Here is a 288,358-nt window from a genome sequence, read left to right as displayed (position 1 = left end):
AAGAGCAAGACTGCAACCCTGCAAAGACTTATGCATGTAATATGTGAGACTACTCACAGAACATCAAGTTACACACACGCATCAGGGTTTGCAGGATAAGTGTCCAAGAGAACAATGAACTAATTGTTCTGAACCCTATTGAAGTCCAAAATGTTCAGCTTTTGTAAAAATAATTTTACAAAACCTAACAAGAGTAGAAAATATGATTATTATTACTACCACATTAGTACAATTTTGAATGTTTCTCTACTGCTTTGAAAATGTAACATGATCTAAACGCTGTTTAGAATATCATAGAATATCAGTGTTGGAAGGGACCTCAGGAGGTCATCTAGTCCAACCCCCTGCTCAAAGCAGGACCAATCCCCAACTAAATCATCCCAGCCAGGGCTTTGTCAAGCCTGACCTTCAAAACTTCTAAGGAAGGAGATTCCACCACCTCCCTAGGTAACCCATTCCAGTGCTTGACCACCCTCCTAGTGAAAAAGTTTTTCCTAATATCCAACCTAAACCTCCCCCACTGCAACTTGAGACCATTACTCCTTGTTCTGTCATCAGCTACCACTGAGAACAGTCTAGATCCATCCTCTTTGGAACCCCCTTTCAGGTAGTTGAAAGCAGCTATCAAATCCCCCCTCATTCTTCTCTTCCGCAGACGAAACAATCCCAGTTCCCTCAGCCTCTCCTCATAAGTCATGTGTTCCAGACCCCTAATCATTTTTGTTGCCCTCCGCTGAACTCTTTCCAATTTTTCCACATCCTTCTTGTAGTGTGGGGCCCAAAACCGGACACAGTACTCCAGATGAGGCCTCACCAATGTCAAATAGATGGGAACGATCACATCCCTCGATCTGCTGGCAATGCCCCTACTTATATATCCCAAAATGCCATTGGCCTTCTTGGCAACAAGGGCACACTGTTGACTCCTATCCAGCTTCTCGTCCACTGTCACCCCTAGGTCCTTTTCTGCAGAACTGCTGCCAAGCCTTTCGGTCCTTAGTCTGTAGCTGTGCATGGGATTCTTCCATCTTAAGTGCAGGACTCTGCACTTGTCCTTGTTGAACCTCATCAGATTTCTTTTGGTCCAATCCTCTAATTTGTTTAGGGCCCTCTGTATCCTATTTCTACCCTCCAGCGTATCTACCTCTCCTCCCAGTTTAGTGTCATCTGCAAACTTGCTGAGGGTGCAATCCACACCATCCTCCAGATCATTTATGAAGATATTGAACAAAACCGGCCCGAGGACCGACCCTTGGGGAACTCCACTTGATACCGGCTGCCAACTAGACATGGAGCCATTGATCACTACCCGTTGAGCCCGACAATCTAGCCAACTTTCTATCCACCTTATAGTCTATTCATCCAGCCCATACTTCTTTAACTTGCTGGCAAGAATACTGTGGAAGACCATGTCAAAAGCTTTGCTAAAGTCAAGGAACAACACGTCCACTGCTTTCCCCTCATCCACAGAGCCAGTTATCTCATCATAGAAGGCAATTAGATTAATCAGGCATGACTTACCCTTGGTGAATCCATGCTGACTGTTCCTGATCACTTTCCTCTCCTCTAAGTGCTTCAGAATTGATTCCTTGAGGAACTGCTCCATGATTTTTCCAGGGACTGAGGTGAGGCTCACTGGCTTGTAGTTCCCAGGATCCTCCTTCTTCCCTTTTTTAAAGATGGGCACTACATTAGCCTTTTTCCAGTCGTCCGGGACTTCCCCCGATCGCCATGAGTTTTCAAAGATAATGGCCAATGGCTTTGCAATCACATCCGCCAATTCCTTTAGCAGTCTCGGATGCAGCGCATCCGGCCCCATGGACTTGTGCTCGTCCAGCTTTTCTAAATAGTCCCGAACCACTTTTTTCTCCACAGAGGGCTGGTCACCTCCTCCCCATGCTGTGCTGCCCAGTGCAGTAGTCTGGGAGCTGACCTTGTTCGTGAAGACAGAGGCAAAAAAAAGCATTGAGTACATTAGCTTTTTCCACATCCTCTGTCACTAGGTTGCCTCACTCATTCAGTAAGGGGCCCACACTTTCCTTGACTTTCTTCTTGTTGCTAACATACCTGAAGAAACCCTTCTTGTTACTCTTAACATCTCTTGATAGCTGCAACTCCAGGTGTGATTTGGCCTTCCTGATTTCACTCCTGCATGGCCGAGCAATATTTTTGTACTCTTCCCTGGTCATTTGTCCAATCTTCCACTTCTTGTAAGCTTCTTTTTTGTGTTTAAGATCAGCAAGGATTTCACTGTTAAGCCAAGCTGGTCGCCTGCCATATTTACTATTCTTTCGACACATCGGGATGGTTTGTCCCTGTAACCTCAGTAAGGATTCTTTAAAATACAGCCAGCTCTATTTATTCTGGATATTACCATTATTATCAGGACTTTTTAAAAAAGGTACTTGTTTATCTTGGCAGTCGGAATAAAACCATGTACTGAAGATAACAGAGACAATTCCTCAACCAATCACATATTTAGGAAGCCAGGACTTGAACGCTGGTCACTAAGTTCTAAATACAGTAGCTGTCATACCTTTCTGTACTAGACTGCAGAGCCCATTATCAAATAGGTGCTCCCCACGATTACCGTCTAAATATTGACAACTCCCCCTTTAACATTCTTTTTGTTAAGCTAAATAGATTGAGCTCCTTGGGTCTTAGGCCATGTTTACACTAGTGAGTTTACGGTGACACAGCTGTATCGATTCACCGGTGCCACTGTAAGATTGCTCGTTAGTCAGTCTATGCTAATGAGAGAGAGCTCCCCTGTTGACATAATTAAACCACCCCACCGAGCGGTGGTAGCTCTGTTGGTGGGAGAGTCTCTCCCACTGACATAGTGTGTCCACACCAATGCTTCTGTTGGTGTAACTTATATGGTTCAGAGGGGTGTTTTTTCACACCCCTGATCGACATAAATTATACCAACAAAAGTGCTAGTGTAGATATAGCCTAAGGCATATTTTCCAGTCTCTTGGCTCTTCTCTAAGCCCTCTCCAATTTATCAACATCCTTCCTGAATTGTGGTTAAATAACCTGCCCAGGGCTACACAGAACTCCAGTAACAGGAGGCAGGAGTTCCTGATTCCTGGTCTGTGACATCACTTCTCGCTTTCTTTAAATTCTTGGTACTGTGTCTTGGTAGAATCAGGATGGGAACATCAGGACTGGCAAGGATCCAGTCAGAGAGCAGAAATAGACCTGCAATTATTTTAAAACAAAGTGAGCATCTTCGGGGAAATACACACACGCAAAATGGGCACTGGATGGTCCGAGAACTGGTCAGAGGCAACAGTTTTTCAGCTCCAAGTCACAGGATAAATCACGCTCAGGGAGGAGGAACTGGGCTGGTTTGACTCCTGTCAGCTGGGACTGGTTTCTTATTTGTAAAAAGAAAAGGAGGACTTGTGGCACCTTAGAGACTAACCGATTTATTTGAGCATGAGCTTTCGTGAGCTACAGCTCACTTCATCGGTGCCACAAGTACTCCTTTTCTTTTTGCGAATACAGACTAACACGGCTGTTACTCTGAAACCTTTCTTATTTGTGTTTAAAAAAAAAAAACACTAAGAAAACCATTGTGTTTAGTTTGGGGGGAAAGTAGTTTTATTTTCAGCCTCCCTAACAATCAGAGACTGTGAGAAAGTTTGTTCTGTCCATGCCTGGTGCCTCTTACTGGAATCCTGGCTCCTGTCAAACTCTCTGATAACAACACCCCAGCGTCATGAAGTAATACCAGCACATCCCTCTTCTAGCGAGCCAGGGCTCAATTAATTCCTGGTGTCACTCTATTGACTTCAGTGGAGTGACACCTGGGATGAATTAGGCCCTGAGTAACCAGTCCTACAACAGCCTCCCCATTTCCTTCCTTCCTTGTTTTTTCTGTTTAATCTTTTCACTGCTGGTACTTCCCCAACACTCTACAAGTGACTATTTCAAGATTGTCATCTCTCGTAATTTCATCACAAGTCTTGTAATATTTGGTGCATTTCTTAAATCCCCAGTGGCGGGAGTCATGTGAGTTGTGACATTCTCAGCTTTTGTTTTTGTTTTTAATTTGTTAGTTTTTAATTTGTCCTACCCCTCATGGTTGTGAAGTAAAGCTTAAACATGTGACCTTAATGCACCCCAAAGTTCAAAAACCAGATGGTAAATAAGAAGTAGTATTGGGTTTTTTAAATTATTGCATGGTTTTGGGGAATCCTAATTTCTGAGCATGGGGGTTTGGAAATACGGCTATGTATCTATCTACTTCCATGGCCTCCATCATGTAAGCATTGACCACATTATGCTAAGTCAGTCAACTGGTTTCAGTGCTTCTACAGTAGAGATCTGCACTTATGTAAATAGATTGGTATAAGGACCAATTTAGCTCTTCTGGTAGGCCAGGCCTGAGAATAGTGGTGCATTTTACAAGGCGCTGCGGGGACTCACACTGCTGGCAGGTCCAGCCCTCAATCACTTACACACACCCCTCCACACTGCCTGGCTCTAATTATTGCTCTGTCACTTTTAAGGGTACTGAACCACAGGCCCAGGGACACATTTTACTCAGTGTCCGGAATGTACAGTCTCCATGAAGACCCAAAAGGTTAGAAGGAACAAGTCACATTACATTTGAGTTTTCCTGGCTTCCTTGGTTTGGGGGCATTAACGTTCTATTGGTGCAACATATTTGCAATTGACCCTCTTTACACAGTAAGTCAAAATTCAACCCTAAGCTATTGTGGGGAAATTGTTGGATAGGGGAGAGGGTGTACAAATCTCAGAAACCACTGATTTCTTTTGGTACTGATCGTTGGACAGGCACGCGAGATGGTGTGCCAAATAGGTTAATAAACCATGCAGCATAGCATGTCCATCACGCAGAACATGACAACTGCTCGGTGCAATTTGCTGTTTATTTCTTGCTCTGATGGGTTCCCTTCCTCCCACCCCTCCACTTTCCCTTGTGGAGCTGATTATGGTGGGGTTCGAGGGGAGGGGAGGAGAGGGGGATGCTGGCACAAAGCTGCATTTTGTGTTTCTTTCCCATGGGAAAGTTGAATTAGATAAAAACTGAAGACAGTGCCTTTAAATCAACAAATTCCACTTGGGAAGTTTCCTTCTTGCTCTAGCCAGAATAGGTTGCTACGCCCTGGAAGGTTTAGGGAGACATTCTGAAAACTCTTTTTTGTTTGTTTGTTTTTGGTGGCAAAATATCAAATGCTCTAGGACTGCATTAACAAATAGGAGTCCATTTCTGCAGCTCAGAGTTTGCTGGGAGTGCGTGTTCCTGTTACTTTTGCTACAGGTTAGTGTGATCAACGGTTCAGGAACAACTAGAGGCTCATCTTTCCTCCCCTTGACGCGCAGTCACTGGGACAATCTGGGTTCAGTTCTGGATTTCCTGTGGGACCCTGGGCAAATCCCGGGGTTTCTCACTTGTGTCAGGGGGATAATGCTTCCTTTATTTTGTCTGCTTAAATGATAAGCTCTTTGGGCAGGGACTGTCTCAGCAGGGCTTAATTTATGCCAGGGCTTGCCAGGCCTGAGCCCCAGCACCTCTAGGCTTGGCTGTTCATAGCTCCACCACCTCTGGGCTTGGTGCATCAGCTATGAAAGTAAACAAATTGCTTGAGCCCCAGCACCTCTTTCATTGCAATTTAAGGACTGTGTCTCACTATGTGTATGTGCAGGGCCTAGCTCCATGGAGCCCTGATCTTGGCTGAGGTCTACTATCCTATAAAAAAATAACTGGACGTCAGGACTCTTGGGCTCTATTCCTAGCAATGCTGCTGACACAAGACCAGGCTTTCCCCTCAGCCCCACATATTTTCCCACTGTTGTGACTCCATGGTGATTGTGTCCCTCAGGCTTGCCCTGAGCTGAATTAGACAATAGCTGTTAACATGCTCTACACTAGCATTGCCACCATCGCCTTTACCAGTAGAGGGGGACCTGTGATAGCAAAGATGGGAAATCTTAGGGATAGTCTAGTGTAGATGAGACCCGAACACAACCTTGAACAAATCACTCCTCGGTGCCTTTATTTACCCAACTGTGTAATAGTCTGTGATGGGGTCTGCTCCCCACACTGGCCCTGCCAGAACTGAATTAGGCCAGGTGGGACCAATCAACTAATTAGGCTGGAGGCAGCTAACTGGAGAGACGTTCACCTGTGAGGGACAGGCAGGGCTTCTACAAAAGACTGGAAACTGGATTCAGAGGAGGCTGTAGGGAAGGACTTGGTCACCCCTTCTTGGGAGAAGGGAGGGAGCATTTGGAGACTGCAGAGATGAGTTGCCTAAAGAGAGGGAGTGAAGAGACTGATGAACCCAGAGGAGTGAGGAGGGCCAGGAGGCATGGACGTGGCTCAGAGAAAGGCAGAAAGGTGCAGGGAAGGGACTTTGGCTGTGGCTGTTATGTAGGTTCCCTGAGCTGGAACCCAGAGTGGAGGATGGACCCAGTTTCCCCTGCCAGCCACTTTGGGAGTGGTCCTGTGAGGCAGTGAAGCAGAAGACTTCCTGAGATTGCAGGAGAGCAGGAACTTTGATACATCCCTTCCCACCACCGAAGGGAAAACCACAAGCCACCTGGCCAGAGGGCTGAGTCACAAAGAGGACAGCTGTGGTGCCTGAGAGCGAGAGAGCAGGTTGCAGAGGAGGAACCATCTGTAAACTGCTGGAAGGGGCGTTGGCTGCATGGAGCCAATCCCCAGAACTGCTAGGAGGCGGTGCCATTCAGCGGTGAGTAGAGCAACCTCTCACAAGTGGTGGTGAATGCAGGCAGTGCTGGACGGTCATGTCTGACACAAGGGCTCGGTGATGCACTGTGCCTGACAGGAACCCCAAGGTGAGGGGCAGAGAGAAACTGTAAGGTGGTTGTACTTCATGGCAAGGGACTATAACAGAGAAAAAAAACCCTAAGGGAAGGTGAAAGTGGAAACCACCACACTACAGACTTTCTTTGCTGAGGGAAGTTGAACCCGACTAGGGTGATGCCAGAATTGCTGCTCCCACAGAAGGGAGCTCAGAAGCAACGGGGCAGGCCCATGCTACACGGGGACCGATATTGGAGAACCAGCAGAGATGGTGGGAAGCCAAAGCATATTTCCAAGACTATGCGCTGCCAGTAGCTGGCCAACAGCAGCAGCTGTACAGAATCCTGCAGGAAAGAAGCAGGAGTTGTCATAAGGACCAGGAATGGGAAAGGTGCTCCGGGACCAGGAGGCCAAAGGTGTTGGGGCTGTAGGAGTGGGGAGCACCTGAAGAGGGAGTGCCCCTATTTAGAGGGAAGCAAAGAGCCTTCTCAGGAGACAAGGGCCCAGAGAGCCCCACTCAATAAGCGATTCTGTTGGAGAAGGACCGGCTTTTGGTGTGGAGAAAAGGGCCATATAAAGAGGCATTTCCCCCACAGGGAAAGGTCTGGAGCAGCAGAGAAAAGAGGAGCCAGGGCCCGTAAGGAAACGGTAAGAATGGTGGAGACGCCCAAGAGGCAGGTAAAGAAATTTGAGGTGAAACTGAGCGGAGAAGAGAGCCCCTGCATTCATTGCTTTCTCCCTGGGGGGGTCTAACACTGAGATAAACCACAAAACAGTGGGGATTCAGACTCTGGAAGCAAGGGTGCTAGAGGACTCTGTGGATCAGCTGATGGAGAAACTAGTAGCTGCAGAGCCAGCCTTGGAAAAGCCTCTGCAAGACCTGGAATTCCAGTGGAAAAAATTGATACACTAGGGAAAATTACTCTTCATGGCGGGTGAGCTAAAGCAAGAGAGGGACTGCGCATTCAGCTACGGGAGAGACTGGGGAGGTGATACCTGCCTCCCCACCACACACACACACATAGGTAGAAGTCTTGAAGGGGACGGTGTGTTATAGGGTGTGGTTCCCCGCACTGGCCCTGCAAGAGCTGAATTAGGCCTGATGGGCCCAATCAGCTAATTAGAGAGAAGCTCACCTGTGAGGGACAGGCAGGGCTTCTACAAAAGACTGGAAACTAGAAGCAGCGGGGGCTGCAGGAAGGTGTCTACAGTCCCTCCCTGGGAAAAGGGAGGTGTGTTGGGGTGGGGGTTTGGGGCTGCAAGAGATGAGTTGCCTAAAATTACTCCCTGGGAGGAGGGAGTGAAGAGACTGACAAACCCAGAGGAACAGGGAGAGCCAGGAGGCATGGACGTGGCTCAGGGGAAGGCAGAAAGGTGCAGGGAACGGCCGTTACGTAGCGGGTCCCTGAGCTGGACCAGAGTAGAGCATGAGCCCATGTTCCCCTGCCAGCCACTGCAGGAGTGGCCCTGTGAGGCAGTAAAGCAGAAGATTGCCTGAGATTGCTGGGGAGCAGGAACTTGATGTACTCCCCTCACCCGCAAAGGGAAAGCCACAGTCGTGACCTGGCCAGGGGACTGAGTCACAAGGAGAAGAGCTGTGGTTCCTGGGAGTGAGACAGCAGGCGTCAGAGATGACACTGATGGGGTATAACCACTGGAAGGGGGTGTTGGCCTGACCAAGCTAATCTCCAGAACCACCAGGAGGCGGTGCCGTTCAGCGGTGAGTAGAGCGACCTGTTACACCCATTTCACTTTCTTGACCTCACGAAGGTGTTCTGGGTTAACTAATATCGATGACGAGCTTCAGGAACCTGAGAGGAAATGTGCACGGTGTTCGACGTTAAGTGTAAGATTCCCTAGCTGAGGCTAGTATCTTTATTAAACATTTATATAGAACCACTGGCGTGTGTTAGAGCTTAAAAGCCACAGTCTGAGGCACTTCTGAAATTTTATCCTGCCTACACGCCACGTGCCTGGTGTAGACACCTGCTACAGTGATGGGAGGAGATTTTCAGTCACTGTAGTAAATCCACCCCTCGAGAGGCCGTCGCTAGGTTGACGGAAGAGTTCTTCCGTCGACCTAGCAGTGTTCCTACCAGGGCTCCCGTCAGCTTACCGACCGGTACGTCTGTGCTACACCAGCGGCAAGCAGCCCAGCTTTGGCATTGTAGCTCTGCTGTTGTAATAGCATCGCCGGAAAGGGGGGTTTCTGTTGATGTAGGTAATACACCTCTCTGAGATGCGGCACCTCGGTCTAAGGCAGGAATTCTTCCATCGACGTGACTGTCTATGGTAATGATTATGTCAACCTAACTGTTGCACAGGGTGTGAAATTCTTCACAGCCCTGAGTGACCAACATTTTAGGTGTAGACCAGGCTTGGATGACTTCGGAGCTTAAGTCTCACTGAAAGACCATTCTAAAAGTCATTTCTCCTAAATGCCTCAGTCACTTTTGAAAATGGGACTTAAGCTCCAAAGTCACACAGAAAATTTTACCCAGAGTCCTTTGCTCTGAAGAGCTTCCAGTCTATACTAGTCAAGCATGAAACATGAAGGATAGTCACTATGTATAGTAGCTCCTAGGAAGCTCAGTTAAGATCAGGATCCTGTTGTTCTTGGCACTTCACAACCATATAGCATGAGATAGTCTCTGCTACAAAGAATTTACAATCTAAATTCACAAGACAGGTAACAGGTGGGACAAAGGCAGTATGATTACCCCCATACTATCAGAACTGAGTTTTGCCATCTGCAGAGAATTCACATTTCAAGACCTGTCCGTTTCAATGTCTGAAAACCACGACAAGTCAGCAGGAATGAACTCAGTCTGTTCTGTTAGACACTTGGGTGTATTCCCGGGGATAAATTGAGAACTGATGAATACCTATAGATCAAAGATGCACTATAACAAGCACTGGTCTCCTGCCATCACGCTGACCAATATTGATTATAAAATCGTCAGACTGGAAGGGACCTTGAGAGGTCATCTAGTCCAGTCCCCTGCACTCATGGCAGGACTAAGTATTATCTAGACCAGGCAGGGCTTCTACAAAAGACTGGAAACTGGAAGCAGCGGGGGCAGCAGAAAGCTGTTAGTCTAACCTGCTCTTAAAAATCTCCAACAGTGGAGATTCCACAACCAACCTGGACAATTTATTCCAGTGCTTCACCACTCTGACAGTTGGGAAGCTTTTCCTAATGTCCAGCCTAAACTGCCCTTGCTTCAGTTTAAGCCCATTGCTTCTTGTCCTATCCTCAGAGATTAAGGAGAACAATTTTTCTCCCTCATCCTTGTAACAACCCTTTATGTACTTGAAAACTGTTACCGTGTCCCCTTCTCCAGACTAAATAAACCCAATTTTTTCAATCTTCCCTCAGAGGTTGTGTTTTCTCAACCTTTTTCTTTCCGAGCCGCCCCCTGCAACACGCTACAAAAACTCCATGGCCACCCCGTGCCACAAAAAATGTTTTCCCTCATATCCAGTGGATTAAAAGCCAGGGCCAATGTTAGAGAATAGAAAGCAAGGCAGTTGTCCAAGGCCCTACGGCACAGGGGGCTCTGCAAAGCTAAGTTGGATTCATCCCCATGCAGCAGGGTTTAGGCTTCAGCTTCGGCCCCAGGCAGTGGGGCTCGGGCTTTGGCTTTCTTCTCTGGGCCCCAGTGACTAACACCAGCCCTGCTCTCTGGTTTATTGTGGTGGACCCTCTGAAACCTGCTCAGACCCCTGTTTGAGAACCACTATTCTAGACCTTTAATTGTTGTTGTTCTTCTGTGGACTTTCTCCAATTTATCCACATCTTTCCTAAAATGTGGCACCCAGAACTGGACACAATACCCCAGTTGAGGCCTAATCAGCACAGAGTAGAGCGGAAGAATTACTTCTCGTGTTTTGCTTACAACGTTCCTGCTAATACTTCGCAGAATGGTTGCTATTTTTTTGCAATAGTATTACATTGTTGACTCATATTTAGCTTGTGATCCACTATGACCTGCCCCCCTCAATCCCTTTCTGCAGTACTCCTTCCTAGGCAGTCATTTCCCATTTTGTATTTGTGCAACTGATTGTTTCTTCCTAAGTGAAGTACTTTGCATTTGTCCTTCTTGAATTTCACCCTGTTTACTTCAGACTATTTCTCCAATTTGTCCAGACCACTCTGAATTTTAATCCTATCCTCCAAAGCACTTGCAACCCCACCCCGCTTGGTATTGTCTGCAAACTTTAAGTGTACGCTCTATGCCATTATCTATATCATTTATGAAGATACTGAACAGAACCAGACCCAAAACTGATCCCTGCAGAACCCCACCAGATATGCCCTTCTAGCCTTACTGTGAACCTCATAACTCTTTGGGAACAGTTTTCCAACCAGTTATGTACCCACCTTATAATAGCTCCGTCTAGGCTGTATTTCCCCAGTCTGTTTGAGACAGTCATGCAAGACTGCATCAGAAGCCTTAATAAAATCAAGATATATCACATCTATGACTACCCCCTTATCCACAAGGCTTGATACCCTGTCAAAGAAAACTATCAGGTTGGTTTGACACGATTTGTTCTTGACAAATCCATGCTGACTGTTACTTATCACCTTATTATCTTCTAGGTGTTTGCAAATGGATTGCTTTATTGTTTACTCCGTTTTCTTTCCAAGTACTGAAGTTAAGCTGACTGGTCTGTAATACCTTGGGTAGTCCTTATTTCCCTTTACATTGTCTCATTGTTTCTTGTACTCCCCCATCTGTCTGTATCCATTTGTTGCCTTAACTGTAATATGGGGCCTTTATCAGTGCCAGTCCAGTTTACCCCAGTGTGAAAAAATCTTGACTGTAGACAAGGCCTACAACCACTTCACATTTTCAAAGCCCTTCAGAGAGAGGGCTGCATAATCTAGTGGATAGGACACTGGGCAGATAGTCAGGAAAGCTGACTTCTGTGCCCAGCAGGATGGTGTTGGGCAAGCTCGCTGTATCTATCTAGAAGATAATTGTGTTGGGATAGTCTGTGACTTTGTGTTACCGAGTGTAATGCATTTTCTGCTTATATTACAGGAGATCCTAATTATAATAATTTACAGTTAACTAATTAATCTTCCCAGTGACCCTTGGATGTGGATAGATAATCAAATGTACCTCTTTTACTGGGAAAGAGAGATTACCCAGGAGATTTGCCCAAAACTACACATCAAATCAGTGGCAGAGTTTAGATTAGATGCCAGGTCTCCTAATCTCATGCTTTAACCCCTACACCACATTGTCTTTCAAGTTGGTTATATCAACTGGGCATCAGTTTTTGCTATGCATACATTTTTTTTCTCCCATCTCTTTAAAGCAAGCTAGTGAATCCTAGCTCCTAAAATATCACTGAGTACTGAGGATTCATTCTAGTCCACAGGGATGTTTTGTGCTGTATTCACTGAATCTGATTTGCACCTCTGCTCGGGAACATATGACACAGTGGGCACCATGGCAAACAGTGTTTACCTCTCCAATTATACTATACATGGTCTTCTCAGGATCGCTTGGAAGTTTAATTGGGCATTAAAGTTAATCAGTTACAGCTGGTTTTGTAAGCATCTAAGCCCTTAATTCTCCCACTTTCCTGAGCTTTTGTTTTCCAAAGGTATATACTGCAAGCTTCAAAAGCTGTTGTTTTCCAACATTTTTGTTCCACATTGGTGCTACAGGAAGGAACCCATGTGCCTGTGTATTTTTCTGCCTGCAGTTTGTTAAATCTAACTCAACAGAGCATGTTGATCTATGAAAGCTGTGGAAAAAAAATCATTAAGAGGATGCAAAGCGGAGGTGACAGGTCGCTTAGCTGATGTGCTGGCTGTCTCTAAGGTGCCACAAGTACTCCTTGTTCTTTTTACAAGTAAACTAGTGGTTACTCAAACAAGTAAGTTGTGTTAATGGGCTGGTAGCTGTGGCTTGAGCCCAAGAAACAGCCACAGACAGTCGGATCTTTGTTACCCTTGGGAGAGGCAATCAGTCCATTTATGGACTATTTTATCATCCTTGTTTGTACATACCGTAATGTGTCCCAGCTGCAGTCATGGACCTTGAGCCCATTGCTCTAGGTGCTGTACAAATACAGAATGGAAAAAAAGATCCCGGCCCGCAGAGAGCTTGCAACTGGAGAGATCAGGGGCCCAGACTACCCTGTCAGGCTCCACAAGGGGGAATGGGGCATTGCAGGCTCACCTTGGCATAGCTAACTCACTGAGTAACTGGGAGGCAGTTAATTAGGCAGGGAAGAATCTGGGCATGATAACAGATTGAGGATGGCAGAAGGGGAGCTCCTGAAGAGAAAGGCAGCTGCTGGAGAGAGGATCCCTCTAGCAAACTGGTGAGCAGCTGAGAAGCTAACACTCCTAAGAGGCAGAAGCAGGGTGAGAGGCTAGAGAAGCCTTCAAAAGAGCAGAGGTTGGGGGTAGCAGGAAGGGACTGAGGAGGATTGATTCGGGTTGTTCCAAACAAGGGCCCTGAGCTAGAACCCAGTGGAGTGGGTGAGCCTGAGTTCCCCTACCTAGACAAGCCAAGGTCTGTAGAAGGCGGCTCTAAACCCAGCAGATCTAGGACTGTCTAGACCCTACTAGAACCACAGAATTTCCAGCTCTGCATTATAGTATCCTCCCATAGTATCCATGGGGGCTGCAAGGATGTGCTGGCTGCCGCTTCCCGCAGCTCCCATTGGCCGGGAATGGTGAACCGTGGCCACCGGTAGCTGCGGGCGGCCGAGCAAATGTAAACAAATTGTCTCGTGGCCTGCCAGTGGGTTACCCTGACAGGCCACGTATGGCCCACCACTGGTTTAGATCCTTTAAGGCTGTGGCTCTCAACCTTTCCAGACTACAGTAGCCCTTTCAGGAGTCTGATTTGTCTTGTGTACCCCCAAGTTTCACCTCACTTAAAAACTACTTGCTTACAAAATCAGACAGAAAAATACAAAAGTGTCACACAACACTATTACTGAAAAATTGCTGACTTTCTTATTTTTACCATATAATAAAATAAATCAATTGGAATATATATATATTATACTTGCATTTCAGTGTGTAGTATATTGAGCAGTGTAAAGAAGTCATTGTCTGTATGAAATTTTAGTTAGTACTGACTTCACTAGTGCTTTATATGTAGCCTGTTGTAAAACCATGCAAATATCTAGATGAGTTGATGTACCTCCTTGACGACCTCTGCGTATCTCCAGGGGTACATGTACCCCTGGTTGAGAACCACTGTTTTAAGGATCCTGACTGCAAAAATGTACCAAATGTCAAACAGCCATGCTTGCCCAATAGCTGAGCCTGCCTCTTCAATTGCAGTGCAAAGACCAGTAGAAATATTTCCCTTGAAGCCAACTTTGGTAAAACATGGACCTCACACATGAGTGTTGGATTAAATTTCTGTTCACTATGGCCTTGGTCCAATGCCGAGTGAAGTCGATAGAAAGACTTCCTGAGTGGCTGCTTTTCTACATGCCTTTAGCCTACTCCGCCCTCCAATGTATGCAAAGAATCATAGAATATCAGGGTTGGAAGGGACCTCAGGAGGTCATCTAGTCCAATCCCCAAGTTTTGCCCCAGATCCCAAATGGCCCCCTCAAGGATTGAACTCACAACCCTGGATTTAGCAGCTATCCCTCCCCCCAAACTAGTAGGTCAGTAAGAAGTCAGTCAACTAGTAGGTCAGTAAGAAGTACAGAGGCATCCACTGTACTAGAGGCAGTGACAAGAAGCCAGGGTTGTAAGAACTCCGCTGTTTTGTGTGTCTGTTGCCATCTAGTTACCTGCTGAAGTAAGTGCTTGTCATAGGCCTTCCATCCTCATGTTAATTCTGACAGTCCAAAGGTTTAATTGTCAATAAAGCAATTGATGTGAGGGCTGCACAAATTAAGATGCGGAGCTAGAGAGATTAATCAGGTGCTCCGCTCTGCTGCAACCAAACCTTGGGAAATGGATGAGCGCAAAGGAAAAGCTACATTGTTCTGTTGCAAGCTCAGAAACTTTCGATGAACAAGCAGAGACTAATTGCATTAGAAAGTTTTTCTGCTTTGACTACATTGGTATACTTAAGGCAGCAAAAAATCCCCATTGTGGATTCAGTTATCTAAGTGTAGTTTCCACAGTATGCATCTGATGAAGTGAGCTGTAGCTCACGAAAGCTTATGCTCAAATAAATTGGTTAGTCTCTAAGGTGCCACAAGTACTCCTTTTCTTTTTGCGAATACAGACTAACACGGCTGTTACTCTGAAACCTAAGTGTAAAGGTGCTTCTGCTGGTGTAGCTCATTCCAGTTCAAGAAGCAAAATAAGCTATACTGGTATTTGGCATCTTTTTACATGAATAACTGCATCCACACTAGGGCTTATATCTAGATCAGTTAAAAAAAAAAAAAATCAACCCCCTACCTGACCAGTACTTACACTGTTTAACATTTCTAATGCAGACTAGGCCTAAGGGTAAAATTTTCAAAAGCACCTACATGACTTACGAGTCTAAGTCCCAGTATCAAAAGTCAGGCCAGGTCTACCCTTAAAACTTTTGCCAGTCTAGTAATATTGCTTATGGGTGTGATTTTTTTTTAATATATCAGCAAAAGACTTAGTGTAGGCAAGTGTGTTTTTGCTAGCACTGCTTATTTCATTTGGGAACTAATATAAGCTAAGCTGCGAGAAGCACTCTTGCTGGTATAAGCTGTGTCTACACTAGGCAGGTTAGCCAAGACAGCTATAATTGCAAACCTTTCCTAGAGTTCGCTTCAGTTTTACTGAAAATGAGTGGGGGACACAGGCTCTTCAATCTCTTTGGAAAATTTTACCCCAAGTCAGTTGTTAGGCTGCTGTGAGCTTTTTGTGGGGGCTTTTGTTTACTGCTGTGTTAAATCTAAAGAAATAATAAATATGCACATTATGTCAGCCCTTCCACGCTCTGCCCCTGTTGCTATTGCTATGCCACTGAAACAAACAGTAAGCTCCTCAAAGCATGATCAACACGATACCACTGGCAGGAACACGGAGCAGGCTTGCTACAGGGAAACAAAGGCCAGAGACCATGTGCAGTAGCTTAAGCTTTGTCTGCTCCCTTGTAGGACTGTTAAGTGGTGCTATTTTAGACAGATGTGGCAAAATATCATGCAGCCAGCTACCCCACCACATTGTTTGAGTCTGCATCTTCTCCCAGCCTTCTTATATGAGAAATAGCATTGGCTAGTATACATTTGTTCATCATTATTATTAGGTTTGTAAGGGCATCTCCGACTAATCCCCCTCCGCTCTTGCACAGCACAGTGGCACAGTCTCTGTTAAGTGGTACCACAACCCCCCAGCAAAAAATCACCATTGCCACATGGTTTCAGAACACGGTTCAGGGTCCCCCCAAAACTACTCCCGGCTGGGAGACAACCCGGAGCCTGTGCTACACTGTTTCTCCCCCCCAGCGTCTTTCAAGGGAGGAAAGAACTTGGCTTTGGGGCTGTTGAAAATTCTTGCTTATGCACTAGTGCCCTCTACAGCCGGCTGAGTGGGGTTTGGAGGGCTGAACTGGAGGGAAGGTTAATGCAGTGTGGGACTGAAGGATAGCCATTCCAGAGGCAGGGCAATGCCTCCGCTGGGAGAGGAAGTGAGTCACTGATACAGTTGGTTGCAGGGCAGCATTGTGGGAGTGTGAATGCTCCCCAAACAGGAACTACAGACAATTGCAGGAAATGAAAAAACTTAAACCTGTCAGGAGACAGTTATTTCATTAGTCATTTAACACGCTCCTGTTCCAGGTGAGCGAGGGCAGCCGCCTCCTTAAAGGAAAATTGATTGGGCGGGGGCATATTTATCTATTTATTGTGCTGCATGTCTTATTTTCTGGATTCCTTCTACCCTGTCTGTGCATGAATATCATTCACTCTGATTAAAGGTGCAGCCTTTGAACCTTTTCCTGTGTTTCAGTTAACCCATGCATGAAGTGGAGAGAAAGGGCCTGAAGTCCGTTATGCATGTGTAAATCAGGAGTAAAAAGAAAAGGAGTACTTGTGGCACCTTAGAGACTAACCAATTTATTAGAGCATAAGCTTTCGTGAGCTACAGCTCACTTCATCAGATGCATATCAGGAGTAACTCCCGTGACATCACTGGTGTACGTGAGAGGCCTTTCGAAGGTGCGTGGAGCTAAGTGAAAGTGCTAAGTATTGTTTCTCCTATACAGAAGGGCTACAGCATGGGCAGCAGCTCCGCCAGCTTCCCCCACACGCTGCGTTGGCAATACCCCTCCGACCCGGCATAAAGAGGCCAGCTTTAGCAATACGCTAATTCTCCACACTTCATGCAAGAGAGAACCACCACCAGACAGCACGACATGTTGAGCACTGCCCACCCTGGCATCGGGGTGAAAGTAACTTAAAGGACTTACCGGAACGCAGGGCCGGGGTCCTGAGCAGGGGGCGTGGCCTCAGCCAGAACGGGGCAGGGCCTCAGCTGGAAGAGGTGGGGCCTTTAAATCCCCAGGCCCTTTAAAATCAAGATTTAAAGGGCCTGGGGCTCCAGCTGCGGTAGCGGCGGCTGGGAGCCCTGGGCCCTTTAAATCACCGACGGAGCCCCATGGTAGCGGTAGCTGCGGCAGCCCCAGGCCTCTGGTGGCGATTTAAAGAGCCAGGGGCTCCGGCTGCTGCCCAGAGCCCAGGGCCCTTTTAAATTGCCGGCCTGGGGAAGCAGCCCCCTGCCGGTATGGTCGGCTGTGTACCGGCTCTTGCCGGTACGCCATACTGGACCATACCAGATTACTTTCACCTCTGCCTGAGGCCTGGTCTACACTAGAAAAGGAGGTCGGCTGAACTGTGTTGTCAGGGGTGTGAAAAATCCACATCCCTGAACCATGAAGTTCAGCTGACCTAAGTCCCCGCGTTGGCAGCACGAGTTCAGGAAGGTGGAGTACCTATTCCAATAGGCGAACCCCTCCCCTCACCGTAGGTAGCATTTACACTGAAGCAATGACGCAGCTTTGCCACTGCAGTGTTTTAAGTGTAGACAAGCCCCCTGATGTAGAGTCTCGGCCTCTGTCTACACTTAAAATGCTACAGCGGATCTTCAGGGTAGATGTTCACTACAGTGACGGGAGGGGCTCTCGCGCTGCTGATGTTAATCCACCTCCCCGAGAGGTGGTAGCTTGGTTCATGGAAGAATTCTTCCATCGACCTTGTGCTGGCTACACGGGTGAGGTGGAATTAACTACCCTTGAGTGATGCAGTTAGGTCAATCTAACTTTTCAGTGTCGACCAGCTCTCGGATGGCCCTGTTACACCTGAGCCATCTAGTTCCCTTATTGTCTGTATTTTCGCCAAGCAGTTAATTTTATTATGGTAGCACCTAGAAGTCGCAGTCATGGACCGGGACCCCATTATGCTAGGCGCTGTACAAACACAGAACGAAAGGACAGTCCCTGCCCCAAAGAGCTTACTGAGACAAGACTCCACAGGACAGAAAAGATAGGGGGAGCACATGGAAACAACACTGATCAGCATGTTAAGCAGGTCTCTGAGCACACTAGCTGCACATCTGTTGTCAGCATCTGTTTAGTCCTCAGCATCATTGGTGAGAAGGCAGATGTGGACTGTCCTAGTATAGACTCCAGCCCCTACCTCGGTTTCCCCCTCCAAGGGACGTCTTCAATAACTCACAAACCCTGTTGTCCATTCATGGCCCTTCTGAGGCCCTGGTTTATTAAATTAACAAACAATCAAAATTAAAGCTCTCAAGTCCCGTCGTTCACCCTCTTATATGGCCATGCCCAGGCCTTTCCTACCTGTTGTCTTATGTCCAAGTCCCAGGTTTCTCTGCTGGAGCCTCTTCTATGCTTTACTCTGGTCTCCCTGAGCATCCCCCCCGCCCCCACTCTCTGCAGCCTCCTGCTGTTTTTCACAGGGGAATCAACTGATCCTTGCTCAGGTGTGCCTTCTCAGTAACCAGGGCCAGCAGCCCCAGGCCTTTCTCCCTTAAGGGGCAAGCCAGCCTGCCCCATGGACATTAGAAACCAGGCTGTCCTACATAAAACCTTAACTCTTCATGCCAAAGCGAAAGGCTTCATAGCCCCTCACCTTTCCCAGAGCCATCCCATCCCCAGCAATAGCAGAGGTATTAAGGTAAACAGATGTGGGGCAGTTCCTCTCTTCTTCCGCACGATGCAATCACAATCCCTTGAGGTTAGTCATTTTGTCCTCCTGCTGAACTGTTTTTTCAGCTGGCCATTTCATTGGTTTTTGCTCTTATCTATGGACATCCCAGGCCGTAACACGTTCTGTTTTGAAGCCCTTACTTTCATATTTTTCCCTCTTTATTTCCTGTTGTGGAAGCAAACTGATTTTTTTGAAGCCGCTATTTTTAAATTGTTATTCTTATACCCTTCTGCTGCCCTGCATAGCGTGTTCTGAGAGCAATAGTCCACTTTCCACAAAGGCTCTGCTGCCAATAAAAACTGACCTTGACGTCCATTGTGCATCCTTGTCTTCGGCTCTGGACACAGCTGTCTGCCAAGTCATTTCTGGGGCAGTACAGCCGTTGATGGGAACTGCTCCTTAAGGACAGACATTGTAGGGAGATCAGAGGAAGGGAATTTCTGCCCCAGGTCAGGGTTTTGAAGTCACAGATGGAGGCTTCCTCAATAGCCAGCGGTGAAATGAGTTAATCTCAGATCCATTCCGAGTGGGCAGATGCGTCACTCTACACTCACAGCTGGCACCGTTCTCAGAGAGGGGGGCCAGGCTTTCTCTCATACCAGTTCTAGTGCTGTCATTCCACTGGCTTCCTGAGTTACCCTGGATACTCATCTGTGGATTCTTGGGCCCCAGCTGAACAGGGAGACTCTCCCTGGCTGGTGGTGGCTGCCTGACAGAGGAAGCTTGTACTACTGCTCTGTCTCCAGGGGTGCAAGTCCGACACCCGCTCACCCACCCTAAATCCAAAGTGGTTACTCTAGGAATCTTTCCCAGTCCTGATGCTTCTGTTCAGGCTCTGTCCCACTTATTCAAACTATCAGTAGAGCCATAGGGACAGCGGAAATGGACAGGTCCTGCCACCAAGGACAATGGTGAAGTAGGCTTAACTCAGCAAGAGAAAACAAAAAAGAGAGAGGCGTGATGGGAGGACAAATGGCTCCATGTCTAGTTGGCAGCCGGTATCAAGTGGAGTTCCCCAAGGGTCGGTCCTCGGGCCGGTTTTGTTCAATATCTTCATAAATGATCTGGAGGATGGTGTGGATTGCACCCTCAGCAAGTTTGCAGATGACACTAAACTGGGAGGAGAGGTAGATACGCTGGAGGGTAGTGATAGGATACAGAGGGCCCTAGACAAATTAGAGGATTGGGCCAAAAGAAATCTGATGATGTTCAACAAGGACAAGTGCAGAGTCCTGCACTTAGGACGGAAGAACCCCATGCACAGCTACAGACTAGGGACCGAATGGCTCGGCAGCAGTTCTACAGAAAAGGACCTAGGGGTGACAGTGGACAAGAAGCTGGATAGGACTCAGTGTGCCCTTGTTGCCAAGAAGGCCAATGGCATTTTGGGATATATAAGTAGGGGCATTGCCAGCAGATCAAGGGACGTGATCGTTCCCCTCTATTCAACATCGGTGAGGCCTCATCTGGAGTACTGTGTCCAGTTTTGGGCCCCACACTACAAGAAGGATGTGGAAAAATTGGAAAAGGTCCAGCGGAGGGCAACAAAAATGATTAGGGGACTGGAACACATGACTTATGAGGAGAGGCTGAAGGAACTGGGGATGTTTAGTCTTCAGAAGAGAAGAATGAGGGGGGATTTGATAGCTGCTTTCAACTACCTGAAAAGGGTTCCAAAGAGGATGGATCTAGACTGTTCTCAGTGGTAGCTGATGACAGAACAAGGAGTAATGGTCTCAAGTTGCAGTGGGGGAGGTTTAGGTTGGATATTAGGAAAAACTTTTTCACTAGGAGCGTGGTGAAACACTGGAATGCGTTACCTGGGGGGGGGGTGGAATCTCCTTCCTTAGATATTTTTAAGGCCTGGCAAAAGCCCTGGCTGGGATAATTTAGTTGGGGATTGGTCCTGCTTTGAGCAGGGGGTTGGACTAGATGACCTCCTAAGGTCCATTCCAAACCTTAAAATATTATAAGATTCTATGAACCAGAGACCATGGGCTAAGCAGTTTGGTGATGTTACCATAATGTGGGCCATACAATTACCAAAGACAGACAGGTTTCAGAGTAACAGCCGTGTTAGTCTGTATTCGCAAAAAGAAAAGGAGGACTTGTGGCACCTTAGAGACTAACCAATTTATTAGAGCATAAGCTTTCGTGAGCTACAGCTCACTTCTTCAGATGCATATCGTGGAAACTGCAGCAGGCTTTATATATACACAGAGAATATGAAACAATACCTATTCCCACCCCACTGTCCTGCTGGTAATAGCTTATCTAAAGTGATTTCCAGCACAAATCCAGGTTTTCTCACCCTCCACCCCCCCCACACAAATTCACTCTCCTGCTGGTGATAGCCCATCCAAAGTGATAACTCTTTACACAATGTGCATGACAATTAAGCTGGGCTATTTCCTGCATAAATCCAGGTTCTCACATCCCCCCCACCCTCATACACACACAAACTCACTCTCCTGCTGGTAATAGCTCATCCAAACTGACCACTCTTCAAGTTAAAATCCAAGTTAAACCAGAACATCTGGGGGGGGGGGGTAAGAAAAAACAAGAGGAAACAGGCTACCTTGCATAATGACTTAGCCACTCCAAGTCTCTATTTAAGCCTAAATTAATAGTATCCAATTTGCAAATGAATTCCAATTCAGCAGTTTCTCGCTGGAGTCTGGATTTGAAGTTTTTACAGACACATTACTGCAAAAAATAAATAAGGGGGAGGCTATCAAAGGCACAAAGCATACAACCCAGATATTACTGGCTTTCAATGGGAGGTGGGCGCCTAGCCGCCTTCTGTGCCTCTGAAAATCTCCCCTTCCCTATATTGTGCATATTCCTGTCCCTTTACTAATTTTAGCCTCCCCGCTCCACTGAAAGGATTAATGACTGCCCCCGGAATTTCATAGGACTGCAAAAGGCCAGCCAGTGCTCATGTTAGAGTCATTGCACTATTTTTTTCCACCTGAGGCCAGCAGGGCCATGGTTACTATCCACCGTTGGTTTATGCCCCCTTCCAACCTTGCTAAATGGGCTTTTGTTTAAATGTGGGTGGGACATCTGATGCTGTGACTGCTGTTCATGCTTCCCCTTATGCCTGGCATGCCTTCCTGATCCTGGGCTCCAGGCATTCATGTTTCTTCTCAAAACCCGCATCCTCAAGGAGGCTCTAGAAGATAAATGATAGGCCTGCTGGCATAAGCCAGTGTGGCTCCATCCTCTGAGGATCTGGCCCTGGGTCCATTTATGAATATTGCAGTTAACAATTAAACAAATTGTAACACTTATGCCACCAGTCTCCCACATGACTCCATCTCACACCCTCCTTCCCCAGGCTGTCCTCTCCTGTTGTTCTTGTCTTACCAGGTCCTCATGGTAGCAATTTCATCTTCATCTGTTTTGCCAAGAGCTGTCGCCATGCCAGCTGCCACGTAAGAAATAAATAATCATTCTAATAATCCCATAATATCCTTGCTGCTGGGTTTATAAGCCTTGCAGCAGTACTGCCTTGTGCTGGTCGCCTATGACATCTCACAAGCAAAGCTAGGCCTAGGCCTACTGACCTAGCACAGTACTGGAACTGGTGTTCCTTGGTGGCCTCCAAGGGTTGAGGAGATGTGGTACTGGAGATTCAGTAGGTGGTGTTCTCTCTCCCATGGGGTTATGGGTGCCCTATGCTGCAAGAGGTCATTAGCCAGATTCTGGTCCCAATTGACTTCACTCTGGATATACATCAGATCAGAATCCTGCCTGTCATCCTTCAGATCAGAGTGGAAAAAAAGATCATTCACAGTTGTTGAAGATCTCATGGCATTTTTTGGTAGGAGCAGGGATCTTTACCCCATTGTCCTTGCCAAAGTCCAACCACCTTGTCACTGAGAAATTTTTCAAGTTGTGGTATAACACCCAAGTCCCAATGTGCTCCACAAGAGTAGCAAAAATTCTATTCCTAGAACTGCGGCTATGAAGTTATTCTGATGGCAGAAATAGATCTGGTGCCGACAACACTAAATAAGTTATGAATCTACCTGTGTGGCCTCCATCATCACAGTATCTCTGCCCCTCAACAATGAATTGTTCCCAGCTCTTGCAGTTTTATTATCAGTCTTGTGATATTTGGTGTTTTACTTTAAAACCCAGCTCCTGGAGGCAGGTGATTATGCAAGAATCCCAGCTTTCATTTAAAAAACAAAAGTATGTTTCCAGCTTTCATGATTGCAGGGGGAACAAAGCTTGAAATGTGACCAGAAGAGGCTACAAAACAGACAGCAAATAAAAAGAAACCCATTTTTTTATTTTAAAAATCTCATTATTTTTAAGACAAACTTATGCCATGTTGGGGCTTGACTCATGATTTTTGAACGTGTGGAATTGGCATCGCTGGGTAAGGTAGTACAGCATTATTCCGAGTGCCACAAGTACTCCTTTTCTTTTTGCGAATACAGACTAACACGGCTGCTACTCTGAAACCAGTAGAAACTGAGGCACTGAGAAATTAAATGGCTTCTCCAACATGGAAGCAGAGGTGGGAACTTAATCCAACTTTCCATCTGTAATGGATTAGACCCCCACCATCTGGGATGCCACCTGATGTGCTGGGGTCTCACTGAGCCTGCCCGTTCCACCACCCTGGGCTTCCTTAACCTGTCTTTGCCGTGCCAGGTCCTCAAGCCTTCTTTAGCGCGCACACACACCCACATAAGGCCGCACCCAGCTGCAGACAGACTGAAGTCAACTCTGAGATTCATCCACCACTCACGTGCACACCCCCTTTGGGGAATAAACCTAAAATAATATTGTCTTGCGCTGTATAGAAAAGTCTGCGCAGTGCAAGCTCAAAAATGTCGCCCTCTCCCTCAACATGGAGAGAGATATGCACAGCTTCTTGCCCACCCCACCCACCAGATATGAATTGCACAAACTGGGTTATGTTATAAACAAAAAATAAGTTTATTAAAAGGTAAATTTTAAGTGATAAGGGATAGCAAACAGAACAAAGCACATTACTAAACAAATAAAACAAAACATGCATACTAAGCTTAAGATCATAAAGAAACTGGTTCAAGTAGTCATTTCTCACCCTAAATGTTGATTTTGAGCAGGTTGCAGGAATTCTTGAAGGTTAGCTACCCCGCTTGCAGCTTAAATCTTCAGGTATCTTATTCACAGACCAGATCCCTTTTCCAGCCTGGGTTCAGTACTCCTCCACTTTCCCTTTGACCTTATTCCTTAGGTGTTTCCAGCAGTCATCCTGGATGGGGAGTCCATGAAGAGTGTCCCAAGATCAATTTACTCCCCAGCCTTAAATAGAATTTACATAAGGTGGAAACCTTTTGTTTCCCAGTCTTGACCTCCCCCTCCTTTTAGTGGAAAATCACTAGAAGTCTGCGTTGGTGTTTAGTATCAGGTGAAATTATCACCTGACCTTGTAGTGTAAAAGCAGCATCCCAGTAAACTTCTCAGGAAGGAATGAGATTAGCATTTTCAAAGTTCTGTTGTTCTCCTTAATGGCTTATCCAGGCTCTTTGCCTACTGTCCGGTGGGCGTTACCCAGGTGAACACACAGTTGTAACGGTTACATAGTTAATATTCCTAACTCCATATACAGAAATGATGCATGCATACAAATTGGATAATCACATTCAGTAAGTTATAACCTTTCCCATGATCTTTTATAAGACCTATCTTGCATAAAATATATCATAGTTATGCTATATTCATATCAAACATATGCTCCATATTCTTTATGGAAATAATGTCCTCTCAGTCTTGTGTCCTAAATATAAGATCTACAGTATGATCTCGGGCAAATGCTCAGTGCAGGGAAAGATGTTATCTGAAAGGTTCAAAGCAGGGACAGTGAACAATGGAGAACAACAAGATGAGCAGAAACTGCAACAATTCTCCCACTCCTACCCCCCTTCCAATTATTTAACAAAGGGTATGTTTACACTACCCACCGGAGGCAGGCAGTGATCAATCCAGCGGGGGTCGATTTATGGCATCTAGTCTAGATGCCATAAATCGATCCGAGCGCTCTCCGGTCGACTTCTGTACTCCACCGCCGCGAGAGGCGCAGGCAGAGTCGACAGGGGAGCGGCAGCAGTCGACTCACCGTAATGAAGACACCGCGATGAGTAGATCTAAGTATGTTGACTTCAGCTACGTTATTCACGTAGCTGACGTTGTGTAACTTAGATTGATTCCACCCCCACCTCCCACAGTGTAGACCAGGGCAAAATGTTCTCGGTCTGTGAAAGTGGAACAAAATTGTTACAAAGTTGGAAGGTTGTAAATTGGACCTTGTGATGATTTCTGACATCTGGAGGGGCATGTGTGTGTGTGAGAGAGAAAGTGAACACATGCATTCATCACCAAAACTTGATTTTAAAAAGTAATTTCTAAATGCCTACTTGAAGGACAGAATTTCCTCTCTTAGGCCAGAACTCAGATTGTTCTTTCCCAGAAGTGATTCAAACAAGCGGTTTTGATTGGGGCCCTTCTGTCACATTCCAGCAACAGGGATCTTCCAATAAAGCCATGCTAAACAACAGCTTGATTGTTTGCAGGCCCAGGAAAATATCACTGGCAGATGTCAATTTCTCAGCAACTTTAAGGGAAGACAGTCTGGAGAAATTCCAATGGCCAGAGACTCTCCGGTCACTCTCAGGCCAACATAGTGCTCCCATGACTCACCAGCTGGACAAAGAGCATGTCAGAGACAGAGAGCTGGGTATAATGCATATTTTCTCCTGCCTCACTCAAATTCCCCTAAACAGGAGACCACATGGGGCTTATTCAACCCTAGTCTGGGGGAAGGGAGTTCAGAAGGAGCCTATGGAGATGGGAGGGGGTATATCTGGGAAAGAGCTGGAGTCTTACAATAATGGTACACCCGCCAGTGTCTGGGCTGTGATCCCTGCACAGGTAGCAAACTCCCACACAGACTGATGTCAGTCGCTACAGCAAACAAATCATATCTGCAGTTGGACTCAGACGATTGCTGCAAGAATCCCACCTCCAGCCACGGTGACTGATTCAAGAGACAAGCGTAAACAAGCCCTGGAGGTTTTATCACCGCATCTGTCCTATGAGAATTGACAATATTTGCTCACCCTGGGGGGTTATATTTTTGGCAGTCTTCCCAGCAACTCCCCCAGCTGTAGACCAAGTGGTGCTCTAGACTTTCCCCCTCTGTCGTCATGTGATTTGCTATGTTGGGAGAACTATCTGGGTGCGTAGGATAGAGTGACTGCCTCGGTTTCCATAGAAGAGAATCATTCTATTTTAACCATGTGAGCATGATGGCATATTGCCACCACTAGGGAGCACTGCTGACACAGGCAGGCTTCTGCCTTGCTAGAGGAAATATTTGTCATGTCTTCTCGTGGGGTTGGGTCCAGGATATTAGGGAGAGAAGGGGGGAGAGATAATATCTTTTATCAGACCAACTACACAGAATTTGTCTTCAGGTCTAGAGGAACGCTAGTCTTACAAACAGTTCAGAACAGATCTGCAACCAGCCAACTTCTTTTAATTTTTTGCCAGAATATGCGGGGGGGTGGGAAATGCAAAAACACATTCCCAGCCTCTTGGTGCAGTTAAATGAAGCATGGCAGAGGCAAGCAGTAAAAGCAGAAACCCACTGAAATTACACACGGCATTAGGAATAGTTTTCAGTATTGCCAACCTAAGTGTTCAAAAATCAGGAGTCAGGCCTGCCCCCCAAAAAATCCTGAGAGCGTAACAAGAATACATTTTGAGTCCTTTTAATTTGCTTTCTGGAATTGGAGCCTTTAGGAATCACGTTTTCAAGCTTTTCTTTACAACCATGAAGGCCAGAGACTTTTTTGGGGTAAGGAAAGCTACAGGTCTCCCCAGATCACTTGATTCCAGGATCTAGAGTTTAAAAAAAAAAAAAAAAAAAACCCACACCAAATATGGCCAGATGTGATGAAAAAATAGGGAAGATTAAATCTACCTCAACATGACATCTGCAGCAGCTGGGTAAAAGATCCTGGGTTGTGCTCTCCAGGCAACTCTTTGCCTGGCACGGAGCCTACCACCTTTAGGCAGCCAGGTGCAGGTCTCTGAGTGCCCCATGGCATGCTGGCCATCGGCCAAGGCAAATGAACCCTGTGAGACCAACTGGCCAAGGTATCCCACGTGGGCACTCTGGTAAACCCTTCCCTACCACTGCTGCAGTGTGTACCAACCCTTGTGCCCACACCAGTTTTGCAGCAAGCACTGAGCCTTCACCGCAGCTGTTTCTACAGCAGTAGACCATTGATTTTGAATAACACAGAGATACAGACACCCCGCCCTCCCAAGCATTGGCAATGTCAACAGACCAAAGGTCTCTGCCTTTGTTATGTATGTGACATTGCAGCCAACCAGTTGCAAATCGCTCTGTGTAAGCTCCAGAGCCGGTCTCTCTCACCAAGAGAAGCTGGTCCAATAAGATATTACCTCATCCACCTTGTCTCTCCAGTGAGAGTTTTACTCATGGGGATGATATCCTTACCCATTTCCCATTAGTCCCCTTACTTGCTTCATTTTGCACTCTGTATAGCTGGATTTTTCATGCATACAATTTTCCTGGCAGGGTCTCACAAGAATATTCCCTAGACAGTAGATCAGATTAACTGTCTGCAACTACCAGTGATGTTAAAGAGGACAGCACAAGGTGTAAGTCAGCAGGAAATTTGGCCCAGGATTAGCAATTAAAAAAAACACTAATGCAATAATTTAGTAGATTCCTCTTTGCCTTCAGGAACGCGCGGTCTTTCCTCAGTCCTACGCCTGTCACTTGGGCTTCTTGTACCCACCACCTGGGCTTCATTTTTGTTCACCCTCAGGGTTGATACTTTGCATCCCAAAGCGCCTTTCACCAAAGGATCTCAAAGCACTTCACAGACATTAACTAATTTAAGTCCATGTGAGAGGCAGTGGGGAGGATGAACAGTTACTCTGAAACCAGCCATTTCATGCTGCCCACCCCTGACATACACCTGCCTCCTCCTGTTTAGCAGGGTGGTCCTGAGGCAACTGGGAGCTCTGGGTGACAGTGCAACTTTAGATAAGAACCCTCTCATCTGTCCCAATTAGCTACACACTAAGGAAGGGCACCTTAGAACTCTGCTGTGACTGCCAGGCTCCCTCCAGGAAGTCCTGCTTCCTTTGGAGCCCCGCTGCTGATGATTGTACAGTCTGGGGGTGATTTATCAGCTGGCCGTGCGCGGATCCTTCATTTGGAAGATGAAAAGTGCTACACTGGTAACGGAACAGCTGTGAGACGTTCGCAGGGTGCCTCGTTACCCCACTGCCCCCGCCTCCAGCAAGAGGAAGATTTGCTTGTGCTTAACTGGATGTCAGCTCCCTGACACCACCAGCCACCCAAACATTCTCCTCAGGGCTTGGTCAGCCCTTACTTTGCCATGCAGGTTGACAATAGGTGAACCCCAGCTGCCAACCCCCTCTGAAAGCAGTCCCCTGTAGTATCCAGCCCATCACTGGACACTCAGAAGTGACCAGGTCAGCTGTCCCCAAAGGAACAGCATACACACAGCTTGACTGGGATCAGGTCCTTTATAACAGAGCTATATGCACTGAGATATGTACAGTGAAACAACCATCAATTTAGTATCTGAGATTAAGATCTAGGAGACATTGAGGAAGGACAGAAAGTGGAAACAGAAATGGTTATATGTAAAACAAAAAGTATAACAGACTTCTTATAGACAACACTTAACTTTAATGGGCTAACCATTGGTCTAACAGCACGCATCTCACCCAAAGCTTTCTTGCAGCGTTTCCAACCAGGAGAGGTTGGGATCCCATTTTCATGACTGTAATTGTGCTGCCCAATTACTTCCTCTAATGCAGGATATGAGGGTGCTGTCCCTGTCCCCCTCTTATAGGCCAGTAAACCTCAGAAATACACCCTCCACACAATGCTTTTTCCCTTTCTGCTGTGGTTTTCTTCTTGTTAAGGCCTGGTCTCCACTAGGAGGTCGGTCAGTCTATGTTGCTCAAGGGTGTGAAAAATCCACACCCCTGCGCGAGGCAGTTAAATTGACCTAAGCCCCTAAGTTAACAGGAGAATTCTCCCCTTGACCTAGCTACCGCCTCTCAGGGAGGTGCAGTCCCTACACCAAACGGGAGAACCCCCTCCCATTAGCGTAGGCAGTGTCTTCGCTGAAAGCACTACAGCAGTGCGGCATTTTAAGGGTAGACAAGCCCTTAATCTCAGTCCTCCCTCTGCATTTGGCTCAGGCTGGTAATTGTGAATCAGACAATACTCAATTTACATTTCAGCGGATTGATAAGCAGCCCTGGCAGGAAACCAGTTTTCCTTGATACCTTAACACCTTGATACAAACGATAAGGACATACTTTCAGTATACAGACATAACCTTTTAAAGATTATCAGTGCATTCATTTCACAACAATATTGATGACCAGCATGATCCCGGCTTTAATTTGAGATCTTACACGGCATGCTTTATGGATAAAATACCATGAAAGCAAGGTGTTAGATGTAATGAGTTGGTCAGGCCTGGTAGGGATTGCCATTATAGAACCGTGTACCCTTTGGCAGTTAGCACTGAGGGGTTTGTAGGGGCTCAGCAGCTCACTGCATTGGGATGGCAGCGCCAGGATCTCATTTTTCTGCGTGGGTGGTTGTCTAGTTCTGGTGTTGCCACTGCATTTGTAAGTCCTAAAAGCCACCACCACTCTTCACCATCTGAATGACAGCAACAAAAGGCACATGTGGGATACACACACACAGGAAGACGATCCAGTGTTGGAGGGAAATGAAACCCTAGCAGCTGGCTTTCTGGAGGGAGGGGAGAAAATGGACGTGCTTTCAGAACAAGATGGGGGCAGCACAAGCAGATGAGGAGTGGCTTTATCATTAATGGAGAGAGTAAGAGTCCCCTTGCACTGCTCAACAGTTATACATTATTATTGGCTGTATACAGGAACATCGAGAGGCCTTAACCGAGATCAGGGCTTCATTTTGCTAAGCACTGTACAAACAACCTCTTTCCCAAAGAGCTAACGGTCTATATGGATGAAGGGTGACAGTGGAAAGAAAAGTAAAGTGACTTGCACAAGGTCACATCAAGTCAGTAGTGGAGCTAGGAACAGAACCTAGCTTCCCCTGGCTCCCAGCCCCGTGTCCAGTCCACTTGCTCAGATTGCTTCTCAACATCACAGAAGTGTTAGAAAAAGTCCATCAGCTAATGTTTGTGAATGGGGGTAGGTTGCTTTGAATTTATGACTGGGTAATTTTGTGACTCAAAGGGTAATGAAGCCACATAGTTTGGTTGTATATAAACACACACCCCCCACACAGGTATTTTAGTCTTGTGACATGCCACATGAAGATCAAAGTTCTCACCAGACTTAACAATCTCCTGCTACTCTTATCTTTAATGGACTTGGATTTGTTATTTTTCACTTCACACAACTGTGATGAAGCAACATTTCCTTTGAGTTCATTAACCTAATTGCCTTCTATGACGAGATAACTGGCTCTGTGGATGAGGGGAAAGCAGTGGACGTGTTATTCCTTGACTTTAGCAAAGCTTTTGATATGGACTCCCACAGTATTTTTGCCAACAAGTTAAAGAAGTATGGGCTGGATGAATGAACTATAAGGTGGATAGAAAGCTGGCTAGATCATTGGGCTTAACGGGTAGTGATTAGTGGCTCCATGTCTAGTTGGCAGCCGGTATCATGCGGAGTGCCCCAAGGGTCGGTCCTGGGGCTGGTTTTGTTCAGTGTCTTCATTAATGATCTGGAGGATGGCGTGGACTGCATCCTCAGCAAGTTTGCAGATGACACTAACCTGGGAGGAGAGGTAGATACGCTGGAGGGTAGGGATAGGATACAGAGGGACCTAGACAAATTAGAGGATTGAGACAAAAGAAATCTGATGAGGTTCAACAAGGACAAGTGCAGGGTCCTGCACTTAGGACGCAAGAATCCCATGCACCGCTACAGACTAGGGACCGAGTGGCTAGGCAACAGTTCTGCAGAAAAGGACCTAGGAGGTTACAGTGGACGAGAAGCTGGATAGGAGTCAACAGTGTGCCCTTGTCGCCAAGAAGGCTAATAGCATTTTGGGATGTATAAGTAGGAGCATTGCCAGCAGATCAAGGGTTGTGAATGACCATTCTCCTCTCTTCGACATTGGTGAGGCCTCATCTGGAGTACTGTGTCCAGTTTTGGGCCCCACACTACAAGAAGGATGTGGAAAAATTGGAAAGAGTCCAGTGGAGGGCAACAAAAATGATTAGGGGGCTGGAGCACATGACTTATGAGAAGAGATTGACGGAACTGCGATTATTTAGTCTGCAGAAGAGAAGAATGAGGGGGGATTTGATAGCTGCTTTCAACTACCTGAAAAGGGTTCCAGAGAGGATGGATCTAGACTGTTCTCAGCAGTAGCAGATGACAGAACAAGGAGTAATGGTCTCAAGTTGCAGTGTGGGAGGTTTAGGTTGGATATTAGGAAAAACTTTTTCACTAGGAGGGTGGTCAAGCACTGGAATGGGTTACCTAGGGAGGTGGTGGAATCTCCTTCCTTAGAGGTTTTTAAGGTCAGGCTTGACAAAGTCCTGGCTGGGATGATTTAGTTGGGGATTGGTCCTGCTTTGAGCAGGGGGTTGGACTAGATGACCCCCTGAGATCCCTTCCAACCCTGATATTCTATGATTCTATTCTGCCAAAGAGCTAGTGACATGCATCCTTTTAGTGGTACCATCAAAATATGCACTGCAGGCTTGTCTAGATGAGGAAGTTACATCAGTATAAAGCAAGGTGTGAATTTGTACCAATGTAGTTTTACCAGTATAACTTCTCCAACCCACATGTGGACATTGCTATTCTAGTATGAGAGTGCCCTGTTTGGGTTTAGCTTTGGAAGCAGTTAAGCTAAACTGAAAAAAGCCACTCATTCAGGAATAAGAGTGTCCAGATGGGAGTTAGCGGTTTAACTATATAACAAGGAGAATCTCCCATGTAGACAAGCCCTAAGGCCATGGTTCACAGACCACATAGCTTCAATAGGACAAGTCACAGGTTCAAAGTTAATCTGGACCAAGGCCTTACAGTCTGATTTAAGTCTTTCTATTAGGGTTGGATCAGGCCCTGATTGCTGCAACCTTTGTCCCCTTAGGCCAGGGGTATGAAGAGATGTGAACCCTGACAAACAGAGCTATGCTGGGAAAAGACCCTAGTGTAGACACAGCTATACCAGCAAAACTCTGGGGCCTCGAGGGGTTATCATAATGCAGATAACAATAATATTTATATAAAAAGCAGCAGAAAGAGACCCATACATCCAAACAGAGCAGTAAGGGACAGCATGTTTTGTTTTGCTTTGCAATTCACCTTCAAAGGGATTTGTTTTCCTGCCTTGTCTGAGTCTGTCCTTGAGTCCTTTTTCCAGGATATTTGCTGAATTAACACTTGGTGGTTTATCTGTTAGGGTTCTGACACTTATGAACTAGATGAAAAGGAAGGGGAAACTTTTGTTTGGCCACTTGACCATTTCTCCAACGAGCAGAGTTTCATCTGTGGTGAACTTTTGATCTGGATAATAAACCCACACTCTTAGTGAGTGAGTGTTTTTAAATAAAAGAATATCTATCCAAGCAGATTTTCAACCCTTTGGTTTCCAGGAGATTGTTAGATGCAGAAATAACTCAAGGAAGATTCCACTTTGCACGCCAACAACTTTGTTCAGCTAAGCATTGTGGGTTCAGCAGACAATCTGGGAAGGTTATGGATGGGTGGAAGATCAGAGACAGAATCTGGGCTCTGTCAAGGATGTTTTTCTTTAAATAATCTTTTGAGTATCTTTCCTTCACTGTTGTTTCTTATATGCCCTCCTTGAAAGCATGAGCTTGTATCCTTATCTAGAGAGTGCCTGACTCTTCTATAGGCCCTGATCCATCATTGCTCTGCACCTTGTGTCGTTCTTCACACCAGTGCACAGCGAGCGGAAAGCACTATTCTTTATGATGAATCAAGCCCACCGTGTTTATGGGCATGAGTATGTCCATTCACTTCCGCAGGACTGAGGCTCTGTCTACACTACAGTGTAGGTCAGCAAAAAACTTACGTCGCTCAGGGGTGTGAATATTCTCCCACCGACATAGCTTATGCTGCCTGTGGAGGTGTTTTTTTATTCCGACTGGAGAGACCCACTGTGTCTACCCTATGGTCTCTTTGTGGATATAGCTATACCATTACACTATACCATCCAAGTGTTCCTGGTGTGGATACAGCTTAGATTGGCAGAACTGGGCTTTTATTGGCATTACTTATCCCCACCTCCATGTGAGATAAACGATACCAACAAAACCGCAGCTTTGCCAATAAAGCTGTGACTCATAAGGGACTTTCCCAGCACAGAGAGGTTGTTCAGGGATCACACTTCTTGACACCCCTGATCAGCACAGCTATGCTGGCAGAGGTTCCTATCATAGACCTGACTTTAGCCCTGGTAACAGGTACTGCATGGAATTTTCAGAAGAGGGCTGAACCCACAAATGGAGGTGGATTTTCAACATGAGCACAGCAGTGCATTGGGTGCATAGTGCATTGCTGAGCTCCTTTGAAATTCTGGCCTTAATCATCACATGGTGGGGGCTGAGCTCTTCTGAATATCCATTCAGTTATTTTGGTGCACAAATGGGAGATGAGCTTGTTAGGAAATCTGTCCTGAAAGTATTTTCGGGACCTGGCCCTTATTTCCCCTTCCATTTTAAGTGCACAGTGGTTTTTTCACTGAAGGACTGCTAGGCTACTGGGAATTACACGTTTGCTTTGCAACCTGCAGACCTCAGAAATGGAACTCTTAGAAAACAGCTCAAAGAGTGTCTGCTTAAAACTAACAGCACATTCATAACTCACCCTCTTATTCTTTCTTGGCAGTTACAGAAGTTTCTAAGCACTGGCAATGCTTATGCAATGCACTATGGAGGCCCTACAAATTCTCCTTGGCACCTCTTGACCCCATAAGTGCCTGGGTGATTTTTAGGAACCTAATGTGCTATCACTACGCAGTGGTTCTCAGCCTTTCCAGACTACAGTACTTCTTTCAGGAGTCTGATTTGTCTTGAGTACCCCCAAGTTTCAGGTCACTTAAAATCTACTTGCTTACAAAATCAGGCATAAAAATACAAAAGTGTCACAGCACACTGCTACTGAAAAATTGCTGACTCTTGTTTTTACCATATACTGTAATTATAAACCAGATCAATTGGAATATAAATATTGTACCTACATTTCAGTGTATAGTACATAGAGCTGTATAAACAAGTTATTGTCTGTATGAAATTTTATTTTCTACTGAGTTTGCTAGCGCTTTTTCTGTAGCCTGTTGTAAAACTAGGCAAATATGTAGATGTGTTGACGTACCCCCTGGAAGAACTTTACATAGTGTAGCACAGTGATTCTCAACTGGGGGTACACAAATTCAGCAGGCTGGCTCAATGCCACAATGCAATTAAACACTGTACTTCCTTGATTGTCAGTTAAAACTGGAACCATACTGTAACTAACGGATATGTGGTTGTGAATTTCCTCTTTCGTTTTAGATAACATTGGGTTTAAAAAAAAAGCAAAAAAAAGCAGAGGGAGAGACCTTTTCTGTGGCGCTAACTGTGACACTTAAATACACTGAGTGCCGGGGTCTTTGTAAACATAGACCCTGACCTTTCAAACACTTGCACATTTAGTTTACTCACACAAAATCAGTGGAAGTACTAGCATATTGACAATTAAGTCTATGTCTAGGTGTTTGCAGGAGCGAGGCCGTAGTAGTCACTCAAAAGATACATTGATTGTAGGCACTTTTCAGAATGTGGGATCTTTGATCCAATGTATCTGTAACTGCTTTTTTCAAGCCCTTACACTCCTGCAGCTCAGAGATTTTGCCACACAGAGATCGAATGTGTATTTCTCACAAGTCACTATTAAAAGGGAAAGCCCATGCAATTCCTTCTCAAAGGGAGTGTTGGCAATGATTTTTAGTGTTCTTGAAGCCCCAGTTTGTGGAGTCATGTGATTATAATTAGACTCTTGGCTTTCATTCAAAAAGTTTCTAAACCTCACAGTTGTAGAGAAAAAGCTTGAAAACATGAACTGTAAGGGTTGACAATAGGGAGTCATTGCACGTGCTGTCTTAGGGACAGATCCTCAACTTGTCATATTTGGAACTGTGACAATTTATACCATTTACACCAGCTGAGGGTCTGTCCCCAGCATCTTTCTAGTTTAGATCTTGAAAATAATATTTGAAAATACCCTTATTGCTCTCTCTCTGCAAACAGCCTGTTGATGGAGGGTTTTTAATAGCACAGCCAGTCTAGTGTTTGCAGAAACACAGGCTAATATGAGTAATCGGCTGGCTTTCATCCCCCCCGCATGGTCTTTTTATTAGTTTAGTAACAATAAAAACTCACATCCAAACCAGTGTTTTGGGGAATGTGTACAATCCCTCAGTGGGCTCCCTTGCTGGAACCCTGTCAGGTAAATTTCAGGAACAAAATTTTCTCTCCAAAGGTCAGTTTTCATAAGGCCTTGATAATGGGAACCTTGACAGGCTGTGAACTGTAGTAGTGTTACTGGCAGGGAGACAGAGCCAGTGGGCTACAGCAGATCTCCTCTTTGCCTGATCTAGGCTCTGTGCTTTGCTTGTAGCTTTAGGGCCAAATTAATTATTCCCTACATCCTCTTTCTGCTTACTCCACCAGCTGTAAAGCTGCAGCAACTAGCCTCCTCCCAGAGAATTCTGATGAAGTGGGCTGTAGCTCACAAGCTTATGCTCACATAAATTTGTTAGTCTCTGAGGTGCCACAAGTCCTCCTTTTCTTTTTGGGGATACAGACTGATACTCTGAAACCAAAGTAGAGTGTTCCCCATGCTGGTGCAGAGCTGGTCTAGCCAGATGTATTCCATCCCATTGCAGGAGCCCCTAGGAAAGGGAGCATTTTAGGGAAATGGGAAGTGGTCAGAGATGCCTTGTGGTCCTGCATTCCTGACTGCCACAACAGTCCTTAGGGGCCATAGGCAGGTAGGTGCAATTTAGAGCAGCTTTCAGTCTGCTCTAACCTGCACCTGAGGGCAAAACTCCTCCCTGTTGGCCCAGAATAGGGGAGGCTTAAATGCTGAAAAACAAAACAAAAAAAAACACACACCCCCCTTTCCCTTCCAATGTTGGAGCCCCAAAGCTGAGCCCTAGTGCAGGAATGAACTGGTAACGGAGGTTTTTGCAAACACTAAAGAATTGTTGGGCTTCACAACAGCCCTGTGGAATTGTCACAGTCACCGGGTGATGCTCTGGAACTACTCCCTACGAAGCCAGTCAGGACTCTGGGGGAGCCTCCTCTCTCTGAGCAGACTGTCTCCAGGGCAAGAAGTTTACACAGCTTCGACCTTCCTGGGTCTGACCTCAGAGCATTCAGCAACCCCTTCCACACCATGCGCTTCCCACAGCGAGTCCGCACAGGTGGGGCTCCTGGGGAAGCCAGTGGGTCCTGCACCCCAATTCTGCAGTCAGATGTGCCTCTCAGCCAGCCAGTAAAACAGAAAGTTTATTAGATGACAGGAACACTGTCTAAAACAGAGATTGTAGGTACAGAGAACAGGACCCCTCAGTCAGGTCTGTCTTGGGGGGCAGGGAGGCCAGAGCTCCATCTGGGCCTCCCTCCATTTCCCCAGCCAGCTCTAAGTTGAAACTCTCCCGTCTCTCCTCTTGCCTTTGTCTCTTTCCTGGGCCAGGAGGTCACCTGATCTCTTTGTTCCCCAACCCTTTCAGTTGGCACCTTTGTAGAGGAGGGGCCCAGGCCACCAGTTACCAGGAGACAGGGTGTCATCCATTCTCTGTGCAGACACCATCACACTGGTCCTCTAAGGCTCTGCAACAATCACACACCTTTATCCCCCCACCTACATACTTAAGAGCTGCATAGGGGAAACTGAGGCACCCACACAGTATTCAGAGGAAACATTAAGAACATTCCCACTTCGTCACGGGGTAAAGAACTATTATTCCTTGAGTTTTTCAGCTGGGGAATCCAAGAGGTTAATTCTGTGGTAGAGCCAGAAATAGAATCCAGATCTCATAATTCCTAGTCCTGTGCTATAACCACAAGACCTTCCTTCTCTAGCTTTAGATGAGCTCCAGAAAATGCTTTAAAAAAACCACCAGCACCACTCCGAGTTGCTAACTCCTTTGGAATTCTGCTTGCAGTCATTTTTCATAAAATCCCATAATACAGAAAGGTCTTGATTTCATAGTTCACCCGTGCATTGGTAATTGTGTATTGTGTTTTTAAAGCATGTAGGAATTTAATCAGCACTCAAAACAAAGGCTGGGTGTTGGTTCAACTGCAAAGTCCTGGGAAGAGCCGGGGAAGATTGCAAACCTGATTTTCAAACACAGCCTCCATTTTTCCTTTGTGCAACTTTGCACACACAAATTGCACTCATCAGTTTGTGTCTGCAAATCCTTCAGGTTTTTTATCCTGGCATCTCACTGCTGGTGGAGAACTGCAGTATTGCTAACACCAAGCATTTAACCATTATACGTCAGGCTCTCCAAAAATCATGACTTTTTTTAAAAGATAACTCTTTGTGATCTTTTTATTTGCCTTCTTGCTCGTGCGCCTTTGGAGTACACTGAGATAATATTTTCAAGCTTTTCTCTGCAACCATGAGGTCTACAAACTACAAGCTGAGATTCTCACCTAATCACCTGTCTCCAGGAGATGGGGCTTTAAGAAACTCACCAAATATCAGGAGACTTAAATATGAGAGTTGGCAATATTGAAATTGTGAGTGAAATTAACTGGAGAGGCAAAATTGCCTGAAAAACTGGGGGCCTAGTTTAAAAAAACAGGCCCTGAGGTTTTTATTCATTAGTTCATACAGCTTTTGGACAAGCTGTTCTGTCCCTGGACTCTCACAAAGAAGTTTCCACTCTTTTGATAACTGCCGCTAATGGTGCTATTACGCACTCAGAAGAAGCTGGAAGAACTGCATTTTCCATCTCTCCCAGGAATAATTGCCAATGCGATGTCAAAAATAAAATAAAAATAAAACATAAAAAGCCCCAACAAAAAATGATGACCCAAGAGAAAGGTAAATGCAAGCCATCTGGACCAGACGATGTCTGCAAGATACTTGCTTTCTGGGGGGTCTCCATTGGCGATAGGGATAGGATGGAAGCCTTTCAATGTTGAGCACCCAAAGTTTAGCATCTAAAACCAATTAAGTTCTGAGCTCCTGGAGCACTCATGGATTTCAACTCTCTGCTTTTACTGCTCCCTGTTTTGTGCTGCTTAAAAAAAAAAGACAATTTATAATAGTTTTAATATATCCCCATTACAAGGGAGAAAGGGGAAAGCCGGTGTCCCTTTTATCCAATCACATCAGCCACATGGAGGGAGGTGGTGTAAAAGAAGCCACTAGGCTAGCTCATTGTCACCAGGGGAGCAGCAGTGGCTATGGGCCATGTCAAATAACCCCTGGCTTGACGTGGTTTCTGTCATGTACAGCGTTTACAGTTTGGTTCAATAACTCAGCACCTCCACTATACAAATGGTTCCAGCACCCCTGCTGGCTAGAGAGAAGGGAGATTTGCCCCACCCAGTCTTCACAGCTCCTGGTTTTGGGCCTCAAAAGAACAATGTCTGGGGTGGTCCTAACCCTTCCCTCTCCCAGACACTGACTGCTCCCTGAGCTCATCTTCCTCTCCCCAAGTAGCTGTTTCAGTTGCTTCCCTTGACACATGAAACACTAACTACTTCCTCTGGCCTTAAATGACTAGTACGCCATTACAAGTGCCCATTGGACGAGGAGTTCTTTTGAAAACCTGGCCATTAATTATACCCTGCTTCTTGTTACACCTGTGGGAAGATGTTAAACTCACTGGGCTTGCATATGTGTAACTCAGTAGGTTTTGTCATACACACATTGAGCAACTCCATGCTTTGTGACTGCATGGCTTTTCACTTAGGTTAAGGGAAACGAAAAAAAGAAGAACGAACAAAAGTCAATTCCTCATGAGAGAGCACAGAGTGTAGGTGTCTGCATAACATGCTGCATCTGAACTGACTACAAAATGGCAGCTATCTCTTGGAGAATCTTAGAAATATGAAAACACAACACACAGAAAATAAAATCATAGCAATCTTGTAGCCACATATGCCACACAACCACAGGCAGAATTGTCTTAAGTACTCTTTCCCCCCCCCCCCATATAAGGAATGAGGAATTGATAGGCAGCAAGAATTATAACAGAAAGGGACTGAAGTACTGAGTAGTGTCAGTTACAGAAACTGGGCTTAAGAGAGAGGCTGCTAGCTTTCCAGACTTCCAACTGTGTGTGCGTGGGCAGGAGAGGGGGGAGCTTCCTTGCAAGCCAGCTTTATTGCCATGTTAAAGATCAGTTTAACAATGCTCTAAAACCCCCTTCCTTTGAAGAATACAGAATGCAGTGGGTTGTCTTGATCAAAGCTTGATCTGGGGTTATTTTGGCATCAGCTGCTTTTCACTTCACACGGTCAGACTTGTGTGTAGAAAAGGTCTGGACTGGTGCTGACAACAGGGGAAGCCCTGACCAGTTCATGCTGGCAAAGGACAGGGAAGGGAGGATTTGAGTGCAAACTCTAGCATACAGCTGGTTCTGGGGCACAGATATTTACACTTGCACTCTAAATACTAGAGCCAGGCCTGAGCCAGAACGTGCAGAGCCAGATCTGCCCTTCCCCAGAGCTGGTGGAAACCAGGCCCTGGGGTTCTGGTTCAGGTCCTGCTCTGCAATGGGTTTCTAACACCTTTCATCGGCGTTTTACAAACACTAACTAATTCAGACTCACAATAGCCTGAGGAGACTAGGGATATAAAAGGATGATTTAATACACTGCTAAAATTCGGCCACCTCAGATATGGAACAAGTACACCGAAGCACTCCACAACAGGAGGGAAGAATACCATATCCAAGGGAAACTACAGGGCACCATGCAAGGTCAAAGTTAGGTGGGGGTTAGCTCACTTGTGTTAGCTAGCCCCCACGCAACCTCTTTTCCTAGTGTAAGAGACTCTTAATGAGTACTCTCTCTTACACACCTAGAACTCAGCCATCAGAAACAAAAGCTGATGCACCATCTTTCTCAGTATCACCTTGTCACAGGTGAGAGCAATCTGGACCTTTGATCCCTCTCGCTGACTGTCCATGGCACTGTCCCTGCACCTTCCCCTCTCTGGGGTGGAAACCCTCTGGATGTGATTCTCCCACACTGTAGACTGGCTACCCCAGAGTGCACCCCCGTGGTCAGCCACCGTTGATTGCTTGGCAGGTCTGACTGTATTTGGCTGCCCTACAAATCCTCCCTCTGGGCACAGGGACCAGCAGGTGAATACAGCGACCCAAACCTGCCTTTTCAAAACAAAGTCCTGTTTAATCTCCTTGGTAGCACCACAGCAGAACAAGAGCAAAGCAGTCTGAAGATAGCACCTAGGCTACACCTATAACTGCCTTACCTAAAGCCTAGGTAGGTCCAATTTAGACAAACGCCCTCCATGTCTGAGACGGGGGTTCAGTTTGCTTCCCCACAGTCCCTGTGTCTCTCCCCCCTGTGCTCCAGGAGCTCAGATGTTAGGCATTCCCAAACTCCTTGTTTCAGTTTCCTGCCTGGATTCTCCCTGCCCTGAACCAAGCCAGCATGGCCAGAGTTAAACTTCAAAGGAATTGGCACTTCTATTGTCCTTTTAAGTAAAGTGAATGATGCATTCTGAAGTTTATGGTCTCCTTTCCTGTGCAGGACAGCTCCTTCTGGAATTAAACCCTTCATAATCACAGCCACCAACAGTAACAATCCAATAAGCAGATGAACTAGAAAATAGTCCTACAACATACAGGCATCTCTCCCGTCCTTCACACTCCTAATTCCACATCAACTTCAAATACAAATACAGGTCCCTATTATCTCTTAAATTCAACAAGTTGCCCAAGCTGTAACCTCACTGATAAAGAGTATCGTTACAGTGCCTTCAACAAGGTCACTGATTACTTATCTAAAGTACACACTAGCTTTATCAATTCCAATATACCAGTTTGTGAGTCAGAGGAGTAAGAATGCCTTGGTGGGTCTATTGGAGTTCAGATTGTGTGCTGTGCGGTCCTGCTCCTACAGGGTAAATTCACCCCTTGCAGACAGCGAACAGGAGGGCTATGCTCCATTTAATCCCACTTGCCTTCTTTCAGAATAGGCTTTCATAGGTACTTACTCTCTGAAATGCCCCCTTTCTTATAGCTTTTCCAGGCTCAAATTCCCTCCTGCAGCACCAGACTCTTCTGTAACCTATTTATTTGGGAAGGGAAGGTCCTAATTCTGTAAATGAAAGGAGGGCATCAGATGGATGCAACTGTTCAGAAATGTGATTCAGACCATTGGAGGAAAAGTCTTTTTCCCCCCAGGCTCCTAGAATATATAGAAATAAGTCACCAATATCACCGCTCGGCCATGTGACCTGGCCTGCCCCTGCCAAAAATAGTTCAACAAAATGTCCAGACATCATCCCTTGACTATAAATAATGCTTTTTCAGTAGGTCCTGACCTCAGAGTATCTCCAGAGGATCAGGATCTTGCCTCTGGCTGGATTTCTTATTCTCTCTAAATAGCACCTTGCCTATCATAGAAGCAGAAGGGACTGTCTCGCTTCTGTGTATATAAATAAACCCCACCTCACCTGACTGCCTGTAGGTTTTGAGTACACCCCACTTCATGGAATGTTACTGCGAATGCAGCAGATCAAGTGTGTGAATACAAACAAAAGTCCCTTGGACCTGCTAGAAAGACATCTAGAGCCGGATCCTTAGCGGGCCTAAGTCCACCTAGTAATTGTGAATCTATGGCATTTACATGGTGAAAATCTTCCCTGTGGCTCCTAGTCATTCATAGTGGCTGAATGAGAAAGAAAAATTCCAACTGAAAGGGATCCTTTGCCATGTCTGCAGGGCAGTGGATTTAATTCAGGAGAAAGTGAAGAGGGGAGGGAAATAGAATCTCGGAGACACTCATTCGTGTCTCACTCCCTTCCCCACTGCAGGTACATTTGAAGCGTTTGGTCTCAGTCTCCTCTTATGCAGGCATTGGCTGGATGACCTAGATCAGCATGTTCTGCTGCAACCCTATATTGCCTGCCAAACACATTCCACTAACCCAGCTAAGGGCGTGTTTAAAATCTGAGCCTGGCCATTCCTGCTAGGAGGTTTGCTACAGTTTGTTCTTTATTTTTCTCCCTGACATGGTTGGCTGGTACAATTTAACCAGAGCCAGAAGAGGGGAATCGATACCAGGGTGGGAGTGCCATAAACACATATTGCCACAGCCAATCAGTGTCTAGAGGCCACAAAACGGGGGGGAAACGCCTCTCCACACTCTTCAGTTCTGTGCTCCGCTACAGTAAGATCACCAGTAGGAGGATCAAAGGGTTGCAGCACTCCCTACTCTCTCACAGAGCTATCATCCTACCCCTCCCTCCTACTTCCCCTTCCAGCCAGCACCCTGCTCTGCCATTCTGCATGGCCAGCTTGCAGGAATAGCTCCTCCCATGGCCTGTCTGGCACTGCTGCTGAATACATATTCACAGTCCAGGGGTCCCCCAGCTTGCCCAGTCCCCTCACTGTGCTGTTCCCCTACTTGTATAAAACAGCTCATGATCTCTGAATCACTGTGCTGTAGATCTGGGCCTTACAAACCCACTGGTTAGTAAAGCCCTGACCATGAGTAGATTAAGATTTTCAAAAGCACCTCGGTCCCATTTTCAAAAGTGACTTAGGCCCAGATTTTTCAAGGTAGGTAGGCATTGCTGTGCTCAGCACCGTCATACATAACGGAGGTAGGTCTCACCTTCAAAAGGGATTTAGGCACTTAGGAGACTTTGGCTCCTCTATCAGTTAGGCATCGCAACCCTGAGCGCAGCAACTCATTAAACACCTTTATAAAGCTGGGCTTTGATGACGAGGAGGCTAAGTCCCAATGAAAGTCAATGGAATGTAGATGCCAAATACTAAAGTTTGCAAAAGCACCCAAGTGATTTGGGCTCCTAAATCCTTGGGGCTCAGGCACCTACGATTCAAGCTGTTTTACAAATTTTAGCAATAGTCTAAGGAAGAATCGTTATCCTTCTCGTGTAGCCAGACCCTTCATGGTAGCTTCCTGCGGAGGAGGAAAGATTGAGTTAATCAGAATAGCAGTTTCCAGTAATAACCCCCTGGAGATGGGCCCAAGCCATAAAGTTCAGACCCGAACTGCCCCAGGATGTTCGGATGAAGGGGTTTGGTTCAGCCCCATCTCCATAATATTTTGCCCTTTTCACACAATGTTCAATGCATTGTATTTATCCTTAAACAGCTGTTGCAAAATTAGCAATATTTCTACTTGCTGGACACCCTCAGAGACCTGGGTATGTCTGGCACAGGCCAGATTATTTTTGGTGGGCTCAACACAGAGCTCACTTGTTCTTGTCAAGATTCGCACAATTGAACCTCAGAACGGAAAAAACCTGGACGATGTTGTGGGTGTGTGTCAGCTACAAATCTCACCTGGTGGTTGCATAATAACAGGGTAAGGCTTGTAAAACCCAGCATCTGCAGGATTAGGAAGGTTGGCCAGCACGAGGCAGCCTGTGTGCTGACTCTAAAATTATCCCTGGTGATCTGGAGAGAGGGTTAAAAAAAACAAAAAACTGTAAACAACCACCCTCAGAAGAGCCAGAGAAAGCTACGTTAGATTCCACTGGTGTGTTTCACATCAGGAATACTGGGACATCATGTACAGAGAAGAGGAAAAAACAGGACCGGTGAAGGGTGGAGAATTGACATATGTTTCTTCCTCAGGCTTGGTCTGCCACACCCTGACTGACATTGCTATGCCAACCTAACCCCCAGCGTCGCTGCAGCTATGTTGACAGAACAATGTTTCTATCAAGGTTAGCTACATCACTGTGGAGGTGGTGTTCCTACACTGATGAACAAGCCCCTTCCATCAGTGCAGGCTGCTTCTATACTACAAAGCCCTGACATAGCTATGCTGGTATAGTCTCCACAGTGTAGAACCGGCTCAGCCTCCAATGAATTGCACTCTTTAAAGATCCTCTCTGGCAATGCTAACTAAATAGGACCCTGCACATGAGATCCTTAAGCTCAGGTCTAATGCAGGGATTGGTGTCATGAGCATGCAGAGATGGGCACTGGACTTTTCAGATAGACTCGTGCAGTAGTGTGCTTTGGTTTGCATGTGTTTAAGTTATGTGGCCAAAGGCCAGACTCACACGTGCACATTGCATATTAACCTACATAAGAGGAACCTGTAAACATATTGGACAAGCCTAACTGTAGTCTTTGAATGTCACATCTGAAAAGCATGGACCTTTAAATGCCCACACTTCTCTCTGCAGCCAAGAAAGTAACTGGGATTCTCTAGAACTGCCCCTCAGTAGAAGACCAGTATCTAAAAATGGGATACTTTGGTTATGGAGAAATGGTCAAAATGTTGGAAATGTTTATTTATATTGCATTTGCACCTATGAGCCCCGGTCATGGACAAACACAGAACAAAATCACGGTCCCTGCCCCATATTGCTTAAACAAGGTATGCAGACACCAAGCAGCCTTGTTATGAATTTGTTGAAAAGGAAGGATTAAAAAAATCCCAGCAGGTTAGTAACATTTCTCACACTGAATTTAATTTTGGAGATGTAGCATAAGGCTAATAAGGCCATTGGATGACCACATTTAGTTGTCCTTACCCAGTGCTGCCAACCATCCTTGTATTCCCCTATCTTTTCATGGCATCCAAATCTATTTATATTGTAGGTGTTATGTTCACTGAATGCACGTGCAGAAGTTAGATAAAAACAAAATACTCTCAGTAAATGGGTGCAATGTATCACTACTTTTATGCTTAAAATCCAGAAAGGTAACAGTAATCAGAGAGAGACAAAAATAGGCTGCTCCCCAAGGCACAACTCACTCCACTTTGTTCCAGGTTGGCTCTTCCAGGCTAAATCGGTCTGATGGCACATTTCCCTACAGAGTCCCCCCTGGCCTGCCAATAGGGCCAGGAACCTTTCTCCTCCTCCCTTAAAGTGATAGTCTGCAATTCCAAGAGTCCTCAGTACACCACAGTAGACTGTGGTGGTCTGTTTTGTTCTATGCCTAGCACAATGGGGCTTGACTTGGTACCACTGAAATATAAAATAATAATAATAATAGCTAGAGATGGGCCTGCTTAGGAGAGATGGATCCAGAGCTGGACTGAGCTTTCACACCGTTTGGGGAATTTTGATATCTAGAGCTCTTGGCTCAAGGTCCCTCTCTAGTAGGGCACATCTATGTGTCAGGATGATCCCATTAGGCAAGATGGAACTGCCGGAATGGAACAGATCAGTGGTCCATCTTGTCTGGTATCTTGCCTCTAGCAATGGCTTAAGAGTCACGGATGATTCAGAGGAAGCCTTTGAAGCATAGGAAGCCCTTGTAATATTTTGTCCAGCAAGTGCAGTTACAGCTGCTGTTATTCTTATTAAGATTTAATCCTTTTTAAAAAAACACAACCACTTATTACTCAATAATAGTCTGTGGCAGTGAGCTCCGAAGGTTAATGATACCCTTTTTGCAACGGTACTTCCTTATATCCATTTTAAAAAGTGTCTTATAATTTTACTACTGAGCATCCTGGAATGGGATGGGAAGAATAGGAGCACCTGACTGGCTTTTCTTGAAGCTTTAGTTTAGCTCAGGGGTGCCCAGCCTACCACCTGAGCTACACGTCCCACCAGAGCATTTCTTAAGGCCCACGGCCTGCTTCAACACAATATACTAACGGCTGATTCATTAGTATTTTGTCATCATGTTTAAATCATTTTAGTTTACACAACTGTGTAAATAGACAAAACTGTACATAGAAACAACCTAATACACACAAAATAAGCTGAACTTAAAATAGAAGTCAATACAGGTGACTTAGATTCTATGTATTTTAATAAGGTTATTTGGCCCGCACAAGGTGCTGCTTAGGTTTGTGTGGCCCTTCTGAGTAATAAGGTTGGGCACCCCAGGTTTAGATAGAAGCCTAGGAACCAATTGGCCTAACAGGGCTGCAAAAAAAAAAAAGAAAGAAAGAAAAAAGAAAAAGTCATATCTTCTGTAAACACTTCTGAATCCTTCTCACGCCATCAGATGTCACTTAGACTAGAGCATGAACAAGGCTTCATCATCCCGGTCTATCATGCTGAGTGATTTCCAGAATGGCTACCTTGTTGTGTATCTCTAACTTCATATTTTTAGGAGGCTAGGTTCTTGGCCTATCACTCCAGCCCAGCCTGGACAATGTAGCAGAGCGCTCTCACCAAAGGTATAGTCCCTCACAGCCAGGCATGGCGTACAGCTCGGGCCTCACCTAGCAGCCCATTCCAACCGCTGTTCTGGCCCTAGAGCAGGCTTTAGTCTCGTGATTCAGCCCTCTGGCCGGGTCACTTTAAATCTCTCCCCTTCCAGGACATCAGCATCCTACAAGGACAGCGTCCCACACAACACTAGTCATCAATATGGTATCTTCTTCTCTTCCAGGGCTCCTCTCCCATCCCATCCTTCTGTCAGAGTTGCAGCCCCAGAGCTTCTCCCTGGAGTCTTTAGTTTTAACCAAATACATAAGAAAAAACAAAAAAGACACCAAAAGCAGCTTCTGCCCCTTCCCCAGGCATGAACTTTAAATCCATCCTCACCAGCTTGCTGTTCTTCTGCAGAATGTTAACTCCCAGGGGTTACCTCCCTGAAGACTTGCTCTTCTCTGGTTCCTCCGTGCCTGTCTACCCCTAAAGCCATCTGCCTGTGGGCTGGTTTTCTCTCAGGCCGCTTCAAGAGTCTCCTTCACCCCTGCTACCCTCGCCCATCAGGGATAGCATGTAAACTTCCTCCTAAAGCTTCTGTACTAAGCAGAGAGGGACAACAGAATTCTTCCCCTCTGGGTGGCCTCTCTTTATAGAAACTCCCCAGCTCTTCCTCCAGCTGGGACTCATCTTTAATTGGGCCTGGCCCACCCTGTAGGAGCAATTAGGTGTGTTAATTGGCTTCTCAGACCCACATTAACCCTTTCACCACCAATATGGGGTGGACACCCCATCACAGGGCCCACTGGGCTGCTTTTAGCTCGGTCCTTGGCCAGAGTGGATGGCCCTACCAAAAACTGTTACTGGTCTAACTCACAAGGTCATTGGAACACACAAGCCTTCCTGCCGTTTTGTGGTGCAGCACCAGGAAAGGCGTGTCATCACTTACATGTGTGCAAAGTGCTACCGGGTCAGAATGATGGTGTTTGACACCCACTGTGCACTGGTGTAAATGACCACACATGGTGCACAATAGTGGAGAGTCGATCCCACTGACTGCACCCCTTTGAGTCAAGAGAGACTGCACTGCAGACATGAGAACAGAATGAGGCTATTGACTTTAAGGAGACTGGAGGGTGTTCAACACCTGGCAGGATCTTGTCCCATTTGTAGAACATAGATAAGTTCATCCCAGTTCTGTAGGAGAAGATGATTTCACCGTCCCACCACTTCACCCTGCTACTGCATTTGTTTTCTTATGACCCAGAATTCATAGCAATACCATGTGCCGGATCCTCAGCTGGTATCAATCAGCATAGTTCCAGAAATGATGATGATTTACACCCACTAAGGATCTGACCCATGGACTCCACCCCACCATAGCCCTCTCCATCCAGATATGTTCTTCAGGTAGGCTCTGCAATCAATTACAAATTATTGTCACATGGAGGGGTCTTCTCTCTCGGGAACCCCTTGCTCAAATAATCCACTTTTGGACCAGTGACCCTACCCTGGACTCTGATGAGGACAGCAAACTTCACAATAGTCTGGGTGCGCATGTGGATTTTAGGGCTCTTAGAAAAATCAGCTGTTTAGCAGTCACATCCTGAGGGCTTGTCTACAGCAGGGGCTGTCAACCTTTCCAGACTCCTGTACCCCTTTCGGGAGTCTGATTTCTCTTGCATACCTTCAGGGTTCACCTCGCTTAAAAACTTCTTGTTTACAAAATTAGACCTAAAAATCCAAAAGTGTCACAGCACACTATTACTGAAAAATGGCTGACTTTCTCATTTTTACCATATCATTATAAAATCGATTGGAATATAAATATTGTACTTCCATTTCAGTGTATAGTATGCAGAACAGTGTGAACAAGTCATTGTATGAAATTTGGGTTTGGACTGACTTGGCTAGTGCTTCTCATGTAGCCTGTTGTAAAACTCGGCAACTGCCTCGATGTACCCCCGGAAGACCTCTGCATGCCCACAGGGGGGTACCCCTGCTTGAGAACCACTGGTCTATAGCACAGAGGTTACAGCGCTATATACCTACAGCACTGCAGCTGGGCCACTGTGGCACCATAGTGTAGACACTTGCGACAGCGCTGGAGGGGTGGTGAATCCACCCCTTCAAGAGGCGGTAGCTAAGAATTCTTCCATCAGGCAAGTGGTGATTGTACTGGGGCTGGGATCAGCTGCACTACGTATGTCAGGATGTGAATTTTTCTCCCCCCGAGTGACAGCTCGGTTGACCTATGTTGTAGATGTAGACCAGGCCTTAACGATTCTAGTGCCCACCCCAATTAAATAGCATTACTTTCTGTTCTTTCATGACCTAACCTGAGTTTCCCTAGGTAGCTGATGACCTGGAACCACACTTGATTGTCTCCTTCCCTCCGGGTTTCCGAAATGCCTTTTTGCACGGCAGTTCTTTCCCAACACTGGGCATTATTTCTAAATCACCCCTCTCTTTGCTTTGAGGTTTCTTGTGCAAGCTTAATAAGAGTCAATTAAGTAACTGGTTGCTTCAGAGAGTTATGTAATGTTGTGCAGTTCTAAATTAAAGGCATTAAGGAGCAGTATATAAGGGAGGTATAAGAACTGCACTCAGAACCTTTATGTAACAAGGTGATGTAATCACTGGACTGTAATCAGTGTTTGTTTTCTCGGCTAATTAGAGCTGTGGAACTCAGCAGAAGACATGGGTAACATCCTGGGCCCAGTTTCACCACTGACGTCAATGGGGCCCTTGTTTTAGGTCAAGAGAGGCAGTGTTTCAATTTGGGCCCCTGAGTTATCATAACATGGAATACTTAAATCATCCATAAATCTTGAAGTGCTTTCCGGAGCTGGATAAGCATATATTATAAACCTCTTTTTAGACACACAGAAACTGAGGCACAAAGGTTAACTGACTTGTCCAAGGTCATACAGCAAGTCAGAGGCAGAGTACGGAGTAAAATCCAGGTCTTCTGATTCTCAGGGTCAGATCCTGGTCAGTGTTGCAGCAGCTTTGCATCAGTTTGCCAGCACAAAGCATCCATGAAGCTGATGGAGCCAGGAGCAGGAGTATTCTGTCTTTTCTTCTGTGTACAGCGCCTAGCACAAGGGTCCAAGACTGGGGCTCCTATCCCCTATGTACTTCCCTGTGGAAGAAATTGGAATCCCCAGGTGGAAAAGGCTGGCCAAATCACTGCACTATAGGCAGAGGAAGCCCTTCACCCACCACTATCAGGCACCTTGAGTTGCGGGGGAGAAGGCAGAAGTGAAATATGGTCATGCTTTCTCACAAGGCATAGAAGATAAAATGGCTCAAATTCTTCCCTGGCATAACTCCTTTGTCCGTTAGCCAGCTTCTCTCTCTTCACATATTGCAGAATTCACAGGTTCTTTTCTTAGCATTCCCCACTCACCTTCCTCTGTATAGTAGCATCATTCTCTTTTTCCTTCTGTCTGTTGCCTCCCAGCCCTCTTACCAACCTTCTTACCTCTTATTGTCTAATTGCTGATGGTTCTCATTTATTCAGCTCTCTCTCTCTCTTGCTCTGATGTCACTTTGTCATTGCTGCTCCCTTCAGGAAACATTGCCAGCAATTGTCTCATCTCTTTGGCCTGTTAACTCTCTCCACTGCCCCTGACTAAACAATGCTTGCACCAGCTGGGTAATGCATGTCAATGTACAGTAGAACCTCAGAGTGACGAACACCTCGGGAATGAAGGTTGTTCATAACTCTGAAATGTTTGTAACTCTGAACAAAACATTATGGCTGTTTTTACAAAAGTTTACAACTGAACATCGACTTAATACAGCTTTAAAACTTTACTATGCAGAAGAAAAATTCTGCTTTCCCTTTATTTTTTTAGTAGTTTACGTTTAACACAGTACTGTATTTGCTTTCTTTTTTTTTTTTTTTTTTGGTCTCTGCTGTTGCCTGATTGCGTCCTCCCGGTTCCAGATGGGGGTGTATGGTTGACTGGTCAGTTCATAACTCTGCTGTTCGTAACTCTGAGGTTCTACTGTACTGCAGGTTTGCTTCCACTTCCTGGTTCCTTTCCTCCTAGCTCCTGTCAAATGTAATGTCTTTCTTTAGTCTAATACGTGGAGCAATCCTCATCCAAGGATCCCAAAGTGCTTTACAAAACATTAATTAGAATCTCAAAGTGCTTTACAAACGTTAATTAAGCATCACAACAACAATACCATAAGGGCTAGAGCTGCATTTGCTTGCCACTCATAATATTGTATTGGTAGAGCAGGAAAGAAGATGACTCAGTACCTCTGGGCAGCCACAACAAAGGATTAAAGCAGTGAAAACTCTTACTCCAGAAACAAGCTTGTCTGTCTCACCAACAAAAATTGGTCCGATAAAAGCTATTACCTCACTCACCTTGTTCTTGTCTCTCTAATATCTTAGGACTGACACAGCTACAACACCACGCTTTTACTCCTGACATCTTGTTAGGAACCCGGCTCAAGAAGCACAACATAATAATGGAAAGAGCTGGTTGGGAAATGCTAAATATTTCCCCCACAAAAATTCAACAGAAACTTTTTTTCATTGAAAACCTGATTTTTTTATTACAATTGCAAAAACACCCGCCAGAAAATCTGGAAAAACTGAAAATTTTCATTGAGGAAAAAGACGTATTTTTTGTTACATATTTTTCAAATGAAAAATGTTGACCTGCTCTCAACAACTGTATTTGAATCGAATGACTTATGGATAATGCTACATAGTCTTATATGCCAACAAATGACACTCCTTATATTAACTGTCTACATACACACATGTATAGGGTGACCAGATGTCCCAATTTTATAGGGACAGTCCTGATTTTTGGGTCTTTTTCTTATATAGGCTCCTATTAACCCCCACCCCCTGTCCCGATTTTTCACATTTGCTGTCTGGTCATGATACACATATAGCACTTTTATATAGAACTCAAGGGCATGAATTAGATGGCTGTTCTGATGTCAAAAGCACTGGAAGTAAAGCAACCTCTTCCATTTTTAGATCTTTAACCCGCATTAAATTTGTTAAATATAGATCATTCAGGAAAGAACCTGGCATCCATTCAAAACCCGACGACAATTGCTCTGCACTAGACATTGTCCCTCCCTTCCCCTGCAGCAGGACAAAGTCATGAACGCCAGAAATGTATGTGTTTGGCAACAGATTTCCTACAATCCCACCAGCTGGAATCCAGGAAATATACAAGGCCCATAAGGATCCTTGACATAAATACTTTGATCTTTGTGTACTGTGCAGAAAGCAGAAGCATATAGTCAAGGCTCCGTAGTCTACAACTGACACATGATAGAGTCTGGAACTAGAGAGGTTTCTTTTTTTCTTTCATGGGTTTATTCCAGGAATTCCTAGTTGGCTCCAAGCGGGGAAGCCAGCTAAGATCAAATGTTTGTAATTTGAGAGGCGATGTTAATATCATCTCCAGGAAGTTTCAACAGTAATACACTGAGGCCGCAAAAGAGGAACAGCGATGTTGTTTGCAAACTTGGAAACTCTCTGTTATTAACTATTAACTATTTGTCTCACAGCAGCGCCTAGCCACCCCAATTGAAATTGGGGCCCCTTTGTACAAGGAGACCCCCAAACACCTACTGTACAAACACGTACTCAGGGGAAGAGCCCTGCCCCAAAGAGCTTACAGTGTAAAAAGATAAAACAGAATTATCATCCCCATTTTACACACTAGGGAGTGAGAGATTCGGAACCTGATTTTCAGATGTAGGAAGCACCCGCATTGAAGTGAAAGGAAGCTGAGGTCGCTCAGAACCTTTGGAAATCAGCCCCGAATGATTTGGCAAAACCACGGACGAAGGCTTTGGAAGGGCCGGGATTAAATGCTGATTGCCTGATTGCGAGTCAGTCACCTCAACCACATGACCATCCGTCCTCTCTAGCCCAGCTAAAGAACAGATAATGGGGGAAACGGTAAATTCTTGGAGAACTGGGGCCTGATTCTGAGAGGTGGGGAGGCTCAGCTCCTTTCCAGATCAGACCCTGGGATGATTTTTTCAGACTCTGCCAACCTAACTGCTTTGGGACAGACGGCTCTATAAACGTCCCGGAATCAGTACAGCCATGACCGGAGTGCAGTTAATGCTGAAGTGAAACAGCAGCCCACAGCATGTAGGAAAGGAAGAAGATTATATCCAGTGAAATTGTAGGATAAATTTAAGTAGGCAGAATGGAATTACCCAGGTTGGAATTGAGCCAGAGTATTAGGGTTATATTAGCACTTTACTCTTGTGAAAAGTGCCAGAGGACTACGAGTTGTTACAAAAGGAAAGTACCTTGTTTTAACGTATCATCTAAATGTTGTTTCCTCCAGTTAGGCAGGATCACAAATTGTAGATGAACTCATGATCAAATTTAATAGTTTCAAATTCTTCACCCCCCCCCATTACCCTCATCCCCCAGAAAAAGACGGATCTGTTGACCTCATACTCCCAGCTTACCTGGTGCATGTTTTCCATATCTTTTTTATTTTCCTTCCCCTACATTGTCACAGCCTGGTTAATCTTTGCCTGTTTTCTTTTGTTGCAATAAATGGTTTGCGAGAGATATTGGCCACGTGATGGTCCACAGAGGACAGGAGTCACCAGATCCACTTTGTGGAGAGCCACCTGGGTAGGGTGAGCGGATGTCCTGATTTTATAAGGACAGTTCTGATATTCTGGGTTTTATCTTATATAGGCACCTATTCCCCCATCCTGATTTTTCACACTTGCTATCCTATGATCCCAGTTCTTGGGTTCAGTGGCCAATGCTATGCGCACTTAGGAAAACAAAGATGCTGTCTGTATCCAGTAAGTGCTTTTCTTTGGAGGCTGTGATTCAGACGGGTGAGAGCCTGAAAATCCCAGCGAAAAGTACATCAGTCCACAACTAACTTCCAGACTCGCTAATAATGCTGCAATAACCTGGGTTGTTTTCACAAACACTCCCCGCAGCCCATGTTGTTAATGGCCTTGGCCTTTTCTCCAGATGTATGTTGTTTCCAGGCCTTTTCCTTGGATGTAGAACAATAATTCTCTTCAAAAAACTCGGCACAGCTGCTAAGTGTGAACTTTCCAAGTGGCTACCAAACATCCTTGTCTGTCTTTTTAACCCTGACTTTTACAGTTATGTCAGCAGGAACATTTATATTTTCTCTAGGGCAGTGTCTACAGTACACTACGAGCAGGGGGGTGATTCCCCTGCTCCTGGACGCATCCTACTCATTTACACATTGCTCTCATCAAGTTAGTGCGAGTCTGAATAGCAGGGCAGCTGTGGTAACCCTGGTAGCAGCAGCAGAGGGCGGCTGAGCCACACCAAGCACGTACCCTTCAGGTGCAGGTGGGCTTGGACTTGGCACAGCTGCGCCATGGCTCAGTGCCACCGCTATTCATACTCACACTAGCCTGCTGAGAGCCGGGATGTGTGCATATGAGCAGGGGAATCACGCCCCTCATTCGCGGTGTAGACATACTGAGAGGGTGACCAATGTGAAGCCCATGTGCCAAATATAGTCCATGGTATCTATACACGGGCCAGTAGAGATGACAGAACCCAGCACGCAATGCTCCATCTTGTTCTGAGTGACTTGGCTTTCACATTTACCAGGCCCTACATGTCACACTCCATAGAGCATTGATCCGGCCCCTTTGGATCAAGACAGAAAACGCCATGCCTGCATATATTTTCCACCTTTGTTTTAAAGCTGGGATTGAATGCAGTTAGCTCTTTTTCACACAAATTTGGAGCAGCATGCTTGCAAGTTGCCAATGTATCTTATATGGGCAATGCTTGAGGGTCCCTGTTCTAATTGTTCATATGTTTAGGCCAGTCAGAGGGAAGGCATATTGGCCCAGTTCTACATGGGCATTTAGCTACTTAACTCTCATTGCAATCAATGGAAGTTAGGCGCCTAAATAACTTTGAAGATCTGGTCTATCTCAGTGTAATTCTGTCACTCCAGAGTATTATTATGGCAGGAATTGCCAGATGCTGTTGTTACACATAGTCTTACAAGTTCTTTTTCTTGGTGTGCAAGCAAGTTTTCAGTCCTTCAAGAAATTCTGTATTGGTGTTAATTTTATTATGCAGTAGTCCTGGGAGAGAAGTTATGGCAGATAGCAGGAAGTTTGCTCTCTGCTTTATTCTCGATAGTTGGAGGCAAACAGGGTAGCTTCCTGGGAACTGGACATTGGTGTGTAGGTTGAGATTTCAAGAGGGAATTGCCTCTGCGCTATTTGTGACCATCTCAGCGTCATGACTAGTGTGTATGTACTACAGCTCAGGAAAGGGGCAACAGTATAGATGGGAAAGTTAGCGAATGGTGGGGATATTCACAAACAACTTTCTCGTGCTGAGGCCTGCTAGACTATGGTAAGTAGTAATTTCCTCTTTATTCTTATACAGTGTTTGTACTTAATCCAAGACAGCAGAAGTAGGTACTGGGCACCAACAAAAACTCAGTTAATATTCTCCTGCATCATTTTCCAGTGAACCTGAGTTGTTGCAATACTAATACTGATAATAAACAAATACATTGTACTCTTATGGCATCTTCCATCCAAGGATACCAGAGCCCTTTACCAACACTAACAACATCCCTAGGAAGTGGGTAAATGGTATAATCCTACTCCATTTTACAGGGTGGTTAAAGCTGACTGGAACAGGAGAGGGAGCAATCACACCACCAGCCAAAGAGGAGGGGAAGCTGCAAAGGAGCACTGCTTACTCCAGCCAAGGTGTGGAGGGTGGGATCTCTCCTTGACTTTTAACAGAGAATGGTGCCCAGAGAGGGGCAGTGACTTGCTCAAGGTCATCCAGCAAGTCAGCAGAAGTGCCAGGAATAGAACCCCAAACTCCTGGCTCTTTGTCAAGTGCTTCACCCTCCAACTTTATCCATCTTCAGCTCCGACTACTGATTGGGTTGGGATGGCTTGGCAGAAGATGGCTACTTTGTACAGAAAAATAGTAAATCAACTGTAACGACTTTGTAAAGTCGCAGCAGACAGGGACCACCCCACAAAGGGAGCTGTCCTGAGGCATGTCTCCACCCCAGCATCAGCTTGTTGGAATGACCCAAGCTTGCTGAGTCAGGTAGGCTTTTACTCTCTCATTACCCAGCAGCCCACAGATTCATAAGGGTCAATCTTCACGAGATGTTTCCAACTCGTAGTTAGTTAACAGAAAGGAGATCACAGTAGTAATGCCTCAAGCACGCCTCAACTAAAACTAGGGTCTTTGTGTGCTAGGTTCTATATATGCACATAGTAAAAGACAGTTTCGTCCTCAAAGAGCTTTCCGTCTAAATAAACAAGCGGGAGGTGAAGTGATTTGCACACACAGCAGGTCAGTGACAGAGCCAGGAAGAGAATGCTGGGCTCCAATCACCTAGTTTGGTGCCTGCTCGCTACACCAGTTACTTCCCCTATGTTGTGGTAAAGTTTGGTGTGACAAGGACAGGGATTGGAAGGAAATTTATCAGGAGGGGAAGGGGCAGACTGCTGTTTGCACTATTGCACCCATAGGGGAGTCTTCTAAAATCACTAGCAGCTAATCTGGCCTGTGCTCTAGAGTAACCACCATACCCATGTGTGGACTCTAGATCCTACACCGTCCGTGCCAAGCTGGTCAGAGGAAGACAACATGAGAACCACTTTAGGCTGCTCATGTTTATATAAAAATGAAAAGGCTTGAAATGCTTACTGCTGCTGCAGTTCTGTGCATCTCCCTAATCTGAGCCTCACTGCACACTTCCTCAATTCTCCAGAGTCCTTATATTCCTAAATGAAAGATTTGGCCCTAAAGGAGGCATTTGTACTTGGTCAAAGGAGATTGGTTTGGCTGTTCTGGAGCAAACACCAGCAGTTTCACAACAGGCAGAAAACTTTTCCCTTTCTTCAGAGGGAAAAGGAAGACCACAAAACCTAGGCGCTCTCCTTGCTCTGGGGAAAGATTAGGTACATCAACCCTGGGGTTTTGAAGGAGACAGATATAAAAGCCAAGTATCAGAACCCAGAGTAGTTGCATTACAGGCATAATTTATCTGAGTGGGAAGTGGCGTCCTCCTTCTGAATTTGTTGTTTGCCTCTTTAAGACAAGGGGGTTGATGTGTGCCTTTTAAATACATGTTATGGACTGTGACAAACTAACTATACTCAGCTACAGTCAAGCCTCTTCAGTCCTTGCTGCTCTCAGGCTAGCGTAAACTGGTTTGAACTGCTTTTCAGTTACACAGCATCACTCCAAGAGAACAAAAATTTCAAGATCATAAATTTTTAGAGTTTGCCAAACTTGGCTCAAATTACAGACATTAAGGCAGCTTCCAAGCCTGTAAATGTTACTTCATGAAATACTACACCTCTAAGGCATGATTCGGATCTCCCTTGAACACTGTTGCAAATTAGAACCAACTCCATGTGACTATGTAAAATTGGTGAAAGATCAGAATCAGGCAAAGGGCTACTATTCTGACCTGGTAGCACTTTGCACTGATGTAAACAACTGCATAAAGAGAATCAGGCACAAGGCTGAAGGAAGCTAGAGATAAAGCCCAAATCCTAAAAACATACAGCGAAGTTCCATCTTTGTTCCCTCTAGCTACAAAAGCATGAAAACATCAGACATCCTGGGACAACATAATACGCAAGACACAACATTCCAACTGACAGTGCGTGGCATTGTTAAATCAAAGCAGATGTCATTAGTGCACACCCCCAATTAATTGGTGATGGTGCCAGAATAATTGCGCTATATTTGCTGTAAAATCATGTAAAATAAAATGGTCCCTGCTTCCTAAATGAGACACAAGAAATCATCACTTTGATCTTTTATACTTTCAGTTACATGTGAAGTAATCCCGATTTTACAATATTTGGGCATGCTTTGTGAGCAGAACGAATCCCCCCCCCCCCCATCTCAGTCTAATTATACTAATTGCTTAATGAAACTGAATCGTGTGGCTAGTTAATGAACTCTTGCTGGAAGATAAATGCCAGGGCACTTGAACACAAGTCAAGGCTAAGCAAGCCATTTTTAAAGCAGGAAATTCATTTCATTACCAAGTTAATTGCCCTTCCTATTGCATTTATGCCTCCTATATCAAGTTATTTTTAAAAATACACAGAAGACAGGGCTACTGCCACTATAAGATCTCTAAAGGGATTTAAATTAACATGACTAGGGGTTGCATCCCTGAAGAAAATATTGTTTTAATCTTGGAGTCTATATACACATTCTGCTTTGTCACTATAGTTATTTAGGTGAATATAGTGCTAGTAAACACCACGGTTATAACTCCGGAGATTTGAGCCCTCTAGTCACTCACAGAACTAATACAGCATGAGCAGTGGTTGAGTAATGCCTAGTTCACCCTACAAAGGTTTTGCTGAATTAACTATATCAATATAGTTAAGCCTAGGGTGACCAGACAAGTGTGAAAAATCGGGACAGGGAGCGGGGGATAATAAGAGCCAAAATACAGGGCCGGCTCTAGGTTTTTTGCCACCCCAAGCTCAGAAAGCACAACTGCCCAAGCAAAAAAAAACCAACAAAAAACGATGGCTGGAATGCCACCCCTGGAACTGTGCCGCCCCAACCATGTACTTGCGTTGCTGGTGCCGAGAGCCAGTCCTGCCTATATAAGACACAAAAATCAGGACTCTCTCTATAAAATCGGGGCATCTGGTCATCCTAGTTAAGCCAGTCAAGCCCTCCTGATGTAGATGCTATCAGTATAAAAGTACAGTATAGCTTATGCTGGTTTCTCAACTTTTATATTAGATTGGGACTTTTACCAGTACAGCTATGCTGGCAAAATCTTATAGTTTATACCCTAAACTTGCCACTATAGCAACAAGCGTGAGATCAGGGAGCAAGTCTAGGAGCAGGAGCTTCAGTCTCCTTAGGAGCTGCTGGTTTGCGATCTTCCCTGGTGAGAACAGTAAGCAGGGAATCTGTGCCAAATGCCAAGTATCTACTTAGCTATTAGAAACTGGACAGAGATGAACAACTCAATTCACATAGACCATAGGAGCAGCTACCAGGTGTTAACACTGGTAGGTTACAAAAGACCTAAGTCACATCTTTCCTGGAGAAAGGCTCTGTACCTCAAATGTCTTCAGCAACCCCAGTAACCTGTCATTTGAATTTTGGCACAAGACCCGATGCTATAGGCCCCCTACTTCGTATTGTTTGCTTTAGATTAATTGAAATTGCAGTAAACAAAACAAAAATGCAGGTGGAGTAGAGCAACAGATGGTCACTGTATTACTGTTCAGAAAGCTGCTGCTATTTCATTAGTTCAGAGTCGACTTATTCAGTACAATTAAGTCCGGCTGACAGGTATTTTACTCTCGTATGATTGGTTGACCAATTTTGTTTGGCACCATGATGTTAATGGAATTGTGTACTTCTCCATAGAATGAGCATAACTGTCTCCATCTAAACTAGTTACATCATTTAAGTTAGTTTTTAAAATGTAAGAATAACCTGGTAGACCTTGACTGGCAAATTTGACATAGTAGCACTTATAGGACCAAAAAAACCCCAAACATTTCAACTACATTAAGATTGTTTGATTTTTTTTTTTTTTTTTTTAAATTGTGGTACCTAAAAAAGTCTCAGAGTAGCAGCCGTGTTAGTCTGTATCCGCAAAAAGAGAAGGAGGACTTGTGGCACCTTAGAGACTAACCAATTTATCTGAGCATAAGCTTTTGTGAGCTACAGCTCACTTCATCGGATATTTCTCTCTGACTTTGGAATTCAGAACGTATTGGGATTGGAAGATTATGAGTACATAAAACAATAGGCTCCGATACCTTCTGAGTTAAGGCCTTTTCTAGTTGGATTTCTTCAAATCCTCTAAAACGGTTTTGAGTGGCATGCAAAAGTATGGGACTTGAACTAGGACACAAGCCAAATAGGTCATCAGAGTGTGTGACGGCACAGTTCTCAGTAGCTGGCTGGGTGAGTGCCGATAGGTTTGTAGTAGATATGTTAATTTGACTAAGGCAGGGCTTCTCAAACTTTTTTTCCTAGGTCTTCCCTTTGAAAGTATTTCAGACTGATGACCCCCCCCACCCCCAAAAAGTGATAGCGAATTACCGTACTTATTCATAAGAGCATACCCATGGTATTGCCACCCTTACTTCTGCGCTGCAGCTGGCGGCATTCTCCCTTCAGAGCTGGGTGGCCGGAGGGCAGCAGCTACTGTACCTCTCCTCCCCATGGCAATATTTTTTGTGATCTCATGACTCCCCTACAACAGCCTCGTGACACCTCTTTTGGGTCGGATCCGCGTTTGAAAAACACTGGATTAAAGTGATCAGGCCTAGAGGTTACCTTTAAAAAAAAAGCATATTCAGCCAATTCCTTTGAAAATCCAGCGAGCTAGTAAAATTTACCTTTTCCTATACATTTGGACCATTTTTGCTGTTTTCTACTAGTTGCCTCTATCACCCATCCATGTAGGTAAATGGCTTACAATAGGTCAGTTCCCTAAATCCCATTACAGAAGATACAGAGACTAGAACTGCAAACACTTATAGTCAGTACAGATGTCTTGTAATCAAACTGTTCTTCCTTAAATTGCCATGAGCTGGAAGTTAACACCCCAGTACAGTAATTGTGCAATAATTGAGCAATTCTGCTACTCTGTCGATAAGTAATTTTAATCCTATCACTTACAGACCACTGTTACTAGTAGAGTTTATTCCAGCCCCCAAGCCACCCCTATGCCAGTAAAACTGCATGTACACTAGGACCTTTAGTCAGCACAGCTATGCCAACAAAAGTATGGTGTACACATGTCCTAAGAGTATCTTTCATACCTTTGGAAGGTCTTTTGAGAAACTTCAATACTTTCAGATATACTGACATGTGGTTTAACACTACCAACCCTCTTTCATTATATGCACTGTACTATGCCCTTGAGGGTTTAGAGTATTATCACAATATAGTTTAACAGATTTCCACTAAAACTACTTAATTATTTTCATAACCAACACCTCCTTGCATACAAAAAAGGCACCAGACATCATGGTTTCAGAAAAGTGAGGTTTTTGTACAAGTCTTTAATAAAAAAACAAAAAAAATATATATATATATATATATAATCAGGCATTTTATGCAATGCATACATTCTTTATATCTGCGGTACAGATAAATAACAGAAGGCAGAAGCAAACATTTTGCTTATCTTTGGCAGTTATCCAATATCACCCCCTCAAGAGATATTCTAGGGTCACAGAATAATACAAGTCTGTAAACTTCACATATTACAGACAATATACCAGGCAACAATACAGTAGTTAGATTTCAGAAATTTAAAGGATATTTTTCTTAATCACAACCCAGAGTTTAAATTTAACCTTTGTTGTTGCAAAAATTAGGCCTGCTTTAGATGACAAACATGTTTGCTAATTGAAGTGATGTTCCGGACTTATATTCTATCTAATCCATCCCTCACTCAACTTACTTCTCTTAACCACACATCAGCACTAATGAAAACTAAGCTGTATCTCCCCACAAAATAAACAATTTTGTATCTGTGGATCAGCATCCTGAACCCCAACTAATGTATGTACGTACAAAGCAGTTAAGCTTCTTTAAATCAATATTTGTCTAACTCAGTGTCCCAGAATAATAGCTATCCTTCTGCTTTACAGCACTGATGGATCTACAGAAACAATATATACACGATGTACACTGACTCAGAAAAGCAATTTAAAAGGTCCACTGATAACACATAGCTGCTTACACATCTACATATGTACATGTTTTCACAGTTAGATTTTAGAAAATTGTCTTGAGAACTTCAGAAATACTTCTACTGTATTTTTCTATAAATATTAAAAACTCCATTGTCAAAATGCAGGACAATTTTTTTAGATGTACCAAATTTAAATAGATCTTGAAAACTTGTAGAGTTTGAAGCTTGAAGGTTGTAAAAATGTACCAGTAATTTTACCATTTTCAGCAGACTGGTCACATGCAAGGGATTTGGAGTTTTTTGGATTTTTTTTTTAAGTCAGGTAGGAAAGAAACTCCATCACTTTTGAAGGGACAGGCAGGTTCCTGACTTGGCTAGTAGGCATCACTCTTCTAATCACCATGCGACACAAGTGTTGAAGACTGGACACGTGTTTTGGAGTTGCCCAGAAGTACACGCTTCCATCATGCGTTCTGCACACAAACACACAAAAGTCAATTATTCCACAGAATTACTTTCAGAATTGCACACCCTTATACTTCGATAGTTGGGAGAAGGCCAGAGAAATCCTCTCCTCCAAACTATTTGTTCTCTAACTCCAGATGTTAGATAGCATAGTTGAGATTGCATGCTCTGCTCCTGGGATTTTGGGCTGGGGCTGAAAAAGCACTCAGCAGATCTCACTCAGGTCTCTCTCAAGCTATGGTGGCAGCAGACACCGAGCTGCTCAGACTAGATATAGCAGTGCAGTATGCGAGGGAATTCAAAGGGCCTGTGCAGGGCTGCCTAGTGCCGTACTTGCACAAGGAGAATTCTACCCTGGATGGCTAAAGGGCTTTCACAGCACTTGCACTGTGCTGTTGCAGTGTATATGGGTCAGACCCACAATTGTGGCTTGCTTGATCATTCCCTAAATACTAAAGAGAAATAAAGTGAGACTATGCTTGTTAAACTCTTGGTGGTGTTGAACTCAAGGCTTGCTTGACTAAGCTCTGATCCCTCCTTCAAACAATCAAAAGCAACAAAATGGCATTTAGAAATGAGGAAGCTAGAACTGTTAGTTAACATTTGCAAAGTCCTTTGAGGATGACTACTAACTGCATAAGCGTTATGTAGGATTTATTAGCGGTATACTTGCCCAGCAGCTAGAACACTGCCATCAGTAGAAAAGGCACAGCAAAGCCCATTGTTCAAAGGTGCAACCTGTACAGGATAATCTTCTTCGATACTCCAGAACCTCACCATTCTGGAAGGAAAAAAAGTCAGCTGTTAAAGGCACAGTAACCAATTTCTTTAATGCAGTACAATAATTTATGAAGTGTTAACCTGAGAAAGAAAAATATATGTAGGTATTTATAATGTACTGTCTTCACCTGCTGTCATGTAGTCCAGTGGTTTTCAACCTTTCATTTGCAGACCCCTAAAAAATTTCAAATGGAGGCATGGACTCCTTTGGAAATCTTGAACAGTCTGCAGATCCCCAGGGGTCCATGGACCACAGGTTGAAAGCCACTGATATAGTCAAATATAACTTTATATTTGTGCATCACACAGATACCAATTCTAAAGAAATATAAAGTAAGTGACTATCGTTTGAAGAGTTTGCAATAGACACTACAGACTAAGTAACAGCACGCAAAAAAAATTAAGTTACTGCAGCCAAATGATCTGAAAGAGTAGACTGAGTCTCAAAACTCTAGCAGTTGTTTTTTCTGCTAGGAGTTCTCAGTATTCATTTTAGCAAGCTACCAAAACAAGGTAAAGTGTTTTCTTGTCTTCGACAGGATGCCTTTCCTATCTTCAAAATCGTCTATTTTAAAAATTGACTGTGTCAGTCATCATTAACAAAACCATACACAAGTACAAAAGTAAAACAGGATGACCCAAGTAACCATAGTGGTTCATTTTTTCTCGAAAAAACATCATTCAACCAGACACAGAAGCACGCTATTTCAATGATTTATTGAAATCAAGCCAAATAGAGGGCCTTTATTTCTCCACCCTTTTACAGATCTGTTTGTATATTTATAATGCTATTTAAGTCATCTACCCTGTACACCATCTCTTGTTTATTTTATATGGCTATGGGAGACAGTTTTACAACATCATTGTAAACCATCATTCAGACAGCAATGCATTGGTACTAGCAGTCAGTCACAGTTCTCAGTTTAAAAAAGTAAGTTGTGCGTAGTACAAGGAATTTTTAATTACTGGGAAGAAGCAAGAGTCTGACAACTCTTTCCTCATACTTACTTATCATCAGCAAGGCTTGCAATATGCAGTCCATCATAACTAAAAGACACAGATCTCACCCATCTGTCATTCGCTCCCCCAGCAAATATTGGAGTCGGAGCAGGAAACAGATGCCTGTAGACAGACAGGCTCAGTTAACAGCATAACCACTGAAAACTATGTAGGAGTTTCTGTTAGCATGATCCATGATAGACCTCAAGAGTTTTTTTTGTTTTTTTTTTTTTACATTTGTCTCTGTAGTATGAATTAAGAGATACTGCTGCAGAGCTCTACAAAGGACACCACAGTATTAGTTATATACTGAAGACACTTCCACTAATAGGCTTTAAAGCACCAAAGTCTTGAATTACGCATTTTCAATTACAGAGGAAGTACTCTCCCAGAACTGAGTTTCGAGCTAATTGTTCATCTCAAAAATAATCTTCCACATTTTAAAACAGGGGAATTTAATAACTACGAGATAGAGCAGTTTTCTCCCAGGGACTAAAATCTTACTATTTGGTGCCAATATGGTACTTCTCTCACCTTCTACTGTCCAAAGCTGAGTTTTTTTCTCATTTACTAGTCAAGCAAACCAAATAAGAATCATGGAACTGGGAGGGAACTCAAGAGTTCATCTAGTCCACTCCCCTGCATTCTCTTTCCAATTAACGGGCATACCTTAGATTTTTATAAGATCTTGAACCATTTTAGCAATTCTGTTAGAAAAGATTAACCGGTTATGATTTGTGTATGTTAAACTCAATTCTTTGTTTATTGAATACTCCCAGAATCCGTGCTGTATTAGCCAAAGTGTGTCTGGATTCTAAGGCCTCAGTGTCTGTTCTTAAACTGAATTGAGTGTGTGACCAATGCTCAGCAACTTAATCAAGTAGTGGGCTCTATCTAATTATTCCCTGCTCCTCTCAGTTCGTAAAAGTCCAGTTGTCCAGGAAGGGACCCTTCTCAACTAATGAAGGATGTCTACAGAAGTACATTATAATAAACAAGACAGGGTAATTGATAAGGGGTGCTTATGATCCAATTACATTCTGTGACCGATAAAGGTATTTATTATTGCAGATATTTTGTGATGAATGAAATAACCCATTGAAAGATATTTTTAACTTATTAGGAATTGCTGGTTGCCACAGCTGTCAGTAATGATGACTGGATTTGAAATCTGTGTCTCACATCCTATAACTAACTTCCCCAAAACTCTTCCCTTCTAGATGTGAATTGAAATATGCTGTCACTACTTCTCCAGTTACAGAGAGCTGGAACTATGTTTCCTTCCAGGATAGTGCTATATTAAAGTATTGCCTGATTGTCTTAAATAAATAAAACTTTAACCGAGTTAGTTATTTGACATCGTATCTTATTAAATCCAAGCATGCAACAATTCCATAACTTTGTCACTCCTTGCATTTTCATTAGGTATAAACTGTGGTCAGATCCTTTTGTAAATTCCAGGAGGGAACTAAAAATGAACACATTTAAATACTCTGCTTACCCAAATTCCATTAAAATAACTCCAATATGGGGATCCCAGACATAAACTCGAGTATCGTAAGATGCAGTAGCCAGTAAAGCTCCATCAGGGGAAAACTCACAAGCTACAACATCATTGTGATGTCCTTCTAGTTTACGAATCATGGAGTACTTATCCATATCCCAAAGAAAAACCTGAAATTAGAAAAGCTAATGTTATAGCTTTTGCTCAGATACCCAGTGCAGCATTTACATTTCTTAACTGTCTGCTAGTTTTACTTAGGATTATATTAAATCAAGCATTATAAATTACTACAATTAAGAAATATGCTCGTGTCATACTCTGATTAAAATCAGTTTTTAAAAATATTAAAGCAGACATGCAAATTCTAACTTAAGTTTGTTAAATGTTATTTAAAAAATAAGCCAAAATATAAGAAAGGCAATGCAATTTAACCACGTAGTTTTACTGAAATCCATGTATTACGAAACTATTTTATTAAAATACACAGAAATAAATAGGGTTAAGCACTACAGTCCCCTCTTTTCAGTAACTACCAAAATTTTAAGAAATATACAGACAGAAAAAGTAAGGTTAACATATTGTTACTCCAGTGGCATCCCCTTTGAGTTTAAGATCACTTGTTTACAATACGCTTGGATCACCAACTTCAGCCTAGGAAGAGAAACAGATACTGCAAGCAAAGAGAATTTTCACAGCCAAAAGAAATGTCTTTGGCAACATAACAAGGAAGTCTAACCACATTATTAAAAAAAGTTTATGCATCTTAAGTTTTATCATATCAACAAATAAACATTTGAGTATTGTGATTTACCCAGCTTACTGTAAATCTTACTACAGAAATTGGTAAAGTATGAGTATAATTCTAATTTGGGGGGATTTTACATGCAGTTCTACATCATATAAAACTGCACTGAAGACTGTGCAGAATATCTTAATATGAAGGCTCTACTATGTTTTAATGTAATGTTACAGAAAATAGGCTAACGATTTATGGGTATAAAACTATATATTAAATCTGTCCCTGTTAGTGCTCTTTAGGTCTCCCCGGCCCCCCCGCCCCGTACAATTTTACTTGCAGATTAAATACTAACAATATCTCAGACAGATAAAATGCAAACAACTTAAGTTTAACCAAAGAAAATAGTATTAGTGCCTCACACACTTTACTAAAATGAAACCATTTTTAAGTCAGTCAGAAGTATCATGTTGACCAGTTTCACTAGTAAGACCCCAACATTCCATAAAACTGGAAAATAAAATTTAAGTTTTAGGAGTCAATGGGTTTCACTGCTGTGAAAATTAAAAAAATAAAAAGAAAGAAAGAAAAAAGCAGAAAGTGGACATCAACCAGCACCTGCGTACGTACAGTACACCTTGCAGTCGAATGCAAGGTTACTTCGTCCTATGGTAAAGTTCGCCCCCAGCCTGGTAGCCAGAGATGCCACTCTTTCTGCCCAGCTAACACCATTGTGCGCCTGTGTGAGTGGTGCCAGCTTAACCTCAATCACACCAATATTGCTGCCACCACCTGTGACAGGGAAAGCAAGAAGCTTATGGAAAACACACAGCCTAAAAATATCAATGAATACATCCACATCTGTTCTATTTTAAAGGACTAAACTGTTCTCTATCAAATCTGAACTGTTAATTTACCAAACTTTTTTTTTTTAAATATAAAATGCATTCTAACAATTATCCTAGCTACTAGTCTTCAATGTTCACATTAATTATGGTTTTGCTAATCAATTAACTTTAGTATACTATTAATAGAAAGTATATACTAGTCTTTTCCCTTTCCTCTATTTTACACTCAGATTTTCAGTGCCAAGAAGAGCAGTTTATTGTAAAACGTGCTTTACCTGCACTGCTTTCAGTTCTCTAGCAGGACATTAGAATACAGATGGAAACAGAACCAATATGCTGTTCTTCATTCTAGATGTTTTAGACATATGAGTGCTAGTTGTATTTGAGAATATGTAGAAACATTTTTGTTCAGTAGAAGAGACCATGACCAGCTCAGACTTTGAAAAGTCCTTTTAATTGAGCAGGAAATAGAAAGGATAAAATCAACAGCAAGATAATTTGATGAAAACGTTAGCCTAAATCTTCCATTCTTAACACTACACGTTTTACTTTCCTTGGTTTTTATTTTATGAACAGATGCAGATGTGCAAGCTACTTCAAAGGATGCTTAAAGTTTCTCCAACTAAAAGCAGTGCAAGTTCTCAGTTCATAAATCAGTATATGAAGGCATCTTAGGTAGTTTACTTCAATTTCTTTCATGCAACTTCTTGCATCATCATAAAAACATTAGAAGTTCATGACACCGAGCACAAGCTTTATTTGTTACTTAGATTTAAAGTGATTATATGCACAATTCAAGTATAAACTTAGGAACAAGAAACTCTGACACATACTGCTTTACTGGCTCCAACGGAACACAGAATGGAAGAGTCTGGAGAAAAAGCACAGCCATACACCCAATTCTGGTGCCCTCTTAATACCTTCATCATATTTCCTGCAAAGAAAAAAATGGCAAAACTAGGAGTATTAGTTCCAGATTAGTAACCCCCAGGAATAGTCCAAATCCAGTTTTATTTAACATTTTATGCAAGAGATTTTTTGGAAGAGACACTGTACGGTTGTTCTAAACTGCTTTTTTGTTTTAAAGAGACTCTGGCTGTATAAAAGTTACCTGCCATATTGAAATGGCCTCAGAACTCTGTACCTTGACCAGCAGGGTCAGCACACATACCACTGTAAAGGGCTGCTGAACCTCAAATACATGCTCCTTGCCGAGGGGTAAATATAGTCTGCACTATATGGGATGAAGATTAAATGATTACTAGAAGGGGGCTGAGGTCAATAAAGATTTAAAAATCCAAAATATACATGGATATTACTGCTGACAACTGCAGAAAGATTACTCTATGCTCTCCCAACAGGTGAATTTTCAAAAAAAAAACCACCACCAAATAAAACTGTACCATCATCTTTCAGGTCCCACACTCTCAGCGTTTTGTCTCTCGATGCAGATACTAATATCAGGCTGCCATCTGGGGCAAAAGTTAAATCTCTGACCACTTCAGTATGGTCCATCAGGTTAAGGAGGAGTTTTCCTGTTGCACAAGAACGATACCAATTAAGAGAAAGTGCATAGCAGTTCTTTTACTCAAATTAAATGCCCACAAACAAAGCTTAAAGATAAAATTCCTTCCTCCTTGTCTACTTTTGGAGACTGGCTAGAGCACAGATATATCTAAAATATGCAAAGAAATTAATCTTGTATACATACTTCATAGCGATAAGATGTATTTAATCTTTCAACTCTGACTAGGTCTGGAAAAGCTAAACTTCTAAAATCTATACACTAACAAGATTAAATGTCTGAGAACTAATCTAAGTGAATTACCTTTTAACTTTAGATGAATGCATGGTTTTCTTCTTAACTTCAAATAGCAAGTTTTTCCAATAGCAACTTCCCTAATATTCATTAAGTAATGTCATTGCTCAGTGACCAGGAATTAGTTGCGGCCCAATATAATGGTAATTACAAATTAGATTGCAGGATCCCCTTCTCCCTTGCAGCTTCAAAGGTTAGGACTGTCAGCCTATCTTAACCAGATTAGTATTGCTTATTAAAAAAAAGTGGGGGAAACAATTACCACCAAAAAACCTTCCCCATAACCAAAGTACTAAAGAAAACTCTTCCCTACCTGGAATGCTGTGTTTTGCTTTAAAAAAAAATTCAAGAGCCTCAAGTCAAGCACATACTCACATACTTTTATGGACCGAGGACTAAACTAGTATTTCTTTCCCTATGCTGCCCCGTTCTCCGCCACACCCAAATGACACTTCTGAAGTCCATTTCAGGTGAGATTTCACAAAGCAATAACAAGACAGTGGTGGTTTGGTATGTAACCTGCCATCTTAGCCTGGAGACGCTGAAGCGCAAACTAAACCATTTCTCTTTTCAAACCATTTCTTTTGTACAATTGTAGTTGCAACAGTCCCTTCTATTTTTAGGCCTAAGTTAGTTCACTTTAACTGCACTTTTCAAATTAGCATTCATAAACCAATAGATTTAGAATCTAGTTATTCTAGTTTATGATAGAGCTACAATGCTGCATTGTTAAATGACAATGGCAAGACATACATTTGAACAAGCTCCTGTACCTGTGTATACATCCCATATTTTGATGCGCCCGTTGTTCAAGCCAGTTGCAAGCAGAAGCTGATCTTGCCCAAATTTGAACCGATGCCATTCTATATTCACACAGCGACTCTGTTTTTCAGGCACTGAAGACCCAAAAGCAAGACTCCAGACTATATCACCACAGTCTATTATATGCTCACAAGGCTTATTTTTTTGACCACCATCACTGTTCTCTCTTGACAGTCTTGTATTGACTGAATTTGCAACATTCTTTGTGCCATGCAACAAGCTGTAAAACAAGTCAGAATTTTAGAAAGAATAAGCTTTACTCTATAAACATAATTAACTGAGTATTTTATTTCAATAAATCTATGGGCAGTCATAATGTACATATTGCCACTGTATCTAAAATTAATACCTTCACTTAAGATTTTAAAATGACTGTCCCTTGTTCCTCAGTTGTGAAGGTGGTTTTCAGATATGGCAAACTCTTCTCATTACAACAATAAATTTGAGTTGCCTAATTCTGCCTCTGTACGGAGCAGTTAGCTTCTTTAACCCTTCATGAAAGAACATTTTAAATGCTATACTTAAACTGAAAATTTTAGTGAGAATCTGAATTTATATTACAGTTAAGTATTTGAATTGTTTTTTTATATAAAAGATGGGGCAGGAAGGGATCCTTTCTGTTCTGCTACAACTCACCAATACGCCCTTCAAAACACATTTAATTAGAAAAATCCTAGTAAGAGATAAGCCTGCACACTAGACTTAATAAACTGAGCACAGTGCAGAGAAAATGCATTTGCTATACAGGGATATGCAGCTGTCAATCAAAGATGTAATTTACCAACTTCCAGATGGACATAAAAGCGACCTGCAAATGAAACAAAAATGTGCTGTTTTTTTTACGATGTGCTGAAAAAAATGCTGACAATATTCTGCTTGTTTTTTAAGCTGAGAGATGTCAAGAATATAAGGTCATGTTTCCTGATGTTGTTGGAGAAGCAAAGAACTGGAGTGGGAGTTCTCAGTCCTCAACTGAAGAGGTAGGCTATCTGAATCTTTTAAAAGAGCTTCTCTCTGAGTGTTTCAGGAAGTTGATCTAGTGTTAAAAAGTACACGTTTAAAATCACTTCCTCTCTCATTGCACAAGTCTGTCTTTCACTTGTGGTATCACTAGTTCTCGCTTTGTCCATACACTCCTCCTATTTATATAAAAATCAAGACAACGTATAGATTAAAAACCCAAATAAACCAATCTCTCATTTATACATCTTAAAGAAGCAAAAACAGCACACCATCATGTTTATTTATTTGCAGGTCACCGCACATTTCTTTTACAAAATGAAGAAATAGGAGAAAGTGAATTTGATATCAAACAGCACAATTTTTAATCTTACAAGTTATTAAAGCATTTAGTCCAGGGAACAAGCTTTACTATGCGATGTCCTTGTGACCACGCAAAGTAAGATCCATCAGGTGCAAAGGCAACAGTCCAGTTTTCACGTCCACACTTCTTATCAAAAGGAGATGTTGGGGCTAAGAGTTCTCCTATAGGACGTGATCTTGCTAAAAAACAAAAAGGAAATCCCATTTAAAATGTGAACAAGAGATTCAGCATATTTTAAACTTATTACCAACAATGTAGATATTTCTGCTGATATTTTGGCTTTAAATCAGACACAAGTTAAAGTAATTTTTGGCTAGAAAAATGGCTGTGTCACAATAAATTCATTTAAAGTCTTCCTTAGTAGCGACTGCAAAAACTTCAGGTCATTAAACAGCAAAAATGTACTTAAATAACCAACAGGAAAACCACATCTCAAGCTAATATGAACCCAGCTGAAATCTCATTTATGAGTCTAAAAGAAAAGGAGTACTTGTGGCACCTTAGAGACTAACCAATTTATTTGAGCATAAGCTTTCGTGAGCTACAGCTCACTTCACCGGACGCATACAAAAGCTTATGCTCAAATAAATTGGTTAGTCTCTAAGGTGCCACAAATACTCCTTTTCTTTTTGTGAATACAGACTAACATGGCTGTTACTCTGAAACCTGTCATTTAGGAGTCTGTTGAAACTATTATTTAAACTACTCTAACCTCCAGCATTACAGATAGCACCAAAATTTGCCTCTCTGCAATTCAAGCAAATATTTTCAGTAGAGCTGAATAGAAAATTTACTTGGTGAAATTTTTAATTTAACATTAAGTGTGTGCAACGTTAGTTACATTATGTCTCATCAGCCCACATAAACAAAACACCACCACTGATGTATTGTCAGGCAACAGAGAGATTTTTATACCAAATTTTCTACTCATTTCTAGTGAGTATAACAGAAGAACCTAGCATCAGGCAATCAGAAGAATAAAAATATTTTTATTCTTATTTACTCGACTCGAACAAAGAATATCTTCTCGCTCCAATTTAAGTGGAGGGGCAGTTTTATTGTCCTCATTACACCAGCCAGATTTAAGAGGACAAAATGATGCTTATCAAGTCCATTTTTACAAATGCAAATTTAAAAGGAAGGGGTAGAAAAATATCACACATGGTTATGATGAAATTTTTAAAGTGTTTATTAAACATGCAAGTATTTGTTATGGATTTACAACGTTCCTACTTCAATATCAATTGCTGCTCCAGCTTGTGCCTTCCTAATATGAATGGAAGGAATTGTGCAACAGCCCTGCCCTTCATGACGGGATAACCGCCCCAGGCTGGTTTCTCACGTGCTGTCAGTATTCATACAGGAGGGAGGGGTTTCTGTGAGTACATGAGAAACCCAACACATGCAATGGCAGCTACTGACTGTTCCCAAAAAAGAAATCAACACTGGTAACAGTGAAAATATGTATTGATACATTGTTTTGTGTCTTAAAAAGGAACTATTTTAAAAAATCACCAGTAGAAAGTGTCCAAAATAGCTAAACAAAGTATCTCATATATTATCCTTTTTTTCCCCCATTAGAAATCCCTTGCTATCCTTATCTGCAGGTTTTGTTGGGATTTTTTTTGTATTACCAAAAATAAACCTTCACATAAAATGTGCACTATTATATATACGCCGCATTTTTTTTTTTTTACCAAGTGACTGAAATACATAGCTTTAACAAAAAGAACCAGGTTTTCAGACAAACAATCCATTTTTTACTTAATACATTGACTGAAATCTGTATTTCTATGATTTCACACAACTACCAGCCACCTCTTATTTCAAAACTGAAAAGGCAAGGACAAAGACTTTGCCAATCAAGACTGCCGCATCAAGTTAAATGGAGGAGTTGACATGCATGGTCTGAAAAAGTCCTCTGTAGCTACGTGTCCCTCCCCCTGCCATGGAGTACATACTGTATCTCTCTCCCCTCCACCCTAAGGCATCTCAAGATGCTCCATAATGTGGTCAAAACCTTTGCCCCCATAGGCACTGGCTGGACCATCCCAAAACAAAGACCACATTATAGATTCTAAGGAGGCTTATAGCTTTTATCTTTTGCAACCACATAGCTGGAACCCTATAGTACCTTCACACCTTATTAATAGCCAACACCACCTGGGTTCCTCCTGGGTATCCACACCCCATCTCACCATCCACTCTCAAACTCTTGGCAAGGCCCCTCTCACCACCCAACAACATTTCACCCTAGTGGAATCAAGGATGCTTGTATGCCCCCCAATCTCTCCAGAGATTCCCCCCTCACTAAAACAACAAGGAGTCTTTGTGGCACCTTAGAGACTACCACATTTATTTGGGCATAAGCTTTCGTGGGCTAAAACCCACTTCATCAGATGTGGGTTTTAGCTCACGGAAGCTTATGCCCAAATAAATTTGTTAGTCTCTAAGGTGCCAGAAGGACTCCTCCTTGTTTTTTTCTGATACAGACTAACATGGCTACCCCTCTGAAACCAGTCCCCTCACTAACTGGCTTCCCTCCAGTGGAGGACCCCCCCATCCCCACACTCCCCCCCCCGACCCACCTCCTCCACGACCCCCCCATCCCCCCCGACCCACCTCCCCCCCGACCCCCCCATCCCCACACTCCCCCCATCCCCACACTCCCCCCCGACCCCCCCATCCCCACACTCCCCCCATCCCCACACTCCCCCCCGACCCCCCCATCCCCACACTCCCCCCATCCCCACACTCCCCCCCGACCCCCCCATCCCCACACTTCCCCCCGACCCACCTCCTCCACGACCCCCCCATCCCCACACTTCCCCCCGACCCACCTCCTCCACGACCCCCCCCATCCCCACACTCCCCCCCCGACCCACCTCCTCCACGACCCCCCCCATCCCCACACTCCCCCCCCGACCCACCTCCTCCACGACCCCCCCATCCCCACACTCCCCCCCGACCCACCTCCTCCACGACCCCCCCATCCCCACACTCCCCCCAACCCACCTCCTCCACGACCCCCCCATCCCCACACTCCCCCCAACCCCATTCCCACCTCCCCACCTGTGGCCACACTCTACTCAACCCAACCCCCCAGCCCACCTCCCCAGGACCCCCTCATACCCACTTCTCCCACCCCCCCAAGAGTATCTCCCCCCCATACCCACCTCCCCGTCTGTACCCCACCCCGCCCATTCCCCCCTTCGCAGTCCTCCCGCCCCGACCCCGCAGACGCTACCTTCCCTCCACCCCGGCTCTCACCGATGAGCTTCTCGTTGACACTCGGGGGAAAGCTGGCCATCTACGGAGCCGCCCTTCGGACCGGCTCTGACAGAGATCGGGGCGCTACGGGACTGACCGACCGCACGAACGACCACCGCTGCGCTAGGCAGGACCGACACTGAGACAAAATGGCCGCCGCGTCCGGGGATGTGGTGTAGGGGCGGGGCCAGGGCCTGCAGGCCACGCCCCATCCAGGGGGCGGAGCCACGAGCGCCGTGGCGCACCCCCCGCAATCCCCGCCTCGCTGCTGTGAGGCAGCTCCACCTCGGGGAGTACGGGGCGGCCGCGGCCCTGGTTGAAACCATTTAACCGTTCCATGGGGGGAGACGCGACGCGTCCTGTATGGGAGTACGGGGCAGAGCCACAGCTTGGGCAGAACCAGGGGGTTGCAGTTGAGGGCAGGATGAGGTGCAGGGTTTGTGCTAGAATCCGGGGTAAGACCAGGGCTTGGACCAGAACCAAGGGGCAGGACCAGGGCTTGGACCAGGGACAGAACTAGGCACAGAACCAAAGTTTGGACAAGCTGACACGAAAATAAGTCCTGGCTAGGGCAGGAACCATGGCCAGACTGTAAACCTTCCAGGACAGGGACTGTGTTTTCTTAGGGTTATGTACAGCACCTGATACAAGGGGGAACTGATCCTTATTGGGGCTGCTTGTAATGCAAATATAAAATTATAGTTCATGATAGGACTCGTGTTAGGAACATTTGAACGAGGAACAATCAAATAAAATCTGAGAAATGTGGTCTTACAAGCCATCTTGTTTAAATGGCCCCAAACTATTCTCTGAAATTGGGCTTGTATTTTGCACCTGTAAATTTTTTTTCCATGCAAGCAGCCTTCTTTACCTGCAAGTCGGGAAGTTAGACAAGCAGTCCCTGGAGGAATAGATTTCAAGGGCTAAATTTTCACAACAGCTTCTGGAATTGAATATTGTTTTCCTTGTTCAAATGGACATTGGAAAGAGGTCCCACTTAGGGACAAAAGCCCAAGGTAGGCTAAACAGGCAGAGGCCTCCTCTCAAGGTGCATTCCGCCAATGAGATCTTTTTTCCCCTGATGGTGAAATACTATCTTGTGTTTCATTGGTTGAGTGAGATGTGCTTTTTATCCTACCAGAGAATCAAAGGGGTAGAGTTTCTATGGAGCCAGACAAAACTAGAATCATCTCTTGCTTTTCAATTAAACTCAGCCAAATTAGTCTTTAATTTATAAATTCAGTTATTACCTTTCTTCACTCTTTTTTCTCCCTTGCTGTCCTTTCTTATACATTCCCTTTGTATACCTCTTTCTTTCTATACCTCTTTCTGTCTGGTTAACTTTTTGTCAGTTTTGCTGTCCCTCCTTTCTCTGGTTTGCTTGAGGGAGAGCAATAACTGGAATAATGTCTCCCTTTTTCATAGCTCTCAAGAGCAGTACTGATGGTTCACAAGATGCCTTCCGTCTTGCACTATTTACTGTCCTTGCCATTAAGTGACTCTACTCTAATGCTTTTTCCCTAATGTAATTTATATTCCTAAACTGTTTTGTTAAATCTCAGCTCATATTTTAGCTCTAATCCTTTGTGACTGCACTGCAATCAGATGATTCCAGACACCCTCCCAATGTATTGTTACAGTATACTGATTCTTTTTTCCATTACTTCCAGGTCATCACCCTAAGATTCAGTTCCCCCACACTCTTTCTGTCGAGCCGTGTCTACCCTATACATAGAACCATGTTGGGACCCAGATTCTACAAAAATCAACCATTTCAGGGAACCTGATTATGACAGGTATGTTCCTTGACATCATTAAAACATGGTTCACTCTTGCAGTGCAGATGGGACCAAACTATCTTGGAGTCTAGCAAGGACCCAGCCTTGCTTGTAGTGTGACTCCTGGACACAGTTCGTTCCCATTTACACCTCTCAGTCAACCAAAGTCATATTGAAGGGGAGGGGTGTGTGACAATGCTTTGACCAGCTCTAGCGTGTTTTGTTTTGCAGTATAGGTGGAATCTTGTCTGACATGAATACAGCTAACGACTTCAGTGCGACCCTCTGAGCAGAATTTTTCTTACCACAGGCATGTTGGCTCACCTACGTTCACTGCGCTGCACGATGATGCTTGTATGAAGGCAGTCTTGAAAAATGTGGGTGTTTTTTATTAAAGATGTCCTCCTTCAAAAAGACCCAGGGAACTGCCACATTGGCTAAACCGGTTACACAGATTTGGTTAAGCAATTCTGCATCTACACAGTAGACAAACCCTGTTAGAACCCACCTGCAGCCTGTCACGCACATTACAGCTGTTATCTAATCAGGGTAAAAATGTCTGTACCATGAGTTCATCTTGTTGTGGGCGAACATGAATCATGTGTGAAGTCAGCCATGTTACAAATTGCCTTCAAAATAAGCTTATCTGTTGAGTCAATGGTTCTAAACCCCATTGTGTTATGAGATCCATTTATGACACAGTTACCTTTCCACATAATTCAGTCTTACAGGGTAGGTGAGATTGAACTGTATTGCAGCCTTGCTAATGCCCAATGCTGTAACATGCTTCAGAAACACCTTTAAAGCAGTTAAGTCCTATTTGTGCTGCAAGACTGAACCATGTTTTAACTGTGTCAAGAGACTTATGCTTTGTAACCGATCCCCCCAAAACAGCAGGATTCACAGTGGACATAAAAACCTCTCTCTCATGCATCCTAACTTGTAGCCTGGAAACCCTAACTATGATATTATGTCAGCCAATATGCTTTCTATCACTATTTCAGTGAAGACATAGTGAGCTTGTGTTCATAAATTGGATAGCATCTATATGGGATAAGAGGAGACATGCTCTTTAGATGCCTAAATATCCTAAGGGCAGCAGTAACATTCCTACCTGGATGAGTAGGATGGGTGTTGTCTCCATTATTTTTTTAACTTTTCCAGCCAGATTATGAAATCTTTGATGTCTATGAAATTGCAAGGCAATATCTAAACAAAAAGTGGCTTTAATCTTTTGTGACTGTGTTGTGGAATCCATGGCTATAGGATTTTAACAGGGGCCCTTGATTTCATATTTCCCAACCATTGATAAGTGTACGTCTTCAGCCTTTCCTTGCCCTGCTTTATAGTCTAATGTGCAGTCTGGGGAAATGGTAAAATTTTGAACCAGAATTTATAGTTAAGCTCAGTGGGACTTGTTTATACCCTGTGTGGGGAGAAATGGACCACAGGGTTACATCTCACTCTTCCTGACATAAGAACATAAGAACAGCCATACTGGGTCAGACCAACGGTCTATCTAGCCCAGTATCCTGTCTTCCAACAGTGGCCAATGCCAGGTGCCTCAGAGGGAATGAACAGAACAGGTAATCACCAAGTGATCCATCCCCTGTTGCTCATTCCCAGCTTCTGGCAAACAGAGGCTAGGGACACCATCCCTGTCCATCCTGGCTAATAGCCACTGATAGACCTATCCTCCACGAACTTACCTAGCTCTTTTTTGAACCCTGTTATAGTCTTGGCCTTCACAACATCCTCTGGCAAGGAATTCCACAGGTTGACTGTGCATTGTGTGAAAAAATACTTCCTTTTGTTTGTTTTAAACCTGCTGCCTATTAATTTCATTTGGTGGCCCCTAGTCCTTGTGTTATGAGAAGGAGTAAATGACACTTCCTTATTTACTTTCTCCACAACGGTCATGATTTTATAGACCTCTATCATATCCCCCCTTAGTCGTCTCTTTTCCAAGCTGAAAAGTCCCAGTCTTATTAATCTCGCCTCACATGGCAGCCGTTCCACACCCCTAATCATTTTTGTTGCTCTTCCTTAATCATCCATCCATTCCCCTCTCTGTCCCTTCCTCCTCCTTTTTTCCCCTGTCTCTCTCCTTCTGTATCTCCAAACTCTCTCTCTCTCTTCTAAAGGCTGCATGGCCCCTTCCTTTGGCCTCTGTTCACTTTAGCAATTTGGTCCCTCATCTCATGCTACTCACCAGGGCTGTCAATCATTTTAGTTTCTTCACTAGGTTCTCCTTCTTCCTAAATCTCTGCTCCCCGTCCTGATTTTGCCATGATTTATCCCAACACCGCCAGTGTCATGTTACACTTCTAGTAGATGGAAGTAGATGCTGCTTCTCCAATGGGGAGAGATTCCTGATGTCCTCAGGTAGCACTTTTAGAAGTGCCAGCATAGCTGAACCTCACCATTCGTCTCTGAGCCTTCTTGGCCCTGCTGAACATGGAAAGAAACTACATTCATCGGACAAAGTACCTTTCAGAGTTTCTATTACATTGAGCCAATAGTGCCAAAACTGGCTCCAACACATTCTCTCGTACTTAAAGATGCAACAAACAGACGCTACCCTGACAGCTCAAAGGGCACCATTAAATTCTGCTGGAAAGAAGTTTGTGCAGCAAGGTTTTCAAAGAGCTCAGATTAAATAATACTTTTCCATAGTATCTTGTATTTGAGGACCTCAGAATACTGTAAGTATTATTATCCCTGTTTTACAGATGAGGAAAGTGGGGCAGAGCTTCAGGGCTTGTCTATCTGGGGAAACTGATTGACACAGCTACAACAGAATAATTATTCCACTGTAGCTAAACCAGAATAGCTCCCTGTGTGGACATTCTATTCCAGAATAAAATTACTTTTAATCTGGAATAGTATCCACATAGGGGAGTTATACTGGCATAGCTAAATTATACTGGAATAGCCATTGCAGAATAGTTATTCTGTGATAGCTATGCTGGTAACTTTCCACCATGTATACAAGACCTAAATGACTTTACTAAGGTCTGATCTACACTAAAAAGTTAGGTCAACCCAGCAACATCACTCAAGAATGTGAAAGATCCACACCCCCGAGCAGCCAAGTTAAGACGACCTGACCCCGAGTCGAGACAGTGTTAGATCAACGAAAACTTCCATTGGCCTAGCTTCTCCCTATTGGGGAGGTGGATTAACTATGCTGTTTGAAGTGTAGACAAACCCTAATATTAGTGCACTGGCAAAGGCAGGAAAAGAAGAAGGGGCTTCGACTCCCTGCCCTGTGGTCCGACCACTAGACATGATACTTTACAAGCAGCACAAAGTCTGGGTCATTTAAGTCTCTTCATGCTGTTTGGAGATGGAAAAGCCCTGAACATCTATCCTCACTTAACCACTTAATTTTTCCCAAATGTCAGGTAAATAACATGAAGTGTCACTGGAGTTACTCATAAGCTATGAATGTTTGAACTGGGCCATCACGTAGCTTGAGATTACTCACTTTGGAAGACTGCTGAGGATTTGCATGCCCCTACACAGCCAGAAGAAGGCTGCTGACTGTGTTTGCTTACCTTGTGGGGCTGTTAAATGAAGGCAAAAAGAGGAAACAAGTAACACAGTTTTGGCAGTGTTATCGAGCCTGTGGGTTTCCTGCTATTCTTGTGTAGGATTTTTAAGAGAAGTGATATTCTTCTCAAGTTCTTTTATTATATCCATATGTATCCCCCCACCATCTGATGTCCCTCCCCCATAGGATTCTCCTTTTCGTTGGATTCACAGATTTTAAGGTCAGCAGAGACTAATAGACAAACTAGTCTGACCTCCTTTATAACTTAGGCCAGAGAATTTCATCCAGTTACTTGTGTACTGAGACCAATCACTTGTGTTTGACTAAAGCAGATCTTCCAGAAAGGCATCCAGTCTTCATACGAAAACTTCAAGAGACGGAGAATCCACCACTTCCCTTCTTCAAATCCCTGCCATGGTTACTTTCCTTGGCTTACAATGAGCTACCCTGGACTCTCTTCAGAGATGACTGTCACTGTTCCTTTGCCGATTAGGCAGGGTCAGGGATGGACTAGGCAGGGTGGAAGCAGCTTGCATACCCCGTACAGTCACATGTTGCATGAGCCTAGGAGGCTGGCTGTGCAATGGCTCAGGGTGATTTATGCTTTTTCCATTATCTTTCCTTTCAGACACAGCTGCCAACTCTGCGTAGTGTTGTTCAGCTTGAAAGTTAATGAGCTCAGTGCCATATTCCCCTGTCAGCCTCTGTCAAGAAGTTACGGGTTGCAGCGAACTATCACAAATAAAAAGGGAGTTTACATTTGAGGCAGGCGGGCAGCCAACGTTACTTTCTAAGGTCCAGCCTGCGTGGCTCTTTCTGATGCCATTAAAGCACCAGCTTCTATTTATTTACTTTTCTTATTTACTGACCCACTGAATCTGGGCACGTCTCATTTCTGTTTCTTCCTTTGGACTTTTAGAGTCCAAAGTTGGGTTGATTTAGATTTCTCGTAACTGTCCTTGCTGACGTTTTCATGGCTCACTCAATGAATTATTAGACCGACAAATGCAAGCAAAGGCTAGGGGATCTTAAGGGCCTTGATGGGATCCTGCTGCTTCCATAGAGATTGGTTCAGCTTCAAAAAGGGAGGAGAAAAAGCTGGACAGACTGCTAGGAGGAGGGTAAAGTAGTGCTCACCAGATCAGAAGATATGGCCTATGGGCTGGATTGCATCCTCACTGGTGCAGGGAGTTGCAACTAATTCTTCTCTCCATCATTAAAGCCTCCTGTATCATGGTGGTGGTAATGCGGATTTACCCCTAGAGGAGGGCAGGTGGTGTTTCTTCTGCTGCCCTGCCCAGGGAGGGCAGGTGTGAGTCCCACCATAACTGCCCTAAGAGGCACACTGGTGGAGGGTGCACCAAGGATGAGATGTAGCAGCCACTCTGGGCATGCCACCTCCCTGGTCAGTATTGCCCACTGCGTAGCTGTCTGCAGGCCCCTCAGCGGGGTGGTGGTTGTTGGCCACCTTGCGTTACTATAGCCTTCTGTTGGCAGACGTCCATCACTGAGAACCTTGCTTTCTTGTGCATGAACCAGCAGTGCATCTATCTCATGGCCTCTTCTGTTAATCCTGGTTGTTTGGCTGCCTAGATGGACCCTAGAGGAAAAGGACACAGCATGCTGCAGAATTTGGCTCAGTAATAATTGTCATATGTATAGCCCTGTGCTATAGGTAGGCAGGGTGCTATGTCCCTGCCCCCAAATTGCTTACAATCTATAGACCAAACACAACAAGTGATAACCAAGAGGGAGTGCAGAGCACAGGTCATGCCAGTGAGATCCAGGTGGCTGATCTGTGCAGCTGTACACATGGCTTGGTGGTATGGCTTTATTAAAAAACAGTATGTACTCTGGTGGCGACTGCTGGCAGATCCAACCTGGCTATCTCCTCTGTTTCTGTTGCTGCTGGAAGTGAAGGCCATGTGGAGGAGAAGGAGAGGGGGGAAAGGTATCCTGGATCAACTCTTGCTGGTCCATTGGGGCAGGGAATGGGAGGAAAGGAATAGCAGGTCCAGAGGAAAAGTGGTGATACTCACTATTTACCCACAACCGCAGCATAACTGGATGGTTTCTACTAAAATGACCAGCAATGGAGTAGACCAGGAGTGGCCAACCTGTGGCTCCGGAGCCACATGCGGCTCTTCAGAAGTTAATATGCGGCTCCTTGTCTAGGCGCCGACTCCGGGGCTGAAGCTATAGGCGCCAGCTTTCCAATGTGCCGGGAGGTGCTCACTGCTCAACCCCTGGCTCTGCCACAGGCCCTGCCCCCACTCCACCCCTTCCCTCCCCTGAGCCTGCTGTGCCCTCTCTTCTCCCGCCTCCTCCCCAGAGCCTCCTGCATGCCACGAAACAGGTGATCGGGAGGTGTGGGGAGGGAGCAGGAGGCGCTGCTGATTGGTGGGACTGCCGGGGGGCGGGAAGCACTGGGAGCCAGAGGGGAGCTGATGGGGGGCTGCTGACGTATTACTGTGGCTCTTTGGCAATGTACATTGGTAAATTCTGGCTCCTTCTCAGGCTCAGGTTGGCCACCTCTGGAATGGATAGCATTAAAATCACAATGGTTAATCATTAGGTTTCAGAGTGAACATCACCATTTCCACAGTAATGGGTCAATTCACAGTTCTCTTAGTGCCTGATTTTCAGCGCAGTCTCAAGACAACCTCCCTTTTTACCCCCTGCAGTTTTGTGAAAGAGTTTGATTGCATCTGAATGGCTGAATTGCACGTATGCAGTAGCCTGTTAAACATCTGATCACATACACCGTTGGAGCAAAGCTACACCCACAGTTATTTTTGTCCATAAGCCACAGAGGAGAAAAAGGGAGAGTCAGATTTAATGAAAGTTCAGATTCCGGAGAAAACTGATGTCAGAAGCAAGGAAAGGCTGAGATAATGTACTAGCCGGTGCCAGCTCCATCCAGTTCTCTCCCCCCTCCCCTGCATTCAGGCCTAGAACCGTTGGAAGGCAGAAAAGAACGTTATCAAATATGGAATTCATGCTTTGAAAGCCCTGTGTCCCAAATCTACAATCTCTAGTACTTATTAATGCCAGAAATTGTGAAAGATCAACAGCCCTTTCCCTTGGACACTGACTTAAACATTTAAAGTTTCCTCTTGTGGCCCTGGGCCTCCATGGGGGGGTCTTTGTTCAGCCGTCTCCCCAGTCCAAATAATGAACAGCACGCTTCATTGTAATGCCTTGCCACACTACTGGCCATTTAAAAATCATTACATGAATGGCACACATGTAATTTGGCTGCAGATGCTGCCTCCTCCCTACCCCCTGTTCAAATGGCCAGACAGAGCTCTAGGTTGCAGAACTGACGCAAACATTGCGGAGTAAACTGTGATCTGGAGTCAGTACACGCAGCTCCTATTGAAGTCCATGGGCGTTGCATCCACTTGCAGGAGGTCTGAATTCAGCTCCTCACATTTAATGATGTAAGGGCTGATTGTGCTAGGATTAAGGCAAAGGCCTGTACTGGGGTATTGCAGGGTATTTAACATCCCATTCTATTTAGACTGTTATACTGCGCCCATCAGTGTGGTCTATGAGCTCTAGCAGGGGCCAGTCTCTACACCCAGGTGAGTAAGGATTGCCACACTAGCCAGATCTTTACCTGGTTAAAGGGGGAGAAGGTTCCTTGTGCCCTGCACACACACACACACACACAAGGCCCAGCCACGCTCCAGCTCTTCATCAAGGGAAAGAATCTAATGGAGGGGGCAGGATTATGTACAGGAGTTGAGCGAGCATCATGAAGAGGGAAGGTTTGAGACTTCCCAAAAGGAACAAGGCTGAGATTTTGAAAGGTGTTAAGAAAGATAGGTGCTAGTACCCATGGAATTTCAATGGCAGTTGGATGCCTAACTCCCTTCAGCACATAGTTAGAGAGTTCCTGCCCTGAACAGTTTGCCATCTAAACAGACCAGAGAGACAAAGGATGGGAGGAGAAACAGAGAGATGAAGTGACTTGCCCAAGGTCACACAGTAGGTCAGTGGCAGAGCCAGAAATAGACTCTGTCTCCTGACTCCCAGACTGAAGCCCAGTCCACTAGATCATACTGCCTCCCCAGCACTTCTTACTAGTGATTTCCTTTCTCTCCTACTGTACCTATAGAATATCCACCTCTAGCTGAAAACTTGAGCAGTTTTCCATGGCCGTTAGTAACTTTGTTTGCGTCTGAGATTTAAGGGGTTAATCTGAAAAGGATGGATGAAATAGCGTCCATGTGCTGTGGAAAAATTACATAGTGGAATACTGAGAGAGAAAATGGGTTCATGTTTCTCTTACGTTCTTTTGGTTTCTCAGAAGTTTTATCATTTTGGGGCCATTTCTTTGGGGTGTAATAAGAGGAACTTGCAGATTGTGGTAAATTAATTGTTTTAATCATGAGTTTTTAGTGACTGCACTAGAATAAGGGAAGGTGCTGGTTTGGGCTTAATTTTTTAGGCTTATAGGCTTTCCTTCATTGCAAGCAGTTTCCACAGTATGCATCCAATGAAGTGAGCTGTAGCTCACGAAAGCTTATGCTCAAATAAATTGGTTAGTCTCTAAGGTGCCACAAGTACTCCTTTTCTTTTTGCGAATACAGACTAACACGGCTGTTACTCTGAAAGCTAACCGTGGGCATTGTACCTTGCAGGAGTTCACTTCAGACACAGCAGCAGTACTATATTTACCCACAGAAGTGAGAGAGCTATCATTCTAGATGGCAGATGGTCATGCTGGGAAATTTGGACTTGAACTGTTCAATCAGATGGTAGTGAAAAGATATTCGCATAGCAGAAAGGCCATGTCAGCATCCTGGAAAATTAGGTTGACCTAGGAACCTGAAAGCTCTTGTGGGATAGTGCAGAGATTTCTATTCCTCCTGATGGTCGAGTGGAGAAAGATCAGAACAACCTGCTCTAGGAGGCCAGAGTGTTCCCTACCTTTGTGGGATGCCAATTCTGCTGCTAACTGCAGGACTTAGTGCTTTTCTACACTAAATCAGTTTTATTTGCAGTATGCTTTGGTTCTGGGTTTGTCACTGTGGCATTGATAAGAATGAGCTGTTGTTGAGTGTCCCATTAGAGTGTTCTGGATAGAGCTCAGCGAAATTTTTTGAACAGTTTGTTCCCCAAAATATGCAGTTTTGGTCGACCTGAAACTATTTGCAAATTTGACCCGAATTTGCAGAATAGTTGCATCCAGAAAATGGGTGGGGTTTTTTTTGGGGGGGGGTGTTCGATTCACTAAACAGGGAGGGGAGGAGCTGCTGCTGCTGCTGACCTCATAACTTTTAGCTCAATGATTAGGGCACTCGCTGAGGATGTAGGAAAACTAAGTTCAATTCCCTCCTCTGTCTGGAGCAGAGGTGTGCGTTGAACATGGGTTCTTCATGTCTCAGGAGCGGACCCCTAACCACTGGGCTGGGGCAGCTCTTCCCTGCTGAAGCTGTTCCACTTTGCATAAGGGATTTAACTATTAATTGGAGCAGGTATTACATCCCAGGTGAGTGCCCTGGGCTATCAGATAGTCAGATGGGCCTCTCTCAATCTCTTCTGTTAGCAATTCCACTTTGTATAAAACATTTGAATAATCATTAGGCCGGAGAGTGAGTGAGAATGACTCTACAGCCTGGTGGTTAGGGTCTCTTACTAATGTGTGGTTTCAGAGTAACAGCCGTGTTAGTCTGTATTCGCAAAAAGAAAAGGAGGACTTGTGGCACCTTAGAGACTAACCAATTTATTAGAGCATAAGCTTTCGTGAGCTACAGCTCACTTCCTCAGATGCAGGATGCAGATCTGAGGAAGTGAGCTGTAGCTCACGAAAGCTTATGCTCTAATAAATTGGTTAGTCTCTAAGGTGCCACAAGTCCTCCTTTTCTTTTTACTAATGTGTGAAACTTAGACAATGAATGACTATTTGCTTTATTTTGAAGCCTTGGCATGGCTGTCATAGGCAGTGGGCCTGGGAAAACCTACATGGGTGATCATGTCCCTTTATGTGTGTTCATTGAGGGGTCAGGTGACCTAGGTTCTCTTTCTGGCATGATCAGACTTTCTGATTGGCCTTGTCAAGTGACATCTTCCTGCACCTCTGTTTCTCCACCTGTAAAATAGGGGATGATAAAACCTACCTTTCAGGGTTGTTGTGAGGCTGAATTCATTAATGTTTGTAAAGCACTTTGAGATCCTGCTAGAGAAGGGCAAAGTATTCCCACTTCTGCTGTGTGACCATGGGCAAGTCTCTTCATCTTCCTGTCACTCTGTTTACGCTGTAAACTCTTTGGCAGAGGAACTGTCTTTCCCTGTGTTTTTATTGTACCTGGTAAAATCGGACCTCCTCTGAGTTGGGGCCTCTAGGTTCTATCACAATACAAATATAAAATAATAATGAGAATGGCTGGACAGCTCTAAGGAATGGCAGAATCACACCATTATTTATGATTAGCAATACCTTCAGCAGCCCAAAATATGACTGCATGTGTTAGGGGAGACCACACAGCCCAGGAACAATTCCTGCAGCACACAAAAGAGGCTGGGTCCCCACCCTGAATAATCGCAAATGTTACAAACATCTGTCTTAATGCTGTTACCCTGCATGTTGTTAAGCGGTCCAAAATTTCTCTACATGACACACCAATGCTGTGTGTTCTTCTTCGGTATGTAGTCGTCCTGCACACACTCTTAAAGGGCCTGCACATGGGAGGGGCGAAAAGCCCAGATCCTGTTGATTTAAATGGGAATTCTGAGCCTCCAAGCTCCTATGGGATGTCCTTTAAGACCCTGCAGGATCAGGCATGCCGTCTGTGATGTTTCCATGTGATTGAAAGTGACATTCTTTTTCACTCTGGAATAAAAATGTTACCTAGCTGCTGTATATTCCATTGAATAGAGAGAAGTTTTTGTTGGATTAAATCCTTTTGCTATGCTCTATAAGTATACTCCATTACAATGGTGCACTAAATCTCTCAGTACCACCATCGTGAAAACTTTTGATTCTAATTGATTTCATTAAAGTCAGAGAGGAAGCATGGTCTTGTGGTTAAAGCATGGGACCTCAAGTCAGGAGAGTTGGGTTTTTGTTTTAGCTCTCCCCCAGCCTTCCTGAGTGAATTTCAATAAATCACTTAATCCCATCTCTGAAACAGCATTAATAAAAACCGACCTTAAATTATTAATACTTGCAAAGTGCTTTGAGACAGTCAGCAGCTAAGTGCTAGAGAGGGACAAAATATTAAAATTAAACATTGGATCATACTGTGGGCCAATTTCTCCTTTATCCTGCACCTTATGGAGTCATTTACACCTGTGCAAAGTGGGTGTGAAATGCTCCCTGGACAGAATGGTGTAAATGATTACACAAGGCATGGAGCAAATTAAAATCAGGTCCTGTGACTTTATTGCAACATGTGACATGAGTGTAGGGGTGAGAAACAGGCTCCTTTGTCCATCACTTTGTATAATTTGATTAAATATAGAAACGATCCAGGGCCCAAAGGCTCTCAGATTTGATGGGGTTTTCCTTTGAAGTTCCAGCCTCAGCCCACCTCTTGCTGAATGCAAGTAGAAGAAAGAAGGTTTCAGTAAAGGCCCCCTGCTACTCTTCCATCTCCTCCCACTGCAGAGCAGTGAAGGCAGGCAGCTAAGAAGCATTTGGAGAGATTATGCCTCTTGGCCCCAGTCCCTCTGCCAGCACAGCTGCAGATTGGAGGCAAATGTATCTTAGCTCATGTTTGGCTGTTCAGTTTTAACAGATTTAATAATTTTATTAAGATGATGTTGAAGTAAAAAGAAAACAGTACAGAGTTTAAGCATAGAAGTTTCTGTGGGCCCCTCCCTATTTGTTTGTTTTGCAAACCAGGTTCCTTTCCCCCACAAAGATGCCAGACATCTCATTTGTCTGTCATCTTCAGGGAGCCACGGTCTGACTAATCAGCCAGATCAAACAGCACTCCGGCTGCAGTGCCTTCCAGTGGAGACAGAGCCACCTTGTGAGCGCGTTTATTTAAGTATGATACGGTTGGACATTCTGGCCAAGCCTCATTAGGATGAGAATCCAGGGCTTAGGGCCAGATCGTGCAAGGCACCGAGGACCATGTTCATAGCTCCTTTGTGTCCCCTGTACAGTCTGTATAAAAACTAGGCCTTATTGGAAATCCTGGGAGGTAGGCGGGCACAAGCCTGCCCACATCTAAAGGCCCCTCCCCCAGCCATGTGGGAGGGACCTCTGGACCTGGGAACCAACTGAAAATGGGGGACAACTAATGATTAACAGAGTCAAGAGTGAAGGTCACAGGTTCAAAACTAGGGATCCAGAGGGGGACACCGAGCAGAGAACCCCGACAGCGCTGACTGCTCCCCAAAGCTGTCTAGGGAGCCATCGGACACCGCCCAGAGGAACTCTGCCTGGATGTGTGAGACCACGGAGGAGCGGAGACAGGTCCCACAGTCGCAGAGCAGCCCCTCGTCCAGCATCCTTTTCCTGGTGTTGAAGATGGCCACTTTGGCCAGGGCCAGGAGGAGGTTGACGAGGGGGTCTCGCGACTTGGTGGGTCCGCAGACAGGGTGTGCAAATATAAACAGGTGTGGGGAAAAGTGCAGCCAGAACCTTAACAGGAGGTTCTGGAGGAGCCGGAATAGGGGCTGCAACCTGGCACCTTTGAGATAGGCGTGCGCCAGGTTCTCCCTCACACCGCAAAGGGGGCAGGCATCGGGGATGGGGATGAACCGCACCAGGTACATGCCCGTGCTCACAGCTCCCTGGAGGAGCCGCCAATTGATATCCCTGGTGGGCCATGGGACCACGGTGGAATAGATACTGGCCCACCGGGCATTCTCACCCTCCACAGGTGGTAAGTAGTCCCGCCATTTGGTATCAGGGTGGGACACGAGGGTGAGGAAGTGAAACGCATGGAGCATGAGTGTGTATAGTTGTTTCCTTGGCGTGGGCTGGAAGCGAACCGGCTGCAGGGCATGCAGCCGGCTCGGATTGTGGAAGGGAGGGGGCCGAGAGGGCCCTCAGGACAGGGGCCCAATGAAAAGATCCAGAGTGCCTGGGGTGAGGGGTGGGCAGTGAGCACTCTTTTCTGCTCAAGGAAAACCCGAGAGGTGGGCGATAAGGCTGTACCTCCTGGAGTACATGCACGAGGGTCAGGATGGTGGAGAGCCCCAAGCGCCGACTGAGCACTTGGGGATCTACCCAGTCCCCCCTGTCGTAGTCCAGGTGGTCTCTGATTCTGGTGGTTTTTGCCAGGACCACCTTCCGGTGCACTGTGGGGGACTCCGCCACCTGCATACATAGGTTGGGGTTGTGTAGCAGGGGCTCTGCGAGAAGGTCTGCCCCCTTGGTGGCCACAAAGGACCTGGTCGCTGAAAAGAGTTCCCAGGTCTGGAGGAGGTCCTGGTAGAAGACCAGCAGCTCTGAGAGGTCTTGCGGAAGACCCCCTCGGGTGGAGAAAAAAGAGCTGCCGGTCGTATCGGAGGCGTGGAGGAAGGTGTGTGCTAACGTGCTCCAAGCTGGACTACCTGCATCTTAAAGGAGTCTCTGCAGGGCCTGGAGGTTGAAGACATGGACCTAGCAGTGAAGGCAGACCAGGCCCTGTCCTCCCTCCTCCAGGGGAAGACTCAAGACCCCTGCAGAGACCCAGTGCAGTCCTGGCCAGAAGAACTCCAGAGCTACTCTCTGGAGCTGGGCCAGGATCCCCAGGGCCTGGCTCATGGTGTTGAACCGGTACCAGAGCATGGACAGGACTAGCTGGTTCACCACCAGTGCCCTCCCGCTCAGGGAGAGGCACCAGAAGAGTCCTGTCCATCTCCGCAGTCGCTCGCCCACCCTGGCCTCCAAATCCTGCCAGTTCTCTCACGCGGTGGAAAGGTAAATGCCGAGATAGAGCAGCGGACCTGCGCTCCACTGGATGGCTTGAAGCATGTGTGGGAGGGAGCTTGTCTGCCATCCAACAGGTCTGAGCTCTTGACCCAGTTGACCCGGGTGGAGGAGGCCGCTGAGTAGCTCGGCTGCCAGGCCTCCACCTGCACAAGGTCAGTCAGGTCCTGGACTATGAGGAGCACGTCATCGGCATATGCCAACAGGACCAGCTGCAACTCTGGCTCCTGGGGCACCAACCTGATCAGCCTCCGACGGAGGAGATAGAGGAAAGGCTTGATCACCAGAGTATACAGCTGGCCCACCAGTGGACACCCCTGATGCACCCTCCGCCCGAAGCAGACTGGCTCGGTCAGGTCCAGTTGAGCCCAACCAAACACTCTGCGGATTTTCACATGGGTGCTGCTCACCTCAGAAAACAAAAAAACAGCCCCAAATGGTATATAATCTGGATCCAAACATGACCCACCCAAGGAAGAAACAAGCAGGATGGGGGGATTAAGGAGAGGGTCGAGGTAGAAAAAGATCAGGTTGCAACTCCTCTCTTTCATCTATACATCTTGGTGAGGATTTGTTGGGGTAATCACATCTTAATTTAACTACTTTGCAGGAGGCTACCAGCTCTCTCACTCCAGGGCCCATCCCCACCACAGTCATGGGGTTGTTCATGTAATGGACTTGGACTGCCAGCCACCCTGCAGCATGGAAAGGGAAGCAGTAAAACAAAGCACATGGAAAACAGAATGGAAAATGCAAAGTAAATGAAGGACTTTGTAGGAGAAATAAATGGAGGAAAGAAAAGTAAGAGACTGAGAAAATTGAAGCAAAGAGAGATGGGTAATAGCATTAAGGGGCAAAGGTCAAACCGCATTTAGGAAAAGCCAAGGTTTACATATTTTATTTAACAGGAAAGGGCTCAATAAGTTTCCTTCTTACTGTAACAGGGTGCAGGTGGGCCCCTTTATCTTCTGCCACTTCTGCACCCACAAACCAGCCAGAGACCTCTGTTTGGTGCAAACACCCATGCTCTTTATTTACAGTACAAGTTCTTGTAGCTACAGCCAGCCAGGGAGAGTGGCCTCTAACTCCCTGGCTCCTCCCTTTCTTCTCCCTGTGGCTTCCTTCCTGCCAGCCTTTATGCAGCCCTTGGCGAAGGAGGTCAGCAGCTGTTCCCCATTTGTCACTTAGGCCCGGGCTCACTCAGCCAGCTCTAATTCCCCTCTCTTGATTGGAGCTGGCGTGAGGGAGGTCTGGCTCAGGGTTCCTAGCCAGCAACCTGTCACATTTACCAAATGTTTGTGTTCCTCCAGCCAACCAAGAACTAGCTAGAGTTCAAGCCCTAAAATAAAAGTCAATATCTGCTTGGGTAATCCAGCTTCTATAGATACACACTGCTGTAGTCCTAATAAAGACAGGCAATATCTGGTCATTTCAGCACTGTTGTCTCCTTGGTGCTGGAAACCCAATTTGGAGCTGAGTTTGCTTTATCTGAATTTTTGTGATGGGGCCTCTGAGAAGTGTCTAGCTTTCTTGCTCTCATTTGACATCAGACTGGATCTTCATGAGCCTTAGGGCTGGTCTACGCACAGTTTTTATATGGCTATAACTACATCAGTTAGAAAACGAATATAATAGCACAACTAGTATAAAGGTGACTTATGCCAGTACAGCTCTGTAAATTTAGGGTAAAAAGCTGTACTGAGATAGCCTCTTTATATCAGTATAACTGGGTTCACACTAGGGGGTTGGACCTCTAGAACTATATCAGTTCCTACACAGACATTGGTATAGCAAAAACCAAAACTGATACTGTTGTAATTCACTTCATATATATTTTTCCCAAAACACTGTGTCCAGTTCTATGATCCACCTTCTGGATCACAACTTCAGTGAACCTAATTGCTTTTGGGGAAAGGCCTGCTTTCTACATTATATCACTGCAGACAATTTGTGAGGCATCTTTCAGCCCTTACTTCCTGAAAGCCTGGCACAAAGATCTAGGTTTGTAATTTGAGTACTAAAGAGTGGTTGCATATAATTATGTCTTCAACTAGTCCAGCTGTCTCTGTAACATGAAAAGGAACAAGGATAGTCTTGTGATTAGTACTGATGATATAAAAATAAGTATCTTAATAGGTGTCTGGAACATGCAGTACAATGGGCAAACAATGTGTACGCAATTTTGTCATTACAGGTTTGACTAGTATAATATTTTGCATTTTATATATATTTAATCAGAGGAGATGAAAGAGGTTACAGTCATTAATTAGATCCCTCTAATGTCAGTAAATTTTACAAAGGAGATACAGCAAGAGTAGGATTTTTTGGGTGCATGTAGCAAGAATAGGATTTTTTGGGGTGCATAATTCAGTACTAATGTAAATTGGTACCCGTTACTAGCAAGGTAGCAAGAGTAAGATTTGTTGGGTGCATAATTTAGCCTCCTGCCAGCAATGACTTTGTTTACTCTAAATAGGGAGAGTATGAGTTGCAAACTTAAAAGTACAGCTGGATTTATTGGCTGCAAAACAGATCTCTTGATGGATGTGCATCTTGCTCCAGCTTCCATTTTGCATTCTGCTCGCTAGAGTCCTGCACTGACACTGGTACTTGTTACAATAATACAAAGAAAAAGCTCTTACTGCCACATTGAAGGGGAAGATTTTGCCAGCAGCCTTTCGGACTGAATAGGAAACATCAAAAGTTAGCTGCAGCAAATGGAATTTCTGGACCACAAACTGAATCAAATTCAGCCCTGGCCTAAGAGGATGCAGTGCCTAATGAATTGAGGTCACTAATTAATCCTTAGACAACTGTATGAAGCAAGTATGATTGTTACCGACATTGTGCAGATGGGGAAAATGAGGCAGAGAGAAGTAAAGTGGCTTCCTCAAGGCCTCCTGCTGAGGGAGTGACAGCCACGGTTACGGTAAGTGTTCCTGACTCCATCATCCATTCACGAGACAAAGCAACAAGAAAAAGAAAGAGCTGTCATAGTAAAGATTTACAGGTATACAAAAAGATGCACAAACTTAAACTGATTCTAATAATCTGTTATAATAGATGTCACTAAAGCTTGACATATCTACACTGAAACCTGTTAGTATAATAGCATAATATACTGGCAAGTCTTAATAGTACCAGTTATTTACACAATATCCAGTAGCCAAACATCTTAAATCTATGATGTAATGAGCAACATAAGCAGTTCCGCTGGAAATGATCATTCACTGTACATCTTGAATGGAATTGCTAAAAAGGAAGTATAGTAATGTTCTCAGAAGGAAATTTCAGGCCACATCAGAATTCCCCACACTATTAGAACCAGGTCTCACTAATGGATGATGAGATGCGGCAATATTTTCAGAGAGAGAAGTTCATAAAACTGTAGTGCCCTAACTGACTAGCTGGGTGTACTAGTAAATTTGCTTTGAAGGTCATATAGATTTGCAGATGAAAAAGAGCTCCCATTTTCCACATGACATGGGAATATTTTTGCCAGAAAAATATATGGGATTGATGAACTTTGCAGAATTTATGGATCTTGCAATGGAAATAACTTCTTATTACTGAGGAATAATGATTGACATAGAAATGGTTCAGGCTATGTAATTGTGCAAATTCTGAGTGGATGGAAGATGGTATTATCATGCACTGTTCATGAAATATTCGTATTCAAATTCAAACTGAATCCAATAGCCATTTTGATGAATATTCAGGGGAAGACTCAAAATTGAGGCCAATTAACATTCAGATGTGAACAGGAAACACATAGGCTCCAATCCACCAAAACACTTAACCAAGTTCTTAAAGTTAACAATGTGCTTTATAGACACAAAGACTATAAGTTCAGAAGGGTCCATCATGATCTTCTAGTCTGACCTCTTGCATGCTGCAGGCCACAGAACTTCACCCTCCCACTCCTGTAATAGACCCATAACCTCTGGCTGAGTGACTGAACTCCTCAAATCATGATTTAAAGACTTCAAGTTACAGAGAATCCACCATTGGCACTAGTTTAAATCTGCAAGTGACCCGTACCCAATACTGCAGAGGAAGGTGAAAACCCCCAAGAGTTTGCTGAATCAGGGATATGTTCCTGCTTGTCATACACTGTGATAATAACAACACTTTGTACTCTGACCCAAGGATCCCAGAGTGATTTACATTAATGAATTAAGCATCCCAAGAGCTCTATCGGGTGAACATTATGACTTTGACACCATGCTTTCAGGGGGTCATCAAGAAAAAGTAACGATTCAACATCAAAGCGATGATACTGTGTTGCAATTCCTTCGTTAAAAGTAATATTCGTTAGTCACATGGGGGGGGGGGGGAATATAGGCCATTACTTGGCTATGACCAGCATTTTGACTCAAAGCCATTAATGAAGCTGCAGACTCCTGATTCTCGTTCTCAAAGCCCATCAAGAATGCTTCTAATGACAAGGGAACAGAAGTGTTTATAATTCTTAACTCTATGTATGGCACATGCCACTCCAGCAGAGGATATGTCAGTGGAACGATGACTCAGCCACAGAACTTGTGGACAAAATTCAATTACCTCCAGTGTTCCCTCCAATTTTTCCCACCCATGTGCAGAATGAACTTTGTTATGTGCCCCAATATGGTGGTGATGTGCATTACCTCCATATTGGTGCACATAACAAAATTCATGTGGTGGGGGTGGGGCCGAGGAGTTCGGTGTGTGGGAGGGGGCTCAGGGCTGGGGCAGGGGTGTGAGGGTTCCGGCTGGGGGTGAGGGCTCTGGGGTGGGGCCAGGGATGAAGGGTTTGGGGTTCAGACTGCCCCAGGGCTATGGCGGGGAGAGAGGACTCCCCCCAGATCTCTCTCCCTGCAGCAGCACCTGGGCTGCGGAGGAAAGGCACCTCTCCCCGCTGCGGCGGGGCTGAGGCTGCAGGATAAGTGCCCCTTCCCCGGCCCCAGCACGTCTTTCATCCACCACAAGTTAACTTCAGTGTTAAGCGTAGACATGGGTGAACAATTCAAAAATATTCCAAAACTTTATATTCATGCCCCTTTGGCTGTCCACTCCCTGGGATTTTCATGAAAAGCAAACTTCATTATGCACCCCATGATTTAAAAGATTATCTGAAGTGGTGAGTGCTGGCCCTGTACACAGGGGTGAACTTCACGCTGGCTGAAATCTTTATTTCCACAGAACAGATTCATTGTTAAGTGTACTGAAACAATTTAAAAATGCCCTTCTTACTCCATTATCAACAGAGCATCACAATATTAAAATTGAAGCAAATCCCCCAGATGGAAACATCGGGATCCAAATATTTCAAAATCAGTCTATTTTATACTGCCACTCATCACTGTACTATTTGAGCATTTTCTACATAAACCCAGTACCAATAGGAGAGTCCATAGTGGATGTCATACAGACTCTGGCACTTCTTTCTTCTCAGGGGCAAAATCTGTCTGGGGCATGTTGGTTGTTGGTTTTTATTAATTTCCTCTTTTGGGGCTTGTGGGGGGAGCAGTTGGCAGGGGTTTGTTACCTGTGCCCTACACTGGATAAAACACGAGAGAACTCCATGTTTCTAAAACTAACCTGGCTCTTTATTAAGAGAACTATTTTCAAAGAGGCTGCAACTGCAACTAGTATTCATATGCACACAGACTGGATTACTGGTGCTTCCTTCAAACTCCTCCCTCTTGCAACCTGTGTTCCTCCTTCCAAGTTGCATGCAGGTTGCTACAGGGTTTAGGGGTAGAAGAGGGTGTCAGTGTTTATAACAGAATTAATCAAAACTCTTGATCCTAACACTTCTGAACTTTGTGGTGTTCAAAAATCACCTAAAATGTTGTGGTGTGAGCCCAGCTCTGCACCACATTGGCGTTTGCTGTAAGTTGGCTCCCACTGTATCCTTGGTTCCGGTGAAGACCTGCCACCTAAGGAGTTAGCCCAGTATTTTAGATGTTTGTTATATTATTTTGAAAATATTTCATCATTTCTTGTGTGTATCACAGAAGCAGCTGGAAATGGCAACTAAGGCTTTGCCTACACTGGACTTTCATCGGTAAAACTTTTGTCGTTCAGGGGTGTGAACCCCCCCCCCCCCCCGAACGACAAAAGTTTTACTGACGAAAAGCACCGGGATGAACAGCGCTTTATCGGCGGGAGAGCTCTCCTGCCGATAAAGCTACTGCCGCTCCTTGGGGGTAGAAGTTTTTTGTTGGTTGTAGTGGCCCAGCTGTGTCACTAAGAGGTGAGTAACATAGACGTAGCCTAACATTAGGTGACCCAAAGTACTGGACACTGTGCATATATGGAATATATTCCTGTTCAGTCTTTGCCACCGGAGTGAAACTAAAAGCATCTTTGTGAGCCATTTACCATAGTTACATAACATGGAAAGCATTTCATTATTTATAATTGCTGTTGCAATGTATGTTACACCATTGCTGGATGACTTGTGAAATCCTTGCTCTGTTGACATCAGTGGGAATTTTACCATTGACTTAAGTAGGGCCAGGATTTCATTTGTTCTCTAAGCATTTTTATAGCCCCTATCACCATAATATCTGAACTCCACACAGACATTGACACATTTATCCTCACAACATGGCTGTGAGCTAGGAAAATATCGTTATCCTCAGTTTATAAATGGGGATCTGAGTTACAGACAGGTTAAATGACTTGCCCAAGGTCACAAAGGAAGCCTGTGGCATAGCTGGGAATTGAATCAAGAGCTTGTGAGTCACAGTCTAGTGTTTTAATCACAACGCCATCCTTCCTCTCCTAGTTGCACCAGCCTTCTGTTTATAAATATCACTACAGAGTTTAAATTAAAAAAAAAAACAAAAACCCTACGTCAATCTCACAGACTTACATACACACAAACCACATTCAGGACACTAACTCCCTGTAGCAGGAGAGGGTTAACCAGCTTTACCACCTGCTGACTGGAAAGAGAAAACAGGTGGACCAGCAAGGCTGTATTTGTTTTGCAGGGCAAATCATCATGTCATGAAGTTGCAGATGTTATGCCATAACATCATGTGGCTTCACCATGCGTTGATGCAACATCACTGTGTTGTAAAGGCCTAACTCAAATTCAGGGCTCTCGGGATATAGTGCAGACCTGTAAAAACTGGGGCTGCCTGTGTCTGCTGAATTTCAGGGTAGAGGATTCCCTTCTGGCCTTCAATACCACCTTAGTACCATCCATCAATACAAAAGACCATACAAGCAGGGAACCTGGAAAGCAGGTGAATTGGGAGATGTGAAAACACAACACAACCTGTGCCTTACTCATATCAGTGAGTCTTCTGAGCTTTAAACTCCAGTTCAGACCTTTTAAGTGCTAAAGTCATGATACACAGTAGTCCACCAAAGACACAGCTGGAGTCAATACACTTTGGTCTGGTTTACACTTAAAAGTTTTGCCAACATAGCTAGGTCGGTAAGGAGATTGGTTTTGGGTGGACATAGCTATGAAGTAACGTATGCCTAACATAGATGCAGTTATACCAATATAAAAATGCTTATGCCAGTATAGCTTATTTCACTTCCCAGAACCAGAATACCAGTATAATGCGTCTATACTACACAAGTTTTGCCACTTTAACTAAAATACTGGGACAAATTCTTCCATGAGTTACAGGGTTAAACTGATGCAACCCCATTCATTGAATGTGGTCTCATGGGAGGAGGAATTTGGCTTATTGTCTTTCTCCTCTCCCTCCCCCCTGGGATGTGTTCTTTCCCCTTGTTCTCCAAAGCAGGAATTTCCTGTCCCACTACATAGCTTGGAAAGAGTGTGGAGGTTTTCCCTACCCTATGCATACCTGGAATGTTTTTCTTCCTGTTTCCCAATCTCTCCTCCCCTGTAGTGATTTCATGCCAGGGATGGGCCTTTCCTTTAACTGTTGCTATAAGTCATGTGATGTTAATGAGGCTGTGGACTTGCAATGTCACACATAGATCGCCCTCACTTAAAAAGTACACTTGCAAAATAGATTAATAAGTGACCTGCTCCTTAAAGACTCATTTGCAGATTTAGGGCATCAATCGCAACTGAAATTGTGAAGTTTTTGTTTCTCCACTGATTTCTATTTTCCCTGCCTGCAGCCAGGCAGTTAGAAAGATGTTTGGATAGATAAGATTAGCTATCATTGCAGCCAATACTTTGCTGGGAAAAAGCACCTGCAAATCAAGTATTAGCAGTGGTAACTGGATTGTGGCTTTGGGTCTTTCACAGTGTCAAGCGTGTTGTTATTTTAAGGGCTAGATATAATAATTCAATGCACCTTGTTTTCCGAAACTGGAAACAGTCACCACAATTGGTCAGTCTCTAAGGTGCCACAAGTACTCCTTTTCTTTTTGCGAATACAGACTAACACAGCTGCTACTCTGAAAACAATCTTTAATAGATCCCTCCTCTCCATCACTTTAATTCCAGTTTCTCTAAGCAAAAAAGAGAAAGAGGTTGGGAAGGGAACACAGTGCCTGAAACTTGGCTGTCAAGACTTTTCTTGTTACAAACCACTAAAGAAGACTGAAGGTCCTTACTGTGGAGCAGCAAATATTATTATCATTTATTATTTGTATTGTGGTCGGGGCTACCCGCTCCAATCAGGCATTGAGGCTCCATTGAGGTAGGCATTGTACAAACAGATGGCAAAAAAGGCAGCCCTTCCCCACAAAGAGATAATAACCTAAGGTGTAATTCCTGTTTTCTAAGCCTAATCTCTGTCATTTTTTCATCTTGTCCTGCTGATGTCCCCACAGGCAAGTTAATTTCAATGGAATTAAAAGGTGCCTCCCTCTTTTTCACTTTGCAGTTTTCAAATGTTGGCAGGTGACACTGATACTCTCCTGCCCTGAAGGCAATTTACGGTAAACCTCATCTCAATTTTCAGCCCCATTTACTGGTACCTCTGAAATGCCGTGTCTGAGCATTCCATGCTGCCAGCATTATTCAGAAGCCCAGCAGTCCAGGCTGTGCTGCATGTACAGGGCAGTGGGATAGGCAGTCAATCCAAACAAGCTGATGTGCATTTAAAATAAACGTGTGTTTTTTCCCCTTGACAAATACTAACAGGGGGCATAGACAGCATCAGAAATTAAATAGGGCAGCATTGAGTAGTGGGGTGATTCAACAGAAGGAGAACAGAGCAGCAGTCAATAAGGTTTTTTTCAGCAAGAGAGAATCCTTATATTCATAAGTTGCAACAAGCTAACACCAGGAGAAAAAAGATTAGCAAGACAAACTAAATCCCCACCTTGGCATCAGCCCAGTGCTCAGAGCCCTGCTTTCCAGCAGGCAGCTTTCCTTCTCTCTCTCACAGCAGACGCCCTGGTTCTTATAGCCTGGTCATTTGGCTAAAGGGAGGAGAAAGGCAAGCTGGAATGAACCCCTTGTGTAGTGGGTGACCAGGTAGTGCTCTTGCATTCTAGTACAGGTATATGGCTGTGTACATATCGCTCTGCTCTTACCTCCAGAATTAAATAACATGCTTCCGGGACCAATCCTGTTAGCACTGTTGAATTCATTGGCAGGGTTCCATGAATGCTGTAATGCCAGCGGCATTTAGTTCCAGGAGACAATCCAGTTGTGTAGAGAAGGCCATGGTATAGTGGTCTGCATGCAGAATTGCAAGCCGGGAGTTGTAGGTTCTGATACAGGCTCTCAGACTGACGCTGTGTGATTTCAATCTCAGATAGACTGATGTAAATCTGGAATCATTCCATTGAAGTCAGTGGCATTACACCTACTGTGAATGACAGACAGATCAGGCCCAGGCTTTTCGTGTGCTTCTGAAGACATCAAGGCTTGTCTTCACAGCACAGTTTACCCAAATGGTTGGCTGTCACATGCTAGCAGTTGAGTTAGCCTAACTCAGCTAAGAGTAGCCATGCCACATCGCCATACTTGAGTTACTGCATCCACACTGGCACTGCACTTAATCATGTGAGGTGCTAGGACTTCTGGGGGTGTATCCCATGCGCTGCATTATTCTGCATGGGTCACTCTGTGAATTATAATGCAGTGTATTGTGGGAGAATTTGTCTGTCCTTGCTGGGCACTTGTACAGAAATGGTCTTAGCCCGCCAGTTAATTAAAGAAAACCTCTTCTAGCTTGGCCTGTTCTAGATTCCTGTCCATGGCCTTTGCTCTAATCACAGTTAAGGCATGGATCGACTCAGAATGATGAACTGTACCAAATGTTGGCATTAGGGCAACTCTTATTTGGGGAAGAGTAGGCAGATAAAGGGCACAAGACGCAATGAAGGGCATTTTGGCAGTCCCTTGTCACCATGAGAAAACAGCAGTGTGCATGGCTAAAGAGATCATGCAGTTACAGCAGAATGGAGATAGCTGATGCAGGTTTTAATAGCTGTGGAATCCCTCTATGCTGGAACAGAACAAGCACAGAGGGGTGAGACTATATGGTCACAAAATCCTAGTATGACCAGCAGTAGGCCCAGAAGTTCTTCATGAGGAAAGCCACATTCCTGGAGCTGTGCAAGGTGTTTGTCTTGACCCTTCAGTTCCATGACAAGCAGATGAGAGGGGCCATAATGAGACACTGTCTGGTCAAAATTGAAGGATTTGTAATGGACGTGATATTAACTAGATATTTGCTATAACAGCAGCGAGAATGAGGTGTCTGTTTTATTGTCCAAGCTGAGAGGAAAGTATAAAGTAAAACAAAACATTCTAAATTGTGGGGAATGAATTAAAATGCTCCTTCTGTAGCAACTGGCCTGGAACTTGGAGGGAGGAGCATAAGTTGCAGGAGGGAAGAATTTGAAGGAGTCACCAGGAAGTCAGTCTGTGTGCACATGTCTAGAATGTTAGCTGCAGTTGCAGCATCTCTGTAAATAGTTCTCTAAATAGAGAGCCAATTTTGTTTTAAAAGTATGGAGTCCTTTCATGTTAGTAGCTAGCATGCGGTAGAAAAACCACCTTCAATCTCATTCCACTTTCTAAAGTGAAGCTGCTCCCCGCCTACTTCACAGTGGTGTAAAGCAATTTAAAAATAAGTGTTAAACCATGAACATACCGAGAGACAGAAATAAGCATTAGTTTGTATTATTCACAATGGGATCATTGTTTAAAAAAAACCCAAACAAACGGGGGGGGGGGGGAGTGCTTTTCATCAGCTACCCCTGGGAGGTCCTTATAATACACCTTTAGAAGCCAGCTTCTTGAATGCTATGAAGAGGGAGGATAGCTGTTTACGTAGGGGTTCAGTGTAGTTACAAATCAAGGCACAGTAGCTTTGTCTAAGACTAATAGTCCTGCCATGAGTGTGGGGGACTGGACTAGATGACCTCTAGAGGTCCCTTCCAGTCCTACGATTCTATGATTCTGTAACAAGAGAGCCTCACAGTGAGGGTGCAGTGGATTTAGATATTGGCCTGCAGCTCTCTTACAGCTTTTTTTCACTCCTTGTCTCATCCAGCTGAAATTTCAGACCTCCAGCTTTCTCTCTAAGCACTAACAGCCCTGCCCCTTCCTATGAGCTCACCCAGAGAAGAAGCTAGAACATATCAGTCAGTACTAAAGTCACAAGGTCCAGCTGGTCTTTCTCTCCCTTAAAATCTTTCCTCTAATTGGCCCCAGTTGTACTGTAAACAAGCAAGGAAACAGCATCTCAAGGAAAGGATGACTTTGAATGATACTTGTGAGAGCCAGGACATGACAGATTAGTCATCCAGAACAGTTCAAGTATTATTTTATGGTGTTTAAGTCACTTAGACTGTACATTACTTCTGATGTTCATGATAAATGGCATCCATTTAGCACTGCAGCACAAACCCTGCATTGCAAGTGACCGTAATATCTGTGAAAGCCACTGCATGCTAAAAATGTAGATAGATAGAATGACCTCATTCCTATGCAGTATTGACAGACACTTATGCTAGCAGTCATGGTGGTCAAATGAATTATAATCAAGCTCTGATGAAGATTTTATATTTTATACCAGTAAAACAAAATGACACACTCAAAACTAATTAATGTATTTCCATGTACAATAAGTGATGTACAAATCAACTCCACATTGAACAAGAATTCTACTCCAATAGCCTCCTTTTATTACATTCGTGCTCATACGAAGTGTATTGATAATGCATTGCTTCTTTAAAATATCATTAACCCTGTCGGTAGTGCCTCTGTGAAAAGGGCTTGCTTTGTATCCAAATGAGCTTTCAACAGCAAAGGAAATGCTTTTAAACTCCAGCATTTATAATTTGACTGTGTGAAATCATTTGTTGTTATAACTTTAATTAGCCCTCTAAATCCTTTCCTGATCAGACTTTACGGGATAAAAAGTTATAGTGTGAATATTTAGCCCATGATCCTGTAACTTCCCTAAGACATAATCCGTCATTATGTGGTTGCTGTTAATGCAGTTTGTTCATTTTGCTTGCTTTGTTCATATTTGATAGATCCTATTTCAGCCAGTGGCAAATTGAAAGGCAAACAATAAAGTAGCAAATCCCTGGTTTAATCTTTTGGAGAAAGTTCATTTTGAAATCTATCCAGCACATTTCAGCTAGATAAATAATGTAAATGGCATGGAAAGAATGCAACAACACAATTCTTTTATCAAATAAAGGAAAATAAATGCTGAGCGTTCTCCTTTCCTTTGGTTAATTCAAACCAGATTTTAGTGGCCTCTAATGCCCTCTACTGGACATATCTGTTAGAGCAATGTCCTCAGCAGAAATACGTGGAGCAAAATGGTGTAAGAGCATCAGAAGTATATTAATGTAGAACAAGGTGCTCTAATATTGCCAGGCAGACTACATATCTTTCATTGAGAGTTAGTCAGCATTTCCATGAAACTCCATTTTTAAGGAGTTTGTAACCCAGAGGTATTAATTCACCTCTTACCAGAACTTGGCAGAAAAGTCTCTAAAACAAGAGCATTTTATATCTTTCTCTATTTCTGTTTTTATTTTAACATCATTCCATTGAAGTTTGGTTTCACTTAGGGAAGATCAGGGAAATATTTATGCCATTTGGCAGATCTGACAAATGTCCCACACTGTAGGGCCTCCAGTTAAAGAAATCCAGGCAGGACTCATGCATGCTAGAGAGATCACATTTCTGTTTCATTAGCAGATAAACAGGAACCATTAAGGAGTCAGTTGGCCGGTTTGAACCTTTGCAGGGATTTGTGAAAACTAATTGGTAAGAAAGAGGCAATGCAGGGAATAGGAAGAAGAGATGCTGAAGAAAAGAACAGGTACCTTTGTGGGAGGAAGAGAGACAACAGGAGAAAAAGAGAGAATGGGAGGCAGATAATTGAGTTGCAAATAAAAGGTACAGAAAAAGGAAATGAATAGCTGTGGAGAAAACCCACATCCTCTGGAAACAAGCCTAGGAAAGTGCTGTCTCCGGAAGAGCTGACTCAGGAATTAGAAAGAGCAGGAGGGAAAGCAGAGGCCCAGATTTCTGAGCCTAATGTAGGAAAAATAGAGAAAGAAATTGAAAGTAAAAGGATAAAAGGAAATCAGAAAGGAAGGAATTGCCTCCTGCTTAATGGCTTGTCTACATGGAGAATTTTACTGTCCTAATTATATCCATAGTTATAACAGTATAACACCCCAAGTGGACGCTCTTATTCCAAAATAAAGCACAGAGCTGGAGAGTCAAAAGTCAGGGTGGGTTCTGCTATAGCTTTTTCTCCCCAAATCATTTTCCCCCTCTGTGCCTCAGTTTTCTCACCTGGTTGGTTCTCTTCTTGCCCAGACCAAGAGCAAAAGTACTGGAATATCTCAAGAATAGTTATTCAGGTGGCTTTTCTGGTTTGACTGAAAGCAGCAAGGCCTAAATATTTCATGAGAGCCTGTTCCCATAGATAGTTTTTCCAGCTCAATCTGTCAGACTCGAGAGGTTCATGTAAAGCTCAGATAAGCAGCTAAACCAAAATCTGAACTTTTTGTGGTTTGTCCATTGTTAGAGCAAAACAAATCCCTGCAAAGACACAGTCGTCTGTCTAAAACAATATTAATACGTGTATAAAATCCTTCTGCTTCTAGTAGCCCCCGGTACTAGGTCGTGGGTTTAGATTCAGGTAGTTGTTTCCTCTTTGGAGGACACAGGGCATTGTTTTTTGGCAAAAAGGAGGAAAACCTAGAGAATGAAGACGAAGAAAGACAGAGAGACATGAGTAGGGAAAGAGAAATACAGGAGTGAAAAGGGGAGAAAGAAACATACACACTCACTCTCTCGGGCCAGATCTTCAACTTGCGGTTTCCTTTTTAATACCCCATTGATAATAATACCTAGCTCTTATTTAGCACTTTTCATCAGTCAATCTTAAAGCGCTTTACAAAAGAGGTCAGTATCATTATTCCCATTTTACTGGTGGGCAAACTGAGGCACAGAGAGGCAAAGTGACTCGCCCAAGGTCACCCAGCCAGTGGTAGAGCTGGGAACAGAACCCAGATCTCTCAAGTACAGTCCTCTATCCATTAGGCTATACTGCTACTACAGAGATCTATCATTTGGGACATTTAAAACCAAACAGAACTGAGCATACTGTATGGAGTAATACCATAATTGCAGTGGAATGGACTAGATGGCCACGGAGATTTTTGTATCTCTTTAATTCTATGTTCAAAATTAAGGGAAGAGATCCTTCATTTTTGTATTATAGTTGAAGGGTCTCTCTCAATTTAAATTTTAAACAATTTAAATTCAGGGCCAAACCAAACTTTTAGAACACCTCTGAGCCAAATTCTGCCACCCATCCACATACTGAATAGTGCCTTGCTCCACAAGGCTTCAAAGTGACTTCAGCGGGACTGCCCAAGGAGTGAGGTCCTGCATTACTGAACTTGAGGAAGGGTATCAGTAACTAGCCCTACAAGAAGAAAAGGAGTACTTGTGGCACCTTAGAGACTAACAAATTTATTTGAGCACAAGCTTTCGTGAGCTACAGCTTATGCTCAAATAAATTTGTTAGTCTCTAAGGTGCCACAAGTACTCCTTTTCTTTTTGCAGATACAGACTAACATGGCTGCTACTCTGAAACCTGTCATTATGCGTAGCCCTACAAGAGTTTTTTTTTAACTTTTTAACAAACAATCCTGGCTGAAATCTGGGCCCCACTGAATCAACGGGAGTTTTGTGTTCTCTTCTTTAGAGGCTGCATGACATATCAATTTCCCATGAGTCCAAGCAGTTCCTGAGCATTACCCAGTGGTGAGACAGCTGTGATCTGAGCCAAGCCCTGTCCCTGTGATCTCAGGGAAGTCACGGAGGGCCTGATTTTCAGAGGTGCTAACCACCTATGACTTCAGTAAAAATCAGTAGGAGTTGTGAGGGCTCAGTACCTCTGAAAATCAGATCTCCATCCTCTTCAGCTTCCCATATTCAAAATGGGAATCTTAAGAGGGTACTTACTCACCTATCCCACAGGAACGCTGCGAAGGTTAATTCATGCTTGTAAAATGCTTTAGATATGAACATTTCTCATTTGTTTTATTATTGTTTTATTATTAATTATTATTATTTTATTCTTGGCATAGACTGCTTCTTGTGCCCTGTGTGTAAAGTGAACCTTTTAAAGTGCAAAACTCCATATAAGCTCATATTCAGATAAACAATTAGATACGGTTCCCCCAGTGCCCAGTCACTGACTGTTCTTTGGGTATCATATGATGCACCATCAAGCCACTTAAGAAGATCCATAAGAAAACAAATAAATATACCATATATGTGTAATTTAAAAAACCCAGACATTAGAGGGCATCTCTGGGGTTAATGGATCAAAATGAGAACTCAACACAATGGTCTATATTTGTTTCCCCCAAATCTTTTTTTTTCAACACATACTCTGAGCAAATGTAATGCACTCTAATGCAAAGGAATCAATAGGCTTCACACCACAGCTACCTTCTTACACATAAACAAATAAATAATACACAAAGTAGTGCACTTACAAGACCAATATTAAGCTTCATAATTTGTATAAATCAGAATGCTTACTGCATTTCTTGAAGGACAGCACAACCAACTGCACAGGTGATAACTGTTTTATTCTTAAACCATGTAAATCATTATTTTTTTACAAAACCCACTTTATTGATTTTCCACTTTTTATAAAACATTTGCTTCTTGCAACATTAGCCTGAAACTGTAGCACACGGTTGCTGAATCAGTTTCCCATATACAGTATAATCCTTCATTTTCTAAATCTGTATTACAAGAGTTTTTGAACATATACCTTGATGTCCAATCACTTACATGTAAAACTACATTATTAATTATTATTATATATTACCGTAGCACCTAGAGGTTAGATCATAGCCCCACTGAGCATTACAGATGAGACAGGCCCTGCCCCAGACAATTTACCACCTAACTAAAGAAGACAGATGAAGGGTGGGAGAAAGGAAGTATATTAATTGAACCCCTATATCTTTATTCATAATCTTTGTCATACCTTTCAATGGTGCCTTATTTTAGACCTAAATGTACCTTTGTTACACACAAACCTGGTTTCTCCATGTTATTATTATATGTTATTTACATCACAGACACAGAATAATGAAATCTATACAATTATTTATTCTACAGAATGTATTTACTATTATTTTTCCAGTGCTTCCCCATTTGAGTTTTTGTTCCACATTTGGGCATTGGCAAATTAAACCATGGCCCCATTTAGCTGATTGAATTGCTCATCCCCCATTCTGTTTGATTAATCTCATGCACAGTGTGGGCCAGCTTCTACTCTCAATAGAGTTTACATAGTGTAAACCCAGTGTTACTGCAGATTTACAGTGGTGAAACTCAGAGCTGAATCTGGTCAATGGATCTCAAACTTGATTCGTTTGTCTCTAAATATTTAATCTAATGATGCATGTGAAAAAATGATATTTCATGTTCATGCAGAGTAGAGAATAATAACTTGTTTAATGCTACATAAATGAGGAAAAAGCTTTCCCTTGCTTGGCAACACTTCTTTCAAACTGTGTTCTGTAGAACCTTAGTAATTCGCATAAATGACAGAGATCTATTGCAGATTAACAAATGTTGCAAATTAGCAAGTAAGTGAACAAACAGGATTAGAAAGAAGCTAAGGGCAAAGCATCCCAAAATGACCTGTTCAATTATTTTGACAAGTGCAGTTTCATTTTTCTTATAATATTTCACAGCATATTAAATGTATCGTAGTGTAATGGCCTGATCAAATTCCCATTGGCTTTAATGGAGCTGGATCCGGCTCTAAATACACACTTTTGGGAAAAAAAAGAGCAGTAATATGTGGCCTCTTGGCGCCAGAGTGATTCTGTCTTCAGTGAGAAGTGGAGTTAGATTCCCTCCTCACTTTCCTCCACCGTGAGAATTAGCAGGTTTGTGGTTACAGAAATGAGAATTAGCAAGGTTTGGTGTATTTACATTTGAAACATTCTAAAAACCTGCCTTGTGGCAGTCCATCTAATTCTGCAGCCTGTCCCAGAAAATAAATGGTTTATGGGCATTGATCGTAGAAATCTGGCCATGTTTTAAAAAAAGAAATAAAGTCTGTTACACTCTTTAGTTCTTCACTGCACACTCGTCAACTTTAAAACTTACATTCAAGGAACAGTTGTGCATCAGTTTGTATCTTTATTTCACGAGAATTTTAACTTGGCTCTTGTATGAAAGTACATTATTGTGGGCCTCTGTCTTTTTTAGAAGCAAAACAAATTAACATGCCCAAGAAGGAAATTGAAAGTGGATGTTTGTCTGGTTATCTGCAGAGCCTACTTTCCTGAGTCAGAAAGAGTAAACAATTGGCCGGCTACTGTAATAACTGGGTTTGGAAAAGAATTTGTATACGTTCCATGACATGTTTTCAGTTTACTAGAGTTCTGCAGGGAAGATTTTAGCAAATGTTCAATTAAAATAATTTAGTTATTTTTAAAATAATAGCAAGTGGACAAGAGAGACTAGTACAGTAAATTCCTGTATCTATATTAGATGTTGTGGTTTGTTTTGTAATTAATTACAGAAAGGAAAGAGGCTTAGTAGTTTCTAAGTGATCACTAAACCTCCATTCTATGTTTTCTATAAGTAATGGGAGTTTAGTAATGTGTTCTCCCCACCTCTTTCTCTCTTTCTCAGGTGCAGTTGACCCATTAAAACAACCCCATCTCAAGAAAGCTCACATTAATTCCATAATAAGGTACATAATTGAATATTTGTATGCACAGAGATAATCTTGAAAAAGTAATGGCACTTAAGACTTATCTGTATTGCTACATTTTATATTAGGTCCATATATAGGTTAGGGGTTTGTTACAGGAGTGGGTGGGTGAGATTCTGTGGTCTGCATTGTGCAGGAGGTCGGACTGGATGATCATAATGGTCCCTTCTGACCTTAAAGTCTATATTGCACTAGACCAAATTTACTTTTGCTACACTGGTGCAATTCCATTGACTTCCAATGTGACAGAGATGTCCCAATGAGATAGCATTCTGTGATCCAGGAATCTACTTTAAATATGGTGGGTGGGTGAGTGGGAGTGTGTGTGTGTATAAAATGCTTTCAATGTCTCAGAAGAATAACAAAGTGAGAATAATTTTGCTATTTAATACCTTTTTACAAATAAAATACTGACATGGTTATGCGACTAGCTGCATATCTGCCTCCTTTTTTGGTCTCTCTGAGTGCACCCACTTTCAATAGTTAGGCCTCTTGCCTTTATCTGTGTTGTGGTGGAATCTCATGATTCTTCCTCTCAAGTGTAGGTCAACCCCTCATCACCCTGCAGGTCTGATTAGGTTTTGGGAACTTGTGTTTCTTCCCTTCAGGAAATGAAAAGGAGTACTTGTGGCACCTTAGAGACTAAGCAATTTATTTGAGCATAAGCTTTCGTGAGCTACAGCTCACTTCATCGGATGCATACTGTGGAAACTGCAGAAGACATTATATACACAGAGACCATAAAACAATACCTCCTCCCACCCCACTCTCCTGCTGGTAATAGCTTACCTAAAGTGATCACTCTCCTTACAATGTGTATCATAATCAAGTTGGGCCATTTCCAGCACAAATCCAGGTTTTCTCACCCTCCGCCCCCCTACACACAAACTCACTCTCCTGCTGGTAATAGCCCATCCAAAGTGACCACTCTCTTTACAATGTGTATGATAATCAAGGTGAGCCATTTCCAGCACAAATCCAGGTTTTCTCACCCGCCCCCCCTTCCAAAAACCACACACACAAACTGACTCTCCTGCTGGTAATAGCTTATTCAAAGTGACCACTCTCCCAAAGGTAAAGGAGTACTTGTGGCACCTTAGAGAATATAGACTAACTTTGCGAATACAGACTAACACAGCTGTTACTCTGAAACCTTCAGGAAATGGTAATCAGTGATATTGACCAATTGCCTTCTTAACCAAAGTGGGGGTTTTTTAGCAGTCAGAATAAAGCATTAGAGAAAACAGCATTTTAAAACAATGAGCAGCTTACATGCATATTTAGTTTTATCTAATCTTATGCTTCACTATAAGATAAATTAGATAGGCTTTCCTCTTAAGTGACAAGAAGTCACAGAGCCAACTCCCACTCTCTTAGACAGCCAAGATCTCTGTGTGTCTATGTCCTTGTCTTCACTACTAAAAAAAGGGCTGTTTTCTTACTTTGGGGTAAGTAATGTGCATGAGCTATTTTGAGGTAAAAACACAAGGAAGACCAGGCACTTCAGTGGTATCATGAGGTAAATTAGGTGAGGTCAGCACTATGCGTCCGCCTGGGGTTGACCCCAGCTAGTCTACCCTGTGGCAATACTAAAGTGCCTTGTCTTCATTATGTTTTACCTCAGGATAGCTCACTCACGTTAGTTACCCTGAAGTAGAAAAACAAACAACAAACCCACCTTTTTTTAAGAAGTGAAGACAAGACCTATGGGTCTCTCTCTTGTTCTGTCTGACCCACCTTGTTCAATCTGGTTGTGGTGCTGCTCATGAGAGAGAACTAGAGCTATAAGGTTACTTGCTCTGGCACTGTCTCTTAAAAACACTTAAGTGTAAACTGTTGAGTGACTATTAGAAAGTGCCCCCTTCTGACCCTTGGTTCTGCTACCCAGACAGACACCTAGGGTGAAAAAATTCACACCACAGTACAGAAACCCCATGAAGGAGACAGACCAGATGCAGTATTAATAATTATGAAAGAGCACCTCTACACTACACAAAATACATTTTCTTGAGCTGTGAATATGGAATCCAAATCTTCCCATGATGAGGATCTCAGATGTAAGTCTTTCCCCGTATCATATTTATTTTTCTGGTAACCTCTTTATAGTATGAATACCCCTGTAAAAGATCTGATGAACACTTTTCCAATAACTATTATTTTATCTTTCCCAGGCTTCAACTCATGGCACTTTATCCAATAAATTCTGAACTGACTTTTCTGCTGGATTAGTTTCAATCTGATACCCAGAGTGGATTTGCTTATTTTCTTACCAATTCGACTCCATTACTTCCTGTCTTTGTTTTCAGTCAGATCTCTGGTCCATAAGTGTATGTGCCTACAGGAGCCTGGGTAGTTAGTAACATGAGAAGAATTATTTTGCCAGAGGAATGGTGAGGTACCTTTTCTTTTCCTCCCTCTGATCTAAGGTTCTGAAATTCAGGGGCAGAATTCAACCCTGATGCACAGAGGTGCAGTTCAACAATGGAATTTCACCTGAGTATACCCAGGATGAATTTGGTCCTATATCACTTCTAAACGAAGGATTTCATTTTGCTCTCAGTTCCAGGGCCATATTGTATTCAGTGCACTGGCAATATAGGGGAAGAGTGAAGTTCTGAGTTTTGAATGTCCTGTAAAGGTAGGGGAAACTGCTGGACATTTTATGGTTTAGAACCACAACCTAAGTGATATAGCTGTTAACCACTAGTTTGCCATATAGGAAAATTTACAAATGAATTTAGCATCCTTTGGGAGATAAAAACCTTGAGGCTTCCAAGTTTAAGTCTAGGGTGATTTATTATTTACCTGTGATATAGCAAATAGACTTTTTGCTGTAATATCCTGGATCATTTTCCTTCAAAAGTGCTGCTCTCTTCTACTACAGAGACTTAGCTTAGGTAGACAAATTTCCTTACTCGTTGTGACTCTGACAAACCAGCTCAAATCAAAGCCATAGGCCAATTCACTTGTTTGTGAATATCAAAGAAATGTGAAGTGGGCTAGTAGGCATAGGCCAGTTCACTTGTTAGAATAGAACAAAGGGGATGTTATCACATTACATTTAGGTGACATATGCCCCAGTAATTATATTTACACTAAATTTAACAGTTGGTTATTATTGCCTTATATTATATATCCCAAGAGTTAATTAACTCTAGATCAAAAGTGTATGTTAGTAAGAATATACTTGATGTGTAAACTACATGAAAACTAATGAAAGATTGTTTGGATTGCTGTAACTAAATGCATTGCGTATATCTCTGTAATTGGATTGCCCATCAAACGGGACTAGAGCCTTGGAACTGTAAACGAAGAAACATGCTAACTTCTCAGCATTGGTCATTGTGTTCAGTAATGGGAAATCCACAGACCCAATCTGTGTTTAGTGAACAGAGGAAAAGCCCATGTTGTGATGGAGACACTTGCCAGATTGCTTTCCAGAGTACACAGCTATAAGAATGGATCCAGGGATCAATCCTGTATCTCTGAATTGTTTTGGATTCTAACAGGGTGGAATACTGAACAACTGGACAGAGATCTCCAGATTATTTTAAGTAACTTTGAGAGATTTATGGACTTACAAACTTTGACTCACATGTTAAGGTACTGTACCTGCTTTAACCTCTCAATAACTCTCATTTCTTTTCTTAGCTAATAAACCTTTAGTTAGTTTACTAGAGAAATTGTCTATCATTATTGCTTTTGGTGTGAGATGGAGAGTATCCATTGACCTGGGGTAAGTGACCAACCCTTTAGGGTTGGGAGTTACCTAATGTAATGTGATATTTGGTATAAGGGACCATTATCACCCAAAGTCCAGTTTGTCTGGGTGGCAAGATGCGCTGGAGAGCCCAAGAAGACTGTTTGTGACTCCACGGTGAGACTAATATAGTAACCCAGAAGTACACATTTGTTACTGGCTTGGTGAAATCTAATTACAGAATATACCACTAGTTTGGGGTTTCTGCCCTGTTTTCTGACAGTCTGACCTCAGATTGGCACTCTCAGTTGTGAGCTACTTCAGACAGCGTGACATTAGTCAAACAAAATATTTGTGATGAATGTGGGTTCTTTACTCACCTTAATGAGCCACATAAAATGCAGGGAGATTAGAGAATGACAAAAGGGGTAATATTACTCTAAATTCCATTGTCAGTAAACCGCGAGGCTCTCAGATATGACAGTAAAGGGTCCATATAAATACCTAAGATAGATAAATAGGGCATACATCATTGTGTAAAATCCTGTTGCATGTTAGACTCAAGGTGTCACTTAGATTTGGAGATGTGAACAATTTCCCCATAGTTTATGGTCAGAAGATATTAAGATAATAAAAACTTTGGTTAATAATGTGTTTTCATATATGACTGAAAAATTTAAAATTAAACCATTTAATAGATATCCTTCCACCTTGAACAGTGATTCATAGTATGTCTGCCCTTTTTTTATTCTTGTTTTTTTATTTTCCCCTCTCTCCATTTTTCTTCTTGGTCTCTGCAGGGTGAATAGCAGCAATAATTTATACATGGGAAGGCTGCAGAGGTAAATTGACCAGGGAGCTAGTTTCCCTCTCCATAATCTCCATGTATAAAAGTTTCTACTTTTGCTGCAGGTTAGTCAGGTTCCTTCTGGCCTTATAAAGGAGGTGTCTGTCTGTGAAGAGAAACTGACTACAGGGAATATGTGCTAACTCAGGGGTGGGCAAACTATGGCCTGCAGGCCGCTTCCAGACCGTCAGACCTCTTAATCTGGGCCTTGAGCTCCTGCTAGGGAGCGGGCTCAGGGGCTTGCCCTGCTCCGCCGCTCCAGCCAGAGAGTGGGGTGGGGGCATCTTTCCATGTGCCTCCTGGAAGCAGCAGCATGTCCCTCCTCCAGCTCCTATGCGTAGGGGCAGCCGGCCTGGGGGCTCTGCACGTATGTTGTCCATGCCCCAAGCACAGCCCCCCACAGCTCCTACTGGCCACGTCCACGTAGAAGTCGGAGTGGGGGACATGCCACTGCTTCCGGGAGCTGTGGGGGTGGCATCTGCAGATGGGGCAGTGCACCGAGCCGCCTGGCTGCTCCTCCGCGTAGGAGCCAGAGGTGGGACATGTCGCTGCTTCTGGGAGCTGCTTGAGGTAAGCACCAACTGGGGCCTGCACCCTGACCCCCCCCCGCACCTCAACCTCCTCCCCTAACCATGATCCCCCTCCCTCCGTCTGAACCCCTTGGTCTCAGCCCAGAGCATTCTCCTGCACCCCAAACCCCGCATCCCTAGCCCCACCCCAGAACCCGCATCCCCAGCCCGAGCCCTCGTGCCCCCACAACCCTCTGCCCCATCCCAGAGCCCCCTCCCATACCCTGGACTCCTCATTTCTGGCCCCACCCCAGGCCCCACTCCCAGTCACAGTCCACACCCCCTCCTGCACCCCAGTCCCCAATTTTGTGAGCATTCATGGCCCACCATAAAATTTCCATACCCAGATGTGGCCCTCCAGCCAAAAAGTTTGCCCACCCCTGTGCTAACTACTTATGCTAAACAATCTGTTCCACCTTGCATTATGCTGCGATGCTCAGAGTAGCTTTCCCAGACCTGAAGAAGAGCTCTGTGTGGCTCAAAAGCGTCTCTCTCACCAACAGAAGTTGATCCAATAAAAGATATTACCTCACCCACCTTGCCTCTCTACCTGGAGATTAGTCAGTAGCCATGTACTAATTTGCTTGTCACAGTAAGATGCTCCTTTAGTGTTGGATACAGGTTTGGCAGAATGAGTGCCTGGGATTAGTTAATTTCATTTCTTCAGCCAGTTCTTTCCATGTGGCACCAGCTGCAAAAGAACTGCTAGTCCATTTCCTTTGGTGGGTGCTGCTTATACCCTGAGCTGGCTCAGTGTCAAGGAGAAAGTTAGAGGTGGAGGGAAAAAGGGGAGGGAGTGATCAGTAGAGGAGGATCAGTGTGACAGGCCTAGGGGGGAAGGGATCAGAGTCCTTCCCCCCCCCACAGGGTCAGTGATAGGGCTGCGGTGGGGAGATCAGAGCCCCCACACGCACTGGGTGACAGGGCTCCAGGAGGGGATCAGAGCCTCCCCCGCAGGCTCAGTGACAGGGCAGTGGGTGTGTTAAAAGATCAGAGGCCCCCTCCCCCACTGGGTGACAGGGCTCCGGGAGGGGATCAGAGCTCCCCCCAGGCTCAGTGACAGGGCTGGGGGTGAGAGGATTAGAGCCTCATCCCCCTACCCCCCCACAGGCTCAGACACGGCTGGGGGGGGATCAGAGCCCCCTCCCCCCAGGCTCAGGGTGGGGGTGTCAGGAAAGCAGAGCTCCCCCCTCAGGCTCAGTGACAGGGCAGGGGGGGTGTCAGGAAAGCAGAGCTCCCCCCAGGCTCAGTGACAGGGCTGGGGGTGAGAGGATTAGAGCCTCATCCCCCTACCCCCCCACAGGCTCAGACACGGCTGGGGGGGGGATCAGAGCCCCCTCCCCCCAGGCTCAGGGTGGGGGTGTCAGGAAAGCAGAGCTCCCCCCTCAGGCTCAGTGACAGGGCAGGGGGGGTGTCAGGAAAGCAGAGCTCCCCACAAGGCTCAGTGACAGGGCAGCAGGGGGGTGTTAAGAGATCAGAGCCTCCCCCCACAGTTGGTGACGGGGCTCCACGAGAGAATCAGAGCCCCCCCCCCCGACTCAGTGACGGGGGTGGGGTGTGTGTCAGGAAAGCAGAGCTCCCTCCCAGGGTCAGTGACAGGGCAGGGGGACACAATCCTAATTTATTTCTCCCTCGTCCCCATTTAGACGCATGCGCACTGTCCTTTCCGTTATCCCAGGAATGCCCCCCCCCTTGCCGGCCCACGGCGCACGCGCAACTTCTCCTTTTCCCGCATGCGCGCTGAGGGTTGGCTCCCGCTCTCGCGGCGCAGGCGTGCAGGCCCTGCTCATGCGCTTTCCAAATGCCCCCCCCCAGGCCCCGGCCGCGCGTTCGGCTGCTGCCTGGGCTGGCGGTGGGGGCGGACTGGGCTCCTGCTTCCGGTGGGGTGTCATGGCGGCCTCGGAGCTCTGATGGCTGCGGGGAGCTGAGGAGCCGAGACCTAGCCCGGGACCCAGAGACCCTCCCCGCCCCGGCAGGCGGCGGGACATGGCGGCCCACAAGCCGGTGGAGTGGGTGCAGGCCGTGGTGAACCGCTTCGACGAGCAGGTAACGGGAGGGAAGGAAGGAAGGAAGGAGGGGGCCGCCGGGGGGGCGGGGGCCTGCTCCCGACGTGGGCTGAGGGGGCCGTGGGAGGATGGGGGCCTGGGAGGGGGGAGCGGCCTCCCCAGGGGAAGGGTGGGGGCGAGGGCCGTGCCCGCTCCGTGGGCTGGGGGCGCCGCTCCCCTCTTGGGGCAGGGGCCTGCTCTCTCTATGGACTGGGGCGGGGGGCTGCTTCCGGCTTCCTTCCCCGCTTCTCAGCGCTGTGGAGGGGATAGGGGTTGTCGTTTCCTTGCTCCCCTCCCGCTTCCTCCCCCACCGCCCGGGCTGGGGTGACCGAGGGTGGGGAGTGGGAGGGAGGCGCTATAGGGTGCCTCTCTTCTGGGGTGGAGGGGATCTGGGGGGCAGCTCCACATTGCACTGGACATAGACCTGGGGCGGGGGGGGGCCAATATTTAGTGGGGGCTGTTCCTACCTAGCTTAGGCTCCGTGGGAGACGGTATGAGGGGCTGCTGCTTTCTTCCCCTTCACAGATTGGGGGCGGGCAGCAGTGACTCCCCCTCCCCCCCCCAGTGGTTAGATACGGCCACTATGATCGGCAGAGTGTTTACGGGAGGGTGGGGCCTGGCTACTTCTTGCTTGTCCATCCCCAGTCTCCGAATCATCTTATCCCCTTACTGGTGAAATTGCCTCCCACTCATTTCCGGATGGATGATCCCAGCCCCGATGGTGGGGTGGCTCCCCTGGGTTATATGGTCATTTTAATTGTTAGCTTCCTCTAAATACAAAAGGGGGTGGGGGTGGCTATCTCAGTTGTCCTTTTCCTTGTCAGTTCCATCCCCAGCCCCTCTGAAAAATCACCTAAAGTTTTTGCTCAGTATTAATTTTTATTTATTTAGCTTGTCTCATTGTCATTGAGAGAGGGGGGGGATTAAAGCTTCAAAAGTGAGGAGTTTGGGGAGGGATAAAGTGAATGTTTATATGAAACTGCATCCCAATCAATTGGAAACACCAAACAAAGGCAGCTGGGTTGGGGGAGGGTCCCGGGTGTATATATTGTTTCAGTGTTAGGCTTTTCTCCTTCGTTATAAGAGTCAATGCCTTTGGAAGGGATTTTCACTGAAGGTTTTGTGGTTGGAAGGAAGAGCAATTTCTTGGTCTGGGGCTTGTGACTGTATGTATTTCTCTGATTCACATGGCGAGACTGCTCATTGGGACTACATGGCTGCACAGACATTCCCAGTTGATCTCAATGTTAGTTCTTAGACTGCACATTCCTTTCTCTTCCCCCAAATGCCTTTCTGACATGTAAGCCAGGACTTGGTTTAGGTTGACTCATTTGTTTCTTTGTTTTCTCCTTTTGCTGTACTTGAATAGATCCTTCCTGTGATTGGGGGGAGAGTATAAGATACCCCACTGTGTATACTTATCCATAGTAAACATGAAGCTGATTATGGAGGTTGAATTCTGCTCATCTGCCTTGGCTCTAAATATTTCTTAGCAGTATTGTCTAGTGTTGATAACCTGTAGAAAAGATTGGTGGCCTGTAAAGATAAGACTTTCGCTTTTACCTTTCTTTTAAAAACAGATATGAATATAGTTTCTTTGCAAGAAAATCTTTGTGCTTCTCTTTAATTTTTTTTGAGCAGTCAATATGATGAGGATTTTTTATAACTATAATGTAGCATGCTTTGGAGCCTGTTATTTTGCACAGTAAACTCCTTTTTGGATTACCTTGAATCACAGAGCTTTTATTTTCAGTAAGTTTAAAAGGAATGGTACTAATTATGCTCCCAGTAATGCAAGAAAACTTTTCTTTGTGTACTGGTGTTAAAAGGCCTTAGGCTTTATCGTTTGTTTTGTTATATATATTGTGGAATTGGGCTTGCCAACATCTGTTAGGAGTTAAGGACTTGATCTTTTTAAACAAGTATTTTCTCATACACTTTATGGAATAATTAAGGGTACGTATACAAGAGGAATCCTTTCCTACTTCCTTAGAAACAAAGCTCTTCAATTGTGAGTTAGCTGGAATACTGGAGTTACAGTTCCGTTGAAAAAGAATGTTGATTGCAATTGTCTTCCAGTTTGCATGATAGGTATGCCTTACAGGACTATTGAAATCAATTCATTGCTTAATTCCCATCTGGTTTAAGAAGCTTATAGTTATTGGTTTTTCACAAATTTGATAAGACACTTAGGAATAAAGCAAAGAGTCCACGATGATACACTAATATTCTGAAACTTTTTGAAATATTATGCTGAAAAATATTTCCCCTTTCCACCTTACTTAATTTCATGTTGAGGTTTTCAAGTTTTGAGATTTCTTCTCATTGGCTTGGCCCATTCTGAGAGTGATCTTCATGTTGGAAAGGTGACTTTGGAATGCAGATCAGAGTAAACCTGTTAGGATATTCTTACTCCTTAACTTTCTTTTAGGTATTACTTATGAATTGTGGATGGATAATAAGCCAGTCCCTGAACTGCTACTAAAACAGCTATGTGAATGACCAGCCAATAATGGTACAACGGTGAACACTGATCCCCTGGTTGCATCTTTGACTGCCCAGCAGCTGCTAATTTGAGAAGCCAGTTCGAATTACTCTTCAGTGAAGTACAGTGCCTGTAGTCCAATGCATACAATCTTCACTTCCTTTTTTACAGTGCTAGTAATGCATTTTCAGGTTTCTTTACTTCTGTGTGCAGGAAGTTTTGATACCATCGTTGAAGGAGGTGAACTAACATTGCATATTATACCAGGAGTATGTTTCTGTTACTGACTAAAAAGGAAAACTCTTGTTTGCTGTTTTCAGAAACAGCAAAATATTATTTGCTCAGGTTTTGTTTTAAAAATTTACAAAATAGGATTTCAGTGAAAGATAGATGTAGTTACCCAGACAGTGTTTCCATTCATTTGTAAAAAGTCCGGTATTATTATTTCAAAGTGACTAAAACAGTATTTTATTGAGCAATCAGGACTTTCTTATATTAAAGAAACAAAACAAAAAAAAATCAGAGCAAACTTGTCAGCTCTTGTTTATTTTCATAAATGTTTTGCTAACCAGAACACCTGTTGTGGGTATGATTCTGTATGATTAAAATGACTGGCAAGTGTGGGTTGGCATTGTAGGTCAGTCAACATCTGGCTGCTGAATACATTTTTCAGAGCTGTGTGCTGCTCTCTCCCACCCCCAATCATCTTTGATTTTCAGATATTGTAATGTGGTCTACTTCAAGATACCCTTGAAGACCACCTGGAGGCTTCAGCTGGTGCAGAAAGCAACTTCTTATCACATGAGTGGGGCCAGGACATAGCGGAGTACATAGTGCTGAGATTTCAGGAGTATGCTGACTTCCGATCTGTTAGAAATTTTTATTACCTGAGTGGTCTAGGACTCAGATATGAGATGACTCTTTCTCAGTTCTCCATTGCAGTAATTGAGATCGGCTGGAATGCTGTGGTAAAACTATCCAGGTTTGACAGCAGCGCTTTCATGTCAAGCATCTCTGCCTTTGTAATTTTCTCCTCTTGGTGGTCTGCCAGAGTCCAAGTTGGGCAAGCTTCAGGCCCTGATGTAAGGCTCATTCATTTTGCTTAGTATTGGATTGTTTTGTTTTGCATCTTATTTGGGTATCTTTCTAGTTTTTGTTTGGTATATTTTTAAGATTTGGTCTCCTAAGGCCTACTGGTGACTGGCAAGCAGTTTTAGGTTGGAGTATATATTTGTATCTTCCATGTTTTTGTAACTTAAAGCACCTCTAATCACTACAGGTGCAATAACCATTAATAAACAAGCAAAAATATTCCAAAACATAATAAGACCTCCCTAAAATAAATGAATTTTAGGACTTTCCTATAGAAAAGTCAGTCTACTTTTGAATTTTAATTTTTTAAAATATTTTCATAGCATTTTTTTTAGAGCATATCACATTTTAGGTAGAGGGAAAACCTATTAGGTCAAATAGGTCTCCCCAAACAGAATAATGGTAGCCCCATTACTTGAGGCATTTAAAACTAGACTATTAAGCCCTACCAAGTATAAGTACGGGCAGAATCCTGGCAGTAGGATGGGTTAGAAGAATTAAGCGACTTCTTTCTCTCCGTAATATAAATTAAGGAAAGAAACCCTTTATTAAATGGATTATAGTTAAATGGACACTGTCAACTATAGTCCCACATTTCTAGTGTTTAAAAATGAGCTTTTATGAAACTCAGAACTAATAGAATTAAGAGTTGTTTTAAAGATAATAAATATCATCTTGTTGTTTTTGAAATCTGTCACAGCACCAAGAATATGAAAGTGAACCTGATTTCATGGATTAATTTTTCATTATTTTTTTGCATCTCAGCAAAGTGACCACAAATAGTAACAAACGACATGTGAAAACATTCCAAGAAAACTCAGCTCCTCAGGCACAATGGAACTTTCTACCATATAGGTAAAGCTTGTCTGTGTCGAATGCAGAACTTTCTTGGAGGCTGTTCTCGGACTGGAACGAACTCATCTAGGAGCTAAGGACCATCGCAAACCCTCACTTTTTATGCCAACCGCAAGGCGCACTTCTTCAACCTGTTTTCTCTAACATAAACACAGAGCAGCAAGGACATTTAAAAACGAGCCCCAACCCAAAATGCTTCACCACACACACACATCTCCCTCTGGGGAGAAGATAGGAGAGACTGTTCCACACATGATAGACATGTGTTAGTCACGTCACTTAATGTGCTGCTGGAAAGTCCTTAGATGCTACAGTGATCATGGCAATGTAAGAACCTACGTAGAATAGAATAAGTTTGTGTTAGTATATATAGCTAAAGATAACATTTGTTTACAGCATAAGACTTTAAGTTGTCCCTTTTATTAAAATCCTTACTAAGAAGTAGAACAAAGTAGTATTTTCTGAAGTCTATTGTTTTTTGCCACGTACTACCTTGCAAGATTATTTTACTGAACCATGAGCTCTCAGGACCTAATCCTCTGCCCATTTATAGTTGGTGGAAAAACACCCATTGACATTATGGGCTTTCGATCAGTCCCAGACAACACTGATACTGACTGAAGGAGAGTGCTTTTTATCTCTTCCCCTCTGAGTCCAAAACACCCATGTGTTGCCATAAAATCTGTTTGTGTAGATCCTTCTGTAGAAGGGGAATAAGCAGATGTTTTCAAATGTATGTATGCATGCTGTTAAGGATTGTCATTACTGCATTTCCACTAGAAATTTTCTTTCCAGATGTCAGTACCTTTATTTGAAGGGGGAGGAGAGAGACTGAAGCCAGCTTATACTTGAAGAGGGGCTTGGAGTTGAATCTTGAACACACTTGAATTTGTTTATTTTCAAAAAGTTTTCTGCTGAAAAACTTGTTTTCAGAAGATCCTACTTACAATATCCATTCTATTTGACTGTTGTGTCTTGGGCCTAGCAATAGTGAACTTTGTGATTACTTTCATTTAAAAAAAAAATATTAGTGTTTGTGAATTTACTGGTTTATAGTTCAGAGCTTTTGCCAGGCTGCATTTAGTATGTCCACTTTTTAATCCTTGAAATTCTGTGAAGTGTATGCTGGCATTCATGCAAAAGTTGAAATGGTCACTTTTTCCATTTAAAGTGTTAATGGACTTTATGCATGTCTCGAACACTGAAAGTAAAGGTGTTAAAGGTAAACTTTTGCTAAAATGAAATAATTAAACCTTGTCTTTATTCCAAATATCAGTTAATAAAGAAACTTTCATGGTTCTTTGTTTACCTGTGTAAAATTGGTAGAATGGAATATCTTGGAAATGCGTGATCAAGACAATCAATGCTATCAATTTTTAATTAGATACAGTTGCTATCAATGTCCACGTTTTAGGAAAAGGATTTTATATTTTTGTGTATTTAAACAAGAGTATGTGGAACTAATGCAAAAGTTTCTTTGGCACACTTACAAAAGATATTTATTTTCTTAATAACTTGACATCTGCATAGGAGAGGAGAGACCCTTAGCTAAGGTGTCTGAGGATATAGGCACTTCTTCCTCTAATGGGATGCCACTCCCCAAAATATTACAGTCTAGTATGCTGTCAGAGACCACACTGCTCTGCCCAGTGCAACAGCTATGTAAGTTCTTTAGTAGAATCTGCTTTTAAGTCTTAACGCCATCTTTCAGGATCTAACTGTAGAGATCCTATGAAGTATGTTTTTAAATGCCTTTTTATATCTGTTTACTTTCTCTTCTGTAAATTGCCAATAAACACTTAAATTGGTTTTTCACTATTAAATCTGACAAGTTACTGCCTGGCACTTTTGAAAGGAATGAAGTGCTTCCCTTGCTAGAGGAGACAGGTAAAAAAGTGAGTGCATGTGGACAGGGTCAAAGGCACAGAGAAAGTTGTGATAATCCTCTAGAGCAACATGGCAGACCATGTGGTATATACCATTGTAGATACAAAATAGGCCAGATGATCTGAGGCTACCAGGCACCCTTGTGGAACAGTTGTTAATTTATAGCACATTAATGCTTAAAGCCTTCAGTAAACTACCATGTGACATTCTGTGGGGATGTGGAAAAAGGTATTGAAATGGCATTCTAGGAGTATTTTCTAAGATACCAGTAGTAGGCAGTTTATGCTGCTAAGCATCTGTGAATCTGACTAACTTTATTCTTTAAATAACCTATTTCTGTGAAGGGGTTTTGAACTTTTATTTTTTATAAACCCAAAGTTGGAAGAACCTCGTATCGCTTTCCTTTTGCAGTTTGCAAGGGGAATGTGCATCTCCTGCATAATTAAAATAAGAAACAAAATCTGTTGAAAACTTAGTTTAAAAGTGGAGAATAAGTGGGTTGACTTTGTTTGCATGCTTCTATTTTCTTGAGACTTGGTTTCCAACTCCAGCACTTTTCAAGATTTATATATTTTGTTTGTCTTTTGGAAGTGTAAAATAGAAAGCTGAAAGTCTAGTGACCCAGCGTAGACCGTACATTTTCCTCCGCCAATAGCAAATTTCTATTGTTACCTCTTAAGAATTGTTAGATTCTTGGACAGATTTGATAATGATAAAATAACCATAGCAAAGTCAGAAGAAATCTTAAATAGGTAGAAAGCATTTTAGAAGTTAGGTATGGAAATTCATTTGTGTACTGTTTACATTAGAGTATAAGTTTTGATCATCGGAGAGCTTGCATTAACAAGTAAGTCTATATAAAGATTCTTCAGCTTCTACCAATGAAGCTTGCAAGAGACTTGTGTATTTACTATACGTTGTTGTGCTTTCTATGTTCTACATTGGTATATTAGAATAAAATATACTGGTTGAAAGTAGGATGTAAAATATCAAACGGTTAACCGATTAACAGATAAATATTAGTCTTATTGTTAATATATTGCTGATAATGTTTAAAGCAGATTGATAAAATAATTTTGTGACATTTTACATCCCTACTTGCGCTGTCATTCCCTCAACCCAGCTGCACTCCCTACCTCCACATCTGAGCACACCATGTGCATTAACAAATCTACCTCTTCCCTATCCTTATCCCTCTCCCCACTCAGTGGCAGTGCCCAGGGCAGGACAAACCGAGCTGACCTTGCATGGCGGTGGCTTGGGAGCCCAGAACAGCGTGGACCAGGAGCAGTCAGAACGCATTGTACTCTCGGGCTGTCAGTGCTGGCTTCCAGGGTTGGGTGCCTCGCTCCCCGCCAGGAACCAGCACAGGGACCCTGGGTGGGCACATCCCCTCCCCTACAGACACGGGCCCCCTGCTCAGGGAGCAGCTGCTGCGTCCTGCTGCCCTGCCCCGCCACCCCCGCAAGACCCCTCGTCCCCCCGGGAGACTCCACTGAGCCCCTGGACACCGTCAGGGCCCAGGCCGCTGCTGGCTGCTGCTGTCGAGTGTGGCAGGCTGAGGGGGCAGGTGGTGCTGTAAACAATATTTACATCCCTAATTGAAAGACTGTACTCGGACTAGTTATCCATGGTTTGCTATCAAACTGGGAGGGTGTATCTAGTGAGGTCCCTTATGGATCAGTCCTGGTTCCAGCTCTACTCAATATTTTCATTAAGGACTTGAGTAATGGACTGGAGAGTGTGCCTACATTATATGAAGCTGGGGGGGGGTGTTGCAAACACTTGGGAGACAGAATTATAATTTTCCAGGGTCATTTTGAATTCAACAGGATGATATTCCATAAAGAGAAATGCAAAGGAATACACTTAGGAAGAAAAAATCAAATGGTGAACTACAAAATGGGGAATAACTGACTCAGCAGTATTAATACTGCAGAAAAGGGTCTGGGGGTTATAGTGGATCACAAACTGAATGAGTCAACAATGTGTTGGAGATGCAAAAAAAGCTAATATTCTGGGGTATATTAACAGGAGTGTCATATGTAAGACATGGGATGTAATTGTTCCGCTCTATTCGGCACTGGTGAGGCCTCAGCTGTAGTACTGTGTCCAGTTCTGGGCACCACACTTCAGGAATGATGAAGACAAATTGGAGGGAGTCCAGAAGAGCAATAAAAGTGATAAAAGGTTTGGAAAACCTGACCTATGAGGAAAGGTTTAAAAAAACAAAACTGGGCATGTATTGTCTTGAAAAAGAAGGCTGACGGGGGGACTTGATAAGTCTTCAGATATGCTAAGGGCTGTTATAAAGAAGATGGTGATCAATTGTTACCCATATCCACTGAAGGTAGGATAAGAAGTAATAGGCTTAATCCTCAGCAAGGGAAATTTAGGTTAGATTTTGGGGGAAAAAACTTTCTAACTATAAGGGTAGTTAAGCACTGGTACAGGCTTCCAAGAGAATATGTTAAATCCCCATCATTGGAGGTATGTAAGAACAGGTTGGACAAACACCTGTCAGGGATGGTCTAGGTTTACTTGGTCCTGCCTTCAGCGCAGCAGGCTGGACTTGATGACATCTTGAGGTCCCTTCTCCTCTTACATTTCTGTTGTTCTAACATGGTTGTCAACATAACCTGGCATTTTATTGTTGAGACTTCTTTACAAAACTACTTTATGGCTTTTCCTTTTGGTTTCCTCCTGCAATGAGGTCCTATAAGGTTAAGACCTTGAAAGTTTGAATAGAAGGAAAACTATAGGTGTGACCCAGCTAGTGTCATCTTCCTATTTTTTCTGTCACAACCCTCATTTCCACTTCTCCACGGAACAGGACAAAATACTGAACTACCAGCAACGTTGTTCCTTTTATCGTGAATAAACAATATTCTTCTAGTTCTCTTGGGGCTTGTCTATACTCCATTTTTGTACTGATTTTAGCCATCTGTTTAGAAACAGATCTGACTAAATCAGTGCACGCCCCTACTGTGGATGCGGTTATAGTTTTACAAAGGTGATTATATTGATATTTATTGATATTTATTTATTTACCAATATAGTTAAATTGATACAATAACTTATAGAGCATAGGAATTGTGCTTCTTCCAGAGTGGTACTGTGCTCCTCTTCAGATCTGTGAGGGCAACTGCTGCATTTGCTTAGATCAGTCTTCCTTTAGATTTGTGACTCTCCTAACCTTTGCCATTCTGTTATGTTTGGGCTTAAATATGTCCACTATGTAGTTTGGATTGGGTAGGTAGTAATGTGCAAGTTGTTAGTTTCAGGATTCAGTCTGACGACGTATCCTTCAGGTTCTATTTTTCCCTTTTTCATTATTTTCCTTATAATAATGAAAATAAAAGCATTGTAGGAAGCCTCTTCCTTTAACCCTCAGGCTATACTTTTTGTATAATAAATATATTTAACTATAAGCATTTTGGTTTCACGTACTCCTGTAATGACATTAATACACTCGCTTGCAATGTTATAGCTATGTTGGTTCCAGGATATGAGTTCCTAGATAGTTGGGGTAATATCTTTTAGTGGATCAACTTCTGTTGGTGAAAGAGACAAGCTTTCGAGCTACACAGAGCCCTTCTTCAGGTCTGGAGAAGGTAACCACATTGTCTTGAGCTAAATGCAAGGTGGGACATGCTGTAGGAGACCATTTAAAATGAAGAGGGCAATTGTTTGTATTGTTATACTGCGCCATAAAATCAGTGTGTCTGTTAAGTCCATGGTTTTCAAGAGTCCAGCAGAGTTATGAATTTAAGTTCCCAGGCTTGCCTTTTATACAGGTTTCCTCTGAGGATGAAGACTGAGAGGTGAGATATGGAGTGATTGCTTTGTCAAAAGTACTTGCCCAAGGGTGATAGGCTGTTTTTGGTCTTTTATCATTTTTCTGTGTGAGTTGACTTGAGAGCATAGTGATTGTCAGATTTCACTTCAGGCATTTGGAGCGCTGGATGAGGTACACCACATGTTGTGATAGGCATGTGTGGGACCCATAGATCTTGACAGGTGTGTCACAGGGGGATTGATCATCAGGGATCCTAGTTTTCCGCGATTAAAAAACTCTATAAAAATGTGTGTTTTTCAGTGATTAAAATGAAACGCTGAACTTCAGTTTCCCCTAGCCACAATAGAGAGCCTGGAGGCTCACTGCCCAGGGCTTGGGCCGTCAGCTCTGGTTCAATTAATATGGTGAGCCAGATAATGGAGACTCAGATAAACAGGGTTCTACTGTGTATGTTTTAATTTTTTCACAAAATGTAAAAGCTAAAGATTCTCTGTTTAAAGAAACAAATACAAATTCTACGTTTTTCCATGGTCAGCTGATTTCTAGGATCCCTGCTGATCATTGTAGCAGTGGAGATATATCTGCAGATTTTGCATCTGTTCTGGCAGGGTCTGGTGCTGCATTGAGTTTGGTGTATCCTGGTCTGTGGGGGGCTTGTTTCTGATGATGAGCTTGTTGAGACTGGGAAGTTGTTTAAAGGCCAGAAGAGGGGGTTCAGGAAAGATTGGTGCCAACCAATTTTTTCCCCTTAATTTTTCTTAGCTCTTAGTTTCTTAATGTTTTAAGAATGATCTACACTGAGAAGAGGGTTATTAAATAAATGACACTTGAGCCAGGTCTACCCTATAAACTTATATTGGTATAGCTAAGTCATTCAGGAGTGTGAAAAATCAACACCCTTTAGTGACAGTTATACTGACCTAACTTCCAATCAACTGTGTCAACAGGAGGGCTTCTATCAACACAGCTACCACCTCTCATGGAAGTGGATTTAACTATATTCATGGGAGGAGCTCTCCTGGCATCTTCACTGAAGCGCGAGCAGCTGTACCACTGCAGTATTTTAAGTGTAGACCCAGCCTTGACCATTACTGATTTGATTAGTTTGACATTCCTGTGCTCAGTGTTTTGTGAAGTAGTGTTAGTTTATCAACATCTTTTGGCGTTGTATTCAACTCCAATAAGTTTAGCAATGAAAGAAACAACTTCAAGCTTTTTAGACCATGATAAAAATTCCAATTTTTAAGCCATCTCGCAGGTTCAAGTCAGCATGACATTAAAACAGTCTAGCGCAAACTGCTGACGTTCTCCCAAGAAACTCGCAAAACTAATGGTGATTAATTTTTCAAGTCGACCAAAACCATACAATTTTAAAAGGTAGCATTAAACAAAACATTGATCTGAAAAATTAAATGTCATTGCCACCTCCAACTTGGGGAGGGGAGGGGGGGGAAGAGATTAAATACATTTTTAATGTTCAATATTTTCTCAATCTTGTAAATGCTTCTATAAAATAGCATAATTTATTGCTATTTTAGCCGGTAAAACGAAGTGTGTGTTCTATGTACAGTGCCACACAAGTTTAAAAAAACAGCCCAGCACAAGCAGGATTAACATTAGAAAATATGCACATACCAAATTCCCCTACAGGTGGGATTTAATTCTGAACTACAGAAACAGAAATAAATGTGTTTTTAACCAGCATTGGAACCTGATCTCACTAGCTTTCTAGAACAGATTTGGAAGAGGGGTTGGGTGGGGGAAACAAGCACTGTTGCAGAAAGATGAGCAATTTTTCTGTACTGAGTGGTTACAGCATTGTGCCTCATTTTCCTTTGTACCCTCACTTGTCCCCTGCTGGCATTCAGGCACTGAGCAGGTACAATGACCTCTACTATCAAGTCAGGTTATGGTACAGCTGTTAAACAGTTATTCAGTATAGAATTATATTGCAGACTTTCATGTCAAGATACATGGGCAGGATAGTCATAATTTTCATGACCTAAAAATTCTCTGGGCTTAAAGACATTCTTTGATGGCTAGATCAGTTGTTCCAGAGTTTAGATACCCAGACCAAATGCAACTTTTTTTCTTACTGTTTTTGTGTTAAAAGGAAGTTTATACATTTTAATATGATAAATGAAGGGTTAAGATACTGCAACTTTATTCAGTGATGACCAAAAACCTTTAAGCACTTGATAGTTTTTTTTAGACATATTAACTGCTTGGCATTTTTCCTTTAGTTCTTAAGTTCTGTGGCATTTTGAGAGACTGGGTTTCCAGTTCACATCCTTTTTGAAGCCATGAAACATCTTTGAACATCTATGTTTTTCAGAATTTCAGAATGCATTTACGGAATGTTCTTGTGGAATCCAGTTAAAAAAACAGAAAAAAACATTTTAAATATTTGATATTTTATAATTGAAATTGAGATACTTAGAGTCTGCTCTAAATCCAAAGTGTGTGTGTATAATTCGGAAACATATATGCGTTGATTGCATTCTTGTTTCCCTAATCTGTTGTCTTTTTTTTAAATATAAAGCTTCCATAAAGTGAATTTCAACAAAGTACTTCTTCCTACATTTTAATGTGGTCTGATACTTCTTTAACTGACTCTGGTAAACTGCACGCAAGGGACATGATTTGTCTGTGACCTTTGAAGAATTTACTGAGTACAGCTTGAAACAAAGTGTCTAGTGTTCAGAATAGGATTAATATCTGTTGAGTTACTCTGAGTTTTCTGTTATCTGTGCTGGACTAGTTGCAGCTCAAGTCTAACTTTTACTATTTGGTGTAGAAGATCCTCTTTGGAAGTCACTTTTCTGAATAAAGTTGAAAAATTTTAGCTTTCACTGTTGTAGAATTCGTAACATTTCATTTTTGTTAAATCTATGATCCCAAAATTGTACTTGCATTAATCTATGTATCTGATTTATGGAAAAGATGGGAGGAAACATTTATCTTGCCAACTGAGTACCTGACTTGAGTCAGTCAGAAAAGTTTAGACATACCAAAAGTTTAAATATCAATGACTTGTATACAACTAAAATGTCCTCTAAGTTATTAGGCAAGTTGGGTGAGGTAGTATCTCGCAAGGTTTGTCCACACTGCAATTAACAACCCACGGCTGGTCTGTGCCAGCTGACGCCGGCTGAGGTAAAGGGGCTGTTGAATTGAGATGTAGATGTCCGGGCTTAGCCTGGAGCCTGGGCTCTGAGACCCTCCTGTCTTGCAGGGTCCTAGAGCCCATGCTTAGCTCACACTTGGACATCTAGAGCGCATATAACTGGCAACACTGCAACCAATTCCTTCTTCGTTAGGGAATTGTTGTACTTTAAAACTATCAACATTTCTCTAAGAGTTCTTTAAGCACTTGAGGGATGCTCACCTTTTGACTTGAGTGATCTTGTAGTATTTAGTTTTAGTGAAGAGAGGTGGCCTGACATTTTCCCAAATGAACATCTAAAGAATAGCCTTTCCAATCCAAAAGTTACAGAATTTGATTGCAATGGCATTATTTTAGTGACACTGCTGAAACTTTTGGACATGAGAACTGTCCTCCTATGCTTGTAATCATCCCTCGTATTTTGGCATCTTTTATCACCATATTTTTGAGAGTTCACCCTTTACTTCCTTTTATTATTATGTATTTCAGTAGCACCAAAGGACCCAATCAAGAATCAGTCTTTTTGCTAGGTGCTATGCAAAAGTGCATCTGTTTTTCCATTATCTTTCGTTATCCTAACAGTGAGGATTAAAGAGCCTTAACTTGTGACTATTAATACCAAACATTTCAGTGACTATCAATTATCTGTTAATATGAACTTAAATTTAATTTGAACATGCAAGGTAATGTGTTAAGGGTTGAGATTATTTATCCATTCACGAATACATAGGTATGTCTTTATGGGCAATTACTTTTGTGTTTCTTTTTCCTCCGCTAGGTTTTACAGGTATAGATGAAGTCATAATATTTTATAGTGTTCCAATTTCACTTATTTAGCTGACTTTTACTATTTTATAAAATAAAGAGGTGCCCCTCAGCCACCTGGGTTCTCTTGCACCTATTAGACTGACCAAGGAAGATCTGTTTTACAAGGTGGATTTTTTGCCTTTTTAGGAAGTATCGGTACAGCTGTGCCGCTGAAAGGCCTCTAGTGTAGTCATGACCTAAGACTTTTGCTGATATACTTGGGCAATGTGAAGAAAATCTAGGTCTTATTTAAAATCTAGTAAAAGGTGGTACTATACATTAACGTGGAATGCGCCTGCAGCGAATACTTGACACGGTACTTTTTTTTTCTCAGTCTGACGATCAGGATTTCCTAATGGAACAGCTTTAAACCAGTAGCTAATATTGTGTTCCTAGTGCTGTGCAGTTAGTTAATGCCATTATACTTCTGCCATAGCACGGTACCAGCTCTATAGGGTCAGTTTTTCACAATGTAATCTGCTGTAACATAGTGTGTAAAATGGATGGTTTTAAAAATAGCTTTCTTTGAAAGATGAAGGATGCAAAGGTAGGAATTGGTTTTGTAGTCTCTGTTTGAAGCCACGAGAGCATGTCTAGATGAAAAAAGTGAGAGCATTTTAAAATAAAGTTAAACATAACTTTAAATGTGACTTTGCACCTAATTAGACAAGGCAAATTGTGTTTAAAAAATGTTAGCTGGTCATGGTCATCCCTTGGCTCCTCAGAATGCTGTAGAGTGTTTTAAATCTATCCCTGTCTGAGATAGGAGAATTCACGAAGTCACACTGAGGTTTATACTCAAAATAGGTTTTTTCTAAAATATGTTTGCTAGTACGTTAGTTAAAACATATTTAACACGTTTTATGACAGTCTTCTAGATTATGAAAACAATCTTAGCCTTCGGATATGTCTGAGATTTCCTTTCTTCGCCGAAACACTCAGTTCCTTTCTCATCATTTGTTATTACATAAAGATATGGAGCTTGGAAAGATTGGGTCAAAACACTTTTCAAGAAGTGTGTTAAGACTAAACACATCAGTGTGATTTGAGGAATTTTCTTGTCTCAGAAGGGGATAGATTTAATGTATACTAAAACGTGCTGAGGCGTTAGAAATTTATTGCTGTCGTGCAAGTGGCTATGATATTGCCTGATGCCTGACTTTGTACTTTCACACAATGCTGCTGTGCTGCTTGTTGATGGATGTGGATGTGTCGGATAACTTTCTGGAACACTTAGATGGAATTGCAGTGAATATTGGAATGCTTCTTAGACCTGAATGAGTTTGTCACTCAGGATAGATCTCTGAATTTCGCTTATCCTATTGTCATACTTTTTATGCTGACATAAGTTTCAGTGGAGGCTTTGAAGTCCATGTTTAGCTGCATAAATACAAAAGACATACTTTTTTTGAGAAGATTTTTGTGAAAACAGGCCTGCAGTTTCATTGCGTAGTCACTTGTAATAGGTTTCAGAGTAGCAGCCGTGTTAGTCTGTATTCGCAAAAAGAAAAGGAGTGCTTGTGGCACTTTAGAGACTAGCAAATTTATTTGAGCATAAGCTTTCATGAGCTACAGCTCACTTCATCAGATGCATCCGCTGAAGCAAGCTGTAGCTCACGAAAGCTTATGCTCAAATAAATTTCTAGTCTTTAAGGTGCCACAAGTCCTCCTTTTTCTTTTCACTTGTAATAATACTTCTCTGACACTGAATTTGGTTTGTTTGGAAATTGTCACAGAACAGATGTTTGGCTTTAGTTGAGAAATAAGCAGTAAAAACAGGTGAATCTGGATTTTGCTTCCTGCAAATGTCCCTAGCAGGAAAAGATGAAAAATATAATATGTTACTGTAAGATTGTCTTTAATAGAATGTTTTACAACATAATCTATAAAGCCTCAAGGTATCTTTAACCTTCCTGTAAAACTGTAAATCTCTAACTTAATATACAAATGCTAAGTAATGCTACTTTTTTTTTTGCAGCTTCCCATAAAAGCTGGCCAGCAGAATACCCACACCAAAGTCAGCACAGAACATAATAAGGAATGTCTCATAAACATTTCCAAGTACAAGTTTTCCCTGGTCATAAGCGGTCTCACTAATATCTTAAAAAATGTTAACAATATGGTAAGTTTTCTAGGTTTGGTTTATTGGATGCTTTTGAAAATGGTTATGAATTTTTATTTACAGAAACTTTGCAGAATGTCTAGTCTGACATTGACTCAGATTGCTGCTTCGTTTTGTGCATTTAACTTACTGATTTTTTTATTTTATTTTTTTAACTTCAAATGCAGTAAAGTTTACCAACAAAATTGAAATGAGCATCCACATTGCATGTGAGAGTTATGGGAAACGTGGGCAACAAGGTCTAAAAGGTTTCAGAGTAACAGCCGTGTTAGTCTGTATTCGCAAAAAGAAAAGGAGTACTTGTGGCACCTTAGAGACTAACCAATTTATTAGAGCATAAGCTTTCGTGAGCTACAGCTCACTTAACTCACGAAAGCTTATGCTCTAATAAATTGGTTAGTCTCTAAGGTGCCACAAGTACTCCTTTTCTTTTTAAGGTCTAAAAGGAAGACTGTTAGTAATGCTGCATTGGATAACCCAGAAGGTCTCAGTCACTGAGGGAATGGACAGGGTGGAAAAGTGCATATGGCTAGGTTAGGGGTACAACTCAACACATGCCCTCTTAAACCTGGGTTTGTAAGCAATCCTTGGATATCTGTTCTCCAAACCAAGTGGAATATATTTTGTAAGTGATGCACTTGATCACTGGGAAATGGGTTCTTTCTGTACAGCTGCATAATCATGCCATTTAACTAATGACACTATTTTGCGGCCTTGGAGGAGAAGGAAGAGGGCATTTGGGCAGAAGTATCCAGTAAACATCATCCAGAGCGATGGGAGCTGTTCTAATCCTTTCTGCTAGAATGTGTCCTGCCAGGAAGAGCAATATTGGAAGAGGGGAAAAATGAACAAGTATTTAAAACAAACCTAGGGCATTAGATTCTTTTCAGGATCTGTTCAGACATTCTACATTAGTGCATGGTGCAGTCATTTGCAAGTTGCCATCTCATAAATTACATTTAAAAACAAAGAAAAATCCAGGAGCCATACAAGATTATCAGCTGAGAACCATGAAGGAAAAGGCTCGAAAAAGGCTCTTCGGTCTAGTGGTAGTCCTACAGAGTTAATCTCCTGAGCACATGCCTTAGAGGCCAGTAAGGGATGCTTAGCTTGAGTGGAGTGTTCCCCTGACATTTCCTCCCTCTGACTGACACTTGATGTAGCTTGCAGTGTTTCTTGGACCTCCTTAACACTGAGTTCTTGCGGGCAGCAGGTTAAAGTCAAGGGACAGAAAAAGGTTCAAGAAGACCTTCCCACCAAATTTCAAAAAAACCCTTTCAAACTCAAATTTGTAACATTAAATGAACAGTCTCCCTCTACACTGTTTTTTTGTGAAATGCAACAAGGCAGAACATAGAAACACTTTCAGAAATATACTAAAACATTATTGAAACCTCACTTTCATAAAATTAACATTGACAACTAATTTGATAGGGTGCAATACACAAAGGGGGGTGGGGAGGAACACAGGAAAATTATTAAATAGGATCCTAAGTGTGTGTGCTAGGGAAAAATAAAAATTACCATGGGGCAGGTAAGATGAGAAATTTCAGTTACTTTGAAAAAGTGGCGGGAGAAGAAATGAAGCACATTTCATGGGCGATCAACTTCCAAACCATCAGATCCATCATGACAGCACTCAGGGTGGGCTCCCTAAAGGGCCAATAGTATGTGAACATATGTCCTCACCAGAACAAGAGAATGAGTAGCCTATACTTACACTAATGGACATAAAAATTAATAGTGCCAACCCAAAAATAAATCAGCCACTCTATAGATATCAGTTGTAAGGAGTCTTGATAAATAAGAGTGTAAGCTATACAAATAGAAACAAAAATTCTGTATTTTATCTGATGTATGTAGTTGAGGCCTGGCCTGACATGAGCAATTAATACCTAGAAGGAGGCTTCATTTCTTGGAAGATAAAATTAGGGAGGTAAACAGATTATAAGCTTGAAAAAGGCAGAATGTCTGAGCCATCTAAGATATGAGGAAGAACACCCAGGGAACCGTTTTCTAACAATGGACAAAGATGAACCTGGAATATTAAAGCGCAGGTTCTATGTGAACAGCACATGGAGAGAACGTGCTGCACGGGGATTAGTTCCTGCAAAGTAACCAAACCAATCTAAAAACATGTGATTCAATGTATAGTAAATACAGTGTAATTTGTACACGTATATAAAGTGTGTAACTTTGGATGTGTGGCGTGCCCTATACCCACCCCATTCACTTGAGTCTTATCAACTCAGCATAGCTTTGCTCTATGCCAAATAGAAGGACCCAAGTAGAGAAATCTAGAGTTCAATTGAGTGTTTTGGATTCCAGAGAACTGGACAAGGTGTTCTGGATAAGCTGAGTGAGAAAGGTCTCTGAGGGAATACCAGCCATGTACCACTTTTAGTACTGCTTTTCATGGAAAATGGCACAAAAATTATTAGTCTGACTTGGTACTTCCCAATGAACTCCTACATAAAGGGCAAAAATAGAAGAATGAGTCTTTTCATATCAATGTTCTGTACCCAATAGCAAGACTTAATTTTTCTTACGGTTGAGGAAGAGAGAATGGATGAGATGCTCCAACCAGCTATCAGTATTTTTCAAGCACTCCTTCAGAATGGAGACCAGACACACCAGTAGACTGTGTGCCATTAGTCTACTCCATCTTTAGAAAAGAGAGCTTCAAGAGGCCTCCTTCTCAGCTAAAGCCTACAGATATTTGAACTAATCTTTCAAGCAGTTTTAATTATCGCATCATTTTTAGAAGCTTCTTACTGTGTGTTCTATCAACACTCAGTGGAACTAAATAAATTTTTTGTGTAACCCTTCTCTGCTTTGTTTTGCTGTTCCAGTCTGAATATTGATATACTTAGTCATTGGTGCTGGTAGTGAAATTGTATGCCATTTTAAATATGTGATAAACTCTTGCATCCTAGATTTAAAATGCAGCCTGTGCTTTGAAGATCCGGTAGTGTATTTGTGTTTCTTCCTGTGGTCTATGCTAAATTTTGCAGCAGTCAAACTAAGTTTATACCCATGGGTTTGTGGAAAACCTCAGTTCTGTTAAGTGTTGTGTTGGCAATAAAATACAGCTCAAAAGAAATCAGATACTTTAGACAAACAGTAATAGCTACTAAAATAGCTTCTAAAAGAAGTGTAACCGTCATTCTTTTGAATGAATTTTGGGGTCATGAAAGTGAAGGACTTGCTAGGCTCTCTAGTTGGTCTGCTAGTGCATCTCCAATACCAATTGGCCGGCCTGTCCTGTCCCTTGTTATCTTTGTTGAATTTATGTCATTCACACCAAAACAGTTTACTCACTTCATGCTGGGAACTAGGAAGGAACCATCAATCTCATTTTCACTGGTCCTATTTCTAAATTTGAACCAGAACTCCAAAGGTGGAAAGGCTAGAGCATTAACCTAATGTGCTGCTTAATCCCCAGCAGATTTTCTGTATCACCTAAATGCTGTAATGGGCTACACTCAGATTTTTTCACTGGAGCTAAATCTGTATCTTTTCTTGTAGAGGATATTTGGAGAAGCTGCTGAAAAGAATTTATATCTCTCTCAGCTGATTATATTGGATACACTGGAAAAATGTCTTGCTGGGGTAAGTAGTCTAATTTATAATTGCTGAGTTTCTGAATCAGATGTAGAAAAGTGAACAGAAGTTCTATAAATGTGTGCCTGTGTATACTAGGTATGAATAAACTGACAATCACTTGATTTATTTCACATAGAATTAATGCTAATTTTAGAAAAACTTCTGTGAAGTAGTTAATGTAACTGATAAAACAATGTGTAGAATGTCCATCCTCTCCCACCTCCACCCCATTAACAATGATCAAAAATGCCTTGACTTGTTAACTAAGTGGACAAAGGAAGGTTTCAGATCTAATCTTTCCTCCACTTCACTTGCAAAGTTCTAATATTGTATGTTTCTCTACAACAATTCATATAAAAAGAATAAACCATTGTGTGCATGGAAAACAAATTAAAGTAATGGGTTTCAGTGTTAAGCTTTCATTGCATTTGTATAAACTGTGGGTGGATGGGGAGATTCTAAGTAGGGATACAAACGAAAGAATAAAAATGGTTTCATTTCACAATTTAATACAAAATTAAAGGATAATTTTACAATCATTTTAAAAGTGGAAAATAGTAAAAATTAAAATATAAATGCTTAAATTATATATTCAAATTAGTGAAGTTTGTGGAAGTCCTAGCTAGTGTTTCTTAAATGAAGCAGAGATTTCTTGTTGACATAGTTCTGTTTCTGTTTTCTATAATTATATACCCAGACAGAATCCTTCACTATTGCCATATTAAGATTACTTTTGCAGGTATTTCCTAGTTTACATTATTTTAACCATATCCAAACTTCCAGTGAGAGTCCAATTCTGAAGTTTCCACACAAACTTTCCTATTCCATTCAGATCTTTGCTGAGAGGCAGTTTGCTTTACCTTTGGGATGAAAACAGTTGTATAATTGCAAAGCCAAACTTCATCTTATGTAAAAACTCTGAGTCTCAGGTTTATTCCTAAAGATTTCTTTTAGCTTTGTTCCAGGAAGAATGTAATGAAATCATCAAAGCTGTGTGCAATTCCTTAGTACTGGTTGTAAAAGATATTTCTCTACAGTGTAATAAATAAATACAATAGAGTTTGGTTTATCAAGGTAGAACATCTTTTAATATAGTAAAGATGCTGATGATCTAAGTAATCGTGCTATTTTAAATACGTAAGAAAAGAATGTAGGTATCTACATAATGCAGACTAGATTTCAATTTTTAAAAAAAGTAAATTATACCAGTAACTTAGACTTGTCTAATTTCATAAATCCATATCTTCCTTTTTTAAAAGCCACAATTCATATTGATCAAAACCTCAGTGTGTTTCAGATACATAATGAAACCTCTAGCAGCTTAAAATTGTATGTCTTGTCAATTTAGATGAAAGCTAGTTGAGCCAGTATGTTTAATAAGACTTGAGCCAAAGCTGTATACAAAGAGAGTTGTGTTCTGTGATATGGTCAGACATACTTCATGCTTACTATTGCTTCTTAATGTTTCACCAAGTTCTCATGGCAACAAGACTCAGGTCAACTAAGTAGGATCACTGCAACTTCTGAATTGCCCATAGTAATTTCATTGATAGGATTTTAAAAGTTTAAACGCTGACCTGACCGTCTGTTAAGATTCTTAGTAAAGTTGCTCTTTAAATTCTTCGTTAAATAGTTTCCTTATGCCTCGTACTGTGCAAATTGGAAAAAGTAGAATTCTACAGGAAAGAGTGTGATTCCAGACAAGAACAAAAAAAGCTACAGAGTCAGTAAAGAAGCACCCTCTCCATCATGTCTTTTAAATCCCTACTGGAGGAAAAACAACGGTCAGAAAACCATTTGAGAGAATTAAGAGTCTGAGTTTACCGTAGGTTCTTCTAAGGCAAACAACTGACTCAAATGCTCTCAAACCAATACTTTGACAGGTTGGCAGGGTGTGTCCCTTAAGTCTTCAAACCTCTTGCTCAAAAAAAGTATTTTGATAGCCCATTCAGTGCTTGATGATATTGACCTACTAACATTGTCTCACAGGTCAGGTATGGAAACATATTCAAAGATGTAAAATACTACTTTATGTGAAATTATAAGAAATTACTGTTAGCGGCAGTGGGGGAGGGGTGGTCAGAGCTTTTTTGCGTTGAAGTCAATGAGAGTTTAGTCTGTGTAGAGAGTAAGTAGTAGAAGATCTTTTCCTGGGATAGTAGTAACTAGAAATACTATTTTTGCCTGTAAAGCTGTGAAAGGGAATTTCAGGAAATAAGTGAAATGTTTACATTTTAGCAACCAAAGGACACGATGCGACTAGATGAGACGATGCTGGTCAAACAGTTGCTGCCAGAAATCTGCCATTTTATCCATACGTACCGTGAAGGAAACCAACATGCAGCTGAACTTCGCAATTCTGCCTCTGGGGTTCTCTTTTCTCTGAGTTGCAATAATTTTAATGCAGTCTTCAGCCGCATTTCCACCAGGTGAGTGCATGAATGGCAGAGCTTATCCAGTGGATCAGATGTCTTCTCAAACACTGTGAATGTTGTTGCCTGGCTCTAATCAGTATAGATGAAAACAAAGGCTAAAATTCACGACAGACCTTTCTGATCTGAAAAATATTAACGTGAAAATGCTGATGGGGTGTTTGTATCATAATAAGTTGTTTGTTTAAAATCTTTTCTGATGAAAATCCCTCTACATTTCAAAACTCTGCTTAAGCATCAGTTGATAAAATTAGTCAGATTCTGTCTCCAGTCTGTGTTTTTTACAGCATATTTTCTGGGTGCTAGACTTACTTATTTTTTAGACCGGCTTTTATATGAACAAAACCTGCTATAGAACGGAACTAATGATAAAACCAAGTTGAAATGTAGGGTGGGTGCTTGCTAGTGAGAGATTTCTAAAGATTAACAGACACACTTAACTTATATCCATTAATGTGTCTGCTGTTTCATGGTAACTTCTAGTTCTCTGTAGCTCTGTTGGAGCCTTAAGGGTGTTGTCCTCCCCTAATTTTCCATACTTGAAGGCCCATATCTGTCCATTCGTGTGATTGAGAATGGGGCATGATTGCCTTAAAGCTAAGAATATTACTCCTTATTGGCTTTGGAAGGAGCCTGCTTGTCCTCTCATATGAGTTTTATATCAGTGTATCCCCACTGATTATAATGGAATTACTCCTGATTTACACCACTCTAAATGAGAGGTGAATCAGGGCCAAGGTATGCTATCCCCTCTTTATTTCCCACGTTGCATGCATCTCTTCGGTGCTATGTCTTTGGCCAGCCCACCAAGCTTGCATGGGAAACTTTTATTAAGGAAATGCTTTTATGTCCTTTGAAAGTTGCTTGAAAAGGCTTAACTCTTATCGGAGTGGAGTGGTTATAACCAACAGTGGATAACTGAGTGGATAATTTGTTGGCATTGAATCCGATGCTCCTTTATTAGGGTCGGGCAGCAGTGAGTATGCCAGTTTGAGTTGTTCTTAGTACACCAGTCTAATTAAAACTAGGGCTTGTGTAACTTATACAATTAAAAGAGCTTTAAGAACATTAGAATGGAAGTGCATTCAAATTTTAAATATGAAACTTGTTAAACATCTAATTAGCTGAAATCTCAACTATTCTTTAAACTTTAAAGGGCTTTAATAATCTCTCTTTCAAGGACCTGGACTTAGTAGCTAGGATGGAGGATGTGGTTTTTGCTAAATTGATTAGGTTTAGTTGCTTACAGGGTAGGAAATAATTCCATGCACTTCTGTTATAGGGAGTTACACTAGAACTTATTCTTGTAGATAGTTCTTTAATGTGTATTTGTTTATACATCTGCAGTATAGTTTTTCAGTATAGATCTTTTTTACTCAAACTTAATTTTGAAATTCTAGGCTGTTTCAAGGCTGGAGTTGATTTTTGTTTCCACACAATTCTGTTTTTCATTGGTATAGAAGTGGTTAAACATTTGGCTGTTTGTTGCTAATATCCACAGAGGTCAGCCTGCCGACAGTTAGCATTGCTGATCTTTTGACCCATGCTTCCTGTTTAGGCATATTTCTAGGCTCTGTACAGCAGCTGGGGGATTTTTGGCATGTAAAGCACAGCATCAGGGACCTTCCCGTTCTCAGCGTGGGCTGTTAAGTTTTCCCTCCATTGATGAAATGAAGAGCTGCTTTTGTGTGTAGTGCTAGAAATCACATATCATGTCAAGTACACATCTGTAACTTTGGAAGGAGTCAACACAATCTCATAGCCTGCAGGCGCATATGATTGTTATTAGTGGCTTGTGATCTGATATGGTGTTTAGTAAGTTACCCTCGAAAAAGGAGGGAAAAAATTTACCACAGTTCTTAAACTGATGGGATTAACACTCACGGAGTTTCATTAGGGACCAAAAAAAAAAAAGGGGCTCCCCTTTGCCTGAGGGCTGACTGCAGTTCCCTTCAGAGACACTGAATACTCCTGATTGTTGACCAGATGCTATAGCTCAAGTGCAAAGCAAGGCACCCATTCCCAGGGGCATGGCCCAAAGGCACCACCAGCATGAGCCAGAGAGGTCAATGCTCAGGTGAAATGTAATATAGATTACTTCCACAGCATTGTAAAGAAAAAGAGGATATAGGGTAAAAACTTGGTGTTAACATAAATATAAACTGATTGCATTTGTAGCTTATATCTTGAAATGTTGAGAAATTTTCCTCTGAAACTTTTCTATATTATGATAAAATGAAAATATTCTGTAAAATTAACTCTTAGTGGTCATCCAAAGTTTGTTTTTAATTCTTGGATCTGTCAAAGTTCTAATTGTAAGTCTCTGGACGGGATGATGATGATCCTTTAATATTCAAATGTTTACTGTTTGTTTTCATTTCACTTGTATAATAGGAGGTGTTTTTCATAAGTATAAACATGTCAACCATGGCTGACATTCTCTGTTTTGAGAAGTTAATACCGTTTATTGTTTTGAGTTATTACTTTACTTTGCATCTCTTTAGATTACAGGAACTGACTGTGTGTTCGGAAGATAATGCTGATGTTCATGATATTGAACTTTTACAGTATATAAGTGTGGACTGCATAAAACTGAAACGAATATTGCAAGGTAGGCTGTGAAACTGTATATCTTAGGGCTGATCATCAGACTAGTTTTGTGCTGCCATAACTATCTGTTTAGAAATCTGTAGTTAGTGGTATGACCCCCTAGCATAGACACAGTTACGCTGGTATAACACATTCCTGTATATTAATTTACAAACAGTATAATTTTACTTCAAATTATAATTAGCATCTGATTTTAAAATAGCTGGTGCTTAGAACCTCTGAGCTGTCTTATTGGGTTGAATTATTATATACCTATTTTGTTAGAAATGAGTTTTTCTTTCAAATGTCAAAATTTTTTATTTTTGCAGAGACAGTATTTAAGTTTAAAGCCCTAAAGAAAGTAGCTCAACTGGCCGTTATAAACAGTCTTGAAAAGGCAAGTATGTTACCGTTGATATATTCTAAGTGGAATTTTCTTGCTGTTCCTCAGTCACTGATTTGCAGTCTCATGCCCCTGTTTGAATTTAGGAACCGGAAAACACTAGTCTCTTTTGAACAGGTCACTTTTCACTGTAAACACACATGTATGAGAGTTTTGCTGTAAAAGCACTGCATGCTGAGACTCTGAAGGACAAAAAAAGTCATCTCTTCCATTGCAAGTTTATTTCCTAAGCTGAGTTTATTTCCTAAACTGATTGTTGCATATGTGTAAAGACATGTTGAATTATCTGTAGGCATTTTGGAACTGGGTGGAAAACTATCCTGATGAATTCACAAAGCTTTACCAGACACCACAGACTGATATGGCGGGTAAGACATAACAAATCATTTTGATGTGTATCTCTTAAAATATGGATTTATCAGGCTAAGTCCATTGGTTGTAACTTTCACAAAGTTTTATGTCAGAGATCACCAACTTCACGGACATTTTGTACACTTCTTGCTTCTCAGGCAGCTCGCATAAAAGAAGCATCTTTCTGTCATCCTTTGCCAGAGCAGCCTGGGATACACTCTTTATCTCCCTTCACTCAACAAATGGAAATGAGGAGGAAGGGGGTAATGGTGGGAACTGGCCTGCTTTATAGAGCTCTATTTTGGTACACATAACAAGTAAACAAAACACACAAACATAAACTATCTTACATACAAATAAAAGTAAATTTACAAATACACATTTTAGCCCCTGATTCAGGAAAGCATTCCTGTTCAGGAAGGGCACGTAAGCATATGCGTAGAGCTCTGCAGATCTGTAGCTATCTGCTTTATTTTCATGTTTCAGATCGCAGATGAATGCGGATCCAAATTTTATGTCTAGAGTCCTGCAAATCTGCGTATATCCACGGACCGTTTGCGGATCGGATGCAAATACAAATTTTGTATTGACACAAGGCTCTACATATGCTTTAGCCTTTCTAATTAGGGAAGGACATAAGCACATTTTAAAGTTATTTTATGAATCATTGTTTTAATACTGTTTAAAGCCCAGTTCAGCCACAATTGCATGCCTAAGCATGGTTGTAAAACACAATTATTTTATTTTTTTAGAAGGAGCCATACTTTTCCTCTTATGTTCTATTCCCCCTTTATCTTCCTTTCAAAAGTAGTGCTAAACTTCTTTTGCTTCCCAGTACTCAAGACGCAGCCTTCCAGTTTCCATTTGTGTCATAATAGGACCTGTATCTGAACTCTGAAAACAGGCTGAAATGTCTGTTATTTGTACATGCATATTTTAGTGTCTGCAAACTAGAATTCTGGAAAGTTTTTCACAGTTTAAATCTTCAGCTACTATTTAGTGAGTTGGTTAGCTGGAAAAAGAATGAATATAATTGATTTTAAAAATTATGGAAAATAGTGAAAGCAAATTTTGGCATTTGTACACGTCAGTTACAGTATTTCATAGAATAATATTTTTGATCAATGTTTTTTCCCCCTTAGATGTTCGAAATCTCCTTTTTTATTTCCTATTTCTTTCTGCAGACAGTTATACCTAACTCTGACATAAGTCTTCATCCACAGATCATATGTATTTATGGAATGCTCTATAGTAGTCATGTCTAGTGAATAAATTATGTGTGTGACTGTCTTGCTCATATTTCTTTTGTTCTTCTTGAACCAAAGTCCAAAGATTTCTCGTGCTTTTTCTTTTGAGTAATGTTCTTTGCAAATTAGGATTATGAGCTAAACATAACAGGATATTTAAACGCTTTTCCCCTCAGTGTTTCTTCCGTAGTCATTTGGTTGTTTTATAATGTAGATTGTGCAGAGAAGTTGTTTGACTTGGTGGATGGCTTTGCCGAAAGCACGAAACGTAAAGCAGCAGTTTGGCCACTGCAAATCATTCTTCTTGTCCTGTGTCCAGAAATCATTCAAGATATAGCCAAGGATGTGGTGGAGGAAACCAAAATAAACAAGGTGAAGAAAGCTAAAATGTCATAGTGAAAAAAAGTCTGAATTCACTAGGGTTTGTGTCTTGGCATGTCCTATATTGTTTAAAAACTCTATACTCTCTGATATAAGCCTATTCTGCCTCTGTTTTTTTTTAAAAACCCACATTAAACCCCCCTATTAAATCCCTACTTTTTCCTACTATTCAGGCTTCTTGGAGCTCTCACCTAGCCCTTTACTTTCCCTACCATCAGAGCTTTGTGTAATGACATATATCCTGCTTGATGAGGGTTGTATAGCTACTCGTGACAATTGAATTCCTAGAACTAAAAAAAGGGTTTGTGCGGAACAAACTGCCACCTTAGCACTTACAGTCCCTGCTGGGCTTGAGAGTAAAGAACTCCTAGCGTTTTGAATCCTGCCAAATTCCTCCCCAAGTCCCTTAATCAAGTTTTACATTACTGCTAATCTGAACTGAACTTTGTGGGCAGTGGGGTGTTTTTTTTTTTGTTTTTTTTTGTTTGATTCGGTTTTTTTGCAATGTGTGGAAATAAGAACATAACGGCCATGCTGGGTCAGACCAAAGGTCCATCTAGCCCAGTATCCTATCTTCCAGAAGTGACCAATGCCAGGTGCTATAGAGGGAATGAACAGAACAGGTAATCATCATATGATCCATTCCTTGTCGCCCATTCCTAGCTTCTGGTAAACAGAGGCTAGGGACACCATCCCTGCCCATCCTGGCTAATAGCCATTGATGGACCTATCCTCCATGAATTTATCTAGTTCTTTTTTGAACCCCGTTATAGTCTTGGTCTTCACAACATCCTCTGGCAAGGCGTTCCACAGGTTGACTGTGCCTTGTGTGGAAAAAATGCTTCCTTTTGTGTGTGTTAAACCTGCTGTCTATTAATTTCATTTGGTGACCCCTAGTTCTTGTGTTATGAGAAGGAGTAAATAACACTTGCTTATTTACTTTCTCCACACCAGTCATGATTTTATAGACCTCTAACATATCCCCCCTTAGTCATCTCTTTTCCAAGCTGAAAAGTCCCAGTCTTATTAATCTCTCCTCATACGGCAGCCGTTCCATACCCTAATAATTTGTTGCCCTTTTCTGAACCTTTTCCAATTCCAATATATCTTTTTTGAGATAGGGTGACCACATCTGCATGCGGTATTCAAGATGTGGGCGTACCATGGATTTATATAGAGGCAGTATATTTTCTGTTTTATAATCTATCCCTTTCTTAATGATTTCCAACATTCGGCTCTCTTTTTTGACTGCTGTTGCACATCGAGTGGATGTTTTGAGAGAACTAGTCACAGTGACGCCAAGATCTTTCTTGAATGGTAACAGCTAATTTAGACCCCATCATTTTATATGTATAGTTTGGATTGTTTTCCAATGTGCATTATTTTGCATTTATCAACATTGAATTTCGTCTGCAATTTTGTTGCCCAATTGCCCAGTTTTGAAAGATCCTTTTGTAGCTCTTTGCAGTCTGCCTGGGACTTAACTATCTTGAGTAGTTTTGTATCATCTGCAAATATTTCCATCTCACTGTTTACCCCTTTTTCTAGATCATTTATGAATATGTTGAATAGGACTGGGTCTAGTACAGGCTCCTGGGGGACACCACTATTTACCTCTCTCCATTCTGAGAACTGACCATTTATTCCTACCCTTTGTTTCCTATCTTTTAACCAGTTACCAGACCAGGAGAGGACCTTTCCTCTGATCCCATGACTGCTTACTTTGCTTAAGAGCCTTTGGTGAGGGACCTTGTCAAAGGCTTTCTGAAAATCTAAATACACTATATCCATTGGATCCCCCTTGTCCAAACTTTTTTTGACCCCCGCAAAGAATTCTAGTAGATTTGTGAGGCATGATTTCCCTTTACAAAAACCATTTTTTTACCCCCCCCCCAAAAATAAACCCCAAATTATTTTCGCCTATGTGTCTGACAATTTTGTTCTTTACTATTGTTTCAACCAGTTTGCTCAGTACTGAAGTCAGGCTTACAGGCCTGTAATTTCCGGGGTCACCTTTGGAGCCCTTTTTAAAAATTAGCATCACAATAGCTATCCTCCAGTGATTTGGTACAGAAGCTGATTTAAATGATAGGTTACAGACTATAGTTAATAGTCCTGCAATTTGAGTTCCTTCAGAACTCTTGGGTGAATACCATCTGGTCCTGGTGACTTATTACTGTTTAGTTTATCAATTTGTTCCAAAACCTCTTTTAATGACACCTCAATCTGGGACAGTTCCTCAGATTTGTCAGCTAAAAAGAATGGCTCAGGTTTGGGAATCTCCCTCACATCCTCAACCTTGAAGACCGATGCAAAGAATTGATTTAGTTCCTCCACAATGGCCTTATCGTCCTGGAGTGCTCCTTTAGCATCTCTATCGTCCAGTGGCCCCACCGGTTGTTTAGCAGGCTGCCTGCTTCTGATGTACTTAATTTTTTTTGCTATTACTTGTTGAATCTTTGGCTAGCTGTTCTTCAAATTCTTTTTTGGCCTTCCTAATTATATTTTTACCTTCATTTGCCAGAGTTTATGCTCCTTTCTGTTTTCTTCACTAGGGTTTAACCTGCACTTTTCAAAGGATGCCTTTTTGCCTCTCACTGCTTCTCTTACTTTGTTGTTTAGCCATGGTGGCTCTTTTTTTGGTTCTTACTATTTTTTTTTTTTTAATTTGGGGTATACATTTCAGTTGAGCCTCTATTATGGTGTCTTTAAAAAGTTTCCATGCAGCTTGTGGGGATTTTGCTTTTGAGGCTGTGCCTTTTAATTTCTGTTTAACTAACCTCCTCATCTTTGCGTAGTTCCCCTTTCTGAAATTAAATGCTATAGTGTTGGGCTGCTGTGGTGTTTTCCCCACCACAGGGAGTTAAATTTAATTATATTATGGTCACTGTTACCAGCGGTCCAGCTATATGCACCTCTTGGACCTGATCCTGTGCTCCAATTACAACTAAATCAACAATTGCCTCTCCTCTTGTGGGATCCAGGACTAGCTGCTCCAAGAAACAGTCATTTAAGGTGTTAAGAAACTTTGTCTCTACATCCTGTCCTGAGGTGATATGTATCCAGTCAATATGGGGATAGTTGAAATCCCCCCACTTATTACTGAGTTTTTTACTTTAATAGCCTCTCTCATCTCCCTGAGCATTTCACAGTCACTATCGCCATCCTGGTCAGGTGGTCTGTAATATATCCCTACTGCTATATTCTTCTAATTCGAGCATGGAATTACTATCCGTAGAGATTCTGTGGTACAGTTTGGTTCATTTAAGATTTTTACTTCATTTGATTCTACACTTTCTTTCACATATAGTGCCACTCCCCCACCAACACAACCTTCTTCTGTTCTTCTGATATATTTTGTACCCGAAAAGTTTGGTGTGCAAATGAAGTTCTGTAACACAGATAGAATTTGACTTGGCTACAACTAAAAATAAGCAATCCTTGGAGCATCCAAGTTGGCCACTGCCAAGCTGAATATATCATGGTATCTTCACACAAATGTGAATGGTCCAAAGTGAGTGTGTAAAGAATAAAATATACTTTTCTAAACTGATACACCAGTATTTCCATTTTTTTTTTGGTATTTAAAAATGTAAAAGCTCTGTCCACAGCTCCTAAAACATTGGTTATAACTATTTTCTTTTCTTTTCTTTTTTGGTTTTTATGTTTGAATTCTGCAGAAACTGTTTCTGGACAACCTCAGGAAAGCACTTGCAAGCCATAGTGGGAGCAGACAGCTGACTGAAAGTGCTGCTATTGCTTGTGTTAAACTGTGCAAAGCATCCACCTACATCAACTGGGAAGATAATTCTGTCATTTTCCTTCTCGTGCAGTCCATGGTTGATGATCTTAAGGTAAAGAGGAAGAGAGAGGAGCCTGGAAATCATTTTGTCGTTTTCTAGATCTGATGAGAAAATTGATTCGTGTCTTTTACTAATAAGCCCAATGTCTTGGAGTATCTTTGGTAGCATTTTTGTAAGCAAGCTGTGCATGTTCTAGTATTTTATAATTACACCAGTATTGCAGCTCCAGTATTCTTCATTCACTCTTACTTTCCTTCTCTCAAATCCCGCATTGTCTCTTGACTTCCTACATTTTGTTTCTGCTGAATGCCTTTTGGCTTAAATAGCACTAAGGAATTTTATATTCTCTTAATGCAACATTTACCCACTTACATCCCATATGTAATGCCCAAACTACTTCTTGCTTTTCCAAATACATCTTTAGCTCTGGGTATTGCAACATGTAATCAACCAAGCTTCTGAGATTATATGGGTGAATTAAAAAGCAAGGGATAGGTTCTGAATTTTCTTTTTTGTCTCTATTAAATCTATAAAAGTTGACTTTTTTTAAAGATTAAATATTATTTAAGAGGTTTCAGAAATAACGAATGTTAGCAGATTTTTAAAATTGTAACGTTTAGAGTGACCTACTCTCTGATTTTTTTTAACAAATTAGTGATATATTACAAGCAGACTGGAATAACATTTTTATCTGAATTTTTGTGTAGACCTTGCTGTTTAATCCAAGTAAACCTTTCTCAAGAGGCAATCAGAATGCAGATGTAGACCTTATGATAGACTGCTTAGTTTCCTGCTTTCGCATAAACCCTCAGAAGAACCCATACCTTAAGGTGAGGCCATGATTTTATGGGCAAGTAGTGTCTTCTGATGCTATTTATGACTTGTCAGATATCAAGGGTGTGTTAGTGGCAGCCAGAAATTCATAAATAATTTCAAACTTATTAATATTTGTCAGAAATTCTTTGTGTTGAGTATTTTGTATCAATCTGTCTGCTGTTCTGCTTGTATTGAAATTTTTTAAATTTACTAAAAGGGCTTTGGTGCTTTGTTCAATCTGATCTTGAGAGATGTTAAAGAATAACAGTTTTCCTAAATGGCTTTTATATTAACGTTTTCCTTCTAGATCTGCTTGGCACAGAATTCCCCATCAACGTTTCATTATGTGCTGGTTAACTCACTCCAGCGAATAATCACAAATGTAAGTTTTAAAAGTATTTAGTTAGCCTAGAGGTGGTTGATTTTATTTAGGAATTGAAATATTCATTTGAATAGACTATTGGCAGTAGACTAAATCTTGCGCACTGTGTTCATTCTACTGGTTCTAGCACAATCATCAAGATTTGCCCATTTATGGACAATGGATTTAGGTCTCTTCGACCTTGGGCTCACTGAGTTACAGGTCTGCATCTCAGTACAAATTTAATGTGCTGAAATGTGAGGATGAAAAAGCATGTTTATTGTATTGTTTTTAATATAAAGTGCTATTTTCCTGTTGCATAACAAGCTTCCTCATTATCTACTTACCAGGTTTCAAAATAGGCCGAGATTCTAATCACCATAGTTGCATGGCAGCAGTTCCTTTGCTGCTTCAACCCCTCTTGCTCTTTCCAGTGTATTGACATTGATCATTTAAGGGAGGAGGACCGCAGACTCATTATTTATATTATGGGAGGCAGTATTGCCTAGTGGATGGAGCAATGGACTGGGACTCGACAGATCTGGGTTCCATTCCCAGCTCAACTACTGGGTGACCTGGGGCAAGTCACTTCACTTCTCTGTGTTTCAGTTTTCTCATCCATAAAATGGTAATAGTGATGGGTACCTCCTTTGTAAAATGCTACGTACGTGCTAGGTGGTATTGGTGGTATTATGCCAGTCATGGAAACGGGGTCCTAGTCATGGAAAAGGGCCCCATTAGGCCAAGCGCTGTACACTCATACAAAGAAGGTGGTCCCTGCCCAAAAGAGTTTATAATCCAAGTATAAAATGAGAGACAACAGGTAGATGCAATGAACAGATGGGCGAGGCTTACCCCTATTATCTCCATTTGGTGTGGGGTAAAAAGACAGGACACGCATTTATTTTAAAAAAGTAAAAATTCCTAGAACAGAGATTAAACCCACAATCCAGAGAGCTTTAAAAATATTTAAACCACATTGCACTGTGTAACTTGGAGCATCACAGGTTTTTGCTAAAGCAGTAGCCTGCCCCAAATCCTGTGGGCTCTCCCTAGGGCTGCTCTTGTAGTATTTTTGCACTAGCTATGGGAAGAGCTTTGAACAGAAAGCTCCTGTAACTAGTGGCTTTCACTGAAACGTGAAACTTGATTTTCGTTTTAAAACATTTATAAAATTAACTTTGGGCCTTTAAATGGTTCTTTTCTATAATAATTTCTCCCTAATTTTTGTTGTCTAATAGAATGTGCAGTTCATACATGGACTTTGCACTGCTCTCAGGCTGAGTTTGAGGCTTTTTTGGGTCTTTAATGCTAAAGCACAACTCTCCGTGCCCACTTGTCTTCGATAAAAGTGACTGCGTGTTTCCTAATATTGCGAGTATGGAAGTAGTTTTCGATGAAGCACAAAACCATTAGGGAAAAGGGTCTTAATTTAACCCCTTCTGGCAAAAGAAAACAGAAAACTTGGAGTAGAAAAAAAACTGATTCCAAGCTAATGAAATCTTTGTTGTGAAAACTATTTGCCCTTTGAATAGTATTGCATAGCCCATTTTGAATATTCATGTCTTAAACTGGACTTTAAGTAGCAACTTCTTTAATTTGGCTTGCTTTTGTAATCTGCTACTAACTTCTCCAATGTCAGTCTAACTGACACTGATCTTGAAGTACTTACTGACTGAAAAACCAATTATGACAGCAAGTAGTCTGTTTTGGGTTTTTGTTTTAAATAGATTGTGATTTGTATGACGTGCTACTTTTTAAGTACCAGTGTATTTTCTTCCTAGTCTGAAGTGGACTGGTGGCCCAAGATTGATGCTGTGTACTGTCACGCCGTGGAACTCCGCAGCATGTTCAGTGAAACACTTCAGAAAGCTGTGCAGGGTTGTGGGGCCCATCCAGCAATTCGTATGACACCGGTAAGCCTTGGGGCTGTGATTTAACAATTACTGTCCATTGCATTTTCTGTCTCCATTCCATTCCTGTTGTTTTATTCATCAATGTTAGTCTGGAAGATAGAGTAAAAATGTAGCAATCCCTAAAGCAACAGAGAGCCTTACATGCTCTGTAAACCTTGCAGTATTCTGTGTATTCACAAAGTATTCCTACTAAGTTAATTAGTGATCTTGTTTCTTAGCTTTTATGCTGCTCTCAGACCGACAAGATAGAAATAATCTACTTTCTGTAATACAGTCTGAATGTTCTTTTAAGGTGTCTTGCTATATCCAGGCCTATTTAGTGAAGGCAATACTTGGCCTTTTTTTTTTTTTTCATAATCAGAATAATTCTACCCTCTGCTGCATACAGCAGAATAAATTTCAGTATCTGCTGCATTTCTACATTGATGATGAGCAGGAGTTTTTGATTTGAAATGCTTTTTGTTTGTTTTACTTACTCTGTCTTAAGCATGTTGGCTGTTTGGTCTTAGTGACAGCACAGAAATTGTAAAGATTTGCAAGCATTATGAAATGAAAACTGCTTTGATCATCTTTATAAAAATCTTCAATAAATCGTGGATTAGTCTATAGTATGCTATCCAAATGTCTTTTGAAGTAGTTCTGTTCATTTTGAACTTTCAGTTTAGGACTTTCTATATTGTGCGAAGTTAACTTGTTTGTTTTTTGCAAAGATATAGTTTTCAGTGTCCCAGATATTTACTGTAGCAGAAGGCCTAAAGCTATACATGCAGCTGAAATATTCCTAATAATTCAGTATTTTGTTTAAAAGAAAATGATTGGGCAAAATTAGTTGAACGTTATAGAATTGTTTAACTCAGTTTTTATATCTGTACATTCATCTGTTGAGAATATAGCAAGGGTATTGTACTTGGCAACTCTGAGATTGATTGATTGGTGGTGCTTTGTCTTTTGCTTCTTATTTTCTGTTCTTATTGGCTGCTGTCGCTCACATGATCAGATGCCAACCAGTCACTGTTTTGCATGGCAGTGGGCCTCTGTTGCTGTAAGTATGACCCATTGTAACTACCGCAGAAAAGCCTTCAATTTCTTTGACTTTTCTGTGTATAGTTACTGTTGAAGTCACATCACTTCATTTCAGATGGAATATGTAGCATGTCTTCAATTATAGGTTGTATGAAGTAAATAAATCATTTCACAGATCAGATAAACCATACAGCTTCCTTTCTGCCATGCTTTTCTTTTCAGAGTTCCCTTAATTGTGACAAAGTGATCATATACAGTAGCAGTTTTCTCTGGCAGTACAGTTGTCACTTTTTGTCAAATGCTTTGAGTATGAGATTTTATTGTGCATCTTTAAGAGTGAAATTGAATTTTTTTTAGCAAAATAGTTTGGGATTATAAAGTCTCAAATTTGTAATTACACAAAGCCATACTTGAAAAGAATTCAAGAATAGGCTTGTAATCTTTGAGACTACTTTTTTGTTCCAGGGTATAAATCTGTAGATCAAAAAGTTAAAATAAAAAGCTTGCAACTTCAGTGTTACCGCTTGAAAGGTATCTTCCCAGGGATGAATTTATTTAAGTTTTTAAAGAATACTGTGTTCACTGCTATTGTTGAGTCCCTCATGCATATAAAACTCAATAAAATAAATTGTAAAACTTGAAATACTATAATTTTAAATATTCCTATTTTCACAGACTTAAAAAGTAAGCAAAATTAGATGCTAATTACAGATTATACAGTTTGGACAAAAAATACCATCGTGGTAGCACCTAGGAACCCTGGCATTTCATTGTGCAAGGCTCTATACAAGCATAGAACAAAAAGGTCTCTGTCCCAAACAATTTATAGTTTAGTCAAAATATTGTTTATAATGAGATTGAAAAAACACAGCCAATATGCAATGGGAGCCATTCACATGCTTAAAGTTACGCATATTTGTAAGTTTTGCAAGATGAGGGCATACATTTGTAAATTAGACTAACTTTTAAGCTCTCATGATTAGCAACATCCAGATATTTGTCAGATGTGGAGGGCAATTCCCCTTTGATCAAGGACACTGAACAAGGATTAACATATTTCTTAGTTGTACTGAAGAAACTCCTTTGCAGATATCAAATAGCTCCTGAGAGCTTCCTCTGTCCAGTAGTGTAACTTTACATAGTTAACTGTAATTCTCTGTGTGTCCATTTGTGTGAAGGTGCATAGGCCATATCTCGGGACAGATAGTCACACTTACTTATAAAGGTGGTAGACTCTCTCACCTAGTTCAGGTTTCAGAGGAACAGCCGTGTTAGTCTGTATTCGCAAAAAGAAAAGGAGTACTTGTGGCACCTTAGAGACTAACCAATTTATTTGAGCATGAGCTTTCGTGAGCTACAGCTCACTTCATCAGATGTTTACCGTGGAAACTGCAGCAGACTTTATATACACACAGAAATCATGAAACAATACCTCCTCCCACCCCACTGTCCTGCTGGTAATAGCTTATCTAAAGTGATCAACAGGTGGGCCATTTCCAGCACAAAACCTGGATAACTTTAGATAAGCTATTACCAGCAGGACAGTGGGGTGGGAGGAGGTATTGTTTCATGATTTCTGTGTGTATATAAAGTCTGCTGCAGTTTCCACGGTAAACATCTGATGAAGTGAGCTGTAGCTCACGAAAGCTCATGCTCAAATAAATTGGTTAGTCTCTAAGGTGCCACAAGTACTCCTTTTCTTTTCACCTAGTTCAGATTTTTTTTCATATCTGAATTGCATAACTGTTTCCCTGGTGAGCTAGGATGAACAGAGGCATTAGAATCTCCTCCCATGCAAATGAGGAAATTGAATATTGTATGAGTAGTATTTCACCATTCCTCTTCAAATGAAGCTAACTTTCTCTGACTTTAGCCTGTGTTAGAGTACTGTACGGGCATTTCTATACTACAGTGATAAGTCAACCTATGATCACGTTACTCTCCTTCTGTCTACTTTCCTTCTGTCTCCTCCTCACCAGAGCGCTTCCACCAACTGAAGGGGGCAGTGTGGGGGACTGGGAGCTAAGGCTCTCAGCTGTGCGCAGTTCCCAGCCGGGAGCCCAGCTGCTCCTAGGGCTTCTCACCTCCAGTGGGGAGATATGTACCCGGAGCCCAGTCAGCGGCCATGCTCCTGGCAGGGAAGTGAGCACGGGCAGCAACTGGGCTCCCAGCGGAGAGCTTCAGTGCAGCCGGGCTCTCAGCAGGGAGTGTAGAGCCAAAATCCAGGGGGCGGAGCAGAGATCTGTGAGCCCGGGTGGCAGCCCGAGTTGGGAGCCTGACTGGCAGCCCAGCTTGGAGCAGAGGCTTGGCAGCAGCCCGGTTGGGGAGCCTGGAGCCAGGCTTCCTTGTCAATTTAATGGCTCCAGCTCCAGGAGAGCCGTGAAATTGATAAGACACTCAACAGCTGATGTAGGGAATACACTGTCTACACAGACACTGTGTTGCCCTAACTACTTCGACATAAGCCTCTCATGGAGGTAGAGTTGTTATGTCAGTGTAGTAGGGCACTTGCATCATTGGGACAAGGCTGTAGTGTGTACACTGACATAATTAGGTCAACGTAAGCTGCCATATGTTGACCTAACTGTGTAGTGTAGACCGGGCCTCTGTATTTTACTAATGATTCAGCACCATCTGAAAACTGCAAGACACGGTTTTCAGAGATCCATTGCATTAAAATAGAGTAACACAGCTGCTACTGCTTAAAATGTGAGAAGAGTGAGTTCTTGCCTTACAGTAAAAAGAACAGGAGGACTTGTGGCACCTTAGAGACTAACCAATTTATTTAGTCCCACGAAAGTCTCACGAAAGCTTATGCTCAAATAAATTGGTTAGTGTCTAAGGTGCCTCCTTTTCTTTTTGCGAATACAGACTAACAGGCTGTTACTCTGAAACCTGCCTTAAAGTATTGTCATTTACATTAATATCGAAAAACAGCATGTTAACATTACTGTGATTTAAACTAATTCTGTTTTAAAAATCTAAACGTATTAAAAAACCCCCCAAGATGTTGAAGTTAAATTAAAACCATCGATTGCTGTGCCAGCAGAAGTATTTTGATTTTTGTTGTTGTTTGAGGGATTAAAAAAAATTACAATATTTTATTAGTAGGTATATCTGATTTTCTTAGTATTGGAATAATTATTTTCATAGGTTTTTCCCCAATTTCAGAAAACCTTTTGTGGGCAACTTATTGACAAGATGAAATTCTTTTTCGCTTACATATAGTTTTAATTAAAATGATAGCTTATTTTTAAACAAACTATATTTTTAATATGTAAAAGGTTAAAGTGAATACATAAAAGGGTAAAGTACAAAAGTTATATTTATACTTTACTGAATTGCATATACAATTGTTAGCCATATGATACCTGTTCCTTTTCATGCATTATTGATTATAAAAATAAGCTTTTAAAAATGTTAAATTATCAACCCCGCTATATGTAGTACTTCATTGACAAATGTTGTAATATTTTTTCCTTAGAGTCTTACATTTAAAGAGAAAATGACAAGCCTTAAATTTAAAGAAAAACCTACAGACTTGGAAACCAGAAGTTATAAGTTTTTGCTGTTATCCATGGTAAAACTGTTACATGCTGATCCAAAGCTCTTGCTGTATGTAAGTAAATGTTACTGTTGAATTAGTGAAATCTTGATGTTAAAAGAAATATTGAAAAAGCATTTTAGCTTTTTGTTAAATATGAAGTCATCATATAAATAACCCTAGGAAATAAAGTCACTAAAGTATAAATACCAAAAACAAAGTAATAAAATTGGTAAAAAAAATAAAAATTCAAACTCAGAATGTTTAGCTCTAGGATGATACTTTTTTCTCTTCTCGTCATCCAATCAAGACAATTTATGAAGGCAGCTTTTCTAATGTCCATTATATAAACACCAGGCCCATCCCACTGTATTTCTTCTGCTTATCAGTAATGTGATGAACCTGGGCAGTGCGTTAGGACAGATCCCAGTCAGTCATCCTAGTTGCTGATCATTGTGTCAAGAATGAGACGACAAGATAGCGAGACTGCAGGGCATGAAGTTCTTTGGTTCTAGAGAGCGCCAGATTAAAGTGACAAAGAGTATAAAACCTGTAAACTTGAATAGAGGGGAAATGGATTGGGGAAGAAAATACGATCAGGAAAAAGAATTAGGGTAAAAATCTCGAGCAGAAAAACAAAAGAGAATACTAAAGAGAAATTAATGAACTCAACTTGTAAAAATATGATAGAAGAGATGTTATGAATAACACTGTGGAAAGACTGAGGGAAAGTCACCAAAGAATCATAAGGGAGATATGAAAAAGAGAGGACAGTAAACTTACTAAGATATGCTTATTTTGTAAATGGATGTCATAATGGGTATTCTGTAAGGTTCCTTTCAAATAATTTTTCTGGGATTCTGCAAATCATAATATGGAGATCAACTCTAACCAAAGCATCAGAAATTAGTTCCAATTATGTTAAATGTACACCTTGAAAATAACATTGGATGTACAATATTGCCAAATAATCATTATCATTTTATTACAATCTGAATCTTATAATGAGGGTTGTGAAATTTTATTTTGTCTGTTTTGTTTACTCTTCAGTTTGAATTTTTTTTTTTAGATTGCCCCAAAGTATGACATTCAAGGACTATCTCAAAAAACAAACAAAAAAACCAACTCACCAATCCCTCTTTACTTGTATGAGGATCTATGAAAGTAGTCACCTGAAGTCTGCCTGCGGTTAATTTAGTTCTGTGAATGCTGTTGGCCAGGGTATTGAAGGGGTCTGCATTTTCAGAGCAGATAAAACATGGCCCATTTCTGAACAACGTTGCTTTTTAAACCATTTTACTCTCTTTACTGTTTAGAATCCAAGGAAGCAAGGGCCTGAGACACAGAGTAGTACTGCTGAATTAATTACTGGACTTGTACAACTTGTTCCACAGTCCAACATGCCAGAAATAGCCCAAGAAGCCATGGAGGTAAGGGAAGTGTTCTTCCCCACGCAGGGTGATTAGCTTGTGAATTGTGCTGAGCATATCAGGCTTTTTGTGTAAAAGCTTTTAAGTATTGATCAGTTTGTTTCCAAAGTTGAGTGTTAGAGCTTGTCTACATGGCAAGTTACCACTCTGCAAGCTAGGGTGTGAATTTGCAGCGCACCAGCTTGCAGCATGGCCGTGTGGACATTGGTACAGCACTCGGGGACTTTGACTGCACTGTAGCAATGTCCTTAGTAACTTGGTGTGTAGATGAGCCTTTAGTGTTTGGTCTGTATTCATGCATTTTTCTAAAAGTAGGTTCAATTGAAAGTTTGCAATACAATAAAGCAAAGGCCTATTTAAGGAAAGATTTCAAAGGTATGATAGGGAATTGTCTTCTGTGGTCCTCCCATGTCACTGAGAGATTTGTTCCTCACTGAAGCTGGCCTTAACCAAGATCTATTTCAGAAGGGGTTTTATGGATCTTCCACTACATTGTAGAGAGAGTACTGTTAAAATCCCTCCACTGACAGCCTGCCTGTCTGCCCCAGTTCTTTCCGACTGGCTGAGATAAGCATTCATTTTACCTCTGGGACCATGGCCAATGATGGTTACTTTCTGAATCAGCAAGTGTGGAGGGGGCATATAAGCAGGCAAGTACTTCTAATCCTAAGGCTGTTAAAATCCTTTCCCTGCTTGTTCTGTAATTAAAGTGCACCACACTTGAGGTAAATGAGCTTCAGTAGTCCAGCAGGCAAAACACCAAGATTGATTTCTAAGCCGTCCATGCTATATTGCTAATGTAAGGCTGCTGAGTAAGTTGCCATTCAGTTTGGTACGTTCATGCGTTTTCTTGGTGGTAGAAATGTATAACAGATTTAAAATATATTGAAACTAGAGACGTCAATTTCTTTTGGTGTGTGAGAAGGAAAGATTCTATGTCTCAGTTAAATTACAAGTTATTAAATTGTCCTGGATTACTGTGATTTGAGGCTTGCACATGCTATCAGGAGCACTGTGTCTAAGACTTCCATCTTCCACGCTTCTAGGGGGAAAACTTTCAAATATTGAAGGAAAGGATATCTAAAACATTCTTCAGGGTGTTGCTTTTACTGCTTCACTCAATCTTTGTAGCTAAATTCTGCGGCTTGCATTGCGGCATTTCCATCAATGATAATCACTCCAAATGTTACAGTATCCGTATGTTGTTTTGGCCCAGAATACAGTGGTGTCTTTTTAAATAAAAGTACTGTGATTGGCTTGGAAGTGTTTTGGACAATTTAAATATGACAAACTCTCCCAAACCCATCCTCTAATGTATAGTATTAGATGAAGGATTTGATTTTCCGTTAGTTATGTTACTTAGTTTAGGCATGCTGGGCCAGACTTTGATCTGGAGTAAGCCGAGGTAGCTCTGTTTTGAATGGAGTACCAGCAATTTACACTAGCTGAGAATCTGGTGTGTTTTATGTCCTCAATCTTTAACCCACTTACCATCTTTTTTTCTTCTAGCTTAGTTATTTCAAAGTGGTTCCTGTTACGAACTATTCTGAAAATCATTAAAAGTTGCTACACAAGTGTGTGGGGATCTGCCCTAGCTGATGGAAATGTCACTTTCAATGGTATTATTTTGCCACCACAGCTCTTACAATCTCTGCTTTCATGGAATTTGTTAGATTGATAAAGTTAGGAATTCGAGGTAGAGCTGCTTATTCTATCGTTGATTTTTTTATTTATTTATTTATTTTTTTAAAAAAAATTTTTATAAACACAAAAGTATTAAATTTCTTTGGACATTTTAGCAGGGGTCTTCAAACAGTAGGTGATCTTACATGAAGCATCTCATTTGTCACATTACCCAAGGATAGTTACGGATGACGTGGCAGCTTTTAATTTAAATTTCCCTTGCTCTTGAGAGCTTGCCATAACTATATTTTGGTGAATAACTTGTAACCAGCAGTTTTACTTTTTCTGCTTGCTAATTGTCCGTGACTTTGTGATTTTTCTCACATTTATTTGCCAAATATTTTCCCGAAGAAATTATTGGTGTCGAGCTCATTTGTGAGTATTTGCTATATGAGCTGTCACTTTTGATTGGGCACATAGGTCACATAGTCCATTTCTGTTCTTTCAAGTTTCTGGTGTGACTATGCATATTTAAAATTCATAATTACTTTTCTGCAAACATTTTTCAATAGTTGTTTAAACCTTGCTGTTTCCTTAAACCAATAAACTTGTTCAAGAGAATAATTGAAGAAAATAAACCCCAAAGAGGTGCAAACATAATTTTTAAAAATGAAAATGAATATTTTTGAAATATGCTTGCTAATACTCTCCCAGTTCTGGTCAGAATGTACTGTTATTTTAATTAACTTTTTGCAAGTTGAAAACAAAGAAATTGCACCTCTTTTCTTACAACAGAGAATTCTTCAACTATAGATGCTCTATTGTTGCTATTCTAGTTTTATACCAGCAGGATTGCTGTTTCATTACATTTTTCCAGATGGGTCATTGAAGTAAACACTAAAGTAAAAAGTTCCCTTTTTAAAAGACTTGACATGTCCTTGGTTCATTTTGGAGATTCACATGCAAGTAATACAAGATAATGTATCAAGTTTGGGTTGTAAATATTTAATAAAAGCTAAAAGATGATTATGGAAGCTTGCTTAATAATGAACTTCTGCTTTTCCATAAAAAAAGATTGCATATTTTTGTTTTCCATTAGATTTACTATTTTAAATGTAAATATAATTAATATTTGGATTCATATATATTTAATCTACTTTGCTGCATATGCTGAAGTACTCTGCAAATTATTTTCTCTTAAGTGAAAAGCTACTCTGTTTTGAATTCAGGCCTTGCTAGTTCTTCATCAGTTAGACAGCATTGATTTATGGAATCCAGATGCACCCATAGAAACATTTTGGGAAATTAGGTAGGTAAATTAGCTTTTATGAATCAGATAAATAGCCCTGTCTGAGATGTCTTTTCTTTTGAAGTAGCTGTGGTTTATACTTGTCTGAAAAAAGCCAAGTAGTTTCAATGTGTCTCTAAAACCAAAACTATTCATGTATACACTATCTTGTTTAGTTTCACAGAAATCCTTTTCCATTTTACTAGTTAACTTTTACAGAAATTGCATGTCACAGATATCTTGCTAGCTTTGTCAGAGGTTTTTAATCCAGTATTCAGTTGTAACTGTGGCTGTTAATTAAAAATATGTTTATAATTTTTATCTTATCTGATTGAAATGCTTACTATTTGCTTTTTAAAAAAAATGTATATATGCACTAAGGCAGGATAAATCCAGCAAACCCACCCCTATGGAATTACTTAATATTATTTCTGAAACTAAAGCTCACTTTATGTGGAAGTTCATTTCACTGGTGCGCGTCAGCAGCCTTGTCCTAAAGGGTTTTTTAATAAAGAATTCTACTGACTAAGATAATCTAGCATTTTATTTTATAATTTATAATATAGCAATTGCAGCAATTGACTCGATAGATGAGACTATTAGGGAAAAGGTATTTCAGCACTCACAAGAAGGCAAAAATGGACATTAAATGTGACCCTGCATGAACCTGAAATTGTGAATCATGAAAATAAACTTAAAATATTTCATGCTTTGTCATAGGATGTGTATCAGTACACAATTTTTTTTTTGGTAGGAGAAAGGAATTTAGTATACGTTTCCAGAACACATTGCTCTCCGCATCAATAAATTAGTCTTCATTGGTGCATTATATGGCTTCAGGGATTGGTAATGTGGATAGGCTTTCACCTTTACATTTTTGGCTTGAGTCCTGCCTAGGCTAGCAGTAATTGAAACTATATTATATAGCTATGATGAGTTTGTTGTCTGTTCAGGCTGGGGGCAAAAAAACCATAAAAACTGACACTAATCGGGACTCTTTGGCAGTTTTAACAGTGTACTGAATGGATTTGAACGAACACTCCTAGATGTGTGTTCCTTACTAACAGAGTTGAGACACATCAGGGCAATGTAGGTAAACATGTACTGCCACCCTCTGAGCTGGATCAGTTCTGTGATAAATGAATCACAGTTCTGAATCAACAGCCCTGAAGACTGGACATCTGAGAAGTACCAAAATCACTTAATTTCCTCTAGGGAATAAAAAATGGCCTGTTGGGAGGTGGAAGGGGACAGCTTTGTTATATAAAATATACTCTTTATATTTTAAATGGACTATTATGCCATATAGGATATTCCTACTGATTCCTTGATGCCATGTAATGATATATGGATATATGCACACAAACAAAATGGGGAATGACTGCCTAGGAAGGAGTACTGCGGAAAGGGATCTGGGGGTCATAGTGGATCACAAGCTAAATATGAGTCAACAGTGTAACGCTGTTGCAAAAAAACCAAACGCAATTCTGGGATGTATTAGCAGGAGTATTGTAAGCAAGACACGAGAAGTAATTCTTCTGTTCTACTCCACGCTGATTAGGCCTCAACTGGAGTATTGTGTCCAGTTCTGAGTGCCACGTTTCAGGAAAGATGTGGACAAATTGGAGAAAGTCCAGGGAATAGAAACAAAAATGATGAAAGGTCTAGAAAACCTGACCTAAGAGGGAAGATTGAAAAAATTGGGGTTGTTTAGTCTGGAGAAGAGAAGACTGAAAAGGGACATAAGTTTTCAAGTACATAAAAGGTTGTTACAAGGAGGAGGGAGAAAAATTGTTGTTCTTAACCTCTGAGGATAGGACAAGAAGCAATGGGCTTAAATTGTAGCAAGGATGGTTTAGGTTGGACATTAAGAAAAACTTCCTAACTGTCAGAGTGGTTAAGCACTGGAATAAATTTCCTAGGCAGGTTGTGGAATCTCCATCATTGGGGATTTTTAAGAGCAGGTTGTACAAACACCTGTCAGGGATGGTCTAGATAATACTTATTACTGCCAGGGGACTTGAGTAGATGACCTCTCGAGGTCCCTTTCAGTTCTATGATGCTATGTCTTTATCAAGAAATTGTATTTGGATTATTAGATAATATAGCTAATACTGAATTTCATTTTGCTGCAGTTCACAAATGCTTTTCTATATCTGCAAGAAACTAACTGGTCATCAGATGCTCAGCAGCACAGAAATCCTCAAGTGGTTGCGTGAGATTCTGATCTGTAGGAACAAATTTCTTCTGAAAAATAAAGTAAGTAAATGTTAATGTTAATCTGTTAAATCAGGTTTTTCTTTTTTACTTTATTACCTCTGTATATTGGGTAATTTCTTTGTGATTGAAAGAAATTTTACTAGCTCCACCTTTAGTTGTGTTAATGCACTTTATCTTTCTTTACAGAGCAGAATGTGATATATCTATATCTATCTATATATCATGGTCTCAAATGGTCTACATTTGGTTAGGTCTTTTTAAATACATAGCTAACACTGTGTAGAATTTTTTTTTTCTGTTTCTGCATAGGAAATGCATGTCTTCCAAAAGGTTTGAAAAATGTACTTTGCGGAACTAAAGACTTGTTGATCACTGTTGCTTTATATATGAAAATTGTAAGAAATTTCTGTCAGTGCAAGAAAGATGATGATGAGGATAATGTGTACATCTTCAGACACAATAAGATACCCATTCTTCTGACATGGTAGAATGACTTCCAAAATTCTGTCCTACTTCTCTTTCTGATTGTCTCACTGTGTCAAAGTACAAGCCCAGACTCTCTCTAGCTATTGCAAGATCACCTCTGAGAAAATCAGTAGCTAGATGGAAAACCAAACCTGTTACATATTCAGCAGTAAAGAAGGCCTAATCAGGGTAGAGAAGAGGGAGTAGTGTTCTCAAACTTCAGTTCCAGATAACTTAAAATACCAGTGATTAAAGGACATTCTGTCTTATTTCTGGACTTCTTCACATATACAGTGTTTCTTAAATAAGAGAGGATTCCATTTTAGAGCGAGGATTAGTGTGTGTGACTTGTTTGCCACTTGTATCCCTATTATTAGCTTTGTTACTACATGAACTTTTTTCTCAGTCTTTCTTATGCTGACTACCAAACAGGCCTGTTCCTTGGGTATCTCCTATTAAAATATTTATAAAATGTGGGAAAAAAATTAAAGTTCCCCCACAACTTCCATTTTAGTGTATTTGGTACCCAGGATTCCAAAAGCACTATTGCTCACTGTATTTTTAAAAAGAAAAGGAGTACTTGTGGCACCTTAGAGACTAACCAATTTATTTGAGCATGAGCTTTCGTGAGCTACAGCTCACTTCATCAGATGTTTACCGTGGAAACTGCAGCAGACTTTATATACACACAGAAATCATGAAACAATACCTCCTCCCACCCCACTGTCCTGCTGGTAATAGCTTATCTAAAGTGATCAACAGGTGGGCCATTTCCAGCACAAATCCAGGTTTTCTCACCCTCCACCCCCCCACACAAATTCACTCTCCTGCTGGTGCTAGCCCATCCAAAGTGACAGCTCTTTACATAATCAAGTCGGGCTATTTCCTGCATAGATCAAGGTTTTCTCACATCCCCCCCACCCCCATACACACACAAACTCACTCTCCTGCTGGTAATAGCTCATCTAAACTGACCATTCTCCAGGTTTAAATCCAAGTTAAACCAGAACATCTGGGGGGGGGGGGGGTAGGAAAAAACAAGAGGAAACAGGCTACCTTGCATAATGACTTAGCCACTCCCAGTCTCTATTTAAGCCTAAATTAATAGTATCCAATTTGCAAATGAATTCCAATTCAGCAGTTTCTCGCTGGAGTCTGGATTTGAAGTTTTTTTGTTTTAAGATAGCGACCTTCATGTCTGTGATTGCGTGACCAGAGAGATTGAAGTGTTCTCCGACTGGTTTATGAATGTTATAATTCTTGACATCTGATTTGTGTCCATTTATTCTTTTACGTAGAGACTGTCCAGTTTGACCAATGTACATGGCAGAGGGGCATTGCTGGCACATGATGGCATAGATCACATTGGTGGATGTGCAGGTGAACGAGCCTCTGATAGTGTGGCTGATGATGGCCACACTATCAGAGGCTCGTTCACCTGCACATCCACCAATGTGATCTATGCCATCATGTGCCAGCAATGCCCCTCTGCCATGTACATTGGTCAAACTGGACAGTCTCTACGTAAAAGAATAAATGGACACAAATCAGATGTCAAGAATTATAACATTCATAAACCAGTCGGAGAACACTTCAATCTCTCTGGTCACGCAATCACAGACATGAAGGTCGCTATCTTAAAACAAAAAAACTTCAAATCCAGACTCCAGCGAGAAACTGCTGAATTGGAATTCATTTGCAAATTGGATACTATTAATTTAGGCTTAAATAGAGACTGGGAGTGGCTAAGTCATTATGCAAGGTAGCCTGTTTCCTCTTGTTTTTTCCTACCCCCCCCCCCCCCAGATGTTCTGGTTTAACTTGGATTTAAACCTGGAGAATGGTCAGTTTAGATGAGCTATTACCAGCAGGAGAGTGAGTTTGTGTGTGTATGGGGGTGGGGGGGATGTGAGAAAACCTTGATCTATGCAGGAAATAGCCCGACTTGATTATGTAAAGAGCTGTCACTTTGGATGGGCTAGCACCAGCAGGAGAGTGAATTTGTGTGGGGGGGTGGAGGGTGAGAAAACCTGGATTTGTGCTGGAAATGGCCCACCTGTTGATCACTTTAGATAAGCTATTACCAGCAGGACAGTGGGGTGGGAGGAGGTATTGTTTCATGATTTCTGTGTGTATATAAAGTCTGCTGCAGTTTCCACGGTAAACATCTGATGAAGTGAGCTGTAGCTCACGAAAGCTCATGCTCAAATAAATTGGTTAGTCTCTAAGGTGCCACAAGTACTCCTTTTCTTTTTGCGAATACAGACTAACACGGCTGTTCCTCTGAACACTGTATTTTTAGTATCTCAAGCGGGATTCCTGGTTTCTCTGAAGTCCAGTTTCTTTACTTTTCTGGAGGCTTAGCTTGCAACTGTTTGTGCATATCTCACTCCTGCAACTGGGCTATCCATCTTGTTTTACACATTAAGAAACTCAAGAGTCTCCTACAGTTGTGCTTGTAGATGCAGAGGGACTTGATTTTGGCCAGCTCTTCTTGTGAGTTTGATCTTTGTGCAGCTTTTTTGGTTATCCTCACCTCTACTTAATATGTCATTGTACTCTAGACTCTCGATTCATCCTCCTTTCACCATTTTCCACGAGAACAAGATGATACTTCACCCCCTTGCCTGAGGTTCTTACTAAAAGCTGTTTCGAACTTTCAACTTCTGTTGTTACTTTTCCTCCATGGCTCACCTGGGGAGTTTGATCTCCATGATTTGGATGTGAAGGGGACTTGAATACCTTGATAAAACAAGGACTTTTCTGCAAGTCGCCAAGTCTATAACCTTTACAGCGTATTTTAAGGGTTGATCTATTTCAGTGCCCAGTCTTTGCAAATACAGTGACTTGTGTTTTCAGTCCTGCTGTTCACAAGTCCAGGTAGCCTGATGCACATTTGATTATGGCATAGATATGTGTCTTTTACATAATATGCCCATCCCTGAAATTTGTAGAATCACTTTTATCTGGAGCTTGATATTTATTATTATAAGCTTTCCAAACACAACTGAAGAGACAGGATTTGTCCCACAGAGCTTACAGTCTCTGACAGAAAGCAATACACAAGCATAAAGAAAATGTCAAGAGTTCTTATGGTCTTATTTTTTTTAAAACATGTTCCCAAAATCATTTCCCTTATTCCCTTGACTAGGTGCACCAGTGAATTTGGTCCATAATGCTTCCCCATTGTGCCCATTTCCCTATAAAAATAAGTTTGGGCATAAGCTGAAGAAAGGAAAGTCAGGTGGTAACATTCCAAGTATGTGGACTTTTCTCACAAAAATTACACTAACCCAAACAACACTCTGACATCTTGGATGCAACTGATCCAAGGTAGTAAGTTTTTTTTTCTTTCCATTTTCTGATACATACATTTAAAAAAAACCACCTCATAACAAAACATCAAGTGAATTCTCAAGACAATTGGTCCTCAAGTCCTTATCCCTAGAGCTCAGGTATTCAGAGTATAAATTAATTCAGATCTTTAAACTGTATGCAGTATACTATCAGAGATTTTCCAAGGCTTTTAAGTCAGAATCAGCTATTCTTCAAGTTAAGAATCATCTTAATGTTTATTGTTTCATTTCTTGGAAGAGAAGTTAAGGTAAAACTTGTACTAGTTATGGTTCTGAGAAATGTGTCTTTTAACAAAGTTGTCTCAAATTGTTTTCTCCTAAACATTTAGACTGTGATAGCTAAAATCAACCAGGTCAGGCTGTATTATTGGCTGCTACCAAAATGGCAGTACCATCTGCAACGGGCTGAAGCCTCAAAAAGCATCAATGGCTTCAGAAAGATGAGGGCATGGGGAGATAATGGGACCCTTGATGCAAGAAATGCCATCAAATGGCAGAAGAGGTGAACCATGATTTAACCCATGGCAGCCATAAACTGGAGGGAAGGCAACAGAAAACCACCCTCTATTTTCTCCAACAAGAGCTATCATGGCAGAACAGAGGCATCCTACTTGGCCATGGCTTTCCTTCCAAAAGTGTTGAAAACCGTGGCATCTTGAAATGTACGAAGGTTGACTGGTGAAAAGCTCAATATTTTGCTATCGTGATTTACTGATGTAAAACCTGGAAAACGAATGCTGCAGACAAAATGAAATTTGAAGCCTTTGAGATGTGGTGCTGATGAAGATCCTTACTTGTCTCCTGGTCAGAAAAGAAGATGAATGCTTACGATAGAAATATTGTTGGAGCAAAATGAACTCTGCTCTTAGAAATCAACAGGTGCAAATCTATATACTTTGGTCACATCAGGCTTAGAGCTGGAAATAACTTCAAAAGTTATCATGAAAGGAATGATGGTGGGTCATTGCAGTAGAGGATGACCAGCAAGGGGAAGGATAGATAGTTTGTGCAGATTACTGGGAGACCAGCTGCTGAGTGTACAAAGTTCGTGATGAATTGAGAAATGTTCTGAAAATTCTACTGTCACCAGTATTCAGACATGAATAATGGACTTCATTTACTGGTTAAAATCAGTTAGGAAAAAGTAACGTTTGTTTTTTAGAGCAACTTTAACTCTGCTCCATTTCACAACCAGTAATTTCTGTTCCTGTTTTATCCAGTTAAACCTGAAATATACACAATAAAATATACAATACAACAGAAATAACATTTATTAGAGCTTTAATTTCTTCACTTTCTTGACTTGCAACTTCAGTAAACAGCTTCCACTTCCTTATTCAGCAAATGTGGGTTAACTGTCTCTTGGGATTGAGAGAATTTTTTCTCTGGTTCCCTCCAATGTAAAAAAGTCCTCACAGAGTATAATTGTACTGATTCCACTGATGATTTTCACATCCCATAGTCCCTATTTTTAAGAATTGAACTCTAATTTTCTCTTTTTAGGAAATGCCTTCAAGGAGCTTCAAGAGAGATGTTCTTGTACAAACATGCCCATTTCAGATGGGCATGAACTGTTCTTGTGCTCTTACGGCCCTCTGCAGTCTTCCATTTTTGCCCCACTGTTTCTCCTCACGTGAAGTTTAGGGAAGTATCTTCTTCCCTGTTCACATGGGCTATTGTGTGAAATTTTGCTACCTAAAGCATCAGTCTTTAAGCTTGGCATAAGGATTGTTCTTGTAAGTCAAACATATCTGCTTTTGTCATTCTATGCAAGATCTACAGGCATTCTAAATAATGAAGATGCCCAGAGGGAAGGAAGTATGTGGAGAAAATACGTAGTGTCTTCCTGAGCAGGGGAAGGTGCCTTTGCTTGATTTCTATCAAGATATATCTTATATAGTGCTAAAAAGCATTTCTAAGCTATCCTTAATGTGACACCATTTGATCTTACAAAGTTCCATTGTCAGTTTCTCATCTGCATTTACAAATCAGCGTTTGTTCCTCTGTTTCTAATATGTACAACATAATTCTCTTAATACTTTCGTCTGTATTGCTTTTACAAGCAGTTTAATAAACTCTCTGCCACTTTGAGCAGACAAAATAAATAGCAGTATTAGAAAACGTGTGGGCACTGACGCGTTCTCCAGGCCAAATTTCAGCTTGAGTACCTTCTGCATTTGACTTGGGTGTGGTATTCACTTCCTGTCTGCTGTGTAGTATGGCTGTGTGAGTTATTACAGGTGCTGCATTCCACCCCAGAGGTAGCTGCATTTCAGAGGTGAGTGACACAATTACGATGAGTAATTTTTGTAAGCTCTTTGGGAGCCTTCAGGGTGAAAGATGGAAGAGGTGCTGTTTTCCTTTCGTGAGTGTAGCTGCTGTAACCCATCCTTTCTCCCTTATAAAAGTAGGGTGATTGACTATTTTTCTTACCTCTCTTTATAGCAATCAGATAGGAGTTCCTGTCATTTTCTCTTCCTTTATGGGGTAGGATGCGATGTCTCTGGCGGTGGAGCTAGTCAACTTTCTCTTGACCATGAAGAGATGCGCTGTGCTCCAGGAGCTACTCTCAGGAAAGGGAAAGGCAACTCTTCCATGGTAATTAACATTTTGTATTCTTAATACTTTAAAATAAACTCCATTGCCACCCTCAAAATCAGTTATATTTGTACTACTATATTGAGATTCTTTTCAAGTATTTTAAACATTGTTATGTGGGTGGGGCGAAGGGTATAGGAGAATTTAAACGTAAATGTCTCATGAGCTAGGTGTTGATGTTTGCTCAAGGTCACTATGCTAAGATGGCTAGAGTAAATGCAACATTTTTAAGAGTTTGAAACTAAAATTTTGGTGTCATCTTCATAGAGCCTAAACCATAATCTGTTTACACATTTGTCTGCGTTTATTAAATCTCAGACTCCAGATTTCTAAATCTCCATGCTGTCTGAACATATGCTAAATAAAAAAGCACAAGGCAGGGAAAATCTTCATCCTTGTTTGAATAAAGGGGCTCCTTTTATACGCTAATGTTTTCAGCTCTTCACCTACAACATGAATTAGTTATGGAAAAAGTTGAGCAGAATGTTGTAACTGAATCTGTCATGAGCCAAGATTTCTAACTTGCCTTTTTTAAATGACCTTTGTTTGGTAGTCTGTAACAATGTACATAACTCTTAAAACATTTTAATCTTTGAAGCAGTTTATAAGCATAAATTGGTTTTTCATTCTGCTGAGAGGTAGATAAGTAGTATCCCCATTTTTATTTATGGGGGTAACTTAAGGTAGAAATAGTGACTTCTTCAAGAACACAATGGGTTAGAGATGGGATTAAATACTTGGCTCCCAGTCCTGTGCTGAGGCCACTAGAGTCCACCTAAAGTCTACTGCTGAATGAAGAAAATATAAACATTCTAGTCACACGGCAGATATCAAACTAATGAAATTTTCTGTTTAAGTAAATGTTGATAGTTTTATGCGGGTTTAGGTTTTTTTGCATTATTTTGGTGAAAAACACATTAGTGGAGAAACAAGTTGTTACACACACCTGCATTTGATAATACTTCCATCCTCCCACACTTAAGATATCTTGTCCATTTATAATACCTAGCTCTCATATAAACCTTTTTTCTTCAGTAGATCTCAATGTGCTTTATGTAGGAGGTATGTATCATTCCCATTTTACAGCAGTGAAACTGAGGCACAGAGGATTAAAGCACATGCCCAGGGTCACCAAGCAGACCAGTGGCAGAGCCAGGAATAGAACACAGGTCCTTTGAATCCAGTCCTGTATCCACTGGGCCACACTCTTTGATGGGACAGTCTCATCCTGGGTGCCGTACAAATACACAGTAAAACAGAGCCCTGATCTCAGATGGGGCTGTTGGGTGCTGCTGGAATACAAATAATTTGCAGGAGGAGGAATGGGATAAAGATCTATTTTGAGAAAATTGCCTGTTAAGTAATATTACCAGATATGCAAATGTATTTCCCCCCAAGGAAAGTACAGCAGGATGCAGTGGAACTCCAATATGTCGCCAAGCCCAAACAAAATTAGAGGTTGCCCTGTACATGTTTCTGTGGAGCCCTGACATTGAGGCAGTTCTTGTTGCGATGTCCTGTTTCCGTCATCTCTGTGAGGAAGCAGATATCAGGTGTGGAGTAGATGAAGTCTCGGTACATAATTTTTTGCCAAACTACAACACCTTCATGGAGTTTGCGTCTGTCAGCAATATGATGTCTACAGGTAAGAAGGGAGAGACTAAACAAACTTTTTGTCTCCCTGAGTATTATTTATGTTCTTTAAAGTATATTTCAAAATGTTAAAGCTAGTCCTGGTATAAGTGAAATGCTGTAATACTTATCTCTAGTCTGTCTCAATCATGTGATTTCATGGCAGTTTCCATGAATGAAGTTACATGTAGAAAGACTAAAAATTTTCTTTGATACAAAATATTTGAAGATTGCTTCCTCCCTGCAATGCTTATGTAATAGTAAGATCAAGTATTGTAGGGGGACACTGACTGAATTTTTGAACACCTAGACCTGATAGTTTAAGTGAAGGAGAGAGTTTCCCCGAAAACATTTTTTTTATAATACTGGCGTGCTTGTGATTAAGTCTTACAAGTCGTCTGGTTTTTTTTAAGAATATTCATTTTTATTTATGCAAGCTTTCGTTTCTAATAAAGATTTATTTTAAAATAAAAATGGCTGTTAGATTAATTTTATTGTACTGTATACTCCTTGCTTAGGGAGAGCAGCTCTTCAGAAAAGAGTGATGGCATTATTAAGGCGCATTGAACATCCAACTGCAGGCAACACTGAAGTAAGTTCTCTTTATGAAAATGTTTCTTATTGGTAGCTGAAAATATGTTGTGTGGAAAGCAATCAGTAGTGTTGTTGTAGGAAGTAATCTGAGGTAAATATCTGAAATTCTTGATGTGATGTATTTTAGGCATGGGAAGATACACATACAAAGTGGGAACAAGCTACAAAACTAATCCTCAACTATCCAAAGACCAAAATGGAAGATGGCCAGGTATTCTGAAGCTTCCTATCTATTCAGTTATCAGAAGTGCTGACAGAAATCTTGTATTTTCTAGTCATTTAAGTTTACCATATTAATTTATATCTAACTTTAATTTTTTAAACTTTTAATTTAACACTCTTTTTTCAATCAATCCCTCATATGGGTGACTTGAGTTACTTCTGAATTCATTCCATAGCTAATGAGTTGTTCCTGTGCGCTCTGCAGTGATACACTGAGTTGGGCATTACCTCTGCCGTATACTAGTGGGTTCACCCTGTCTGCCCACTTCACTGAGTACACAGTATAGTTGGAAACAGAGTAATCATGATCAGAATCAGTGTTTCTCAAGCTTACGTGAAGTCAAAAATTTTCACGTCTCCCTTACATTTACTATGAAAATAAGAGTTAAAAATGTATCATTGGTACCAATCATAAGCCAGTATAGTCTGTTTTTTTAAGTGATTGACAGAGAATGTGACTTAAGGATACATTTCAGTTTATACTCTCCTACCTACTTGCCTCTGATGTAACGATTTGCAAAATCTCCTGAGAATTGAATAGTTTTTTATTGACATTGTTTTAAATTTATAAATTATTGGATTTCTTTACTGAATGACACTTAAAGTCTGTTTTCTTTAGCTGATAATTGCTTGTAATTCTAGAGAGATCTCATTTTGAACAACTCTTTTCCAGGTTACTGATAGCCTTCACAAGACAATTGTCAGGCGACGAATGTCTCATGTTAGTGGGGGAGGCTCCATAGACTTGTCTGACACAGATTCTCTGCAGGAATGGATCAACATGACTGGGTTCTTGTGTGCTCTTGGAGGAGTGTGTCTCCAGCATCGCAGCAATGCAGGATTAGCAACTTACAGTCCACCCATGGGTCCAATCAATGAGCGTAAAGGCTCCATGATATCTATGGTATCCACCGAGGGAAATGCAGAGACTCCTGTTAGCAAATTCATAGATAGATTACTATCTCTAATGGTCTGTAACCATGAGAAAGTGGGACTTCAGATACGGACTAATATTAAAGATCTGGTGGGTCTGGAATTGAGTCCAGCACTTTATCCAATGCTGTTTAACAAAATGAAGAATACTATCAGCAAATTTTTTGACTCTCAAGGACAGGTAAAATGTTTGGATATGTTTTCATATTTTTATCAGATTGAAAATATCAGCTATCTTACCCTTCACATAGATATTTAAAATTGATACCTACCTCTTTATGTTTGTGTTTTTACACAAAGAGCCAGAGAACTATTTATTACATGATGGAAGGCATCATGATGATGATTGTGTGAATAGACCATACAATTCTTAATTTGCATTTGAGATTCCAGACTATATTAGTCTAGCATGCTTAAATTTATTAACTTTTAACTATCTTCCTACTTAATAGGATTTATATTCTGGGAAAATGCTGTCTTTATTAGATAAACTTTGAGACTTAGCTCTGTTAAGTGTTGGAATTCTTCTGAGTAGGTTAATCAGAACAATACTTGTCCATTAGATTGCTGCCGAGTGCTACAGTAATATGAATATTTTCTAATACTGTATACATTTAATTCATTTATTTTTGGGCATCACTTCTAAGAATTATGACTCGATGTCGTCTTCCTATAGGTTTTGTTAACTGAGACCAACACACAATTTGTAGAGCAGACTATTGCTATAATGAAAAACCTGCTTGATAATCATACTGAAGGGAGCTCAGAACATCTGGGACAAGCTAGTATAGAGACCATGATGCTAAATCTAGTCAGGTAAGAAATCTTGACTGTTTCCCCTCTGCAGAGTAAGTTTTTAGATAATCACGCAGTGTCTCCACCCCCCTTCATGCTCTGCTTGGGTGCAATAGGAAGCTGGTTAATGTTCTGATTCTCAGCCCCCAGACACTGGCAGAAGTTAAAGCTATAGGGGAGTAGCTCTGATTTTTGCCATGATGTAAGGTCCTCCAGTAGACAGTCAAACTATCAGCTCTGCCATTCCCCGTCTCCTCCCTTTCTCTCACTTCCTATCTCCAAAACATTAATGACACGTCTCCCTCTCACTTCATCTGTGGGGTAAGTGGGGACCTGTGTAGGATGGTACAGAGCCATCTCAGTCAGCTTCCCCAGCACAGAGGAAATTCTTCACTCGCTATCTCAAGCTGCTTTAAAAGCCACTGGTCACAGATTGGAAAATCTCACGCAAGGTCTGCAATGACTGGTTATACAAGTGTAATTTTAGACAACCAGAAGAAATTCCTCAAATGTGTCATCCCCCCCGAATGCTTTGAAGTTAATTTATTTAGTGTTTTACTTACTCTGACCTTCACAGATACGTACGTGTGCTCGGAAATTTGGTACATGCAATTCAAATAAAAACTAAACTCTGTCAACTAGTGGAGGTAATGATGGAGAGGCGAGATGACCTTTCATTTTGCCAAGAGATGAAATTTAGGTGAGTACTAAATTAAACAGTAATGCCAATAACGATAATTCATAATAATAATTATAGTGGTTCTATTTGGGGTAGTGTGTTCTTGTGGAGTATAGTGGGCAGGTGGGTGTGGGGGTGACACTTTCTTACTAACATGCAAAACATTTTCTTGTTTCTTTGTATTTAATTTAGGCCTCAATCCTGCATCAGGGTTTGCTACCATGGACCTCTACGCCTGTGCAGAGTCCTCTTGAAGTCTGACAGTAGGGACTCTACATGGGTGCAGGGTTCTATTGGAAGTCAGTGCAGGATCAGAGCCTTAATCAGTACCCTACAGTTACTAAACCGAGTTAATCGTTAAGGTTTGCAGTTTAAATGTGTTTGTAAAATATAAAGTTAATAATTAAAAATACCACCTTGAGCACCACCAACTTCAGACAGTGTATTTTCAGTTTTCTGTACTGTAGTATTTCTTATAGGAACAAAATGGTGGAATATCTGACAGACTGGGTTATGGGCACATCCAACCAAGCAACAGATGAAGATGTAAAATGCCTGACAAGGTAAGAGAGAGGTTGACAGAACACTCTTTCTGAGGCTGTCTCGACACTGCATGCTCGGGGGTGTGATTCCCAGCTCGCACGGCATGGTAGCTGCTGCCGGCCACGCTACCGCAGCTGCGCTACTCTTTTCAGCATGCTAATTCAGAGAGAGATACGAGCTAGGCTTCGCACTTCTAGAGGGCCTCAGGGCTTGTGTAAGTGACCATTTAGTTCATGGCGAAGCTGGGGTGTGAACCTGCCCCTCACAAGCCTTCCATGGACTAACTGTGTGGACACTGCTGACATATTAACAATTAGTTAATGGGCTTTCATCTAGCCCTCTTTCAAGTGGTGGTAGATGAGAGCACATCAACGAACTGCTACCGCGAATCAGCAGGGTCCATGCAGACTAGTGCAGAGTAGAGTCACACTGGGGCTAGATTCACAATCAATTTAGGTGCCTAAGAAAATCACTTGCATTCAAAACCTGCGTGTCAGCCCTTTTCTGTGAATAGGGAGAGAGAGGTGCCTGAGAACGGGATTCACAAAAAACAATACGGGAGGCAGCTCCTTGCCCAAGGAGCTAATTGGAGATGCCAGCCACAGGGGTGTGTACAAAGCTCCACCCCTCTTCCTGGGAGAGGTGCTTTGCGAATCCGAATGCAGCCAGATTCTGGGAGTTAGACGCCTAATGTGGAAGTTATGCACCTAAATCCTTTTGCAGATCCAGCCATAAACATTTTTGTAGAGAAACCCTCATCTGCTAAAGGTGATATGTAAAATGATAAAATGTTTAAACTTCTTTTGACGACTTTAGTATAAAGGCAATACATGTTCGAGGCTTCCTTTGAAAAGAAAACTTCATTGTATTGTTCAAGGGTTTTTGCTTATCAAGACCCAAGTTCAGGTTCTGTTTCTCTTGTTACTTGGTGACTGTACACCTTGAAACAGAACATAGGCTGCATGTCTTACAACCTAAAGGAAAATGCAGAGCTCTGAACTTCAGTTTTGGCAAGTAAGAGGAATTAACTTAACAGTTTGTTTAAACTATTTAACTGTCATTTTTAAGATTAAACCTACATTTTTTTAAACAAATGGTTGAAGATTTAAAAAAAAAAAAATTCAGTTCACCTTTAACATTATGAATGAGAGTAATTTCATTTGGACTTGCCATGAACTGTGACCAAAGCTAATGTCATTCTGAGAACTGCAGAAAGAGTGATCATGCTTATAATATGATCCATAAGTATCTTATAAATTAGACTTAGATTTTTAGTAGGCATAGTAAGGTTTTTAGACTAAGACACTGGCCCTGTTTAATTTAACTCTTTCATTTTTGATTCAGAGATCTAGACCAAGCAAGTATGGAAGCAGTGGTCTCTCTTCTTGCTGGGCTTCCACTACAGCCTGAAGAAGGAGATGGTGTTGAACTGATGGAAGCCAAATCCCAATTATTTCTTAAGTAAATAGTCATTTTCAAACAATTTCAATTCTACTATAATTTAAGGCAGATGCATTATTTTATGTTTATTATGAAGCAAATTATTCTTAATCTTGCAAGGGTTAATTTTATTCAGGGAGTTGCCTCAGTATATCCTCTGAATTTACGAATCTCCCTCCTAGGTTTAAGCAAACACTTCAGTTGGTAAAAGTAAAAATATTTGGAAAGCAGTCATTAAATGTAACTTTGTTTTCTCCAAGCATGTGTATATGCTTATTTCACAGAATTATCTTGTTTCAATTTTAATTTTATGAATGGAAGAATATGCAATCTTTTAGAAAAGCAATCTCATGAAATTCAGTTGCCGGGTCTGAGGAATTCTCCATGCAGGCTTTGTGATACTGCCTTCGCACTCTCAACATACATTCTTTAGAAGCTGTAGATGATGATGATGATGATAATAATAATCACAGTAAAACACAAAAGAAAACAAAAAGAAAAATACCCAGAGCAAGTCTAACTTATATTTCTGGGAGGTGTACAACAGAGCATTCTATTTTATATCCTAGACCATTCTGCTCGAAGACTGACTTTTTTTTAAACAAAGTCTCACTTATCCATATGTACAAATGTTGTTTTTGTTTTAGATATTTCACTCTATTTATGAACCTTCTAAATGACTGTAGTGAAGTTGAAGATGAAAATGCACAAACAGGTGGCAGGAAACGTGGAATGTCTCGAAGACTGGCTTCGTTGCGACACTGCACTGTTCTTGCGATGTCAAACTTACTCAATGCTAATGTGGACAGTGGCCTTATGCACTCAATAGGTAAAGTAGTTAGAATCAACTGTTTATGATTCACATACGAAGGCTTGAGCCTTAATTAAGAAGTACATGACTTTGTGACTCAAGTCTTTATTTTGTTACTATCTTGTTAGGTTTAGGTTATCATAAAGATCTCCAGACAAGAGCTACATTTATGGAAGTCCTCACCAAAATTCTACAGCAGGGTACAGAGTTTGATACGCTAGCAGAAACTGTACTAGCAGATCGGTTTGAGAGATTGGTGGAATTGGTCACTATGATGGGTGACCAAGGAGAGCTACCTATTGCTATGGCATTGGCCAATGTGGTGCCTTGTTCGCAGTGGGTAAGTTGATTCACACATCCAGTTACATGACATTTGTTAACCCCAAGTGCATTTTGTTTCGTAAGGTGTAACCTGCTTAACTCCTTCAAAAAGTCTTACATAAGACTTGGAATTAAATTTACTGCTCTTCCAATTTAACGATAATGTTGAAACAAAAGTTGACTAAAGAAACGAAGAGTTGAGGCTACCCTGTTAGGGCCTGTGTTGTAATACATGACCTTTTTCTCAGAGGGTTCTACAACTGTGATTGGGTCTATTTTGCTGAGAGCTTTAGTCTAAACTAAGGTATTGTGGTATATTTTAAAATTATAGTTGAAATGGTAATTGTTAGCCTGTTATGGTAAAATAGTTTTTTCTTGTCCTTTTAATGTTGCTCGGTGTGGGGACTGTTGGGTATATGTACTGTAATACCAGAGTAGGCCTGTGTTTTGGTAACCTAATGTGCTTTTTCCCTGGTCTGTCTGTCTGGTCTGTTTATACAGTGGGTGAATCAATTAGACTTCCACCTTGGTTCATCATAGGCTCACAAGTGAGATGGTTTTAGGAACATATTAAAGAACCTACCAGAATAACATGATCTGGTGGGGTACTCGAGGAGAGATTTAGAAATAAAATTAGAAGTGGGGGAGTGGGACGAGCACACTTTAAGGTTTACTTGTAAGACTTAATGGGACAATTTGCCTCTCAAGTATTCTAGCTTGTGCTAAATATTTTCTTCTAGTTAGTAGTTTGTCCTGTTTTGAAATATTTGACCACATTAAAATTTGTGTAGCACAGGCTGAAACACTCTAGACCATGTTTCAGCCTGTGCTATACAAATTTTAACATGGTCAAATATTTCAAAACAGGACAAACTACTAACTAGAAGAAAATATTTAGCGCAAGCTAGAATACTTGAGAGGCAAATTGTCACTGACATCTTTTTCTAGCACAGTTTACATTAGACATGTTTGGGGAGGTTTTCACAATCCAGCCTCTTTACTGCTCTGACACACTAACCTCTTTATTTCTGTTCCTTAAGGATGAACTAGCTCGTGTCCTGGTCACCCTCTTTGACTCCCGGCACTTGCTCTACCAGCTGCTTTGGAACATGTTTTCTAAGGAAGTGGAACTGGCAGATTCCATGCAGACTCTGTTCAGGGGAAATAGCTTGGCCAGTAAAATAATGACTTTCTGTTTTAAGGTAAGTTATATGAGCTTCGGTTCCTGTTTATAAAACTCTTTTGAAGAGTGACAGACTAACAGGAAAAAATATATTAACTCAGAAATGTGAAACTGCAGTTGGATTACATTAAACTCTGAGTACTTGAAATAGATAATTGAAAATAAGATAGTTCTGATGACTGGAGAGTGCAAGCTATAATTTGATGGCTGTATTTGTCTACACAGTCACAGACAATTCTTGAAAGTTCATCAAGATGCCATGCAGTTCTTTTTTTTATAAAGACTTACGGTGTCTAATCCTTGGAGACCTTCCATGCCGAGGCCTGATTTGGGATGGGGTGGTGGGGTAAAACTTTTTTGGCGACTTCATGACACACCCTCTTTAGTTCACACTTTAATCTGGAGGCCGCCTTGAAAGTTTCCAGGGAGCCCAGTGTTCATTCTGCAGGGTTCATCTGTTTCAGAGCTACCAGGGTGGAAGTTGAATACCGTAATGGAAAAGTTTGCATAATAGAAGTATTTATAGCAGACTTAGTAGACACATTCAAGTCAATGTTCGTTAAATGCAGGTAGAATATAATTGTTTCCTATTTGATGCAAGTGTTGGACTAGCTAATGCTCTTCTTATCCATCTTCTAATATTTTAGAATCTGTTAGGCAGTCACTGCAGTCTTCAGTCCTAGTCTGAATATTAAAATGTATTTTAAGTTGGTTTAGTTGAAGTCTGCCCAGGCCATCAGATGGGTGATTCTAGAATGCAGATCTAGCTTACTGAAGAGTTGGAAGGCTGCGCCCAGGAGGCTAGTTTCCGATTAAGTGAGCTGTAGCTGACGAAAGCTTATGCTCAAATTTGTTCGTCTCTAAGGTGCCACAAGTACTCCTTTTCTTTTTGCAGAAGGTGTCTTTCTCTCTGTCCTCACAGAGATGGGAAACAAAGTCTGGCCTTTCTTCAAATAAACTGAATTCCAGTTTAAGGCCTTGTTAGGAACTAGGTAAACTGAGATGGGGGCATTGAATTGATGTAGGCTAAGCAGGAGTCCCATCTGTTTTTAAAGAGGCTTACAACATTTGATAACTTCTGCTTTAATTAGTTATTTAGGAGGAATCGTTTATGAAAATAATTGTAGAACTCAGTTATAACTTTGCATTCCAAAAATGATCCTATGAAGTACAAATATTAACTTTATATGATTCTGTCCTATGCCCTAATCTGATCAATTTAAGACCTGTTTATCAAGTCAAAGATGATGCGAAAAAGTTATTTTAACTGGTAGCTGTTTTATCAGCCATCTTATTTAAAAAGCTGTGGAACAGTCTCTGTCCTTAACTTGTTCAAGAAATATTTCCTCCTTCTGTGCATTCAATTCATAAGAAAATAAGCATTTGGTACCCAAATTGCATAGATACTTCTACGAATAAAGCAGTGATGATGAACTTGGTATCTTTTTGGGTAGGTAGGAGTATGCAGTCTTTAAAAAAACGTGTTATAAATGAGAGAGGTAGTGACTTGTATTCACATGTTTCTCTTATTGTACTATTTTGAAAGTTTACTTGCTTTAATTTGATATACTTCAAAAGTTTAATATAGTACTTAATAGCATTTGTGCATAAACTTCTCAGACAGGAAAGTGATAATTCTAAGTACTTTTCACATTTCTTAAGCATATGTTTGCTTGTGTGTGTAGCATTCTGGCTATGAGAACTATATAATCTCAGAGAATATATTTTAAGATTCATTGCTTGTACAAACATAATCAGATGTAGGACAAAATAGAATTAGTGTATAAAGCTTGACATACTCAGTATTTGAAAATATTCTTGTGCTTTGAGTTATGCTGGCCTGGCCACACATTCTGATGTATTTTCTCCATAGGTATATGGTGCTACATATCTGCAGAAGCTCCTGGAACCTTTATTGAGGACTGTGATCACATCCTCTGAATGGCAACATGTCAGCTTTGAGGTGGATCCTACAAGGTTTGAAATGTGAAAAAAATCATCATCATTATTTATAAGCCTGTTTCCCATCCACACTAATTTGACAGAATTGATTTTTTTTCTTTGAGTGCTTGCTCATGTCGACTCCATTCTAGGTGTGTGCGTGCCCCTGTGCGTAGTCGTCAGAGATTTTTGCCCTAGTGGTATCCGTAGGGTTGGCTCTGGCACCCCCTTGAGTGCCGCGCACATGCGTCGGTATATCGGGCACTGCCAGCCCTACGCCCACTCAGTTTCTTCTTACCGCCCATGGTGGTTAGTCGGAGTGCCTTCCCTTGCACAGCAAGGGCTAGCGGTTTCATCTCTTCTACTTTGAGCCTTAGGGCCTTGTAAATAGTTTGTTTATAGAAGTTAGTGTTAAGTAATTGTTAAATGTAGCTAGAAGTTAGTCCCATCGAGGATTTAGCCCCAGGCGGGACATTCCCTGGTCCTTTGGGGTTTAAACCCTGCTCAGACTGCAACAGGCCTATGCCTGTTAGTGACCCCCACAGCAGTTGCCTCAAGTGCTTAGGGGAATCACGTGTGAAGGACAGGAGTTGTATCTGTAACCATTTTCGACCCAGGACTCAGACGGAGCACAACATCCATTTGAGGGCTCCCCTCATGGAAGCTGCCCTCCAACCAGCTTCCGAGCCATCCCAGCTGGACTTCACTGCTAATACCTCTGTCTCAGTGCGTAGCACGCCCCCAGCACTGCTCTCTGTCGCCGTGCCCAGGAAGAAGACCAAGAAACAAGGCTCTCTGGCACCAGGGAAGAAAGGCCATCGGGCAAAGGAGCCAGTTCGGGCCGCCCGCCCACATTGGAGCCACATGGATGTGTCTCCCCAGTCAGGGCCCTTAGTCCCCCAAAGGATCCACTGCCAACTCCAAGGAGCAGTTGGGGACGCAGACTTGTGGCGGGATCGGTGCCTTCCCAGGCTCTCCTGGAGCAGAGAGATCAGAGGCCTCTACCACCGCTGGTGGCACCGCGTGCGCCCCAGGGAGCGGCAAAGGGTCCCTACAAGTGCAGGCTAGTCGCCAAGACCCCCCAGGGGCAGGTGAGCACTGCCTGTCTCCTGAACCGAGGCAATACTCTCCGACTCCATGCCACAGATCTATGGCTTCGCAGTCCAGGCCTTCAGGGGCTCACCCTAAATCACCGGCACCGCGTTCGCAGACTCTGCCCTCTTAACGCAGGTCGCCTGGGGGAGTTACTGGTCTCTGTATTACCAGCACTGTTCACCCTCCCGCTGGTCATCTTCTCGGCGTAGGTCCCCATCACCCGCTCTGCGGGAGTGATCTCCATTGCGGTACCGGTCCCATTCGAAGCGCCGGTTTCCAGTGGCGACGGTCAGATGACAGACGCAGGCATTGATGGCTCCCCCGTGGTCACCGCAAGAGGATTCCTCTGGCACGGAAGGGTAGGTTAGCCCCTTGCCAAGGCATCACCAGCTCGATTGGTCACTGGATGCTGCGTCGAGTTCTACGGTGCCACCTTGGCAGCATGGCCATTGGCCAGTGCCATACCTGAATATGGAACATACGAATCTGGCCTGATGTATGTGACTCTTGCCCATAGCTCTGCAGATCATTTGCTCTAAGCCAGTAAACCAGTTGCTCAGCTACGAAAGTTTTTCTTTTTATATGGCCTACTTTGTCCTGATTACTCCCATATCTCCTCAGAATATATACTAAATGGTTAGATTATTTTGTAGTTGCTTTTTTTTTCTAACTCTGTTCTGCAAGTCTCTCCCTTTTTTTTATTTTACGCTAGCTAAAATAGCTTTCCCAAAAAATAAGCTTCCTTTTCTGTGCTTTTATCCATGTCTTTGACTTTGGGAAGTGATAAAAGGCCACATTTATAAATACCCCTTCTACCTGCATGAAATATACCTATCTATGGCTACCTCAGTAACTGCTTGAACTTTCAATAAAACCATGACCCTGACAAAACCTGTTACGTATGCGGATCTTAAGGCACAAACAATACCTGTCTTGTTGGAGATGTCCTCAACTTTATGATACCATTGCTGGACTTCTCGTCCTCCATGGGTATGTGAGACCCTAAACTGTGTTCATGGCGGTTAAGGGTAGTGATGGATGAGAATTCTATTATCATGATTTTTTTTACAAAGCTGTAAAATGGCCTGATATTTGTAAATTACTTTGTTCAACTCATTCTGCCTCTTAGGTTAAATCTATTGTGCAGATGTCTCTATTGGTAGGTCGTTAGCATTTCAACAAGGTTGCTAGTAACGTTACACTGAAACATGGCTGCTATCAAACATATAAGAGCAACTTGTATGTTTTTTGAATGGTAACATTTTGAAAGATTGTCATATGTATGGGTCTGTTGCAGATTGGAGCATACAGAAAGTCTTGAAGCCAACCAACGGAGTCTCCTGCAGATGACCGAGAAATTCTTCCATGCAATCATTAATTCCTCTTCTGAGTTTCCACCCCAGCTTCGCAGCGTGTGCCATTGTCTGTACCAGGTATGCCCACAGTTAGGGTTTAAATCTTTAAACCCTAAGTTTTGTTGTAGAGATAGCAAAGGTCAGAATTTCTGGTTTAAAACTGTTATTTCATGCCATGGGCCAATAATAAAGTGCTATGACCATTTCTTTCTTAAAACTGTTTTATAGGATTTATGTAATTAATCCTCCAAGCTGAAATTCAGCATACATAATCTTAGCCTAGGGAATGAACTGTGTTTATGGGGCTGGCCTGCCACTTTGAATTCACACCTGAGCACCCTGAGCTAATAAGGGTGAGGTCATCTTGTCTTGCTCTAATACCTCTACTAGGAGACTGAAGGCACAGCATTGGTTAGCTGTGGAGGTAAGAGGGCAGCTGTTATTGCCAGAAGTGTACAGTGTGGAGCCTTTGAGGGTGAGGGCAACAAAGAGGGAAAATCTGGCAAGTGTGGAGGAAGATTAAACAAGTGTTTTGAATTTAATAGCAATATGCACATTTACTTTCTGTACCTGGAGTGACTTCCCCTGTATAAAATCCATTCAACTAATAGATGGTTTGCTCTACATAATAGTATAATTATCCATCCATCGATCTTTAAAAAGATCATAGGTATGTGTTAGCTGCATAAATACAAGAGCTATTAAAAAGCCTGCTTGGTCCCTGAATTTAAATAGTTGTCTTCAGTTCTCTACTTTAAGTACAGTAAGTGCACAAACTGTTATCTTTGAAGTAAATCGTAACTGTTTTTCTGTTTCAGTAAAAAAACGTATAAAAACTATTATCCATGTTAGTTCTGCAGAAATATTATTCATCAGATACGAATGAACAGAACTGTTATTCATCAGATACGAATGAACAGAACTAACGGTTTAAAATGTTCTTCAGCTCACTTTATTGTGAAGCTGGTTAAAATGGAAAATATCATACAAGCTTCACAGATTGAGGGTTTCTTCCTATAACTCTATTTTATACAAATTTTCTATTGATTTTAGTAGAAGCTCTTATTTGACTCCTGTCATTTTAAAATAACTTCTAAATTCCAAGTTGATGTTGCATCAGTAAGTTTAAATTTAGATTGTCTCAATCGGCATATATCCTGAAATGTTAATGGCAATATGTTAGTAGAGAGTTGTCTTAGGACTTACTCTTGAAGCTAGTAAAACTTGCGGACTCAGGAAGTGTTGTGTCTGTGAGCATAGAGAGAGCCAAGCCAATGCAACATTCAGTCTTTATTCCTTTGTCCCACATGTACTGTGCTCTCTCATCGAGCACTTTCTGAAAGATTTCTCTAAGCTCTTATACTTAATCATATAAAAGCATTCTCTATTATGAAGCTATATATTGTAAAAGGAGAGAAAGTTTTAAGTTCCATCTATTGGCAGGTAGGACACTGGTAACCTTAAAATGGGGGTGGTGCAGCATATGTTCTGCACCTAAGAAAAGCCATACAGGGTCAGACCAAAGGTCCATCTTGCCCAGTATCCGGTCTTCCAACAGTGGCCAATGCGATGTGCCCCAGAGGGAATGAACAGTAATTATCAAGTGATCCATCGCCTGATGCTCATTCCCAGCTTCTGGCAGTCCGAGGCTAGGACACCATCCCTGCCCATCCTGGCTAATAGCCATTGATGGACCTATCCTCCATGAATTTATCTAGTTGTTTTTTTGAACGCTGTTACAGTCTTGACCTTCACAACATCCTCTGGCAAAGAGTTCCACAGGTTGACTGTGCATAGTGTGAAGAAATACTTCCTTTTGTTTGTTTTAAAGGTGCTACCTATTAATTTCATTTGGTGACCCTGAGTGGTACCACATCTTGGATCTGAGTGGTATCCAAGTTTAATTTTAAAGGTGGGATGCAAAAAATCCAGGTGCAAGTAAGGAATAAGATGATGCAAAAACAGAGACCCCATCTGCAATTACTTTTGTGTTGAAGCCAATACAGCAAAGAATCAATCCTGTTTGGCAGCATGCATTTCAGTATGGAAAAGAGAAAAAAATACTTTTCCATAGCAAATAATCCTGTCTTAAGTTATGGGTGAACACACTTTCCTGAGCTATTTGTGTGTTATAAAAGAATTACCCATACCGGGGTAGACCAGAACTACTGCATCGCTGTTTTCTACCCACTGACTATTCCTTCTATAAATGTAACTTTTTTGGCTTTTAAGATGAGTACTCTACAAACAATGCATTGTTTTTGGTGCTGATTGAAAATATAGGACTCTTCTTGAATTCCTGAAGATTATTAGATATCCAAAGCAAATTGAGCAGAGATTATTTTATTTTTTAACTTTTTAATCACAGGTCTTCAAGTACAAAATGCCAAATAAGGGGAATAAAGAGAAATACATTGATTTCACAGTCAAGTCATTGAAAGATACCTCTAATCAACTCTCTTTTATGTGGGTCTAGATCTACAAAAATAGCTTGTGCCTGTGATATAAAATAGTCTGATCGTTCATTTTCTCTCCATCTAGGGGTGGTTTTAGGAAGTTGCATCCAGTGGGCTTGAGGGGATGACAGGCAGGTTTCCTTTCAAGATGAAACAAATACTGCTTCATGGATGATGTGCGGGGGTGTTTTTAACATTATCGACTGACAACTTTAGATAAAACCTTGAGTATTGCTTCAGTTACTTGATGTTGTTTCCTCTGGTCTAGGTTCTGTCTCTTTGTCTGAGCTAGTTTCTTATATGCTATTACTTAGCAAAATTTGTTGAGATAGAAATAGGTTTGAAAATATTCTAACAGTTACATTTGTTTGTGTACAGAAGTTTTTTAGTTCAATTCCATGGCTACTGGAACATATACATTGAGATATTGCCAAAGAAAATCCTACAGAGGACTACTAAGATACATTTTTACTTCTCACCTTTTGAAGCATTTATGTACCAACTAGGTTGCTCTTGGAACCAAGTGTCTCATTGGACTTTGCCAAAAAGTACAAATAAGAGTAATTGGAAAAATGAGATTAATTGGAAAAATACAATACTAAAATAAACTAGTCTTCATCTGGCAGTTGAGGAGTACTTGAGGTCTTTGAACAGTCTGCTATCTTCAGCCTGCTGTAAATAAGGCTTGATTTTGAATTTGTTGTGAATAGCCTTTTATTTGCATTTCTTTCCCCATTGTCTCCTACTTTCTCCTCTTTACGCCACATTTGGTTTATCAAAACATTCATTAGCTTATTCCCCTACATTCAAGTACTAGAGAAATTTGAAGATGGTGGCCAAGACTAAAGAAATGAGAATTATGTCTGAATTGTCATTCTTTATTTTGCATTATATAACTCTACTTTTAGAACGCTATGGTTCATATATAACATACAGCCCCCATATATAATAATTTTGGCTGGGAAAGAGTAAAACAGTTCTTTTAAGCAACCTCATAAAAATCCCTAAGGGAATCTGCCATCTCCCAGCATGAAGTGTATTCAGTCTTGCAAATGGGACTAATTTTGCAGTATTTTGGGGGGGCTTATAAATGGATGTGAAGGAAATACTAATCAGAATTGATTCTGAAAATGAATTGCTTTCAGTTAATGCAACAATCTCATTAAAACAGATTTAATTTGGATAGTCAGGACCACACTGAATAGCACTTCGGGTAGTGCGAATAGAATTCATAAGAGGTATTTCCTCGTGTAAATCACCAACACGTAACTAATAGTTAAGCCTCTGGTTATTGCAATGGTTAGTACACATGCTCACTCATTTTCAGGTAACTTATTCCATATGTTGTGCAAGATAGGAAGTCGAGAACAAACTCAGTCAACATACCATTATCAAAGAGCACTGTTTGGTGTGTGTAAAGAGACCTGTGTTTTTTCTTAACATGAGGATGGGATTCTGATTTGCTACAGAAATTTATTCCCTAACGCACAGTGTGTGTGGCAGTATCTATTTCTGAGATTTCTTTTGATTAAATAGAATAGAAATTTCAGCTGATCTTGTCACAACTTTTTTGTTGTGAATTGCCATTATACCAGATTCAGCGGTGTGAAACTAGTTTTATTAGTAGGTGGATTTTGTGCTGAACTGATCATACATGTTAGAACAGTGGTTCTCAACCTATTTACCATTGTGGGCCACGTATGGAGCTCTGTTTTGTGGGCTACATCCACATGAGATATGTATACTACCTGTATGGCCCTGAGGATGTCACATGGGCCGCAGCTGTGTGCTGGTTGGATAGCAAGTGGCCCATGGGTTGAACCACTGTGCTAGAAGGTAAATATGAAGCGGATTGAAGATGAAAACTTTTCTGTAAATTTCCACCATTTTTATTTTGTAGGCTGTTACACAGACTTTATGGTATCTGCCAGAGCCCTGCACGGAACTAGTGTAGAGCCCTGCAGTGGGACTGGGATCCTACAGGACCTACCGCCATAATAGCAGGAAGGAGTGGGAGTCTGTATTGTGGGGTGGGATGGGATCCTGCAGATCCTGCAGGATCAGCTGCTATAATAGGTGGGAATGGGTATTGTGGGGCAGGCTGGGAGCGGGTATTAAAAATAATCCCGTGCAGGGCTCTAGTATCTACCCGAATTCTGACTTGTGGGTGGGGCTTTTTGTTTTTTAAAAGAGTGTCTTGTAAGCTTCCTTGTAACAAAATGCCAAATTTTAGTGTGGCCCCTGTTTCCTCCTTAATGCTATTTTATTGTAATCTGTATTGATGGTTACTGCTGCTTTATTCAAAATAGTTATTTTCGGCTAATGTGGAGGACATGGCTTTTATCCTCACTGGTGAAGTTGCCCTCTGTGCAGAGGGAACAGCACAGAAGGTCTGCGTTCCACTGTCTGACTTAAATCACAGTGTGAGGTGGTGCACAGGCCTTGGGCTGGCCCTTTTGACCAGGGATGCATTTCAAAAATGAACATAGTCTAGTCAAAGCTCTTGAATTTTAAATCTGTAGCAGTTTCTGCAAAGACCTGCTGGTTTTCTCAGTCTTTATTTACAGAAACTTTGTGCCATATTGTGCACCCATGAAAATAATTTAAACCATGATTGTGATCCAATTACGTTAAGATGAGAAAATTATGAATATGAATCATACATTAAACTAAATTTGAAGGACACACAGAGAAACTTGAGAAGATTTAAATCTAAAAATTATTTAAAAAAATGATGTAGACCTTCTAAAAGTTAAACTTTTGAAATATGCTATTTAAAAAATATTTGGGGGTATGGCAAAACATGTTTTGAAAGCTGAATATAATAATTTATGCCTGATATTGTTTATCATAAGCAAATTTAAGCATTTTAACCTAGCCAGAAATAGTAGAAATGATTGAAACCCAACATTTGCTTGCATGGTATTTAGTGCTTTGTGAATAAGATGTAGTAAAATAAGTATGTGGAATAAAAACTCCATCAAACTTTAGTTTATATATTTCATTTTTTGTTATGTTTGTTACATTTTATTGTGTAATTTTATGTACAAGTCAACATTGTTTTTGTTGCTGTATGTAGTTGGTGCTGTGACTTGTTTGTGCTCATCTCTGTTCTGTAGGCAACTTGCCACTCTCTACTGAATAAAGCTACCGTAAAAGAAAAAAAGGAAAACAAAAAATCAGTAAGTTTGGAGAACTTTTTATTAGCCATTTCTTTCAAAGCAAAACAAAAGTCTTTTGCTGTTTGTTCAGAACATCTTCACCTTAGCCTATTTGACCTTCACTATAAAATCATTCTACTAATTCTGGCACAAAAATAGCTTTCATTTCAATTAACACTGGAATTAAGTTTATATTTTAAATATTCTCTGTGTGCCTATTTGAGTCAACAAAAAGGCATTTTTAACCTTACTGCTTGATGTTCAATATTCTGATCTTCTATCCTTGCCACCATTTGCAATTATAAATAAACGTTAAAAGAAAATGACTTCTAGACTTTAGGAAAATCCAGGTCTGCTTTATTTCAACATCTTGGTTTGTAGATGTGTCTTTTCCTGGAAGTGGGAAAACTCAGCTTAACACAAATAGTGCACTGAAAAGTAGTTTCACTTCATTGTCTTGTGAATTGTTTTTTATTTATTTTCCCTTAAGTTTTGCCTTGTGAGTAACAAATAAAATTTAGCATTTGTACTTATACAAATGAGCAAATCTCCTAAGGTAAGCCAGTACTGGGATAAAGAAAATAGATTTTAAATTGACAATTGAGTATTATGCTTTTGCTTTCCTTACAAGAAAATGTGTGTTGATATAGTAATGTAATTGGAAGTTAAGATTTATTGTGTCTTGAGTGATCTCTGCCTACTGTGTGTGAATGCTGTGGAGAATAAGATGCATAAAGGAAAAATGCAAGTTGAGCATTTTGATAATTCTCACCCATTTTTTTTTGCATTAATTGAGCAGAGTGTTAATCATGTTTGTATGCAAAAAGTGCGATCTGCACGGCATTATTCTGGAAAAAGGTAATCAGTGTTTGATGAAATCTTGAGAATTGTGGGTTTGTAAGTGAAGGGAAAAAGTCTTTAATATGTGCTATGTGTTAATGATATGTTTTCCATGGCATTTCAGGTGAACTAGAAGTTACATGACAGTCATTCTGGGTTAAGAACATCTTTAATAGGATTAGATTTTATCCTGAAACTTTTTTAAGGATTTAAATTTAAAAATCTTTTTGAAATAGAGTCTAGGAAGAAAACGGGATTAAATATTCTAAATTTTACTCTTGGAGATTTATTCTTGCAAAAGATGCAGTTTACATTAAACAGTGTCATTTATTTCCTCCTATTTTTGAAAAATAGAACAGTACTCTTTGTACTGAATCTGTATAGGATTGTCTTTAAACTTTACATTGCAAGGCTAAAGGCACATTTGAAACTTTTCAGAGGAAAGGTTGACCTTTCTTAATTTTATCTGATGGAGAATTATTCTGGTCCTAACATTTTTTTCTTTTCTTTTTTTCTTTTAAACTACTACAACATTGCCATTGAGAAATTATTGTTAAAAATCTGTTCTCTTTTTGATCCGTGAAAAAATGCTTTCTCCTGCTGGCTCTTTTGGCAGTATTTATCTAATCTAAATTATTCGGAGCCACACTGATAGATTTTCAATGATGTATGCATTGCTACACTGCTAATAAATAATTTTCAATGATGTATGCATTGCTACACTGCTAATAAATACTTGATGTCTGAAGCAAAGTATTTATAGGAACATGAATTACTGAGATTTGAGACTATTAAAATTTAAGCTGTTGAAAATATTGTAAAATTTCATACTTTAAGACTTTTTGGTCAATAGCGGTTAATAGAAATCAAATTTTGTTGCTGTTTACTGATAAAGTAGTCTGGTTTTGATCGAAGTTTAAACTTTAATACAGAACTCGTGATGTTTTAATGGATTGTAGTACTAAAAAAATTCTATGTGACTTACTGACTTTTTTGAAAGCACTGCCTTTGAAAACAATATTCATTTATTTTGACATAGTGTACATTTATTCTATCCTTGTTCTTGGTGGGGGTTCTTCAAGTTTTAAGGTTCTTGGTACTTGTGATATTTGTAAAAGTAGTTGTGGTTCGATAACTAAAAGCTATTTTAAACAGGGTAAGTAGTCTGTTTAAATATAAATTAAAATGGGAACTATTACTCAAATATTTAAAATAAACTATAATCTGTTAAGTTTTCATGCGTTATTCATCATGCTTCTTCATCAGCAAAATTTACATGTTGAAGAATTCTAGGTTCTTTTACCCTTTGAAAATGAATTCTGAGGCCTGGAGAGCATGTACACCTGTTACTTGTAATGATGCAGGTTCACTACCACCCCTGGGAATCCTAAACCTTGATACCCACCTTTCTCATTCATTAGACACTTCTATTGACATTTAAAGTTCTTATAGGCAGAGGTGTCCCTGAGCTATTGCTTGCTTTTTCATCATTAGCTGTTTAAAATATTCCCTGGTGAGCTTATTGAACTTCATGGTGTTCTCAGAGATCTCTATCAGCCTTCTTCTACAAGCAAATGAGAACACACACACTGATCCTGTTCAATCTGTGCTGTCAATTACCTTTTGAAGGTACTTTTTCCACACTAACAACTCGTTTGTGCTTTCTCCCCACTCCATTTCTTCAATATACTTAAGACTAAGCATCAATAACATTTCATGGATGAAAGGTAATGAGACCTCTGAACTACCCTGAAGGGATTTTCTGCAGTGTCTTCTGCTGTTTCAGAAACCAAGAACAAGTAAACTAAAGGACTAAAGAACATAATACTACAAAAACTCATAGCAAAATTTAGGCTGTGGGGTCACACCATGGTTGTTTCAGCTGCATTCATGACAGCTTAAGTCCTCATGAATCCTGGAGACCTACATTCACAGTGACAAGATACCTTTATTTGTATTAAAATAACATTATTGCTGCATTTCTCTTTTCACTTCCCTTCTAAACAATAAGCTGTAGAACAATATATACTATCCACAGGCTATTTGGAAAAAACACATGCTCTTGGGTCCATCGCATTCCCTGTTTGCTTCTTGGGACCTTAACTAGAACTTGATAAAGGAGCCATCCTAAATATATAGTCATGAATATTTATTTGTAATTTATCCTTGACAGCATTGATTTTTGCAATGAATTTATTCTAGTAGCCTGCCAGTAATTTACGTGTAATCCGTAGTTATCAGTACAATTTCTTCATGGATTGTCTATCCTCAGTTTCATTCATTTTAAAATAGAGAAGGTAGATCAAGCTGGGGAACTTTAGGACTGTATTAAAAGCCCTGTGAACAGCAAAAAACCATACTGGTATATGTGATGACAAGATGAGTAAATCAACCTGTTTTAATATCTAGCCTCCTGCAGTTTTATGGAAAGGTGCTTTAAAGAACTAGTGTCAGGTTTGAAGGGCATGAACTTTCATATCTACAGAAGTAGCTTTCACCATATTCCCAACAAGAGATTTTTCTAAAATTCCATAGTATAATTCTTACTGATGTTCTTCAGATGGCATTTCAGAAGTCTACGTAGTACATGTACTCCATTTAACAGTCTAGAAGGTTCTCCTCAGACCTCTGCATTTCTCAGAAACCTCATTCCAAAGATTTTTCAGATGAACTAACTTCCAGTCAGTTTAGCACTCTAAGCGGTAACAAGTTTTTGTTTTCAGCCCCTGAGTTCATAAGCCTTTTATTAAAATACAAAGATTCTTTAGGTAATAACTGAGAAGACTTAGTTTTTCTTTCCATATATTTCATTCTGTTCATTCTACAAAATATTCCAACTATTTTGGATTGGGTCCCCAAAAGTAGTACCTAAATCTACAGTTTTTCAGCAAATTCTGTCCCCATCTTTATATGATTTTGCTGGGCACTGAAGTGAATAAGAGGGAAGGGTATATGTGTGCAAGTTAAGAATAATGTTGAATAGCAGAATTCCTCTTTACCAATATAACTGATCTGTTCTTGATCGTATCATTTCATTTGGCAAAACTGTTGAAATGGTGAGTTATTTCTCCTCTTCAAGTTTTCTTTCAGGTTCCAATGAAGTCTTTCCTCCAAGGTTAAAAGTACCCAAGAATCATTATAATGTAAATTTTAATGGTGAAGGGGCTTCTGTGAGTAATCTTAAAAATCTGACAAATTAGAAACACACTTCCCATGTTTTTGACTGGGACATAATATATATTTGAATATGTTGGAATAATTGTCCACATTATTACTTTCTTAGTGACTAGTTATTTTTAAACTACTTCTTGGATTTGTACCAATTTGACCCTCTACTAAATAATTTCACCCACATAGGGACGGGTGTATGAAACTTGCAGTAAAATTATGTACATCTGCTTTAAAAATCCCTCTTCCTCTTGCACTTAATTATCATGAAGGTGGTGTTCTTCCTCTAGGTTATTAAGCCATTATAACTCCGGATTTAAACGATATTCTCAAATCAGCATAATCCTACTCAAATTTATCAATCCTGTATAGTCCTGTTTATGGTCTGGAGTGATTGATAAATACTTAAAATGGGACTAGAGCGGAACACTTTTTTCAGCTTTCCTTCCTCTTTTACTTTAATTCAAACTGTAGCTTTATAATTCTCAACTTTACTTTTTAGGTTGTCAGCCAGCGGTTTCCTCAGAACAGCATTGGAGCAGTTGGAAGTGCCATGTTCCTAAGGTTCATCAATCCTGCAATTGTCTCCCCTTATGAGGCAGGAATTTTAGATAAAAAGCCTCCACCTAGAATTGAAAGGGGCTTGAAGTTAATGTCAAAGGTGAAGGATTGAATTTGCTTGTTTCTGTATTTTTATTTGGACTTACTGTGTTTTCTAGGTGATTTTAATTTGGCTTTAATTCTCTGTTTAAAAAAACTATAAGGAGACTTATCTCAGCTTTAAGTTTACTCTAGCCAGGACTTCAGTGTTTAAATGTATACATTTTCTATTAATTTTACAGCTAATTTGAATTGCAGTTTCTGAACTATGCTTGGGTATATATCATAATTCTAATGTGCAGGCTTTATCTCAGTCTAGTTCTTGAGGGGAAAGATTTGTATAAAAAACAAATATTTTGATGTTTCCCAGTAACCCTGTAAGTTACCCTGAGTATAAAAGAGCCCTATACTGTTTGGCCTCCCAGACCTGCATTGCTGTTTTTTAATTCGGACAATTCTGTGTCAGAATATTAAGACTTGTTTGCACAGTTGTGCAAAATTCAAGCTTTGGGCTGCAGAGTTCTGACTGAAAATTAATAGCTCAGAAGTGAGGGCACAAGAAATTAAGCAGGACACACTGCTAACTGCTGTCTAAAAGGTAGTACGACTCAACCTTTTGTTCCTGTTAAGTTTCTGTTCCTCACTTCTGAAAATTATTTTCAAAGCCTCATGAAGGTTTTGAATTTCAGTGGATGTACGTATATCAGAAAACTTGACATGTATGTGCCTTACTGTCATATAAATATTTTAATGTTGAGTACGCCTCCGATGCCTCTAAATATACCTACATAGGAGGTTGTTGAAAAGCCAGTAAGGCTGACTACACCTTTTTAATGACTTTGTAAAAAGCAACTTTGATGAAGTACAAAGGTAATTCCACTGGTAGTTTACCTGAGAAATCTTTGCCACACATCTTAGATAAAAATATAGAAACCAGACTTTCTCGTGGGCCTGTGGCCTGTAGTCAGCCCAAATATCTTTACTGCAGTTAAACAGCCGCTTAGCTTGAGCCCTGCAAGTCTACGTCAGCTGGCTCAAGCTAGTCATGGGATTTTAAGTGCGGGGTAGACATACCCTTACTGCACAGCAAGTTGGGCTGTTTGAAATAGTAGTACCTCAAAGTGCACTCACTTAGTAAGTGAATTTTGTAGCTGAAAAACTCTCTTCCTGTACACTTGATTCAACTAGTGACCACTAATCAGTGTAGTTATGCGAGTACTGAGAGTTTGGGGGAAGAAAACACCATTCCATGGCTGCAAGAGGAATAAATACCCCCTCATTCTTCAAGCCTACATGAAAGGCAATGGAGTGAGCTTGTTCTGACTTGGCCCCATGCTCCCTGCCCTTTCTGTCCATTCCTGTAAAATTTCCCCCTTCTCACCACTAAAGGGAGCCTTTAAAGGTGCAAACACCCCTTTTCTTCCAGCCAACTGGACAAAGATTTATTTGCATAAAGGCTGCAGTGGGCACAGTCTACTAAATTGAAATTAATTGGGTTGTTCAACAGCCTTTTTGTGTGTCCCCTGTGGATTTTCATAGATAAATAGAAGTGGATGAATCTGCCAAAGTGGGAAGAGATGTTTCATTGGTACAGCTGGATTAAGTGTAATGTGTAAAACCTCTGTGTGCCTTTAACAATTCTATTTTCTATTTTACTGTTTAGATACTTCAAAGTATTGCCAACCATGTCTTGTTTACGAAAGAAGAACATATGCGGCCTTTTAATGACTTTGTAAAAAGCAACTTTGATGCAGCACGAAGGTAATCCCACTGGTAGTTTACCTGAGGAATTTTTACCACACATCTTATGTAAAAATATAGAAAGCAAACAGAAAAATGCTTTCTCATGGCTCTGTGACCTATTGTCAGCCTGCTGGACTGATTTTTCCCTGCTAATCGGAGCAATTGGTTTTCTGTCTCCCTTTAGGTTTTTTCTTGATATTGCATCTGATTGTCCTGCTAGTGACACTGTCAATCACAGTCTCTCCTTCATTAGTGATGGCAACGTACTTGCCTTACACCGTTTACTTTGGAACAATCAGGAGAAGATTGGCCAGTATCTTTCCAGCAACAGGTAAAAGATCTGAATGTGGGAGGGAGTTATCAATGCAATTACAGTTCAAGATGACAAATCAATTAATTCACATCCTGGGGATTGGCATGGGCAGGTTGACTTTCATTCATTAGCTATTACTTAAAAGAACATTGTACTAACCTACTTCTCTTATGAATTATTTTGTCTGAGGAGACCTTCCGTTTGCAATATCCATAACTTTCCATTGCAGTTCTTCATATTACTGTAAGCCACTTCAGTAATCTACTTGTTTGCCTATGTCTCATTCATATTGAGACCTGTGCATGAATTATGCTTTCTACTGTGAACAGATTTCTTATAGTTCACTAAACCTGCAATAAAAAATTTAACATTCTTCACTTGCCTAAAAATACTTGGGACGCACAACCAGCTCATTCGTGGTAAAGGGAAGTTACTGGACCAAAATCAGGAGGGGGCCTGAGGGCTAAGTAGGATTTGTTGTCTCTTGTAAGTAATGTATTGTTTCTAGGGATCACAAAGCTGTTGGAAGGCGACCTTTCGACAAAATGGCTACTCTTCTTGCCTACTTGGGTCCACCGGAGCACAAGCCTGTGGCGGACACACACTGGTCCAGTCTAAATCTCACCAGTTCCAAATTTGAAGAATTTATGACTAGGTAATGGAGCTACTCAACATTGGAAAAATTGGGTTTTTTAAACTTTAAGCTATCAGTCTTGTAATTTTGATGTAGCATGTACAGTAACTCCTCTCTTAACGTCGTCCCGGTTAACGTTGTTTCGTTGCTGATCAGTTAGAGAACATGTTCATTTAAAGTTGTGCGATGCTCCCTTATAATGTTGTTTGGCAGCCGCCTGCTTTGTCCACTTCTTTCAGAAAAAGCAGCCTGTTTGAGCTAGCTGGTGGGGGCTTGAAACCAGGGTGGACCGGCAGTCCCCCATCAGCTCCCCTAAATTCCCTGTGTGGCAGTCATTCAGCAGGCTATCAATTGCCGGGCAGTTCAGCTGTCCCTCCCCCCCACTGCTGCTTGCTGCTCCTGCCCTCTGCTTTGGAGCTGATCCCGGGAGCCTCCTGCTTGCTGTGCAGGAGGTGGGGGGAAGAGAGGTGCTAATGTCAGGGCATCCCCCTCTCCCCGCTCCTGCTCCGCATCTCCAGAGTGGGAGTGGGACACAACAGGGCTGAAGAGCGAGGGAGCTTGCTGGCAGCAGCTGCTGTCTCATCTTGCTGATCTACTTAAAAAGGCAGTGTACTTAGGGGTCAGCGTATTTAAAGGGGCAGTGCACCTCTCTCTCTCTCCATTCATGCTGCCTTTTAGAGTTTGAGGCTACATTAACAACGTGTTTCAGAGTAGCAGCCGTGTTAATCTGTATTCACAAAAAGAAAAGGAGTACTTGTGGCACCTTAGAGACTAACAAATTTATTTGAGCATAAGCTTTTGTGAGCTACAGCTTGAGGGCTCAGCTGAGTGTTAGTTCATCATTTAGCAGTAAGGCATTTCCTGGAAAATATTCCACCCCCTTCCACCCTGTGACTTCACCACCTCAGCCAAGCTTCACAATAGTCTTTTGTCTGGCAAAAAAAATGTCCCTGGAACCTAACCCCACCTATTTACATTAATTCTTATGGGGAAATTGGATTCACTTAACATTTCACTTACAAGTAGCATTTTTCAGGAACATAACTACAGCGTTAAGCAAGGAGTTACTGTATATACATAAGTACTTTCATACCTAATGAGGTCTTTTGGAGGGAGAGATGGGGGGTGGGAGGGAGGTAGAACCAAATTTAAAACGTTTAAGTTCTTTTCCACTCAAAAATAGAGAAATAAACTCCATGCGGTGTGATGATTTTTTTCCCCCAAAAAATGTCGGCTCATTGGTAAAATGGAAAACTCTAAGAAAACAGATGTTGTGGTGGTTAAAAATTTGCTTAACAATATTTAATGAAATGTTCAGACAATTTTTAAAGTGCAAATGGGCCGTTTTTCCCTTAGACATCTATGAACAAATGTCAATGTAAAGTAATAATTGTGCTGATTTCTAGGCACCAGGTACATGAAAAAGAGGAGTTCAAGGCATTGAAAACGTTAAATATTTTCTATCAAGCTGGAACATCAAAAGCTGGCAATCCTGTTTTCTACTACATCGCTCGGCGGTAAGAAAACTTCTGTCTTTCCCTTGTCTTATAATAACCACTGTAATACCAAAAGCAGCAAGTGCATATAAGGAAGATATGTGCTTCTCACCAACCAGGAATTTGTGAACATATCTGAGATTTGAGGTGAGACTACACTCTTGTGGCCATCCAATTTCCTAGATCAGAAATTTATCGATATAAATTGTATGGGCACTCATCCCATAGTGTCTGAGTGCCTGTGAAATGTATTAAAGTTCATTGTGAAAGGGTTACATTTTACTTTAGGAGGTGAAAAATTCAAGGTCAATATTAAATTGGCCCCACAGTGCATATGGATGGTACTAATATTAAGTCATATCAATAACTTCCTTCTGTTCAGAATTTATTGCAGGAGAAAAATTGGGAATTTAAATGCAAAATGAGGTGGCAAAACATGTCATGGAATAAAATTTTGAAAAATACTTAAATCCTATTTTCAATAGTGATTGAGGCAGGTAGGACCTAAGACTCATTGAAAGTCCCTGGGACTTATGCTCCCAGATGCTTAAGTTGTTTTGGAAAATGGAACTTGTGCTTATAAGTCACTTAAGTACTTTTGAAAATTTTATCCATGATCGTTAGTGTTGAGTTGCTTCCTTTCTATAAGGAAAGGATTTAGTATATGGAGTGGTGCATATGATGTATGCAGAAGTCTGATTAAAGAAATGGGGAGAAAATCAGTTTTAGTAGTGAAGAATAGACTACAAGTTTTGCAAAATATTTAATATTAGAACCCAGGACTATGCATATTTTAACTTTGATCTTTCACCATACTTGAACAATTCACTAAAATAATTGATAATTTTTACTACACTAATGTCGAAAGTTTCAAGAAATATATCTGACACAGGATTATTCTTTTCAGATCACCAAGGCAAGTATTTCACTGTAATCTTTTAATTTTTACATCAGTTTTACTAATATTAGTGAAATGATTGCAGTTTAACAAAGTTATGCGTAACTAAGTGGTATTACTTACTGTTGACAAAGGATTACCCTTTAAGCTAAACATCAACAAAAATGCAAACCAAATAAAGTTGCAGTCTAGATCTTGACAAACAAAAAACCATAGTGTGAATGACAAGTGGAACGTATAAGGATTTGAGATATCAGTGTCCCTTGCAGGAGAACAATCGGACTTTTGCAAAGGGAACATCATCTCTTTTTATGGTTATCTGAGTTTATTAGGCCAAAACTTTTGGTTACTCTATTAGAATTGGGCACATGAGGATAGATACGTAGGAAATAGGGTCATATTTACATAATTTGGCTTTTGAGGGGGATACATATACTTATTTTAATACATAAAATGTAGCTTGGTAAAACAAGTGTAATAAGACTAATTTCCATAGCTTACCAATATTTGTAATACATTTAGAGTATGAGCTTTATTTGACAATCAGCTTGTTACAATTTCTTACAGTGGAAAAAGTCATACAGTTTTTTCTAAATTTTTTTTATATAAAATGCATGGACACTTTGATACTATTTTGAGTAATTTAATAACTTTACCAATGGAAAGTACTGATTCGAACATGGTCATTAATTTAGCAACCATAAGTATAGTACCGCTACTGCTCCACAATATTAAAACTCTCAAAATAGTGAAGAACATATTGAAATGATAGAGGTTAATTGACGTCAGAACGGTGATTCTTAGAGAATTTGGACTCCAGAACTTGATTGTTCAACCAATGATTCGGAAGTAATGAATACTATTTTTATAACAATTAACCAAGCAGTTACATTCAAATGATGGACACGGTAAAAGATGCAATAGTCATGAGAGTTAAGGCCATAGCTACTGAGCCTCCATGCTGCATTGTGCTTGCTCTATTAGTGACTCTTCGATTATTTGGTTTAATGCTGCTGGTTCCATTCATAGGTTTAGTGTTGGCAGTCATCTTTTTGCTGCAGAGAAGCTAGGAATCATGGTCGTCACCGTTGTTGTATTTTCTGGGGTGACTAAACGAGCCTCATTTAAAAACATGAGGCATGACTACACAGCACAATTTCAACAGCATCTTCTGTCTGTATTAAACATTTCACATAGTATTTTCACGTTGTCTGGCATTCTCGAGCTTTGCTGATATGAAGTAGATATTTTTAAAGGAAGAGCTGTTCTGTCATGCTAACTATTAGATTATTTTTCAGTTGAATCAGTTAATATCCCTAAGTTACTTCTTTGTTTTATCATTTTTCATCATTCTTAACTGTACACTTTGTAAAATTTTCCTTGCATTAAACATGCAGTGATGCAAAGTAGAATGAAGTATTTTACCAAGAAACCAAATCTATAACACCTGTTGTACAATGACAATATTTTTTGTCTGTTTCCAAGATAAAATTATTGACTCTCAACCTGTAGGTACCAGTGTAAAATTCAACAGGTAGGTAGCTTACTGTTGGTAGATGTTTACTTAATTTTACCACAAGATAATAATCCATACCTTATTCCAATTTCAGTTTCTTATGGTGAAAGTAGATAACAGCTTCTGAAGAACCCATCTGAGCGCAGCCTCTACATTTACAACTGGTTTCTGCATTTATATATAAATTCCCAAAGATGTCATCATAAAAGCTAAAAGCGGTTGGCTCCAATATTTGCATTTGAGTTTCTAATTTCCAGAGCAACAAACATAAACCTAACGAAAATTCAACCCAACATCAATGAAGGAAGTAAAATAAACTTTGAGGTTTTTTTCCTCATTCCGGAATACTCTACAGTATTAGAGTTTGTAAATAAACACAACCCTCCCCCAATCACTTCAGGGGAAATGCATGCTACATACCATTAAAACCTCTGTGAAGTACTAAATGGCTGAAAACTTAAAGCTAAATTACTTTCATAGTGAAAAGGCTGCTAGATTTAGGAAGTATTTGAGGGGTAGCTGTGTTAGTCTGTATCCACAGAAACAGCAAGGAGCCCAGTGGCACCTTAAAAACTAACAGATTTATTTAGGCATAAGCTTTTGTGGGTAAAAAACCCCACTTGTTCAGATGCATGGCCAAATAAATCTGTTAGCCTTTAAGGTGCCACCGGACTCCTCATTGTTTTTGTAGATTTAGGAAGACTTTTTCAGTGCAAGAAATCCATTGGTGTGGCCACTTAAGAAATGAAAATGTGTGACTTGTTACAACTGCATGATTAAGAAGTCACCATTATTTTAATAACACTTTGCACTTATGTTGCATTTCACATTTTAAAATCACTTCACACAGGCCATTTGGTACAACTAGTTAGAATCTCCACTCTGGGGAATCTTCTGATTCCTTGCCTTGGGACTTAGATTACACCCATGGTTTATAATTGTGTAGAAATGAGTTTGAAGTGGCTATCCTGTAGGCCAGTTGTATGTTTAGGGATCCTCTTGGCATGACCTGAGCTGGGGAATGCTGCCTAAGCAGCACAGAGAGCCTCTTGTGAAATTGGGCTCCTCATCTTCCGCCTCGTGTGAGGCCTATAGTGCTGAGAGGGAAACCACACAAGAAAATGCTAAAAAAAGGTCAGCATTAGCTTATGCAGGGAAACCCGAGGCTTGAAGGGGGTGATACTGTGGAGAATTGCCTTCCCATCACTCCACCCACCCTCAGCCCAGCTATACTCCTCACTACCATACAAGGGATTTCCATGGAGTTCGAGGGAACAGGATGAATCGTGCTATTCAGTCTCCACCCCGCTTACCCCCTTTGGCAGAAATGCCACAATTTTTAAGATATGTTTTTTTTGAGACACAATCTAGCTCTTTGAGGACTAATGAATGGCCATCATTTTGGCTGACAGCATGGCTGAAATAAGCCTTTTCAGTTTCTGAATTGAAAAGTCAGCTAGCAGTTTGAATGGCTGTGTATGAAGTGAGACTATTGAGTAACCTTGTAAAAATCAGTTGTGAAAATGAGCAACTAATAAACAGTGTATGTCTTATGATAACCAGCTTGCATTAAATAGTTCAGCATAGTTGGTGTGTTTCATGTATTTCAAAATGGAGACATGAGATTAAATTTCAAGTTATTTAAAATGGATGGCATATGAATACATGGCCATTTTTGAGCTTTATTGATTTTTATTCAAATATTATTGAACCAATATTAAAATAATATTGTTCCATTGAAGATTATCGCTTGTGCAATTAATGTTTAGTTTCCTTAGGAACACCTTGCAGCTTCATTGTACGTAATGTGGCTTTGCTAGAGTGCTTTACTATTTAATGAGTAATTCTATACTAGCAGTAGTGAAATTGAATCTCAGGTTTGTCTAAGCATTATGGTTACACTGGTAACTGGAAAAACAACTCTTCCTTAAAAGCTTAAAGTAATTAAGGTAAATTGATGTAAAGTGAGCATAGCACTTAGATTGTGAAACGAGCCTACAAGTCTTAACACAGTATGCCATTTACTTACAATTATTTCACTTTCATTTATTCTGACAGAATCCTTAGGCCCTGTCGACACCAAAAGTTGCAGCAGTTTTGTTAAAGACATGTTCTTTTTTGCATGCTGGTCCCTATGTATATCCCCCTGTGGGTTCATATGCACTGCACGCAGTGGAGACTGGAGAATTCTAGCAAATATTGTCCATTGGTCTGCACCTCTGCAGTTGCTCTCCTTGTGTTCCATACTGAGGTATACAAGGGGTGGTGCAGACTGACACCACTCCAGTTTCTTCTTACCACCACATGGCCTGAGTTGGAATCCTCCAGTGTCAGGAGCTGATCCGCTTTGACATTCTTTCCTATAAATATTTGCAAGTTTTATGTTAGTTATTGTTAATAGTTTTCATAGTTAGATTAGTAGTTAGTTAGAATCTCCACTCTGGGGTATCTTCTGATTCCTTGCCTCGGGACTTAAATTATACCCAGGCTCCTGGGCTTTAAGAATTCTCTCTCTTGCCCCTGCTCCTTTTTGGTCAGCGACAGCCACCAGTGCTGCCTCTGCTGCCTTAGAGAAGCTCATATCTCTGCTACGTGCAACATTCACGGCTCCTTTCCCATCCGAACGCAGCAGGTATGGGAACGCTGGCTTCAGAAGTTCCATGGAATGTGCCATGAAACCTCAGCTGAATCCAGGAAACCCCCCTGCACATCTGCCTGGGACATTGAAGAGCATGCTTCCTAGTTCAGTTATGACACAGGAGTGAGAGCGACTAGAGCGAAGGACTCTTCATCTGGGCCTTCTTACGAAAGTATTGAGCTGATCCCCTAAGCAAGAGCTGATCCCCTCTATATCTTCTAAGAGAAGAGATCCTGTCCAGGCTGAGCAAATCTTTGCATCCAGGACACAAGGACGTGGGTCCTTCCAAGCCTCATGACCATGATCAAAAGGCACATAAGAGGAAGGCTCCTACAACACTGACCTTGATACTAACTAAAACAAAGCACAGAGAGTTAAAGGGTCGTGAACCACGGTATTGACAGTAACCAGGGGCTTGGAGGCTCCATCACTGGTGGTACTGTGGCAAGCCCAGAAGGAACCACCCACTACCAAGTTTTGTTTTACACCAACTCCAGTGGCAGATAGCAAAGAGAGACAGCCTTCTAAGGCTTCAGCATCCTACACCACACCACGGGATATCTTCATCCTCCTGATCTTGCAGTCCCTCCTGTTGTTGGGATCAACCCTAATCAGGGAGAATCTAATAACAAGGAGAAGCTCATCTCCCATTCCATCCACTAACCGTGGTTTTCTGACACTGGTACTGACTTGCATCACTAACAGAACCGGATCTGACCCTCACCCTGACCTTCTCACTTTCCTGCGAGTCAGACATTTCAGTGGAGTCATCTCCTCCTCCACTGAGGGAGTTCAGTCCAGACAGAAGTTTGAGAGTCTCCTGCTTCCAGCCTCAGCCATTCAAGTGTGTGGGGGGGATTCGCACACTCAGGATCAATTGTACCCAATGCCCTTGGGGACCACCACAACTTATTTTTGATCCTTCATATTGGATCAGCCTTATTGGGGACCATGAGACCTAGAGTCCATTGATCCCATAGGGAATCCTACCCACCCTTCTTCCCCAAGAGACCAATCGAAGCCACCTGAACTATGGAGGAGGAGAAAGACTAACTGGTACCAACTCGTAGTTCATCTTCGTTGCCTAATGAGCTGATTGCTCTAGCCTCAGCTTCTCTACCCGATGGCCACATACAGTACCAAGAGCTACTTCAGAGAATAGTAGAAGAGCTCTAGATCCCGTTAAAAGAGGTGCAGGACTTACACCACAATCTCTGAGACATCCTAAAGTCTATGGGAGCTAGCAGACTAGTATTCCCAGTCAACACCATATTGGAACTGGCAAGAATGGTATAGTACATGCCAGCCACTTGTGCCTCTACCCCTAAGAGTACAGCTAAGAAAGCCCCTATCCCCTTTGTCCTGGTTAAGGGAGCAGAGGGTTTTTTTCCCTCCCACCCTGACCTGAATTCCCTAGTCATCTAAGCAGCCACAAAAGATGCAAAACCAAGGGCCCCCTCTGCTGGCAGAGTCCAAATGTTTAGACCTCGGCGTGGGGGGAAGAGATTTACTTTCTCCAACTATCAGGCCCTCCTGGCAAAGTGTTTTTTTTTTTTTAAATTACTCTAAGTTCTGACTTCAAAGATAAATTACCTCAGGAGGATAGGGCCCAATTTCAAGCCCTATTGATGAAGGCAGATTAGTGGCAAGAAGCTTGCTACAAGCTGCAGTCGACTCTGTTGGTACTGCTTTGAGATCCATGGTGACAACTATAATGACATGCCAGGAATCTAGGCTACCCTTCAGGACTTCCCAGGGAGGTACAGAGCGCTGTGCAGGACTTGCCCGTTGATGAAAACAGTCTTTTCCACCAGAAGACAGACCAGTCTTTGCATTCAGTGACTGACTCAAAGGCAGCTCTCCTCTCCCATGGCATATATAGACCAACCCCGAAGCAAACGGTAGAGGGTGTAAAAATAGAGACACACTGCCCCATCCGCCCCTACCACAGCTACCCAACCTCTCCCCCAACCAAAAGATACTTCTGATGGGATGCTCAAGAGCTGCGAACCAGTATTGATGTCACCTTCACCTGAAATCTGCTTTGATGGACATGTAGCACGATTCCCCCACAACTGGAGGGCAATAAGAGACAGATGGATGTCATCCGTTCCAAATACACCATAGTTTTCATTTCCCCACGTCTCCAGAAACCCCTTCCTTGTCTGTCTTCAGGGACACTTTCATGAGGAGATTTTCCTTCAGGAGATGAAATCCCTCCTACAACAGGGAATAGAGAATGTATCCCTTCAACATCAAGGAAAAGAGTTTTACTCCATATAGTTTATAGTCCCCAGAAAGACAAGAGGATTGAGACCCATCCTCAGCCTGTGACGACTGTGTCTTTACCTGCAAGATAAAATTCCACCTGGTTACATTGGCATTGATAAATACCATCCCTAGAAAAAGACATATGGTTAACAGCTCTCAATATGGAAGATGATTCCTTTTACATCAATATTCGGCCTTCCCACAGAAGTTTTCTCAGATTTGTGGCAGGCTATGACCACTAGCCATACAGAGTACTCCCATTCAGCCTTGCAACTGCACCCAGAGACTTCATAAAAGTATTTTCCATAGTAGCAGCACACCACGGATGGGACAATTCCACTATCTTCCTCTGTCAAGAGAGCTGGTTTCTCACAGGTACAAGTGCAGAAATTATAACATTGGCCTCATTGCTGCTCCATCTCCTCCATATTCACGGAGACTCCTAGAGATACTAGAAGTCCACTTTGACTTTTTGATGGCAGCTTTACAAGCAGCCATACCATCTGCATCCTTACACCCTCCTCTTCTCTGATGACTGCTTTTCAGCTATCCACAGTGGAATACACATAGGGACCGTCACTCAAAGAGGAAAGAGATATACTTACTGTTTTTAATTGGAGTTCTTCGAGATGTGTGGTTCCGATTTGTATTCCACTTCCCACCTTCCTTCTCCTCTGCTTCAGATTTTTCTTGATTTTGGGTAAGAGGTGAAACTTTGGTACACATTCAAGGAAAGCAACTTCATGAGAGCAGACTAATGGATGCTACTTGCTAGAAAGCTCGATTCTTAGGCACATGGAGTGCATGGTGTACCTACAGTGGAATACAGATAGGGACCACACATCTTGAACTCTAGTTATGAGTTAACTAACTAATTTAGTTAAACAGATGCAAAATTCTGTGTGGACATTCTTAATTCAGTTTATGCCTGGTTTAGATTGATTTAGCTTACTTTGATTCCAGGCAGATTTAAGCTAAATTGATATAAGCCAGGAATAAATAGAATTAAGAATGTCCGTACAGGGTTTTGCATCCATTTCAACCAGATAGATCTATTAAACTTACTTGTAGCTAAATCAGTGAAACATTGTGTGAAGACAAGATGTTAAAATACGTATGCTAAATTCAGTGGAGTTTTAAAGAATTTGGTAGTTTATTGTCTTACTAAACAAGCTGCAGCATCTTCAGTGGGAGAGACCATTGCATACAAGTTAGGCATGGAAATGAATCTGTCATGCTGGTGAGTTCTTCTGATAACCATTTGTTCAAGGATGTTCTTAATGCCAGTGTTTTGGGTAGAGTCTGCCACAGACATCAAAATTCTCCCCAAAATGTTAATACGTGATTCCCAGAACAGCTAGTAATTTGGCAGTCCAATATGAGACTTAATCTGCTTAATTTTGGTGCCTATTTGAAAAAAGTCCTGTTTGTCCTGTGAAAAGAGGAATAGTCAGTGATATGTTGGAATGTACTCTTAGGATTCCATGTTAGAGTTCCACCACCATTTTGAAGGGTGAGCTGGAGTCACTTTTTTCCTCTGATAGTTTTCCCTCCTCTGAGTGATACCCATTCATCCCTGCCAGAAATGACTTATCCCTGGTGTTTATACAAATATATTTTAGAACATACTTTTTCCTTCAGAATTAATCAGAATTTAAACAAAATGTTTGCAGGAACACTTCCAGGTTAGAGGAAGGGTGACCCAGTGTCCAATTTTCGATCGGAACACCTGCTCGAAAAGGACTCCAGTCAGCACCGCTGACCGGGCTGTTAAAAGTCCAGTCAGGGGTGCTGTGGGTCTAAGGCAGGCTAGTCCCTACCTGTCCTGGCTCCATGCTGCACCCCAGAAGTGGCTAGCAGGTCCAGCTCCTGGGGGGGAGGGGGAGGGGAATGCATGGGGCTTCGCACCCTGCCCCTGCCCCGAGCACCGGCTCTGCATTCCCATTGGCCGGGAACCACAGCCAATGGAAGCTGCGGGGGTAGTGCCTGCGGGTGAGAGCAGTGCGCAGAGCCGCCTAGGAGCCGGACCTGCCAGCTGCTTCTGGGGCGCAGCACAGTCCGTGGTGCCAGGACAGGCAGGAAGCCTGCCTCAGTCCCCCCTGCTGCCTGGGAGCCACCGGAGGTAAGTCCGCAACCCAACCCCCTGCCCCAGCCATGAGCCCCCCCCAACCCAGAACCCCCCTCCTGCACCCCAAACCCCTCTGCTCCACCCCCCCAGCCTGGAGCCCCCTCCAGCACCCCAAACTCCTCAGCCCCACCCCAGAGCCCCCTCCCTCACCCTGAACCCCTCATTTCTGACCACCTGCCCCAGCCCAGTGAAAGTGAGTGAGGGTGGGCCAATGAGGGAGGGGGAATGTAGTGAGCAGGGGGCAGGGCCTCAGGGAAGGGGTGGGGCAGGGCCTTGGGGACAGGGCGGGGCTAGAGTGTTCAGTTTTGTGGGGTTAGAAATTTGGCAACCCTAGTTACAGAAGTAGAGGATATTTCTGGTTCTGTTCTGTGGTGGTTTTCTACCTTCTGTGTTTCAAATTACTCAGGCTGGACACAGTACAGAGCTATTACTATACTCGATATATTTTTCAGAAACAGCATGTAAGCATTGCAGAGGAATACATTTAACATAAGTGTTTTTACCAGGTGGTGCAGCTTCCCTGCCATGTTCACACTTACAATGAAGGCGTGTCTATGCAGAATGGGGCTGGGAATGGGCAAGAGAAAAAAACGTAGGGACTTTCTCATTGTAATTGTGACCATGGGAGGGAGGCCTATGAGAAAATGCAGGAAAATAAATTGAATGTTTCTTTCATCTGTTTTCTCTCTCTCCTGGTAGCACACATATCCTTTAGCCCCGGGGGGATAAATATTTGGGAGGCGCAGCACACTGGATAATGTAATTTAAAATAGAATGCTGGAATTAGTGGCTGTGTATGTAAATGTGACAGGTGCACCTTGGTTGCTGGAATCTTTGTGACAAAGGGAACATTGGCTCGGACTGCGGATATCATTTTTTCTTTCGAAAAATGCTCTGGAATTCTTAATTCTTACCTGAATGGATAGCCTTTAAAAACTGGCGATAGGAGCCTCAGTGTGACACTTCATCCGAAGAGCTCAGCTGTAGCGTCTGCACTAAACTTTTTCACATTTTCTGATAAACCTAGCCCAACTTATAAGGTACAGTAAAAGGAAGATGTTTTGATGGCAGTGAAGAGTATTTTACCCTAACTCTAAAGAGAGATGGCCAGTGAAGTGGATAAAAACAATGATGAGAATGTTTTTGAAGTGTAGCTAATTGCCCAGGATATAACTCCAGAAGCTGTAGGGTTCAAATGAAATATCGTGTTCATAAATGGTCCAGCACTACTAGGATAGTAGGAAAGCTTCTTAGTAGAACTTCTCTCTTCATTCATAGTTGAACTGCCAGATATTTTTAATCTTTTCTGCTTTTGGCAGAATAAGATTTCAGACAGGTTCCTCAAAGTGACAGAACAATTCAGAGGAGAGAGGAGCTTACAGGGAATGGGAACAGGGCTAGAGGAAAAAAAGTTGCAGTCAGTTTCCTCCATTTCTTCTTTTACCTTTTCCTTCGATGTGAGAGCCATTGTGTTTCAGACCCCTCCATTTACATCAGAAGACAGGGCCTGTTCTTAAGTTCATATCTCTGGTGTCTTATTAAACACCTGATTTCAACCAACAATAAAAGACTGTTTGTTTGCCATATCTTTCTCTCCAGTTTTTTTCCCCAGCACAAACTGCCTCATTTCATGTCAAGGAACATAAAATTCATAAGTTAGCTGCTCATCTACTTCAAGCAGGAAATTGGGCGTGCAAATGCCATGGATAAATAATCCATCTAACAAAGTTCATGCTGTCTGGGCTATAACTGTGTAAAGGAACAGATCCAGCTCCAGCATATACAGTACGTCTTCTGTAAAATGATTTGACACGTTGTTTGTATATTCCTCATTAGTAATGTATGAAAAAGCCTCTTCGTTTAAAGAGAAGAGTTCTTTAATTCCTGGAAATAATGGGGGAGTGTTTACATATGCATAACATTTACCAGCACTTTATCTTGTGGTATACTCTGAAAGCACTGAAGCAAAGGTGTCTACAATTAATTCATTACATAAAAGTAATGTTATAATTCTGGGAAAAGAATAAATAGCATAACCATTCAGGCTTAAAATTGCCTTCATGTTAGAAGTTGTCTAGGGACATAGATGCTGAGATGTTTGAACTTTTTTGAATAGACAGCTATTGGGCACTTAAGCAACCTAGTGGTTTTACTTAGTGCAGCAATTAAAATCATCTTAACCCTTTCCTGGCTGACAGCTGCCCATCCCTCATCAGTGTTCCGTTGGAATGCTGGCAGTTCGAGGGAAACTAATCCGTATGTGATGCACTCTTCCGTGTGCATTTTGAGGTATGGTGCTGAAGGGATACCATCAGCATGTTTAGGCCCAAAGTGTCCCTTCCTTAAAGCAAAAATAAATCTCATGGGCATCTCTACAGAAAGGAGGAGGAAGGGAAGAATTTAAGAGTTAAATAGTTGTTTTAAAATGTTAATCTCTTGTTCACTGGGGACCCCAAATACTCGTTTAAATCTGTATTTGTGAGGCATCCTTAGCAAATGCTTCTTGGGTTCTTTTTCTGTTGGAGAGATACCGATCCCATATGTACTGTGTTTTTTTTCTGGTAATAAAACTGGGATATTGTCAGACTTGAGGTATTCCTCTTCCCACACCCCCCCCACACCCCAAAAAAGGTTCTGAGCAAATTGATCAGCAGGTCACCTGGACTTCATGGTATGCATCCAAGAGTACTGAAAGCTTAAGTGAAGTAGCTGAGCTGCTAACAAAAATATGGAGTCTGTCACTAAAACCAGCTACTGTACCAGAAAATTGTTCTCATCATTCGTTTTTAACAATTAAGTCCCATTTTTGCTTTTCAGCATTTGTTTTGGGTGAACAAATATCTGAAGTTGAAAGAGATGGTCGCAGTCCGGGGGCTGCATGCAAACTTGTTGTCAAAGTAAAAGGCTGATTTGTGGTGTACCAGGAAACACTTGAGTTTAGTTGTTTGTTTGGTAACTGTGGTTTCCATTTGTTGAACTTTACAAAGTTTGTCAGTATTGCAACTGAGAAATTTCAAGTCATTCAGTGTGTTAATAGATATTCATTACGGGGCTCAATCCTGCAAGGTGTAGAACGCTTAGTGGAATATTTGGAGGATCCCAAACTTCAGAAGGAGTAGAGGATATTTCTTTAATGCATTACTGTATGTCTCAAAGATTGCACCCTGTGCCCTTGCACGTTGAATATCAAGATTTCACTGCTAAGTGAACAAACTTAATGCCATTTGAAATGCATTTGCCATATTGGCTTGGACAGATTACCAGAAAGAGTAATAAGTTAATTATTTGAAATGTAAAATAAGTGTTGTCCAGTGGATAGTGTGACAAACTGTCAGAAGACCTGGATTTTATTTCTGACTTGAAAGTCATTCAACCTAGTGCTTCCCTATCTGAAAATTAGGGATAACGTGCACTTTTGTAAAGCACTTAGTAATCGTTGGATGAAAGTTGCTATGGAACATTATGAATCATAGTGATTTATCTGTGCAGCTCCCCTTAGGTGGCAGTGAATGTAGTCCTGCAGCTATGCCACCTCTGTTCCACTGTGACTTTACTAGAAATCTGAAGCTGTCACTTACCACAAATCTGAAGCACCATCAAGTCTGGACAAGTCAGCGATGAGCCAAGAAAAGCCCAAGGGAGCTGTTTGTGTCATGTGTACCCACAGCCATTTGAAGGGCAGCAATAGTTGCACAGTTTTATTGTCATTGTTTTATGCTCTGCTGAATGAAGGTATAAACTGGGTTTCATAACATGTCCACAGGGGGGGAGTATTTGCCTGTCAGGCCGTCAACAAATTTTTAACTAACAGATCCTAAGATCAGGTGTATAAACTTGAATCTTCATATATTCCTACATAAAAGTTGAAAAAGGTGAACTCATAAAGCCAAGTAGGAGACACTGCACTCAGGATTTTTTTAATTGGGAGTTTACTAGTAGTTGAACTAGGACAACTCTAGAAGAAAAAAATAGACTTATTTAACTCCCATTTCCATGGTTCTGTTCCATCAGCATAACAATCCTGAATAACCGTTCTGCAACAAAAATCCTGTGCTCTCTGGTCCAGGTGGAGACCCCCAGCCTCTTGGATTGCACCATGGACAGGCTTCTCTCTATAGCAATAGACACACAGTGGAAGGACAAGGTTTTGTCCCTGGTGAGCTTATCTCATAACTGATATGTGACATCTTGCAGAAGCTGATTGGCTGTCTTATGATACAGTGATTGCAATAAGTTATTCCTATCTAACTGAACCAGAATCGGACTCCTTGTACAATAATGCCGTGTTTTTGGGTGAAGATTTTCTAGCATTTCTTGCTGGGTACAAAATTTTAGCATCCAAATATTATATTACTAGGTGGCTGATAAGGAGATTCCTCTGTCTGTGAAATTGTTGATGGCAGAGTCCAACATCCATCAAACAGGAAAAAATATTTTGGCATATGGTTTTAAACACTATCACTTTGCCCTGTAGAGTTTTATTGACCGTTAGTTTGTTTTCCCAGAAAATACTGTGTAAAATAGCTTAACCCATCCCTCCCAAACTTTGAGCAATGTACCCACCTCCTCACCAGAGTAAGTGCTCATTCTCTTCCTAATAATCCATACTTGCTGTTCTAGCTATTTATCATTTTTAGCACAATATTCTTTTCCACATCTCACCTCTTATACTTTTCAGTTGTTAGGAGGTCTCAGTCCCAAGCTTTGTTAGTAACAGATTAGTCTTCGATACTTTCCATGGCGTACAACTAACTGGGGAAAGTGACAACTGTTCTTCTGGGTTCCTGCATCACACAGCAAACTGGTCCCTCTGTCCTTAAGCCACCTCTTCAAAAACGGTACGTGGGACTCGCCCATGTTATCTGAGGAACCACTCGCCTCTCATGATCACAACTTCCTGTTACAGCTCCATTCCACTGGATCAGTGAAATTGTCAGCCTCAAAGCTGGCTTTCTACTTGCAAGAGACAGAGTTTTCTCTGCTTCTGGCCCACAAGTTCTCTTCCTCCAGGATGTTGGGATGACCACTAGTTCCTCTAATTAAATCAACCATCCAAAGTGACAACTGTTGAAACACTTTGTGGCTATCACTTCAGTTCTTTACTTGTCGTTGTCTTTCTGCACCCATCACTGAGATCGCTGTTCCTTTTTTAATGCCCGGTACTCAAAGATAATTTTGATAACCCACCGTCCCCGTTATCTCTTTTTCTGTGTATTGTTATATTTTCTTTTACCAATCTATTACTTTAGTAATCTCCATTTCAATTTGACTTTGTATGCTCTCTTTATTCATAGGCTCTCTGGTGATCTTTATATTAAGCTTTAGCAAAATAGAAATGTCAGGTTTGGTTTTTAGTTTTCTCTTTTTTGGTTCTGTGCTAGTGCACAAAAGCATTGTGTTGTTAATGCTGCTTGTGCTGCTGCTCTCGGAGCACCGTGTGTTGATTCAGCCGTGTGTTAGCTGAACTAGGAGGGAGTGCCATGTTTTGATTCAGCAGATGTCACGTTACTCCTACAAAAAGACCACAGGCTCAGTTCAGTGGCGAAGGCACTCGGCCAGGTTCATTGGCATCAAAGCACAGAATTATTTAACTCATAGGCGCTACGTGTACCCTAACGCATGTATGCCCGCAATAAGGTACCAGCTCAGCTAACATAACATAATCTTATCCCCTAGGCCAGTACAAAGGTACCCCTCCCTCCACTTTACTTTTATCCATTGATACAAATAAGTTACGTATTACATTTTATATGCTGTTCATTAATATCCTGTACTTTGAACTTGCTAGTTTGAACAAAACATCCTCATCCATTATCCTGTCATTCCATCCTTCTCTTACGGGGGCATCAATGTGTTCCTATACAATCTGTTGGTATGTATCTGTATGTAGTGATCTGAGAGCTCTGGGTGTTTTTGTTCCATCCTCTCAGGCCAGGAATGTGCTTACTTGGTTACCTAATACCTGGCATGTTACTATTCTGCCAAGCTCAGGCCTACTTTGGTTCACCCTAGCAGCTATGCCTAGGGCTCCAGCAAGGCCTACAGCCTTTATTGCTTAATAGCTAGAAGCTCTGCCCTCGAAGCCATATCTCTGAAGTCTTCCACTATATATGAAAGAGAACCATGAGGAGTGGCAAGTAAAGGGCAACATGAAGCTCCCTCATGCCTCGCTACCACTAATGTTCATTTGCTGTCTATTTTAGAGATGGCTGAGAATATTTCTTTTTGGATACTACCATCAAAAGCTTGAGAGATGAAATTATCGGTGAAAAGTATTTTCTTTGCTCAGTAGGATGTTGGTTTTGAGAGTCAATAATATATGGCCAAGGCTCTGGTTATCTGAGAACCCCTGACCCCACCAGGTCAGCTGAGGTGCATGAGCTAATAATTTCTAGATTTAAACACAAGGGGGCTTGTAGAAGGGCATTATTGTTTGGGGTGCTCAGTTCTGACTCACTCTGTGGCTTTAACGTGGGACCGAGTACTTGCCTTCCTGGCTAAGTGCAAGGCCTGTCTATTTAGCTTGCTATGTTCATAAACTGCCCTGTGAGCTCTCTAAGGGCATGGCTACACTGGAAAGATGGCAGCGCTTTCTGAAGTGCGAGTGTGGTGATCACCTCCACGAGAGGATTAGCTATAAGTGCTGGAAGGGTGGCTCCCAGTGCTTGGAGCCTGTCTACACTAGCGTTCAGACTTGTTGTGCTCAGTGGGGTGATTTTTCACACCCCTGGGCAGCACGTTAGAGTGCTATAAAATGTAAGTGTAGACAAGCCCTAAGTATCTTAAGAATATGTCTAATGGAAGGAGAGAGTAAGGGGAGAGGAGAAGTTGTAAGATACCTTTTCCTCCAGATTTGTACTATCCCTGTTTGTGTACTGTATCAAATGTACTTCCAGAAGGGACATTTTATAAATAAAAATAGAAAGCTCGTAAAATTGGAGGGGAAGGATGAAATATTGTGACCAGCATGTAGTTTTGGATGACTCTTAAAATGTTCACTGAGGCATACCTCAGGGAGGGATAGAGCCTATTGGGAAGGGATTGAAAGGACAGTCACTGTCCTGACTGGATCCTTTTCAAAACTGGTCAGCTGAAACATGGGTCAGAGTTTAAGTGAAAGCTTCGACTCGTTTTTTTAAAACTGGCTTGCTGTCCTTCCTTTGGCCAGTAGATTGAAAATCAAGAAATAACTCTGTAATTATCTAGATTTTGTTTTGTTTGCTCTATAGTGAGATTGCAAAAATGGACAATGATCTTTTCTTATATTATGCTGCTTTTCTCTAAGGATGCTAATGGGAGCCAAGGATCAAGGTACAAATAAGAAGGGGTAAAGTACTGGAGGAGAGCTCTGATATTGAATACGAGGTCATATTGAAAGTGTCAATTGCTCTCTCTAAAGTTGTATGCAAGACTGACCCAAGTTATCTGAGGAACCACCTGATCTCTCATGGTCATGACTTCCTGTGACCGCTCCATTGCAGAAGTATAGTGGAACTGTCAGCCCCTTGTGATTTGTTTAATAGACAGCACTTTCTTGGTTTCTGGGTCACACATTCTGTGTCGAGATGTCAGGATGACCACAAACCTCGGTTCCTTCAGAGGACTATGCAAAACCCACTCCTTCAGCCCAGCCTTCCCACAGTAATACCAATAAAAATCAAATGTACAAGTCTAGTCCCTGTAGACTAGAGAAAAGAGAGACCTTTCTGTGTGCTTAATTCTGTGGTGTGCTCCGATAAAATGGTTCTGGGCTGAGACACAGATTTTGTTGTTTAACTGAACCTTTTTGTGTACCCTCACTTGCTTAAGAATAAGTTTCTTCCTCCCCAGGACTTGCCTCCGTTTCTGGCCTCTCTTCCTCGAAAGACTCCAAGTATGCTACCTCCTTTCCCACAACCCAATAAATAGATATCTTTTATTCTCTAAGCAATATGTGCCCTTCCTGTTGGCAACAAGAGATTCAGCTGAGAGACTTACCATGGGTTCTCCATCTGTGTGTCTGAGCTAGAGGTTTTTTTTTTTTTTTTTTTCTTTAAACAACTATGGAGTCCTAAAAGGCTGCCTTGGTTGGAGCTTGGCTCCATGTTTGAGAGTTGGCATCGTGTTCGTGGGAACTGGTTTTGTGTGAGGTCTGGCATTGACATTGTTGATCCTATTTCCTGACTTTGGACCAGGTTTTGTCCTGTTTGGCTGTGGAAATTGTCTTGTATGAACAGTTCCACGAATGAGGAGGATTTTCAAAAACTAAGAGAACAGGACTATTAAAGGGTGACACTTAGAAAGCTGCGCATTTTGAGCCTCCTTAGGTTGGATTACATGGTTTTCCCCCCTCTCCCACCCCCACCCCCCACTTCTTGCTAAGCAGCAATGAAGAAGAACGAACCTATCCATGGGTTACAAAGAAAGCTATACATGATTAAATGGAAGCGTGTACAATTGTATCCTCTCTAGACAGGAATGGAAAAAAGGTGAGCTTGGTAAGAAAATGAGAGGATTTTGATGACCAAAGTGCACTGGAACCATGATAGATGCTTGGGAGAGCTAATATGGGAGAACAAACTTTTCAGAAAATATGTAATTGTAATTTTCAATATTGTAAAGTTTTAAAACCAAAAATTGTACAGAGACCAGCTATGTAGGTTTTTGGCTGTTTGATTATATGAAAAAACTTTTATTTTAACTGCAGAATAGAGGCATATTGTAATTGTGGCATAGCAATATGATGAAGAAACAAAGAATGGTACCTAAAACATTAAAGAATTTTTTTAAAAGCTTGACCGCTAAATAGAACTGCAAGGGATTTTAAATTGGCATGTCTTTCCTTAATACAAGAATGTTAACACTTTTACAAAACATAGGTAGTGTTTGTTGTACTGCTTTTTCATTAAGGCTTCATTTTAGAGTGCCTTAATTACTCAGTCCTGAATATTTGAGTACAGATGTGACCAGATTAACTTTGAATGGTCATGTTTAATACAAGTAAATAAACTGACTTGTTGGATGTGAAAAACCTTTCAGGAGAGAGACCGGTTTTTCTCCTCTTGTTTGCCAAGAAAGCATGCTGAATGCTGGCACACTCCAGGCAGTACCTGAGCATGAATCCAAGAAAACAATTTACCTTTCCTCTCCTTTGTCTTGTTTGTTCCTTTGTAGAATTAGTACCTATCATTGTAAATGCTGCCTTATTTATTTATTTATTTATTTAGGTGTTGTGTTTAAATTTCCTTGAAACAAAAGTAATGGAACAAGTAGCTCTCCGCTCTGTGTAGATGTTACTTTTACTATCATGGTTCTGTCCCTTATGGTATTTAACGCCTATCAAATTTTGAAGAATTTGTGGTAGCTTTTAAAGAATTTTGAGGGTTCCCCCCTCCCCCCACTTGTTTTAAAATAACACGGGTAATAGTGGAATTTTTGCTTCTAATTGGACAACCTCAACTTATTTTTAATTGCTGTGAATAACATAAAACTATTTAGAATATTTGTTTAAAAACTAGATAAGGCCATGTGAGCAATAAAATACTAAATCTGCACTATTGTATATACAGACGTTAAATAGTTTTAGGTGAACCATCTTTCAGACTTGATACCAATGAGAGCATCAGGTATGTATACAGAACCCATCACCCTATTATCACAGCACACTCCACATGGCTTGCGTTAAAAGCAGAAAACCACATACAAGGAGCAAATACCCCATAACCCAACTCCCTGAGAATCCCACAGTTTTAATAGTCATAGTCTAGGAAAATCTTGATACCTACACAACATGCTGGAGGTAGTGATGAACTAAACACCGGTGGGTAATGGAGCTGACAGTGGGGTGACAACAGAACTGCAGTGGCTAGGAAAACGTCTTAACGAAGAGTTGCATATGGCATAATATCACATAATTTAAGAATTAATCTGAAAAGTTTGCAGAGCCCACTGAAAGGATGAAAATGCACCCCACTTGGTAAAGTGGTGCTGAGAAGAGTTGACATCAGTGATGGAATAGTAAACATCGAAGGGATTGTAGCAGCTGAGCCTCCACGGTGATGAGTTTATCACTTCTCAATGTCGAATTCTTTAGAGATTCTCTGGTTGGCAGAGCATTGTCCTTGTTGTGCTGGGTGGTAGAGACTGCCTTGTCTTTGTCCTTGCTGGTGGGGTAGGTGGTGGAGGTGAGCTGGCTGTCGGCGGCAGTCTTGTCCCTGTCATTGCTGGTGGGGTGGGTGGTTGAGGTGAGCTGGCTGTCGGGGGGCGGTCTTGTCTTTGTTGGCAGGCTGGTTGTCTTATTGCCAGCCTTGCCCACGCTATCCAGACCAACAATCTTGTAATTGTTTACACTGCCAATTAAATGGAGCTCACATAGCATGAGAACAAGGACAGCCAGGTGTGATTTGAATGGCATCTTCCTTCTATTTTGGGGGTGGTGGTGTGGAAGCAATATCACAAGTTTAAAACTTTTTGTTTTTCTGGTAAACAGCAGAATGATTTAGCTCATTGCTCTCCTGGTACACTGTGCTCATATAGTAAAACTCAAGTGGTCATCTTCCAGTTCTGCTCTCTGTACATATAAACGTGGGAGGAAAAGCAAAACCACTGGCCTGTAAAGAGAATCCTATTTGCAACTGCTAGCAGAGTCCCTCCTTCCTACCTGAACACATTACATTGTATGGCCTTTTTTGAATCACATAAGGATTAAAAAAAATCACAATGGGAATATGATTCTTGTCAGGTCTGAATAAAGCAAAGGGAGCAATAAACTTGTTTGAACATACCAGCCATGATTCCTTAATCACATAAAGCAGACAGTGCAAAAATTTTAGCCTTTTGGAAAACTTGTCTCCCATTTACTCAGTTTATTACTTTTTGTACAATTTACTTCCTTTTGGGGCAATTTTTTTAAAGAAGTATTTTCTAAAAAGGCATGAGATCAATTAGTATAACATTGTCCAGTCAAAAAATGCAGAATAACATAAGCTTCACATGTACTTATTCAATAAGGACTATAATTATTTTACATTTTAACAAAAGGTTCTGAGATCAGCACAGAAAGTTCTCAATCTGTAAGCAAAATTTACATAAAACATAGGTACGACTAGCCAGCCTAAAGTATGTTTCCTTATAAAATATCAAGCCATCAGGCTTTGAGCTGTCTGTTTCCAAGCTCAAAATACTTAAGGTAAAGTTCACAAGCCAGGTAAAAATTAAGCAATTAATACCATTTTTTGAAGGCTGAGACAATTTTAGCAAATCATATAATTTCATACCTTTTTATTGTTTCAGATCCTCTTTAGGGAGAAATGAATTCAGTTGCTAGATATCCTTGGACTCTGAAAGTGCTGTCTCTAATTTTAAATTTCTTTCCTACTATTTAAGTATCACTTCATAATGATGTAATCAAAAAGCCAACAAATAGCTGGCTTGGTTTCCTTGTTTACCTAGGTCTGATTGGATTTGTTTCCCAAGGTAAATAACTTCTTTTAAAAATTCTAATTAGCATTGATTAAAGGCAGTAAAATAATTCCCTGAAAGCATTTTAACCCTTCAAAATTTCCAAGAATGTGCTTATGCCTTGATCAAATCAGCAACATTCAAGGAGTTCTCTGAAGCTTCAGAATATGGTGGACTATTATGTAGAAATATGGGATGCTCCTTGTTTATTTAGGTCAATCAAGAAGGCATAACCAGCCCAGAGTTTGGTATAGGAAAGGAATTTTAGAAAATCAAGCATGCAATTAAGGTACATTTTTGGTGGTATAGTGTCTCTTTACATATAGTGTGTTTAATGATGGTAAGGGATTAGATAAATTAATTTTTGAATGAGGCTCACATTATGTTGCAAATATACAACAAATCTGTTTCTTACTCTTAGCTGTGTCAGGAAAAAATTGGGGAAAACCTCTGTTCTCGGAGTTCCTGCTAAATTGCCAACAAATTTTACAGGCATGTAACTTTCTGGCAGAATAGGGAGAAATATGCTGATCTTATTTACATTGCTTTTCAGCCCAAAGGTGAATTTTTCTCCCAAGTTTGGATGTGTTTGGTCCATGACAAAGTGTTTTTCTCCTCAGTCATTGCTGGACTTTTATAAACTCGTAGTAATTTTTGTGTTCCATCTTGACAAGGGGTTAAGCCCATGACTTGATTAAGCACTAAATTCAACTGTTACACCTTTGCATATCCTTTGGGGGTCAATGAGCAGCATGGATACAAAAGATCAGAACTTGGCCTAAGTATATTGGACATGGCTGAAGAAATGTGATTTAGAAAGAATGAGGCCGAGTGTGTGAACATTCTGTAGAACAATCTAAATAAATATTTACCTACATACCTGCGGGATTATAATGGCTCTAGAAGAAATATGGGATCTGTCCACACTTGAATGCAAGGTTTCACTTTTTCATTCCTGTAAAACTGCATTAAAGTGTTGAAAAGCTAAAGTTCATATATTAGAAATATTAAAGATGAATATGTGCTACAGATAGGCAAGGGTGAGTGGAAGCCTTTTGCAGATGACAGCTTAATTTTTCTTAATTTCCTTTTTGCAGTGCTTGGATTGAGGAATTAATACAGACTGAGGGCATTTTTTTTCCTCATGAAAGTTAATGCTTGAGAGCACTGTCTAATGTCTGGTACTATACCGATTTTTTTGTTGTATAGTTGTACTAAAAAAACTTAATTGCTGATTGGTGACCTATCTAGTGTTATAGTCCTGGTTGTGACTTTTAGCTCCTTATCTAAGCCCTGTCTCGTGATATAAAGGCATTTATGTTAGGCCAAGTCCCCCCACCCCCATCCTCCCCCAACAAAGGCTATCAAACCTATTTGGAAGAGGCAGCCAAATTCTGTGGGTAATTAGGCGGTGGGGTTTACATTCAGAAGGGTATACTCCCCATGTTGCACTGCGGTATGCACATGAATGTCAAGAAGAGGTTTGCACAGAAGTTGAGGGGCGAACATGGGCTGTATGTAATAAATGGGTTGTTAATTTGTTCAGTGCCTTCTTGCATGAATCACTCACTGAGAAAATCTGCTCCCCCTTAGACTAACCCTTTCTGCCTTTTTTGGCTGTGGCTACACTACAGAGCTTTTAGCAACACAGCTAAAAGCCGTAGTGTAGTCACAGCCAAAAAAGGCTGGGGGCTACACTACAGAGGGATAGCTCTGGTGGGAGGGATAGCTCAGTGGTTTGAGTATTGGCCTGCTAAACCCAGGGTTGTGAGTTCAATCCTTGAGGGGGCCATTTAGGGATCTGGGGCAAAAATTGGGGATTGGTCCTGCTTTGAGCAGGGGGTTGGACTAGATGACCTCCTGAGGTCCCTTCCAACCCTGATAGTCTATGATTCTAGTCTATGAGCTGTGCTGAGCTCCCCCCCCCCCCCAAGCGGGAGCGGCTTTAAACTTTTGTTGTTCGGGGGGGGGGGTGTTTTTAACACCCCTGAATACTGACTCTGAAGTGTTAACATTGTTCTTAAAAGCTGACACTCTAAATGGAATGACACTCTAAATGGATTAATTGGGGACGTGGGAGTTCATACCTATGAGTCAGACAGTCCCATGGACTCAGGCTGTGATTACTGCATTGATTATACTATGTTAGCCTTTGGAAGGTTATCTCTGCAGCTCTGAGGGCTAGAAGCTTTTGAAATTTAATCTTAGATTCCAGAAAATCTGAAATTGTGGTGCAGGCCAAACCCAGCTCGCAGTCCACGTGTTTAACTCTCCTGCACTATGGAGAGAGATTTTTGCAGAGGTGTTTATTCTTTTCGTTTTAAATGTCTTCGAGGCAATAATTATTTGTTATAAATTTTGGTAACATTTTCCAAAGCACTGTTTTCAAAAGTGATTTAGGAGCTTATATCCTGTTGTCCTTCCGTAGAATTTGGTCTCCTAAGTAACATTTAAAATTTTTAATCCTTTGTCTATTACAATTGCTGACTTTCAGCCATTTTTGTCTAAAGTGTCAGCCTGGCAATACTAGCTTGTATACAGTAACTCCTCATTTAACGTTGTAGTTATGTTCCTGAAAAATGCAACTTTAAGTGAAACTATGTTAAACGAATCCAATTTTCCCATAAGATTTAATGTAAATGCGGCGGGTTAGGTTCCAAGGAAATTTTTGGGGGGCAGACAAAAGGCATTATATACTGTACTGTACTGGGGTTGGGAAGTGCCCCTGGCTTACCGCACACAGGCACAGCCCGCTGCATTTTAGGATGCTAGGAAGCACCTTCACAGCAACAGTGGCAGCTTACCCGGAGAAGAACAGGCACCGACTTTGCTGGGGGATGCTCCAGGCCTGCCTCTGCCCATGTCCACTCCACTCCAGGCCCACCTCTTCCCACCCTCACTCCACCTCCTCTCCGGAGCACGCTGCATCCCCACTCCTGCCCTTCCTTCCCAGAAAGTCCTGAGCGCCGCCAAACAGTTGTTTGGCGGCAGAGGAAGTGCTGGGAGGGAGTGGGAGGAGGCGGAGAAGAGGAACTTGTGCAATGCTCCCTTATAAAGTCGCTGCTCTTCCACAAAATCTTACATGCAGTGTACAGAGCAGGCAGCCAAACAACATTATAAGGGAGCATTGCACAACTTTAAATGAGCATGTTCCCTAATTGAGCAGTGATGTAACTTTGAAACAACGTTAAGCAGGAGGACGTTAAGTGTGGAGTTACTGTAGTTGCAAGCTGTAACTGCTGAGTAACAATGAAAAGAGTTGCTGCTAAAGATGAGCCATTAATATGCACAAAGTGACATAGTGTTTAAGTACTGAAATGAAATTAAGTTAAAAAAATCCAAAATTGTTAGCATATGCATGGAATAAACTAATATTAAAACCTTTTATGCACACGGGGATGATGGTGTATTGTGTTTTTATAAGTATTTTGAAAAAATTTACACCTGATGAAGAACATTTTCTTGAGGGTGATTTGGGTGGAATGATTTTACCATTTTAAAAAAGCAAAAACTGATTCCATTGTGTCCGCACCCAGAAGAGTCAAATTGAAACATTGCTTTTGTGAGGGCTTTGTGATGTGTGTGTGCAACCATGGCAACAAATGCTTAAAAAAAAGCGTGAAAATGTATTTGTAATCAAGGAATGGAATTAAAGCAAATATAGTACTGAACAAAATCTGAAGCTAGTGTATGTGTCTGGTAATCCTGTGTTTTTGCATTCATGTTAATTGATGTTATTTTCTTCACATTTATCTTGAATGCAAATGACTTGCTGTTAGAGCAGTGAGTAAGTAGGCAAATGAGTTATCCATTATGAGTTCTAGTTGCTCAGCAACAGTACAGGCAGAGCCTTATGATTTCAGCCTGCTTTACTGCAAGCCGCCTATTGACCAGAGGACCTCTTAACTTATCCCTAGTGTAGGTCAGTTTAAGACAGAGGGCTGGTCCTAAGATTTGGGGAGGGTGTTTTTTTGTTGTTGTTGTTTTTTTTTTTTTTTTGTGGTAATGTGAAGGGAACTGCATACTGTTCCCTTTCCACCTATGAGATGATTCTCTACTGCCCCATATTCTTGACTGCTTCAGATGACCTCTTCACTGTGACTACTTGCTAGTATTGTTGCCACCCACTCCTCACCTGCCTCAGCCCCTGTCCCTCTGCATTAAGAGGAAACCACAAAATGCCAGAAGAAAACACAGGAGGCCAATTTCCATCTCCAGCCTTATGTCAGATATGGTAACCAGATAGCGGCTTGTATGCAGTAATTACCTGCCCTAACCAAGTTTTTGGTTGTTTTGGACCTGCTGGACAAGAGGATTTTTCCTAGACTGCATTTAGCATTTACTGAACATGAACTAAGTGTTCATTGCACACACACTCAGAGCATTTCAGAGTTGCTTCCATGATTCATTCTGTCACACCCAACAGAACTTGACATGATTAAATGAATTGTGCAGCAAGAGCGAGTTTAGTGTCCATGTAGTGTAGGAGAATGCTGCTCATTGCACCTGAGGTGTGTCCAGTCATTTCGTCTTGTTCTGTGACCTCGGTCATATCTCACAAGTTAAGCAGGTTTTGCCAATTTTTTGTGAAGGGGAGATTTCCAAGAAATATCTGATTCTGGAAGTGGTGGATGGTTGGTGTCATTTCCCTTTCTTCCCCTCCCCCCCCTCCCCCCGCCCTCCCCAATTGGTACTAAGCTAATGCATCAGTATGCTTGGGGTCGCTGTGCTGCTGGCAGAGCCATCTATTAAATGTCCTGGCCAGTGGCATGGAATACACCTGATGATGTGCGAGTAGACTTGAGATAAAATTTTGGTCAAAGCCTATTGACACCAGTGGATTCATCTGTTACATCAGACTCAATGGCAGACAGGAAGGGTTGGCTTTGCATATCATCAGGCGCTTCTGTTGGCCCTGACTTTATACAGTCATTGAAGTTACCTGGTAAGTTCTTAAGGGCTAGGATTGTTCACATTTTAACTTGAGTAATTACATTCTGTTTACCTAAATTCTCCATACAGTCTTCCTGATCTTTTGTAAGTTTTCTTCTCTTGTTCCAACTGTTACGTACTCTTAGATGCTAAACAGCTGCCTCGTTGCTTAGTTTCACCCAAGAAGTAGCTGCTTTTCTGTAGTGGGTGGGCATATCTATTTTAGCTATCTGCAAATTTCTCTGGGCTTTGAGATTAATGGCACAATCTAATTGTAAATTAGCTTGATGACTGAAAGGGACACACACAAAAAGTGTCAAGGTAACATTTTAGGTTTGCTCTCATTTGGTCACTGCCCCAATTTTCCTCCTTAACACCAGAAGTTTTCATTTTGAACTGGGTACCACATTCAGAAAGGGATGACCTATTTGCATAGGAAAGCCAAGACTATTGAGAGATGTGATGGTATGGTCTTAACCTATCCTTAAGGATATAGCAATGAGGCATTTGGACTATGTAATATGGATATGTAATGGTTATGGTGAATATTTATTTTGTCAAAGGAGCACTACCAATAACTCAATTGACTGCAGTTTTAAAAACTGTGCAATTGGATGTCCGTGAAATAACCAAGTTTTTTAGTCTCATCGTTCAACATATACTTTGCAGTTAGATGTTAAAATATGAGCAGTTTGCTTGCTCATCCCTTTCTGACTGTTTTTTGATCACAGAAATATTGTTCACGTAGAGAAGTCTTGTGAATTATGATTCCAATGGCCATGGAATTAGATTTAGAATTTACCTTTAGGGGCAGCTCCAAGGCAGAGATGGTTATTCATGAAAATTTTGCAGCCCTCTATCTGTTGCTTTAGCAACTGGCCTGGAGCATGCACATTCACAGCAGATAGAATAATACTTCCTGCCAGCCTCTTCCTCTTGTACAAAGAAAACAGAGGCAGTTCTGTTTTCAGTGTGCGTGCCCCACCTCGATGCTGTGCTTCAATTTTGATGTGGAGTTCCCCTGACCAGCTTCTCTGACAAAGGCACTACAGACCAGTGGCTTCCAATAGTATCCTCAATTCAAGGAACTGGAATATGCCTCCCGCAGCACGTCTGAAAGCTCCTTCCAGCTACTCCCTATTCCCAAGTGCCTGGGTTTCAATTCCCACTTCGTTCCCACAGTGTCCCTCTCCATTGACTCCTTCCACTTCTTAGATAGCTAAAAGGAGGGTTGTAAATGTTCTATATCCCTCGCCTGACAGCCAAAGGGAGTATAGCGTGCTGAACTTAAATTTTAGTGGGGTCCCCTGGCTTTTGCTGCACCCTCATGCTGGATCCTGTGGCATGCTGGAAATTAAGCAACTTGCTGAAATGCTTGGGAAAACATTAACAAAGGCTTGTAATAATGAAATATTAAGTGAGTGATAGTTATAAATAAAGCTAAAATTTTGTCATGGATATTTTTAGTAAAAGTCACGACAGGTCCGGGGCAATAAAGAAAAATTCACGGAAGCCCATGACCTGTCCCTGACGTTTACTAATAATATCCATGACAAAATGAGGAGCTTAGCTGCAGGGTCCCCACGTCGTCTGCAATGGCTGGGCAGCTGTGGGACCACTAGGCTCTGCTCCTGCCCCCCCATCCTCTTGTGGCGGCTCAGAGCTCTGGGGGAAGGGGGCGGCCGGGTGCTGCGGGGTACCCCACTTGGCGGTGAGGGCGCTCTGCAGGTGGCGGCGGGACACTGCAGATCCCAGCCTCTGGGGCTGAATTCACGAAGGTTGCTGGAAGTCACGGATTCCATGACCTCCATGAAAAAATCATAGCCTTAGTTATAAATTCAGTAAAACTTTTTCCAGTAGTTTTTCTCTGTATTTCACATTGCTGCAGAACTTCAGTAGCATATATCAAGTACCTTCGCTGCACAATTTAGTGCTACTCTGCAGCAAAGTACATGGAACCATGCACGTAAGTATAGCTCAGCTCAGTAGTGTGCAGAATATAATGCTCATGCTAAATTATGAGCTCACTCTCTTGAGACAAGGAAGTGGGCACATAAAACAAAATTGATTAGAGCGTTCCTCTCAAATTTCGTGCCTTCTAGGCCTTGATGGCTCTCAAAACACAAGGGTTTGTCTCAATGACAAATAAGTACATTCTACTATTTAATTAGTTGATCATCATATAATTACTGTAATTGACATATGCTGTGTAATCTTGCATAGGTAAATTTGCTTGCAGTTCATTTTGCAGATCAAAATTAGTATGAAGGTACATCATGACCCAGTCATGCAATGACTTTCCTTTTAAATTTAATGGAGTAAGTTGCTTTAGTTTGTTAGAGACATGCTTGAAATAAATTTAAAAGAATTACATTTCCCAATCACTTTTTTATTTACAGTACTTGTTATCCAAGAATTTCATAGTAGGTGTATATTATCCCCTTTTTACAATCTGGGGAACTTTAGAGACAGAGATGTGAAGCGACTTGCCCAAGGTTTGTCAGTGGAAGAGCCAGGAAGAGAAACCATTCCTTTGACGCTCATTTCTCCTTTCAAAAAACTAGACCATGCTGCCTTCCTTGGTTTTTTCCAATCCAGTAGATACCAAAATAATTTATTTTTAATTCCTGACTTTAAAACTGTGACTCTTCATTCATATTAAAACATCTTTCATACTTATGAAGTAAACATAGACATATACATGGCAGCCATATTTCCACAAATAATAACTTTTGGTAAGTGAAACAGATTTTGTTTACTTTATTCCCCCTCACCCTCTTTTGCCATTCATTTTAACTTACAAAGGATCAGCACAGCTGTATGACAAGAATTGCTGATTGGCAAATCAAGCAAGAAAAAGCAGATATGTTACAGGCCTTTTATTTTTTCCAGATGTTTAATGACAAAAATATACATAAAACCAGTACATAAAACGCCGATGTTTTATTTTTGTGCAAGAAAAATTAAAAATGTAAATACAAAATAAGCACATTTCATAAAAACAAAGCATTTGATAGGTTAGTTTTACTCAACACGAATTAACATAAGTAGCAGCTTAGTATCAAGACATTAATTGTGCACTTTTTTCTTTTAAAATGGTTACTTTCTTTAGAGCAGAGTCAAAATTTCAAAACTGACTTGCTTGTATTTGATTCACTCTTAGACTTGAGTGGTTTTGCTCCAACTATTTATTGCTGGAGTAAATGTGTTAATTTTCAGAAGAAAATGCAAGCCCTTAGCCAATCAGAATTGCCACTGCATTAAGCATTACAACGTAGAATGAATACACCTCACAAATGCTCGCTTTGGAGGGCGCATGAGTGTTAAAAATATTTGTGGTGGACTCCTCTTTCCTTAAGGTAACGGTTGTGCTTTGTTGAGGCATTTTAGAGTAGTTTGTTAGCATTTTGCTGGTAATACTTAGGGTCATGGGAGTAGTGGATGATCCTGTTGAACTTATCATGCTTGAGTTCACATCAGTTGAATTTTTAATGTAGATAGTGTGTGTGGCTGCTGCTTCATGCGAACTAATTTTTCGAGGAGTCGGATCTTCTGGATAGAGGAGTAATGGTCTATCTGTGCTTGTAAATAATACAGTTTGGCTTAAGTTAGCACTTAATGTAACTTCATTTGCTCGGAATTGTTCACGTATTTTTGTCACTTGGATTGGGTCATTTGCCATTGGAGAGCCATTCGTGTCTGCTGCCTTTGTTCCTTTACCTATGAAGTTAGTGTCTGTAACTGTGGGAGCGGTCAAAAGTGGTGTGGCATTAATCCAAGACACAGTTTGATTGGGGCACGGAGCCCCTATCACAATGGCTGCTGTTTCCTTTACCCACTTTAGCAAGTAAGGGATATTTTGCTTATCGTTGCATGACCATGGGTTGTTATAAAGTGTTATGACTTGTAGTTGAAAGAGCCGGTCAAAAGCTTTGTCAGGAATATATGTGAACTTGTTGTTGTGCAGATAAATGTTTGTAAGGTGTAGCAGCCTCACCAGTGTTCCTGGAAGTATTTGTGTTAAGAAGTTGTTTGATAGATCCACCGTCTCTATGTTGTAGGGCATATTGGTTGGAACTGTCCAAAGTTTGTTGCTACTGAGATTGAGAAATCTGAGACTACTCAATGTATTGTTGATAAGTACCGCTCTTTCTACCATATTCCTGGAAACATCAAGCACTTTAAGATTCCACTGGTAAGCTGTATCAAGTTTCTGAAGAACTTTAATATCGTTACCCATGGCGTATATTTCCCATAGAGACTTGGGCAGATGAGCAGGAATGTTCTTGAGCCAATTATTTGAAATATCAAGGGTCCTCAAATTGGTGAACCGGGTCAGCTGATGGTCAAGATTAACAAAGTGGTTAAAAGACAGATTTAAATATGTAATGTTATCTTGAAATTCATGTGGCAGCGTAGTCAAGTTTCTGCCAGAACAGTCCACATTTCTGTTGTTTCCTGAGCACGTACACTTAGAAGGGCAAATGCACAGAACAGTGGGAATAAAAATCAGAAGGACCAGTAGACAAGGATGTGTTTTCAATATCTGGTATTCCATTTTGCCTGAAATTAAATATACCAAAGTGACACCCTTATAATAAAGATAATATACTTAATGCATTTGTAAGGATCATCTTTGCACTGATGACTTGCTGGAGAAATTGCGTTTAAAAAAAACTACTACTAAAAATACCCTTTGTGGTACAGTCCTTTTTATAATTGTTTACAAAGCATCCCTCCATTTACAGGCATGTGTCTAGCAGAATGAGACTCATTTTTTCATCTCCCTTTCCCCCTTGAACTCAATTGAGGGCTTTCTTCCTAAAATGCAAGTCTATTCCAAATGTTATACGATGTCTGCTTTGTTTTTTAGTGATTTCAAGCCTATGTTATCTTAGGAATAATGTGCTCTTTTACACAGATGGATGAAAAAATGGCTGTCAAATGGATCTGCCTTAAAAACCTCTGCAGTAATATAGCAATCCCACACACACATGCACGTTGTGTTTTGTTTTAATAAGATTTGTTGAAGTGCCTCTAGATAATTTGTTACAAACTCATTTGAAACCTGAATTCCGGATTCCACATCTCTATTCCAAAATAGACATTAGTAATGTTCTTCCTTTATACAACTTTACTCCCATTCTCTAAAGCTAGCCAACATGTATATTTGAAACCTGAATTAATGTTGGAATGAAATCTCTAACTGTCACTGCAGCAAATTTCTGGTGCATGCAATTGTTAGACCGGTATTTTCAGTCTTATTTCCGAATCTTTAATTTTGCAGTAGGTTTTTGCAATTAAAAACAAACCAAAAAACCCCACACTTACCACAGTTCTTTCTGGAGTATCAGTGCATCATTTGTCTGAAAGATTTATGCTTAAAGGTCGCCTTGTTCTAGAGAATAGCTACAGTTCCTCTCTGTGGATTGTGCTTTCCTCTTCAGCTGCATCATATTGCTGTTAGCAGGGGCTCTGCAACCACCTGATCAGCACTACATCGGAGGACTGCAGAGCTGCTGGTGGTGCTGACTCAAATTTATTGCAAGGGGTGCATGCTCCACAAAATAGGTTTTTAATTGAGTTACTAAACTTCTCTATATGCATATTTTTCAAGATGTGGCTCCATCAAAATAAAACCTGTAAGTCTGACTACACAAAAAACATCCAGTAGAATTTCTGTAGCTCAGTTTTGCTTAATTGCTAATTCCCCCTAAAAGCCTATTTACAACTGCTGTTCATATCTGCTGTGTTCTTGGCACCTTCATTTTAATCTACACTTCTGTAATAATGACTTTACAGTTTAACTCTAGCTTCCTCTGCTTCAGTCTTCTTAAACTACACAGCCAAAGTCTTTCATAATACTTTAAAATTGGGAATATATATAAAAATTAATTTTCCACTTGTAAGATGAGATTGTCAGTGTATCCTGTCAGCTACAGAATAGTACTGTTCGGGATTTATACAAATATCCTCAGTGAGACTTTATTTAAATTTCCCTCAAACAATCAATGTATAGCTTTGTGCTATTAGTTTTTAATTTGATTATAGAATACATGCCTTTTAAAATCCGTAATTTTTATAAAGCTTTTCCTTCTGACACATTGTTTCTGGCATCTTATGTAGCTATTTTTATCTTAGTTTTTCCTCTGTCAGTGAACAAAATGTAGATGTAGAACTTAATGTTTTTTATTGTCAACGAAAATTTTAAAAAATGCTTTGCAGTCTTTTATCTATTTTTGTATTACGTGCTAACGATGCGCTCTGTGCAGCACATACAGATGCACACTCCTTGCTCCAAAGAGCCTGCAATCTTAGAATTATAAACTGTTCCCTTCTTCGCCGAAATGTTCTGGGCAGCTGGCTTCAGCATCTGGCAGCTTATCCCTATGAAACGAAATATTCAGTGTGCTAAATTCTTTTATGGATCATTTGTCCTCATCAAAATAGTTAATGAAGATCCAAATACAGGGCCATGTTCTGCTACCCCATTATTGATAAAAGGGCTGCTCAGGTGAAACTTAAGGCAGAATTGGCCAGCAGAATCTTTATTGCTCATGTTGATCCGTGAGCCAGAAAGAATACAGTTGAATTGAATTTCAGCTTGACTTTTCAGAGCTGGCAGTTAGAAAAACATCTTTAGTTTTAAACTGAGTGAATTACATATTTACGTCGTTATGGGACAATAAACTTTGAATCCCAAGGCACCATATTTTACAGGAACCCCCTTTTCAGAGTAGAGCTACTTTTGAAAGAATGGACTCCCTTCTCTGACTACTTTTTCCAAACTAAAGTAGCTTTTATTTAAATGTTGTATAATTTCTTCATAGAATCTTTGAAGAATCCACTTTATGGAAAATCTGGCTTCATAATACAGACTGCTTCTATTTTGAGTCTCTTTTTGATTGATCTTAAATATGGACTTTTCATGCTAATCCAATATTCAGGAGTCCTATTAGAATTTGTTTCTTGGTTCAAATTCTTGACATTTGCAATCATTTTAAAGATGCAGTTCTCCAGATCTGCTTACATATAAATAAGTTATATTCTGTCACATATGGTTTTGCTATATAGCACACAGAAGATTCTCTGTGGAATTTTATAACTGATCTTGCCCAAAAGTCTCATCTTTGCAGAAACCATTATTTCACTTGAAGGTTACGGCATTGTAAATGTATTTGTCAATCAATATTCTTTGTCCAAACATATAGTATATGAGAGTTAACTCTGAGGCTCATGGCGTGTTGTATTAATTTAACTCTTGTGAAAGTGTCAAATTATGTCCTTTTTCGTTAAGACTTGCATGTTACAGCTAAAAAATTTGTATTGTGCTCAGAGCTTTTCACTAAGTTGTTTTGCGAACTCTGGGCCTAATTCTGCTATCTTTACATGTAAAATTCCATTTGACTCCAGAGAAAATCATAGGATTTGGTTCTCTTTAATATTATTACACTTTTACCCTATTCCTTTGAGAACTTCTGCTCAGTGACTTTTGCGGCTCTCAGTTTAAAATCCATCTGAAGTCTAATTCTTTCCGTTTCTTTTTATGTACCAGTAATAGACTTAATCATAGACTTCCTCATTCTCCTCTTCACCTCTTTTTGTACCACATGGCTCATAATTATTCCTGATGCACTTTATCTTCCTGTTACACATGCTAACATATAACCACATTACCAGGCCTTTGTACTCCTCTGAAAGGAGTGGATGGAGGAATAGACCTTCATTGTATGTCTTGATCTTTAAAAGTTGAATCGAGCGTAAATCAATTTTCTCTGAACGAACATTTATAAAATGTCTTAATAACCATAAATGCTGCAGTAGGCGCATGCCCCAGTGACAAGTATTTAGGATTGGCTGAACTTTTTTTTAGGAAACCTACAATCAGCTAACTCTCTGCTAAGCTACAAATATAAAGCTGCTTCCTTTTTCTGAACACAATTTTTTGCTAGAACAGTAAGAAATGTTAACTTTGACTAAAAATTAAGAGTCCATACATGAGAGGTTTTTCTTTCAAGTGGGTGAGAGAGAGAAGACCACTAGATTTCTTTTGAATTAGTCCAGCGTGGTGGATCCAAGTTTAGCATTGATAGAATAACATGCAGGTTAGGGTGCTTGCTTGGGTTTTGAGCGAATCATAGAATATCAGGGTTGGAATGGACCTCAGGAGGTCATCTAGTCCAACCCCCTGCTCAAAGCAGGACCAATTCCCTCTCCCCGGTCCCTAAATGGCCCCCTCAAGGATTGAACTCACAACCCTTTGTTTAGCAGGCCAATGCTCAAACCACTGAACTATTCCTTCCCCCCCAATAGGGTCTCAGTCTTTTTACTTTAAATACGTTTCCCAGTGTTAACTCTCTTACAGATGGCAATGTTTGTAATGGACCTCAAGGCTGCAAAAAACCCTGATATTATAAAAAGACTGAAGAGATGCTGGCAACTAAACACCTATTGGAAATAAGTTCAGTTTTCAAATCATTGGTCAGTTTAAAAAAAAAAAAAAGAGAGAAAACATTAAAAGGGTTCCTCTCCCTTTTGGATGGATGTTCTGAGGGCTAGTTGTTGAAGTGCTTTGAGATGCTTCAGTTATATGCTATAGAAGTGCCAAGTAGTATACAGTAAATAGACCTAAATTTTATATGGAAAACATATAAGTTTGTAAGTGTATCAAGGCACTGGACTTTTGCTTTTAATCAGTGGTTTTGTGTTTAATCAAGTGAAAATTTAGTGAATTTTAATTTCAGTACAAGTCACCGAGATGCCTTTGTATTCAAACATTTTATTAAAATTAAGTAAATGTGAAGTATGCTGCTAAAGTGACTGTTAATTCAAGTTATACAGCCTGGAAAAACAAACATAAAAGTTAGAAGCGGTCTTTCTATAAAGCTGGACTCATTGCATTTTGAAAACTATATATATGGAAACCTTTGTTTCTGTAGATTTTAAAATCTGTAAATACTAGACCTCCATTTACGTACTTAGTCCCATTTTTTTCTTTAGCTACCATCCATACTCTGTATTGAAGTCATTAGTTTCAAGCAGATCAGTAGGTGGTTCCCATTTGTGAAAAGCTAATGTTTAATAAAAGCTGTAACTTCATATAGTTCTTGTTTATCTCAACTTCTCATGTAATCATTTGCTTCAAAACACTTTTAAGAACAGTGTGAAGTATGTTGCAAAGCAGGCTCCTTCAATTTATCCAGGGTCTGGCCGTGCTGACAGCAGTGGTTAATTTACATCTTGATGGGTTAAGTCAGGAGGAGGGGGAAACTCGCTTTGTGCTTCTGATTGAAATTCAAGAGATTTGCTGATTTCGGGACAGTGGTTCTCCTGGACTTCGTTAAGCAAGTCAGGTGGAGGTGGCAGATCAAGTGACTCGGGTGGGGCAAGGATTGGGTTGAGCGGAGGGTCGCATACGTCACTCAGTCCATCTGAAACAGGAGGTGGGGGCACATTGATAATATTTGAAGAGGAAACCGAAATGTTGGCGGCTAATGGGCCTGAGCCTCCCTTTAGTGTAGGGGTAGATTGATTGCTCTTCTCCTTTGTGTTACAGCTGGGTGGCTTCTCATGTGTTTCTTTTGATTCAGAGCTTTTAGAATTATCCAGGGATCCATTTTTGTTAAATTTCCATGGCAAGATAGAGAGAACTGATGTACGTTTTGTGGCCAGCTCCGTTTCTTTAATACTCTCCACAAAGATATCAGGTATGTCTCCATCTGCAAATGGAGAGCGACCTGCCCAGTTTGGATCAGCCTGAGCTGGCTTTTTTGAGCATTTCCACAGTAGAATTATAATAATAACTATCATCATACCAGACAAAATTATGCCAATTAACAGTGCAGCTATCCAGCTCCCATCACTGGATTCACTTTCTTCTGTTGCAGTGGTATGAGGTGTCATGATAGCTGCTGATGGCTTTTCAATTTGGTGTAAGACAGCAAGTTCATTTGATTGGTATAGGAACTTGGGAGCTGTATTTCCTTTATTTTTTTTTCAAGACTGATAGATGTATTTCTTGATTGTGTCAGAAAAACAGTTGACAATAGGTTTGTTGGAGGCCTCTGTGTATCTGTAGAAAGTGATCTCCGCAATTGTCCACAGAAGAAAATTAGGATTATATGGTTCGTGTCCCTTTCTCTTTTGCTGACAACACACAGTGTGTGGTTGTCTTCTACAGTAAAAAGAGAATAAAATACAGTTAGCTTTAACTTCAGAGCTGTACTATAGATTTGTTTTATAATTAAAATCTTGTTTATTTTCATTAATTTGCTTTTGACTACCAACAGTAAGTTTGATGTAAAGCTATGTAAATGGTAGACCTACTATTCTTTTAAAACACCATGTCTGCTTCCGTTGAAATGAATGTCAGGTTTTGACTGACTTGAGTAAGAGCAGGGGCACTTCTAACATCATTGATCCTAAATTTCCTCTTGTGTGGTTTTGTTTAAAAAGAGATCAGCCACAATGTCCTTTCCAAGTTGCCAAAAAAGGACATAGGAGAGAAGACTGTAAAAAAAGGTCAAAATAGTGATCTGCATGGATTGTCAGATTTCCTTGAAAAGTTCAGATCCTCACTTGTAAACAGGAAATTAAATGCAAATTAAACTGCTCATTACAACAGGTGATTTTGCATTGTTTAACATTTGTTAGTTACAAGCAGCGTCCCTAAATGTAATGTACTTTCTTTTCAATACTTTTAACCGTTATCTTGCATTCTCAGTTCTCTTTATAAATTAATACTTGGAGCATATCCTTTTTAAATCATGTTTTTCTGCTACAGTTACTGGAATGGAACTAGAATTTCAACAGTAGATCATTGTTATAAATGGACTCCTGAATATATAATGGTTTTTGGAGTGAGAGGATCTCCGTATTTTCCCCTTCCGTATTTACATGTTAATGTAAATTCACTTGCAGTAATGGAGTGGAGTTTTTTGCTATTACTGTTTAAAGTTCAAGTATTAGAGCATCAGTCTAAATGATGAGATTAATAAAGCACATATTTGGTATACCTGCTTCTTTTGATGTGCCTTCCATATTTAAATTGCACATAGAGATACATTTATTGGTAAATTAACGTTGAGAACTCAGTTCATGATGCATATTATTAATAAAAGCACAGATGTTTTCATGTACATGTTATGAGAGTGTTTACCAGAGTGTAAACACATCTAGGCAGTAAGTTAAAACTTCTGGGAACATGTCAGGTTTCTGTATTCATGTTTAGACTTGCAACAGGTAAAAATATTTCACTCATTTGTGCTTACTCTGCTCTCCTTCTCTACATGTGAACTTCATCAGAGCTCAGTAAGGTACTGATAAAAATTTTTACGGCTATTAACATAATTCACAGGGGAAATTCCAGGTAATCTAAAAATGTTAACTGTTGATTAGAGTTTGAACTTGGTTTTGAGAATTATTGGTTCTAATAGCAATTTGAATAGTAGGGAGATGTCTTCAGAACACTAACACACGGAGGAAGACCATTTTCTAAAACAGAATACCGTACACAAGTCATAAATTAATTACAAAATATTCTACAGCATCAAGTTGCAAAATACAAGTTGTTTAATGTCACATCAACAACTAGTTAGCCAAGCAGTTAAATCTTAGCATATGAAAACCGTTCCTTACCTGTACAATAATGTCTCCTGTACTAAACAGTCTTCGCATACTAAGTTAACGTTTTGCTGTTTCAAAACTAAAGCAGTCAGAATGGGTGTTGCACATTAAAGAGCTCTAAAAGGGTCCACTGTTCTCACACTGAAATTTTTTTGCATAGAAAGAGGAAGTTTATCAACACTTGCTGCAGGAAGTGTCAAGATTAGGGAGATGACTAAGAATTAATGTTCAAAAGTTGCCTACTTGAAGACCAAATTTGGGATATGTTGTTGTGTTTAAAAAAAAAAAAGTGTAAATAGTCATGTTTGCAATTTTTGCATAAGATATTTGTAGTAGTATTAATGTTTATATGCCTGTGTCTATAGAGAAAACATGAGCAATGATAATTTTATATATTAAGTAGAAGTGGATTGAGCTGAACACAATCTTCTTCCTACTCTCTGTGCTTTTCTGGTGAAGTGCAACAATTATTACTGTTCAAAGAGGCTCAAAGGAAGATGATTTAGATCAGAAGTTCTCAAATGGTGGTTTGTGGAGAGCTGGCTGATCACATGGTGCTGGTTCCCTTCCGTATTTTCATTTCCTAAATTGCATTAAAAGACAGCTAAAAACTTCCGTAATATTACTGTTCCAAATAGTCCACTTTTGTAGTTGCCACACTGTGTGTGGCTGTAAATGGGAGGGGTTGTGCACTGTGAAATCTGCAGGGCTCCTTTTGATCAATGTCAGGTGCTTGAATCCTGCAAAAAATGCAGGATAGTAGCTACTATATCCTTGTAGATTAACAGAGATAGGAGTGCCTCTCAGAAATAGAGGGGATTAGGAGCAAATGTGCAGAGGAGTACTGTATTTGGGTGTACAATAGTCAAATAATAGAAATAAGTTTTGACTACGTGCATTTTATATATTATGTGCAGAGCAGGGAGGGAACTGCTATTTAAATATTGTTTCATAGCAATTTAGACATCTGACTCAAGGGGCTTTTTGAAAAAGGAATGTGCAGTGTATGACACTTACATGCATATGAAGGAACAGTACAGTAAAATCACTTTTTAAATGAGACTCTCACAGTAAACAGTGTTCTGCTATAGCTGGAGCTGAACACTTTTGGTGGCTTCTCTCTTCACGTTTTCTGCTGGTAGCTGGTAGAGGGGACTGGGACCACATCTTTGCTCTCCAGGGGCGCTGTAATGGAATCCAGCAATGATGTCATGATCCAGTGCCCTTAGAAGCCAATGGAAAGACTTCTCCTACTTCAGTGGGAGTTGAATAAGGCCCTTGATCTCTGTTGCTGCTTAACTCCTACAGAAAGTTAAGTGCTCTGGGTCTGGGGGCGCAGAGGGGATAAGGCAACAAGCTACAGTGATATTTGCTCCCCAAGGGACCCAGGGAACAAATAGCAGTGGAAAATTTCAATTCCCTGAAACCAAGGGAAGCTCCACAGTCCACTCCTTCCACCATCCTAGCCAGAGGAGCAACAGCCAATCCCAGTGCATAAAACTTCAGTGTCTGCTGTTGCATGCTTGCACCCCTGACCCTCACTTCTGGCTGATCAGAGGCAGCAAGGTAGAAATATTAATATATGTGTAGGATTTATATATATTCCTTCCAAGTTGGGTTCCTTGATGGAATTCACTTTCAGTGAAGGAGGATCAATTCTGTGCTTAAATAGGTTACATGTCTTTATTTTTCCGAACTTTAAAAATCAACACTTTCTTGCATCAAAAGATATACATTATAGATAGGAAATGTATGGGGAGTTTGGAAAGGCCAATCCATTAGTTTTCAGGAGATACCATCAGTGTGTAGTTTTTTAACACTTGACAAACCAGTTCAACAGACCTAGTTATATGCCGCTTCTTAGACTAAAGGTCAAGCCTGCATATCAGTTCATTTTCAGAACTGGAGAATTTGTCCTAGTTGAAAATAACTTTTTAGGTAGCTCCTCTAAGGCATCTTTTAATACCTGTCTCATAAATTATTTTTGCAAGACTTCATATTTTCTCAGAATTTTGTTTTAAACACACAGGAAAAATACGATAACGTACCTGTAAGCAATCTACTAATGTACCTGAATCACTGTGCATCCTCATGTTTTTTTACCTACTTTAGAGTGTCTCTGACCGAATATTACAGGTATTTTGATTCCAAGCTGTCTGGGGGCAGGGATAATTATTTGCTGTGTTTCTACAGTGCCTAGCAGAATGGCTAAGTAACCTGGGTGAGGCCTCTATGTCCTGTCCCAATACAGATGTTTAATTGCTATATGTCCATCCATATTTCTGGAAAGAGGAAAAATTTCCTCAGCAATATCTCTTCTCTTGTGGCAATACAAATATTAATCAGTTGGGAGTACATATTTTGAAGAAGTGTGACTTAAATGTTTTATCACATATCTATATGCAAGTATGATTAGTGAAATTATGAGTATCTTGATATATACAAATGTTGCATTATTGTGCCCAATGACTAACTTCCATTTTACAAGTTGAAGTGCCCTGCTGACACAATTGTAGACTGTTTTAGCTTAATCTGCAGAGCAACAAAGAAAATGTTGAAATTGCTAGTTTGTTTTTTTCAAGATCCCAAGGATTAACTGACGTATTTGTGAAGCAGTTCATCTGTGCTTAGGTGTAGAAATAATGCGCACAAATAAGAAGTCTCTCCAGTTTCCTCAGGGTAGTGAATCTTTAGTATAGTGAAACCTGTTACAAACATTCATTCAAAAGACCAGCTTAGAGGAGCTAAAAGTTGAAGTGGTACTCAAAGAAATCTTTAGGGATACTTCATAGTAATGGTCTTATGTTAGAGTAGTTCTTGGTAGGTGGTCCTTACTGCGGGTTTCATTGTATTAATCTTCTGGATAAAGTAAGCTAGATGAAAGTAATAAAATTTCATCTTCATTCTTATAAACAAGCAAATCCACAACAAAAAAAACTACTTAAGTGCATTTCTTTTTCACTCTCCAGAGTGACGTAATTTTGCCCTTAGTAAACATTCTGGAGAATTAATATTCTAGAAGTTGTTTCCTTACAATAGAAACCCCAATCTATTATATACCATAATTATGAATGAGTCAGATTGTTTCAAAATCTATTGTACGTTTTTATTGGGGTTACCAAGTGAAAGAGTTTTACTGCAACCATGTTACGTATAAAACAAGCTTTATATATTTTTGCACAAACTTAAAGCTCAGCAAATACAGTTGACTTTAAATTAGTTCAAAAGCAAGATAGGCTTGTATTATGGTTTTTGAAAGAACAAGAGCAGAAATCGTATCTTGACAGTACAATATATTTGCTTTAAAGTTAGTTGCAGCCAAACAAATGCCAGCATAAGTAACTGAAAATGCTAGTTTTTTAGAGGTTGACTCACACAACACTTAGTATGTGGGTGCTCAAACTTCTTCACAATCCAGAGCATATCTTAGTATAGAGTTAGTCTGAGGGAACACTTCCCCATTCCTGGCCCTCTCCTCCCATTTTTCATCATGCAGCATCTCTCTAACAACTACAGCAGTTGCCTGCATGTTAGTTATTTTTAACTGTTTCTTAATATAATTAAGCAGATGGCAACGAGGAGGAGATAGCACCATGTGATCAGCCAGCTCTCTGCATACCTTCAGTGATCAACAGACCACAATTTGAGAACCTCTGATCTACAAAAATGTGCTGAGGAGCTCTTGAGAATTCTGTTAGCAGTATCAGAGTGGTCTTCTAACTTACTGGTTTGTGGGTCACTGATTACATCAGAGAGAAACGAGCTTCATTTAAAATAAAAAAGTAATCGTATACCCATAAATAGCACTCTGCGGATTCTATACCTACTAGGCTATTGGTCCGTCCCCATGGCCTTTGTGGGGTTCCTTTTGCAGCCCTAATATCCTAAATATTTTGTTGCTTTATCCCCACTCAGCTCCATTGCCCACCAGTTTCTTTCAAAGCACTAATGGAGAGGTCTCCCTTTAAAACAATGCAGGGTACTGTTTCAAATGACTGAAAGGTTGATTGCACACAAGTTGGGGTGCTCCTTTCCTATGGAGCTGTGTGTGCTACTGCCTAGAGTTCCCATTGTTATGCAGTGGAAAACCAAATCCAGGATGTGAACCTGGTTCTCCTGTGTGGCACTATGTTACTTCAAGGCTACAATGTCGTCTCTGTTAGGAATCTGAGCTTTATTTAAATCTCAACTATAAAATTGGTTACGATGCTGTCACATGGTTTTGAGGCTTGTTCATTTTTCTGATCATTAGCTCTTCCCCTAGTTAGTTTCTCAGTTGTTTCAACTGCATTTTTCTTTTGAACTGTGTTAGCTGTCTCTGATATCAGGTCTTGCATCATCAAGTCAGTCCCTGTTAGCTCTTTAGACTTCCTCTGCCATGTATTTGATCCAGCTGGCCATAAACTGCTACTAACCAGAAAATCACCATTACTTCTGGGCATGCGCTTTCCTTCTTTAGATCTTTTGAGATACGATACCTTGTTTGCCATTACCACAGTTGACAGAAATAGAAATGTGCAAGCAAGAACAAGCACTGCTATTATAATAAAACAAATTAATATCAGAGATTTATTCTTTTCTTCACAATGTTCAGTTTTTGTTGTAATCTGGGTCTTCGTGGTGGTCAAAGGGTCTTGAACTGCAGAAGTAAGATGAAAGCTAGGGGAAAATGTTGACTGTTCCTGACCAAATGTTGATTGAAAGGCGGCTGTCTGTGTTTCAAAAGTAGTAGTTGACTCCCCATTGTAATCTGTGTTTTGCGTAATAAAATTTGTACTGGCTTCAGTGATACTCTGGTTTTCACTTATGTTTTGGGTAATGGTACCCAAATATCTCTCATTTGTAAACCGGGGACGGTCAGTGTCGTTTGCTCTGATTTGCAAGCACAATAAAAAGATGATCGCAACAATAAAAGCAAAATTACAGCGCCTTGTCAATTTCATGTTCATATCCGGTAGCTACCTGTAAAAATATAAAAATATAGTATTAGCTTAGTAATTCTATGCCTGTATTGATGTTGAAGGTTTGAATTGGAGCTCTGTTGAAATGTTAGGCAGATGCTATATCTACAGTTAGACAACTCTCTCTTTGCAGTAACTTGACTTCATGCATTTTGGGCATGTTATGAAGCGTGTAGCTACTTAAATTCCAGAAGAGTAGGTGTTCCTGTGTTTGGTCTTCAGTATTATTGAACAGATTTCTACAGACTTAAGGCGAAAAAAAGAAAATGAAGAAAAGTTCGGGGGAGGAAGGACATTTCAAATTACTGAGTGATGTTTCATGGGCTGGTGCACGTGACATATGAGGAGAGGCTGGGGGAACTGGGCTTGTTTAGTCTGCAGAAGAGAAGGGGGGAGATCTGATAGCAGCCTTCAGCTACCTGCAGGGGGGTTCCAAAGAGGATGGAGCTCGGTTGTTCTCAGTGGTGGCAGATGACAGAACAAGGAGCAATGGTCTCAAGTTGCAGTGTGGGTGGTCTAGGTTGGATATTAGGAAACACTATTTCACTAGGAGGGTGGTGAAGCACTGGAATAGGTTACCTAGGGAGGTGGTGGAATCTGATCCTAAGGCCTGGCTTGACAAAGCCCTGGCTGGGATGATTTAGTTGGTGTTGGTCCTGCTTTGAGCAGAGGGTTGGACTAGATGACCTCCTGAGGTCTCTTCCAGCCCTGATATTCTATGATTCTATGCATGCAAATGAGTGAATACTGTCATAGCTCCTTCTCTTTAAAGCTGAGCAAGTTGCACCTTTGAATCAATCACTTCTGCTTTTAGAAATACAGGAGAAAACAATCTAAGGCAGTAGTTCTCAAACTTTTTTTTTCCACTTTGAAAATTGCTGAGGATCTCGGTGGACCACTTAATGATCTTTCCAGATGTTTGTACCTTTAGCTAACTATTATAAAGCACTTTCGATAAAAGCGCTATATAAAAAACCTTAATTAGGTTTTTCTACAAATAAAAGCACACAACTCATATTTTTATATCCATGCTGTTACCTTTCTAATGCGATTGATGTGTCCTTTCTCCCACACCGCAGCAGCCCTCCGAGCTGGAGCTGGGGCTGGGAAGGAGGGCTCTCTCTCCCCAGCAGCCGCAGCCCTGAAGCTGGGGAAAGTCACCTCTTCCTCTGGCTGCCGCAGCCCTGCACATCCCAAATTCCCCCCCACCCCCTCTTCTCTGCCCACTGCCCGCTCCCATCTACCCCTATTCCCCCGAAGGCCACCACCTCACCTTAGGTGTGTGTTTTCCAGGGTCCAGGCACCTAATTAGTAGCGTCCCGCCTTCACGGCTCCACTAATTACGTGGGTGGCCCTTCATTCTCTCGTGTGCAGCCGCCCAGGTGCACACCTTAGAGGGAACTATCCGCAGACCACCTGAATGGAGCTCACAGGCCACCAGTGATGCGTGGACCACAGTTTGAGAACCTCTGATCTAAGGAATATTTATAGCCTGTTCCCACCTCCTACTCTCCTGAATGAGTAATGAAGTAATTTTAAAGGGGAGGAAATGTAGCCATGTTTAAAAACAAAAAAAGAAGATACCAATTTTACACAATCTTAAAGATGACAGCAGTAAGTTACTGTATCCGCTCATATTAATCCATTAAAGACTGAATGCAGCTGCCAGGCATCTTCTTTAGTAAATTTTCAGCAAACTGATGTCTCTTTTTTGAGTTTACAGTATTTTTATTGATTTACTGATGATTCTATGGGCTTTTTAAAAAAGAATTGTGCCCTTTTTCTGTAATCTAGATGTATGGATGTTAGTGCAGGAAGCATTCATATTAGCTTGAATATAAGCTGCATTTATTTTAATTCTTAATTACAACTGACAAATTTGAACCAAGCACTGGAGGCAGTCATGCTGCCGGAAGGGGATTGAGTTTGTAATGCAGACAGTGCAAAAGCCCAGCTTGACAGTGTCCGAGTTTCTTTCATATCCGTTACATAGATAAAAGAAATGTCTATAATAGTGCCAAACAAAGTATTTTAAGTATAGTCTATTTCTTTTGGGGATTGAAATGGGGATGAATAAGGAAAAGTGATCTGGAATTTCTTACACAAGATATAAGAAGTAGTAGCGTCACTAAAATGCGAAAAATGTTTTCACTGAAATATGAGAGATTGTGCAAATCACATTGTTACCAACTGCATGTTTCCATTCTACAATTGCACAGTATTCAAATTTGTGCATCATCTTCAGCCATAGAATTTGGCAAGAAGACAGACTGCTCACCTCCAAGTATACCTGCTCTAAAGACTTTGACTTAAAAAATTAATACTAACAAAATAAGCAGGTGATGCACTATGCCTAATGCTTAGTGTGTTCTGGTATTGTCTTTCCATTCTTTTTCCCCATATGTAGGTTTTGGGGGTTTTTTTTGGTCTATCTGTTGTAACCTGGGTCCTTATTCTTCAAGAAGCTGATCTCCAGCAGGCTTCTGACCTTGTATAGAGCTCTTTGCAAGACTGAAGGCCTTATATTATAAATCGTTTGGGGCATGCAGGGACTTTCTGTGGTTCTACAGTCCCTAGCAAAATGGGATCCACCCAGTCTTCATTGGAATACTTAAATTCTACCAACATACAAAAACAATAATGAAAGTATGAAAATTAACATGATTTTTTTTGGATTGCAGCATTTGCAACCCTCAGATACACTGCTGATTTTGTGTCAGTGATGTAATTTCCTCCAGATTGCATACTTGGGAAAGATATCTGAAATTAGAGGTGATCATCCTTATTATTACCTAGTTTACCTGGTTTTACTTGTGAATATTTCAAATTGCACAATTTTATTCCAGTATTATATAGTATGTTCTGTTTAAATTGGAATGACTAAATATTATGACTGTTCTCACAAATGTGTATTTAAACTACTGCTTTAAAGATTATTCTGCTGAACAAAATACCTTTTCTTCCACTCAAACAAAGCATCTTAGAAAAGATCTATTTACTTTTTAATTATAGTCAAAAGTTGTAACATAACTACCATAGTACCTAATGCATTGAATCACAAATGTGTAGAAAAGTGAACTTGCTAAAGGATTTTTGGCATCTTTGCAGAAGCTGAATAGTGATGTCCTTTAGAGATGCCAGGGTCCTCCAGAAAGTGAGGGAAGTAAGGACTTAATATTCCTGGTATGTCTACTGTGAAAAAAAACAACAACAAAACAAAACAAAACAAACCCCACACACACACAAAAATACAGATTGAGTTGGGGTTTGGCTTCATGCATCATAAAGAAGTAGTAAAGGGCACAAATGTTTTTCTCTGCAGTTCATATTTAAGTTAAAATTAGACTGTAGTTCTGAGGTAAGGTAAAGTTCCTCCTTTTCAAACTGAGCTGAAAACTAGCTTGTGATATAAGCTGCAGGGGGGTGAGGTTTTTATCTCAAAATGGTTCCGATTGTTTGTAGAAGATGCCTTGTAACGTGGCAAAAAAGTAGAGGGAGAAAGCTGAAGTAAAACATGTAAATTATTCCCTAGTAGAATGAACTACCCTTTTTAGGTATTTTGAGCCATTTGAGATGGGTCTGCCCCGTACTGTTCCATTCAATATTGTAATGGAAGAATCTCAAACACCTAATGTTTCCATTACACAATTGCAACAGTGCTTCTGCATACTTCCACTGACAGTACAATGAGCCCACTGTTAATTGTAGTGTTCCAGACCAGATGCACTGTTAAAAATAAACAAACTTTGTTGACAAAATGTTAATGGTTTTATTTAAAGTCACAAAAGCAAAGGAATTGATCATTAAAGGTTATCTTTCTCTTTAATTTATCCCTTCATGCTTAGGTATAGATAGGATCTTCTGTTAGTATATAGTAAGATCTACAATACATAGGCAAAACGGGGCTAACTAGTGACTGACACTCTTAATGCTTTCTTCAGACTCTGAAATATAAACTCCCTTTAACATAGTATAACATCTGTATTTTTAGTAAGTTTCCTGTATTCAAGCTAAATAGACTGGTTGGGAAAAGATAGTATTTCACTTCTTGATCGCAGTTGTCAGGGGTATTGTAGTGGCTTGTGTGAAGTTGTGTAAAAACATTTTTTGCATTACAAATTCTAACAAACTCAAAAGCAAAGTGTAAGAAAGCAAATATGGACCTACCTTGCCAGAAGTATGGTCAAATTCAGAGTTGAATTTCAGATTATTCTATTACTTAACCACGCAGTTTCTTGATCTTTTTCTTGGGATTCAACCGACCAGCAATATAAAACAAATGGACTTAGAAGATGGTGATTTATTTTTTTTTAAGTGAATCTAACTAAAATATGTAGTTGTATTTCCTCACTCAAAAAACTAAACCACAGAGATGACACACTTCCTTTCCACTGCAACTCTACCATGACATGTTAGAGGGGGGAGGAAAGCACCAATTTGCTCAAATTAGCTCTCAAAATGACAGGAAGTGCAATAGAAAAAAAAATTCTGTCCTTAGGGCAGAGACTCTCTACTTGCTGCACCATATATGTTTTACCTTTATGCCAGATTATTTCTCCTACACGTTATATAAAAATGGTGTCTCCAGTGCAATCAGTATTTGTTAAACTTTTATTTTTATTGCATGTATTTGTGTGAATTCTGTCTTTACAGAATCTCCAGCTTTGCTAGAAGAGTCCAGGTAATGGCAGCACAGAGAAGCTGGAGGCAAATAGAAGTGTCTCAGATTTCCACACGCTACTGTGGACTTTGACTATAATTTGGGTTAATGGTACCTCGTAAAGTTATACCTGCCATGTTAAAAATCTTCTAGATTAATTCTGGAAGGTGACTGTCCTTCTCAAGATGCAGAGCAGCTTTACTTAAAAACTACACAAATCAGAAACTGCCTTAAATTATCTGAAAGATTTAGTTGTTTTCAGAAAATCTAACAAGCACATTTATACTAGTCATTTGGCCACTCTTACATCCAATTAGGCAGTCGGATGCCAAGTTCCAACCTACAGCAAATGCAGTGTGTGAGTTACAAACCCTTCAAAGGAGGATTTGTAATGGAAGTGCCTGAAGATGCTTAATTAGGGCAGCGTCACTATCCTAAATTACCTTTTTTATGTTTCAACATGGGTGTAATTTGCAAGTGTGGAAAAGTGTATACATTGGAGTTTGATGAGGAATCCTTGCTGAGATAATGTTGCCCCTTTACTTTGTAGAGAGAGAATCTAAACTGTGTTATCCAATATGAGCTACAGCTTAATGGTAACAGATGCTATTTGCCTATTGCCTACATGGTCTCTGCAGATCCAGTACAATTGTTTTGGAATATCTGGAGTTGGTATAGGATTACATGCAAGCTAAATCTATTTTTTTTCCCCCTACTGTAACCAAGAGAAATCATGGAACAACATGTGAAATGTTTTTTCTTATTTTTCTTAGGTTCAAAACAGGTCAGATCAATGGTGATTTATTGATATACCATGTTCTTCTAACTTTGAAGCCATACTATGCTAAGCCATATGAGATTGTAGTGGACCTCACTCACGCCGGGCCCAGCAATCGCTTTAAAACAGACTTCCTTTCCAAGTGGTTTGTAGTTTTTCCAGGCTTTGCTTATGAAAATGTCTCAGCAGTTTATATTTACAATTGCAACTCTTGGGTAAGGGAATACACCAAATACCACGAGAGGCTTCTGACAGGCCTGAAAGGCAGCAAAAGGCTTATTTTCATAGACTCTCCTGGGAAATTGGCAGAACACATTGAACATGACCAGCAGAAACTTCCAGCTGCTACCTTGGCTTTGGAAGAAGACTTGAAAGTATTCCACAATGCTCTCAAACTGGCCCACAAAGACACCAAAGTTTCTATTAAAGTAAGTCTCATTTAACACCCTTCCTACCAAATTGCTATGTATAATTTGGCATTATAGACATGCATGCTATTTTACTGTCATGAAGTCTTAGGGAGAAATCATGACCAATATAGTTCATGCATAACACTGGTGATAACAGATCTTGTTCATTCTTCATATTCTTAGCTACAGCTACTAAGGTATACTTTCTCTTTCCTTTCTAAGGTTGGGTCTACCGCTGTGCAGGTAACATCAGCAGATCGAACAAGAGTCCTGGGACAGACAGTATTTCTAAATGACATTTACTATGCCTCTGAGATTGAGGAGATATGTCTAGTTGATGAGAATCAGTTCACCTTAACCATTGCCAACCAAGGCACACCACTCACCTTCATGCATCAGGAGTGCGAAGCCATCGTGCAGTCCATCATTCACATACGGACTCGATGGGAGCTGTCACAACCAGACTCCATCCCACAACATACTAAAATCCGTCCAAAGGATGTCCCTGGAACACTACTGAATATAGCATTGCTTAACCTGGGAAGCTCAGACCCTAGTTTACGGTAGAGATCTCTTAACCCTTACCTTGACCAAAATGTGTGCTAATTTATTTCTAAGGTTGCCCCATTTTAGTAAGTGTTTTACAGCAAACATAATTATTCTTTCACCAAAGTTTCGCAAACTTGAAATGTATCTAGGAGTAACATTAATATTTCCCAAAGAAAGATCAACTACTCCATGGTGGGAAAATGAAGCATAAATTATACTAGGTTAACTGTAAAAGTTTTGGAAGTCTTAATTCTTATTCTAAAAAAATCTCTTTATCGTTGTTAAAAAAAAGTCAATTTTGAAGGATGAGATTGCGTAACAAAATATCGTATGGTTGTTTGCATGCCAGTTCACTTTACTCATCTCATCCTAAAACTCTTCACATCTTTCTCCTGGCTTTGTTTTTAAAAACATAAACTAGAATTCAGTCTTGGGGCATTAATGGCTGTTTTGCAGCTAGAAAGCAGAATAAACAATAGGAAGATACATATTAGAGATGGCTGGAAACTTTCCAACTGAGCATTCTTCCAGTGGAAGAGGCAGGTTCATGTAAATCAAAATGTTCTATGGAAACATCCCTGTCTGAGAGAAAGCAGGTAGGTTTGCTATGGAACCCTGCTTGCTGGGCAGGTTTCTTTCACGAGCCTACCTGGTTTCTTACCAGGTTAGTCACCTGGCAGGCTGACAAGGCACTGAGAGTCTGGGAGCTTCCTGGGCTCTCAGCAGCCCACAAGGCCAGGCTTCCAAGCTCCCCAGCATCTCTGCAATCTGCTGACAGGGAGCCTAGAAGACCTAGATCTCTGGCAGCCCTCCAGAAAAGCTGCCTCAAAGTCGAGGCCTTCAGGGTCCCTGGCTCCCAACCTATCAGGTGGACTACCTCAGAAGCGGGGCTTTCACGCTCCCAGCTGCTTGTAATCCCCAGCTTCCAGGCTCCCCAGAGTGCAGGATTTTCGGGGGGACCTCAAACATTTCAAAAAGGTCTGTGAATTTGGAATTCCTGTTCTGTGAAAAATTAAAAAAATTCAGTTTTTCAATTTTGGAAAGAATATTTTTTTGAAATTTCAGAATTTATAATGGGAATTCCAGTTCCTAGCCAGCTTTGTATATGTGTATGTACCTATATAGACACAGTATAATATACAGACATGTGCCATTTAATTTTTATAGGATATGTTGTTCTCTGTGGGGAAAAAGGTGACAATATTTCCTGCATTCATTTTAATGCATAGGAGAATTCTAAAGTTGCCTTATTGCCATTACTGTGTAAAATGTACCTGTGTAAGACATAAGCACTTCAATGTTACATGTGCAATATTTAAGGAGAGATTTTCTGAGGATGAACTGGTTTTAGTCACAATCTCAAAAATACCTAAATTCAAATGTACACAATGATTTTATATGGGTCTGAAAAACCATGGGTCAGGTTTTTGCTTGGTAGCCCTCTTCTCTTCCTTCCTCCCTCCCCCCTACATATCATTCTAATCTGTTGCATCCAAGAGTAACTAGACATGGAGCCCTTCAGTGATACTCTTTCAGTTTGTCAGAGAGGGTTATTAGGAGAAGGAGCTTAAGCCCTAGCCCTGAGCCTCCTCCCACACCCCAAACTCCTCATCCCCAGCTCAACCCCACCCCAGAGCCCCCACCCCAAGCCAGAGCCCTTGTCCCCCCAATCCTCTGCCCCAGCCCTGAGCCCCCTCCTGTACCATGAACCTCTGCACCCAAAACCTCTCAGCCCCCCAATCCTCTGCCCCAGCCCTGAGCCCCCCCCCGCACCATGAATCCCTGCACCCAAAACCCCTCATCCACAGCCAGAGCCCTCAGCCCCCCCACACCCAACCCTTTGCCCTACCCCTGAGCCCCTCCCAAACCCCTCATCCCCAGCCCCACCCCAGAGCCCTCACCCCTCCACCCTACATGGTGCAATATAGGGAAACTGTTAATCACTTATTGTTTCCCATCCATTTGTATATTATTTAAAAGAATATGTATCAGCTTACCAGGCAGGTGTGTGGGCGGGGGTTGGGGGGTGTGGGAGGAGAACTTAGACCTGTTCTGGGCACCATCAAAATTATACAAAACTGCCGCCCCTGTTGGCATGGCAACACTAGACTGAATTTTAAGAGACATTAATACCGCTCTTGTACTGTTTTTAATGGAATTATTTATTGTGTACACATTTTTTTAGATGCATAGGAAAAAAATTTAAATTGCATCACTTATGTTTTGTTGCAGGTCTGCTGCCTATAATCTTCTGTGTGCCTTAACCTGTACTTTTAATTTAAAGATTGAGGGCCAGTTACTGGAGACTTCAGGTCTGTGTATCCCTGCCAACAACACCCTTTTTATTGTGTCAATTAGTAAGACTCTGGCAGCTAATGAGCCACACCTTACCTTAGAGTTTTTGGAAGAGTGTATTTCTGGATTTAGCAAATCTAGTAAGTAGCATTCATTTTCTCTAATGCTAACACTGAATTTGAAACGGTTCAAGCTTTTCAGTTCTGTTATAGAGTTAATAAATGTTCTCATGTTATTGAGTCAGTCCATTAGCACAGTAGGCTTCAATTAGAAATGCAGCCTAAAGCATCTGCAGGTGCTTTTCAAGTTTAGCCATTATATCTGTGACCTAATCAGCAAGTGGTGAAGTGCTCTGGAACCAAGCAGTGTCAAGATATAGACTGGAATCTGCTCGTATGGAGGACATTGTAAAGACAAGATTACCTCATTCACAGAACTGTTTGAACAGTGCCCTCTTTTTTTATAGAATCAATGTCTAAAACATTCTTTAGACTTTTTGATATTAACATAAGACAAATTGTACAAGTGGTTTCAGTGGTTTACAATGATAATGCTTTTTAGGTAACATCTTACTGTATATTAGCTCTTCCACATCACTTCTGAAAGTTGTGTACAATGATTACTTTGGTGAGGGTTACTTTAGTGTCACAAATTCACCAGAAATAAACACAAATCACAATCGGAGTTCCACGTTGGTGATAAACTCTGAAGTCTAGAAAATATATGCCCAAAAGATATGTAGGATCTTTCCTCTACACACATTGTTAATAATCTAAAAGAGACACACAGAATTTGAATTCTAATCCAGGGTCTGATTCTCTTCTAACCTTGGCTGTATCTTGGAACATAGCTGCCTTTCTTTCCTCATGTGTAAAATAGGGATTATACCTACTTCATGAGGGTGTTGAAGATTAACGTTTTGAAAGCACATTGCAGATGAAAAGTACTATGTAAATTCTTAATATTAATGTGTTTACGAGCTTTGAGCCCCTTTCTCTTGCATTTCTTCAGCATGAATTAAGATGTCACTCTTCTTTCCAGCTTTCTAAAGATGTATGTTGTGGATGTCACTAGAACAGTATGTTTCTTTTTAAAGCTTTACCTTTCACACAATAATCCTATTTCTGATCTTTTACAGTTTTTTTGTCTAGGTACCTAGACTTTATCTTTGGACAATAAAATTGTAAAGAAAAGTGCTTGCAAATAATTCTGCACATGTAAAGAGAAGAGACTATCAATGGCCTTCTGTTACAATAACATTAATTTTTGATTTCAGGTATTGAACTGAAACACCTTTGCCTGGAATATATGACTCCCTGGTTGTCGAATCTGGTCCGATTCTGTAAGCACAATGATGATGCTAAACGCCAGCGAGTCACAGCTATTCTTGATAAGCTTATAACAATGACAATAAATGAGAAACAGATGTATCCTTCCATTCAAGCAAAGATATGGGGAAGTCTTGGACAGGTACTGACTGCATAAATTCATTATCACCTTTAACAGCAAAGTGTAAATGAGATATAGGTTATAATCCGCATGCGCGCACACACACTCCCTTCTTTTTTGTCCTAGGATTGCATGGATATCAATGGACCACTTGCCTTGAATGGTCCTTTGAATATGTGTTAACTGCTTTGCTTAACAATCTCTTCCGCCTTGTATTTAGCTGTGACACACTGGTCTGGTCTACACTATAGAGTTAAGTCAATGTAAGCTGCCTGCACTACAGTGTTGCTCCCACCAGTGTAAGTCACCCACTACACCGACCTAATAACTCCATTTCCACGAGAGGTGTAGCACTTAGGTTGATGTAGTTAAGTCAATGCAGTGTTAGTGTAGATACTGCGTCAACTGTTCCAGGTGTCAGCCCCGGTGGCTGACAGCCAGAGCTCCACTGCCTGGACCTCCCGCTGTCAGTGCATCACAGTGCCACATACTGATAATTAAATTGGTGCAAGCGCTCCTAATGAGGACGCGCACCACCGACAGAAGGCGCTAGTGTGGACATGCCGAACTGCAGTGGCTGTAGGTCAGTGTAACTTAACTTTGTAGTGTAGACTTGCCTGAAGTGTCTACACTTAAATTTTGCTCCCTGCAATTTAACTGCCCCATTATGCCGACTTAACTCCACCTCCGCACGCAGCATAAAATCAAGGTCAATGTAGCTGGGCTGACGCAATGTCAGTGTACACGCTGCATTGCTTATGTCGACTGTTACTGGCTTTCAAGAGCCATCCCATAATGCCCCACACTAACAATGCAATTGATACAAGCGATCCTGATGAGGATGTGCACTGCTGACAAAAGGAGCAAAGTGTAGACACGCACAAGTGATGTAATTACTGCGGTAGCTGTATGCCCGTGTAAGTTAGGTCAAGTTAATTTTGTAGTTAAATGTGGCCTCTGAGTACCTTTTCCAGACCAGCAGAAGAGCTCTGTGTAGCTTGAAAGTTTTTCACCAACAGAAGTTCGTCCAATAAAGATATTACCTCACCCACCTTGTTTTTTTAATATCATGGGACTAACATGGCTACAATAACACTGCAAACAGGCATTCTACAGTCATTTAATATTAGTGCCAAAACAGTTTTCTTCTTTTAACAGCACGTCAGTATATTAACCGTGTATGTTGATCGCAGCACACAACTTCTCGTAAAGTTTCCTATTAACATTAAATATTGAGCTCTGGCTTTTAATAACACATTCCTGGCTTCTACAGAAACCTGAAAATTCAGGAAGTATCTTTGTATGCAGTGGTGTTGTAGCCCAGACCTGAAGAAGAGCTCTGGATAAGCTTGAAAGCTTCTCTCTCTCTCTCTCTCACGAACAGAAGTTGGTCCAATAAAAGATATTCTCATCCACCTTGTCTAGGAAATATCTTTGGCATTCCTGTTATAACCATAATAGTTGCATGGATACTTCAAGAGCAGGCATAAAAGCTCCTTGTTTAAACCAACAAAATTGAACACGTTCCATAATATGTTAATATGGGCAAATAGTATGACAGCCCCTCTCCCCAATGGCCTCTAACCTAATTATGAATTAAGCTCAAAAGTCTGTTCCCAGAAGAGAGAAGTTGGAGGAGAGGAAAAATGGCTTTCAGAGGTATGCCATTAATATGGAAAGTTTCAATTAAAAAAACAGCTTCACTCGCTGTGAGGATGTCTGCTTGTTTGCTTGACTGACTATTGGCCACCTGCTGGCTGACATGACCTCCTTTTAGTTACACTCCTTCCCTTTTTCCCCTTCTCATGCTCTTTTTTAGTCTTGTCACCAAATGATGTTGCAACACAGTTGCAACCAAATTACTTTGAGACACATTGTGACTGCCACCAAAATTGGTGAGCTGCCTCTCCTGTTTGATCGACTTCAGTCACTAAAAAACAGAATAGTTTGCAACCCTGGACCATATCAGTAAGAGTGTCATTTATATTATGCCATTGCCAATATGAAAGTCAATTATCAGGCAAACATAGAGAATGCGGAATTACAGGGTGAAATCTTGGCTTCTTTGAAGTCAGTGGGAGTTTTGCCATTGAATTCTATGGAGCCAAGATTTTATCCAAGTTCTTAAATGGTGAAAACTACAATGGATTGAAACCAGCAGCCAAACACTGTATGTGGCCTAATTCAATCATTTGTACCGTTTTGTCTGGATACTTAAGGAAAAACATTCTCTGCATTGCTGACTGGTATATCTGTATTAAATACATAGCTTTCTCACAGCCTAAAAAATCTTGCAAGATGTCAGTGCGGTTTTATTGATAGCTAAGGTCACGTCTGGCTAATACTTTAGGCAATACCTTACATAAACAATAAGATCTGTTCTTGATTTTTAAAAAGAAAACAGATTTGCTATACCTTAAAAATCCCAAAGCATCCGATGAAGTGAGCTGTAGCTCACGAAAGCTTATGCTCAAATAAATTTGTTAGTCTCTGAGGTGCCACAAGTACTCCTTTTCTTGTTGCGAATACAGACTAACACGGCTGCTACTCTGAAACCTTAAAAATCCCAGTGCGTAGTTTCCAAATTGTTGCTCTAAATAATACTTATCTAACATCTTAGATTCAAATGGCAACTAGAAAGCAATGCAAACTAAATCCTCACAATCAAACTCCACAGTTGTGAAGCGCACACACTTAAAATTTACATTCATAATAAAACTTGGAGGGGTTCATCTTAATTCAGATGTAACAATGTAAACATGATGTTAAATTAAGCATGGTTATCTTTGCTGAAAAATCACTGAAACTGGTGCTGTAATTTACACCACATACATATATTCAAGTAATAAATCTAAGTGTTTACTTGTCTAGCAGGCTGCTTAATTCAGATTTACACCTGAATTTCATGTAACTGACGTTAACAAGCAAATGATTACTTATTTTCTCCAATAGATAACAGATCTACTTGATGTAGTGCTGGACAGTTTCATCAAAACCAGTGCCACAGGGGGCTTGGGATCCATAAAAGCTGAGGTTATGGCAGACACAGCTGTAGCACTGGCTTCTGGAAATGTGAAATTGGTTTCAAGCAAAGTGAGTGTTTCCGTTCCTTAACTTACTCTTAAGTCAGTCAGTAAGTTGACACTGCTCTTTGGTACCAGCTCTAAACAGTGGTACAATAGTATTTTAAAATGTGTTCTTAATGGAAACATTTTAAAGTTTAATTGTAATAGTGTTTGAGTGAAACTTTGAGCCCTATTTTTGCTTTAATTAAAAGAAAATGTTTGCTCCCTTTCAGGTAATAGGGAGGATGTGCAAAATAATCGACAAGACTTGTCTGTCTCCAACTCCGACATTAGAGCAACACCTGATGTGGGATGATATTGCCATTCTAGCACGTTACATGCTGATGCTCTCCTTTAACAATTCTCTTGATGTGGCAGCACATCTCCCCTACCTCTTTCATGTAGTTACTTTGTTGGTGGCCACCGGTCCTCTTTCCCTTAGAGCTTCCACCCATGGCCTGGTCATCAACATCATTCATTCTCTGTGCACTTGTTCACAACTTCACTTTAGTGGTAAGTTCTTACGAAATACTATATTACGTTGATCACGCATTAGTTTACTTTGCTTTAGCAAATGTCTCCCTGACCTGTTCCCATCCCATTCTCCCCCACCCTCATTTCTATGAAGCTACTGTATTTGAGGGCAGGTCTACACTATGGGATTAAGTCAACCTAAGTTACGCAACTCCAGCTACGTGAATAAAGTAGCTGAAATCGACTTATTGCGTTGTCTACACCATGCTGGGTCAATGGGAGAAACTCTCCCATCAACTTACCTTATGCTTCTCGTTCTGGTGGAGTACCAGAGTTGATGGGAGAGCGATCGGCGGTCGATTTAGCGGGTCTTTACTAGACCCACTAAATTGACTCCCAGTGGATTGATCACCACATCCTAGATCCACAGTAAGTGGAAACAAGCCCTGAGACCACAAGTGGCACAAGTGGCACTGCGGTGATGTATTTTCACACCACTATAACGGTGAACTCTAGTTCAGTACTAGATCGCAGTTGAGGCCAGAGCTTTCTTGTGCTTGATCCAGTATGGCCAATGGCTACAGTGGAGTGGTAGAAATCACCTGTGATGGACATAAATTCAGAGAACTTACAATAAGAGACACTATTTCCAACTCATTTAACAGTAGTTAATTATAGGATAACAATAGGGTCATTTAATCAATCTTTAATCTTTATCGCTCACAAATAGCAATCTTCTAGAACACTCAAGTTTTGTTTCTCTTCTGGGGTTTTGAAAGTGTTGTGTTACTGTTCATCTTTGCGAGAGATTGCCGCATGGGTGTATGGCTAGAATGAATGAGGATTGGGCTAAAAACTGATTAGCTGATGTAGGGCAGATCTTTAATGTAAATAACGACTAAAGGGAGTGGCTTGTTTGGAAAAGGGGTGAGGTGGACACATTATCGACAAGGATTTTCGTGATGTAGATGAAGAGGAAACTGTCTGTGCTCTAATTGGCTGAAATTCTTCTGTTGAATAGATGTATAGAATACCAAGTAACCAAAATGTCACTTGTGTAAGACGATTGTGAAACTAAAAGAGGATACCTTACATGCTGTTATATTTTTGCTGTTTTTCAATGATCCAAAGATAAAACTTACTGTGAGAACCAATAGAGTTAAAACCCACTAGCAAGTATGTCTTCATAGCATCTTATCACAAAAGTGGAGGCATGAAAGCACGTTAAAGGAACCTTAACACTTACAATATTTTGCACATATATATAGTGCCATTATCCAAGAATCTGAAAGCGCGTTGTATATACTAAGAATTAAGCCTCACAACAGCCCGGAGTTAAAGGTAGGTATCTCTAGTTTACTGATGGGTGAACTGAAGCATAGTGAAGTCAAAGGCCGGATTTACAAAAGTGTCGAGCACCCACAACAGTGATTTCAAAAGAGTTCAGCTTCCATTTAGGCTTTAAAATGAAGTGGCCAGATTTTCCAAAATGCTCAGAACCTTACAGCTCCCATTCAGAAAATCGGGGCCGAAATGACCAGAATGGAACTCAGCAGCACTGCCCCCCAATACCACCTGTTCACTGTGTTCTCTGCCCTTTTCATTCGGTCGCCCGCCTCAGAGAGAGAGTGCTTGTGGAACCATCTCCCCCGACCAAATTCCCTGCTGCTTGGTTTTTTTTTTTCAAACTCTTTAATTCTCCTGACCGCAGTTTGAGAATCAGCACACTGGGCCGCACACAGTGGCATAAATGCACGCCAATAGCATGTAAAACAGGCAGAACAGTACACGATATCTCTTCTTCTCCCTCCCCCCGACCCCCTTGAAGGTCATCCACTTCCTAGAATACATGCTTACACCTTAAAAATGGGCTCTTGGTCTTGAAGGTACTTTTTGAAATGTGGGATGGGATTCAATATATTAAATGTAACTTGTAAATTCTTAATTAACAGAGGAGACGAAGCAAGTTTTGAGACTCAGCTTGACAGAGTTCTCGCTGCCCAAGTTTTATTTGCTGTTTGGAATCAGCAAAGTGAAATCAGCAGCTGTCATAGCATTCCGATCCAGTTATCGGGATAGGTCATTCTCTCCTGGTTCCTACGAGAGGGAGACTTTTGCACTGACTTCCCTGGAAACAGTTACTGAAGCTCTGCTGGAGATCATGGAGGTATGATTTGTAAGACCATGAGAAACTAATAAAAGCAGTGAATTATAGCATAGTATTGCATATACTATCAAGCAAGCAGCATAAGAGGATATCAGCTTCCTGACTTAGCTTAGCACTAAATGCTTAAATAAGGAATAGCTCACTAAGAATTAAAAGGAGATACGTATTTTAAATAGGTGCTTTTCCTTAAGGTTACATGTATTCAATATCTTTTTTTTAGGCTTGTATGAGAGATATTCCAACATGCAAGTGGCTGGACCAGTGGACAGACCTAGCACAAAAGTATGTTGTGATTCACAGAAACATAACCTATAACTGCATGTGTAGTAGATGTGCATCTCTTGATTTTTTTTCACTACACAGGCTTTTGGAAACAAACTTGTTTAATACAACTCACTTCTATTTCTTACAGGTTTGCTTTCCAATATAATCCATCTCTGCAACCAAGAGCACTTGTCGTCTTTGGCTGTATCAGTAAACGAGTGTCACATGGGCAAATAAAACAAATAATCCGAATTCTTAGCAAGGTATATAGTTCTTTGTTTTTCTTGATGTAACTCATAGAATAGCTCCTTTAACAGCCAAATAATTTTGTGTCTCAATTAAATTTTGGATTCAGGAGAATTTATTGACTGACACATTTTAGCGTGAATTTTTATGCAGAATAAGGAATTGCTGCATAAATGAAAATCTAGTTTTTGTAGCCAAACTGTTTCTGATCAGAATAAATGTGGTGGGACTGAATTTGATTCCTCTTTAGTAATTTTACCCAGTGTTGCTGCTCATACAAAAAAATAGAACGGCTAGATAATTTATCTCGGACTGAATTTGGAGTATTGCATTGAGGCTGAATCTAAAAGCTCAGTACTTAGCTGCATCTGCATAACTGTGAAGGAAGTTTATAAATTTAATAGCTGTGAAAAGCAAATAAAGTAACTTAAAGAGAATTTGAATAAAGTGCCTACCATTTATGCAAGTGAAATATTTTAAAACTATGCAGTTAGCTTAGTAATGGTGTCCATGATACCAAACAAGATCATAAAGCTGTGTTTAATTGTGGGTGACTGGTATACCAAAAAGATTAATTGCCCTTGAGCATTTTATTATTCTACTCCAGTTTCGTAGACATAAAATTTAGGTGAACAGTATCTGAAATATCAGGACTACTCAGTCCCTCTAATATAGTACCTCCACTGATCCTTAAAATAACAGTACAGCACCTTAACTTTTTTATATGCACCATGAAACATTTTCTAGGTTTGTCATCCTCACTGACAATACTTCAGAATCGTTTTAAAACAAAACTAAATCAAAACTGCTGTTAATTATTGGTTAGAACTTTGGTCTTTAGATCCTGTTTTTTTAATAAAAAACAAATGTTTTTTCCATTTTTCCAAAAAGGGACTTGAGAGCTGTTTAAAAGGGCCTGATAATTACAACAGCCAAGTTCTTATAGAAGCCACAGTTATCGCACTAACCAAGCTGCAGCCACTTCTTAATAAGGTAAATAACACTGATAAAACTATGAATCTGTTCTGTAAATGAAAACTATAAACATGTTTAACATCAAAAATATTAATACAAATTATGAACTTCATCTCTGGCAATATTCCTGTTCCTTTACTCTAAAAGTAATTCCTGCTCAAAGGGAAATCAAAAATGTCACTGCTTTGTATTTGAGACCCTCTCTGCAAAAACTTTGGAAATGCTGAGCTTGCATGGGGTTGTCTGGTAAAGCAGAATTATGGGCAAAAAGAACATGAGCCACAGCAAGGTTTGAAAGAGGTTATTTCATGATCTGCTCTCCTGAGCTCTTCAGCTTTTTTGGCATTCCAATCTGTGACGACTGGCACAGGTCTTCTGGATCATGGTTTGTCATAAAAGCTAGTCTCATTTGACTTGAAATGTTCCAGTCATCAAGTTCATGACTTTGTCAACCCAGCAGTTTGCATACAGTTATGAATCTCTGTAAAATTTCCTTGCAGAGTTGTACTGCACACACTCTCAAAGGGTCACAGTACATTTGAAAATGGAGTGAAGCGCTCGAATCTGGGCATTACTGGAAGAGGGTGGCTAGCTCCGTAAAGTCTCTTCCGCTTGCAACTGATCTTGTAAATATGGTCTAAAGAGAAATTAACTTCCAGAAATTTTCTTGATATATGCATTTGGAAGGCATGTTAATGTAATGTTCATCTTCCATACACATCAAAGAATTTAAGCAAACATTAGTGATCTGTCTGAAGGATCTTCTGGTGATTTTACCATTTGCTATTTCATCCTTATCTTGATAACTTTATTTTGTATTAGCAGCGTTGTTTGCTGAGCCAACTGGATGGCATTATATAGGGTTTAGAACTGACAATGAGTTGTAGGAATTAGTTGTGCCTTAGGATTTCAGGTTCAGTTTTTATGTTGATATGTCGTGAACTTACACTTTAGTACAGAAGTTTAATTTGAGTATTTATTGTAAAGACAATGAAGGCCACGTAGCCTTTGGAAGTTCTGCTTCATTTCACTTAAAGTCTAATAGTTTGACTCTACCTCAGTAAAATATAAAGCTAGTAACTTTGGACCAAAAAGAAAAGGAGTACTATTGGCACCCTAGAGACTAACCAATTTATTTGAGCATAAGCAAACTGTAGCTCATGAAAGCTTATGCTCAAATAAATTGGTTAGTCTCTAAGGTGCCACAAGTACTCCTTTTCTTTTTGCGAATACAGACTAACACGGCTGCTACTCTGAAACCTAACTTAGGACCCTGATCCTGCAAGTCTGTCTGGTGTATATCTCAGGTAATGTCATGCGCAGAGGATCAGAAATGGATCCCCAATATGTCTGTCATCTGTAAGGAAGACATCATGTCAATAAAAACCGCTGATTTGGGAGTCCCGGATTAGTTGAATGCTCACGTGCCCAGCATGCCAATCTGATTGGGCATGTAATGGCCTGACTAGTTTGGCCACAGCATTATGATCACATCTTTTGGAATCTAGACTTGGTATTGAACGCAATCATCAGTTCCCAGATTGGTGAAATGCAGGTGCAATACTGATTCTGAAATGTGTGTGATTTGAAAGAATGGAATGAATGGAGAGGCAGCAATCACAAAGAGTGATCCTTGTGACTAGTTCTTCTGTGGTACTTAGACATCCACCTTGAAGAATACAACTGCTTGAGGAATATAGATGGTGCTTATGTGGACTGTCAGTTTTGTCTTTAATGTGGTTGAGGAGAGAACCCCATATGCGGATAACAGACCACCACCAATCAAGGATAGCTTAAGAATGCGTGACATAAACAAGATTACCAGGGTACTTTCTGTCCTGTTTTATTCATTCCCAGAAACTGTTTTGAAATTAAAATCATTGCAATCTTTTCACCTAGGACTCTCCTATGCACAAGGCCCTCTTTTGGGTGGCAATGGCAGTGCTGCAGCTAGATGAAGTTAACCTTTATTCAGCAGGTACAGCACTACTTGAACAAAATCTACATACCTTAGATAGTCTTCGGGTATTCAATGACAAGGTAAGTGATCCACCCACTAGTAAACTCTGTAAGCAACCCTTACTGTGCTGTGCATTCTTACCTTCGAAAGCAAACAAATCTGTGTATATGCTTCCTTGTTGAACAAAACAGTTGAGTGAAGAGAACTGGTGTATCGTACTCTGACTTGCAAGGAAATCAATATTCCAACATTTAAGGGTCCTCATGTAAACCTGCATAGAAAAACGCTTGTTGTTGTTGATTCCTGTTGAACCTGAAATTCCACTGCAAGGTAAAAAGATACTGAATTAAGCTGAATACATTTGGGCTCTTCTCCCACTTCTCCTGAAATGTTTAACCTAATCTTTGACATGTAGAGAGAGCACAATCACAGCAAATTCATTCTCCCACTTCCAGAAAGAAAAGGAAAAAAGTCCAAATTTGTAACCTGTAATATAGCTTGGAACCTACCCAGACTGACACAGAGCACAGGCATGTCAACATTACACTTAAGGATTTTATTTATGTATTTTATTGCAAGTTTCCAACTTATTTTGACGTCTGTAATTTTTTACCAAAACATTAGTGGTATGAATAATCATGAATAATCTGCAGCAGACACTGTTTTTCGTTGACAGAGCCCAGAAGAAGTGTTTATGGAAATCAGGAGACCTTTGGAATGGCACTGCAAACAGATGGATCATTTTGTTGGACTCAACTTTAACTCTAACTTTAATTTTGCACTAGTAGGACATCTTCTAAAAGGTGGGAATAGAAAATTTGTTGTGCTTGCTTTTCATGTCCTATTCTAAGTTTAGTTTGGAAGCATAAGCAAAACGCTCATTCACTTAAATGGAATCCAGAATTCACGTTGTGCGGTGTGAACTGTCACTGGAGGTGTGGCTTTATTTCTCTTTATTCCTTTGTGGTACTTTCTGTAAAAGCGCTTTCTCTTTATGAGTTAGGTTTGAGTTCACTTCAGGCTTACTGCATATTCTATAGGTGATCATAATGGGACAAGAATTTAAATATGTAGAATATCTGCCTAGACGCTTGCAGTGTTCTGGTCTTTGGGAAAGGGCAGAAAAAACAATGGTTTTAGTATGTGTTCATCATTCGCTAATTTTGTGCTTTCTCACTCTGTATATATGAAGAGTTCTGAGAAATGTATCAGAAAAATATTGGTAAAAGCATTATAATAAATATGCATTAAAACCTGAATGTTCAATCCTTGATTTCTTCATAACCTTGTTTCCTAGGATACAGGCACCCCTCTCCTGCCATCGTAGCAAGGACCGTAAGGATTTTACACACACTGCTAGCTCTGGTTAACAAGCATAGGAATTGTGACAAGTTCGAGGTGAATACCCAGAGCGTGGCTTATCTGGCAGGTAAAAAAGAACTCCTAACCTTCTGCCTAATCAAAAGGCACAGGGTGTGGCCATTCTTGACCTTAGGTAGATAAAATATTAAAAAGCTATTTAAAGAAAACTCTGTCAGAGAACGATGGGGCTGTTCAGAAAATCAGTCTGAAAGGTTAAATCAGTGAAGGAAATGCTAACAAAAGTTGGTAAACTCAGCATGTGGGGTATCTGTTTCAAAATTCTCCCAGGGGTTGGAGAGAGTTTCTAAAATGTAAATATTAAATGTTAAAAAAAAAAAAAAGCAATCAAGAGTTCTAGCAGCCTAGCAAGAGTGAACAGTGTGGAGGGAAAATATTTAAATTTTTAGTTGTAAACTTATAGGGGACGGTTATGAAGAAAAATTCAACTACTTTAAAATTATTTCAAAAACCTTCCTTGTCCTTGAATTGACTTCAAGCATTTTAGTGAGAAATAATCGCAGCTTCCAAAGGATGTGTGTGTGTGCTGAGAAAAAAATTAAAATCCATGGAGTACTGCGTAGACTTCTGAAAATGTTGCTGTCTTTGAAAACTCGTTCGCTTTCTTTGGATTTTTAGCTTTGCTGACCGTGTCTGAGGAAGTTCGTAGTCGCTGCAGCCTAAAACATAGGAAGTCTCTCTTGCTGACAGAGGTTTCAATGGAAAATGTTCCTATGGATACATATCCCATGCATCACAGTGACACCAGCTGTAGGTCAGTGTGTCTCTCACTTTATTTAAACTACAGCAGTTGTGTGAACCTCAGTGACTATTTTGGGAAGAAAGCTGTACCTTTTGCAGGTTATTTAAAGGTAACCTGTAATGTGTTAAAAACTAGAACCAGCATTAAGAAGGGCTGCTTAAAGATCAACTGTGTGTTAAGGGTTCGAGGCTTATGCACTACTTAAGCACTACGTGCTTAAGTGAAACATAAGTGGTGTCTTGGGCTTATACTGGCCTCTCTGCATAGGGCTGAAGTTTACCCTAAATCTTGTTTCAACAATTTTAAAAACATAATCATCTTTATTTTTCTCCTTTAGTAGCGCCATAAAATTGCTACCTAGTGATCCCCTACTTCCTTCTTTAGCTGAGATTCCAGCACGCAGTAGCTGGTAACATCAGTATTGCTTATGGGCAGTGAAATCGTAGTATAGGAGGTTTGCATGTAAGTGGAAGAGCAAGCCTGGTTTTATGAAATCCTGAGTATATTTCTAGAATTATTAGCATTTTTATAAAAACAAGATCTAAAAACCTTATAGATCAGCTGATTATTAAATAGGGCCTTCCCCTTTCCTTAAAAGTTGGCTTCCTTACATTGGGTAATTTTCTTATTTGTTTTTACCATTTCAGTAATATAATCACACAGGGGTCTGCATTTCACTGATAATTTTACACAATTTTGCAACCAAAGTGGTTACTACATAAACAATTCCAGCTGACAGCTTTAACTATTACTGTTACAAAGGGGAAAGTTCAAATAGTTGGAGGATTATAACCAAATATGTGCATTTTTGGTTTTTAAAATTAAATTCCTCCACACTTTCAGGACACTAAAGGAAAACCAACCGTGGTCCTCTCCAAAGGGGTCAGACAGACATCTTGCTGCCAGTTACCCTACAGTGGGACAGATTAGCCCACGAACACGAAAATCCATGAGCTTGGATATGGGACAGCCTTCACAAGCCAACACTAAAAAGCTACTAGGTAAGTAAAAAACTAGGTTTACTAGTTTGTTACATCAGTCTTTAAAAAGCTAAAGCAGAGAATGTTTTTGGGTGAATATAACCTATTTATTTGACATTTTTTAAATGTGCCGATCCTTTCTTCTAGTGACATACATAACACCTACACAGTACAAATTGGACCAACCTCCACAATTAAAGTCCCTCTAAACTAAGGCTCTCGCCCCTTCCCTGCTTCCACCAACCCAATAGGAAGTCTTTTTTTAAAAAAAAAGAGAGCTTTGCAGTGAAACATAACGGTCATCAAATTCAAGCAATGCAGGGCCAAAAAGAAAGCATGTTCCAGAGTTAAGAATCACTTGCTGCTTCCAGCCCTCTCCATCAAAACTTAGAGGCTACTAACTTCACCACTTCTCCTGATCTCCATGTCTGTGGTTAACACCAGCAACGAGGCAGTCCCAAAACATTAAGAGCTTTTGGCAGTTGTTGCTTATTTTTTTATTGAAGTACTGAAACATATAGTACAAATTTCATTGCCTTTGAAAACAAATGGAAGAAAAAGCAGTTTTCAATCTTGCTGATTTTGTCCATGTCCTCTTTACATTTCAGAAGGAATACTTACTAGTATTTGCTTGGGAAAAGGCAGATCTTCAGGACATAATTAAAATGTGTAAGAATTACCCTCCTAGTGAGAGAAGATGAAAAATTTTGGTTCGTTGCCAGCTGCATGTTACACTTACAGCTCCTTAACTTATTAGGATTATGGGTGGAGAAGTCTTAACTGCACAGGAATAAACAAGAATGATAAAAGTTTCCCGGCATATTGCATCAGTCCTCTTACGTTACATGACTTATATCTGCCTCTCCTTGCTTTGCAGCAAAAGTTGCCTCTTAATTTCCTTGGAGGGTGAAACTGGGGTATCTGAGCAGGGCTTGTTTGGTGGTAATTGTGCCAGAACAACAGTCTTGAAGATTGAGGAATTTGTTCTACATAGCCATGGAACAAGTACAACACATGCAATGGTTTCATAAGCTTCCTACACTGCCTTGCCCCACAATGCTTCAACCCTGACCTAGAGGCTCTCAGCCCCAAGGGGAGAGAGGATTGCTCAGTGACCAGGGCCACTAAATCTTTGGTCTCCCCTTTGAACCTTCTAAGGGCTCCAGTTAGTAGCAGTGGTTAAGCAGTTGGTAGTGTGAGCACAGCACCAATGGAAACTTATTTGAGACCGCAAGACTCATTTAATATAAAGGCCACCAAGCAATCATCAGATAGTAACAACTTTCAATTACTGCCAACGAATGTTGGATTTGAATTGGCAATCTACAAGTCCATAGCCTATTACCTCTCACCTGAGCAGTTCTTTAAGCCATCTTTACCCTTCCTGTATTCTGAGATTGTGTAGGGCTGCTACCAGTCCCTTTTCCAGCGACCTCTGTGACATTGAAGACCCTGCAACAGCCCAGTCTCCATGGGGCCCCCAGAGCTGCCCAGCCGCCGCTTGTGGCAGGGATCCCCCTCTGCAGTGGCTTAGCTGCCACGAGCAGCCGGGGCCTCCCCACAGCTCCTAACTACCAGCAGCAGCAGAGGAATCCCAGAGTTCTTAGAGGCCACAGGTGTTGGGGGGCCCCCTGCATCTCCCCAGCCACTGCTGGCAGGGCTCTCCCCGCTGCAGCTGCACAGTTGCTGCGAGCAGCCGCACCCTCCTTCCCCCCCATCTCCAGCTCCCAGCCACCGAGACACCCCAAAGTTGCTCAGTGGCTGGGGACAGGGCCCTTCTTCCCCCTCCTCCCCTCTCCCCCCGCAGCTCCCCAGACTCCACCATTGGCAGGGCCCTCCCCACATCTCCCAGCCCCGCAGAGCAGCGGGGGACCCCTCCCAGCCCCTGGGCAATGGGGTTCCTGCAGCTCCCAGGTGGCTGCTGGGGGGATGAGGGAGGGAAGGCCAGGGTGCTGGACCCTCCTTCCCCATTTTGTCAAGGATATTTTTAGTAAAAGTCAGGGACAGGTCACAGCTTCTAAGATTTTTTTGTTTAGTGCCCATAACGAGTCCATGATTTTTACTAAAAATATCCATGACAAAATTGTAGCCTTAATGATGATATCAGAGTATTGGAGAGTACCTGCCGTAGTCCAAGCTTCCTGCCTTGGCCATCTAGACGACTACAGTGAGCTGCTTGCTTCTGTTTCCTTCTCAAGAGTGGATCAAGACTTGGAATAACTATACTGACCACGTCACTTAGGATTATATTGCTTTTTAGAGCTTTATGGGGGTCTGCACAATACCCACTCACACCTTGTTTATCTCAAACCCAATGCTGTTCAACCTCTCACCTTTCATAAGCACTAAAATATACACACTAAGTGAGGAGGAGTCGTGACCCTGATAGTGACTCACTTTCCAGTAATAAGGCATTAGAATATTTACTAAATGGGAGACCCTGTAGCATGCTGACTATTTCCCTGTAGTTTCCCACTGCAGTAGATTTTGGGAAAGGAGCAGCACACACTTGGCACCTGAGCCTTAAATAACATTTTTTAAAATTGGCTGCGAAACTGATGTATATTGCGTTAGCCAAGCGTTTCAAAAGATGTGACCTTAATATCCCAGGTACTTGTGTGACCATATCTAGAGCCACTGTAGCCACAAGTGAAGATTGTTCTAGAACACCAGAAGGACAAAGACCGACAGAGGTCCTGCTCTTGTAGGGATGTGCTTTGCTGTTCCATACAAAAGATATCCGTATCACAGAGGATGGTGAGACCACCTCTCCCAGTGTTCTTGTCCATATGTCCTCGGTAGTGTAGTACCTTCACAGCAAAAAAACATTCAGTACCTTACTATTCAGATACACAGAATATCCACTGTGGTTTACTGATTTAATTTCTTGATGGGTTTTTTTTTATAGGTACAAGGAAAAGTTTTGACCACTTGATATCAGACACAAAGGCTCCTAAAAGGCAGGAAATCGAATCTGGGATTACCACACCCCCCAAAATGAGGAGAGTAGCTGAAAATGACTATGACATGGGTGAGAAGAGAGACTAACACTTTTAGACTATTCCTAGTATTAAATGCAGTGCATGCACATGAAAAGGATTACTAATAAATTCAGTGTTCATTTGTTTAGGGTACAACAAGGCAATAGATATGCATTTGTCTTAACAAAACAAGCCACCTAGAAAGTCTCTAACATTTTGTAACACTGTCAATTAAATCTCAAATCACTACAGTTGAACAAAGTTAATATGGAGACCTACAGTAAAAGACAGCCAAAAAAAATTGCATTGCAGAATGAAATCAGATGAACGAGATTATGTCCTTTATATGTTTATGAGCACTGAATGCAGGGTTTTTAAAAAGGAACCAGTGGCCTTATGGATAGAGCACTGGGCTGGCACTCAGAACGCCTGGGTTCTGTTCCTGGCTCTGCCACTTGACTGTTGGGTGACCTTGAGCAAGTCACTTCACCTCCCTGTCCCTCAGTTTCCCCTTCTGTGAAATGGGATATTGTTTATCTGCTGATGAAAAGTATTACACATGAGCTTGGTATTATTATTATTTCAATAAACATGCTTTTTCATAACATACAAGTCATTGAATTGTGGATAACACAAAGCTGTTTTATGGGAATTGTAGGTGGCTGAATTTGATGGGATGGTATATAATTCTTTGTTTTTTAATTATTGTGCTCTGGCTGAGTACTGTTTTTTTTTCTGGCAGAAACCCAGAGAATATCGCCCCAACAACACCCACACCTTCGGAAAGTTTCTGTGTCTGAGTCTAATGTCCTCCTGGATGAAGAGGTCCTTACTGATCCAAAAATTCAAGCCCTGCTGCTTACTGTCCTTGTAAGCACACTTTCCCCATATTATGCTGTATTTTTTAATGCACTATATCTTTAAAACCAGCATGTATGTTTCAGTGCAATGCTAATAGGGCTTGATTGATCAGGGTCTGTCCCTGATGTGTAAAAGGCATTCTGTTTTGCCCATTAATGTCTAGGATGTCCAAGAGAATTCCTTTTTAAAATGCATATTTAATATCCATAAATGGGCAAATGTTTAATGTTCACATTTATGCACCTTTTTGCAGAGTACATCAAATTACTATCTCACTTTTTCACGGGTGATGAGAATCACAAAACAAATGATGCTACAATGTGTGCATTACATTTTTAAAAAAAGAAAATCTTAAATTGCTGGAACTAGATTACTTTGAGTTTTAAACTTATCTGAGCCCAGTAGTGGAGGGTTGCAGTATAAATTACTTGTTCTCCCAGCCTGCTCCAATGCAGTTCCCATCAGTGCCATCCTCTGAAAAGACATTCAAGAATGATGATCTGAATTTCTTTGTTCTTTCTGAAACTCTTCGAAGTTTGAATACGTTTCTAAACTTTCATTTTTTGAAAACCGGTGGGGCAATCTTTGTTGAAAACGTTTCTCACCAAAAGAAATCTATTGACCAACATTTTTGCCAATTTTTTAAATTTTGACCAACTCCGTTCATTGTCAGTCTCCTGTGTACACATGAAATACTTGAAATAAAAACTGTGTCCTTAAAAAGTCCCTTAATGTGATTATCTATCTTGCTAGTGCTCTGTTTTGGGCAATCAGGTGCTGTTTGTAATGAACTAGTGTTATGCCTCAATGTTTGAGATCCCTGTTATTAAAAATAAAATAAAATAAAATGAAGCACAAATATTCACCTCCCAAATCAGAGAGATACTGATTTTTGTCCTTTGCATTATGCCAGGCAACATTAGTAAAGTACACTACAGATGAGTTTGACCAACGAATTCTTTATGAATATTTAGCAGAAGCCAGCGTTGTCTTCCCAAAGGTCTTTCCTGTTGTGTAAGTAATTAAAACTCAGTTTATATAATATTTTTTGTATTAAGCTTGCTGCTTTACACTTGCATAAAATGACTTCGGGAACTGGATGGCAGGGGAACTGGATGGCAGGGGGTTACAAGACTTTTTTTGCCCCTAGGTTGCTAGTTCAAATTTAACTTAGACTTGTAAGGACTGAAGGCTGTTCCCATTGGAAGCTATCTAGTGGCCTATGTGAAATGCGTTCGGTGTTTTTGGTGGTAGCGGTATCCTCAATACAGAAACCACTCCCACAATTGGTGCTAATAAGTACCCTTATTGACAGTTTCCACAGAGAGGCCAAAGGCCATGGAGACTGAATTATGCTCTGCCATAATCCTTCCAAGTCAGAGTTTGGGTGCTTTGGCCTGGCTCTGGAGAATCTTGCACTGCTGTTACCCATGCTGTGCTGCTTCCAAACTTAACAGCAAAACCTTCCCATGCTCATTGCAGCCATTAGTCCAGCAGTTCAGTCATGGTTTATCAGTGTTTGACACTATAAAAAAGAGTTGAAATAAAAATAAAAACTTAGGGTTGTTTACAGTGTATTAGTGTGTTGTTGCAAAACAAGGGGATACATGTTATCTTTTAGATTTTTTTTTTTTCCTCCAGCAAATAAACAGGGTTGTTTTTTTACTGGTGTCCAAGTGACCTGTCAAAACAAGTTATTTAAAGTGTAGCCCAAGCATAGTCCTTCAATATGATTCCGTATACAACTTGTTTGCTTAGTTTATCACTGTATTATTGTCTATGTGCAATCAATACAGTTCAGGAAAGTCTAGGTATTGTAGTTTAACTTTTCAGTTGTGCATGTTGTAGAGAGAATATCACATCCTCCTGTTATAAAATGATGGTCAGATTCAAAGGAATTCCACATGTCACTGAGATCAAACTGGTAGTAATTGGCATCCTTTATGACCGTATCAGGAGTAATACTGAGGATTGAGTAAATCCAGAGATTCATTTTACCAGTTAATTATTTCCTTGTAAATAATTCAAATATTTGATTGTGCATGTTTGAGTATTTTGTTAATTGCTAATTAAAGAAAAGTGTTGATACGTTACATTTTCTGTGTCTGGGGTTTTCAAAAGCACTGAGGTAACTTAAGGGCACACGTCCCATTGAAAGGAATAGGGCTTGTGCTCCTAAATCACTTGGACACTTCTGAAAATCCCATCCCAATAGTTTTGTTCGATAAATGAACCTGCAGTTCATATCTAACTTTAAGTAACTATATGAACAAAAAGACTACACTTACTTTTGTATTGTTTAGGCACAATTTATTGGATTCGAAGATCAATACCCTTTTGTCACTGTGCCAAGACCCAAATTTGTTGAATCCAATTCATGGGATTGTTCAGAGTGTTGTCTACCATGAAGAATCTCCACCCCAGTACCAAACTTCTTACCTACAAAGTAAATATCTTTCTGCTTTTTTTAAACTGTTCTACTGTAAAAATAAATAAATAAAAATGTTTCCATAGAGATTGCTGCTGCCCAGAATTTGTTGTGTGGGTTTTTTCTTAATTTCACAGATCTTAATGTAAGAATGTATTCATTTGTAATAAACTACCTGTTTTAATGTTAATGTAAAATTCCTTGCTGTGACTGCATGTTGCCAGATACGTAAGAAAACAGTAAGTGAAATAGGCTAGAAATTAAAACTCAGTCATGTTTCCACTGACAACAGCGTGTGAAGTACAAAATGAAAATACTGGTCAAAAGTTGCAAATAATAAATTAGATTTGTAAAATTCTCTTAGATTTAACAATCAAGTGTCTAGCTGGTAAATAAATTGCATGAGGTAAAATTTTAAAAGCACCTAAATCGATTTTCAAAGTGACTGAAAGTCCATGCAATTTAGGCTCCTAAGTCACTTTTGAAAATGTGACTTAGGGCTCGTAAGTCATTTGCCCTTTTGGAAATTTTACCCATACTTAAATGCTTAACCTGACAGCATCCCTTTTCAATTTTGGGCTTTTGAATTCATTTATTATGCTTAAGATGTATATTATATATAAAAAACAAATCTCAGTAATTGTACTTTTTACATGTTGAACACAATTGAGCCTATTTTTAGGCATCAAAAAATTTCACAGTTTGTCACTGTGAGATCCTTACATAACATTTTTTTCAATATGTAAGCAAATCCAAGTATGCATCTTGTATACCTTCTAATTAGTTTGGTTTCCTATCAAAATTGTATGAGAAAATTGTTATAGGGTGGTAATATTCAATTTGTTGTTATAGGTTTTGGATTTAATGGATTGTGGAGGTTTGCTGGGCCATTCTCTAAGGTAAGAATAGTATGAAAAATGTAAGTTCTTCAGAATCTTGTCTTTATTGTGTATGTGGAACACCAGGATGCCCTTATGGCACTATATATAAAGATTAAAAAACAACATTGATAAAACAGGCAAACTTTTTATGTGTAAGGCAGTAACTAGCTCTCTGGCAGACCTCACAAATCTTGATAGATTTGATAAGCGGGTATAAAAACAGATAATGGTACCTACTGTTAAGCTATCAGGTAAGAGCAATCAGGTTGGTAAATAACCCTTTGCAATGCTCCCATTGTCATTGTTAAGAGGCACTTGACATACGTTGTCATTCAGCACACCTTTAGATCTTTATTAGATGTATTTTGTAGCTTACAGAAATGTGGAAATCAATACAGGAGTAAAAAGAAAAGGAGTACTTGTGGCACCTTAGAGACTAACCAATTTATTTGAGCATGAGCTTTCGTGAGCTACAGCTCACTTCATCAGATGTTTACCGTGGAAACTGCAGCAGACTTTATATACACACAGAAATCATGAAACAATACCTCCTCCCACCCCACTGTCCTGCTGGTAATAGCTTATACAGGAGTATAATTCACAATGATAAATTTCACGTTTTACACTGAACCTAATGTCATCTTAAGTATTGACCATCTGTACTGCAATTTGTTCTGTCAAATGGATGTAACAAGGACCAAATGGGCAGAGACGGGCAGTGGTTGGATATTAGATTTAAAGGAGCACAGATAATGATGTTTATAAATCGCCACGTTCAGAGCTAGATGCAGCAGTTCACCTTCTAAAGGAAATTTCAGCATTGGTGCTTCCACTTCATTACTTGATGCTGCTGCTATCAAGTGATATGTGCATATTATAACTACAGATTGCCTTTAGTGTATATTAAAATTAATCTGAATCTGAGCCTAGATTGCAGATGCCCACATAAAATGCTTAAAGACCTAGACAAAACAAGTGAACACCAAAGTAAAAGTTTGAGGTAAAATTTATGTTGATATTGGGGGAAATGAAATAGGAACAGATCTAATTTTTATTTCCACAGCAAACACAAATCCCAGACTATGCTGAGCTTATAGTGAAGTTTCTTGATGCCTTGATTGACACATATTTGCCTGGAATTGATGAGGAAACCAGTGAGGAATCCCTACTGACACCTACGTCTCCTTATCCTCCTGCAGTGCAGAGCCAGCTTAGTATTACTGCAAACCTTAACCTTTCTAATTCTATGACCTCACTCGCAACTTCCCAGCATTCCCCAGGTCAGTAAATATTTTTATATTACCTATATAAAGGGAACGTATTAAAAATAACATCTGTGTAGCCCCACAAACAAAAATTTTCAGTAATACTCCAGAGATGTTGCTATATTAAGCGACATTACATTCTGAAGCAGGGCTTGATGTTGATTTTGTCTGTCGTGAAAATTGTCTTCTGGCCCTGGGAGTGGGACTCTCAACATTGTCATGTTACTTGTATCTCAGTATCGACGTTAAATTTGTTAATGAGGAAAACTTGCAAAATGCATAGGGATCCGGAATTTTCCTGTTGTTGGTGATACATGCTGAGGAATAACGACAAGGTGCAGCAGCATGCAGAAAGAGCCACGTTTTAGTGTGTGTCTATAATATTTAATACTAGAGCAGTGGATGCTAAAAAGTAAACGTTTACATTTGTGTTGAGATATCCTCATAGTTCATCATGGAAATAACAGTATGAAAGTCAAGGTAGGAACATGCAAATTAACGCCCCAGGGGGAAAAAAGATCCAAAACATCCGTATTGAGTGGGAGGCAAGCCCTGGAAAGTAGTAATGCTGAAGGAGACCTGGGGGTTGTAGTGGGGTAAATAGATATGAGTTGGTAATGTAATATAGTTTAAAAAAAAAAAAAAAAAAAAGCCCAAACCAGTGTAGTATAAGACTGTACAGGCACCAGCATGATGTCACAGAGCAGAGGTGGTGGTCCCGGTGCTCCCACACCTGAAATACTGTTTCACTTCTGACCACATTACTAAAAAGATACTGGTAAATAGAAGTTCCAAAAAGAACTACAACCAAGTATTAGGAAAGAGTAAATGATGGAGGAATAGAAGACTTTAATATGTATAGCTGCGCTATGTGACAACTAAATGGGAGGAAATAAAGCTGCCGATGTTTGCATGCAGGGGGATAAACAGTGAGCAAAGTAAGGAACTATTAAATGCAGTACATGAGGTTATGAGTGAGGGGCAGTAGGATGAAGTGTTCAAAGAAAACACAGGGTGGATGTTGGGGAAAATTTCTTGATACATTAGGCAGTAGTTTTGAATTGCTAACTTACACATCGAGTCGCATCTTTTCTGCCTCTGTTAGTGATACCAATATAGGTGTATAATTTTGCCCTGTTGTGTTCAAATTACTACAGCTCTGACACTTTTAAAAATCATCTTTTTGGTTCCATGCTTATTTTTCTGTTCTGGATGCAAGGTAGTCTCTTCCTTACCTTTCGGGCCAGTACTTGCAATAGGCTGTGTTCATTGCCTGTTTTCTGTCTGGCTTCTATTGGCCCAAAACCAGGAGTCAGTTGCACTCAAGAAATCAAGCCTTCCAGTTCTCCTTTCTGCTCACAGCTGTTGTCCCTGTTTCTTTGTCTATATGACGATAAATATTAGGTTTGCAAAAGATGAGGCAATGCCCTGTAAGGCTGGTTACCAAATGAGTAACATTGAAGTGTATTTAAAATCCTACCACTTCATCACTTAGTTGTGACCTCAATGCAGAGTCTGTCCAGTGTCTTTGAAGAAGTGGACTCCAATTTTTTAGAACAGGTGAAACACTCTAGTTGATTTAATCATTGAAGAGAGAGTGCTAGGATTGTGTCTTGAGAAAACTGAGCCAGTGCAAGTAGAAAAATCTGGAGAAACTGGCTCATTTCCCAAGTTCTGGCTAAGCCTATGTGATTTATTTCACTAACTAGCTTTGTCCTGAATGGGAGAAGAGCATTTGTTTTTCAGAGTTGTACCTGTCTGTGCTGTTTTATCAATAGCACAGCTCAGCCCTAGGGAGGCTTTTATTGTCATTGCAGTCTTGTTGCTGTGTCCTTGGTATAGATGTTCATGCTGAGGACAAATAACAAGACTTGGGCAGTGAGAAACAGAAGAATTGGGGTGCAATCAGGTTTATGATCACGAGGTGTTAAAATTATCAACACTATTTTTCTGTAATAAATGGTTACGGTAGATGTTAGTTTTAGAAGTCCTTGGAAAAATCACTTTTTTACATTGCAAGAATTTATGTTCCTGTCTTAATTTCTTAAATAAGAAGGTGGCTTTAGCTTTGTTTATAAACATAAAGAAATTTTTGGCAGAAGTATTATAAAGCAATGAATAGTCAAAAGTGTCAAGTTGGTTGACTTTTTTTAAAACAGAAAACTACATGAAAATCTTAGATGGTGTGTCAATGGTATTACTGTGAGTATTTAAAGGGACACAGTTAAGTTAAAAATTGCTTTCTGAAAATTTTGAGCTGACTATAGGTACAAACAGCACGTAAGGCTCCTATTACAGAAAAGAAGTGAAAGGAAAATTTTGTCAGTTTAATTTATGTATTTGCCAACGCAGGTTTAGTAAATTCACTGTTTCCCTCTATGGTCAGTTAGGAAGATGGAAACTGACAGACAAACGGGAGTAGGAAAAAAATTAAAGGCATTTTAAAAATAAAATTCAGAACATGCTGTATAAATCACGGGTTCCCAAACTTTTTCAAAGTTTGGTCAACGTCTTAATAGAAAGACCTGTCTGATGGCTACCTTTCATCCTACAATTATGTAACATCTCTGTGACAACTCCAGCAGTTGTTTGCTCATAGTAAAGTGATGTTGGGAAAGCATTTGTGTATTCTTAGCTTCTGTACTGCATTGTGTGTTGTGGTCTTTTCAGGAAAAAAAAAAAAATTTGCTGTGTAAGCTTTTGCTCTTCATTTCATTACTTCCCATCTGTTCTGTTTCTCTCAACTAGAAACAAGGAACAAGTCAGTTCCCTATAAACCACTAGAAAGTGTTCTGCAAACCACACTGGTCAATGGGAGACCATTTAGGAGAAAACTATTTTTTTAAAAATCCCATTAACTTAAAAAAAAAAAAAAAAGGGGGGGGGGGGTCGGCAGTGTCTGTTCAATGTGTAAATGTATTACATTATATTTTTTTGTAATAATAAATTAGACTATGTAAAATGTAGAGCTAGAGGTTAGTCAGAACATGCTTTGTGGTCACAAGACTGCTTCATCCAATAGCTTAGCTATCAAGAGTGGTTTAGTGCTGTAGGAGCTAAAAGATATGATATACCTGGAGTTACTGCTATTGAGAGCAGATTTTTCTCAATGGTCTTATTGGCTTTTTATCAGTTTAAGCATTTAGATTTTTTGCTAGTGTTGAAGAAAGCAAATGAGAGAAAAGTTTCAGCCTATAAGGTATTCTATATCTGATTCTTAAATTTCTTTAAAATTTACAAAACTGATTTTTATTTCTTGGCTTTATTTTGTTATTGTGGGCTAATATTTTAAGTGAATACTAGACCTTGCTCCTCCAAGAAACTAAGCTATTCCTTTAAATTTATCACATGGAGAACTCATTCATCTGAAAGCTCAGTGGTAACTTTAAGCTTTTTTTTGCAGGTGTTGCTCAATTCAGAGGATGATCAGGGATGGTCTAGATAATACTTAGTCCTGCCATGAGTGCAGGGGAGGGGACTGGATTGGATGACCTCTCAAGATCCCTTTCAGTCCTAAGATTCTATGATGCATTTTAATTTTTTTAAACTTATTTTCAGAACTTTTCAAATATATACAGTAAATGAGAGGAATACAGAAGGACACATCAAGTCATCTATTAAGAACATAGATATACATTACAACTTAATATAAGCCAATACTTTAGTAGTTTACCAGTGATTGAATTTTGGGTACCCAATTTCAGATATCTTGAATGGCTGGTGTTCAGAGATGCTCAAAACCTCTGAAAATCACCCCTTAAAGATATTTCAAGTTTGTCACTTAAAAATTAAAGCACCTGAAAACCCTAATAACTAAGAATATCTTACCCCAACTCTTAACTGAAATGTTACTTTGTCTCTTCTCTTCACCTTTATTTCTTATTAGTGTTTTGCCTGTACCTGAATGTACTCACCCCATTCTGGCAATTGGGTGGAAGGGAGACTTAGAATTCGAGCAGTGGTTCTCCAACTTTCTCATTCTGTGGACCAGTTTGTAAGTCAGAGCCCTTCATGTTGTACCTCAGCCCCCAAATCTTCCACTGCTTGGGCCTGAGCTGCACAGATTCGTACCCGTTTAGCTAAAGGTGTGATGTTAAACTGGTACAACTTTGTACGTAGATCAGACCTTGGTTTTCAAACTGTTCAGTCCTGTTGACCAATTAATCAGCCCACCCTACCACGTCTATATGCAACTGTGGATGTAGCCTAAGTCTTGCGTTCAAATTAACTGTGCCATATTAGAGGCTCAGCTTGTTGGGGAAGTCAGATCATTGCTATGTATCTCTCTCCCCATCTGCTGTCCTCTCAGGAGAGGTGAAAGGAAGCAAGGGGTGAAAGAAATGTTCTCCCCAGAATGAAATCAGTAACCCAAGCACACCAGAGTTGGAGATAGAGCTGACCACTACACATGGTCTCTAGAAAGAGGTGAGGTAGCCACGGAAGCTCTAGGATGCTCAAGAATTTCATAGTGATCCGCATACCCGTGGTCTGAGAACCATTCAACCAAAAGAATCAGCTGTTTTGATGATGTCCATCTTATCACATCGAATTAATTTAGAGAGAGCCATTGATTTATACAAACAGGTTATTATTATTTTAATTAAATCTATTAAGAGATTTGCAAATATTAACGTTTTTCCATTTCCTGCCTTTGGAAACAAGAGAACTAGGCAAAATCATTGTCTATAAATGTTTTGTGTCTTATTCTTTTTTCTTATCATGGACATTATTCACTTATGTTTTTTCTTTCATTCTGTGTCCGTGAAGCTTCTCTGCCTTGCTCTAAATCAGCAGTTTTCATGCCGCTTCCTCATCAAGGTACCCTCTATTTTCATCATATTTGCACGAGATACTGCTTGATCTGCATTAGAGTTGGGCTTAAGGCATGAGAAGTAATTTACTAAGCTCTTTAAACACAGGAATGACTCCAGACACAGTACTTGTAAGTAAGCACAAAGCTGTTGCATTTCTTGTATTATCATTAGCTCCTTACTTGATACTTAAAACACAGCAGGTGGGAATGCAAGCCCCATCCACAGGAATAAGGCAGGTTTGAGAAGAGAATTGGCACCTAGATACTCCAGTGATGGGCACCCAATGAAGATAATCTACTGCAGATATTAGCAAAGAATAAGAGAGAGGCCAAAATGTTTCATTTGAGTTCTTTTGATTAATAGGAAATCAGCTTAAACATCAGTTGTATACCACCAGCACTTATGCACAAGAGGAGTTGTTTGGAACCAACTTTGCCAGATTAATTATTGAAGGACACATGCTGCTTTTATTGAGACAATGTCATTTTGAGGTTTCCGTTCATGTAGGAAGATACAGAAAGAGTTGCAGAGAATGTGTTATGTGCTCACCCTTATAGACTGCTTCCTGTTTTCCTTTATCCTGTAGTTTGCCTGAGCTCCAGGTTGTCTGCACCTGTGTGTGGGGAGCAAAAGGATGAAATTAGCCACCACTGACAGCAGGAGTCAGAATGTAATTGTGTTTTTAATTTAGAAAATAATCCTTATGCCTGTAAAATAGTGGGCCTGATTCTCCACTCTCAGTAGTGTAAATGAAAGGAGAATCTAGTGACTGACCAAATGAGAGGCTGATTCTCATCTATATGAGACAGAAGACCGTTGGAGGCAGTTTATTAAAATGGCATGGAAAGTTTATTCATTCAATAAACAGTCACTTGCTTCCTCCTTCCATAATTAGGTTAAAAATTATCTGAAATTCCATTAACATTTTTTTTCACTGTCACTGATTTTTGCTCTACTCTGCATTTTAACTGCTACCATTAAAATAATTTTCTATGTACAGTGCTCATTCTATTGCTGAACATCAACACAATTGCTCTTGAATATTTCTGAACATAACATACCCAACACATTCATTTTGCTACAGAAATAATGAGACAAAGGCCTTAGGTGCACCAGTGTATTAGTGCAGGAATAATTTTCACTCAATACACAATTGCAGTATAAAATTGATAACTGTTACTTGGAAGCAGGTTGGGATTAAAGTGAGGTTTCAACATCATTGCCTCAAATTAATTATTCTGTTTTAGGATGTTAGTGACGATTGCTCTGGACCCAAAGTCCCTTCTGTGTGGAGTGACTTTTCACATTTGCAGTGTAGTAAGTTATTTGTGTGAAGTTCAAACAAAAATAGTTAGAACTTCTGTTTGCTTTGTTCTGATATGAATCTTTTACACACTAAGTTATTTACAATTAACTTATTATAACTAGTCCAACATTGAGAGAATAAGGGTTAAAGCTGTTTAGAAATGTCTGTGCATTTGAACATAAATCCCATTTAGTGCTTTCATCCTGATATTCTACTGTAAGCTTCATTCAACCTTTACCATATAGAGGTGCACTTGTTTAGCCACAATTCTGATAAAGGTTTTCTGTCAGCAGGTAGTCAGCACAGCCATTTGACACAGAGTGAAGTTTCCTGTTAGGCCCATTTTATGACCTCTATCTCCTGTGGTGCTCGCTGTGGAAAATATATTGGTGCTCAAAAAATGTCTGGTTTGCAAATATTTAAATAACACTTCAACTGGTGTCTTTCATCACTTAAAGATCTCTTCAGGTGATTGTCCACATGGTCCACTTCCAATGCATGTGTGCTCCACGTGCACAAGATTGGATTCTTTTGGCCAGCCGTGCCATTGGGGTCTCACCTGAACCTTCGATTCCCTGCCACATATCCCCACTGAGGGCATAAAGGGCAGAGTGAGCCCAACCATCTGTCCGCTCCTTCTTATCAACCATAGCTGCAAGGACAGAACCCCTGCAGTGTTCAGATCTCTGCACACTGTGCTACTTTACTGATCTGCTCTGTGTGTATGTGTGTGTGTATATATATATATATACACACACACACACATACATATACGTTAAAACATTAGTATAGTAATTTTTTACCACCTTGGCTATATATATTTAAGAAAAAAATTACTAGTGTTAAGGACTTCCCCGGTACTGGGATTTAGCTTGCATGACTGAAACAAAGTCCCTGAGGTTCCAACCATCCCTGCTTCAACATAGACATTCCACTTTGTTAATGACTGGCACTCAAGATGCCTTTTTTGTCTTGGAGAGCCATATGTATCCCTGGTTTCAGAGTAGCAGCCGTGTTAGTCTGTATTCGCAAAAAGAAAAGGAGGACTTGTGGCACCTTAGAGACTAACAATTTATTTGTGCATAAGTATCCCTGGTAAATCCTCAGTCTCACTCGTTCCACAAGAGGATGCAGAAGGTGAGAAAAGCCCCTCTTAGGGGACCTAAGTTAAAGGAGGCATAGCTGTCCTAAAACAACTTCTCCTATGGTGGTTCACAGCCTAACTCAGGTCCGTCTGGTCTCCCAGCACATACAGCAACAGTCTGTGCCTCGCCCGGTACGGATATTTGTGCGTGTGGTGCTGATGACTCTGGTGCCAACCCCTGCAGTACAGAAACTCCCAGCACAGATTTCTTTAGTACTGAAGTTATTTTCAGTACCAGCTTATCTTGTGCTGACCACACAGACTGAGGCGTCATTACTATCCTCAGCTTGTGAGAATGCCCAGTACAGTATCACCTACTAGCACTATGAGGGAGGGATAGCTCAGTGGTTTGAGCATTGGCCTGCTGAACCCAGGGTTGTGAGTTTAGTCCTTGAGGGGGCCATTTAGGGATCTGGGGCAAAAAAATTGGGGATTGGTCCTGCTTTGAGCAGGGGGTTGGACTAGATGACCTCCTGAGGTTCCCTTCCAACCCAGATATTCTATGCTTCTATTACAGTACTAGTCTCCTTCAGCTCCCCTTCTGAGCACAGTCAAGAATTATCACCCACCCACTCAACTTGGTCTCATTCATGTGGCTCCTACTTGCTTGACAGGGAGCCATCACTGTATGTATAAACCTTTGGGACCTCAGGGAGACCAACATTTGCAGACTTGATTAATAATTTTCCTGCATAATAAATCTGATTTTTTTTCCAGATCCTTGTCTCTTGAGAGTCATTTGTGGGTCTCTGCTAGGGAGTTTCTTAGAAAATCGTGGTACCTTGGTCCAATTACTTTCACATATCAGTTCAGCTAGCGCACAGAAAATCACTCAGATTCCAGATGGGAGCGTCTCACTACCAGTACAGAGTCTTGGCCTTTACTCTTTGAACAGCACTGAGAGTATTGTTTGGCAGTCATAGCAGCTAACCTAAGGAGACAAGGGATCCAGGTATAGCCATACCTTGACAGTTGGCTCATTCAAGGATGATCACGGTAGCAGGTGAACAATTCCATTCCCTAATCCTGCAACTTTTCACGACACTGGGTCTCAGGATCAACAAAGAAAAGTCATTGCTATTACCAACACAGAAAATAGTGCTCATTAGGGCAGTGCTAGATTCCGCATTAAGGGCTTATCTGCCACAGGAGAGTTTCAAGACCTTAATAGATCTCGAGAGTCAGCTGCAGGCTCACCCACAAACATCAGATGTCACTGCTTGCTGGTCACCAGCAAGTGGAATTTGTGGACAATCAATCAAAGATCAGTTACTTTAAAATGTGTTGGCTACATGGGTTTCATGACCCTCCCTGCTTCCCTGGAGGCCTATGCCACCTGGATAGTGTATTGGCAAAGGAGCTGACGGACAGCTGAGCTGTCTCCGCCTGTTAGGTCCTTGAGTGTCAGAGCATAGGTCCAGGGCACAGGCACAGCCGAACTGGCACTTCTGGCTAAAAGAATCCAATCTTGCGTGCGTGGACACGTGCACAAGAAGGGGAATCCGTGTGGACAATACATCTTGCAGAGCCACAGTTACAGTAAGATAAGTAACTGGTTTTTTAATTGTATCCAGTTTCCTAACAACTCTGATTCAAGTTGAGTTAAACCCTGAGGTTTGAAAGGAGGGTAAAACAAGTTGTTTTCATATTACACTGACAGTGTATGATTAAATATACAAAATGGCGTGCATCAACAGAGAAGCAAAAAATGGAGCATTAGAAATAATTCCCATTTATAGCAGAGGTCTGTGATTGTAGGAGCTGTACAATGGGAGTATAGTGCGGCAAACCACTGCCACCGTCACTCTGAATTTACCTCCTAGTGGCACTCATCCATTGATATTTGTTTGAATTTTATACCAGCTTTTTAAAAAATGAAAAAATATCCCTTGATTGGATTACATTTGAACTGCATTTGTAGTGTTGCTGTTTGGTTTATAGCCATTTAAATGTAAGGGGCGCTTTCGTTTTGTAAAGTAGCAGCATCTGTTTACATCCTTCTGCTTCTCTGTCATACAGACTTGATAGTGTTAAAATTATTTCAGTACACTTGTTACTATTTGACACACCTCTAATAACTATGTATAAAGTCTGAGGTTATTTCTGCCCAGTAGATAGAACCGTTTTTTGAGTCCAATATTTTTGTGTCTTTTGTGGGGAAATCAGAATTCGTGAAAGGTGCTGAATTGGCTGCCCTAGGGTGAAATCGTGTGGCTGTTCAACAGTGCAATGTAGCCAGTGGCAGTGCAAGTTACATTCCAGTTACACGACCATGGTGCCTTATTCCTAACCTGGAGGGCCAACTTTCAGGGGTAAGGAAGTACTTCCCCGCCAAGACCCATGGTCTCTGCTGACACTGCGACAAGCCCTTCAGTGTATGTAGTGTGTGTGAAGGGGATATCTTGTCCACAGGGAATTGGACTGAAGCCAGTCATTTCACATTGGCTACCAACCAGGGCGCAGGAGTCAAGCCAGCAACCTGAAAAAGCACTGAAAAAGCTCTCTTCCATTACCAATCCCTTGAACCCCCATGATCCTAGTGTTACTATGCAAACCCCATTTTTATCCAAGGGAATTTTCATTACCATTTCTACTAGATGTGTAGTAGATGTACATTTAATACTACAAATTATATGAATATAGAACAGGTATATCCTGTTGGCAGTAAACAAGACTATTAAAATTCATATCTAATCACACAGTTGAATTTTCTGTGGGTTTGCATACTGTTTTTACTACCCAGTACATGATAGGGAACATGATGCAGATGACACGTTATAAAAAGTAAGTTACCTGTGGTTAGCAGGTATTTTTTAAATAATTCAGCTGTTCTTTTAATTGACAGGATTAATACACTAAATAAACCATATGAATCAGGCAATTTAACATTCTTCAGCATAGTTCAGATCAGAAGCATCTGAAAATTTTGAAAAGTATTTTCTGTCTCTGCTGCCAAGTTGTAGGCCAAATCTCAGTACAACGTGATTTAAAGCTGCCAAGCTTTGGCTCCCTGTGAGATGTTTATAATAAAAATATCAGAAATCCCTTAACTTAGGCAATGCTATCTGACTAGCACTGTAAAAAAGACTTAATACAGCCTAGTGTCACTCATACCCCAGACCTACTGCTCAGACTTAAAATTTGTACACATACACACCTGTTCTTCTTTTCCAGGAAAATTTCTGGCCCATGACAGGAGAGTGTAATCCTTAGTTTCCATATCAAATCATGACTGAATCATTTGATTAAACTTCAATTTGCATCAGTTGTTCACTGTCCTATATAGCACCCACCTATATGCCCAATGGTCCTAGTCTTACTGTCCAAACCCCATTTTCTAGACAGAGCACTAAAACTGAGCAACATTCCACAGTTCTACAGCCAATCTGTCATACTCCTGGTATCAGTAAAATTACTTAAAACGACGAGTATTCTGAAGGCTGAATTAGAGAAAAAATAATGTAATTAAGGGGAGGATGGTATTTCTGAAAGTATGACAGACTTTCAGCCTAAATAAAAACTGTTTTGTGTTCAAAAGGCCTCTATGTATATTCCAGAACCATCTAGAAGCTCCAGTGTGCTACCTTCACATGGAAGGAGACAGTTCCTGAAAAGCTTACAATCGAAATGGGCTAGACAGAGTTAAGTACTGTCCCCATTTTACAGATGGGGAGCTGAGGCACAAACAAATTGATTGACTTTCCCAGCAAGCCAGACACTGAACCCAGATCTTCTGAGTGTTAGTCCAGTGGCTTAACCTGAAGACCGTCCATATTCCACTAAAATATCCTTTTATTAAAACCCAACCCAAAAAAGTTCATTTCGTACTACAGTGAAATTACGTTTCCACTGTAACCCATCAAAATGAAGAGGCTGATTCAGGGGCAAACAGTTTTTAAGGCATTGTGATTCAGTTCATACACCAGGGAAGTTTGAAAGAGGAAGTAACTTTAAATGATTGAAGGACAAGAGGCTGGATATGGCTTCAGCTAAGGGCAGAAGAGCATGGATGCATGGATATTGATAGCTCTGAATACATACTCACTAATATAGATAGATCTGAAACAGCACTTAGATATTTGCATTCCTCTCCAAAATTCATGAGACGTGAGCCTCACATGCAGGGATTAGGATACTTACTTGTGTGTGCACTGCTTAGATCACACTGGCCATACAGTTTTTATTTTTTAATTGAAAATCTGTGGATACTTAAGATAACAAGTGCAGATGTGCATTCCTACACCTGTACTCAAAAACATCTTCCTGTTTAGAAAACAAGGATTTACTGGATTCAGTGAATGGTTTATATGCCTACATATCACCTTTAGGGTGTGGTGAAAGCACAATAGAATAAAACATTCCAGCAAGTTTCCAGAGGCTTGATTAGCTGATTTCTTCTCTTTTAAGATTGGAGTAAGTTAACAAACACACACCAAATACTGGGAATTATTTTTGTGTTAAACAATAGTTTCACAAGTCACAATTTTTGTATTTGATTTTGGTAATTTAGTATATGCAGCTTGTGTATGTTTTTACGTATATATAGTACAGCATGATAGTGCATTACCTGGATACATTCTTTATGCATCCTCTTCTCGGTTCTTAATGAAAAGATCAGATGCTGATCCTGTCATTTTTTTCATATTTCATAAACTGTATCAGTTGTCTATCTCTAGATAGTCGTCTATCTAGAGTTTGAGACATCTGAGAACAGTAAGATTTATATACATCTTTTACGAAAGCAATGTTATCAATATTTTTTAAAGTAAGTAATTTCCTGCAGATTCCTTACTAGAAATGAAGTGTTTAAACTTTTACTGCAGAATACTCACAGCTAAAGATGGTTGTTCTGTGAGATGCTGTATTTCTGAACGCTACCTGTAATAAGTGTTAAAACACCCCTATAATCTGTCTTGAAAGTTCAGAATTTCACCTCCCCTGCAGGGTTTTTTCTAAACTAACGCAGTGTTATTCATTAGAGTTCACCCTGCAGGTCATATGGAATTTTAAGTTGCCAGAACTGTATACATGTAAATTGCCATTAATATTTTTCTGTTTTTACTGCTTAATTAAGCTTTTTAGAACTCTTTGATTCCCATCCTCCTCCTCCCCCTTATAATATTTATATTAAGGGGCTTTTGACTGGGAGATATGACTCAGCTGTGCAGGTGGAATACAAATGAACTCATTATATGATGGCAATACTAAAAGACTGTAATGTAAATGGTGCTTTGCTTGCTGTTGAAGTGTTTGGCATTTTACACAGAAGACCAGAAGTGGAGGGAAGGAGGCTGTTATGAAATGGAGCTAAGATTGAAATAGTAGACTCCTCTTGACTGTCTCGTATATCTAAGAAGCCTGTGGCGCTCCTAGTGCAATTTTATTGGCTTGGTATTTGCAATATTAATTTTGCTCAGTTCAGCGTGATTAGAGTGTGTGGAGAGATGCGAGCAATTGTAGATGATTGGACGGTGACCTCTCCTGGAGAGTTATGGTAAGGTTTGTGTTGAAGATGCTCTCTTCTGTGGTAGTTACCATTCAGTTAAGGCCTGCCTGCTTCTAGCTTCACCTGCAGTAATTCTTATTTCTCTTATCTTCTTTTTCTGCAACTTTGTTATTTCAAGTATACAGAATGTCTCATTTTTTCTGCCATTAAAATTCTTAAATGACTTCTTGGTGACCAATTTAACTGAGGACAAACCTGTCTTTAAAATATTAAATTACAAGATAAATGGAACTGAGAATCGTAGCCTCAGGAAAGTAATGTTGTGTCCCCTTTATTTCCCATCAGGAATTGACAAGGAGAATGTCGAACTCTCCCCCACCACAGGACACTCCAACAGCGGGAGGACACGCCATGGGTCCGCAAGTCAAGTGCAAAAGCAGCGAAGCGCTGGCAGTTTCAAACGTCACAGCTCTAAAAAGATAGTGTGAAGCTTTTTTTTTTTTTTTAACTGACTTATGTACCTGGGCTTCACTAGTGGCCCTCCACCAGTTGTGATGCTGCACTTAATTCTTAACGTTCCCATCCCACCAGCCATGTTGCCAGATGATCAACTCTTAAAACATTGCCTGAATTTTAATGCCTTCTTTTCTTCTGTTTTTTTGGTTTAAGCCAGTATTTCAGAACCATTCAACGGAACCATTTGTAGATCCTGAAGAACTTCGTAGATGAATGAAGTATGGAATTCTTTACAGTGCAGTACAGTCGCTGTCCAAATATGAAAGCCATTTCTCATAGACCGTTTTACCTTGCTTCTGTTATATGCCTTGTTAGTTTCTTCTTTAAAGAAAAGTGTTACTGTTTAATCCTGTTTTGCACACTTTTCAAGTTAATGGCTTCATGAGCCGGGGAAGTACTATAATCCTTGTTAATTCAAACCCTTCAGATTTTTAGCTGTGGACTTTTTTTTACCATACTTAAAAGTAACCTTGAAATTAGCCACAGTGCAGTAAACCTAACCAGAGGTGGTTGATAAATTAAATCTTTAGTAATTAGCAATAAATTTAAGAGGACGAGGAGGCCACTTGTGTCTCTTCATTTGCCAGAACGTAGCTTCATATATTTAGGACTGTATATGGACCAGACTGGACAAACTGACTTTTTCCAAAGTACATTTATTTTTTGCTGAACTTTGACTGCACTAAAAGAAATGGATGTGTAGAGAAAAAGCAAATCATCAAGAACTGACTATTAATTATGCTCTCTCAGTAGCTGCTTGGAAAATGTATTACTTTTTATGTTACCACATATCCTATATGTTACTTTTGCCCTTTCCACCAATTTTATGCACCTTCAAGAAATTCCTGACAGAATAACTGTTTGGGAAAGTTGTCTGAAGTAACTTTCAACTCCCTCAGAATTGTGTTTGGCAAAGCTGCTTGTGTGCTGCCCAAGCAATGATACAAAATCATTAATGTTCACTTCAGTGCAAAATGGTACATGAATTTAAAAATAGCTGACATCTTTGTCAGACAGGTTTTGTATGAATGTTTGCAGTGCAATTTCTGCTATCAGCATAGACATTTCTCTCAAATTTTTATAGGAGAATTTTCAATTTTTTTTTTTAATTTGCAAAAATTATGTTTTGGGTTTATAAGAAGTAAACTGAAATTGCTTTCTAGCACTGTGAAAGATTCATCAACTTACAGTAGTATATTAACAATGGATGACTGTGATAATATGCTGCTATGTTGAATGATATGTAATGAAGCAGCACAAAGTGCTACAAATACTATCTTTATGGACTAAAAACATGCGGAACATTTTGATCTCAGAGGTAAATATAAATTCTGACAAAGGAGGGCATGTCATCTGGGTGCTCATTTTAGGGCTAAATATATCTACTGTTAATGCCAGGTGGTCCCTGTTGTATGTTAGGATTTAGCAATTTATGAATGGCTTTAAAGAAAAAAGTATATCATATTAAAAAACAAAAACACCTCCCATAGTGCGATTTCAGTAGTGGCTTTCAGTAAATCAAACTCCACAGCTAAATTAATAGAGAATGGTACAATTAAGTGTTCAGATTGTATTGATATAGCACATTATTCACATTTATTCACACAGTAACAGTGTAACATGTTTATGTAAATAAAAATTTGCCTTTATTGTATTGATTCAGAAAATAACAATTTAATTTTTTTAATTTGTTTACAGTCCTGGAAAAACTCTGAACACAAACTTAATATGCAAATAGTTTGCCAAAATAAGAGGAAAACTTAGAATTAGTAGTTATCTTGAACTAGATATGTTGGAAAATATTGAAGACTTGTGCAATTAACCAAACTTTTTTTATTCTTGATCATGTAGGAGCTGCAGTAGAAACTTAATTATTAAAATTCTACAAAAGCTATGTATGAAATGGATTATGAGGATAGAACTGAATTTAGGAATAGAGCAATGACCAATGCCAGGTACTAAGCTGCTATGCATTCATAACCTTGGATATCACAGATAAAATCTCTTCCATCTAGTACATCCAATTGTGTAGTAGTCAGTTTCAAAATCTCTGTCCTTTTAAAACCTTGATCATATTGAATCAAGCTCATTCTAGCCCTGTCAGTTTTCTAAGTGTTCAGTTTTGTTAAAGATTATGAATCCTAAAGAAAACTCACTAATATATTTTTTCTCACCATAAGGCTGGGAAATCTTTTAAAGGTAATATGCTGTTACAAAATAGAAGCTTTTTGCTCTTTCAGTTTCCCTGGTGAGCTAATTTTCAAAAATACTGCATTTTTCGTGTTTATTACCAAATCAGTTTGGATTGGGTTGAGTGTATTTAAAACTACCTTTTCCAATGTTTTGAGATTGCCTGACGAAATTGGAATTCATAAAAAGTGTGCATTTCAAATGTGTATGTTGTGAAATCAAAATACAGTGATCAAAATTATCTTTCATGTGAGAACCGCAGGAGTGTCTCAGTACCCACTTGACCAAAACTGATTTCATGTAAGATAGGCAATAAGTAACTCACCTTAGTAAATGTCATTGGGTGGGAGGGATTGTCTTAACATTTCTACCATTGAGTTGGGTCAGAAGATCTGAACCTTCTAGAGCAGGGGTGCCAAACTCATTTGGAGGAGAAGGCTGTATTCTATGGTTTATTCTAGTTTGTGGGCCAGCGTATACATTCAGGACCATATACTCCCCCACATTGTACAGTGGAACAGCCACCAATGTTGGTCGGAGGGTTGCAAAGAGATCAAGGGAAGAACATGGTCTTTATATAGTGACTAACTATCTAGTGATAAGTTATTTGTTCAGTGCCTTATTGTCACATTCTTCACTCAGAAAATCTGCTCCCTAGTAAAATCTGCTCTCCACTGCTATTTTTGTCTTTTTCTTTCTCATGTTCTTTCTTAATTTCTTATTCTCCTTTCTTTCTGTGTCGTGCCCCCCCCCCCCCTTGTCTTTGAGTCTTCTGCCCTTCTCTCTGCATTTCATTCCCTGGGGCAACTGCCACTTCCTAACACAGTGTGCTTCATTCCCTCCCCCTGGCACCCATTCCTTTTACTAAAATGGTCAGTGATGAAGTGAGCTGTAGCTCACGAAAGCTTATGCTCAAATAAATTGGTTAGTCTCTAAGGTGCCACAAGTACTCCTTTTCTTTTAGTGATTAAATAGTTAATGATAAGCCTGAAGTATAATCACTGAGCCTTTGATATTCCAGTCTGATTAACAGGGAACGGAGGAGTTCACACCTCTGAGTCCTTGTTTCAGACAGCTGCAGACTCAGCAGCCGTCACTGCATTGGTTACACTCTGTTCACATTTTAAGGTGATCTCTGCAGCCATGGGGCCTAGACACTTTGATTTACGGGAAAGCTTAGATTTTGGAGACTCTGAATCTGACATGCGGACCACATAAATACATCACGGGGACCGTACGTTTGACACCCCTGTTTTAGAGCATGTTTATCCATTATGCATTAACCACATTAAGTACTGTAAAGACGATTGACATTTTATTGTTTGTGTTTGTATTTTCCCTGACTTAAAGTTAACTCGGTAGTATTTTAATAGTGCATAACCTACCTGTTAATTATACCAACGCTTCTGCTTTAATGTGCATGCAATTTATTTTCCATGAAAAGGAAACATTTCAAATAAGTATTTTGTGGACTGAGCATTTGGGAAAGTGCCAGTGCTCTATTCCTAATTGGTTTGTAGCTTTTAGGGCTTTTTCTGTTTCATTCTAAGGTTAATATTTTTCAGATGTAATGAAGCACGTCTTAATGTTATGCAACAGACTTACCACAGACAGTCACTTTTAGTGTTGGCCACACTTTTTTTTAATGCAGTATATTCACCTGTAAATAGATTTTGTGTAAAATTTGACAAAGTATATTTACTACACTGTAAATACATGTGACAATATATTGTATTATTTTGCTTTTTTGTAAAGCAGTTAGTTGCTGTATATGTATAACATACAAATTTGATTATTCTAGTGTTAGTAATTGTTAACTACTACTTCTCCTTCCTGCTGGTGCGTTGTCATTTAAAGAAGAAAAAATGCTGTGTACGATAAACGTACACGCTGTACGATAACTTACTATTTCCATTTGGGCCTCAACTTCGAAAATGTTTCCTTGATTTACAATCCTGTTACTATTGTAAGCAAGCGTGCAGCAGCCAGTGAGAATCCTGCTGACTCGAACACAGTTGGTAACTTGTAGGTAAAAACTGTAGAAATCATAGTTTCAAATAATTGTTGTTCACCCTATTTTCCCCTCATGTATGTACTTCCCTTTTTTTGAAGTAAAATGTAAATTCAACCTGCTTTGAGTTGTTTGGGGGTCATTGGCTGCTAGGGTTCACGGCTGACCTTTTTATTCTCATCATTTTCTTGTCCCTCAGGGTACTGGGATTTGTTTTATTCTTTTGGAAGCTAGAGGTGGGTGTGAACCAAGAACCTAAAGCTCATCAAGGTCAGAAGGATTCTTCTGCTGACTTCAGTGGGGAAGTCCACAATCGTGTTTAAAGCTGGTGATGTGGATTTGTGGCTGTGAATATTGCTGAATGCTTTTTCTCCATAATTGTTTGTTTCTAGATCATGGTTAAACTAATTGTTCCAAATTCTGCCCTCTGTTAAGCGTGAAACAACTCCTATTGACTTAAAAGATGGCTAATATCTAGTAGCAGAGCAATTTCATGTCACCTCACATCAGTCAAAATCAGTTTATCATTTAAATAGCTCAGTATTTCAAACCCATTCATTTTTAAATGTAAATTTAGTTTTTTAATAACTAAAGGTGGCTGCTTAGTCTTTCTAAAAAAATCTTACAGTATATTCTGTCTATTCAAGCTTATTTTAGAAGCCTGGAATTTCAAGTATGAATTAAGTATCAATTAAAGGCAACTTTTGTGGCAGCAGCTTAATTATAATTGAGTCTGTTTTCTTCCATGTGAAAATATTACTTTCCTGTTTAAAATGTATAAACGCTTATATTCGGCCTTTTTTCTGAATTGGTAAAAGATGTCAGAGAACATATTCTCACACTTGATAGTTGCTGCAAACTAAACATTGCGTCATTTGACCCTAGATCAGTGAAGAATACATTTATACACTCTACCACACGTACATGCATGTGCGCGCACAGTATAGATCTACTGATTTTTGTAATGCAGAATGCTGCCCTCGCCAACAGGTGGGACTGCGTGAAAGTAAGAGTAGCAGTTTCTGAAGATGTTTTTGTAGGGGGTTGGGTTTCCCTAATTTGGTATCCAATATGAGAGAGCAGTAATGCCATATTTTCCAGTCCCTTTTTAAACTAGCATCGTTATTAGTCTGGGTAATTATAGACATGTGCACTTGCTGTATTTTCCCCCTCCCCCCCCCCCATGTAAAACTGCTATGGTGCAGGGCAAAGCAAGCTACCTCTGGCTAGTGATAGTGAAAATTGTGCTCTTCAGGGGCCAAAAGATAGGAGCAAGTTCTTCTTTGAGTGGTGTCTCTGTGGGTGCTCCACTTTTGGTGTCGTTGTACCCCTGTGCTCGTAGCCAGAGATTTAAGTTAGCAGTGCCCCGGTTGGGCCGCACATGAGCAGTCTCCGTCTCGCACTGCTTCAGGCTGTTAACTAGCGCTGTGCGACCAACACCTCGCACCCTCTCTCTTGCCCCCCAGTTCCTTCTCTACCACCATTGGCTTGACTCGGAGCACTCTGCAGGGCCTCACAGCTAGAAATAATCTTTTTCCTGTCCCTTTAGCAGTAGTTCCTAGTTCTTAGTTAGAATACAATAGACTATTTTCCCTTCCTACCTTATCCCTGTCTTAAAAAAAAATTTAAAATTCCTCATAGGACTGTAAGTTTTTGAGTTTTTCCTGATCGCAGTGGCACTTTCCTCTTCTATCTTGCCACATCACTGAGAGAATAAGCTCCCCCGGGGCATGCCTGGCTCCCCAGGCTTTAAACGCTAGACTAACTGCCAGCTTTCAATACCCCTCTCAGACGGACATTCAGGGCGTCCACTGTCTCAGTGAGAGACATATACTGCGAAAGTGCTCGTACTGTCAAAACTGGAAAGCCCGCACGAGAAAGGCAAGGGATTTACAAGTAAAACTTCTCATGGAGAAATCTCTTCGCCCAGCATCTGAGCCTGAGGTACGAACCTCTCTTGGCCAGAAATTGCCGACTGCTGCCTCAGAGAAAGGCTCCTCTTTCAGGGGAAAAGATCCTGAACAGCCTGCCAAGAAGGTAGCAAAGAAACGGCACCACGTCCCCAGCTTTGGAGTCGACCAAGAAAAAGCGCTCTGATAGAGGCCAAATGCTCCCAGTATTGACCACACCTAGGGTGACCAGATGTCCCGATTTTATAGGGACAGTCCCAATATTTGGGGCTTTGTCTTGTATAGGTGCCTATTACCCCTATCCCAGTTTTTCACACTTGCTGTCTGGTCACCCTAACCACACCGGCCATATCAACAGACCAGATCCCTCTGGTACCGACAGTACTGAGAAACCCAGAGCTCCTAAGCAGTTGAGCTCTGTCAGAGGTGCTAAGGGGAAAGTGAAACCCCATGCTGCGGCACTGACAACAGCAAAGGCCATCGGTAGCAAGCATACCTGTGCTAATGCTGCCAACTTCTGCTGGTACTGTGCCGATCAGCTCACTCCAGCACACTGTACTGAGCTCCACCGGCATCGAGACCGGGCACGTCACAGCAGTTCCTCTGTCATACAGACTTACCAGTTTCATCGGTACTGCAGTCTCCTCTCCTCTGCACCGACGGTACCGCAGTACTTAGCCAGCCCAGCTCTCCACAGCTTTCAATGTAGTTCTTTAGGGGGGAGGACGATGCAGAGGAGGATATATGGCACTCGCCCCACCTTTCCTCTCCTGTGTCTACACCCACTACACAGGCCCTACCAAGCGTGGGCTTCCCTTTAAACTTTACAAATCAACCCTGGTATGGCCAACCCTGGATGCCCACCATGCCCTTCCAACTGCAATGGCCATTCTGGCAGCCATGAGCTCCATACCCACAAAAGGAAGTACCCACCACTCTGCCCACAACTGGGGCACCTCAACCACCCATATGGCCATCAAAGGCACCTTCTGCTGTCTCAGAACATAGGGCTAAAGAACAGGAGCAATTCTTGGACCCAGACAAACCAGCTGACATTCAATTGTCATCTTCCTCACCAGATGACACGATTATGCCTCCACCTCCCACCACTGCAGATGATATCAAGCAGTTTCAGGAACTTTACAAGAGAGTGGCCACTTTCCTAGACATCTCTCTGGAAGAGGTCCAGGAATCTCGCCACAAGCTAGTGTACATATTACACATGTCCACTTCATCCAATATCACCCTTCCCATGAATGATGCAATTATGGACCCTGTGAAGTTGATTCGATTCCACCTACCTGTAAAAGGTCTGATAAGAAGTATTATGTGCCAGCCAAGGACACTGAATTCCTTTTCTCACTTCCAACGCTGAACTCACTCGTTATCGACACGTTGAATGAACAGGGTAAACAACAATATTATAGAAACACCCTGTATGATAAAGACTGGAAACATCTCGACCTATTGAGCTGTAAAGCATACTTTGCTGTGACATTACAATTGAGAATTGCCAGCTATGAAGCCCTAATATGCCAGAATACGATCACAATAATTACACAAGTCTCTCGGAATTTATAAACTTTATTCCAGATGACAAAAATGATCAATACAAAGCATTCATCACAGAGGACCAACCTATCACCAGAACAGCTCTCCAAGCTGCCCTTGACTCTGCTGACTCCACAGGAAGATCCATAGCAACAGCAGTTGTTATGAGGAGAGCCTCCTGGCTTCATCTATCCGGTTTCCCAAAGCCAGTGCAGTCCACCATAGAAGACTTACCTTTCAAAGACTTGGTGGGATAACTCGCATGACTGGAGTACTGTCATGGATGGGTATAAACTGTTCAGGAAGGACAGGGAGGCCAGAAAAGGTGGGGGAGTTGCACGGTATGTAAGGGAGCAGTATGACTGCTCCGAGCTCAAGTATGA

General features: G+C 41.0%; 5 protein-coding genes across 13 annotated transcripts; 1 reads left to right on the top strand and 4 right to left on the bottom strand.

The window, feature by feature from the left end:
- Positions 1–60,450: 60,450 nt before the first annotated feature.
- On the bottom strand, positions 60,451–73,837 carry WSB1 (WD repeat and SOCS box containing 1). The gene is made up of 9 exons (XM_073315044.1): positions 73,687–73,837; positions 70,427–70,595; positions 69,044–69,312; positions 67,855–67,986; positions 67,285–67,385; positions 64,865–65,037; positions 63,373–63,486; positions 62,258–62,365; positions 60,451–61,592 (listed from the first exon to the last, which is right to left on the bottom strand). Exons 1-9 carry the CDS (start codon positions 73,724–73,726, stop codon positions 61,433–61,435), a joined length of 1,266 nt encoding a protein of 421 aa, XP_073171145.1. The 5' UTR covers positions 73,727–73,837; the 3' UTR covers positions 60,451–61,432.
- A 40,171-nt stretch (positions 73,838–114,008) lies between these two features.
- Positions 114,009–284,631, top strand: NF1 (neurofibromin 1). 9 transcript variants are annotated; one of them, XM_073315120.1, is made up of 58 exons: positions 114,011–114,250; positions 130,319–130,462; positions 133,991–134,074; positions 136,307–136,497; positions 139,005–139,111; positions 139,419–139,486; positions 139,785–139,860; positions 141,305–141,462; positions 145,152–145,325; positions 145,982–146,104; positions 146,398–146,472; positions 148,236–148,367; positions 152,875–153,009; positions 154,251–154,364; positions 157,217–157,296; positions 159,411–159,534; positions 165,762–165,914; positions 167,313–167,559; positions 168,065–168,138; positions 168,268–168,351; positions 169,036–169,476; positions 169,972–170,111; positions 170,668–170,790; positions 171,249–171,332; positions 172,657–172,773; positions 173,400–173,581; positions 173,692–173,903; positions 174,925–175,086; positions 176,941–177,044; positions 179,401–179,536; positions 185,034–185,096; positions 189,586–189,744; positions 191,347–191,444; positions 191,611–191,757; positions 192,248–192,394; positions 193,780–193,890; positions 241,711–242,143; positions 242,348–242,688; positions 244,907–245,109; positions 246,246–246,439; positions 249,371–249,511; positions 249,717–249,996; positions 251,910–252,124; positions 252,345–252,406; positions 252,537–252,651; positions 253,526–253,627; positions 255,509–255,649; positions 256,246–256,372; positions 256,867–256,998; positions 257,568–257,703; positions 258,535–258,692; positions 261,580–261,702; positions 262,395–262,522; positions 263,427–263,527; positions 264,817–264,959; positions 265,794–265,840; positions 266,886–267,102; positions 280,143–284,631. In XM_073315120.1, exons 1-58 carry the CDS (start codon positions 114,191–114,193, stop codon positions 280,283–280,285), a joined length of 8,511 nt encoding a protein of 2,836 aa, XP_073171221.1. In that variant the 5' UTR covers positions 114,011–114,190; the 3' UTR covers positions 280,286–284,631. The 9 variants fall into 9 exon arrangements, 8 of the variants coding, with proteins under 8 accessions (XP_073171226.1, XP_073171225.1, XP_073171221.1 ...); XM_073315119.1 differs by having other exon boundaries at positions 176,941–177,053; XM_073315123.1 differs by lacking the exon at positions 154,251–154,364 and having other exon boundaries at positions 176,941–177,053.
- OMG (oligodendrocyte myelin glycoprotein) lies at positions 222,693–225,230 on the bottom strand. The gene is made up of 2 exons (XM_073315127.1): positions 225,023–225,230; positions 222,693–224,254 (listed from the first exon to the last, which is right to left on the bottom strand). Exon 2 carries the CDS (start codon positions 224,247–224,249, stop codon positions 222,927–222,929), a length of 1,323 nt encoding a protein of 440 aa, XP_073171228.1. The 5' UTR covers positions 224,250–224,254; positions 225,023–225,230; the 3' UTR covers positions 222,693–222,926.
- Positions 227,984–230,731, bottom strand: EVI2B (ecotropic viral integration site 2B). Its single transcript, XM_073315999.1, is given in 3 exon segments — positions 227,984–229,595; positions 229,598–229,865; positions 230,707–230,731. Coding segments are annotated over 3 exon segments (969 nt in total). The 3' UTR covers positions 227,984–228,919.
- Positions 233,293–240,687, bottom strand: EVI2A (ecotropic viral integration site 2A). The gene is made up of 2 exons (XM_073315128.1): positions 240,445–240,687; positions 233,293–236,278 (listed from the first exon to the last, which is right to left on the bottom strand). Exon 2 carries the CDS (start codon positions 236,263–236,265, stop codon positions 235,495–235,497), a length of 771 nt encoding a protein of 256 aa, XP_073171229.1. The 5' UTR covers positions 236,266–236,278; positions 240,445–240,687; the 3' UTR covers positions 233,293–235,494.
- Positions 284,632–288,358: the final 3,727 nt, after the last annotated feature.

Source organism: Lepidochelys kempii, chromosome 17 (assembly GCF_965140265.1).
Source record: "Lepidochelys kempii isolate rLepKem1 chromosome 17, rLepKem1.hap2, whole genome shotgun sequence".
NCBI classification, from domain to species: domain Eukaryota; kingdom Metazoa; phylum Chordata; order Testudines; family Cheloniidae; genus Lepidochelys; species Lepidochelys kempii.
The sequence above is the reverse complement of the archived record's forward strand: the minus strand, read 5'-3'. Positions and strand labels throughout refer to the sequence as shown.

Coding starts and splice junctions, on each gene's coding strand:
- WSB1 (XM_073315044.1), bottom strand. CDS start 73,726: ATGGCCAGCTTTCCCCCGAGTGTCAACGAGAAGCTCATCG. Junction 69,313..70,426: donor ACTAAATGCTTTAATAACTT/GTAAGATTAAAA, acceptor CTTGTTTTACAG/CTTGTTGCATGGCACAAAGA. Junction 61,593..62,257: donor GGCAGTGTTCTAGCTGCTGG/GCAAGTATACCG, acceptor GTTTGTGTGCAG/AACGCATGATGGAAGCGTGT.
- NF1 (XM_073315119.1), top strand. CDS start 114,191: ATGGCGGCCCACAAGCCGGTGGAGTGGGTGCAGGCCGTGGTGAACCGC. Junction 189,745..191,346: donor GCTTGAAGTTAATGTCAAAG/GTGAAGGATTGA, acceptor TTTACTGTTTAG/ATACTTCAAAGTATTGCCAA. Junction 253,628..255,508: donor TGCAGCCACTTCTTAATAAG/GTAAATAACACT, acceptor CTTTTCACCTAG/GACTCTCCTATGCACAAGGC.
- OMG (XM_073315127.1), bottom strand. CDS start 224,249: ATGGAATACCAGATATTGAAAACACATCCTTGTCTACTGGTCCTTCTG.
- EVI2A (XM_073315128.1), bottom strand. CDS start 236,265: ATGAACATGAAATTGACAAGGCGCTGTAATTTTGCTTTTATTGTTGCG.